General features: G+C 39.0%; 10 protein-coding genes across 16 annotated transcripts; 3 read left to right on the top strand and 7 right to left on the bottom strand.

The window, feature by feature from the left end:
- Positions 1 to 22,803: 22,803 nt before the first annotated feature.
- LOC117292506 (heparan sulfate glucosamine 3-O-sulfotransferase 5-like) lies at positions 22,804 to 28,211 on the bottom strand. The gene is made up of 3 exons (XM_033774574.1): positions 28,191 to 28,211; positions 26,359 to 26,782; positions 22,804 to 25,440 (listed from the first exon to the last, which is right to left on the bottom strand). The coding sequence occupies exon 3, from the start codon at positions 25,378 to 25,380 to the stop codon at positions 23,959 to 23,961; it is 1,422 nt and encodes a 473-aa protein (XP_033630465.1). The 5' UTR covers positions 25,381 to 25,440; positions 26,359 to 26,782; positions 28,191 to 28,211; the 3' UTR covers positions 22,804 to 23,958.
- Positions 27,882 to 45,748, top strand: LOC117292507 (mitochondrial thiamine pyrophosphate carrier-like). Its single transcript, XM_033774575.1, has 6 exons — positions 27,882 to 28,033; positions 29,600 to 29,777; positions 30,116 to 30,271; positions 31,589 to 31,771; positions 33,078 to 33,273; positions 45,271 to 45,748. Exons 2-6 carry the CDS (start codon positions 29,649 to 29,651, stop codon positions 45,573 to 45,575), a joined length of 969 nt encoding a protein of 322 aa, XP_033630466.1. The 5' UTR covers positions 27,882 to 28,033; positions 29,600 to 29,648; the 3' UTR covers positions 45,576 to 45,748.
- Positions 45,749 to 61,393: 15,645 nt separating this feature from the next.
- On the bottom strand, positions 61,394 to 76,443 carry LOC117292259 (heparan sulfate glucosamine 3-O-sulfotransferase 6-like). Of its 2 annotated transcripts, none has more exons than XM_033774249.1 (3): positions 76,339 to 76,443; positions 63,702 to 64,306; positions 61,394 to 62,997 (listed from the first exon to the last, which is right to left on the bottom strand). In XM_033774249.1, exons 2-3 carry the CDS (start codon positions 64,250 to 64,252, stop codon positions 62,352 to 62,354), a joined length of 1,197 nt encoding a protein of 398 aa, XP_033630140.1. In that variant the 5' UTR covers positions 64,253 to 64,306; positions 76,339 to 76,443; the 3' UTR covers positions 61,394 to 62,351. The 2 variants fall into 2 exon arrangements, with proteins under 2 accessions (XP_033630140.1, XP_033630141.1); XM_033774250.1 differs by lacking the exon at positions 76,339 to 76,443 and adding an exon at positions 75,748 to 75,766.
- A 2,097-nt stretch (positions 76,444 to 78,540) lies between these two features.
- Positions 78,541 to 87,112, bottom strand: LOC117292258 (dynein assembly factor 5, axonemal-like). Its single transcript, XM_033774248.1, has 9 exons — positions 86,246 to 87,112; positions 85,388 to 85,496; positions 84,219 to 84,451; positions 83,180 to 83,389; positions 82,133 to 82,276; positions 81,300 to 81,468; positions 80,691 to 80,989; positions 79,844 to 80,192; positions 78,541 to 79,135 (listed from the first exon to the last, which is right to left on the bottom strand). The coding sequence occupies exons 1-9, from the start codon at positions 87,104 to 87,106 to the stop codon at positions 79,005 to 79,007; spliced, it is 2,505 nt and encodes an 834-aa protein (XP_033630139.1). The 5' UTR covers positions 87,107 to 87,112; the 3' UTR covers positions 78,541 to 79,004.
- A 503-nt stretch (positions 87,113 to 87,615) lies between these two features.
- On the top strand, positions 87,616 to 99,439 carry LOC117292257 (crossover junction endonuclease EME1-like). 2 transcript variants are annotated; one of them, XM_033774245.1, is made up of 15 exons: positions 87,616 to 87,750; positions 88,695 to 89,019; positions 89,382 to 89,546; positions 90,944 to 91,785; positions 92,252 to 92,347; positions 93,314 to 93,361; positions 93,768 to 93,938; positions 94,351 to 94,443; positions 94,995 to 95,119; positions 95,546 to 95,687; positions 95,914 to 96,029; positions 97,874 to 98,063; positions 98,507 to 98,563; positions 98,995 to 99,129; positions 99,240 to 99,439. In XM_033774245.1, exons 1-14 carry the CDS (start codon positions 87,655 to 87,657, stop codon positions 99,100 to 99,102), a joined length of 2,574 nt encoding a protein of 857 aa, XP_033630136.1. In that variant the 5' UTR covers positions 87,616 to 87,654; the 3' UTR covers positions 99,103 to 99,129; positions 99,240 to 99,439. The 2 variants fall into 2 exon arrangements, with proteins under 2 accessions (XP_033630136.1, XP_033630137.1); XM_033774246.1 differs by lacking the exons at positions 97,874 to 98,063; positions 98,507 to 98,563; positions 98,995 to 99,129; positions 99,240 to 99,439 and adding an exon at positions 96,219 to 96,235.
- A 3,958-nt stretch (positions 99,440 to 103,397) lies between these two features.
- LOC117292767 (SPRY domain-containing SOCS box protein 3-like) lies at positions 103,398 to 113,107 on the bottom strand. The gene is made up of 4 exons (XM_033774916.1): positions 112,561 to 113,107; positions 106,412 to 106,605; positions 105,404 to 105,641; positions 103,398 to 104,867 (listed from the first exon to the last, which is right to left on the bottom strand). Exons 1-4 carry the CDS (start codon positions 112,985 to 112,987, stop codon positions 104,482 to 104,484), a joined length of 1,245 nt encoding a protein of 414 aa, XP_033630807.1. The 5' UTR covers positions 112,988 to 113,107; the 3' UTR covers positions 103,398 to 104,481.
- Positions 113,108 to 123,447: 10,340 nt separating this feature from the next.
- Positions 123,448 to 126,014, bottom strand: LOC117292115 (alpha-2Db adrenergic receptor-like). Its single transcript, XM_033774039.1, has one exon. The coding sequence runs from the start codon at positions 125,002 to 125,004 to the stop codon at positions 123,796 to 123,798; it is 1,209 nt and encodes a 402-aa protein (XP_033629930.1). The 5' UTR covers positions 125,005 to 126,014; the 3' UTR covers positions 123,448 to 123,795.
- Positions 126,015 to 129,234: 3,220 nt separating this feature from the next.
- LOC117292649 (clusterin-associated protein 1-like) lies at positions 129,235 to 169,644 on the top strand. The gene is made up of 11 exons (XM_033774781.1): positions 129,235 to 129,265; positions 132,644 to 132,755; positions 137,377 to 137,461; positions 138,595 to 138,774; positions 155,755 to 155,850; positions 157,613 to 157,696; positions 159,859 to 159,992; positions 161,560 to 161,701; positions 164,510 to 164,726; positions 166,035 to 166,096; positions 169,200 to 169,644. Exons 1-11 carry the CDS (start codon positions 129,244 to 129,246, stop codon positions 169,359 to 169,361), a joined length of 1,296 nt encoding a protein of 431 aa, XP_033630672.1. The 5' UTR covers positions 129,235 to 129,243; the 3' UTR covers positions 169,362 to 169,644.
- Positions 169,645 to 176,927: 7,283 nt separating this feature from the next.
- LOC117292363 (WD repeat-containing protein on Y chromosome-like) lies at positions 176,928 to 200,211 on the bottom strand. Its single transcript, XM_033774388.1, has 22 exons — positions 200,162 to 200,211; positions 197,339 to 197,582; positions 196,208 to 196,348; positions 195,784 to 195,810; positions 195,627 to 195,689; positions 194,237 to 194,465; positions 192,789 to 192,835; positions 191,074 to 191,211; positions 190,399 to 190,587; positions 187,714 to 187,905; positions 187,025 to 187,279; positions 186,479 to 186,643; positions 185,404 to 185,556; positions 183,561 to 183,745; positions 182,993 to 183,166; positions 182,038 to 182,183; positions 181,145 to 181,296; positions 180,607 to 180,824; positions 179,706 to 179,776; positions 178,683 to 179,197; positions 177,755 to 177,901; positions 176,928 to 177,140 (listed from the first exon to the last, which is right to left on the bottom strand). The coding sequence occupies exons 1-22, from the start codon at positions 200,209 to 200,211 to the stop codon at positions 176,928 to 176,930; spliced, it is 3,714 nt and encodes a 1,237-aa protein (XP_033630279.1).
- A 12,599-nt stretch (positions 200,212 to 212,810) lies between these two features.
- Positions 212,811 to 277,138, bottom strand: LOC117292713 (trinucleotide repeat-containing gene 18 protein-like). 5 transcript variants are annotated; one of them, XM_033774855.1, is made up of 22 exons: positions 276,690 to 277,138; positions 260,624 to 260,746; positions 253,036 to 253,155; positions 250,122 to 251,735; positions 245,402 to 246,736; positions 244,553 to 244,652; positions 243,954 to 244,045; positions 243,121 to 243,432; positions 241,129 to 242,403; positions 239,816 to 240,007; positions 238,380 to 238,515; positions 234,775 to 234,876; positions 233,689 to 233,872; positions 233,118 to 233,295; positions 225,244 to 225,378; positions 223,615 to 223,896; positions 222,601 to 222,867; positions 220,003 to 221,942; positions 219,076 to 219,184; positions 217,496 to 217,617; positions 214,809 to 214,973; positions 212,811 to 214,339 (listed from the first exon to the last, which is right to left on the bottom strand). In XM_033774855.1, exons 1-22 carry the CDS (start codon positions 276,967 to 276,969, stop codon positions 214,139 to 214,141), a joined length of 9,264 nt encoding a protein of 3,087 aa, XP_033630746.1. In that variant the 5' UTR covers positions 276,970 to 277,138; the 3' UTR covers positions 212,811 to 214,138. The 5 variants fall into 5 exon arrangements, with proteins under 5 accessions (XP_033630746.1, XP_033630748.1, XP_033630747.1 ...); XM_033774857.1 differs by having other exon boundaries at positions 219,118 to 219,184; XM_033774856.1 differs by having other exon boundaries at positions 223,615 to 223,890.
- Positions 277,139 to 279,369: the final 2,231 nt, after the last annotated feature.

The following is a 279,369-nucleotide window of genomic DNA, read 5'->3' as shown; positions in this document are numbered from 1 at the left end:
AGTTTTTTCTTTTTCGCTTGGATGGTCGAGATTGCCTCGATCCCCAAGGGAACAATTACTTAATACAGAGTCTGGTGCCTTGTATCTGGGAAGCCTTGATTCAGTTCATTTCCCCAAGAATGGTCCCCTGGGTACCAGATGCAGACTGATTACCATTGGAATTTCACCACTAATAGCCCACTACCAAATTCATGAGCTAATATCATTTTAATATTTCATAACAAAAAACATATCAAGGATATTAAATTGAGCGTGGTGAAAGATGAACATATGGTCATATTTAGTCATAGTTTGTTCATTGTAAAATTAGGCCATGCTTCGGACAATATTTAACTTCTGTGGTTAAACAATTTTTATTTTCATTACCGGTGTGTGTTGGTGGTGCAGATGATTACTTTTTAAATGAAATGTTTGTTTTTTGGTCAATGAAGCAAATAGATTTCATCAATGAGCATTTATTCAGCTGTTTTTATGCTTTTTTAAAAAAGGATAATACAAAAAGCGAAACACGTTGTTTGTACCAAAGTCATTTGAGTGACAGGCCTATTAAATATCAATTCTATTTTACTCATTGTTTGTAACAATTTAAAGATATTTTTGCATTATGAAAGTTAACAAGTTATATTGTGACTGCAGTCCATATGTTCAATCAAGACTCTAAAATGAATTGAAGATGAAAATGAATAAATCTAATTAACTCTTGGTTAACTATTTACCGGTTCTGCATGTGTAAACAATTGTCTTTCATCCTTGTTCCTTCATGATTAAACGACTTATTAGAGATGACCTGGTGCTTTCATAATGGTTTATTTTCTTATGCAGAAAAGATGCTTTGTGTTAAAGTTGCTAAGCCTGTTTTTTTTTACCAAGGAAAACTTATTTGAAAGAATGTTCTCTGAGTGTACGAATGATGACAGGTGGTGCTGTTTCAAAACAAAAACTTGTGCATGTGTGCTGGTTAATGCACAAAATAGCATCCACTGGGGATCAGGTTGGCTCAGTGGTCTCTTTCTCTGCCTTTCACCTCTGTGGACCCCGGTTCGAATTCCACCTTAAACTTGAGTCTTGCCTGTGGATTGGGTGTTCAGTTCCAGCATCAGCGCATTGGTATTTTCCCATTCTTGGTTTTCCTGCAAATCTATAAACCTGAATTATGCGCTTCTGGCTATATGGCTACCCATTGCCAAAACAGGGTAAGCACCAGACTTCTGGGCTTGCTGTCTAAAGCAAAGGATGCTTAGCTAAAGTGAAGTACATAGGCTCACTAGTCACCTGTATATAACTGCCATGGAGCCATGAAATTAGGCCATTGTAGGTAGTCAATAAAGCAATGTCCATGCTATTGCACAGGAGGGACACTGCTACAGACAAATTAACACTTACTGCTATGGAGGCAAAGCCTGCGGGGACGACTCGTGTTTGCTCTGTCTGGACTTAGTTTCTACATGGGCTGACTGTGTATTTCCGGCCATTTGTATATTTCATGCATTTACAATGGATGCCCATATTATATTTTGTGTATTTGTTTGTATGCATTTGTTTTCCCTGCAGAGACATACATGTAATTTGGTTCTGTCCTTTCTCCCTGTAGTTAAGAACCTCCCGTAGACTTTTGTACACAAAATTCCTTCTGGAGCACCACAGTCTTTAGAATTCACCTATTGATACCTTTTGTGTTCCCTTCTCTGTTCTCCGTCTTCATAAGGTTGTGAATTTGAATTCATTTTGACAAGGTCTGTAACTTGAGTCACATTGGCAATCGTAATGTTTCATGAACGAAGATTCCTGTGATGTGTCTAACAGGCATGTATACTTTGTTATTGATATGGCAAGGGCACCAAGGCATTTTCTTCTTGGTAAAGGGCACCCTATGAGGAAATTGTAAATTTCTACTGGAGCATTTCAAGGGCACCAAGGCAATTACCAGGGGGCATGGAGGCAATCGCCTCTAAGTTGCCTCTGTGAAGTATCAGGCCTGGTACAAAGATATTTAATTATAGTGTTTTGTGTCCCAGTTTTAGCTGGAAAACCAGGATACAGGAAATCCACAAATGGATTGGTCTATAGGGTTAATGCAGAATGCCCACTGCATAATGTTCAAGTGTTCATTCTATGTTTGTCGGACTGGGTGACATGCAGGGTCCAATGTGTACTGTACAATTCAAAGTGTGCCATTCAAAAAACTCCAAAGGTGCTTCTTGCAAGTTTGCATGAAAATGTTCAAAGTAAATGGTCTTCTTGTAAGATTGCAACAGCAATGTGAAGTGACTTGTCCTATCTTGATCAACACAGAGCACTAGTTCCTTTAGCTACATTCAGATATAACAGTTCTCCTTTCATTGTTTTAAAGGGTCTATGTAACTTTTGTAAGACAAAAAACACAATGTCCACAGATTTACACTAAACTTACACAGTTTGAAGATAATGATAGTAGAAAGCTTCCCTGAAAATATTACGTGCCGAGGTGCTGTAGTTTTTGGGAAATGAGTAAAACAAAATCACAAAAAAATGTTTTCGTCTCATGAGACAATTTTGTTTTTTAATCATTTACCAACGTATTTTCATGATATTTTTTTACTCATTTCTCAAAAACTACAGCACCTCAGTAAGTAATATTTGAAGAGAAGCTTTCCATTATCATTATCTTCAAACCCTGTAAGTGTAATGTAAATCTATGGACATTTTGAAAAAGTACCCAAATCCTTTAAGGGGACGCATTAAAAATAGAATCTAAAGTTGCTGATACATGAGATGTTGCTTTGTGGCCGGGGTTCAGGTACAAAACTTGTGTATGCAGGGCTCGATTTCACAAATATACATGTATTTCTAACTTAGGACTAGTGCTACTGTTTATGAGTTATTAAAGAACTTAAGGTTAGTCCTAAGTTAGGATGGTCGAGTCCTAACTCAAGAAAACACTTTTTAAAGGAACACGTTGCCTTGGATTGGTCGACTTGGTCTCTGAAAAGTGTATGTAACCGTTTGTTATCATAGAATGCATATGATTAGAAAGATATTTTAAAAGTAGAATATAATGATCCACACAAGTATCACTCAAAATTGCGTGGTTTTCCTTTTACCTCGTCGATAAAAGTAATATTTTAATGAAGCTTTCTACCATCATTATCTTCAAACTGTGTAAGTTTAGTGTAAATCTATGGACATTGTGTTTTATGCAACCAAAAGTACCACAATCCTTGACTTGTTTGTGAAAACCATCCCAGGATTTCTTTCCCATGGGATCTTTCTGGGACCAAATATTTGTTCCAGAAAGAGGGACTTGTGAGGAAAAGTTAGACTGAGGGGAAAAACGGAAATTCAGACTTCCACTTCAAGGTCTGGAGTTTTCCCGGATTTTGAGGATAAAGTAGCACCATAAATGGGTCCAATCCACTCCACATCCTTCTCTGTGGCCCTCGGGACGATACTTCATATCCAGACAGAAATACATGTCCCAAACTGTTTTTTCAATGTTGACTCGACTAGACCGGTCACCTTCTTAAAGACACTGGACACTATTGGTAAGTGTCAAAGACCAGTCTTCTCACTTGCTGTATCTCAACATATGCATAAAATAACAAACCTGTGAAAATTTGAGCTCAATTGGTCATCGAACTTGCGAGATAATTATGAAAGAAAAAAACACCCTTGTCACACAAAGTTGTGTGCATTTAGATGGTTGATTTTCGAGACCTCAAGTTCTAAATCTGAGGTCTCGAAATCAAATTCGTGGAAAATTACTTCTTTCTCGAAAACTATGGCACTTCAGAGGGAGCCGTTTCTCACAATGTTTTATACCATCAACCTCTCCCCATTAATTGTTACCAAGTGAGGTTTTATGCTAATAATTATTTTGAGTAATTACCAATAGTGTCCACTGCCTTTATGAGTAGGGTCATCGGTTTTTGAGTACACGTAATCCTGATTTTTAAGGCAAATTTATGAAGAAAGATACAGTATGACATATGCAAGCTTCAGCTGAACTGCTTACTGATGAAAGAGCATAAAAGGATGTCCCTGTATTTTCTAATGAATGTTGAATCCATCCAGATGTGAGGTCAGTTGGATTTATGTGATTTCAATGCCATTTGGTTGTTCTTTGACGAGTCTCCGAGTTCAAGGAAACAACTCCCAACAGGGCCCAATTTTTGAGCTGCATTATAAGCAAAAAAAGTAGCTAAGCACAATAAAATTATACTTACAGTGTGAACCTGAATAAGGTTGACCAGCCAAAACACCACACGTGCGCTATATTTGGCTAGTATTCTGCTAATTTTCGCTAAGCACAACATCTTTAAGCAAAATTGTCTGCTTTTAAAAGCAGCTATACTTTGTCCTGTCATAAATCCAACCATTTGAAACTGAATTAAAAAAGATGGCTGAAATATAAATCTTAGAAATATCTGTTTATGAATCCTTGTGTCTACTAATAACTCTGAGGTAGAGCCATTGACTGTCAAGATTGCTCTATGAACCATCATGGAACCATAGAGGTAAGATTTATAATCCTACCTCCATGAATAAACCATAGAGTAAGGACAGACTGACACACCTTTAAAACCAACATAAAGAAATTGAAGTGCCCCAAATCAATATGCACACTGAGTAATAAATTTACCGCTAGTTCCACAAATAAGACTTTGTTGGAGCATGGAGGAAGGAAGACATGGTTTGGGGGAAAAAAGAAGGGAGATTTTTTGAATCGATACATTATGCACATAATTAGTCCACAAGAAAAAGAAAGCTGTGTGTATGAGTTTGTCTTGACTACCATGGTGCAATGTATGTGGTAATCAGTTTGACAAACAGTGCACTAGAGGGGCCCTAAGGCACTAGTGTACACAGAGAGGATTCCCTAACATTCCTATAGAAAGTGGCTTCACACGTAGACACCTTAGAGCCCAAATCACAGTCCATTCCCTCTACGTGTACACAGGGAGGGTTCCCTAACATTCTTATAGAAAGTGGCTTCACACGTAGACACCTTAGAGCCCAAATCACAGTCCATTCCCTCTACGTGTACACAGGGAGGATTCCCTAACATTCCTATAGAAAGTGTCTTCACACGTAGACACCTTGGAGCCCAAATCACAGTCCATTCCCTCTACGTGTACACAGGGAGGGTTTCCTAACATTCTTATAGAAAGTGGCTTCACACGTAGACACCTTAGAGCCCAAATCACAGTCCATTCCCTCTACAGTCCCAGCCAGAATATAAGCCTTTGACTATAGGCTATGGGTGTGTTTCCTTAGAGACAAGCTTATATCCTATTCATAGGCGCACACATGTGGGATGATTACTGCTCCCAAGTTAATGTTCGAGATTGAAATCTATTACATGTACTTAGTTTCAAGTAATAAAATTGAGTCAATCATGAAAGGAATTTGAAAGATCTATATAGGCATGATTACAATAAATTGGCAAGTTAGATTGTAAAGACCAATATTTTAAAGACTAATTGTTATTTACATGTGTTTCAGTAATGAGACCACAGATGCAATGCCTCATAATTGTAATAAACTAGCTCAAATCATGAGGAAATCTGTAAACAAGGGTGCTTGCTATGTGGACCACAAACACCTAAGTTAATCTCTACTCTTCCACAATAAGAATTTTGGGTTCTTTTATTGCATGACCTTTATAGGACCCAGCAATGTCCCATCCCGAGAACACTGGTACAGTATCTTGCTCAAAGATACAAGTGCCACAATCAGGACTCGAACCCACACTCTGCTGATCAGAAAAACCAGTGCTTGAGCCCAGTGATCTTCACCTCTCGGCAACGAAACGCCTCAAACATTAACACACATATATATGGCTTTATGTCCTATACCACTAGGCCATGACCTGACACAGTGTGTAATGCATTTTACAGACATGCAACTTTATCTGCATATATCTAGGAAACTGTACAGTGTTCTTTTATTTTGTATATGCAGGCAGGCACGATAATTGGTTCTTGAAAAAAAGTGTGAATATTTGATTGAGAATAATGTGTTTCTATATTCTTGAAACTATAAGGAACACTAAAAAATGTCAGGAATGGTTTTTGTTTATATATTTTTTTCAGATACTATTGGCCTATAGAAGAAAAAAAAAACCTGTACAAATTTGTTATTAGATATTTTGGAAAAATCTTCCAACGTAAAACTTTTATCAATTTAATTGTCATATTGTTGTTTTAAGGGGCAGTTAATACTTGAAGTGTATTGCGTTGATGTATGAACATGTAAGCCTTAAGATACCTGTGTTGAGAATATGATGATGAAGAAATGTTAGTTGGGCATAGAAGGAAAACACTGATTAGGAAAACTCACGTAGAGACTGAAAACCTAACCCACATGCAAGGCTCTCGTCCGAGGTGGGATGCGATATCAGTATTCACAAAGGTGAAACCCAAGCAAGTAACCTACTTAGCCAAATGATCCCCAATGTATGTTACAGCATGGAGGTAGTACCATGTGCCTTGTCTGTGGTGTATGCACAAGTGGTTGTATATATTTCATTTTGAAAGAACATCACCTGTCATCGTTCCCAGAGAGCAAAAACTCTTTAAAATATCTTTCGGCGACACAATCAAATTGGGATTGAAAACCCAATCCACAATCAAGGCTCCTGGCCAGGATTTGAAACTTGGGGTCCACACAGGTGAAAGACAGAGAAAAAGCAACTAAACCAACTTGAATAATGGGCTCCTACACCTAAAAAATGAAAAAATATAAGGTTGATAACTAGAAGTTTTTCTACAAGATCACCCCCCCCCCCCTATTTGTATTTTCCTGGTCTTCAGACTCATATTATTGGTGCTTGTAAAAAGTAGAACAAAAACCTTGAAAGACAAGGGTGTACTTCACTCAGCAACGTAGGTTGCACAGTGAACTTCCCCACATCGGAGATAACATCGAACTAATAAATACCAGCTTCACTCATAAATTTGCTTCACCTCGGGTTCAATAGCCAGCCTAGTAGACTCCCACAGAGTGTCATCAATAGTGCACTTTATTTTATCTGAAATTCATATTAGGAAATAAAAACTTTTCCACCGACTAACAAATTTACATCCAGCCGGGCTTGGATTTCGACAGTAAAACATTCCAGGGGCTGATTTCAAAAAACTTTCCCTAACTTAGGATCTTCCTAGAAAGCATCTGAAGTTACGACAAGTTATTCATCTCAACTCGAGATAAGAAGAGCCCTAACTATTAATTTTTTTGTGAAAATCGACCTCGGGACTTTTTAGTCATTTAACACTGGAATGAAATACAACCAAGGATAACACTTCCATAAGTTTCTCTCTGTTTAACACACATCCTGTACAGACTCATTTATGCCTCCATATAAGTGGTCATGATACTTTTATATAGCTCATCTTAAATGTCCGTAGCATGTCCGTTTTACTGCTGAAGTGTAACGGGATGAAAACTGTTCTTGCTCGGTAAACTATATCCAACTGATCCCCTCTACATGAAGCCTCAGCCTAGATTTACTTGCCATATTACGACGACTAAACAACCTTAATTGGTGTTCCAGAAAGTCCTGAGTGCATTTGCACAGGGGCTGTGTGTATATACATGGATGTGTAGGCTTTTGCTTTCAGCGCAAATGGGTCAGAAGTTGGAATTGTGAACAACCTCGCTTCGCCTGCTTCCCAATTCCGAAAATAGATATTGTAATAAAGTAACATTATGCTCTGCATGTGCACAAGTATCATACAATGGCATGTACAGTTGAAAAGCGCACTGGGACTGGCCAAATTACCTCTTCATAACAGGACCGTTGTTATAAGATGACAGCCAAACAAAGAAATACAGAGCATAAATGAGATTTGGGACTTGATGAGAATGTACTCCTTATAAGCAGAACCTTTTTCTAACAATGCTCTTATAACTGGCCAAATTACCTCTTCATATCAGGACCGTTGTTATAAGATGACAGCAAAACAAAGAAACACAGAGCAGAAATGAGATTCGGGACTTGAGAATGGATTCTTTATATAATTATCAATGACAACGCTCTTTTTAACTGGCCAAGTAACCATTTTATATCAGGACCGTTGTTATAAGATGACAGAAAAAAAGAAGAAACAAAAAGCAGAAATGAAATTCCGGACATCAGAATGTGGAACATCTTTCTAATGGTGTTCTTTATCACAAGGGTTGACTGCATGTATACAAAGAATGCTTTACCACCTGCAGGAGAACATTTGTCAAGCTTTTTCATCTTGATAAACTCGACAGAGATGAGAAACTTTAGACTCTCCAATCAGATTGTAGGATTTTGTCCTGAATCTGCCTGGTGAGAAAAATAAATTGGACATTATGTTCTACCATGGAGCATGGTTCTACAGATAGAAAGGAAATCATGTAATTTGATCTCTACTGCTGAGGCTATTGCCAAAAGCTCCTTGAAGTATACAACTCCGGGGAGTTGAATAAAAGATGGAAATGCCATTATTTGAACATGCCTCTTGAAATGTGAATTCCACTTTCAGATTGTGTTGTCAGTACTGAGTCTCACCCCTGTAAATTACGTATGGATGAACAAAAATAGTGCATTTTGTTCAAACATTGCTCTTAATGTGCATTGATATTCAGCATTTTGTATTTAAACAAAATGAATACTTGAAGTGAACTTTATAAGAGTAATGGATAAATATTTACAAACCTGAGTGAAAATAAGACATAATGTGAATGCACCATGAATTGCTTGCAGGTGGCAAAAATAAGCCCTTGTCTCAAAATAAATGTAAATAAATTCACTGACATTTCAGAGAGAGACCTGGTAATTGCAGGTTTATTTTTCCTCAATAAACATCAGCCATGATATTCTTCCTACTTTTAAGTCTGATTTATGATTTTGTATTGCCCTTGGGAAAATCAAAACAATTATGATAAATAGCCTGAAAGTTTATTAAAGCCTACACCATGTGTTCATGTAGGCTATAGCCCTTTATACTTTTATCAAAATGAACAAATATATTGTATATGAAACATGCATCACTGTTATTTGTATAAGGCAAACAAAATCTGAACTTCTCAAGGTTTTTGCTTTGTTATGCTTTGTTTGTGAGCTTTTTATTGACCTTGAAGAAAGAATCCATTTGAAATGTCAGGACATTATGAAAAACAATTGTTATATTCAACGAAAGAAGTGAAGAGGCTTGGTGGACTGAAAAATGCAAGCGATCCGATAAAAGTAAAGCAGTGAAGTGCAGAAAATCCCTAGAATATTAGATGGCTTTGGGGGGTGGGGGGGGGGGCAGGTTCTCTGTTTTTAATGTGTTTTTTTTCCTGTGTCAGATTACACCTGAGAGTTCAATAACAAAATGTAAATTCACGACTTTATCTAGATTGGTTAAAAGATACCTTATAATGCAATTGGCGTAGCCCACAGAAAATTCTTTATACCTGTCGCCAGCTAAAGATGGAGGCATCATTGATTCTACCTCTATAACAAACTGTGTGTAATACTGTTCATTAGCAAATTAATTAATGACATGTTTGTAAGTGGAGTTTTGACTTAACAGGAACTGCTTCAAATTTCAGAAAACATGGTCAAATTTAATAGAGCAGCAGAATCCTGCAAAGCAAAGACAATTATCAGCAGAAACCATTGCAAATATTAGATGCAAATTGGCATGTATACCATAGCTTATGATCTGTTAATGGTGAGCAAATACGTTTTATACTTGGGGAGTTTTTTACAGTATTTTGTTGAGTTTCGGTAACTGCACAAATTTGTTTGCCACAGACAGAAAACTTGTTGTCAAAGAAAAAACAGGTTGCCAGCTTTCAGTGTCATCCAGAAAAAAAATTGCATCCAATTTACACTGCTGAGACCTGCCATAATTTGTTTGCTCAGGAAAGATAATTTGTAGAGGTTTGTTTTTCTCTTTGAAATATAGCTACAGGTCACATTATTATTAGTATCCCCTTTTCTTTTTTTGCAGAACTTTGCAAACTGAAATAAACCAAAATCACATGCAAGGTTATGGGGGCATTTTGATTGATGTTTTTTCACTCAGTAACTGTATTGTATTTTGCACTTGAGGAGTTTTCTGGGGTAATCTGGGAAGTTGTCTTGAACTGCACAAGTTTGTTTACCACAGAAAGTGGTTGCTGAGGAGAAATAAGTTACCAGCTCAAATAACATCCAGTATACACACTGCGGAGGCTGGAGCCCTGCCAAAATTGTTTTGCTCACGAAAGCTAATTTATCAGGCAATTTTTTTTTTTTTTCTCTGCACTTTTGTTATTCTCTATGAAATATAACTCCAGGTCAGATTGATGCAGTTGCAAGCCAAAATAATCAAATATCACATGCAAGGTTCGGGGGCATTTGTTTTCTATGGTTACCCCCCCCCCCCCTTCCCCTCACCCAAGTAACTGTATATTGTACCTTAAGATATTGACTTTTCCAGCACACCCTTAAGTGTGATTGCATCTCCGACTCCTCAGTTCAATAAAAATCAAATTAGGGAAAACTGCACTTAAATGTCAGCAGGTAGCCGGCTGTCTACTAGCGTTTTCTCTCCAGTCATCAGATACAGGAAGGAGTGGAATAGACTTGTCCACACCAATTGGAATTCAATTCCTACTGTGTTTGCTGATCATGGTTTCAGATTGTATGGTATGGACCATGGCACTGGCGCATTCAGAAGCTTTCATGTTTTTTTCAGGTGTTAAGTGCTTGGGCTGAACACCTCTTGTGTTTTTGTTGTTTTGGGTTTTTTTTTGCGGGGGTTGGGGGGGGGGGGCTGGATTGAACCAATGCTTTCTTCTTTTTCTTCTGGCGCAGTTGCATCCAATACAAAATGATGTCTGAATTCCTGCAATTTGTTGACTTTCAGAAGAAGAAAAAAATGAAACATAAATAACGCCATCTTGTGATAATAAGGATGAAATCACATCTGGTTTATCTAAGTTTAATTCTGCGACTGAGCCAACTTGGGTTGGTTTGTTTTATAATTTGTTTGTATTAACTAATGTGTTTGTCGTAAACTTAATGAAACAGCTCATTTAGTTTGTATATTGATTGAGAATGTTTTGAGGCAATAAAGTGCCAGTTGAAACATAAAAAAAGTATTTTTCTTCTCTCTCTCTTTTTCCATGAGAGTACAATTCCACTATCTGGTGTTACTTATTGTCCTTGATATGTGTGCATGCGAGGGTATGGATTTTATAAGTGCAGGTGGGTGAAACAGTAAACATAGAGTGCAGCTAAGCAGAGCTCAGGCTGGCTTAGCAAGGCTAGACTGACTATAACACCCTGCTTAAAACCATCGAGTAATATGAGGTTCTTTATGTTAAAACGAGCAAGAGATGCGCAGTTGATAAGGCCCTCAGGGAAGATTGTTCCAGATCCTAATGCTATCGGTAAAGATTGAGTGTTGGTATAGACTTGCCCTGGAAGGTGCTGCCCACAGTGTAGGTACCGGAAAACCCGCCCAGCACTCAGGATTCTCCTATATTTCTGACCACTGAAGCCATTAGTTTTGTTTTGAGCACTTCTTTGATTTGAGCCTATTTATATGATCTACTGTGTAACTGATCCATCGCATAATGGTTTCCGGGGGGGGGGGGAATCATTCCAAGAAATCCTGAATGGGCAGAAAACACTGTGATAGGTACTAGATATTTGTAAGAATGACCCCCCAGAGCAACGGTTGGCATGGTTGGTGACAGAAATGTCTGTTGCAACAACACTGCATTTCAACCCTACATGGACCATACAATTGGAAAATAATCAACATGATCCAAACCTGTGTAATTCTAGCTTTTGAGGGGTGGGGGGGGGGGTGGAACAAAATCAATCATTAATTTTTAAATAATTACCTTTTTTTGTAACGGAAGTACTCTTTCATTTGGGAGCAAAATAGCCAGCCCCCTTGGGTACATATTTTCTAAGCCTGATGACTTATTACATTTTCAAATGTCTACATTACACGGACTAACAACACGAGCGAGCGAGCTACACGTGTGGAGGCCTACTGCAGAAAACCCTTCAATCACTCGCGGCAACTCAAGAAATAAATTAATAACTGCAGCAGCGGACCTGGATGCCCTATAGACTTTACTTAATTATATACATGGCCTTGTGTGCAATACTCTCGTTAACAATCAGGGTACTATAAAATACTTTATATGGAATTGGAAGCTTGTATTCTGTGTTGTTTAATTACACACCGAGGAATAATTATGGCCATGTAGTTTGCAATTTATATGAGTAGTTACAAAAAATATACCAGAATACTGAATTTCCAGGATAAATATGGTAATTACTCAAAATAATTATCAGCATAAAACCTCTCCTGGTAATGAGTAATGGGGAGAGGTTGATAGTATAAAGCATTGTGAGAAATGGCTCCCTCTGAAGTGACGTAGTTTTTGAGAAAGAAGTAATTTTACACGAATTTGATTTCGAGACCTCAAGTTTAGAACTTGAGGTCTCGAAATCAACCATCTAAACGCACACAACTTTGTGTGACAAGGGTGTTTTTTCTTTCATTATTATCTTGCAAGTTCGACGACCAAGTGAGCTCAAATTTTCACAGTTTTGGTAATTTATGCATATGTTGAGATACACCAAGTGAGAAGACTGCTGGTCTTTGACAATAACCAATAGTGTCCACTGTCTTTAAAGCAATCGCACAACATCGTTAAACAGTATTGTCTGAAGGCCCACACTTCGTGTATCACAACTTATATATAAAATAACAAACCTGTGAAAATTTAGGCTCAATCGGTCGTTGGGAGGAAATAACTGGAAAACCAACCCTTGTTTCCGCATGTTTCGCCGCACTATGACATGTGTTTAAAATAAAATTTGTTGTTCTCGATATCGAGAATTGGTAATTCTTTAAATGTTTTCTCAAAAAGTAAAGCATTTCAAGGAATAAAATTTCAAGGAATAAAATTTTAAGGGAAGTCTTTCACCATTACCTTCTGTAAACCCTGTAAATTATCTGTAAATCTGTGAACTTTGAATTTTTGTTCTTTTCAGAAAGTGTCCAATGGCTTTAAAGGCAGTGGACAGTGGACACTAATGGTAATTGTCAAAGACTAGCCTTCACAGTTGGTGTATCTCAACATAAGCATAAAATAACAAACCTGTGAAAATTTGAGCTCAATCGGTCATCAAAGTTGCGAGATAATGATGAAAGAAGAAACACCCTTGTCACACGAAGTTGTGTGCATTTAGATGGTTGATTTCGAGACCTCAAGTTCTAAATCTGAGGTCTCGAAATCAAATTTGTGGAAAATTACTTCTTTCTCGAAACTATTCCACTTCAAAGGGAGCCGTTTCTCACAATGTTTTATACCATCAACCTCTCCCCATTACTCGTCACCAAGAAAGGTTTTATGATAATAATTATTTTGAGTAAATACCAATACCTTTAACATGAATACAGACCTGGCACTGGAAGTGCAATAGCAATGCCCTTGGCCCCTAATTGCCCCTGGTCTTGGCCACAGGCTGAATGTACCCATTCAAATAAATTCTTATACAGTATAATTATAACATTGTTGTGTTTTTTTAAGGTTATAGAACCAAGGGACCTATAACAGCTACTAGACCTGTAGGCCAAAGATAGATGATGTCAAAGAAATATCAGTTTTAGATGTGGGTGAGGAAAACCCAATCCCCATGCATTTAGATCACATAGCGGCTGAAGACCCAATCTACATGCAAGGCTCTCTCAAAGAGAGGTGGAGGCAGGGGGAGCCACCAAGCAAACTTGAATGCCAACCTTGTTCCACTGGAATTCAAGCCACACACTTTTCAAAAATGGAAAAAGGCCTTTAAATTTCCCCTTCAGAGAAATGAAAGCAAGCATATTTGGCTCTTAGATAAAGTGGGAACATTTTATCAAGTACAAAGGATGACATACATTGTTTAAATGTGTATGCTTTTCCCGTCGAAGCACAACGTTTCTGTTCGGAAATCAGACTGAAATAAGAACACTGAAAAGGTCAAGGCCTGCAATTTACTGAGGTTTTTCGGCCTGCAATTTGCAGTTAGAGTTGTTATTTCCACGTACAGCCATGACCTGCTATTATCATGACAACAGTTCCCCCATGGGTCAATTTAAAGGCAACCAACCAGACTGCAAGCTAAGGGAGCACTTTGGTTGAAAAGGAGATAGTCTTCTAAAAATGTCTTACTTATTTCCAATTAAAGTGTATCAAGATGAAATCAAGAATGTATCAAGATGAAATCGAGAATGTTTTTTGTTCCCTGGAACTGGGGGGGGGGGGGTCCTGTAATTATTTACAAACTCAAACCCAGATAACTCAAATGACATTACTCAAGATATCACATGTGAACCTATTTTTAAGTTGTTTTTTATTTTTACAGTCCCTTTAACAGCATTAAAACAAGTTTTGTTTTCCACTTTTACATTTTTGTCAGAAGCACACTTTGTCAGAAGCACAATTTTTGAAAACAAAAATAATTTATAAAATGTTATATCATTTGTGTTGTACCATTAACTACTTAACATTAGCGATACACAATATTATATAAATATTACATACATGAACGACACAAGAAAATATGCTTATTGTATGTCATGACTATTCCCGAAGTGACAAAAGATGGACTCCATTTTGATTGATGAAAACTTAGCAGCTTCCCAAATTGTGGTTGATTTGGTAAGCTCAGATCACTTAAAACGTGCCGTGACATGTGCTCATTCGTTTTCATGGTTTTGGTACTGACATGTTGACAGCATATGGAATGCATTTGAGATTATTTATTGACAGCTGTTTATTGATGTTCTAACACAAATTTAACATTACCAAAATCAGACACCAGCCAAAACGTGGTAACTACCAAACCTCATAATGTTTTACTACAGTGACCCTGATAAATAATCAACCTTGCCTACAGTGTTCATATAATTGTCGGGCTTTTTCATTACCCATTGCAACTGTGACATGTACTGGTATTATTATATACTCGCACATTGATCCTTGTAATCTGATTGCTGAAACAGTCAAATTGTCACGTGTCAAGTGCATTTCTGGTGATGTGACTAGGAATGCCTAACAAGCAAACATGGGCCCAATTTCATAGCGCTGTTAAGCAGATAATTCTGCTTAGCAAATTCTTAACTAAGCAAGAAATGACCGAGGTAGCAGAAGCAGCAATTGTAGCTAAGCGGTTTTCAGGCTGGTAATCAATTTTTTGCTAAGTAAACTTTTTTTTGTGCTAAACAAGTTTTTGTACTTTTAAAATTTTAAAATTAGACCCTATGGACGCTTGAGCTCAGAAGCCTGTGAAAACCTTTGGGAAGACGATCAGTTCCAAATGACATTCTAAAAATTATAATCATAAAATATATACAAAGGTTTGGACAATAATAGACAATCATAATAAATTCTTAAAAAGGAAAGAAAAGTGTCACCTTAACAAAAATAAATATTATACTTGAGATACAAGTAAAGGTAACCCAATCTTTCGAACCATGAGCTTTCCTGCAGAATACACAAAATTATGCTATAAATAACCTTTTACATATCCACCAGGAAAACTCATGGATAAGGTCTTTCTTTTTACTATTGTTACTAGCAATATGAAACAAGAAACGTGGCAAACTAATACGTATCCCCCAAAAAGAGAATTGAAGGCTCTTTCCAACAGTATACAGTTTGTTGGGAAATGTTTGTTATTGTATTGCAGCAAAAGGCGCTTTAATGGGCTTGTGGCAGCACTGTTTATTTTGACTTAAATAGTCAATGATTAGCACAATTTGATTTTAAACTTGTTTAAATATAATTTGTTTTTACCCTTTAAAGGCAGTGGACACTATTGGTAATTACTCAAAATTATTATTAGCATCAAAACTTACTTGACAACGAGTAATGGAGAGAGGTTCTTAGTATAAAGCATTGTGAGAAACAGCTCCTCTCAAGTGACGTAGTTTTTGACAAAGAAGCAATTTTCAACGAATTTGATTTCGAGACCTCAAGTTTTGAATTTGAGGTCTCGAAATCAAGCATCTGAAAGCAAACAACTTTGTGTGACAAGGGTTTGTTATTTTATGCATATGTTGAGATACACCAAGTGAGAAGACTGGTCTTTGACAATTACCAATAGTGTCCACTGGATTTAAGCACTGACAGTTCCAGTATACACATTATATTTGGGTAAAAACAAATAACATTCTTTATATCCTAACATTATATTAAACCTTGTTAATGTTTGACTAAAGAAAAAGCAACCAATGAATAATTGACAAATATACATTAAATACTCTCTTTTAAAATGTAAAGATTTTTTAGTTGTATTTTTTATTGTAATTTCTACCTACACTGTTGTTGCATCTATTTGATTTTTTAAGGGAACATAATTTTTTAAGGGAACATAATGTACAACTATGGTTCATCACCTACAAGTATAGTTCTTTAAAATGCCTTGGCAACATAAATAAATAGGTTGATATTTTCTTGCATTTCTCAAGCGCCAGGTGTGTTTTGTTTGTGTGACAGTGCATTATAAGCGTCCACCGTAATTATAAAATATGAGCTTCAGAAACAAAAACATCTGAATCAGTAAAAGCAATCTTCATTTTCGTTTTCTCTTTTTCCTTGCTCTATGGTATTATTACGTGGGTGTAGTGCTATGGTTACCATCAACTTAAAGGCAGTGTATACCTTGGTAGTTACTCTGAAAATTAATGACCGTAAAAGCTTTCATTCACTCTAAAAACTTAAGAGTTTAGTTCAACACTTGCATGAGTTCGGTAAGTGACTACACTTTGAAAGTGGTGAATCCAGCATTTTATATGTTAAGTCCAGCATTTTACCCAGTCAACAATTTAAGTGTCAGTTTAACGTTTCAAAAGCTGATCCAACAATTCCAAGGAATATTTTTGAGAAATGGTGAAATAACACTTCAATTAATGAATTAATGTGCGAATTAATGTGCAAATTTAGGCTCAATCAGTCATCGGAGGCGGGAGAAAATAACGGGAAACCCACCCTTGTTTCCGCACATTTCGCCGTGTCATGACATGTGTTTAAAATAAATCTGTAATTCTCGATATCGTGAACTGGTAAATGTTTTCTCAAAAAATTTCATGGAATAATATTTCAAGAGAAGTCTTTCACCATTACCTTCTGTAAACCATGTAGGTTATTTGTAAATCTGTGAACTTTTGTTTTGTTTTCTGTTCGGAAAGTGTATAATGGCTTTAAAGACAACCTTCCAACAAGGGCCAACCACTAACTGTAAACGTGCTTTGCGACACCTGTACAGGAAGTAGAATCCAAACATGCCTGGCCGAAAAAAGCTTTTAAAGCACACCCTTTTAGTAATTGTAAAAACCAGGGCCACATTTAAGGAGCTGCCTAAGCAGCAATACAGTGCTTAACATTTTTACGCAAAGCAGAAATGGACAGGACACCAGTCACAAATTGTACTTGTAACATGGTAGTTTGGGTGGTAACCTTATTCAAGTAAGCGTGATTGTGTTATGCCTAGGTATTTGGTGTGCTTACAAAGCAGCTCAGTGAAATTGGGCCCAGTGGCCAATTTCTTAGGGCCGCTTAAGCAAAAATGTACTTGAAAATTTCTGCTTAGCAAAAAAAAGGGCAGGTTACCAGTCACATAATGTATGTGACATCGTATTTTGGCTGGTAATCATATTCTGGTAAGCATAGTTTTGTTTTGTTTGGCAACTTTTTGTGCTTAATCAGCTCTATGAAGTTTGACCCATGACACAGACTTATATGAATCCTGTGCTTACAGACAATAGAATACGGCAATTTACAGAGTGCTGTAAATGCAGAATTCTGCCATGAGCAGTCCACTGAGCCTAGTGCCATGAAATTGAGCCCGGTAATCCATACTTGTTTTGATCCTTTATCCAACAGGTACATGATGAAATAACACACCAATGATATTTCTAACTCAATCAGTCATGAGAGTCACAAGACAAATTTTGAACGAGAAAACCATACCTCAGTTTCCAAATTTTTCTGAAAATTTTTTGTTGTCATTTTGGTCTCAAACTATAAATCATGTATTGATGCATTTTATAGAGGAATGGACGTGATGGTTGCTCAGTTATTTGTTTTTGGTTCTCTTCAAATATCTCTTTATAAATATCACATATTTATTCTGCTGTGCAAACAAACTTTGGTATTAATTACAAAAACAACATTTACTGTGGACTGTTGATCAGAAAGTGAAAGAATTAATAACCAAGATGTAAAGTTTCTATCTGGAGCTTTTGACAGCTCACCAAAACCAAAACAGGAAATGTTTTCTGTTTTTAGCAAAGTAAGCAACATTTTTACCAGAGCCTGTCTTTTGATTTTTGTAGTGATGTGTGTTGTTGTTTTTTTAACTATTCAGAATAGCTTTAAAAACAATACCATTTGAGACCACTACCTAACCATTTTGGAGAAGCAGCAACAACTATTTGCAAAACTGATATCAAAACTGAAAAATATTAACAAGCATTACTTTGTTCTTGCAAGGGCTAGGTAGGTTTTGTGCTCGTTTGTATAAAGGGCACCCCAATGGGGGTAAATTTCAATTTCTTTTGCACATTTTAAGGGGCACCAATGCAATGACCAGGAGCATGGAGGCAATGTCCATTATATCAGGCTTTAGAATTACAATGCACATAGCGATGGTAAAACAGTCATGCTTAAAAGCTGTGTGTGCCATGAACACAGGGGTAATTTTCAAAAATTCATGTTCTGTTGTGCTTTTGGAAATTGTAAATACCAGTATGTTCACTTGGTTGCATGAAATAACAAACCTGTGAAAATTTAGGCTTGATTAATCATTGAAATTTCAAGCTGATAATGACAGGTATACACTCCATTTACATGTTCCTCTTTAAAATGAAAAAAAAGAAAAGAAACAGAGAAGTTGTCTGAAATTGAAAAACTCAGGATTCAAAGACTTCCCAATTGCCTGGCTTTGCAACAGAATAATTGATGACGTCAATCAGAATCAGAAGGGGGAGATCTTAGCCGGAGTAAAAATCTTGAAGGCATTTTATGAGAGAGGAAATTGTTTTCATCGAGATGGATCAGCCCTTTTGCCTTTTGCCGGCATGGTTTCCATGACGACGAGTAATTAAATTGTTAACAAGAATCAAGTAATGACATATTTTATAAATGCAGGTCCAGTACAGGGTATTTCATTGATTATTTTTTTAAATAAACTGTAAATCTGCAAACCAAATGCATGGGGTGACTGACGGCCAGTCTATTTAAGCTACTAATTGTACAGCCATCTTGTGTTTCTTCATTCAAATGAGATCAAACTGAGGCTTGGAGGAAAAACTGACTGCACAAAAGTCAACATGTAAGGCATCCAGATACCACAATCCATGAAAGGTCTGTCAAGGTCTCAATCTTTGGCACCCTGTCCTTGATATCTGTGTGTTTGTGGTGGTGGGGGGGGGGGGGCAATGCTCTCAGAACACTTGCCCATCCCCCTCACCCCCAAATGAGATTGAAAAAAAATGCACAAAGGATTGCTTCATTAATAGCCCTCAACTCAAAATGAAATTGTCCAAATATACAGAGCTGAGAGTCCTCACCCACTAAAATGTCTGAAACCATTCTTCAAATTTATGTAGAAATGACGGCATTTCCACCTGCTGGTTACCCCTGGAGTTTTTTAAGGGAAAATATCCTCATCGCAAAAAAAGTAGGAAAAAAACAAGATTTATTTGAACAGCAGCTACCTATTTTCACCAGGCAGATTTAACAAAGTTCTGAATTCAGATAATAGTCTGAAATTTCTCATCCATCCCACTGTTGGGCATCGCTTCAAAACTGCCCTCAAATTCAATTTCCATAAGAACTCGTTAGCAGGATCATCAATTCTTTCTCCCGTTTTGTTCAGGGACAATTGACATTCATATGACCCATAAAATTCAGCCTTTACGGTGATTCATTAGTGACCTGCAAAGCCTACAGCAAGCGCAGTCTTCTGGATCAAATAGAGCGTTGAAATGGCTGTTTTGCTCAAAGTCTAAATGGCTACTTCAGAGTAGAATAAATCAGGCCGGATACTTTATGGTGGCAGCGGAAGCAATTTGCCTCCATAACCCTGGTCATTGCCCGCGGCCAAATTTCGTAGAGCTGTTTTAAGCAGACAATTTTGCTGTTTGTGCTCAGCGAAAATTATCAGGATACCAGTTAGAAATGATGTGTGTGACATGTTATTTTGGCTGGTATACTTTTTCTAATACGAATAATATGGTTGTGCTACACTACTTCTTGTACTTAAAGCAGCTACTGTGAAATAAGGCCCTGATCTGATGCAAATTGACATGTGTAAATTTACATTCCTCTCATTGCCCTAATACATAAGAACAAAGTATATGTGGCATGTATAATGCTAGTATGAGAAGTAGCAATTATTACCCCCCCCCCCCCCCCCCCCCCAAAACAGGACAGATGGCGAAACCATTAAATGTGTATAAAATATATATAACTGTAGCGGACCAGAGCACATCTTGTGAACAGACTTCAGACAAAATAACCTAAAAGCATTCCTTTCAAATAAAATCATTGTACAAAGACTACAGGCCATGTCACACAGGGCAGTTTACAGGCAGCCAGTTCCAGGCAATCTCCAATAACAAAAATGATTCACATTTCAGTTTTCTTATTATTGACTTGGGTATAGCGAGTAACAGGCTAGAGGAATGTCTCATGTGCTGCTGAGGTGTTCATTGTGCGTGCAGTGCAAGTGGTTGCCTCCAAGTTGCAAGAAAAAATACCTGTCCGACATAGCCTAAAGCCACCAGGGTCCAATTTCATGGAGCTACATGTAGGCCCTACCGTACCAGAAATTGTTAACATTTCTCTGCAAAGCAAAACCAGGCAGGTTATCAGTAATTTAGTTACATTTTATACATATGTAAAAATAAAATGGTGTTTTTGCTGGTAACCTTATTCTGGTAAGCACGATTTGATTGTGATTAGAAACTCTTAAAAACAGCTCAATGAAAGTGGATCCATGTCTAAGGAAGTTTTGCCTTACAAGACAAAGTTCAAGGACAATACTGAAAAGCTTTCACTATCAGATATTTACCAGCATGGAGCCAATATATTATTATCAATGACCTTGGTTGGCTAGTATGGTAAACCATGAGCCACAGACAATTCATACATTAATGATGTCACATGATTGCTCATGTTGATTCATGATGCAAAAATTACACTATTCACATAAAAAAAAATTAAAGGCAGTGGACACTATTGGTAATTATCAAAGACTAGCCTTCACAGTTGGTGTATCTCAACACAAGCATAAAATAACAAACCTGTGAAAATTTGAGCTCAATCGGTCATCGAACTTGCGAGATAATAATGAAAGAAAAAATACCCTTGTCACACGAAGTTGGGTACGTTTATTTCAAGACCTCAAGTTCTAAACTCGAGGTCTCGAAATCAAATTCGTGGAAAATTTCTTCTTTCTCGAAAACTATGGCACTTCAGAGGGAGCCGTTTCTCACAATGTTTTATACCCTCAACCTCTCCCCATTACTCGACACCAAGAAAGGTTTTACGCTAATAATGATTTTGAGTAATTACCAATAGTGTCCACTGCCTTTAATAGTAATGACGAACCTTCATAAATTGCCTTATACAGCATGTACATAATATGTTATCAGTTATGAGAAGTCTCAAAACCATCAAAGAGAATGAAAACAAGACGACTTAATTGTGTGTTAATATTATGGCTTGTTTATTATCAAGACCATTAATAGGGCATACATGTGACTGAGATCCCACAAAAATCATTATATATTCTACAACTCGTTGTTTACCAAAAAAATAATGTGTAGTTTACAAGATTTAAAAATACATCAACCCATTATCTCTTTACACAACTACAAATGACCCTGTTGACAGCATTTGATTAAATGGCTCATAAATACATAAAACCCAATGTCAACATCTAATTTAATTTGGCATGAGCAAAGAGGAAGACAATAAACATAACAGCTACAGCTAGATGGCTTGTTAATCTGGAGGTGTTTTTAATCCTGCTCAAGCCAGTTTGTCTTTGTTCAACCACCTAAATAAAAAAAAATATTTTTACCCAATCATTTTCCCTAGTAAATACAAGGACTTTTAATTGGACACTATTGGTAATTGTCCAAGACCAGTCTTCCCACTTGGTGTATCACCAACAATGCATAAATCCAATTCAAATATTTTAGTGAGAAATTACTTCTTTCTCAAAAACTACCTTACTTCAGAGCCGTTTCTCACATTTTTTTACACTATCAACAGCTCTCCATTGCTCGTTACCAAGTAATTTGTTATGCAAACAATTATTATTTCAAGTAATTACCAATAGTGTCCAAATGCCTTTCAGTAAAAGCTTAGATGTAGGGCTTAAAATAAACTAAAAAACAGTTTCAAAATTCCACAACATTGAGTTTGTGTTTGACCGATGATTCTATGAAACTCAACATGTCCAGCAACTCCCCCCCCCCCACCTCCCCCTAACCCTTCCCCCACTATTCCGTTATAATCATTGCTAATCGTTAGTCACTTCCTTTAGGAATGTTTAGATACTGACAGCCAGAAGTGCTGCAGTACAAAGAAAATCTATGCAGCATTACATGACTCAAGCAACAACCAGGACTGCAAGTTCTACCTGCATGATGATTTAAAGGGAAGTTATACGTTTGGTAATCATTCTTGAAAATAATGACAATAAAAACTATTGGTTAGAAGCTACAGCAGCATTCGGTAGTACATGTATACATCATCTTGAGAAACATTTCATTTCAAAGAAATGTGGTATGTAAATTAATATCAGTTTTTATGCCCCTAAGTTTGAATTTGAGAAGCGTTACTGCAGTAATGCTTCTCAGATTGAATATTTCTATTCATGCTATCATGAACTGATCTTCATGCGTGGACATGTTCGCTCCAGATTTTCGGCGAAACACAACCACTACTGAAACTATATTTTCACAGGTTAGTTTTATTGTACACATCTTCATCATAGCATTATGACAATTGACGTTCGAAAAAACTAAAGGTATACTTTGCCTTAAAGCTGACATACATGTATCACTCAGCGATCTCTATCTAACTGCTAGCTAGCTAGCTGGCAATGCAGTTTTTGGCTTTCAAGATTGCAATGCCATAATACTGTATACTCCGATATCCTTGCGCTTTATTAACCCCTGTGAGGTACAGCATTGGATGGTGTTGACAAGACAGCTCAGCATATTTGCAGTTTGCTCACTACATGTTTGAGACGTAGTTTGAAAAATCAATCTGTAAAAAATACAGTCTGGATGACGTATGTGTGCCTGACTGGATCTTGAAATTGGCTGACTGGATCTTGAAATTGGCTGCCTGAATTTGAAGCAAATTCAACAACAAGGCCACAAAATTGTTCATTTTTAGACTTTGCCAACAGGATAGTCAAGCTAAAAGCTTGCCATTCAAAATTTCCAGAACTGGTTGAAGAAGACCATTTTCATTTTCATTATTGGAAAAGGGCACTTCCATTAACAATTCAAAGTCTAAATAAAACTTTTTCAAAGGACACCAAGACCAGGGGAAAATTTAATAGAGCTGCTTCAAAAGAAGAAAATATTGCTAAACCATTTTCTGCTTATAATACTTCTTGCTGTGCTCAATTGAAATTGGGCTGCTTTATCAGCAAATAAACAATGTTCTGTTCAGCAAAAATAAGCAGGATTTATTTGGCGCATGTGGAGTGGTATTTTCAATGGTAACCTTATTCTGCAAGCATAATTTTGCTGAGCTTCTTCAAGTGCTTTTAAAGCAGCTCTATGAAATTGGGCCCCTAAAACAAGACTTATTTTTAGATAATATAATCGTTAATAATAATAAACAGTTACTTTGGAGTCAGTTTAAAAAAAAAAAGAGCTAAAATCATTTTTCTTTCTGAATACCTACATTGCTGTCCCAGGTCTTTTAACCTTAAAGATTTGTCCAAGAAAACGTCATCTGTGAAAGCTTCTCAAATTCCTGATTATATGGACGGTAAAAATCCCTCAATTTGTTAATGACCTCTTGTTGTGGCTCGGCTTTTGGAAGAAACCCTGGTGTACTCTTGGCAGGACAGGGTCTTGCGTCTCCGCGCATACACGGACCATGTCTGGTCTGATCATAATAAAACATACTCTTCTCAAAGTACGGCTTAAGACCAAGAAATTTCTCAATATTTTTCAACTCGGTGTAGATGTCCTTGTTCACTCGCTCATCGCTCAAGATATAAAAGCTTTCTCGAGGGAAGTACTCGAGCCAGTTCTTGAAATGTCTAGAATAAACACTCGTGTCTACGATTTCATTGGAAGAATTAACGTGGCCGTCGCTCGCGAGTACTGTTTTCTCAAAGAGTTTTCCTTGCGAGGCAGAAGTCTGGGCCTTTGCCTCCTTCTGAATGGTAGTTCTGGATTTCTTACCGCGACGCATTTTAAGCTCAGCTTCATGTCTGAACTCCGACTTTGCTCGCTCCACGGGGTCTCGGACGCATATGATAAACTTCAGATTTCCGGGCAGATCCTTCTTTATATTTTTTGGCGTGTCGTGGGTGATAAAATACCTCGGCGTTTTCTCAAAGCTGAAAGATTCTGCTTTGGAGAAGGACATTCTTGAGCGATAATACTCAATTCCTCTATTGTAGTTCCAATCGAAATAATGAACCTCATTGCCAATGGAGTGAGAAATCTGAGGATGATGACCGATGAAGAATCCAAAGGCGTTCGTTCCGCTCTTCTTGACCCCGATGTTAAGGACAATCGGTAGACGCTGCTCATAACCAAGTTTCTGCATGCCATCAATTAGCAAAGCCCATTTCTTTTGAGTTACAACGGCCGGATTCTTTAAATTGGCAAACTTGTTGGGGTTGTTAAGCCCGCTATTACTTACAACTGATTTCATAAGATTTGTGGGAAGCTTGCTGATTACCTTGCGCAAAATCATGCTCGACCTGGGGTCTTGCACCTCAACAAAATAATGGTATTTTGAGACAGGTTTTTCCGTTGGACGGGACTCGTCGGGCAACTTTTTCTTCAACTTCATTTTCATGGCATCAAAATATTCATACTCGTCAATGAGTTCATCTTCATTCTTGGTGACCACCGTCTCCATGCTCTTGTTGGCGTAAGAATGCGTCCTCTGTACCACTTGGTTAGGCAAAGTCTCATTTTGACTAATCTCTTCTGCATGATCCCTTTTTAATCCCAGTCGGCTCCAATCTTGAAGTCTTAAGGGAACATTTTCTCTCAGTGTTTGTAGGTTAGTTGTGCCAAACTGCGACGTCAGGATACAACCGACGGTGAAAGAGATCAGGCACAGTAAGACGATTGTTGTTTTCTTCTTCAAGTTGACGAAAGACATTGTGAAGCATGGAATGTCCCTCCTTGGGACGTTAGCTCGTTTGATAAGGGCTTCTCATCACTAGAACAGAAAGAACAGCTCTAAGACTTTAAAAATAGTCAAAACAAAAACCTACACAAGTTATGTCAAGTTCCCTGATGATTTTTAGGCAATTCTAAGTTTGTTAAGGTCAAGATGAAAATAGGAGTAAAATGGCCGATCAATTTTTTTCTTTTCTCTAAATGAAAGTTGGTACTTGAATGCCTCAATTGCGACTTGAGACTTGAGCTGTTGGATAAGATGCAATCACCCATAGAGATTGTCGAAGCCTATTCTTGCCCCAAAACTGTGATCGAAGAAACACAATTTTGTGTTTCATAAAAAAACTTGTTTCAAAGTTTCTAGAATACAGTGCGTATGCTTGACAACACGTTAAAACCAAGAGTTTTCACAAATTTTGTTAATCATAAATAATGAATGACAGGGAGTGGAAAAACACAATACAAAACAACGACCACTGACTAAACAAAAACAAAGCAGGTAATTTAACTTTAAAACTAATTACAATCTGTTTTACAAACAGATCAATGTCAATTGAAGACCTTTATGCATTGACGTCATCCAGCCGCCATCTTTGAGGTCAAACGGTGACGAAACAATCAAAACGCACATAGATTGGCCAATGAACAACCTTCTTTTGACCTCAAAGCGAGGGCGCCGTACTGAAATGACGTCATGTGCATTTAATACAACACTGTTTTATATACCGCCATCATCGCAGTGGTTTGTAATAATGATACAGGGCCAGGGCAATACAGTAATTTAAGAAACAATAATGATACCAAAAAACTGGGATAACTTTCCGCACCTCGCCACCACTTTTTCACAATTTTTTTCAAAAAGGGATATCTCATTTAGGTAAATTAGATACTATATTATTTCATATTGAATGAAAAATTGGTGGCGCCATACGGAAACTTTTCTAAGTGTTATTTTTACCTCCATTTGTCAGCAGTGGTGTCAGTCAGCGGGGGTTAACCTGAAATTCTGAGGAAGTTGGTCATCATAACCGAGGTAGATGTAGTGAAAGCGTCAAAACACCACACAAGCCCCGACAACAAAACAGATGGTAATTTCGATCAAATCTCAAGTCAATAATTAGCACTTCACATCACAGCGCAGTTTCAGCTTGAGTCATCAACGTTCAAAGCTTTATTTTACTGATTCAACTCCAGTCAGTCTTTAGCCTGGTCATATTGTTTGGATCGTGTTTGGATGGAAATGGTGAGATCGGAAGTCAATTTGTAGAGTGACCGACCACAACGCGAGCAAGCTCCCTTCGCTTGTTCATGAGTTCGTCTCCCAAAAGCAATACACACACACTACACTTGCAGCAAGTTTGGTCGACAAGTCGATTGTGTACCTTTCGATCGTTGTGTAAAGTACCCGTACGCGTTATGTTTGTGTTATTTTACCCCCAACTGTCAATTTGCAAACAAAAGAGGGCGCCCGTCATAATTTTCTTATTTGCAGCTTCAGGATGTTGTACAAGTTTCTCCGGCCTTTTGTATGCGTTTTTCACAAAAATGATACGAAAACTAAATAAAGAACTTACATAGAGTGCTTTAACTCATAAAAGCATGTTAGTTACATAATTTTTAGAGAGAACAATCATGGATAAACCATGGAGGTAGAAATAAACTTACAGCGCAGTTGAGTTGGGGATGGGGGGGGGGGGGGGATTAACATGGAGCTGAGGAATTATAAACTTTTTGGCCCCAAACATTAAAAAATATATTTTTTTGAGTGAATGGTATTTCAAAGAGTTTCACCCGCTCTAACGAAAACAAGTTTAACTTTACTTTTAATGGTCAGGAACCATACAAAAATTTTCAAACGTTTCTTATAAAACACATAAGAATTGGTCACGTGATATATTGTCGGGATCCCGACAAAAACTAATTTTGAGCACTTTATTTCACTGCTATTAATAATTGGCGGACTTTTTCGAGCAATGGCTCAAATCAAAGCTTGTAACTTTCTCGACCCTCATCAAAATACCTTTTGAATTTTAAATCAAAATTTTTGGGTCAAATCAGCCAAAAATCGGACATAGCATCTTTAACTCTTCGTAAAATCCACCCCAGTGCCTTTCTCACATCACTCAGGATTCCACTTTTTAAATAAACAAATCTAGAAAAATACTTTTTAATTCATTTGTATTTTAGCAAACCCTCTCCTATAAATATTAACAAACAAATTAAAAAATGCACAGACAAGTGCAAAAATAGACTGTTTAACACTTTTCATTCCCCTAAATAAAGGATGAAAGTTGTTCCCAAATCCTGAGATCCGCCCCTCCTTCTTTTTTCCACCTACGTATAAAAAAATACCCTTTATCCTTCTCATGTTTTATTATGTATAACAAATCTCTATAAAGTTAAAGGGTCGTGTTTTAGTCGGATCTGATGTTTGTGCCAACCTTCGAATACGCATAAAACTATTCAGGGCTACTGGGTACACTTTTTCAAGGGTTCTGACGTAATCGAGCACGTTCGATCGCTGGCCGAGCAATAACAACTCTCACTGAATCAGCAGTACCGAAACTGTTTGATTTCCCGTCAAAAAAACGATGAAATGTATGACTAATAACAGGTTAATAGTTTAGAAATGGGTAAGTACTTTTTGCAAAAACAAAGTGTTCACAATTCGTTGTTGATAATTGTTATTTGTTCCTTTATTCCGTCTAGTAAAACAAAGATTTAAAACTAGTATAAAAAAATCAGCATAAACTAAACCCATTTTTTATTTTAAACAAATTTAGCACTGACCTTGATGGGAGTAGAATTGTTTTAGTAAATAAATACCACATGAACAAATACGCACGTACATGCTGCACAAACACAAACCCAAATGTTCGACTCCACATCCGTTGCATGCAATGCATGGTACACAACTTCCAATTGTGGAGGCACATGTGGAAAATCGTGAAGTCCTTTTCTCTTAACTTGAATCTGAATTTGGATTTAAAAGTTTCCGTAACAAACTTGCTTACTTTTTTTTGGTGTTGAGGCTTGAATTGAAGCTACAGCTTAAATATGTGCCCCTCTTTACTGCATTGGGGACATGTTGATTGATAAGCCTTATGGGGGTGGTATTTCAACGGGTGGCGCTTCCAATGGTTTTCGAGCTCAGACTTGAAGTTTATTGATAATTAATGGCAATTATTAATACTTCGCACTGAAAATGACATCTGCCTCATCTTCTTAGACTCAGTAACTGGGGTGATGTATTCCTTTTTCGAAATTTTGACATTTTCTGTCACGCCCCAGTTCTGGGTCTAGGGTCGTCTAAGATCTGTAGTGGGGCTTCCTTATTTTGAGCCTGTGTCCCCTAGTTCTGGATTCTTTGATGATTTCAAACATGTCATCCTTCTCTACAGCCTCAAATCCATGCAAATATACAAATCCATGCATGACTTTGTATATTTGAAGGAGATCAGCCCTTTGAGTTTCAGTGTCTTAAGTCTGTCTTCGTAGTCTACAGGCTGGTAGTCTAGATGTTTCAATTTCATCTTTGAAAGGTTTCTCATAGACTTCAAGATTTTCCAATGGAAGTGCCCTTTGAAAAAATTAAAATGGCCTTGCCCTTTCAGCTGAAATTTCCGGCCTGAAATTTATGAGAGCATGTAATTTTTTCACAGGTTCATCGCCGGCTCATCCGTTCAGGCCAAAAATTAAAATAAACCAGTCGTTATGAAAGCCTTTTTTTGAGAATTGCTTACCTCGGCTTAGGCTCCGGCTCATTGCTGATGTACGTGCAATACTCATTGAAAATGCGCGTTAAAGGCTGAGCTGAGTACACAGCGCGCAGAGCCTAAACCGGAGCCGGAGCCCAAGCCAAGGTTTGAGAACACCCCCAGAAGTTTATGCGCACAGCCGCCCCACAATACTGGGTACACTTTCTGTAACAAAGATACCAAATGAGTGACAGAGAAATATTGAGTAGCTCCTTGCAGATCTTGTGTTCAACAAAAAGTACACTTTATTCATCATGACACAGCGATTGTTAATTGTTATTATAAAAAACATTGAGCTATGTTAGTTGTTACATCAGTGGTGTTCAAACTGTTGTTCATAAAAAGGACACACACAAAAATATGTACCCATGATTGCAGCAACACACTAATACTAACTGCCATTATAGCTTTACATTTCAATCATCATCTTTGAATTTTCAGATGCAGACATGTTATACATCATTAAATCGTCAGTGAAATTTGGCTAGTGATGGTTGGGTATAAACCACACAAGGAGAGTCAACTAACCCCGCTGGACCATGGCCTGGCGGGGGCGTTTAGTGGAGCGGCAACCAGGGCGATCATTCAACCGTTAGACGTCCTCAAGATTCGATTCCAGGTTAGAAGATTTTGATTGGTTGGATCCCAAGTTCATGTATACCTCCCTCAGCTGAGGTTAAAAGTATAAAAAGCGCTTCATTGGTCAAAAGTTGGTAGGCTAATCAGTGCGTGTTTCCTTTGATTTATTTCAGCTTAGGTGGCACAATGCAAGCCGCTGCCTTTGTTTAGTTAGTGAAACCAGATATTACCCTAACCCTCCTACATGTATTCTTGGTAACATTTTGGTACCTGAATGATCCAACTGTTCGAGAAGGGATACACATCTGTCCCCTCCTCTTTTCCGCATACAGGTTTCGGTCAATTGTAGATTCACTTCCCTGTATTGCTCATTTACAGTTGCAAGTTGAACCGCTGGAGGGACTGTCGTCCAAGTCTAAGTACACAGGTATCTCGCAGGCTTGGAGAACCATCTATCGAGAGGAAGGAGCGTATGCATTCTGGAAAGGACACGCCCCCGCCCAGCTGCTCTCGGTTATGTTCGGGATCGTTCAGGTAATGACCTCATCTTGTCTACAAGAACACCAATAGATACCAGTGCTATGGATTATAGAAAGGGCCAGACTATTTTTCTCCAACGGCCTCAGTCTGATTGCATTGTTTTGATGGAAATAAAAGCTGGCTGTGAATGTGAAAAATAATTTGAGGTCGGAGCCCATTTTCTAGAGCTGCTTAACCACAAAAAGTAGCTAAGCACAAAAAGTAGCTAAGCACAACAAAATGTTGCTTACCAGAGTAGGGTTACCACAGCCAAATTTATTTATCACATACTATCTGTGACTGAGTGGAAGCCTGCACATTTTTGCTGAGTAGAAAACTGTTCAAAGCAGAATATTTTCCTTTGAACAGCTCTTTGAAATTGGCCCCTGGTTTTAAATTTTTTAAATTTGTGTGTGAACTTTTAAGTTTTTACCTTAAACACATGTCTTGAATTTCTTTAGTGGGAGGGCAAGGCCATTTTGAAGGATGATAATAATTCTGTATTGTGCAATGCATTTATATTTTGATCTTGTGTACATTATCTTTGTTTTTTATGTATCTTCTTACAAATGTATGTTTATTACTTCCTGTTAAGCATTGGTTTGCTTACTGCTTTTATAACCGTTTGGGCATTTGTGTTTGCTCAGTGGTTTTTCCGCTGCATTTCACCTCAGTGGTCCAGGGTTCAAATCCCTGACCGGAGCCTTGCATTATGTGTATTGTGTTTTCATCCCTACCTGATTTTGTTTTCCCTAGTTGGTGTTTTCCTCCTATTTCTTAAAATGTTATTTCTTCATCATTTTCTCTACACAGGTATCTTCAGGCCGTACGGATCACAGTGCTTGTCATTTTGTAGAGTCCATTTGTTTCATTACTAGACAGCCAGATAGATGTAATATTAGTTCTTGTGTAATGTTATGAGTGTGTATGGTTTTGCTTTAAGTCTGTGTAGAGGAGTGAAAGTTAACTTTGTTTTTATTCATATTTTTCGTGGTTACATCCACACTTTGTATTTTCTACCCCATCAAGTGGCATTTTGTGCCTTGTGATGGGCGGCAACTTCCATACAAATAATAGTAACCACATTTGATATCTTTCCACACTGTGTGCATTTGTATAGTTTAGGCCTACTAAATATTAAATATTCTTATTAGAGTAAGTAATGTCTCAGAAAACTAGGCCATTAAATGGTGTACTTGTATTTTAGTGTAATATGAATTTTTTTTAAACAAAATTATCTTCCATTATAAAATTAGTAGGCCTAGTATTCTAGTTAATAAAATTACATGCAGTAGCATTCTAGTAATAACAGTTCTCATTTTTTTCCTCCAGTTTACAACATTTGAGTATTTAACAGCAGCCGGCCACCCCTTCCTATCCAAGGACCTGACTACGGGTCTAGGGAAACCCTTCTTTCACTTCATGTGCGGGGGTTTAGCGGGCAGTTTATCAACTGTAGTTTGTCAACCCATCGACATTGTAAGGACCAGGTTTATTGCACAAGGGGAACCCAAGGTAAGAAGGGCCTTGCAATTTTGTGATTTTATCTTCTTTTTTTTTTCCACTCCTTTAAAGGGTCTATGTACTTTTTGGGGGACAAAAAAACACAATGTCCACAGATTTACATTAAACTTACACAGTTTGAAGATAATGATAGTAGAAAGCTTCCCTGGAAATATTACTTGCTGAGGTGCTGTAGTTTTTGAGAAATGAGTAAAACAATGTCATGAAAATAATTTTCGTCTCACTGATCTTGAGACGAAAATTATTTCAGCATGTGAAAACGTATTTTCATGATATTGTTTTACACATTTCTCAAAAAATGTAATATTTTCAGGGAGGCTTTGTACTATCATTATCTTCAAACGGTGTAAGTTTAATGTAAATCTGTGGACATTGTGTTTTGTGTTACAAAGAGTTCCCAAATCCTTTAAAAGGGAAGGTATAGGTTTGGTAATCACTCTTAAAATTAATGGAAATGAAAACCTTTAGTTAGAAGCACAGCGTTTGATTATAAAGCATTTTAAGAAACATTTCACTTCAAAGGAATGTGGTTATAGTTATAAAGATAATAGATTTTTTGCTCAATCATTTAAATCTGAGATCAGTAAACGCTTCTAAGATTGTATATTCCTATTAGGGATTAATATTCCTTCGTGGACATAATTATTTTCTCTGGATTTGCGGTGATATTTCAAAAACACAACCACCTTTTGTTTTCACATGTTGTATAGATCTACATTATATAGGATTAGAACTGTCAAAGGGCAAAAACCAAATGTATATTTTGCCCTTTAAAGGAGCAAAATAGGTATTAACAGGGTCGATGCGTGAATTATAGCCAATGTGCTTACCCAACAATAGACTGTGCAAGTCTTGCTTGTATTCAAGAGCTTAGATCCAATTCAATGCATGAGTTTTTTTAATCCTACACACGTAAAAGCAGTGTGTGTCCGACTAAAGTGGTTCCAAAGATGTGCGAAAATGTGTTAGAGTTCCACTTTCTAGAATTTAAATATTGAAGCGACCAATAGAAGTCTTTGGAACGCTAGGTGGACGCAGAGTTACCAGGTAAATTTCCATTGTTGACAATCTTCTGGACATGCGCGCATTACTGAGAACAATGATTTTACCTGGAAAGTTTGTTGCCACCTAGTATCTTAGAAGTTCCCCATTGTGACTTGAGTTCTTGCCCGCAATCAAAAGCAAGTGCCCAAAACCTCAGTAGTAGCTTAACGCCTCAGCGTTACAAAGCATTAAAAAGTTTACAGATGCGTAAACAAGTCTTATACCTTGCCTTCTTCCGTCCTGTGTTTTCTAGTTATACAACACCAGTCTAGAAGCAGTGCGCTTAATGTACAGGGAAGCCGGTGTGCGTACGTTCTTCAGAGGTCTAGTCCCTACCATGATACAAGTCTTCCCTTTAGCTGGTTTCCAGTTTGGCTTCTATGCACTCTTCAAGCATGTATGGGAGTTTTTCCTACCTGTACACGTAGACGCTAGTGTCCATGAAACAAGTAAGTGTCAAGTAGTCGACCTCAAGGGCCTTGAGCACCCACCAGGGTGGATATGTGCGCATTACAAGTCGTATCATTATTATTATTATTAAGGGAAACTGAATGGGTGAATTATTTTTACAGTTTGGGTTTATTGAACAAAGATAGATTTACTTGAGCAGGACTTGAACCAACGACCTCCGGATTAACAGACCGGTGCTCTACCAAATGAGATATCCACGAATGTGCATGCATGTATTAACCCTCAACTCCCAGGAAGGGATATCACAAAGAGTTGAGACTAGTTTTATCTCGAGTTAGGACGAGTTACTCGTCCTGACTTATTACTAGCCATACGTTTTTATTATCTCCTAGGACTAGTTCAACTTAGGACTTGTCCTTAATCCTTGTGAATTTGACCCCTGGAGTAGTTGACTGGCATCCTTCATTGCACAAATACTGCCCTCGCTCGGCCCACGTGTTGCTTGCATGCAGCAAAACTCACGGTATCAAGCAGAAATGGTAACACGCTCACGTTAAATGCCCGAGCAAAATTCAATCAAGTCTGATGAAAAAAAACTCTGTTGGTAGGACTTGAATCTCACTCTTGAAGAGGCACGGGAAGTTTACTCAGTTAAGGGGCACTTCTATAAGAAAAGTGTAAGTTTGTGTTGAGAGTTGGGGAAGGGCACTGTGGCACCATTATGATATTTGTGAGTGGTTTGGGTTAATTTGAGGTCTGTGTTAGGGTTAGTGTCGAAACATGAGGCCATTGCAACTTTTTGTATCATCACCAAGAAATTTATGGTATATGAAACTCAATTGTTTACGCTTTTTGTTTTTTCTGGGAAAATCACTGAGAACAATTGGTCTCTGGTTGTTATGGCGTCCTCTTAAAAAAGAGGACGCCATATTTGAGGACTTTAGACCAGTCTTGGACATTAGACCGGTCATCTTGAGTCTAGGTTTTTATGGACTCAAACTCGAAACATACGTGACTCGCTCGGACTCGACTGGACTCGTCTCAAGACTAGCACGAGAACAAGAGCGAAAACATATTGTAAAGTAATAAATGAAGTATTAGTTTTGTTTATGCATTGCCTGTGGCCTTTGTATATCAACCGATGCGCACAATGATCTATGATACCAGCATGACATCAAGGTCTGCAGCAGGGGGGGGGGGGGCGGAAGGGGTATTGCGCAATCATTTGCTAGCGCGTTTTGGGTACACTCCATTTTAAAAATAGGTGATGACAATATTAAACAAGAAAAGATAACATGAATACCGCTGAAATGCTCTCTTTAACAGCACTGAAAATATAACAGTACTTATTGTAAGAGTATTTTCAATTGTGAAACTGATTAGTTTTACATAAAATGCTTAAACATTTTACCGACAATTTTCGTTGGCTTATTTCAGCGGCCAACGTGTATGAATGGGTCCAGGCGGGAGTTTCGTTACAAAACGTCACCCCTAAAATGGCTATAAACATCGACATAATGTGAAAAAAATTATCGTTCATCCTCTGGTTTTGTTTACTGAACGTTATGATGAGGGATAGATCTTTCTTTCCTGACAGTTTAAACAAAATCCCTCCGTACATCCTCTGGATATTTGACGTTTGAGGTATTTTTGAGAAAATTGTTTCTGCCTATACTTGGTTTCCACGCAAACGATCGTCTGTTGACGGACGGGAACATTCGCCGCAGGTAATGTTAATTCTGAGGCAAGCGCACATCTTAAACATAGTATGTAAGACATGTCGATTACGCTAAATATATGTTGCTTATTAAATGATTAAGTTACTGAAGCAGTTGGCAATGCAAAAAAATCATTTTACGATGTTTTCTAGCGTAAAAATTGGGTGAATTAACACTATTTAGAGATAAACGCACCCTTTGATTAAATGGACGCGTCCAGGCAGTCTCAACGGCCGCGCGCCTGCGTTCAAAGGGTAGAACGTATTCGAAATCTTTTAATTTTACATAGGGAATCTACGTGCACTACACAGGGCACCGTTTGCGTACGTTTGTATGGAGAGCTTCGACCGGCGCTCGTCGTGAAAGAAGAATGAGATTATTTTCAACGTAGGTGGCGGGTTCGTGGCGCGACCCCTTCCGCCCCCCCCCCCCTGGTCTGCAGCGTACCATCCGAGATGTAGTGATATATCCACAGTCACATACATCATAGTCGAACATAGGGCCTAACTGAAACCTCGGCTTGAGCCTCGTCTCCGGCTTGTGCTCCGTGCGTTGCGTACGCAGTGGAAACACAGCGAGTGTGCACCCGGCCTTAAGTCCTCTACATTTTTGGAGCAGGGTTTATTTTGCATGGGGTTGTAGTTCCAACATCCGGTTCTGGTGGAGCCAGAGTCCAAGCCAAGGTTTGAGAGATGCCCTTGGTGATCCTCTTCTCATGTGCATCTGTCTACTTCAACACTTTCTCCTCATGTCTGTATCACATACATGTTCTGGAAATACTCTATAAAGTTTGTCCATGATGGATGTTTTACATGTAATTGTTCTGAATTACAAGTTCTGTAATGAAAGTTCACTCATTTAACAGTCACGCAGTGATTAATAAACTTTTCTGTAAATAAGTAAAGCTGTCACAAAAGGGTGAACGAAATTATCCACATCCTGTCAAAACGAGTCAGAAAACCTCCTGAATTGTGTAAATCTGGAAAGCCTTGGTGTTCAAGTGATGTAGTAGATTTCCCCCCCCCCCCCAACTGCAGACAAACTGTGTACAACGTCTTCTGATAGCGCCCTCTTTTGAATCAACCTCCTTCAGCCCATGTTAATTTCCCATGGGGTCAGAATCTCCTGGTGACATTGACCTATGACACCAGGTCTAGAACAAAAGGAAACCCAGACCTGCAAACCATTTTGGATGAATTTCCACATTGTTCAAATCTCATCTGTTCATTAACTTTTATAAATAATTACAGTAAAAATTTCTTGCAGAGTGTTTTATGTGTTAAAAGACCAATATGGCCTATTAAACTAAACAGCCCCCTCTGCTGTCAATAGACCGATCCAGTAGGCTACGCCCACGACGCACGTGTGAGCAAGAACACGTGGGGCTCTCCAATGCACAACTCTGCTGCGCGCACCAAGATACACACACGCATGTCGGACCTTATTTGTCGGACCTTGGTTGCATTGTGATTGGTCAATACGCAATGGGGCGAAGCTTAGTGTTCATGCATATTCATAAGGTTCTGAGCCTTATTTCATTTAAGCTGCCAAGTGGACAAAGTAGAACTTCCAAGTTTCTCTGTGCTACATAACTCTTAACCAATGATGTAAACTGGTTCCCTATCTTTATCTGCAAAGTATCCATAAAACATTTGCCTGTGTACTAGCGATATTAGCCATGGTGCCATTGTAAGATGCTGTTTTATAAGATGCTGTATGTTTTGTAAGAGTTTTGCACGTTTTTGTGTTATCAGAAGTGAACTGGTTTCATCTGGTAATTTGACTGAAGTCTTTCTCAGATAATAGAGCCAGTCTTTGCTCAGAATGAAATTTGTTATTGGAAAATTTCCCTTTTTCAATTACATCGAAGGGGGTAATTCCTAACAATGTCAACAGCTCTCTAGTGCTCTTGACCAAGTAATATTTTGTGGTCATATAGATGGAGTAATTAAGCCAAATAACAAAAAATACCAGTTGATCGTCCGGATTTTTCAAAAAAGAGGAGGATGAGGGCCTTACTATTTACTATTTACTATTTTTTTTTCAATATGGCTGCTAAGTATTTCAAACAGGCCACCAATTCTTCAGTTTGAATCAACCGCAAACTTATTTATACCTCTTAGTTGCATGAGGACCTGTGTTAACACTAACACTAACAGGGTCGGATAACACTAAAAAGATTTGCTGGTAGGCATTCACTAATATTGTTTTATGAAACAGACGGTTACAAGTGTTCGAGAGCATCAAGTTAGATTCGGGAAAAGCTCTTAGGCCAGTCCTTTTGAAAAGATGGATACAATTTTTTTTATATATATTTTTTTTTATACAAAAATCGAAAAATAGTAAATGAAAGGATGCGGCCCCAAAAAAGGATGCGAGCGGGGACGATCAACCATGTCAACTGTTTTTTTTTATTATTTGGCCTTACCAAGGTATAGGTAAGATTAGATGAGATAAATGGTTTATTATTTGAAGAAAAAAAAAACCCATCCCAATCAGAAGATTGAATTGCAGCTAAATTTACATTACATCAATAAACAATTCAATAGAAAATTACATTCACAAATTTGAACAATACAAAGCAATTTAAAAGAAATAGACTTTAAAGGCAGTGGTCACTATTGGTAATTACTCAAAATAATTATTGGCATAAAACCTTACTTGGTAACGAGTATTGGGGAGAGATTGATAGTACAAAACAGCTGAGAAACGGCTCTCTCTGTGCATAGTTTTTGAGAAAGAAGTAATTTTCCGCGAATTTGATTTCGAGACCTCGGCATTGGAATTTGAGGGTCTCGAAATCAAGCATCTGAAAGCACACAACTTCGTGTGACAAGGTTTTTTCCTTCTTTCATAGTTTCTCGCAACTTTGACGACCATATGAGCTAAAATTTTCACAGGTTTGTTATTTTATGCAGTTGAGATACACCAAGTGAGAAGAATGGTCTTTGACATGTACCAATAGTGTCCAGTGTCTTTAAAAAGGCACTAGACTGAAGACACTTGTCAAAAGACGGAAAAAGAGACAAACATGATCAAATGGTGAACCCTCCCTTTAATATGAGTGTTAATATTGGAAAATTACAAATTAGCGAGACATATTTTCTGGGTAGACAACAAATGATGTGCAGACTCTGGACTGCGATGATTATGACAATATGATTGCATTGTATTTTTTAAAGACACTGGACACCATTGGTAATTGTGAAATACCAGTTTGCATGAGGAAACAAAGGTGTGTGCTTTAACATGCTTGATTTCGAGACCTCAAAATCTAATTCTGAGGTCTCAAAATCAAATTCAAATATTTTAGTGACAAAATACTTCTTTCTCAAAAAACTTTGTTACTTTAGAGGGGGCCGTTTCTTACAATGTTATATACTATCAACAGCTCTCCATTGCTCGTTACCAAGTATGTTTTTTTTATGCTAACAATTATTTTGAGTGACTACCAATAGTGTCCAGTGCCTTTAAGCATTCCAAGACCCATAAGGAAAAACTTCCACAGCGTATGTTTGTAATCAACATTGCTTGACCTTGCTCAAGGTTCTTCAAGGATGATTACCAACAATTCACAAATGTATGGAATTTATTTTCTACTGCTGCTGTCCGCTCAATTCCATCAGTGGCAGTTGGAATCCTTTTTTGAAGATTCTAAAAATCAATCAGAATAAATGCAGCTGTGGAAAGTATGATAATTGACCCCCCAAAAATGTGATTAAATTATTTAAATATTTTTATTTTTTTATTTTTCCAAATTTGAGTTTTTGTTTATTATACTTTGTTTTATGAATTAATCCTGAATATATCCCTTACATAATATTATGACATAAGATCCTTCAGAAGTGATTTTCTGTTGGTCCTGTGTCTTGTGTAATGCACATAAAATTACCCAGTTAAGACTCTGAACATGAACACTAACTGGTTAAACAATACGTTACTAGTAATAATAATAATAACAATAAAAGAGAAGTCTTATATAGCGCACGTATCTACAAAACATGGTACTCAAGGCGCTGAGTATATATACAAGCTTTCACAAAGATAGGTAATATTGCAGTGATGAGTTCTGAGACCCAATTATTAACCGGTTTTATACATGGTTGTACCAGCATGTGTACTATTGAACCGGTTTTATAATGTACATGGTTGTACCAGCATGTGTACTATACATGTACATGGTTGTACCAGCATGTGTACTATTGAACCGGTTTTATACATGGTTGTACCAGCATGTGTACTAGATTGAACCGGTTTTATACATGGTTGTACCAGCATGTGTACTATTGAACCGGTTTTATACATGGTTGTACCAGCATGTGTACTATTGAAGCGGTTTTATACATGGTTGTACCAGCATGTGTACTATTGAACCGGTTTTATACATGGTTGTACCAGCATGTGTACTATTGAACCGGTTTTATACATGGTTGTACCAGCATGTGTACTATACATGGTTGTACCAGCATGTGTACTAGATTGAACCGGTTTTATACATGGTTGTACCAGCATGTGTACTATACATGGTTGTACCAGCATGTGTACTATTGAACCGGTTTTATACATGGTTGTACCAGCATGTGTACTAGATTGAACCGGTTTTATACATGGTTGTACCAGCATGTGTACTATTGAAGCGGTTTTATACATGGTTGTACCAGCATGTGTACTAGATTGAACCGGTTTTATACATGGTTGTACCAGCATGTGTACTATTGAACCGGTTTTATACATGGTTGTACCAGCATGTGTACTATTGAACCGGTTTTATACATGGTTGTACCAGCATGTGTACTATACATGGTTGTACCAGCATGTGTACTAGATTGAACCGGTTTTATACATGGTTGTACCAGCATGTGTACTATACATGGTTGTACCAGCATGTGTACTATTGAACCGGTTTTATACATGGTTGTACCAGCATGTGTACTAGATTGAACCGGTTTTATACATGGTTGTACCAGCATGTGTACTATTGAAGCGGTTTTATACATGGTTGTACCAGCATGTGTACTAGATTGAACCGGTTTTATACATGGTTGTACCAGCATGTGTACTATTGAACCGGTTTTATACATGGTTGTACCAGCATGTGTACTATTGAACCGGTTTTATACATGGTTGTACCAGCATGTGTACTATACATGGTTGTACCAGCATGTGTACTAGATTGAACCGGTTTTATACATGGTTGTACCAGCATGTGTACTATACATGGTTGTACCAGCATGTGTACTATTGAACCGGTTTTATACATGGTTGTACCAGCATGTGTACTAGATTGAACCGGTTTTATACATGGTTGTACCAGCATGTGTACTATTGAAGCGGTTTTATACATGGTTGTACCAGCATGTGTACTAGATTGAACCGGTTTTATACATGGTTGTACCAGCATGTGTACTATTGAACCGGTTTTATACATGGTTGTACCAGCATGTGTACTATTGAACCGGTTTTATACATGGTTGTACCAGCATGTGTACTATACATGGTTGTACCAGCATGTGTACTAGATTGAACCGGTTTTATACATGGTTGTACCAGCATGTGTACTATACATGGTTGTACCAGCATGTGTACTATTGAACCGGTTTTATACATGGTTGTACCAGCATGTGTACTAGATTGAACTGGTTTTATACATGGTTCTACCAGCATGTGTACTATTGAACCGGTTTTATACATGGTTGTACCAGCATGTGTACTATTGAACCGGTTTTATACATGGTTGTACCAGCATGTGTACTATTGAAGCGGTTTTATACATGGTTGTACCAGCATGTGTACTAGATTGAACCGGTTTTATACATGGTTGTACCAGCATGTGTACTATACATGGTTGTACCAGCATGTGTACTATTGAACCGGTTTTATACATGGTTGTACCAGCATGTGTACTATTGAACCGGTTTTATAATGTACATGGTTGTACCAGCATGTGTACTATTGAACTGGTTTTATACATGGTTGTACCAGCATGTGTACTATACATGGTTGTACCAGCATGTGTACTATACATGGTTGTACCAGCATGTGTACTATACATGGTTGTACCAGCATGTGTACTATTGATAGTTGCTTCTTATTTTCCACACCATATCCAATCTTCAAACATCACTTAATGTATTAACATTGATACAAGGCAGCTGCATATGTTTAATATATTATATTACCACAAAACTGTTAAAACTGAAGTTTGCCAAAATCTCAATGGATGAGCTACCAAACTGCAAGTTCTTTTCCGATTTTTTAATTTCCATTCCACCCTGCGACACCCTTCCTTTTTACCCTCAAACCAGACATGATTGAAACCAAAGAACAAACCAAAGATATCACCTTTCGTCAAATAGGCAGATCCTTTCAAAACCAACATAAAGTCAATATTTGAAACCGTTATGAAAACAATAAAAAACTTGCAAATCTTATCAAATGGTGCTGCGTTTTTCAGATATCGGCGCACATGTAATGCATTTTACATCTTTCATTGTCTTTTGAGAAGTATTTCTATATTTTTATGAAGTCTTAAAGTTCCTTTTTAATACTATATTTTTTAAGATGGCAGCCAGAAAAAAAGGTTTCTGAAAAGATTACTATAAATATTTGCAAATTCTTCAAATTTATGTCAGCTCCCAAAAGCTTCTAACTTCGATTCAAAATAATTAATCAAAGGAGTAAAATATAAATGCTTTATGCTTTATCATAAGAATGCTTGAATGTGTGACAACTTCCCTCTTATTGAAAATTTGGTTTTCAAACAACTACGTCATTTAGTTCTACCAGTTGGAATGTCCAATTGATTAACTAGGCACTGGACACTATTGGTTATTACTCAAAATAACTGTTAGCATAACAACTTACTTGGTAGCAAGCAATAGAAAGCTGTTGATAGTATCAAACATTGTGAGAAACGGCTCCCTCTGAAGTAACATAATTTTTGAGAAAGAAGTGATTTCTCACTTAAATATTTCAAAAATATATATATTAAAAAGCCTGAACTCTTTTTGAGGCATCTGAATGCACACAAATTTGCACAACAAGGTTTTTTTCATACTCTTGCAACCTCATTGAACAATGGAGTCCAAATTAATTAGATTTGTTGTTTTATGAAAATTTTGGGATACACAAAGTGAGAATATACCAAAGGTGTCCGGTACCTTTACGCCTAAAGTTATTTTTCACACAGTTACATGAAACTGATATTTTATAACTAATATCACAATTTGTTAGCTTTAACTGCACAATAAACATTATAGCAAGATGTACAATTAATACAAAGTGACCTTGTCGAATGCTCCGCTTTGAGAATATATCTTGGAAACAGAATTTGAAGTTGTTCGGTTAAAATATCAAGATTGATGACTCCATACAACATTTTCTTTTCTTTTTTACTAAGCAAAATGTAGGCCCCTCATTTAATTATTAGCTTGGTATTTTACAAATGGTTTCCACAAAGTGGACAAGCAGTTAACCACGTTGCCTTCAGATTGGGTGCTTGGGGAGATAAAAGCTAATGATGAGAAATATTTTAAACATAGTATACTTTTAATGTTATTTTTTGGGGGGCGTAATTTCATGACATTACAAAGTCCACTTATTGAGAACGATAGAGAACTCTGCAAAATAGAGTCAAATATTAATGTTTTTTCAAAATCACTACTCACAGTCACAAATTACAACACATTATTAAAGGGTTTTAAAACCTTTTGTTACGGGACGCTGACAGAAAAACTTGCGTGTGCATCCACAATCCCCATCAAACCAGCGTGAAGCATGGCCAACCACCCAATTGCGGTTGTTTGTGACATCGTCTGGCTGACTATCAGCCCATCTGTTGTCCTCTACATTAATGTTACCTTCCCCGTCCAAACAAACCCAGGTACCTGAACCAAGTCAATCAGAAATAAAAATCCCATTACAACAAATGTTTGGAGCGTCAAGATCGTATTGAAAGTACACACTGTGTTCAAAAATGGATTCAAGTTTCCACCCTCTATCGTTTTTTCAATTTCCATGATCGTTTTTCAGTGAAAACAAACAAAACAAAGATTAACATTAATCATGATTATGTGCACATTCATCATGATACCGGGATCAAAATAAAAAAAAAATGTTATACCATAATTTACAGATTCTGCAGAATGCAATTTCCTTGACTTTGACCCCAAAAAATCCTGACAAAAATAATCTCTTGAAGTTCAGTATTGGATGGACATTGTTATCAAGGAGGTTTTCATTTGAAAACACCAGTCCATGCGCGTCACCGGGCGCGCAAGTGTTGAGCTACGCGCGCCGATTGCTGCGGTGTCTTCAGATTGCTGCAGTTGTAAATTTTTTCGATTGAGGGCGCTACCAGTTTCGTTTGTCAAATTGGTCTAGATGATCATTCCTATTTTGATAATTACCTGTTTTTAATTTTGACTTAAAAGTAAAAGCTTCCCAATTATGGGCAAGCATTTCTTATTATCCTTCATTTTTCAAATTGCAAAGTTCATTTGTTGGTTGGAAACAATCATTGATATGTCCAGAAATGCTGCATATTCGATGTAACACTATAAAATAACTTACTTTGCCACTTTTATTAAAAATATTAGTCTTGATTGTTTTGTAAAAATTTTGATTTTAAGACTCGTAGAAAAATATATAGTCTTTATTTGAAATGTGCGAGACTTTCACAGTCTATTTAACAACAGCCTGACACAGGTTTCCACTTTGTTTTCACATCAGTCCAGGTTGTTCTTGTAGCCACCCTGGGTGGCATTTTGGTCTTTTGTCAACATTTTGTCATGAAATAAAATGAACTATAAGAACTGTAGCTTGAACATCATTTTTAGAATTGTGTACAAACCTTTATTCAAGTTGCAGCCAATCCAAATTATGTGGCAGCTGCACATGTTGTGGAGGTGTTGTATCTCTCCTTCGGTTTGAGTGACAACCATCACCCCACCCAACTCAACACACTGCTGCTTGCCCTCTTCCCATGTAACTGCAGCATCATGCATCTTGTAGCATTTGTCTTGCCACTGGCTTCAAGTAGGGGGGCATGGCTTCCAACACTGGCCATTTACAGCAGCGTAGTTTGCCATCATCAGTAGACCAACAATACCCAGCAGTTTTCTCGCCAACGTTTTGCAGACCATCTCTTGACAAGTTGAAATTGCTTCCAGATATATATGCAAATTTTATATTGTAAACCTAAACATAATTCAGCCTTTTGGCTGCAATTTTGATTTTGAATAAACCAATAATAATTATAACCAAGAAGGTTCCCCTTCACAGAACGGAACTGGGCTGAGATCCATAATTGCCAATAAAAACAGGCAGCCATTTAGTCGCACAAAGAAACGCGCAATTATAGTTCTCTAATATATTAAGCAATAACAGTGATAAATCAATCAATAAAAAAACTATAGTAACATGTAATAAATTTTGATTGAAATTTAGTCACAAAAAGAAACAGCACAACTCAGAGTTCTCTAATCTATTTAACAATAACAGTGATAAATCAATCAACAAAAAACTATTGTAACAAGCAACAAATTATGATTAAAGGCCGAGTTATAGTCAGTCGCGCGATGGTCGGGCGTCGGAAATCTAGATGAGCGATCATAAAACGACACGGTTTTTAGGCCTCAGTCTTAAGATTGCGCGCAAGATTTCCGTCGTGCGACCAACTATACACCGGCCTTAAGACATAATTAAAATTTTGGTTGTGCATCGTAATTATCTGTGGCGCAGTACACAATTTAGAGGAGACAGAAATTTAAAGGTTTCTAGGCAAATCTTTTCTGAAAGTCTTGAAATTTATTGGAAAGCCATAAATACAGAACACAAACAGATAGTCACAGATTGTAACAATGTCAAACGAGTATTCAAAATTGTGTTGGGAGGTGTTTTATTCAATTGAAAGTTTGCAAAAAAAAATTTATTTGGGAGGTGTTTTATTCAATTGAAAGTTTGCAAAAAATGTTTAATTTGGTCACAACATCAGTTTGACACCACTGAATGTTGTGCTAACGCTCCATCCAAATACATGTTGCGTAGTTTGATTATCCACAATGTAGGGCTATACTCCAAGGGTGTGTCATAAATCTCAATTTCTCACGACTTGCATGTATGTATTTAATCATGGCAACATTGAAATAGATGTATTACTTGTCTAACTATGTTATAATGTTGTACATTGACTAATGAAACGAAAGTCTGCTTCTGAAATCCTATACCACATTCCCTTTGATCTATTTTTAAAATGTGCCGGGTAATTATATTTTAATTCAATCATGTTTTGGTTGTTTAATTTTTGTTTTACTTCAGCTGCCGTGAAGTCATTTACATGCGGCGCCTTCTCCGGGATCTGTGCCAAAACAGTAGGATACCCGCTAGACCTTCTCAAGAAACGTCTTCAGGTTCAAGGTTTCGAGGAGGCGAGGAAGTCCTTTGGCAAGGTGCGGCGTTACAACAGCATGCTGCACTGCATCTCTTGCATCGTCAAGGAGGAAGGGCTCGGGGGGCTCTACAAGGGTCTGTCCCCCAGCACCCTCAAAGCTTTTGGGACGGTTGGGTTTATGTTTTGCTTCTACGAGAAAGCCTGCCACGTCTTAGAGACGAGGCACTCCTAATAATCAGCATTGTTCTTTACGAAAGTGCAATTCTTTATTTGTTTTTGTAGATTTGCCATCCAAGATGGACAAAATTTACCTCGGTAATGTGGAATTCTGCGAATGAAACATGAGAACTGCAAGGACCTCCAGTCTCAAATGGTGCAGGGAAAAAAGAAAGCAAATTCACATCATATAATATGAGGGGGACAAAAATGTGCCAAATTAAACAAAATTGTTATCGCTATTGTTATTTTGCATGCTTATGCTGAGAACTACTTTTGAAGAATACGAAATAGGAATGTAGTTTCTGAGAAAGTATAATTGATTGAATTACTTAAAGACGTGTGTGAATAGATGCCTTTCATTCCCTTAATAGAAAGGCATAACTTCTTCAAGTTCCCCTGTCCCTTTATTTACTTGCTTTCAATTTGTTTATAGTTGTGACAACTCTCTTTTGTGTAACTTGCATGGGTCTGAAGTACTCTTGAAAAGGGAAACAAAATTGTGAAAATTGATGTGTTCATTTATGTGTAGCTGAATATTGGAATGGTGGAAATTCACCCAGTTTTGACCCAGCACCATTATGCAACATTATAACATTCAAGTAATATGCCTATGATTTTTCTCATATATTGACCCATTTCACCTGACGTCATCATCAGAATAATCTTGGATGCGCCATTTTGGTGGTCAATGTCAACGTGTGTTATTCAGTGAAGTACGCATTTTTAGGTGACGCGGCGTTTACACGTAAGCCTAATGACCACCAACATGGTGAGCGTGGCATCAGTCGCCGCTTGTGACGCGTGTGCGAGGGGTCAATATACAGGTGTATATGGGTAAAAAATTAGTATTCTTTGTCCCTTATGCAAATTTAACATCTATTAACTTCAAACACCTTTTGACTTTTTGGTTGATTTCCCACGGTGGTAAGGGACAATGTAGTTTGTACCCGTGCACAGCTACCACTGTTTCCAATGCTCGAAAAATACTGCAGGAAGCAAATATAGACAACTCTGCCTATAAAAGTCACCATTGAACATACAAAACAGTTTGTTGGTTGTAAACGATTTACCATCATGAATGCATCAGTGTCGTTGAAAATTGCTATAAGATGTATCCCACCTGGGACCAATTTCATTTTTTAGCGGAAAATACTGCTCAACAAATTTGTTTTGCTAAGCAAAACATGGATGGAGCACCAGTTGAAACTATGTTAACTTTGTGGTAACTTGTTTCTGGTAAGCCAGATTTTCTTGGCTTTATAAAACTGAGCCCTGCCCTAAATCCATCGTCGATTTTGTTAAAAACAATATTAGGTGTGGTGATCAGTGCTCAAATAACATTGTTAGACAAGATTGTCATAGCTAAATTTCACTTTGTTTTATCCCACCAGAGTTTAAATTGCAGAATTTATTGAGTATGATGATGATCACAGCTCAATTTGGAGTTGTCTTTAGTACTTATCTCGAAACGCCAACATTTTGTCTTATTGATCTAAAATTCATAAAGTAAATCTCACCTGGTGTTATAAAAATAAAAACAATCAGTTTGTTGTAAGCGCTTTATACACCGGGTCTCAAAGTGCTTCCAACATAATTACCACTGATCACTGGGCCTTTTCATTCCTTAAATCATCTCAGCTCTCTGGGGAGTGTACTTGCTTGTGCTGCCAAATATGTGTTATCCCACCATCTCCAAAATTATTTTCAGTGTATAAGATAAGTGTCAACCAATTTTCGGGTTGGAGTTATCTTTGACATGTCAAAGAGAGTTCATCTTTAAAGGGAAGGTATACAATTATAATCATTCCTAAAATAAATGGCATTAAAGACTGACTCGAATAGAAAGTCAGCAAACTTAGTAATATCAAGCCTTTTGAGTATCAGTTCACTTTGAAGTAATGCGGTTATAGAAAAAATATCAGTTTTTATCCAAAAAGATGAATATCTGAGAAACGTTTTTCAGATGCGTATTTCAATTACGGGTTACTCTTCCTGTGGACATTACTGCTCCAGATTTTCTGCAATATTTCAACCATTATACACTTTTGGAACAGAAAAACAAAACAAAAGTTCACAGATTTACAAATAACTTACAGGGTTTACAGAAGGTAATGGTGAAAGACTTCTCTTGAAACATTATTCCATGAAATGCTGTACTTTATGAGAAAACATTAAAACAATTACCAATTTTTGATATCGAGAATTAAGATTTATTTTAAACACATGTCATGACATGGCGAAACGTGCGGAAAGAAGGGTGGGTTTTCCCGTTATTTTCTCCCGACTCCGATGACCGCTGCGCCTAAATTTTCACAGGTTTGTTATTTTATATGTAAGTTGTGATACATGAAGTGTGGGCCTTTGGACAATACTGTTTACCGAAAGTGTCCAATGGCTTTAAAAATTGAACTTTCAAAGGTTAGTGTTTTGTACATATTAACTTTTATAAAGGATTCAAACAATTGGACGGTTTGAAAAACCAGGGTTTAAGAAGTGTCGATCAATTCTTGGTTTGGAATCTCCTTAATTGACATGTCGAAGATGTAAAGTTCATCTTTAACTTTTCATGAAACTGGGAGACATTGTAAGATCATCCTCTAACCAAACCCTACCTTAATCTGCCATGGCAAGTGTGAGAGGGGAACTCTAAGGGAACTCATCTGAAGGAGGAAAGTGGGACTAGGTATCAACTTCACCAAGTATTCAAACACATATCTGCGCCTTGAACACCCAGCAGGGTGGATATGTGCGCATTACAAGTCTTATTATTATTATTATTACATATTGTAAAGATGCATTACATTTTGCTAAAGAGTTGAAGAGGGTGTCCAATGTCAAATTCAATTTTGTGATCCAGGCTTTTACCAATGTATAGAATCCTTTGTAGGTGTACAAATTCAAAATCCCTAACCTTGGGTTAAAGTGGTGTGAAATACCACATTGTTTGACACCCTTTTAAAGACAGTGGACACTATTGGTAATTACTTAAAATAATTATTAGCATAAAACCTCACTTGGTAATGGGGGAGAGGTTGATAGTTTAAAATATTGTGAGAAACAGCTCCCTCTGAAGTGTCGTAGTTTTCGAGAAAGAAGTAATTTTCCACGTTGATTTTGAGACCTCAGATTTATAATTTGAGGTCTCGAAATCAAGCATCTGAAAGCACACAACTTCGTGTGACAAGGGTGTTTCTTCTTTCATTGTTATCTCGCAACTTCGAACAACCAATTGAGCTCAAATTTTCACATGTATGTTATTTTATGCATATGTTGAGTTACACCAAGTGGGAAGACTGGTCTTTGTCGATTGCAAATAGTGTCCACTGCCTTTAAGTGAAAAGTTTGTCAAAATTTAAAAACGTTGGATGACGTCAAATTTCAAATAATAGTCTGAACTGATTTGTACTGAGAAATTTTAGTTCATTCCTGACTGTTGATGCTTTTGATTCAAAATGGCATCAAATTTGTCCTTTTGAATAGCACAAAAAATCGCTCTGAAAGAGCATCAAATAAATTGTAGCTTACAACATTTAACCCAAGGTTAAAAACTTGTAATTGTTCCTCTACTTTCATGGGGACTCAACTTGGAAATAAGTTCATCAGTACATTGAATTTGACCTTGGAGCCCCTCATGAAAGGCACTGGACACTATTGGTAATTACTCCAAATAATTGCTAGCATTAAACCTTTCTTGGTAACGAGTAATCGGGAGAGGTTGATAGTTTAAAACATTGTGAGAAACAGCTCCCTCTGAAGTGACATAGTTTTCGAGAAAGAAGTAATTTTCTGCGAGTTTGATTTCGAGACCTCGGATTTAGAATTTCAGGTCTCCAAATCAAACATCTGGAAGCACACAACTTCATGTGACAAGGGTGTTTTTTCTTTCATTGTTATCTTGCAACTTCGACGACCATTTGAGCTCAAATTTTCACAGGTTTGTTATTTTATGGATATGTTGAGATACACCAAGGGAGAAGACTGGTCTTTGACAATTACCAATAGTGTCAAGTGTCTTTAAGATGGGTGAAAACTGCCAATCTGTTTCACATTTCCTTTTTTCAAGTGGGTTTATGTTGGCAAACAATTGCGTTATGCACTAGAGTAGAACACACCCCAGGCAGTGGCTTTGTACCAAATTTAAGTTATATAAAAATGTACTATGCATACATTTAAAATACTATTCCATCATACGGTATATGTATTATTAATAATAACATTTGATTTTATGAAGGGTTTTATTTCAAGTTACTCATGTTGAAGTTCTCAGGAGAGTGTTTGTGTTACTGTTGTGTCGCATTGGCGCGCCATGGCCTGAGCGGTTAAGAGAAGCGGATTCAAGCTCTGTCGTTTCTGATCAGCTGAGTGTGGGTTTGAGTCGCAGTCTTGTCACTCGTGTCCTTAAGCCTGTATGCTTCGTTTTTGAAAGGGCAAGGGCACCAAGGCATTTTCTCCTTGGTAAAGGGCACCCTATGAGGAAATTGTAAGTTTATACTGGAGCATTTCAAGGGCACCAAGGCAATGCTCAGGGGGCATGGAGGCAATCGCCTTCGTTGCCTGTATGAAGTATCAGGTCTGATTATTGCTGCGTCCTTCAGATGAGTTGTAAAGCCATAGGTCCCTTTTAAAGTGTAATGCACATCAAAGAACCCAGTTTTACTTATCACTAAAAGAAGGGGGTTGCCCTGTGTTTCCTGATAGTTGCACGCTTAATGCGACAAAGCGCCCACCCTTAGAAGTGCTACATAAATCAGTCTCATAATTAAACAAATTCAAAAAATTAAAATGGTTTGAAATGCCTTGAGTAGGCCTACCTTATTGTAGACATACGAGGGCGCTGTGAGGACTATTATCGTTGTTGTTATTGTTAATTAAGTTGCATGGTTCTGTGGTATTCTTATCAGGCTGTCCGGAATGAGAAGTCTTAGACTTTTTCTCTGAAGTCAGACTTTGTTCATGTCTGCCCACTGAAAAAAGTAGCCATTATTTTGCTCCAAACATAAAGAAATCTTGCTCTTATATGTATATCTACATCTCTAGTGCCGAGCATACTGTTTCCTTGTTCCCTTTGGCAGTCCTAACCACAGACAAATAAGGAGAAACTATAAATAAACAGTAAACTTGCGGGTACAACCATGTGTAAATCTCTTAGGGTGAGTGTTGGCTCTGAAAAGAGCCGGTTTGGTCCTGACGTTTTGAACAGTATACTCTGCTTGTCGAGACCAAACGAGCAGAGTACTGTTCGAAACGTCAAGACCAAACCGACTCTTTTCAGAGCCAACACCGCAAGTTTACTATTTATTTATAGTTTCTCCTTATTTCTCCACACCATGCAAAGCTTCAAACAATAGTCACAGACATAAAAGTTCTTTATGTCTGTGGTCATAACCAATATATAACCGTTTCGGTGGAATTCTGTAATTACCGGGATGAGACATTTCAGATTTGTATCTGAATTCAGACTTACTTTAGGTCTGCCTGGTAATTTTCTTCATATATAAAGAAATCCTGCTCTTTAATCTACTTCTGTAGCGCCGTTCCAGTGAGCAAATATTTGATTATGGCAATTGACGATCTCTTTATCAATCTATTGTTGCATTAAAAGAGCTTATGAAATTGCTTATTTCAGCCCGACTTGCACTTATTTAGTCTGCATCTTTGCTTTAAACTTTTATTTAATGAATTTTCCTGGGCTATAGCGGTTCAACCTTTTGCTTTTGGAAGAGTATTTTGAATTTCATTCAAGCTGTGTAGTTTTTAACAGTGAAATATCCTACATATGGTTACAAACTCATATGGTACTCGGGTGGGATTCGAACCCACGACCCTTGCAATTCTAGAGCAGTGTCTTACCAACTAGACTACCGAGGTTGCCCGGCAGCTGGAGGCAGTTCAAATCCTTTTTTTTTTTTCACAGGACTCGGGAAAGTACTGAGTATACAGTGCTAACACACATCGGTGTACGGGTAAAAACCAAAATTAATATTCTTTATCCCCGATGCAAATTTAACATCTATTATAAACTCATATGGGAAAAAGTCAGAACAATGATGTCATAAGGAACCATTTTGGTAATCATAATGAGTGAAAAAGTGATGGTCCAATACTTTATCTTACCCTCCCTTCAAATTCAAAACCATTTTTCTATAAGACCATTAATTCAGAGTACATTGCAACCACCATTATAATCAGTTAAATTTAAATTTGTTCAAAACCGTCCTTCCTGCCTAACACCGAATCTGCACAAACAGATCAGTTTTCCCTCTTTAATTTTTTTTCTCAATAAAGAATCTGAAACCCAAAACCGATGTTTTTTTGCAGGTTTTAATCTCACACATCCTTGTTCCCAAATTCAAACACATTATTTGGATGGCCTGGATCATCCTTGTCCCCAAGGTGTCCCACAAGTATCATGCTTCCAGACATTCTGTCACCCCCGGTCACTGGAGAATTACATATATCGGACATTTCTATTGAAATTATATGCACTGCATTTGACATGTTTTTGGTATTAAAGAAGGCCACTTATCACGGCACATTTATTTAATAGGTGGTATTTTTACTTACTTGTATGTATCGCATGTGGAGTTGCTTTAAATATTATTTCAGAGAAATCAAACATTCAAATTGTTTACCGAAATCCAAGATATGTGTTGACAATGACATCATCTCTGGAAAATTACAAACATTTTTAGCATTCTCCACTTTTGATATATTAAACGCCATGTTATGCTCAACAATATTTACAGTCATCCAGCTCAAAGCAATCTCTGATAAGAAAACTCATTCACATTTTATTCACGGCAATCCTCTTCTCTACAGTCTTCCTAACAACCAGATTTCCCGACTTCAACGGCTCCAAAATACTGCTGCCCTCATTGTGATACTGTCTAGAAAATCCTGTTCTATCACCCCCATTCTGAAACAACTACACTGGCTCCTCATCTCTCAACGAATCATCTTCAAGCTGATGCTCATTGTCCACAAAGCTCTTAATGGCAAGGCTCCCCACTATATTTCTGAACTGCTTCAAGTTTACACTCCATCAAGGAATCTTCGATCAAGTTCTATGCTTCTCCTCATTGAACCCAAGTCTCGACACTCATGGGGTGACAGGTCTTTTTCTTCAGCCGCGCCATGCATCTGGAACTCTCTACCACTTAATCTTCGATCTTGTCTTTGTACCGCTAAATTAAAGTCTCTTCTCAAAACTTATCTTATGTCACAGGTTTTCAATGACTAATTTTGTTGTGTCTGTTTTTCTTTGTGTTGTGTTTTGTTTTTGTTTTTGTTTTTGGTTTTACTGCGCCTTGAACACCCAGCAGGGTGGATATGTGCGCATTACAAGTCTTATTATTATTATTATTATTATTTTATTATTCATTTTTGTAATTATTTTCTTGGGAATATAATGAGTTACAGCTAGAAGACAGTCTCTTGTCATGCCTAAGTGTTCCTTGTGCATGCATTGCAGTTGGTTGCCTCTATATTTCTTGCTAATTTTCTTACTAACCTGTGAAATACGTTCACAGGCTTCAGCAAATTTGTCTGCTATAGTTGACTTAAATTTGCTTACCGTTAAGCGACGCTATGAAAGTGGCCCCTGGGCCCAATTTCATAGCGCTGCTGAACGGTCAGCAAATTTGCGTGCTTACTGTAGCAGAAAAATGTGCTTAAGCCTTAGCGTATTTCACAGGTTAGCAGTAAAATTAGGCGGCCATATTGCGTGTTTACCGTGGATTTGCATCGTGACGTCATTTATTTTCATGCGGTAAGCACCGGAAGGTTAGCATGCCTTTTCGTGCGCTTACGGTTAGCAGCGCTATGAAATAGAAATCGCACAGTAAGCACAAAATCGGCCGCTAAGCAGCGCTATGAAATTGGCCCCTGGTGTTTTCAGAGTGTGGGTTCGGTTCCCAGTAATGGCAGTACTGCTGCCCTTGAGCAAAATAATTAACCGTTAATTGCTTGGTCCCTTGGACAGGACATTCAGCCACAGATCCTATTTGTAGTATAATTAATTTTTTTCTAACCAAACAATAATTATCATAAAGGGGGTTTCTGTCATAATGGATGGCAGGTTGCAGTGTACGACATATTACTTACATGTAAATGGTAAACCACAAGGTGCTCCATAAATGGGTCTCATAATTTCAAAGATGAGTATTTCTCAGGAGCCTTATAAGCACTTCGAGATGCCAGTAGATAAAGTACAATAGGTATAATAATATTAATATTGTATGATAAAAATAATATTAATATTATACCCTTAGAGCCTTGTCACACGAGGCAACTTTTGCAGGCAACTTGGAGGCAACCAACTGCAGTGCATACTACATGACCACTTTGGTAGCACACGGGTCAATTTTCAAACATTATCTTACGATCCACAAGAGAAATAGGTGAACATTCAAATGTGAATGCCTTTTCTTCTTGGAGATTGCCTGGAACTGGTTGCCCGTAAATTGCCTCATGTGACATGGCCCTTAGATTTGAATGGTTACAAATGGTTGGTCAGCTTCCTGGAAATGTCATAAATATCATGCAGTGGGAAGATTAATTCAGATTTCCAATTTTCTTTAAAACAATTTTATGACACTTAATGGTGGAATTTTCCACGTAACCCTACCTCAGGCCATAGAAGTACACACATTGCTAGGGCACTGGGAGTGTAAGCACATAATAAGTGAAGCAGCCTAATGAAACCGGGTCTAGGATTTTTGTCAACTTACAAGCTCACTTGTTTGGCAGTATAAGTCTCCCACTCTAGAATGTGGAAGGATGTGGGTCCAATTCCTAACAGGGCCCAATATCATGGCTCTGCTTACTGCGGATTTCTGCGAATTCGGCCCCCTATAGTTCTCTGAGCTGTCAGTGCATAAATCCACGGTAAGCAGAGACATGTAATTGAATCCTGATCCAGAGTAAATAGCAACCCAGGCAATTTATTAAGTCCTCCGCTAAGAACTTGTGGTCAAATCAACAAACGACTTGTATATTTGCAGACAACATGGGGAAGTCTTTTTAAAATTTGAACAATATCCAACTTTTCAAGAGTATATTAAAAAATGCATTCATCTCAACTTAACTTTTGAAACCTCAGATCTAATGGGCTTTAAATTTACTCTTTAGAAACACAAACTTGAACCTTGAAATAACATTTGACTCGTTGAGTATTCATGTATCGATCTGAATTGCACAAGTCACTTGAAGCCCCAGGGTAAAGAAATGATCACTGGCTTAATCCACCAGAGACAAGGGTTGGGAATCCTTATTCCCATATCACACGGTGAACAGATCTGTGTCAAATGAATAAAATAGCCACGGATGACTGGTTGAGGATGTCTCGTTACATCTATAGCATGGTTAAAAAAGAGTCAACACTTAGTCCGGTGTACGTCGAACCCAAGAAAAGCAGGGTCTAAAATGTCAGCAGGATGTACCATTACTAGGTCTCTGCAATGAGCGATTATACGTCCCTATACTTCTATCACAGGTCCTTAAGTACGTGATTTACATACCTGGATGAAAGATGATTTCCCTAATTCTCAAGATTGTCTCCTGAGTTATGATAATCGGATCACTAGATAAGAAGATGACGCAAAGGAAAAGAGCAAAGGAATTAGTACGTGTTACAAGAGACTTTATTCACTGGATTATTTTTTTTCTTCTTAATTTTTTTTTCTTTTTCTACATAAAACCTGAGGAGTTTGAAATATACTTTATACAATGTCGATGACTAAAATAATTATGACAGTTATTAATTTACATAACAGAATTACACGTCTGTACAGGTTATTTTTAGACTACACAACTGTGCACCATTAACCGTGTTGTATCTACATGTACACTGTAGATGCTGCCATACAAAATAAAAACAAAATCATAATGAGGCTCGAAGGAAGGGTCTGGCACCTTGTCCCACCCGAACACATATTGTACCATTACAAGAGTCTGGATACCAGACTCTTGACTTAAACATGTTAAAAGTGTTTGTAATATGTTACCAATTAAAGTACATTATTTGACGGAAAGTACTATTTGTTATCAACGACATAGTACAAGACTGCATGCAGATATTTTTGTTTTTTACATGAAAAGGTTTGCAATAAATATTCCTAAAAATATAGTACACATTTTTCACAGAAAAATGCCAATTTGTACAAATATTTAACATGAATTACAAGTTACAACATTATTGGTGGTAATTTTGTTGATGAATGCTTGCTTGAAACACAAATTATCCAGAGAAGTGTTGTTGTTGCTTTGTTTACTCCTCTTACAAAAATAACAGGGAATGTTAACAAATTTAGAGAAAACAACCTTTGATCTGTTTATGTTGGATCTTTTTACTCCATGTTTGTTCAGGTTGTCACTACATTATTTCTTGTATAAAAATTCTGTTTCCATTTTCAAACTTCATCGTTGTACCTTAACTTTAAAGGTGCTTTTTCTAGTCACATTGGCCATAGTCGGACCAAGTATTTGAAACACATACATGTAACAGCTAGTAACATAAAAATATATTTATTACGTGTCTATTATTAAAATTGTTTAAATTTCATGATTTGACCGGGAACCTTTTAAAGCCCTATATAATTATTTGTTTCACTTGATTGCTTGCTTAGACTCGTAACAGTCCCCTCATTGTTATTCTTAAGGTTGAACATCAAACACAAATTAACACACTGATTTGTTCATCAGCAACTATCAATATTTAAAGGTAGCTAGTGTCATAGATTGCAAGCCTGTATGCTTTGTTTTTGGAAGGGCAAGGGCACCAAGGCATTTTTTCCTTGGTAAAGGGCACCCTTTGAGGAAATTGTAAATTTCTACTGTAGAGCATTTCAATGGCACCAAGGCAATGACCAGGGGGCATGGATGCAGTAACACCAGTATAAACTTAATGTAAGTTTGGCTGGTAACCGGTTTCTTTTTTGCAATACTTTTCTGTGCTTAGTAAGTTTTTGTGCTTACTGGCTTTATGAAATTGGGCAAAGGTCTCAACTGTACCCATTGGTACATATCTAAACATTCCACTTCCCTCTCTTCCACACCTCTAACAAACTGCCCAAAACCTACTTTTTACAAAACCTACACTGTTTAAGATAGGGTTAAGATCCCGTCAATTCTTTCATGCAACTGCCACTTAACCTGTCACTGTGAATAATATTTACTCATCTTTAGAGGTATACCATTAATTGCAAAAAGTTGTTATTATTATTATTATTATTATTATTATTTATGTACATTTTTACAAAACGAACTACAGTAATACCCGTTTTTTTAGAAACGCCACAATGTCGAGAGTGAACACGATTGTAAAAATTCTAAATGATTCCAACATGGATAATTGTTTGTCTAGAACCTTATAACAAATGCTGACAGTGGTGTTAACGCTAGTCAAGGAACCCAACTATCGCATCAGTTAGCCACTGATCTCTACTATACTGTCAGAGATCAGTGCAAATGTAGCCTCCTTTTCATGTTCCGTTTCACAAGATGGCACACTCCTGTTTTATCCAATACAGGTTTTAAAATTTTAGAATACCCACTTTGTCAATTAATTTCCCTTTCAAATGAGGTGTTTTTTACACTTGCAATGCTTGCAGTGCATCAATCATTAAAGCGTGTATTATGCAAAGACCATCACTGAAAGATTACATTCTTTGCCCAGGAGATACTAAGACGGTGTTCTTATTCACAGCCACACTGGCTGGTCTTACAATGGCGAGAACATCGACACCTTACACACCCGTATCCTCAGACACGAAGATGTAATAATCAAGAAACAAATATACATATTCCACTATCTGTCAGTAAAGAGGGGGACGATGAGGAGAGATTTTAATCTCACACATATTAAATTTGATAACAAATAATTGCTGAGGACTCTTTCATGAAGATGTTTTGTTCATTATGAAATCTTGTCAAACAGACATGCCCCCGCAAGGATTAGATCTGTTCAGATAATTTAAATGCAGAACTCCCAAATGCCGAGCATTAATAAGTGCCAAATAAGGCATTTTAAAGCATTTAGCCAATTTCCGCCCATCAGTAGTCATCACAAGTCTCCCACAGCCACAGCTCCGAGCTAAATCGTTCACCTCGATCGAAGACATAATACAGGATCAAGTCTTCGCCTCCTAGCAACACGAACATTAATATAGCCATCCTTAAAGACTGGCAATAGAAGCCGGGTTAGTAAAACATTTCCATAGGAAATATAACAGCTTTTTATCTTTATAAACATAAATTGGTGGTAGGCATAAAAAACAAGAACTTAATTTAAATTAATACAACCTGAAAAAAAAGAACAAGAAGGGAAGTTAGTATTTCAACTCCTTTGGAATTATGAGCCTCTTAAGACACTGTTAAAGGGAAGGTTTACATTTGATAATCACTCTTAAAATTAATGGCAACACAAATTGTTGGTTAGAATCCTACATGTACATCAGCTTTCAAGAGTTAGTATTTTGAGAAAAATTTCACTTCAAAGTATGTCAAAAGATATATCAGTTTTTATCCCCCAAAATTAGAATCTAAAAAGAGCTACTGGCAGTAACGTTTCTTTTTACCGACTTGTCCACAAGTCTACCTATAACTTTGTGATCCATGGAAACTACAATTAGGAAACATGATAGTGACGACACCAAGATAAGAAAATTAAACCTGAAACCTCAAGAATACAAGCCTGAACTGGTCACTCAATTTTACAACCTGCTTTCCACGATGTTTGCACTTTGAGTGGTGAAGCACATCCATAGTGAAAGACACTGTACACGTTTGGTAATTGTCAAAGACCAGTCTTCTCACATGGTGTATCCCATCATAAGCCTAAAATAACAAGCCTGTGAAAATTTGGGCTCAATCGGTCATCGAAGTTGCGAGAATGATGAAAGAAAAAACACCCTTGCTGGACGAATTTGTGTGCTTTCAGATAGGAATAAAAGACTTCTAGCTAGAAGTCTTTGAATATTTTAGTGAGAAAATACCACATTCACAAAAACTACATTACTTCAGAGGGACTCGTTTCCCACAATGTTTTATACAATTAACATCTCTCCAATGCTCGTTACCAAGTCAGTTTTCAAGTGAATATTTGTTTTGAGTAATTACCAAACGTGTACCTTCCCTTTAAATCTGAGAAACCATTCCTGCATGAATCATTTATCAGACTCAAATGGCTTTGGGTGCAAATTTGTCCAAACCATATTATGTCGAAAGGGAATCCTTTCTCAAAATATTTCATTCAATCAACCCCTGCAGTACTTCTCACAAAATAAGTTTTTTTGGGTCATTCACTTTTTGAGTACTTTTCAATCGATGACCCTACATGTATGTACAATTCAAAGAGCACTTTCAAATTGGCGCAATGCCCAATTAAGAAGCCAAAAAGTACAATTGAACATGATTGGGCTCCGACATGATAACAAGGGGGTCATCGTAACTGCAATAATTCACCTGTAAGCAGTGTTGTGAAATTTGCACCCTGGTCAATTTAAGAAAAAAAGATAAACCCGAGATGACACTTAAAATGTACATTTACCAATTACTGTTACAAGCTAGGAAAAAAAATACATGTTTACAAACACATCCATCTTTAACAACATACATGAATAATTATGTACATGAATACTGTGAGTTATTACGTGTTCCTCTTCAAAATAAGGTCACAAAATATCAAGAAATGTTTATCTTTTTGAATGAACTATTCCCCTATATATAGGTCAACTTTGAACGATAATCTTTTAGAACTTTGTGTGAAAACAAATGCTGATAACCTGGGTATGTCAATGTTCTGTTTTCCCCAAACAGTAAATTGTATTGCACCAAGCCTCCACACTTGACACTTCATATACAACCCATTGTGCAGATTTCTTATAAATAAGTATCTTCTCAAAATTTGATCTCTAGGCACCGATCTATTTTTTAAACGATCCGATCAAACAAAAAACAAATCCTACATTTTTCTGTGATAAAAAAATGAACGAGGACTGAAGATTTAGTTTCTTTGACCTACAATTGTGGTATTCGAGTTTGCAAACAAGGTTTTAACCTTTTCTTGTGAGTTCCCATATCATCGTACAAAACAAACACTATCTATAAGCCCCATGGCCTGTTGTTGCAGCAAACTCTGACACTGTGTAAAAGTAAATACCTGTGAGCTGGCTTCGTGAGTGTTTTACAAAGCCTTTGACAAAAATGTAGACCTAAATACTTTAAAGAGTCACTGAAAAATAGTGTAACACTTTAACCAGTTAGTAGTGCAGTCAGGCTGACTGCCTGAACACGTGGCTTGAGCTCAGTTCAAATTTCTTACGAATTTGAATGCTTGTTTTTCGCTGCGAATGTTTCGCAGGAGTTGTGCCCGAAATATTTGTTGCAAATTTGTGACGCTGAAATTTGTATCGAATGCTGACTTGCACTCCAATACAAAGACATTGACAAAATAGTGTGTTTGCCAAAATATAGGGCTGGATAACTCAATTAGTGGAGCACCAGTCCGTTAATCTGGAGGTTGTTGGTTCAAATCCAGCTGATAGTAAATTGTTCTTTGTTTAACCCTTAACTATTTAAATTGCTCGAAAACAATGTTTAGGGAACAGTGAAAAGGAGTAAGCACGGCATTTGGCTAGTATCTGTTAATATTATTGCTAAGCACAATTTTTCTTTGCCAAGTAAAGAATTTTTCAGAAATTAAAACAATAATTCATGATTCCAAAGTTCATTATTTTTCCCAATCAAAATCTTGTCCACAAAACGGAAAGTGTCTTAGAAAATCCACAGTCTCCTATCCACTTCCATTTCCAATTAAATTAAAAACCTTGAACCATAATCACATCAAAAATTACGACAAAAAAAAATCAAAGGTTCGTCACTGAGGCACTTAAACATCTACTTTACAACTTGTGCAGAGTGGACTGGACAATTACCCCTTCCACATGTACAGTCAACTAATGAATTACATTAAACCTGTAGAATTGTATTAAACCTTGACGACAATACAACAAGAGTGACTTAGGCTAACGACTTCTGATCCATCAACCATTTAAATATTTATAAAAATGAGTTTAAATACTGTACAACAAGCTGCACCTAGTATAGTTAACATCAAAGGGTGCAGTGTGCCTGTAACAAGCATGCGGCTACGGCTAGAGCTGTGTACTGTAAGCCAGAGCCGTAGCCAAAACTCTCATTTCAGACACATCCTTACAATCATTCATCTGAAATAGCAGATGAAAAAAAGACTTAAAACAGTCTCAGAATAATCTTTGATGATGACATTTTCAAGTAGATGATGTGTTTCTTAAATATGACAGGGAAAGTTGATTCTTCCCCCTGAAAAAAACATTGATGTCTCATAGGCCTATAGCTTTAGTAAGATTTAGTTGGTCTGCAATTGTCATGTTAAGAATTACTTTAAAGGGAAGGTATACGTTTGGTAATTACTCAAAACAAATATTAACTAAAAAACTGACTTGGTAACTAGCATTGGAGAGCTGTTGATAGTATAAAACATTGTGGGAAACGACTCCCTCTGAAGTAATGTAGTGTTTGAGAAAGAGGTAATTTCTCACTAAAATAATAAAAGACTTCTAGCTAGAAGTCTTTTAGTTAATATTTGAAAGCAGTCAAATTCGTCAAACAAGGGTGTCTTTTCTTTCATAATATTTTCTCACAACTTCGATGACCAATTTAGCTCAAATTTTCACAGGCTTGTTATTTTATGCTTATGTTGGGATACACCAAGTGAGAAGACTGGTCTTTGACAATTAACAAACGTGTACCTTCCCTTAAATTGTCCAAATCTGAATCTGAATTTTAATGGAAACATCACACCAACTTTTTGTTAAAAAGAAAATGAAGAAAATCCAGTTTTAGATGTGGGAGGAAAAACCCGATAGGGAAATTCCACACAGTCGAGCAGGGACTGAGAAACCTTATTCAAAGCAAGGCTTCTGTTATTGTCATTCTGATGTGCTTGTTCGTAATTTAAAGCTTTGAAGACAAGACAACTTGTTCTCTTGGAAACAACTGACTCTAGAAAATTCATCATCATATAAGGCCTGATTAATTTATGGGAGTTATTGAATACTAGGATTCCATTGTGTAATTCATAATTAAAAAAATTAATCCCTCTTTTATGAATTACCAATGCTGTTCCTCTTCTCTTAAACAATTAAACATTCACAAAATAGAATGTTTTACACTGCATACATTTCAAACTGCACAGACTCCACCAAAGTCTGGTAACTAGACCTCTTTGAATGGAGTCAGTAATGCATAGTCTTCACCACGGATTCTTTACACGAGGCACCGATTCAAACGACCCTTTTGCATAAATGATTATGATGTCACAAGCTATAACAGCGCCCTCGATGAGGTCTTAGGAACAACCATAATTGTCTGATAGTTTTGCTAGGTGTTCAAAGTAAACCATGTTTTCGTTGTTCGAAATAGCGACCTCACAGAGGTCAAATAAACAACCACGATTGGCTGAGTGTTTCGCTAGGTGTTTACAGTCAAACATATTTACATGTACATTGGTCGAAACAGTGGCCTCACTGAGATCAAATTAATCAGCCATGATTGGCTAATGGTTGTGCGTGGTGTTCACAGTCGAGCGTGTTTTCGGTGTGTGACCTCGGCGAAGGCAACGTGAGTTCTTAAGGGTCTCATCAAGAATTTTAAGGTAAGGTGGGGAAACCTTTAATTTTCAATTTGCATGTAGAGAAACTGTGGTACTATCCCCTTGGACACATTGAACATGAAAAACAACTTGACATTTTCATAACCTTGCATGTTTTGAAATCGTTTCGTCGTCCCAATGGAAGTTGATTCCCGTCATTTTGTAGAATTTCTCATTGTGCGGTCTGAAAAACTCTTCCAGGCAATGCAAGACACGTGTATCAACCCTCTGGTGAGGGCGCCCTTTGTTCTCCCCGAGACACTTCACGTCTTTCTCCCCGACCACCTTCAAGCATGGGAATCCCTTTGTCGCGTTGAAGACAAATGATTTCTCGGTGATGGTTTTCCGGATCTGCAGGAACTCTTGGACCTTCTCCATCTCTCGTCCAGGGGTCTTCACCAGGTTCTCTCCGTTCACAAACAGAAATTGTTTGAGTGGGAAATACTTGAGCCAGTTCTCCAGATACTGGGCATAAAGGCCGATTTGTATTGCACTCCATCTGCTGTCTACCTTGCAGCTATTGTAGTTCAGCATGGCCTTCTCCTCGAACGGCGTATTCTTACCTTTGCTGAGGGACTGGGCGTGATCGGAGACCGCTCGTAGGACGGGGTTGCGGAAGACCACCAGGAATTTGGTGTCCTGTCCTAAGCTGCGTTTGATACGGACTGGTGCCTCATCGCTGACAAAGTAGGAAGGGGTTTTCTCCATGGTGATCTGACTCGGGTAAGAGTACGGCATTGCTTTTCTAGATCGGAGAAATGAAACAGGTGATCAAATTTGAATTTGATATGCTACACTATTTTTACTGGCAATTGGGCAGCAAAATTTGCCTTAAGGGAAAATGTCACCAAAGAATGTTTGGATTTTGGATTGACAGTGTACAGGTGTGTGACAGCTGGTTTATTGAGAAGAGATTTGGTTACGTAGGTTCTTGTTAACCTTTATCATGCAGCGATCTTGCTTAGAACTCTTCTATTCGACCCACTGTAACCAAACCGAAGCTGTAAGGAAAAGATAGTCTGGTTCCTTTCTCATGATGTGAGAATTAGACATGCCACTGTCACCGTTGTATTCAGATACCTGACACAAATTACCACAGCATGAAAATGGTCCGTTTCATACTCTTTGAGAACAACTGAGCCCTACTCATTCAGGCCTATGCTTCGTGTTTTGAAAAGGCAAGGGCACAAAGCATTTTCTCATTGGTAAGGGGCACCACATGAGGAAATTGTAAATTTCCACTGGGGCATTTCAAGGGCACCAAAACAATGACCAGGGGGCATGGAGGCAATTGCCTTTGTTGCCTCCTTGAAGTACCAGGCCTCATAACCTAATCAGCTAAGTGCTAAACACAGTCCTCAGCACAACAGAATTAAGTAAAACACAAAATATGCAGTTGGAATTTAATGGGTTGCAGGTCCTTCCAAACACAATATAAAATGTTCTCACCTGTACCAATCCATGCCTCTGTCAAAGTGTCGATCAAAGAAGTGCAGCTCCTTCCCGCTTACCACCACCTGAGGGTTTCCCCGGAGGAACTCAAGGAGGGCCCTGGTTCCACCTTTCTTAATCCCAATAATGATAGCCTTTGGAAGCCGCCTCTTCTGCTCGCCCTCCAGTCTTAGGGGCGGAGTTTCCTTCTCCTCGTCCTCCTCATAATCCTCGGTACCGTCGCTACTCGAGGAGCTGCTGAGGTCCTCCTCAGTGGGGCTGTCCTCGAGGGACTGCGCCCGAACAAGCTGTCGATCAACAGGCTTGGCTACTAATCGCAGCCGCGTTTTTTGCAGCCTTGTCCCAACAGTACCCGTAATTCCGTTTCCCTCCGCCTGGAATGCCTTGTTGTGAGAGTTTGTTGTGATGACCTCGGCGTCACTCGCCTTGTCACCAAAGGAGCTCATCGAGTAGGCCGTGAAGGCGATTAGGCCCAACGCAGCGAGGATGAGGGCTTTCCTCCGAAAGCGCCATCCGACATTTTGAAGGCTGTCTGTAGTGGTGGACATTTTATGGATCTGTCATAGGTTCTCTCCATTCATGTACATAACGAAAAGTTGCACCTGTATGAATTAGATTTAAAAAAAGTTAATAACTAAAGGCGACATATAATTTTTCTGAGTATTTCCGATGTTAATACTCCAAACAAAGATAAGGTTACTAACTAAACTTGCAGTTTGATTGAACAGTAAGTTGTCAAATAATCAACAATGCAATCTAATTCTGTTGACTTTACCCCTTCCCCTGCCTTGCCAACCCATACTTATTGTGTATGACTGACTATAAGAATGTATAATTAATTTCATAAATTTATTACATCATAATACAGGCAAAGTATTCTAGCTGCTAGAAAAAACACATTTAAAGGGCGGTCTCCAAGATCAGCATGTTTTGTAGTGCACTCATTTTCCAATAGAGAGTCCTTCATGAAAAATTGTCATTTTGTGTATGATACTCGTTCTGAGCAAAGTTTGAAACATGAAGTCATTGAACTTAAAATACAAATGGGTCAGTACATTCCAAAGAAGAATTTTTGTCAAAAGGTCAAACTCAATGTCAAAAGGTCAAACTCAATGTCAAAAGGTCACCCTCAATGCTGTTTTGATTTTAAAACTATCATCAACATTCAGGGGAAAAAACCTGAAAAATTCTCTATATACAAAAATGTACAGACGATTCTTTCTGAGAAGGGGGGTTGGGTGGGGGGATTCCCAGGTTCGAATCGCACTGCATATTTGTAAAAGCCACTATGTATATAACATGTAGGGCTTATCACACATTAGAGTAGGGTAAAGGTAAAACAGAATTATCATTTGTTTTCCCTAAAACAAATATTATATCTGATGGAGAGTTTTGATGCTATGAACAAATAATTTTTTCCACATGGCCTAATAGCAATCATGCATTTCATTAAAATATAAGCTAGATTGATTGATGAGGTTATACAGTGAATGCAATAAGAGGCAATTCTCATAGGATGGGTCGTTTGTGTCTACTACATCAAGTTCCTCTAAGATAAATGTCTTTAGACTTTGGACATTTGTACAGGCATTTACTGTACTCCACAACGACTCTTCATACGATAAGAACATAACATGTCATGGCCGAACAGTTAAGAGCACCGTACTCAAGCTACAATCCCGGCCATATCTTGTTGGGCCCCCCTGCCCCCTTTCAATGCTGGTTCCAATTGCCAATCTTCATCTGGGTTACAGTCAGCATTGAGCAGGGGCGGGAGAATAATTTTTATTGTGAATGGGAAGTGCACAGGAAATTGTTTTATGTAACGTTATGTAACGTGGCCCAAGCATTTTGGCCAGGATTGTAGGGTGTTCCTAGTCAGCAGAGTGTGGGTTTGAACTTAAGTTGTGGCACTTGTGTCCTTGAGCAACCATAATTGATTTGTCCATTTTTCTATACTACTGGTAGTGTGATATGGTGATACGAAAAGACCCAAGAAAACACCTTGTACAAGGGTTAGGGGTTTATCCCTGTTGTTCATGGTTCCCATACAATTGTAGCAAGCACCCCTTCGCAAGCTACAGCTTGATAATTGTATACTTGGTTTCATAATCAGAAATTAATAACCAATTATATCAACTGTGGTGATTTTAGCCTTGCTACCTTGAAACCTCCCAAACCGGAAACATGCAAATTGTGCATGAATTGATTGATTGATTTTATATATTTATATCCAAGGCAAAGGGATCAAATGTCAAAAAAAACAAAATAACAACAACAACATTTATGATTTTGTAGCAAAGATTCCTAGATACTGAAGTCAGATCTATTTCCCCAGCACAGCTGTCGTTCTATTCACGCCTCTATGAATGCATTTTGCAGTCAGTCATGCTCCATCACTCAGGACTTTTAACCATATAGTAAGTAACCATGCCTTAACATACACACTTTGCACACTGTTCAAGTCACAAACCCATGACAGGCCCATGCCACGGGTCAATTTTTGAAATGATGGAAACAGGTGTACAGGGCCAACCAAGGAAAAAACAGTTTATTAAAACATGTCCCACTCGGTCAGAAAGAAAAAATTGAAGCCAGGATTTGGCGTCCCTTCATTTGCAAGAGATTGCTACTTTAACGTATAATGTAGATATCAATGCGGTGGTTTATGGCTTGTCAAATTCAACCAGGCTTCAACAATGTTAATGAGCTATAGGCCTATAATTCAAAGGTAGGGTACGTCAAATGATCCCCCAAAAATATGTGACACCCCACGCTGAAACCTAGGCACAAATCGGAAGTCATGAAATGCCATTAAACATTGAAGACAGCAAGTCAGCTTTGAATTTGATATAAAATGTGATGTATGATGTAACACAGTAAGACATGTTAGAGCATGGTTAGAGTAGGAATGAAACAGTTTGTGTTGAGAGGTAGGCCCAAATTACAAGGTGTTATTTGAAAGCTCTTCTTCTGTACATTTTGACGAGCCACAGAGAGAGCACAGAGTGTGCCTATTTTCAGGGATGGAGTGTCACAGTAACCTGAAACCTTCTTTTGATAAAATTGAAACACAATTTCATAGGAAGAGATGCGTAACTTAAAGGTAGTGCTTCGATGTACTTCGGTTAAATGACCCCGAAAAGAAAGGGTGTTTATTTTTATCTGAAAGCCTACTTGTTTTAAATAGAGATGAGAAAATAGAATTAGCTGTTGCAAACAACTTACCAACCAAATGGACCGAGAGTATAAATGCAAAAAATAGTTAATGGCCTGACGTTTCGACCCTAGCAGAGTCTTTCTCAAAGGCTAAATGACAACACACCAAACATGAACAGGTAACTAAGTGAAACATAAGCAGTGAAGTGGAAATACATGAATGGGGTTAGAGAGCATACATAAAAAAGCAGGGGGTAAACAATGAATAGGGGGACAAAAAGGGGGGGGGGGTGAAAGGAAGGGGCTGGCTTGACCACAAGCAAGAATATGGAAACACAAAGGACAACATCAAGGGTGGTGAGGTTGGGTAAAAAGTAATTTATAATAGTGAATGAGGCTCGGGCTAAAAGGCTATGGGGAAAAAAAGGAGACCTCCATAAAATCTGGCCCCCAAGAGCTGTTGTCCCGAGAAGATTGTCTGTCTGAACTACATCTTACATGTAACTACGTACATTAGGCCTACTGCCATGTGCGAAAATATGTCACAAATTTTTTAATTAACTTCAAGCCTGATGCTTGACATCTTGCACGAGCAATAAGTCAGTATTTGTGAGGCAGAGTAGTTATGTTGATTTCAATAATACCAGGTACAATGACTTGCTTTCATCACAAGTGATCGCTTAAATTTGAATTCCTCAGACTAGAGACAGTTGCTACACTTGGAGGTAGGAAAAGTGTATACTATACATGTCCAAGGTTTGCAGGCAAGCTTTTGCGAAGCTGAGAAAGAGACGACCAAAACCCAAATCTGAGCATGTATGGCTAAATGGTAAAGTGCTTTACTTTGTTTGTCCATCCAGAAGTTGCTAAACAACAGCTTGCCCAAAACCATGTGGTTTAGCAACCCTTTCTTGAGTCAGTGAAATATAATTTGATTGTTTTGACCAAGTCATTGTACCACACACTATACCAAATCTAACATGCAAAAAAAATATGTTAGCTGAAATAATAAAGGTCTAAAGTGGGCTATTATAATTATTATTGTTATTATTTTATTTGCCATAACACTAACAGTACAAAACACAATACAAGACAATATACCCCGAGATGGGCAAGGGACAACAAAAGTAAATATTTACTATGATCCGTAGATCTGTTGCCCCACATCTGGGGTACACAATAAAATACATAGATTTAACATAATAAAGTATACAAAGCAATAATAAAGGCATCCACAAAAGTGTGACATTTGAGGAAGCTGGCCTCAATTTTAAACATTGTATGAAAGAAAGTAGCCCTACAAGTATCATATATTTTGTCCAAGGCTCAAATTTTTTTGGGGGAAATTCACAAGACCACAGTTCCATGTGATCTTTTTATTATATTGTTGCTGTTTACATTTCTACGGTTCATGTGAGTTTTTGTGCAACATGTATATTTTATAACTGTATTTTAATGTGCAAATCGAGAAAGAGATTTTAATGGTGGGCATGATTTATTTAAGAATTGAATTGAATTGAATTGAATTGAAAATGAAGGGAATCCTGTAATCAATTAAAAACTATTTTAAGATTAATTTACGGAGTACAAAATAATAATGTAGCATACATAGATTTTTGTAACTATTTCAGTCCATTCAATTCAATTCAAAACGCCCTACTCTACCTTCATTTTAACTCCGGTTTCTTCCAAGCACACACACTTCTCACAAAAAGAAATGCTTTTCAAATGGTTCACACTACCAAAACTAATGTACCCAGTTCTTGCATCTCAGTCACTTTCATACAAAACAAGGAAATTTGCGTGCTGTTTATGCACTGAATTTTACAAGGACTTTGTTACATAACCGGACCATTCACACTGTACTGAATACATGTAGCATTCATGTTCGTTGTTGAATAGTGTCCGTTATGCAAAGCAGCGGTACTACAATACTGGACAAGGTTTTTATTTTAGCCAGGACTTGGTGATAAAACCATGGAGGTAGAACTAAAAGGGTGTCCAAATTTGCTGAAATGGGTTCAAATTGTTCACTTACAATACATTATTTTAACATATACATTTAAAAAGCAGATAAAACAGGGTGTCAAAATTTAAAATTAAAGTGACTGGACACTATTGGTAATTGTCAAGGACCAGTCGTCCCTTGGTGTATTTCAACATGCATAAAATAAGAAACCTGTGAAACATTTGAGCTCAATTGGTGTCTAAGTTGCGAGATAACAATGAAAGAAAAAACACCCTTGTCACATGAAGTTGCGTGCTTTCAGACACTTGATTTCGAGACCTCAAATTCTAAATTTGAGGTCTCAGAATCAAATTCATGGAAAATTACTTCTTTCTCGAAAACTACGTCACTTCAGAGGGAGCCGTTTCTCAAAGTTTATACTACCAACCTCTCCCCATTACTTGTTACCAAGTAAGGTTTTATGCCAATAATTATTTTGAGTAATTACTAATAGTGTCCACTGCCTTTAAGAGGGTGTCATTACTGTCATCAATGTGAACACTAGGATTTAGTCAAAGGGTGTCCAGATTGTTCATTACATGTACATGTACATATAACACAGGGTACCCACATTAAGAACAGGGGGGGGGGGGGTCCAAAAGAAGTCCAGGCACCCCTCTGGCCATGCTCTGGCAAACACTGTACATGTAGCCTACCTGTAGGTACATACACGCCTCTGTATCATTCACAAACATCACTCAATGCTAACAGTCCATTGACACCATATTTTGATAATGTGCATTGAACCGACCAGTTGATGAGTCTTTCTCTCTTTTCTTCGCTTCATTTCAAATGTTTGATATGATTGGAACTTTACATGTAGGCCTACATAACATTATAATGTGCTGTTTATAGATGACATTAGTGACGTCACTGATTGTTCATCCCGTGCTCAGAGTGTTTCAAATATCCGAAACAGCTTTTAAATGTGTTTGTGCACAAACACATTTCTAGTTTGTTTTTTGCCTTCTGTCTGTGTAAAAGCACTGTGATACAATTGTTAGTAAGAGCGCTTTATAAATGCCTTTGTAGTATAGCAATATTGAGAGTGTGCGAGTGCATGAGGTACCTTCGGAAAGTCCTTTCAACCCCTTTGCATTGTACTGAGTCCTGGTAGAGCCTACATGGTTTTCCTGGCCTCACAGTAGCACTACTCTTTCCCAAGGACCCCTGGTTGTACCATGGTTGTACCTTACTGTCAATGTGTGGATTCAGTCAAAATAGCAGGTACAATAAGAGGGTTTACACACCAAGGTCTTCCAATACTTGTCTTAATCAGGGGCATAGGGAGCACAGCTTGACTTCTATAACGTCTTAACTATACTGGGACAACACCGTGCCAAAGCCTTAGACCCGTCTCCCCGCTGGGGTGTTATGCGCAATCTGTTGGTGGCAAAGTTCTAATTTATCACATTTTTTAAAATTAGGGATTTGGGTGGGTCACTTGTCCCGGTGGTGGGCGATGCGATTTTGTCTCGGAACATGGTGTGCTGGAATTCTTGTAGTATACTTCTAACCTTGTTCAGCACACGAAATGTTGCATATTAAGTCTGTATCCTGTGCAAGTCTTGTTTAAATCACAAAGGGCATTTGTTCATCCATGGTTACATCATGGAGTTCCAATGCTTTACATTAAATGTTCCTCAGCCCAAATATACATTTAGTGCATGTTTGCCACTAAAACCAACAAAATACAGCTTAGCAAAAGTATTGGATTACAAACTCAAATACCAGGCCTACATGTGATGTAAAGTTTCTGACTGGTTAGTTCCCTACCCATTTGTTGCCTAACTCGTATCACCTTGAAAATCAAGTGCAAATAAATACACGAAGGTGATGTTATTATGATTGTAAAGGTGACTGTAGATACACACAGAACAAGACCTTCATTGTCAACACAGTGTGTGATTCTTAACACTAAACCGACTCAACTCAATGGGCATTTTACTCATGTCATAATTCCGAACAAAACCCAAACTCCCATTCAACGCCAGTCAAATCCCCCTAATCCAACGTGCACAAAGACTGCCTACTACCATGGAGCTATTCTCATTGCTACTTCTAACTCTGCATGCTAGTGTGAGAGTATTTCCACCATCACTACTATCCTATCAATTCACAAAATTCATTCCGCAGGGACAGGGGCACGTTTTGATCGATTTTACTTATAATTTTGGAAACTGTAATAACATTTGTCATGGGTCATGACTTCATTCCAATAAATAGAGGGAGGGTTAGCCTGGTACGGTCCCAGTGTGCCAGTAAAGTATTTTCATTGCTACATCACATACGTACCTGGGTTTATGGCATGAAAGAAGTGAGTGACTGGTAGTTAAAACCAGTAAAAATGTCACGGAAGAAAATTTGTTACTTCATGTAGTAGGTGGTCAAAGTTTGATTCGAAAAATGTAAACCTGTTCAACAAGTGGCGCACTGTGCTAAATGCACACAAGAAGCCGTGCAAAAAGCAAACTATGTGCCACATTTTTCGGAGGAAAAGTTTGGTGCACTGTCGCAAATTTATTTACCTATTAAGAGTCAGTTCAGGTAAATAATTGACATACTTGCTCATGGTCAAAAAATGAATTTTTTTTATACTTTGTGGGTGGAAGGGCCTTGGGGTGCAAGTAAACAAAATTGCATTTTCAATTCTATATATAGCCCGTTGCCATGGTTACGGCTCATTTTGTTTTTTGGCCATTTTAGGCCGATTTTGGGGTCTGAAAAACTTTTTTAGCTCATATTTACAACTCCACCCCACCAAAATGCAAAATTATTTCAAAAAACCTTTTATATCACTACAAAGTATCATCCTTGGCCTTCCTTGAGAAAAAAAATTATTGCTTTAAATATCACCCTTGTGCTATTTTTGCATCATGCATTACAGTATGTTTTTGGAACTTGCAAAATCGACATTTTTACCCTATTTTTGGACCCCAAAATGTCAACTTGCCAGGGGTCTCAGAAAATTTTCCTTTAGGCTGTGATTAGGGCCAACATTGGTCTTTCCATATCTGGTGTCAAAAACTTGGGCAATTGTATCCTGTTGTGACAGTACTGCCTCAAAACTAGACTTTTTTCCAAAAAACGTGAAAAATGCCTTTTTAAGGGTCTTTTCACATAATATCGACATACGTGTCCATGGTAAAAAAAAAAAGGAATATTTTTCTTATACTTTGTGGATGGTAGGGACTTGGGGTCCAAATAAACAGCATTTACATTTCAAATCATAATATAACACGTTGCCATGGTAACAGTTCATGTGTTTAGGCCACTTTAGGCCGATTTTGGGGTCTGAAAAACTTTTTTTTTTTAGTTAATATATACAACTCCACCCCACCAAAAAACAAACATATTTCATAAAACCTTTTACATCACTACAAAGTATCATCCTTGGCTTTACTTGAGACAAAAAAATATTGCTATAAATTTTACCCAAAATTTCATTTTTTCAGGGGTCTCAGAATATTTTCCTTTCGGTTTTGACCTTTCTGGTAAGAAAAACTCGGGCAATTGTATCCTTACCAAGTAAATTTTAAGTTAATATTTGTTTTGAGTAATTACCAAACATAAGCCTGTGTGTTATCACTGATTGTTATCACTGAAAATTACTGAACATTTTCAAGAAATCAGGCCACACTAAATGGAAGTCTTTCGAAAATAACTAGATTTCTAATAACCTGTTCTCAATGCTACATTGTGTACAAAAGTATAGTAATGAAGAGCTGCCCTTTATATTTGTTGGGTATCATTTGTGTATGCTACGCATATCCAAACCTATTCTCGTTATCTTTCATCAATAAAAGTCAGTAAGTTGCCCCCTGGCATGACTGGAGATTGGTCCACCTTTGTGTCTACAATTCCCTCAACTCCAGCCTAGAGCGATGAATCTCCATACTGAGAAGATTGCTTTTGGTCTCGTTGGAACTTAAAGGTGGGGGGAAAACCTTGGAAGTTCGGAGGGGGAGTATTGCCAGCATTGTTGAAGGGTTCAAAGGTCATCCGAGATGACTGAGATTACTTGAACACTCCAATAACCTTTTGACCTTCCAAAACTAATCAGCCAGTTAAATCGTAAATACTTGTAGCGTATGCTTTTCATTAAGACTTTAAATCCGTATTTCACAAGGATTACCGTACAGTAGTTTGAAACAGTGTTCATTCTGCAGGCCTCCACACAGACACAGCACCCACAGCATTTGCCAAAGTGCCCTCTGCAACGTTTCAATACAAACTTTCACCATAAAATGGCCCCTACCAGAGGAAATTTGATGTGCCCCTTCAAGCGTAAAGTTCAAGGCTTACTCTAATTATGAAAGGTGGACTCTAGAGGATTGCGGAAATATTTGCAAGGGACTTATATTGTCAGTCTGTCATGTGAAACAATCCGTTGTTTATTTTTAGAAGTCAGGCATTACTTGGGAAATTGGTCTTACCAAGCGAAACATTTCTGCTACTGTTTTAGTGTGCATCACCCTAACAGTATAAACTGGAACGCGTTGAGTTTAAAACAAGTTCACCGTACATCATCATTTTGATGTTATATGATTAAGAACGAAAAATTGATACAAATCCCTGCATTGTAACTGATAACCAACTGAACTTGCACTCTCGTCTCATGGAACATTGTCAATTAATTAGGCCTACATGTACCTGGTGTCATGTGAATATGTGAAGTGTGAGTAGAGAAGTAAACAACCTGCGATCGTAAAATTCATAACAAGGAAACTTGGTTTTCGTGTGAAAAGGAAAAGGGCTAATAAAGCGGAGCAATTTATCATATCTTGCTAGAACTGTCTCTGGTGGACCAACGATTTCTTATAAAGGAATGTGTAGTTAGGATACCCTCCGTTATTGCAACTAAGGAATGTCTTGCTTGATAAAAGAGTATCTTTTATCTGATTTATATCAAATACTTTTTAAGGAATTTTTGTAAAATCTACAGGATTGTTCACCGCCATGTACGTATGCATGAACTAACGGGAAGTTTTGTGCTTTAATTTAAACAGATCTGGTGTGGTACTGTACTACTTCAAGGACAATGGTAAAAATTGTCGGCTCAGTGCAACAAAGGTCGTTAATTGAAATGGCATACTTTTAAATAATCAAAGGTCATTTAGTGAAAAAAAGTGCATATAAGTTTGAGAGTGAATATTTAGCCAAATCCACAATTTAATGTTTTTCTCATAAAACAATTTTTTGTTTGCCAACTATTGCTTTGAAAACACTATGGATTGCTGTCTTAGAGTGTGTTTTGAATGATCTAAGGCCTATAAAAATGTATTACCTAAATTTTTGTCATTTAGGTACGAATATCAGACCATTATTTTTAAAGAGTACTTGTAAGTACTTGCTCCCCTCGCATGAAATTTTGTCTCTGAAAGGGCAGGGCAACTTCCCTATTGCAAAGGGCAGTTTCACTTTGGAAATCTTAAAGTCCGTTGGAAACATAGCCCCGTAGGGGCACCAATGCCAAGAACAGGGACAACAGAGGTCATGACCTCATGACCTGGCCTCCCTGCAATTCCAGGCATGTATAAAGCTTGTCTGAGGAGAGCAATTTTAAAAAGCACTCCTTCAAAATTATTGGGGGCAAAACACAATCAGTGCGATGTGGTGTTTATTTGCGTTTGTTTATGTCAAAATAAAATCAAATAAACAGTGCATCGTCGTTCCTATGTCATAATCAAAGCAAATAAACACCACATTGGTACGATGTGGTTTTACCTGCTGGGAATATGTAAGAAAAATACCAATCCACCTGTCCAATCCCATACTCCGGTGCAAGCATGAATCATCAGCAAGTATGTTCAAAACTAAGCATACATATAAGGCCAATCAGATATTCATAAGATTGTTTTGGTTTCACTTTTTTTAGACCCAACATTTTCAGCTCCGCTAAGTGAAAGTATTGCTGTCCTTACTCTATGGTATCCGTAACAGTCAGTAACACTAGAAAACAATATTTCCCTCATTTTGAATCAAGTAGGCCTATTGTGTTTCAAGTACATTTCATTACTACATGTATCTACCTACTTCATTATTAAGTACTTCTCAGTAGGCTACAACAATGTTGGCATTATTATAAGCATCAAGTGGTAATTTCACAACAAGGAAATATTTTCTTGCAGCTTTACGTCTGTTTCACTTTCTCTGTGGCATTAGTCCAATAAGTGAAACGAACCACCATTATATAAAACAAAACTCTTGAGTGTTCACTTTTATTTGTTGCATTTTCTTTTTTTCCCTTTTTTTTTTTACCGTGGGATGGGTGGTTTTTAACTGTGGGGTGGGTTTCAGGGGACATTCTTTGTGGCAGGCTGGCTTTGTAGAGGTGCTGTAGAGGTGCTGGTCACCTGTTCCTCCTCGCCATTCACTGGCTTGGTATTTTTAAGCTATTGTGATTCTTTGTTTCTTTATGTGTCGACTGTATATTTTTATGCCAGGGTAAAGTCTAATAAATCTAAACTAAAACTATAATGCACAATGCCTGACCCAGTAACTGGGGTGCTGTATTTCGAAGAAAAAAAAGGGTACAGCGCCCCCGTTACTGGGTCTAAAACACTGCCAGGCCATACATCAAGGAAGCGACGAAGGCAATTGCCTAGCCTTGATTATCATAACCCCTGGTAAATGTCAGAAGAGTATTTTATTATGTAGGAATTACACAACATACATTATTTTGTTGTTGATATGATGAGTAAAAAAAGCGGTGGTCGGAATCAACATCTTTTCCAGATGTATTTAAATGACTCATAGCCCCGTTGTCCTAATGCAAAACATAAGTTGGCTGTTCAGCATGTTCAGTGATTGATTGGATGTAATTAAACTAGGGACAATCTGGAGTGCAATTTCCTCTGTGATAATTGTATGTACCTTCTGTTGAGGAACAATTAATTCCTTTGTTACATCACAAAATCTTATTGGACAGCCAAAATGTAGAGGTTGCAAACTGCTGCTATCTCCATATTGCTATGCCACACAGCATAGATAGATAGAGCAAGGACCAGATGCTTTGCACACACACTGACACAGCAGTCACTTCACACAGCACAGTTGAGTTTGATTCTGGCTGCTGGAATGGAAAACGATAATTAAATTCCCTATTGCCAAACATTAATTTGTGTCCAGTATTTCTTAAGCACTTCCCACAGCATTCGTAGTCAATGGTCATTCATCCAAGGCCATGACGGAAGACAGCCCGTCGTGACCACCCGCAGTGTGGACAAACAATCTACGGCCACACCACGGCCGGGCATATATGGCGTGATCACGCGAAATCACGCAATGGACATGACGGTCAGTTTTTCACCCCGTAGCTTTCCCACGAAGTCTCCCTGCTCGTCGTACAACCAAAATACAAGCTTTCAATATGTGCCCAACATTTGCAACCTTGCACCTATTTTTCACTCGTAATACACTCAATTATCTTGTATGTCATATAACAAAACATGGGCAGAAACTCACCTGTTTTACGTGGCAATTGCATGGAGTGTTGTGGTCATCATTGTTAGGTAATCTTGAGCGGTATTGTTGTGTGCAATGCTGGTCATCAAAATTGTACACACACACAACAAGACGTGTATTTTTGTACGATTAGTCAATCGTTTGTTGTGTGTGTACCGCGCCGCCGCAGATTGACTGTGTACATTATTATGGGAGAGCGCCCTCTGTTGGTTACTACTAATCCAGAGACGACTGCATAATTTTATTTAGTAGTTTCAGCCCACTGGTATTATCATAATTTAATCAGCGTTCTCTTTATGGAGATTGAATAACATATTGTATTTCTCACTGAATTTTAGCTTTGGTGGAACCATGTAGAACTGGTGCAAAACTGCATAATTAATCCAGACATTGATAATTAATTGTATTTCCAAAACTCACAACGCACATTTTATTATTTACTGTATTATCATAAATTATTTCCTTCAATGAGAAAAAACACCAACGTAAAATCCAATAATTTTCATTCAATATTCTGTACTTGTAACCACTGGTGAATAAACAGTTTTTCATGAGTCATTTTATTCCGATAAATAAATGATTTATCTCACAATCGTGGTTGAATTGAATTGAAAACATATCTGTTTTACTTAAGTTTCAGGTTTTTTTTTTTTTTTTTTAAAGCAGACACAAATAAAAGAAACAGTCGACTGACACACAAAGTAGTGCACAAATAAAATTGTGTAACTTTTATCTACTTTATTGACGTTCAATAAAACAAGTAGAAATATTCCTATTCTTAAATAGGACCATGACAAAATGAGAAACAAAATCTGCAAGAAGGAAAATCTTGCTTAACAAACACAGTCTGTTAGCTGGTATCCATTTAAGCTTAATAGCTCTCTGAAATTTTGTGAATATTTGTCAAGTAAAAATAACACTATCAGAGAAACATTAACAACATGAAAATATACATTGCATAGCATTTTGTTGACAGTACCCAATTTATATCCCTTTACATTATGACGTCTCAAAATCAAACAGCATCTTCACTGAGCTCAAAGGAAGATAGCTCAAAGGAAAACCTATCATTCATTGGGTCAGAATTGTGCATCGTGTGTACATGTTTGCACATTTCCATTGTTTTACCCTTGCGATGCCCAACTTTGCAAGCTTAGAGGCCTATTTTGCAAGACCAAACTTATCTGTGCTAAATAACTAAAACAAATTAATCACACTTTATCTTGATACTTGACTGTTTGAACAAAATTAAACAATAACGTAATTATACACTACTTCTTGACAAGCAGTCCTCAACCTTTGCAAAGACTATAAAATCAGTACCTTCATTGTTTTTTCCTTGAAATGCTCAAGTAGAATAATGCAATTTCACTTTAAAATGCCTCTTTACCATGTACCATGGGTTTACCACGAAAGAGTACAGCAAAAAGTACTTTCCCCTTTACGACAACACAGTACTAGGCCTAGGGAGCTATAATATAAATGTAATTTTCAACCTATTAATAACAAGTCCCTCAATATATTCCTATTGACATCAGTTAGTCATGTGTGAATTTCCAACTGAATGATCAATAATGACAAATGCTTCTAAGTTAAAGGGCAAAGTAATATCATGAAACTAATGGGCATGGTGTTAATAGCAGAGAGAACCAAAACACATTTTTGATAAACCTTGGAGTACCAGTATCTGAAATGATTTCTGAATCACGGTCTTCGCACTGACAAAAACTAAATTAAGTAGTAAACTGCAAGGGAACTGACTGTAAATTTAAATAATTTTGGGTGAGGCTAGCTAGATAGCTCAGTTTGTAGAGTGCAAATTTTTTTGTATGCATTTCTGATGACCTATAGAGATAACCGTTACATAGGATTGTTATGTAATGTGTATGCTTCCCTGGTTACTGGCCTATGACCTTAAAGGGTCTAGCTACTTTTTTGTAGGACAAAAAATACAATGTCCACAGGTTTACACTAAACTTTACACTTTTAACAGTTTAAAGATAATAGTAGAAAGCTTCTCTGAAAATATTACTTGCTGAGGTGATGTAGTTTTTAAGAAACGAGTAAAACAATGTCATAAAAATAATTATGAGACGAAAATTATTTTAGCATGTAAAAACATATTTTCATGACATTGTTTTCCTCATTTCTCAAAAACCACAGCACCTCAGCAACTAACATTTTAAGGTACGCTTTCTACTATCATTATCTTCAAACGGTGAAAGTTTAATGTAAATCTGTGGACATTGTGTTTTGTGTTACAAAAAGTACCATAATCCTTTAAACTATGTTTGTCAAGCCCAAAGAGGTTCAGGCCACATGATCTATGTGGACATATTACGCCAGCGCTCTGGCTTTGTGACATCAGATGAAATATCTACATGCATGAAAGACAGAGAGATATGGGGACACTTCTCTCGTGAAATTATCGGCCGAGGGCACCACTCAACATAGAAGAAATAAGAGTGTTACTCTACTCAAAACATAGACCCTGAATTACAGATGAAATATCTAAATGCATGAAGGACAGGGGCGATTCTCTCGAAAATACCAAGAAGTTATAGGCTGAGGGCGCTACTCAACATAGAAGATGTTGACCATAGAAGATGTTGACCGCATGATGTCTTCCCCAAACCAATGGTGTAATTTCACTTCAAGGAATTGGATCATCCAGTAAGGGTCTTGACATGCTGGATGAGCTCATCACAGAATAAGAAGCTCCGATGTTTGTGTCGAACCATCTCGACCTCTTCAAGGAGAAGATGAGGATGAAGGGGTGCCGCTTGCTTCAGGACGTCTGCAGAAGAGACGAGAAAACGTTACATTAAAAACATCATAAAGATAAGACGTGTCTAGAAAATAACTCAGTTACAGTTCTGCTGCTAAGGATTCAAACTACCTCCAGCCATCAGGCTAGCCCAGTTGTCAAGTGGTAAGAAATCTGGGGTGGATTTCACAAAAGAGTTAAGACTTATCTTATCTCGACTTATCGAAAGTTACTCGTCCTAACTTAGGATTTCCCATACGTTTTTAATATCTCCAAGGACTAGTCCTAACTCTTTGTGAAATCGGCCCCAGCTCTAGCAATGTTACTGTGATTTGCCTGTGGATTTTTTCACAGAACTAAGGAAAGTACAAATCAACAGAGTATACCGTGCTTAGCACATCGGTGAAAGGGTAACAATCAAATTATGTTCCAGATACACGTATCGCTATTAAGGGAAGAGGTTTGGCCAGATGTTTCTGGTACACTGTGAATGGCATGGATGTGATTTCTCGACAAAAAGGTGAGGTGGCTCACTATATCACATCCAAGTGAGCCACCTTACCACTTTTGTAGAGAAATCACACCCAGGCAGTTCACCGTACTACTGGGAGGTGAACGTTCTTAAGACATTTCTGGACCAGTTAACATTTTGAGCTACAGCCTCATGTTCATGTTTATGTTCCCCAAAATTTGAGCATTGTATAACGATTAAAAACAAACAACTGCAAAGCCACTAACCAAGAACAGCCTGTTGGATGTTAGAATCCGGATCGTCAAGATGGATCAGCAGCCCTCTGTAGAGAGTCTCAAGGTGGGCCTTGTACAACCCCTTGTCGTAATCCTCAGGGAAGCACTTGAAGAAGGTCTCAAACGTCTTGGCCACGGCGATGCGTATCTCGTTACTGCTGTCATCCATTCGCTTCAGGAGCTCCATGTACATTGTGTGGAGGCGGTCGGGGTCAAAGGTCGATCCGCAAAGGGCGAGGATTCTCTGGATGACACGGCAGGTGATGAGGCGGGTAGAGCGGCTGCCGTCTTCCAGGAGGGATGTTAGTTGAGTCTGAAGTTCTCCTATTACACTGCTTACCTTCAATACAAAAGAAGAAACAAGTTACTGTCTTTTTCTCTTAATAATAAAAAATAATAATGACAAGTTCTTTTAAAGCCCATTTCACAATAACCATTTCAATGCGCTTGACATTAGTGCACTGGTCATTGGACCAATAGCATTCCTTTTTTAATCTTTCTCAGCTCCCTTGGGAGAATACAACCTGGGAAACCAAAGGCTTTTTCATACACAATGCCAACCTCTACCCTCCAGGTACACCCTTATACCTCTAGGTGAAGAGAAGTAATCATAGTAAAGTATCTTGCCAAAGGACACAAGTGTCATGACCTGGACCTGAACTCACACTCTGATGACTAAACCACCAGAACTTGAAATCGATGCTCTAAACCACTCAGCCATGTTACCCTACAGACATGATGTTAATCCGGAGGAAACTCGTTCAAATTCTGCCCCATATATATTTGTCTTTCTTTAACCCCAAGTCGTATTGTATCCTTGTGAGAAATCCAGACTCACTTGCTCAGCTGTTAGAAGGCCACTTTGAAGCAGCGCCCAAAGGCACGAGATAGCCGTGGTCCGAATCGCGGTAGCCGTCCTCCCACCATGCCACACACAATTCGGTACAATCATCTCCTTCACAACCACCAATGAGAAATCTCCGAATTTCAGTCTGGCGCCCTCAGACTCCCCAGCTTTCATAACGAGACGAGAGAGAAGGGAGAAGAATTTGAGGCGGAGCTCTGGGTCCTTGTCAGGGTGGAGGTTGACACGGATGACCGGGATGATGTCCGTCAAGAGCTCACTAACCAAAACACCTGTTGAGAATTTTGAAATGTAATTTTTTTTTTTTTTACACACAGTTGAATATGAACAAAGAAACTTGATTGTGACAAAGCTTGTACGGATTACGTGGTTCTTTCTGTATTTTTTGTATTGAACAGATCAGGTTTTTCTCTCTTCACATTCCAAAAGTGCTTTGAGACCTCACTGTAATTTGGCACTACATAAATTTTTTTTATTATTATTAATGTCATTTGACGTTTAATCAAAATTAATCAGAGACAAGAAATTCTACATGTACATTAGTTTTTTCAAACATGTTCTGGCAGCCACCATTTCACCGACCTGATTCAGTGAGCAGTGCATCAAAGATGGGTCGCTCCACCGAGAAGTTGGTCCACTGCTCGTAGTTTCCTTTCAAGGAGTCCAGAACCTGACGGGTATGTGCTCTATAGAGGGCGCTGTTGTCCTCCATGCCCTGTATTTTCGCAAGCGATGTGATGCCTTCCCGGATCTGTTTGCGTAAAGGAATAGTTTGTTTAAAAGAAAAAAATGGCCTGACTTTGAATGAAGGCAAGTGTTGCAGTTTTGTGATTGGATTCCTGCTTGTACATGTCAAGCCTCCAGATCAACATTGTTTTTTTTGCGCCTTGCCCTAGTGTTCTCATCCAAAATCACTAGGATGGGCTCAGCTTCTTCAAATTCTTGTTCAGGATGTAGAAATGCACGATGGGAACGATGGACCAAAATCATAATAAGTAGACATACAAACAGCAATATGATAATGCATAGGGAGCCATAGATCATAAATGTTCTTTTAAGATCAAGGTTTTAAGAAGAATATGACGATTAAAGCCTTTTTTGTAGTACAAGACCAAAGCAAGTATCTTGCTCACGGACCACGACTAGGACTTGAACCCACACTCTGCTGATCAGAAACACCAGAGCTTGTGACCAGTGCGTTTGGCCGCTAAGGCCAAAACACACCCTCATTCATCCACCCTGTGACCAAAGAGCACCTTTAAACTGCTCAGTCCAAGACACACCATAAGGTGTACAATAAGGCTAATAACGCTAATAGTCAGTGTTAGTGTTAATATTACAGAAATACACACGGTGGTATTGAAGTTCATTCAAAAGCAGACCAAATTTTATAAAAAAAGTCTAAATATAATTACCCTGGTCTTCAGGTCATCATCCCTGGCCAAGGCCAATAGAGTTACGAGTGTCGTAAATAGCTGTAGGCTGACCTCCGAACATTGCTCTTTGCTGGTAGCGAGGATAGCTTGGATGCAAGACAATAGTTCAACCTGATAAGATGTCTAATTAACAAAACAAGAGAAACACCAAAAACAGATTTGAATACATTTATAATGCTCCGTTGATCTAGTTTACGATTGTTAAGTGCAGAACTAAAGAAAGGTATGGTAAATCAAAATAGACCAATATATAACACCATGTAACGTTTAACAAGGTGATGCGGTGCAATGTTTCACCAACCATGCCAGAAATTCTTGGGCAAAGCTCTTTTTGTACCGCACAGTTTGGGACCTTTAAATGGCCACTATGAATGCTGCTTTGCAAACCATGTAAAAACAAAACACTTGTCACCCTTTTCCAAATATGCATTGTAAAATTGGTCTATCCTTGGCAAGCTGGAGAGGGCACACTGTAGTGATGTGAACAACAGAACTTTACTCCACTTATGGGTGCAGTCAACAGAACAAATATCCATCCATGCACATCCATTTGAATGTTTTCACATGGTCAGTCAACAAAGACAGACAATGGGGTTGGTTGATACAGATGGACTTTATCAACTTTCACTCCTATAGTAAAGGCAGTGACACATTTGGTAATTACTCAAAATACTTATTAGCATAAAACCTTACTTGGTAACAAGCCACGGCAAGCTGTGGATAGTATAAACAATGCGAGAAACGACTCCCCCTGAAGTAACAGAGTTTTTGAGAAATAGGTAATTTCTCACTAAAATAATAAAACACTTCTGGCCAGAAGCCTTTTATTCCTTTCTGAAAGGACACACTATTTTGTACAACAAGGGTGTTTTTTCTTTCATCATTTACTAGCAACTTCAATGACCAATTGAGTCCAAACTTTCACAGGTTTGTTATTTTATGCATATGTTGGGATACACTAAGTGAGAATACTGGTCTTTGACAATTACCAATAGTGTCCAGTGTCTTTAAGGGTTCGTTACTGACCTGTTCATTCCGACACACCTCAGGATCCACCAAAGCTTGACACACACTCATCAGCTGAGGCTGAAGGGTCTCCGGTTTGGAGCCGCGGATCAACCCGGCCAACGTCATCAACACGCCAGGGCTCTGAGCGCTGCGCACTGTGGGGTTCACCAGCTTCCAATAGATCTCTGGATCCACAAAGAAACCGACTATCTCAGCCGAGAGAAGGATCTGAGAGATGAGAAGTTTAATTTCAAAAAGTTAAAATTAGACATTTTAAAACAAGAAACGTTAAATGCATGCCTGATACTTCAAGGAGGCAACAAATGTGATTGCCTTCATGCCCCTGGTCAATGCCTTAGTTCCCTTGAAATGTTCCAGTAGAAATTTACAATTTCCTCATAAGAAAGGTGCCCTTGCCCTTTCAAAGACGAAGCATACAGACCTGAAATTGTTTGCAACCCTGTGGAGACATCTTTTCTTCTTTCCTTTGTCCCTGTAGTTAGGAACCTATACACAAAATTCCTCGTGGACAAGTATGTGTGTAGTGGAAACCTTTTGTGTTTCCGTTTGTTTTGTTCTCGGTCTCCAAGGAATTGATATTAAGTCAACATATTAACCTTTACCAGGAGGTAGAGGGTGTGCCACATTCTATTGATATCGGTTTTCTTCACATTGTGCCCATTACACACAAAAGTTGTATTTTACTAGTCAAAAACAACTGCATGGCAACTTTGCGACGCAAAAATGTTTAGACGAAATCTTTCCCTGGTATGGTCTACATACAATCATCCTGATGCTCCTATCTAGTGACAAATACTGATATCTTAAATAACAAAGGGGCCTCAATTTTATTTGATGAAGCCTGTAAGAATAAAAATTTGCCAAGCACCGAAAAATCTTGCTGAACTGATATTGGTTAAGAGACAAAATTCCAAAACATTTACAATGTTGCAACTGGTGCCCCACTCATTGCTTGCTAAGCAGTATTATCTGCTTTGCTAAGCAGTATTATCTGTTTAACAGCTTTATGAAAATGGACCCCTGATGGTAGACCTACCTGCTGCACAACCTCCCGTTCCTCATCCCCACATGCTCTGTACATTCCAGACAGTAGTTTCTCCATGTGCTGCGTCGTGTGATCCTCGCTGTTGAGGAGCAGCATCCTGAGCAGTTTTGCCGACATGATCCGATTGGACGTCGTCCAGTCTGTGAGGTCGTTAAGCAGTCCTGGTAGAATCTTGGACAGGTTGCGAAACATTAAAGTGCGACATCCGAGGTTGGGTCTCGTTGCTGCAATGGTGAATTAAATGAAAACAATATTTGCAATTAACAAGTTCATGAATATTATGACAATTCTAATCATTCTTTACTGGAGTGTTGAGATGGCGCAATGCTTAAATTCAGGCAGGCACAGTGTTAATTACCCCCTTAGGAAGGATTCAGGCAGGCACAGTGTTAATTACCCCCTTAGGAAGGATTCAGGCAGGCACAGTGTTAATTACCCCCTTAGGAAGGATTCAGGCAGGCACAGTGTTAATTACCCCCTTAGGAAGGATTCAGGCAGGCACAGTGTTAATTACCCCCTTAGGAAGGATTCAGGCAGGCACAGTGTTAATTACCCCCTTAGGAAGGATTCAGGCAGGCACAGTGTTAATTACCCCCTTAGGAAGGATTCAGGAAAAAGGGTCCTAGGGTTATCACAGGGTCAGGCATTTTGGTATGAAGTAATATAGAAGAAGAGGATATTTGATAAAGACAGATAACTATGCCAGCCTGTAACTTGACACCATGTGGTAAATGCATCTACACAATACACAGTCAACCCTCCTACTGTCTGACCATTCAATATCATCCAGTGTTTTTGAATGATAGATTTTAAACTATGTCAGCTTGCCAATTGATATCATGTTGCAAATGCAAAGTTCCACACATGCAAAAATCAACCCTCAAACTGTCGGACCATTCAATCCCACCCACTGTGTGATTTTTAATGACAGTCCGGGATATGGACACATTAATGTATGTATCAACACAGTATACAGATGTAAACAGTAAGTTCTGCCCATAGTTATACCACCATACACAATAAAAATGGGCAGTCAACTTTCAGTCAAGGGTTTATAAATAAATAAATTTAGAAAACATAAAGTTTTTTGAACTACCTTTCTGTAGTTTATGATGATGAAATATTAGTTTGTTTGTATTTTGTAAATTTTAACATCGTACTTTCTCCTAGAGGTAAATCCACCATCTTTCCAAAGTCCAGCTGATCTTTAAGTTCTTCCTCATTCTCCTGGGCGTACTTTGCTCCAATTTCATCCCAGAGTTTGAAAGCCTTATAAAAAAAGAAATCAAGAAAATTAAGTAGAGTGAATCTTTCACAGAATTATTTGATTAAACACACAATTGTATTCTTTCTAAGCACTTGAAATATTGTCCATCATAAAGTCAAAATTTCTGAACATTTGTTTCCGTTTTTTTGGTGATCCAATGCAAAGTTAACAAGCTCAAAAGAAAGGTTTCTTTTTAACTGCTCAACAGTAGATTTGAAACATCAACAAATAGTTAAGCTTCGGCGATATCGATTTATTTTATTCACGATATATCGCCGACAATATATCGCGATATTCGATATAATCGCGATTAATGAAATTTGACATCATCAGTCTTAAAACTCCACGTGAAAGTTGTAACAGAGACAGTCCTAGCATAAGAGAGGTGTTCTAATGTCCTATTCTTCTGGTTTTACTCCAAACCTATGGGGTGCAAGATGTCTCAGCTAGCAAATACATCGCGATATTTAATCGATATATCGCGATATTTCGATTAAAACCAAATCCATCCGATATCGAAATCGTGTCCAAATTAATATCGCGATTTTCGATAATATCGTTATATCGCCCAAGCTTACAAATAGTCAAAACTTTGAATACTATCAAGTAAATAATCATGGTCTAACTTACACAAAATTCTGATAGTGATACAGTGCAATAAATGAACCTCGTTTTATACTAGTGTAAACAGTTCAATCAAACTTTGTTTTAAAGTTAAAATAGAAAAAATATGAGAATTCAACTAAAATACCTTATTCTGTATATCGGGCAGCTCATCCGTCTGACTCGAAAGTAACAATGGAATTAACTTATGATGGAATGAGTACCTATCCACAAAGTCCAACAACCATCCACCAACGACATCCGTCACCGCCATCCGTACCTGTGGTGACTGATCAAATAATCGCTGTGCCAGATGCGATATAACCTGATCCATGGGCTTGTGACTGCCAAACTGCAGAACATCACCGATCGTTAGAATGCACTGCGTGCGAACTTTGGCGTGTTGATGGCTAATGCATATTGAAAGTGGCTTAATCAGACTCTCCGACTGCATGTGAAAGTGCTCAGGTATGAAACGGGCAATCAAACATGTACACTTGCAACTCTCTCTGCGAACATCTGGAAACGGATCTACGATGGTTCGTTGCAAAACATTCACCAAATCGTCAAGATACGGACCAAGTTTCTTCTTTGTTATGTTGGTAATTTTTACAAGTAAACACACAAGACTCAACCTTAGTTCTTCAGATGATTCAACTATTTCTTGATTTCCAAGCCGTTGGACCACGGTGGGCATGAGGTAGGGTAAACAGGCCTCGGGGCACGGGACAACATCCACGAAATCAGACACGATATCGATGGCTAGCTCTCGGCATCTCTCAACGTTGTCTGCAAAACATTTCAAAAGTGGTTTTACTACACTCTCAAAAACGCCTTGCAATATCTCCGGATCGACAGCAGGTTTCTTACCCAAAGTTTCCTTGCGGATACTTTCGAGTGCCTTCTTTTTAGTGATGCGGTTGTTTTCACTTAAGCAGTTAATATGACGGGCTATTGCTTGAAGAATTCCAGCAACTTCAGATTTTTTGCTTTCCACGTTGTCCGCCATTTTGTTGGTAACGACTCCTCGTTCATAAAACAGAAAAATATTGTTGCACTAAGTAACCAACATATAGATCTTAAATTAATTTTAAAGAACTTAACCTTCTAATAAAAAGTATGCATTTATCCTCAACAAATTTTTTCACTATAAAATGTAAAATAATATTGTCAAACAAAACTAAATTCACAACAACGTCAATAAATTTCTGTAAAAGAATTTAACTTGAAAAAGGGATCCGACAAAAGGAATAACCCTAATTTAGGGTGGGGCTTGAGCTGTTGGCAAACTTGTGTATAGGATGCAAGGGACTTTGCATTGTTTCCTGTGATAATATTTCCTAATAACCAGCGACTTTACAGCAAAGAAATGTAGTTAAAATGCCTTTGATGATCATGAAGGTAAGAGAACTGAACACAATGTGAGAAAAAGGAACCCTTTTTTTTTGGGGGGGGGGGGGGGTTGTTTGCCGCCCTCTATCGGCAGGCTAAGTACAAAGTAGATCCCGCGAAATGGCTGAAGATTCTTTTTACAACAGTCAGGTCCTGCAGGTGTCAATGATATGTCCAGACATCTCAAGGGATGAAATCCAAAGAGATTTACTCGTGACTGGAGACCCCCAAGAAACTATCAACCGAATATTTGAAGGAAGTGTTAGTATCAAGTGGATGGCTTGTGAGATTTGCGAGTTATTACTTTTTTACTTTTAAATTTATTTTTATAAGTTTTTAATTTTATAGTTATCAGTTTTTAAAGTTCGCTTGAAAATGAGTGACTAGCTTGACTAACTAACAATTGTTTTTAAAACTACTACTGTTTCTGTAATCTATTTTACAGCATTGTAAAATTGTATGATATTGCGGTGTTTTATTTGTTTTATTTCTCATTATTTATGTAACTAAGCTTAGATGGAAAAGGTTACGTATGGCGCCACCACTTTTTCATTCAATATGAAATAATATACTAATATAGTATCTAATTTACCTTGATGAGATATCCCTTTGGAAAAGTTTCCGTATGGCGCCACCACTTTTTCATTCGATATAAAATAATATAGGAACTTATTTACCTGATTGATATATCCCTTTTTGTAAAAATGAGTGAAAAAGTGGTGGCGCCATACGGAAAGTTATCCATCCCTTTTTGTAAAAATGAGTGGAAAAGTGGTGGCGCCATATGGAAAGTTATGCAAAGCTAATGTTCCATTTTATCTTTGTTTGACTTTAAATTAGTTTGTAACCGCTTGCTTCTTCCATGGATGCTTCTTCCAAAGTTCTTCCTTTTTCGTGCAGCCTTCAAATCATTATTGGAGATAAACGCACTGCCACTGCTACTTCTAGAACTATAAAGTTTTTTGTTCACTATTGTCTCCTGAAGGAGACGGTAGCAGAATCCAGCAGAACTTCATAGTTCTAGAATCTAGGTATCACAAGGAGTACACCGAGGCAAACCCCTTCTCTTATCTTGCTGGCCTAGTTAGCAACATGTTTATTTGGGGTATTTTGTTTACGTGCATCGATAATAATAATAGTTAACAACAATATTTATTACTTTTCAAAACAGATTTTAACAGTATCTCGTTCTTTCTCTCTCTCAGTTTCTGTTTGGCACATCAGCGTCTCTGCATCCCATAGAAGCTTCAAGATCACCGAATACCAGGGAAACGTTTCCCACCACCTCCACTTCATCAAATCAAGAAGAAACTCAGAGCAGAAGGGGTCATACACAGAGTGATACAAGGGTAGACGTTATCAGTATAGATGTAGATGCTGACGATAGGGGTGATGGACTGGCTGAGAATAAGGGTCATTATCAGTGTCAATCCGCACCAGTTGATGATGATGATAGCGACTTGGATGATCTTCCAGATGTCGGAATTCATCTGAGTTTTAGACGACAAAGCGGGACCAGTTTTGAAAAAGGTTTGCTCTCTTTTGGTTTTTGTTCGCCATTTTGTTTCTAGAAAAGGAAACGTTGACTGTTGTTGACCATGTTTTTTATGCACTTGCTAGGCTATGCAAGGAAAACAAGTAACTAACTTTATTTTAAATGCAAATGATAACTGACTTTTGAACCACAGGAACAAGTGGCTTATGTACAATTAACTGCTCGGCCACAACGCGCCACACACACTCCTTTGTTAGTTAGGGGTTTAACTCAACAATTTAAACCTCATGATTTTGAAAATTACAGCCATTTGAATGCCCAAGTTTGTTTTGCATTCTTGCTAACACCACAGCCTAAGTTCTGAAATTATTATTTTTTTATATTCTTTTTTTTATAGAGTTTTTGTCTACTTCTGGTGGACACCAAGATCTTCAACCAACAGGTGCATCAAGTTTTCAGTCTGCTGTCGATAACGTTGTCATCATAGATGAGAGTTTGAACCTGTTACCTCATACAGGTAGCCCTCGTGAACCCTGTGTGGATTTGACTCTATCACCACAAGGTTGGTTTCTTAAGTGTTGTAGTGCTCAAGTCCCCGACTCGGATTTAAGTCTGACTCAATTAAAATAATTTACTTGGCTGAGCCATTCCCATCAGCAAAAGGTTTGGACTGGACACAACTTACTGACTCAATTGCAATTTTGTTGATTTGAGTTTTAGAACTCAAATTTTGTGACTCAAACTTGACTGAGTCTCATCGGCAAAGACTTGGACTCGGACACAACTTTCACAACTCGAAATTGAGTCTGACTCAATTACAATTTTGTTGACTTGAGTTTTAGAACTCAAATTTGGTGACTCAAACTTGACTGAGTCTCATCGGCAAAAACTTGGACTCGGACACAACTTTCACAACTCGAACTCGAGGCTGACTCAATTACAATTTTGGTGACTCAAACTTGGCTTGGTCTCATCTGCCAAAAACTCAGTCTCAGACCTGACTATCATAACTCAAACTTGGTAAACTTCATAAGGATTTCAGAAGCTGAACACATTTGTTGAGAAAGGCATTGATATTAATCAAGATTATGTTATGTCTTGTTTTCTATGATGATAAAGTTTTCAATATGCTAACTAATCATTATTACTTGTACAATCACAATTATTTGCTGCACAAAGTAGTGAATTCTACTAACCACCTAGGCTTTGCAGTATTCAAATCTTTTCCGTCATATCCGTAAATACTTAACTTGTGACTGTACAGAAAAAATTATCCATACTTTTGTGACAAGCAGGTTAGATTACTGTAACAGCTTATTTTTGGGTTTGCCTGACACACAGATTAACAAACTGCAAAGGTTTCAGAATGCTTGTGCTAGACCGATATGTAATTCCTCTAGATGCTCTCGATGTAGTCCATTGTTAAATGAATTACACTGGTTACCGGTTCGACAAAGAATATCATTTAAAGTTCTTTTATTAACTTATAAAGCCATTCATGGTTTAGCACCAACATACATTCAAGAACTCATAACCATGAAATCCCTCTCTCAGTCTCAATCAACCTACCGTCTCAGGAGTTCTCAAGATCCCACATTGTTATCTCACCCATCTAGGAAATCTAGGGTAACTTTAGGTGATCGGGCATTTCTATACGCCGCTCCAAATCTTTGGAATAATCTCCCACCTTGCATTAGACAGTCTTCTTCACTTAATGTATTTAAATCTAAGTTAAAAACCAATTTGATTACTTCACTCATTTAATTCATCCTTGCTCTGTTTGTGTATTTGTTTTTTCATATTTATTTTCTGCATTTTTTGTATTCCATGTAATGCGCAGTAGAGTATATTTATATAGGTATCTGCGCAATATAAATGTCTGTAGTATTATTATTATTATTATTATTATTATTAATAAACATGACAACCAACTTATGACAATTAATTTCTTGATTTCAGAGGCCGGTTCTGCAGTTGTCGACTTTGAATGCTTACATCCAGCTGAAGATATTGGCTCAACGAGCCCTGTATCACTGCCAAGCAGTGAAAATATTGAAACAACAAGTGGAGATTATTGTAAATCGCCAATTGTTGATTTAACAGATCAGGCCTCCCCTCACGTATTGGAGGAAGAGTCTGAGAGTGTTCTCAACTTCAGAGTCCAAGATCAGAATTCTGAGTTTATAGCACCGGTAGGCTCCCCAACAGGAGACCATAATAGTGAAGAGTTTGTAGGTGAAGAAGCTGCTCTTAGTCCAAGAAGTCCAAGGCATCTTGATCCGGTTGATCCTCCTCTTCAAGATCTATCATCAGACGACGACAACATCATGGATCGATTCACTCCGATGGCGATTTCAAGCAGCGACGACGAAGAGGAGGGTGTTACGCTGTCCCTGCTCCACCGCATCCGCAGCAAACAACTCAATATTAATCGGGGTAATCACCCACCCCATAAACTGTCCAATCAGACTCGAGACGAGAAAGCTCATGATGGAGTGAGTAGAAAACACATGTCGGATTTATCAAACACAAAGCCACTGAAACCTGCCATTGTCTCTGCGAGCGCAAACCACAGACAAAAGAAGTACCATGAAATATCGGATGATGAGGATGATGATTCTATGAAAACAGCTTCTTACGGGACGTCAGCGAGCTTCCAAGGAGATAGTGATGGTTACTCAAGACAGGAGTCTAGTCACAGTAGTTGTGTCAGGGAGTCATCTCAGGAGGATCTGGTACCTTCCAAAAAGAAGGCGAGGAGGTGCCCTGAGGAAATTGCGACAGCGAAGCAGAAAGCTCTGGTAAGAGTGTAGTTTTAGGCCTCGAAATAACCTTTGACACCCACATCAATTGCCGTGGTGCTCTGTGTTTTTGCTGTTTTGCCCTCTGCAAGGTTCAAATACAAACTTACATTTTGCTCAAAGACGTGCCGTACCAGAGGAAACTGATGTGCCCTTTTAAAAGCATAGTTTAAAGCCTTTAGTTCTGAGCTGTTGGCATCAGAGATCGAGATGAGGTGTACACATTATCTAAATATTCAGTCTCCCTATCTTTGTTCTGGGGTGCCAGTCAGAATTAGCCGCCATTCAACCTTAGCCTATTTTTCATTGTTCACCCTAAAAATTTAATTACAATTTACCCATATCAGAAACTTTAGTGGACATAATTTACGCAGTTATTTGATTGTTTTTTATCATCTTCATCTAGTGAGATTGATAAAAGCTATGTAATAATATTATCAAAATTTTAATTTGTGTGCAACTAAAGGAGAAACGAGCTTTGAAGGAGCAAGAAAAGCAGCTAAAGATGAGACAACAAGATGAGAAGAAACAACTTAAAATGAGAGAAGCTCAAGTTCAAAAGGTAAAATATTCCCCCACAAATTAGTTTTTACTTTCAATCAAATTTCCTCGCCTTGTTTAGAATCTGAGGAGGAAGATACTGTACCGTTGTTGCTTCGCCTTCAGATATAGTCATAGGGTCAAGGGTACTAGGATAGGTATTGCACATAAAAGAAGTTAAAAAACCCAGCCGTCGGTTTCACAAAACTCTTCCTAACTTAAGACTGATCTTAGGACTTAGGACGAGTCCCAACCCTGCACTGTAGCATGCAGACCTTAAGATTAATCCTACTCATCCTAACTCGAGATAAGACGAGTCCTATACTCTTTGTGAAATCGACGACAGAACACTTATCGTTTAAGAGCAGAGATAAACCCTGGTGTTTCTGGTTCACATAGCAAGTATCCTTTTTTACGGGTTTCCTCAGGCTTACGAGCTACACTGAAAGAGTAGGGGTTAAACCCTGGGGTTTCTGACTCACACAGCAAGCACCGTTGTTCACAGGTTTACTCGGGTTTGTGAGCTACAGTGATTAAGTTTGCTTTTGAAGCATCCCTGGTTTCAATTCCAGAAACTAAAATAGGCACCACTTATCCACTTGATAATTCAAGACCAAAATGTTTAGGCTTTCATAAGATCGAAAGCGGGGGCCCAGTGATGGTTGATAGTTTTGTTGGCGACACATGGAAAGAGGAACAAAGGAAAGCCAAACAAAACATACATTAACCAACTATGTGAAGACTCCAACCTGACCTGCTAGGACACGGGCAACTGCATGATGGACAGGAACATTTGGAAAGCCATCATGTGGAAGCCATTTGGATGAATGAATAACTTGACAGTCCTAAATTCGCTGAATTCAAACTACTTTTGAATAGGATTCATTTGGAGAGTTAGGTTTATAATGTTTGTCAAAAACTAAAATCCTTTTGAATGTCAAATAAGTTAAATGGAAATTTTAAATACTTTTTGTTTGTTTTGTTACAGGCATTGAGAGAGGCGCATAAATCAGAAAGGCCGGAAGAATGTATGAAGGTGAGGAATTATTTATTTAGTTTGGGGTTTGATAAAAGACAAATTGACAAGAGCAGGACTTGAACCTACAACCTCTGGATTCATGTGCAGGCGGACTACCTACTGCACTATCTAGCCCTATGTTGAATGTCTCCCTTATTTGTCCATATCTTTGTTCGGAGGTTTAAGTCAGAATCCAGTCAATCTGTTACTGATGTACAGCCAGAGATCACACCAAAGTTTACGATACAACATCTTGTAAAATTGTCTTTGGTAAATTTTTTTTTTTAAAGGTTAAGTTTTTGCACCTTTTGCCTATTTTGGGAACTTTTGGAGACAATTTTCTTTTAAGGGTGGGAAAGTGTAAGGGCCATGTCACACAAGGCCATTTACTGGCAACCAGTTCCATTATGATTATCCCACGCAGTATGTAACCGTCGTCACCAATCCACTGCTGCTAGAGGACACTGGGGGCGGTATACTGCTGACCAAACTCCAGGCGCTAGAGAGTAGGATGGCCATCGAGTCTCAACCCATCCCTGGAAGCGTCACATGGAGGAGACAAGTCATGGAACATAACCTCGGGGATGATTTACAGGTAACTGGGAATAACCTCCCTGTACAAAATAGAAATGCCAAGTCACTTATTCTCTAAAGCTCACCTTTTCCAGCAGGCTTAATAACTATTCAAATTCGAATACGAATTAGAATTATTCATTCAGCTGACGTTAACAAGTTAAAAACCAAAAACATCGGAAAATTGTAGTGCACCTCGAGGTCTCTAGATTTTACTATCACAAAATTACACTTTAAAACTGGGTCTCAGCACCTTAGAGCAGACGTTTGACTTTGGCGCTCTATAAAGGACTGTTAGAGCTTGAGTTCAGTGCTCTTACCGTATCAAGGAAACGCCCTCTGGTGGTGTTTAAAAGTCCAATACCACTTTTTTTTTTTCAAAGGTAAACTGGCTGAAAACAAATTGTTTATCTTTGTTTCGTTTGCCACTACAGCTGAACACCTTACACCAAAAGAAAGAAGAATGTGAAGCAATAGTCCTTCTGCCTGTTGCTAGCTTCGTCGACATGGTCTACATATTCAAACAAGTAAGTAACAACTTACATTTTTTTCGTGGAAGCTAGTAGGCAGCTTACCTGAACATCTGACAATACACTTCCAGGCTAACATATGTACTTCAAGATCCTGACTGTATCAATTTTTTTTTGTGTTTCAAGACACTGGACACGTTTGGTAATTGTCAAAGACCAGTCTTCTCACTTGGTGTATCTCAACATATGCATAAAGTAACAAACCTGTGAAAATTTGAGCTCGATTGGTCTTCGGAGTTGCGAGATAAATATGAAAGAAACAATACTCTTGTCACACAAAGTTGTGTGCTATCAGAAGCTTCATTTCAAGACCTCAAATTCTAAACTTGAGGTCTCGAAATCAAATTCGTGGACAATTACTTCTTTCTCGAAAACTAAGTCACTTCAGAGGGCCATTTTTCAGAATGTTTCATACTATCAATCGCTCCCCATTACTCGTTACCAAGTGAGGTTTTATGATAATAATTATTTTGAGTAATTACCAATAGTGTCCATTGCCTTTAAGTCAATGATCTTTTTTTGTTTTGCTACTGCTTGATGGCTATCAGGAGCAGCAAGGAGTGTTTACTTTACAAGGGCCAGACTCACTAAAGACCTACGCCAATGATGTCCAACAAACGCTGAACGGCAAAGCAGTCACTTTCATTATTCAAGGCATGGAAAAATACTTCAGGTAAAGAAACATTTGAGGTTGGGTTGGCGTAGTGGAATCTTTCCTCGCCTTCAATTTCAAGAAACTGAAGTTCAATGGTGATTTTGTATAAAATAAAAATAAAACTACATATTTTATTCACAAAAATATAAAAACAAATTAACTTCATAACATTCTATTAAAAACAAAAAGTATTGTGATAAAAAAAATAATGGGGTTATAATAATGATTTCGAAAAAGTAGTAGCCCCCTACTTTTTATAATTCAAACAAATTTCAAAACAAATAAACTTCATAACAACCTGTTGAAAAACAAAAAGTATTGTGATAAAACTTGAGAGCTGTACAAATGAGAGTAATGAACACTTCCAAAAAACACAATTTCTTTTGCTAAATGATGCAAGGATTGTTTTGTGAATTTTTCTTCAATGTCATCAATTCTAAACAGACTCCAGAAGAACTCCAAACAGCGTAACTTTCGCTCAGCAGTCCTCGGTAGTGACCCTCCAGTAAACACCGCCAAGACACGACGCAAGAAGCGACCCATCGAGGACATTACTACCAATGTGACGAGGGTGGACATGGAAGAGGTCAGTTCATCTCCTAGGTGTTGGGTAGATTATGTTCTTTTGAGAACTTGTCTTGCTATAATAAATATGTGTTCTATTGTCGCGAAGGAGATTTTTCGGAATTTGAGAGACTTCTCAGTTCTGAAAAGAACTTTCCTGCATATTAACTACCTGTACTTTGAAGGTAGAAAATCGGCTGGGACATCATTGTGATGGACTCAAGGAGTATAGTAATTTTGTCTTACAGGCCTTGGTTGATCTTCAGCTTCATGTTGGATGTAATGTCCGCTTTGTGGAGACACCAACAGAGGTCGCTGACATTGTTGCCATGTTCACCAAGTCAGTCGCTGAGACACCTTTTAAGTAAGTACAGCGTTTTCTTTGAGTATCGGTTTACACTTTGAGTATCAGTTTTACAAGTTGACCACTAATTGGAAACATCTGTGAGGGTTGTGTTCGATAGCAGAAATTTAAAAGTCGTAACTGTGTATTATGCATTCACCACATGTTTATATTGTAGGCTTGTGTAGTTCATCTGTCCTGCATGGTCAGACAGTAGGAGGGTTGACTGTGTACTGTGTAGATGCATTCACTACATGATACCATATTGCAGGCTGGTAAAGTTACTATGTCACTATTGAATGGTCAGACAGTAGGAGGGTTGACTGTGTACTGTGTAGATGCATTCACTACATGATACCATATTGCAGGCTGGTAAAGTTACTACATGTATGTCACTATTGAATGGTCAGACAGTAGGAGGGTTGACTGTGTACTGTGTAGATGCATTCACTACATGATACCATATTGCAGGCTGGTAAAGTTACTACATGTATGTCACTATTGAATGGTCAGACAGTAGGAGGGTTGACTGTGTACTGTGCAGATGCATTCACTACATGATACCATATTGCAGGCTGGTAAAGTTAATACATGTATGTCACTATTGAATGGTCAGACAGTAGGAGGGTTGACTGTGTACTATGAGCAGATGCATTCACTACACGATACCATATTGCAGGCTGGAAAAGTTACTATGTCACTATTGAATGGTCAGACAGTAGGAGGGTTGACTGTGTACTGTGCAGACGCATTCGCAACAAGATACCATAATTGCAGGTATAGTTGATATATCACTCAAAACCACAGTTTTTGTTCAAATTTAAATGCCAGTCCTTCTGGTATCATAAAGTATGGCTATGAGTGAAAGTAGTCTGGTGCCTTGAGGAATATAACTTATAACTGTCGTTATTATTGTGTGAATAGACCTGCTCCAACCCCCAACCCCCACCCCCACCCCACCCCTATTTCCAGCTTATTTAGCCTGTATTTACATTCTATCCATGCTCTGATTCTTTAACAACATTGTTGCTTTAATACATATTTTTCCTCAATTTTTTGTAACATTTTTGGTCTCACACAATGTAATTGCATGCACAGTATTATTTATCCATCCATGCCTCCACATCCATTAATAAGTTTATGTACATGTATCTGATATGTCTTTTTGATGTTTTCATGTTGTTTAACAATCTAAGTATACATGTATCTAGTTTAGGTTATATCAGCTTTAAGATTCAACTATTGATTGTGATCAAATAGTTTCAAACATGGCTGCACAATGCCAAACTAGAAAGTGTAACATTTGATTGTCTTATTAGGTCTACCCAAACTAAAAATTAGAATCACCTATAAATAGTAAACTTGCAGGTGCAACTATTTTTTCAGTATTTAAATATATAATTTATACTTTTTAATTTTTAATTCTTAATAACTAGTTTTACCGTAAAAGTACAGCTTCTTTTAGTTGTTTGTAGTATTTTTAATGGTTTCATTTAGGTAACAGCTGGCCTAATTTTATATAAATTTGTTACTGGGCTTAAATTGGGAAATATCCTCTAATTTTTGTTATGCTTTTGATTTTGCTGTTAAGCGCTTGGAGGAATGTTTTATTCATGTTGCGCTTCTGTTTTATTATGATGTTTATTATTATTATTATTGCTCTGTAAAATCTCTTTTGGAGAGGATGTTGGCTCTGAAAAGCGCCGGTTTGGTCTGGACGTTTCGAACAGTTTACTCTGCTCGTCTTCAGGAGTATGCCAAAACATGGTTGTCCCCACAAGTTTACTATAATTAATTCTTCCACACCATCTACTATACTATTCAGCAATGCGTAACAGTCTCAACCCTTTTTAAAAATAATTTAGACGAGAGCGGGACAAGGCAACGTTCTCCTTCCATGTTGACACAGAGTGGGCAGGAGGAGTGAAGGTTAGTAAAGACGGCAAGGGTCTACTCAAGGTGTGGCGGCAGCAGCTACAGCAGTTTCGTAACGTCAGTCCTGAGATATCGTCCTCCATCATTGCCTTGTACCCATCTCCAAGACTACTGCTGCAGGTAAATAAGTCTGGATGTTTTTTATTTCATTTGATATCCAATTGTAATATTGTAACCTTGTGACTGACATTATTTCCATCTTTGCTGGTATGCCACTCTCCTTTTAAATATCACCCGCAATCTTTGACTCATACTGGGTGCATTCGATTAGCTTCCCCTGACATGAGCTAATCACGCACCTCGGCCAGCCCCCAGTGACCCACTCAACAAGCAGGGCACGTGGGGCTGACCCGGGTGAGCCCCTGGAATGATGTCAAAGCTATTCGAACGTACCGGGGGCGGACCGGGGTCGACCCAGGGAAGCTAATCAAACGCACCCTGTATGTCTACATGTTAATAAGAAAACTTTATTAAATGGATGTCCAAATTGATGACAGAAGTTGTTAAATGGCTATTAAAAAAGTTGACTTTTCTGGGTGTTCTTTTTTTTAAATGATTAACAGGCCTATTCTCAATGTGATACTTGTCAAGAAGCAAGAAAACTACTTCAGGATATTGTGGTAAGACTAATTCATCAGTTAAAAGAACTATTTGATTCTTTCTCAAAAGAAACACGCTTAGAATTACCCGGGAGATCATGGGCTCTGTTGCCCCGGTTTGTAGGCCTTGGTGCCCCATCATCAGTTACCCCTAGACTTTAAGATTTTCTAATATAGGTGCCCTTGCTAAATGAAAATAGGTTTACCCTCTCAAAGATGAAAGTCCGAAGGATAATATTATTAATATTATTGCGCCTTGGGCACCTCATTTGAAAGATTTTGGCGCCTTATAAATATTCTTTACTATTAGTATTATTTATTTGGCAATTTTACATATAAAAATCAAAAATACAAAAAGAATTATTCAAAAAGATAAACAAAATTAAACAAAATATATTTATCCTTCTGCTTTATGACATTTGAAATGTTCCCCTTTCTGTTTTTTTTTTCAGATAAGGAGAGGGGAAGGTGTACTTGCTACCACTCGAAGAGTTGGACCCGAGTTGTCAAAGCGAGTTCATACACTCATGACGTCAAACGACCCAGATCTTGCACTCTAAGAACAACTTGTTAAAGGCACTGGACACGTAAGTTTATTCCCCCGTCCAAAGATGACATTCCAAAGGATAATACTGTATATATATGTATCCTTCTGCTTTATGACATTTTAAATAATCCCCTTTCTGTTTTGTTTCAGATAAGGAGAGGGGAGGGTGTACTTGCCAGTTGCCACCACTCGGAGAGTTGGACCAGAGCTGACCAAACGAGTCCACACTCTCATGACATCAAACGACCCAGATCTTGCACTCTAAAGAAATAACAACTTCATGTTAAAGGCACTGGACACATTGGTTATTATCTAAGACCAGTATTTTCACTTGGTGTACCCCAAATTTATACATAAAATAACAAACCTGTGGCATTTGGACCCAATTGGTCATTGAAATTTCAAGAAAGTAACAAAAGAAACAACACCCGTGTTGCACAATCTTGTGTGCTTTCAGATGCTTGAGAAAGGCTTCAGGCCAGAACTCTTTCTCAAATTCATATATTTTAGTGAGAACTTACCTTTTTCTCAAACACTATGTTACTTCAGAGGAAATCGTTTCTCACAATGTTTACAACAGCTCTCTTTTGCTTATTATCAAGCAAGTTTTTTAAGGCAATATATATTTTTAACAATTGCCAAACGGGTTCAGTGTCTCCAACTTCATTCCATTTAATGAACAATTAAGTAAGCCTCAAACTGCAGTTCATGTCATTTTTATAAGCCATTATGAAATGAAATGTTTAACCCAAAGGCCTGCACTTGATTTTGGTCATTATGTTCAGTTATATATTTTTAAAGTTAAAAGTTCAATAACTTTAAGCCATAGTGAAATGAAATGTTTGCCTGCTCTTGATTTTTGACGTATGTTCAATTATTTAGTTATAGGTCAAATAATATCATTGTATTCCATTTCATCACCTTCAAGATATTTAACAGTCCTCTATTTCAGAAGTAAAAAGGGAGAGCAAACTGCTGACACAGATGCTGACAAGTAAGGAACATTATGTTTTTAAATTAAGTATGGGTTAAGTACAACAAAAGTGTCATTTCAAAGTTACAAATTCAGGTTTAAAGGTTATTTTTTATATTGTAAAAAGAAAGTTTTATTTCTATGTATACTATGTCAAATCCACTCATTTGTAAAAACATAAAAACCAAAACATCTACTTGAAGAAATAAAAGATGATTTGTTAAATGGAAGAGTGTTTATCGAGTCATTATTTCACATTTTCCTTTCTATTTTATTTGTACTTGACCGATCGCTTAAAAGTAAATATAAAAAAGCCACTCGGAAATAAGACACCATGTGACTATTATACACACCTGCTTTTTTCTTCTTTACCATTTCAGTGTTTTAATGTTTTACAGTATTTACAAGTATATTCCACAATGAAATTCAATGAGTTTATACCCTTATCACAAAGTACCGAATGATTTATGTTTAAGAATAACAAAGATATTTGTTTAAATGTTGGCAACAACCCAAAAAAGCAAAAACATGTTTATTAGTCATGTGACCATAATGGACTTAATTTCTACCCTCTTCAGGCCCGACTCGCCAACTAATTATTTCAAAACTTTGTGGTATTCATGGTATTGCAAGTTTTTAGGTGTACTTTGATCGGATCGGCTTAACTCCGCCTTGCATTGCACATCTTCTTGTACCTTACGCCCACTCTCTCACTCTTTGTTCTTCTGCAAAGTTCCTTTAGCTATTCCTAGAAATTCCTCATCGTATGGCGATCGTGCCTTTTCCGCTTGTGCTCCTAAACTTTGGAACGCTTTACCTAATAACATCAGATGCTGTAGTTCTCTTCCATTGTTTAAAAACTTTATGAAAACTCATTCCTCATACACTTAGCCCCTTACATGTCTTGAGTTAGATTATTTATTGTATAATTTTTTATTCTATATTTCTTTTTTGTTGTATATGTTTTGTTTTTTGTTCTGCGCCTCGGAATAGGGTCTTGTACACTAGATAGATGGTGCATTTATTATTGTTATTATTACTTGATTTCAGAGGAGTTGTGCATGAATGATTTGAATCCAAATTGGTGGTCCACGACTAAAACATGACAAATATTTTAATGATTTACATGCTGACATCAGAATCTGCAAAGAATTTGTTTTTAAATCTGGCTACAGCAGCTTGGTTTAGAGACCTTTAGGGTCTACTGAGAAATCTCAAGATTGGTCTAAGTTTATAACTTATCTTTAAACCTTTATTTATAAATCATATTTATTAACTTGTTAAAAGTGCCGTGGCCGAGCGGTTAAGAGCACCGAATTCAAAACATGAATTCATTCATAAACCTGTGGAAATTTGAGCTCAATTGGTCATTGAAGTTGCAAGATAATAATGAATGAAAAAAACACCCTCGTCTTCTCAAAAACTAGTCACTTCAGAGGGAGCTGTTTCTCACAATGTTTTATATTATAACACCCCTTACCAATATTCTGCCTTTTCATTGGTTTAGAGCGCGTCACATGATATGTCTTAGTTTTGCTAGACGACGGCCGTGTGATAGTGCATCGGTTTGCCATGCGCTAGTCCGAAAGACTACCACACGGCGTGCAGTACCCAGACGTCCGTTGCGTGCACGAGGATGATAAATTAATAGTCTGTAACCATTTCGGATTACATGACACTACATGCAGAGCACAGTAAAAGTTTTTGCAATCTGTATTCGCGTCGTCCGTGGATTGTAGCATTCAGGTCTGTATGTACTGTATGTACAGTATTTAGAAATGTTTGGGGTGTTATAAAACAAATATTGGCTGCTTTTACTCGTGCAATGGTTTAAACTATGACCCCCTCGGTGATCCCCGGAGCGTTCTATTTTCCCTCGGCTTCGCCTCGGGAAAATAAAACGCTCCGGGGATCACCTCGGGAGTCATAGTTTTAACCATAGCCCTCGAAGCAGTCAATATTTGTATACTATCAACCTCTGCCCATTACTCTAGTCAAGAAAGGTTTTATGCTAATAATTATTTTGAGTAACTACCAATAGTGTCTTTAACCATTGCTTTGTCCTTCAGATGGGACATAAAGCTGTTGGTCCCGTGTGTTGTGTAAGGCCTGTAAAATGACCCAGGGGTTTGACCCATCTTTCTGTATACACGTGCCTTCAGTACCTTGTAACGGTAGTACATGCACTATATAAAAGACTTTGATATTATTATTTTATTAATTAATACTGTTTGTCCCATTATTTTAGCTCAAATTCTTATCACGTAGGGATGAGAACTTTCAGACTTTAATCTTAATTAATTCACACTGTTTTAAGTTAGCCTGGTGAAAAAAATCAGTCGTTATAGTTTTCCACAATAAACAAATCCTGCTCGCTGATCTACTTAGTAGTTCTGAGGATACTGTTCACAAAAGTACCATATAGGCTACGTCACACTCAAGAGGCAATTCACAGGCCATATAGCCTACGTCACACTCAAGAGGCAATTCACAGGCCATATAGCCTACGTCACACTCAAGAGGCAATTCACAGGCCATATAGCCTACGTCACACTCAAGAGGCAATTCACAGGCCATATAGGCTACGTCACACTCAAGAGGCAATTCACAGGCCATATAGCCTACGTCACACTCAAGAGGCAATTCACAGGCAACTGTGCTCAAGCTTTACACTAGACCACAGGCCTGACGCCAATAGTTTTAGTGTCGGGCCGCAAACTCGCTAATGGACAAGTCCAGTGGTCTTGTTTTACAATTTAATAATAAAACCTCACTTTAATATCTTTAAATGTAAAAAAAAGTTACGTTCAAATGTTGACTTTGAGTCTGATAAACACCTTTCAATTCTATTAAGTAATGCAGGTATGCCTACAATGTATACCCCTTAATACACTTGAGATGAATATTATCTTATAAGTTATTAATAAGTCATTTGTGCTTGTTTTGAATAAAAACATTTTGCGTGTTAAGCTGAACTGGTCTTGGTAGAACCATTCTGGGCTCATAAGCGTTCTGAACAACAAACCCTTTGGTCTTTTGGATTTGTCACCCAAATTTGAGACCTGGCAACCAGTTCCAGGCAATTTCCAATAAAACACTATTTCACATTTCAGTTATCTCATTTATAATCCTAGGGATAGTGAGTTACAGTGAGAAGAATAACCCTTGCACTGCAGTCTAAGTGGTTTTTTGTGTATGCAAAATTAATCCTTGTTCCTTGGTTACAGACTTTTGTAAATAATGTCTGTTCACCAAAAACAGCGCTTACGGTCACCATTCGCTGCTTACCACAACATTTCTGTGCAAGCACAAAAGCTATTAATAAAGTGAAATGTAAACATCCCCAAGCAAAAACTTCTTGCTTAACCTGCAAAATTTCATTCTCCTTGATTGAGGATTTTTCTGTTAAAATCACAGACTTCTGCTTGGGATAAAAACAGAGCCATGAAAATCATTCCCTCTTCAAAAGTTGCCAACAATGACATGTAACATGTACACAAGTTTGCTTCTTTTTATGTAGTTTTATTTGTAACAAACGTGAGTACCAGGCCTTAATTTTCATAGCAGCCACGGTGTCGTTGCATGGTAGAATCCTAGATGCCCTTCAAATATTATACTGTAAATTATGTCTGCATTCCCAACAATACTCATTTTTTTATATAACATAATTGGAACAGGTTTTGGCAAGATGTTGTAAATCAGGTTTCTTATGTCATTAATGAGACAATAATAGCATATTAATTTTGGTTTTTACCCATACACCGATGTGTGTTAGCACTCTACACTCAGTACTTTCCTGAGTCCTGTGACTCAGTAATAGCAATCCTTCACTTAACTCTTGATTGTAGCAGACACTGCAGTGGTACCATAATTTTTTTGTATGAGCGATATGCAAAGTAGAAGTCCAACAACCTGTGACTGATCAGATGATCGCTGTGTTGCCCACTAAGCCCCCCCCCTAAAGCCGTCGCTAGGCAGCACAGTACAACACAAGATTGCTGTATACTCCTTTCCGATGTATCATTTCTCTAGTTCGCTCTCCTTACGAATACGAATAGCCCTAAGATCTAAGAGTGTGATTCAAAATTGCCTTGCATTGTCTGTGCACACAGTGGCTGTCTCAATGGTTTGTCTGTAATAAGCTTAGTCTGCAAACGTGGAGGAAGAGATCATCCACCGTATAACTCAGACCCCATCATCGGTTGTCTCACATCATTATCAGCTGATGATGTCTGCTGCTTTGTCAGAACATTGTCCCGATTGTCATCGTGACTGCAACTCTCATATAGGCCTAACAAGCCACTGATTACAAGTGTCACCAACTGTCACTGCGTCTTCGGTTGAGGGTCATCAATTTCCATGAGGCAAACCCGAGGGGAACTCGCAGAGAACCTTTGACCTCTGCTATCGCTGACCTCATTAACTGGGTGATGATGACCCTTGACCTTCACTAGTTATCCCTGCGTCTGGTGACTGCCTCCTCAATGGTACATTACTGAGTTGATGGGTTGCCATGCTGAGATCGGTCTGCGTTCCTCTAGTCAGGACGTCCACATCTCCACTGCTGTGCGAGTCCAGCAACCACATCAGGTTGTCCTCCAGAAACGCCCTCATGCCCGGCGCCAAGTCTAGTGCCTCGACCACATTGAGTTCAGCGGGAATGGCCCGGCGTAACGTCCGACAGCACCAGAACTGGAGGGAGGAGGGGAAGGAGCGCGCAGTCTGGAGACACATGCTGGACCTTGCTGCTGTTGAACTGATCATGGGGTACCAGACTTTGCCGAGGAGTCCCTTGGTGGCAATACCTTTAGAGGAAAACATATCATGTTAAATGTGTCTGTTTCATTAGACTAAACCCTCCTATTATGTAACAATTGTCAGTGAGTTGACCAATCCCATGCCCGATACTTCACGGAGGCATATCAGACGATTGCTTCCATGCCCCCCCCCCCCCCGGTCATTGCCTTGGTGTCGTTGAAATGATGCGAGTAAAACATTTCAATTTCCTCATAGGGTGCCCTTTACCAAGGAGGAAATGCTTTGGTGCCCTTGCCCTTTCAAAAACAAAGGGTACAGACCTGCAACCCATTCATGTGGCGTGTCGTCGCCGAGTGGTTTAGTGAATCAGACTCAAGTTTGGTTACTGAATCATTAGGGTGTGGCTTCAAATCCTGGTCATAGCATTTGTGCCTTTGAACAAGAAACTTAACTATAATTGCATCTCATTACCCAGGGGTAAATGGGCACCTGTGAAATCCATGCAGATGACATTCAATGGTCTAATAGTAGGAGGGTTAACAGTAAACTCAACAATAATCAAATAACCTCACGATAATCTCACCTAGGCATTTTCCATTCTGGTAGAAAGTGAGTGTGCCAAACCACATGTCCAGATGCACGCCAATGACTGTCCCCTGGCCAAACTTTGTGCAGTAGGATCTACCATGAGCGCCTCCGTGGTAGAACCGACCCGTATAGGACAGACCGCAGCTCTCGTTGTTCGTGTCGCTGCCGAGCATGTTGCAGAAGGTGTGTGCGTATTGGCAAAGATCGATCTGCCCAGTACCAATTCCTATCATCTGAAATAAAAAGGATTTGATAGACAACAAAATTTAAATCCTTTGTATGTACCATAAATAAGTTTGATAAAAGCTCATTTCTTGGTAAATTGAGGTGGTTTTCTTTTCCATTTTAAAGGCATACTATGTATGGATGTGATTGTTAAAACAGCATTTCTTACACTGTGCATGTATCTTGGCCACTTTTTGCCTTAGAAGGGGCGTGGTGTTTAAAGGCATTCGGCCAGTGGATTATCGGGATATCGCTGTTCACAAAAACTTTCTTAGGGAGAGCAAAGAACAATCAATGTTCCTTTTGCATGTAGTGCGATTGGTTGCCATCAGTTACATTTACAAATTTACCCCTGGATTGCAACAGGGCATTTAAAGACCAGGGGCTGATTTTACGCAACTTGCGCAACCTTTATGGCGTAAGTTGCGCCATAAACGCTGCACAAGTGGACTTACGCAGTTGCGTAAAGTTTCGTGAAATCGGCTGCTGGTTGAATATGACATCACCATTCAAATATTTGCTCTACAAGATGGCGTCTGCGAGCGTGTGCTTGTACGTGCTTGTACCATAGAAATCAAACCGGGAATGTTGCGTGCTGCGTGCTTCGATGATGTACGCGTTTGAACGCGTATACGGTTTGACCTACAAGATGGTGACTTTTATAGCAAAAAAGGGTTATTCAATACGGTCTATAATCATAACATTAAAAAATGTTTGTATCCCCTTGGACTTTGCCAAGTTCCCTCAAAAACGATCATCTAGAAGAAAAACAAATTACCATGGCTGTTCCATAGACAGGGGAGTCCATCTGGATCTCCCAGTAGTGTTGTCCCTCTGCCATTGGCTGTAACCCTCTAGCGGCAGCCGTCCCACAGCTGTAGTCCTGATGGAAGCAGACCTGTGCCCCTTTACTCTCCTGGGCCTGGATACATGCATCGGACATCATCTGCTCATCCCAAATCCACTCTGGCCCTATGTGGGAGACAAATCAAAGGTACTTTTAACACTATTGGTTGTTACTCAACGTAATTGTTAGCATAAAAACTTACTTGCAGGCATGCACTTGCCCGATGAAAAAAAAAAAAGGAAATTTTTTCGAAGGCACGAAGCAAGGCAGCAAAAACGCCAAGGGACACGAGATCCACAATGGTACCCTAGAAAATGTTGCATGCAACAAGCAATGGAGAGCTGTTGATAACACATTGTGAGAAACGGCCCCCTCTGAAGTAATTTAGTTTGTAAGAAAGAGGTTATTTCTCACTCAAATATTTGGTGTCTTTTCTTTGATTATTCTCTTGCAGCTTCCATGACCAATTGAGTCCAAATTTACACAGATTTGTTTGGCCCAATTTTATGCATACCGTAATGTTGAAAAACACCAGGTGGGAAAACTGGTCTTTGATAATAACCAAATGTCACAATGTGCAACTGAAAACCTCCCCTAAAATAATAATAATTCACTAATTCTTGTAGCAAATTTTAAAACAACCGTATCAATGCGCTTTAGATTACCTCTTTATCTGATTCATTTGTCTATCGAAAGGATCCCTTTCACAAGGTTGAAAATGTTAAATTTGTTGTTAATGCCATGGTTTTACAACCTTGCTTTGATGATACAACCAAACAGTTTATTCTTTAGATTGAATAGAACTTTATAGAAGGTGCTGATCACTGATGCGTTCTTGCATATCCCCAGGCTCGATGTAACGCCCCTTGATTCCATTCTGGAAAAAATCCATATTGCTTGTATGCATTCTGACCTTTATTGTTCCTGCAAAGTCTGAATATCAGGTGTTCCAGCTATTTGTTTTTTTTTTTATAAAAAATATCTGGTCTGTCACCAATTTTGAGCCCCCCCCCCCCCTGTGGCCTTGAGAATCTTCCCTTTAAATCGGAGCCCTGTACATGACATTGGGGTACATGCCATACATGTTTTGTAACTGCTCCAGATTTTTGGGGGCGTCTCAATAACACGACCTTTTGAAAATAAATTTCACAGGTTAGTTTTATTGTCTACCTTTTTAAAAGGATTAAAGGCAGTGGACACTATTGGTAATTGTCAAAGACTAGCCTTCACAGTTGGTGTATCTCAACATAAGCATAAAACAACAAACCTGTAAAAATTTGAGCTCAATCGGTTATCGAACTTGCGAGATAATAATGAAAGAAATAAACACCCTTGTCACACGAAGTTGTGTGCGTTTAGATGGTTGATTTCGAGACCTCAAGTTTTAAATCTGAAGTCTCGAAATCAAATTCGTGGAAAAATACGTCTTTCTCCAAAACTATGGCACTTCAGAGGGAGCCGTTTCTCACACTGTTTTAAACCATCAACCTCTCCCCATTACTTTGAGTAATTACCAATAGTGTCCACTGCCTTTAAACCAATTTATTTGTCTATTTAGTGCTGTTATCCTGTTTTGTTTTGTATTGTTGTAATGGCACATCAAACACAAGCCTCGGCTTTTAGGATGATGCTTCTATGTGAATGTGGAAATAAATGTTATATTGATTAATTGATTGATTGATTGATTGATTCCAAAAATAGTTGTTTTTATCCTTACTCCTAGTCCTATATCTCAAGTCACACCATGGTGTTAAATGCTCCTCACACTGCACACAGATACCAAACCCATCCGTCTGAATCACAGCATCATGACGAATGTAGTCATCGGTCACGCATGGTGCTATGAAAACATCTAATTCATCATCGCTGTAGACCCGCTGAGCGGTCCAACCACACAATACTGTTAATATCCAACAGATGAACTCATGGATTTTCGCAAAGAAGCTGGCCATCTTGTTGTTGGTGAGATTTTGTGAATCGGTATCCGAAGTTCCCCATTGAAAAAACATATGAAGATTACACGTCTGGTTCCCCTCCTCTCATTATAAGAAATTCGGCGCGGGAAACAAATCCTCCAAGGTAGTTGATCATTGCACTTCAGCCTTTGCTGGTCAGGTGCTACAGTATAAAACTCCTCAAATGGGTATAATTTACACAAGGTTTGGTAACAGAGATACAGCACAGGCAAGGTGCAAGACCACTTAGTTGATGCAACATGCCCAGGAAGCAGTTAATAAGCAGGACATTTCTTTCCAGAACTGTGAAACACTGCCGAAGTCCAAAAATCTACTCCACAAGCGACAGAAGTCTCCCGAATTCTGCAAACCTACTCTGCGTTACTTTTTAGTAGAATATAATAGCAAGACAAGTTCTCTAAAGAACATGATCTACCCAGCAAGTAAATTATGTGTTACCGCAAACCAAATATACAATGTACTAGTACATAGTACATTATAAATCCACTCAGTCTTGATTAAATGTAAAAACAGCTGGCTGAGTTTCTGCTTGTTACATAACACTTTAATTCTACCTCCATGCTTTAACTAACAGGATGTGCAAGTCTCATCAGTACATGCCTACATCACATGGTAAACATACACTGTCTTTGAAGGATGTCCATGCACTTACATTGCACAAGTTACACTGTGTACACAGTAGCCTACAGGCAAACATTATAATAACAGTTCATCTGGACACAACACATGTCTGTGTCAAAGCATTTTAACTGCCATGTATTAGGTGATAATAGTCTGCTCCACTGCATACAGTGCATATTATAATATGCCATCTACTGTACAACATGTACCTCCACTGTCCCAATAACTCCATTAATCAAAACCGACCGACAGCAGAATGGGCCGGACGGTTGATGCCGCGGCCGATGCCGAGTGAACTTGAGATGTGAACTTTGTGCAGCCATCCTGTACCTCCACTGCTCCAAGACCTTCATTAATCAAAACTGACCATCAACAGAAGGACCGGACAGCCAGCCCCAGACGGTCATAGAGCCCCAAGTGAACTTGAAATATGAACTTTGTGCAGATATCATATTGATTTTACAACACGAACAACTCTTGGGAACAACTACACATGGTGTGAAGGGTACAACAAACACTGAGCAAACAAAAACATGTCAACAGAAAAGCACAGCTGGCCAGCCTTGACTTCCACTATCTATGGCCAAGCTAATAAATGAATAACCATGTAGGAAAGATGCTACACGCTCTAACCTATAGTCTGAAAGCATGACAGTGAGTAGGCTGTAATTCATATTTTTATAAAATCAATAAAGTTAAACCAGCCTAACCAACTGTCAACCCTTGTGTCTGTTTTCTAATTCTATCCATCTGAATCTCATTATCTGTTTGGACTATCTTTAGTGACAGAATTTTTTTAAATAATTATGGTCTTAAACAAAATTTTGTATCTGGTATTACATCAAAATACAAATTGTCTTTGATTAACATTGGGAATGCGGACGATTTTGCGTTTTTCTCAATATTTACATTTTGGTTGGTTTGCAAATGATGACCTTTAGACCTCCTGTTCCAGCGATGTCAAAGATGTATGATTGTTGTTGTTTTTGTTGCTGTGTGGGTTTTTGTTCACCTTTTCATTGCCACCTTGGTTTCAATAAACACACCATCCTGCCAGTTGACAAACCTGAGACATTTTCATCTTAAAGGGTGGCTGCAGTGTTTTTTTTTATTCATTTAAACGATTAAACATGACTTTTTAAACCTGGAATATTTTTTTATTATTTTTTATTAAATGCGCAAGTATTTTAAAAATGGTTTTCAAGAGATTAAACATTTGCATAAACGTGACGTCATGTCGGTAACCCGAGCCGTCGGGCCCCCTGGCTATGTGCATATAGAGACGTGTGCACTGTGTGGCCTGGTACCTAGGCGCGTGTAGTTAGGGACCAGACTCTTTTTGCCGACGATATGTTTGAATTCCCGACGTGACGTTGATGGTAGGGGCGGTATGTCGCTCATTACAGAAGTCAGATATGTCAGGAATAAACAAAACCCATTTTATTGATGTTCAATACATATATATCAGAAATAAATGACAGCAAAATTAACTGTTTTATTTTAATTCACTGCAGCATCCCTTTAAATAATGTAGGCCAGGGGTCGATTTCACAAAGAGTTACACATGTAGTTAGGACTTGTTCTAAAAGTCCTAAGTTAGGACGAGTAACTCATCCTACATTAACTTGAGATAAGACTAGTCTTAACTCTTTTATGAAATCCACCCCACGAACCTTTGTTTACAAAAAGAGTGGCCTTGTACATTCAAGGGACTTTCTGGTGGGCAAGATACCGCTTGGTCATTTAGAAAATGCATTGCCCAGACATTGTGCCAAGAGACTTCTTATTGCAATTGGAAAGCTTTAGAAGCAGTGGTCAGCATATTAGTGTATGTAGTTTACATTTAACCACTATTAATCAGCAAACTTGCTTCTGAAATGGCATACTGAACTTCAAACTCCTGTACACTATTCATTTCCTCCATACGTGGTGTCTTTGGGGTTATGCCAGCTCTAACAGCTGATAAATGCAACCTCAAGAGAGGTCATGGCCACACATCCAAGTCAAGCAGGGTTTTCCCCACAATTTTCCTGTAAATTGTGAAAGAAAGAAGGTTGTGCAAAGACCTATTGCATTGGACTTGGGAACTTTTCCCTTCTCAATGGTGTATACAAGGGTCAATCACGCTGAAGAGAGGCGCACTTCCTTGCTGCAGGAGAAGAATTGCGAGTAGCAGCCCCCATCCCTGAGTCAGCCCCCCTCCCCTTTTGTCTGCAACAACTTTGGCAGAGACTGACATGCAAGAATCAGACTTCTCAGCCACAGCCACAGCTGCAAGAAAGAGGACAACCCCCCGGGCGCAGTCCATTGTCAGTATTTACGGACGGATGCCTGCTATCCTCTAGCATGGGTCATAATTGTTAAGCATGGTGTAGTTACAGTGCGGTGTAGCTATGGGGACGGTAAACTCATCCTCGTTCCCAGTATGTGGGTGTGTGAGTGAATGTTTTTCTATACAAAAATGGAGATCGCCTGCAAGTGGTGGCTTGTAAAATGCCCTAGGTGTGACGTGACCTTTGAGGAAACCAATTTGATGATGAAACAATGTAGACGCACATAGTCGCAGCACACTGGATTTGCCAATAAACAATCTTCTTGTTTACCCAAGAGAGAGAGGGCGCCCTACTGTCATGCCAAACAGATTTAGTTTACTATTTAGTGAAAACACCGTAAAAAAAACCTTTTGTTTAGTTCTCCATTTCCTTCCTCCATGGTTCTCCAGAGATTTTTATAATAAAATGGAATGTGCCATTTCCAATAGAAATTGTCAATTTCCTAATATAATAACCCGCATAAATCATAGAGAAGAGGTGCCCTTTGATTCAGGCATTACCTACAACCTAGGGCCCAAAGGAGGCACTCTGGTAATAATGGTGGTACCTAGTTGCGATAATCGTAGACCCAGCCTCCTCCCGACGGCGAGAGGAGGGAAACGATTATCTCAATGTGTTATTCTGCTTTTTGACCATATCATAATCCCACATCCTCCCTACAGTCGGGAAGGAGTATGGAGGTTTACGATTATCACAACTAGGACTTTAGTCTATCTACTCATACTGACTACTACTACAGAGTCCTAGACCATGTAACTGGGGGCTGGGGCGCTGTACTCCTTTAAAAAATTGTAACACTCCTACTGTCACGGACACTGACAGCAGGTGGGTTATGATTTAATCGCATCGCATTGAAAATGATCAGCATGCAGTGCCCCACCCAGTTCCTGTAATGGGTCTACTCTAAAACAAGTTAGTAATATTAGTACCCTTTTAGTTTTTACCCCCTGACCTACTTCTAGAATCTATAATTCTAAGGCTCCCCCGTGGGTGCCTTATTAATTATTATGTATAGATTCTAGAATACCCCTGACGGTCATAAACAAAACAAATCGTGGTGCTGAAAAAGGAATGTTTACTGTTCAAAGTGTTATGTACAATCACATTATTCATATTGCAGTTTTGACATTCAATCATGACAAGTACTCACTACAAATGTTTGATGATGATGATGTGCTTTTGTTTTTGGCCGATGAGTGTCCTTTCTCCCCCTTTCCCCCTTCACCAACCCCGTCATCATCCGTCAGAAGTTTCATTCCAGTGTATATCGTACTATGTCGAGTTCCTTCACCACCACCAGCTGTAGACTGTAGGTTTAAACTCTGGCGGACCCTCCGTGCCGTCGACATTCCTCCACTAACATCATCGGCGTTATCTCGGAGTGGAGTAACCGGGGCAAGGCCGGCCGCCGTAGCCATGGCCCCGTGGTCGGCAGCTGACGATGCCAGGGATCCCACCGTTCCCGGTGTGGCGTTCCCGCTGTTGGTGCGGGCTCTTTTCGAGGGTTTTGGCTGACTGTCTGTCTCTGATGATGCTGAAGTATCGTCGCTAGCGTTCTTTGTCTTGTTATTCGTCATATTTGTGAAATATAGCTAGGATCATATTACGATTTCGAACCGGATTTAACGTTCATCACTGTCGTGGCGATACGCTGTTTATGCTTTTCAAGGCTCCATTTTGCTGGTAAGAGGTCAAGGGTGAAAGTTGTTTCCGTTTTGTGCAGGATGCTGTAATATAGAGCAATTAGGCACCGGGATCCTTTATTCTTGGAAACGTAGCCTTTAAGGTGGCAATGTTCTAACTAATAAAAGACATTAACGTCTAGTTGTAGAAGCTTCTGTTGATATATTTCCCTCTTGAATAAAATATTCGAGAAAACTGTCGTAGGCCTATAGCCGCATAGGCCTCTGAAAAAGAAGAAGTAAAAAAGAAGGCGGAGCAGTTCCCGAATGTATCTACATCTATGCGGTACTCATCAAAGCCTGTTCTAGATAAGGAACGGTGTGTGGCGCTTCCACAATGAGTGGACACTAACAATGTGCTCTTTGTTTTAATTAATTTTGTACAGGTGTAATTTTGATTTGTGCAAGTAAGAAATGCGTTTGCCTATTAGTTGGCATTGATATAAGAAAAATTGCAGTTTGCAGTTTATTCCACACAAACTTTCTAATTAATTTGTGCGACTATTCGATGACACGCAAGTGCATTTGTTTAAGCTTTCCTGGGAGTCCCGTGTCAGGGAAAACCCCGGGGCCGCTGATCAGCGTGGGAACCCGAACGACCAAAGTTGCCGTGTTCACTAAAAAACACTTGGGACTGACTTTGTATGGGAAGCTATCGACCTGGCTATCTTTATTGCTCCATGGGTACAAGCACTCTTAAAATGAATGAACAAAAAACTCGCTTGGATTTTTTCCTCCTCGGTACATCCATGGAGGATGGTACATCAGAAAGTACAGAAAGTGTGTTCAAATAAAAAGGCCCTCATACATCCTCCTCTTCTGGAAAAACGGACGGGTCAATTTTTTTTAACTTGGCCTCCTTTAGCTTTGTTTGATGGTATGGTTTGAGCATCAATATGGAGCAATAAACTACTCCATGATTTGATTGTGTTCAATCGAACCGTGCAAAAAATCTAATACGTTAATTCCCTTCTTGTCGATGTGGAGTTTTTTTTTTTTTTTTTTTTTTTTTTGGGGGGGGGGGGTGTTTTTTGACAGCCAATGCTCCCCTCGTTCCCTCTTCAGGCCAGAGAGAGGCTGCACCACAAGCTTTTGTCGACACCAATCTGAAAAGATGTAGTGCGCCCCCTTGTGACATAATTCACTACATCGAGGGGTTAGGCCATGTCCATAAAGCAGTATATCGAATAATTTGAATAAAGATAATGATTTAATTGGATAAACGTGCAGTGACGTAAGCTTATCATAGGTCATTCCGCGTTTTGATTGGTCTAATGTCGACTTAGAGTCAATGTTACTCTCAAAATGCTAATAATATATTATTAATACCGTTTTTATAAAACAAAATGAAATAATAATGTCCAGCAAAAAAGGTTGGAAGCATGTATGTTCTCTTCCTAGTGTTCTATTTTTATTAAATAAAGTAGTCATTTGACAATAAATAATTGAATGACAAGACCTTCCGCTGATTCTGTTTTCAAAAAAAAAATTATTTTATTAACTGCTTTCAAAAAACACCTTGTGTTATTAGAGCCTTCGACTAGAAAGAAGCCTTTGGAAAACCTTTAAGTGAATTAAAACGAGAATGTAAGCCGCAAGCAACACGCAGAATAAGAGAAATCCAACAATATTGTTGTATTCATTTGAACGAATCGACGGAAATAGCGAAATTATTGATTTATCACAAACATTAAATCACACCGAAGGCTGTTTTCAACTCAAAACTCGATTACAGTGAAAAAGAAGAAAACGTGTGAAGAAAGATTAAAATCAACTGAAAGATGATTATTTCAAATTCATTTTACCTTACATTAAAAAACCCATATTTTACTACGTTTTAGGGGCCTACCTCTTTTAGTTTTAAAGGCAGTGGACGCTATTGGTAAATACTCAAAATAATTATTATCATAAAACCTTTCTTGAATACGAGTAATGTGAAGAGGTTGATAGTGTAAAACATTATGAGAAACAGCTCCCTCTGAAGTAACCTAGTTTTCGAGAAAGAAGTAGTTTTCCACGAATTTGATGTTGATACCTCAGATGTAGAATTTCGATCTCGAAATCAAGCATCTAAAAGCACGCAACTTCGTGACCATGGTGCACAAAGGCGTTTTTTCCCATTAATATTTCGCAACTTCGACGACCGATTGAGCTCAAATTTGCACAGGTTTGTTATATTATGCATTATGTTGAGATACACCAACTGTGAAGACTAGTCTTTAACAATATTACCAATAGTGTCCATGGCTTTAAAGGCAGTGGTCACTATTGGTAATTACTCAAAATAATTATTAGCATAAAACCTTTCTTGGTGACGAGTTATGGGGAGAGGTTGATGGTATAAAATATTGTGAGAAACGGCTCCCTCTGAAGTGCCATAGTTTTCGAGAAAGAAGTAATTTTCCACGAATTTGTTTTCGAGACCTCAGATTAGAACTTGAGGTCTCAAAATCAACCATCTAAACGCACACAACTTCGAGTGACAAGGGTGTTTTTTTTCTCTCATTATTATCTCGCAACTTTGATGACCGATTGAGCTCAAATTTTCACAGGTTAGTTATTTTATGCATATGTTGAAATACACCAACTGTTGAGTTTAGTCTTTGACAATTACCAATAGTGTCCACTGCCTTTAAAGGAACAATACAGAGTTGGTAAGAAAAAACTTGTGTTATATAAGATAACAGATGTATATCAAATCTACGCAGTCAATGATGGTGACAATAGAGGGAACATCCCCTGAAACATTTCTGTCTGAATGTCATATGTTTGATAAGAATTAACTTCCCGCTTGAAGTTTATCGCTCAGTGAGCGTTTTATTCGTTTCCTTTTTCAAATCGACGTCATGCAAAAATAATGTGTCATTGGTTTTCACTATTTTTTTCGAGACCCAGCACGTGGCCGATCAATCTCAAACTTACACCGTTTTGACAGTAATACTATGTATGGTGAATTACATAAAGTGCTTACAATGCCAGCAACTGTTTTGTTAGCAAAAACCAATTCTGAAATGTTCCTTCAACACACATGGACAGTGTTTACCTTTCTTGTTTACTCTATACACGTTGATGCACTTTCATATTAATCTGATGACAAACCACTCTCAAATTCGTTGCTGTAGAAGACTTCATCGGTTGACGCTTTGACCGGTACGGTCATGATTGATGAGGTTCCCACTCTACTAATTGCATTTTAGCGGTCCGGATCTCTTGCTTTATGTTGGCAAATAATACATAACTTTCCATTTGAAGGCTTACTATGAGCCCAATTTCATAAAGCCTGCAATCACAAAACTTTATAGCATAACTAACCTTTTCTTAGCAAAAATTAATATATACTAGCGTAGTTTTTTTTAAAGTTTTTTTATAAATCAAAAATAGGTTACCAGCCAGAACACCATAGGAACCATTGCTGCGACTGGTACCTCGGTCATTTCTTGCTTAGCCACGAAATTTGCTCAGCCGATTATTTTGTTAACGTTCGTGACACACAACATTATTACTTCATTGAGATTGTACGCTGTGTTCATCCATAGCAGATGGGAATGAACTGCAAAATTCATTGATGGAAGCGCAACTGTGATGTACAAACTAACACTTCAACATGACAATTTCTTTGTGGAAAACAAATCAATCAGTCAGTCGAACCACATGACAAAATTGAAGACAAAATGCTAGCAATTTTGTTAAAACTGTAGATTTCATGCAAAACATTTCAAGGAAGTGTCCTAATCATGACCACCATTCTGTCTTGAGCATTGTGCAAATCTGTGAACACACTATACTTTTCTACTCTATATACTAGTTGTGCAAATCCGGTGTGGGCATATTCTGCTGGTTCTGGCCTCCCCACCCCACTACACCGGCAAGAAAAAGAAAAACATATAAGTACAAACTTCTTCTGGTTGCGCCCTCTTTTGAATCATCCTCGTTCTCCCTTAACTTGGGTCAGAATCTCACAGGATACATTTCGCTCGTCCCCCAGCGCCTTGCTTTGACCATAGAGAAATTGTCCTTTCTCTATGCTTTAACCAAAGGCGTTGGGATGGGCAAACGTATCATGCACTGTCATCGGTTTAATAATGCGCAGTCCCATCATGCACCACACTCACACTGCACCATAATAATTTCATTTCAATCTGTGCAAGGGATTAGCCCATCGCAGCGGTCCTGGATAGACTGGCCGCTGGGGCCGAGCGAAAGTATACATATAGGCCTTTTTCGAAATGACTGGATTTGGCTTTGGGAGTCGGCTCAGGCTAGCTTGGCCCCGCGGTTGTTTGGGCAATTGCGTGTGCTTTACGTATACACGCCCAAGGTTTCAGACGAGAGAATGGAGCCTCAAGCCGAATCGTGGTTTCGAAAAGGGCCATATTGTTTTCCCCAAGCACTGGGTAAGCCTACAGTGTATACGTCTGGTACAAGCGCCTTCTTAATCTCCCAATATCTCCGGGGACATAATCTCGGGGACAGATTTCTCTATGACGACACCGACACTGACTGCTGGTAAGCACACATTTCACGATCTCCAAGCAGCGGGCGATCGAATCAAGTCACCACGCAAAACGAACAGTTAATCATAATAACTCTCCTTATAAACCTAATTGGCAACAGATTCCTTTTGAAACTGCAAATTTCGCTAATTCGGTTGTTAACAGAGGGCAGACGTGACTTAATTTGAAAGGCGAGGAAATACTTTTGGTAATTACTCCAACAATAATAGTTAGTTACCATAACAACTTGCTTGGTAATAAGCAATTTGAGAGCTGTTGGATGACGTCAGAAACGATCCCTTTGAAGTAATGCAGTTTTCGAGAAAGGGTGATTTAATATTGAACCCGAGAGCAAGGCTTCGGGGTATGAGGCCTTTCTCAGGCATTTGAAAGCACCGTGACCATTCTATGCTATACAAGGGTGCTTTTCAATTTTTTCTTACCCTTTTTGGTCTAACTGTCTGCTGTAGGAAGGGAAAATGCAGGAGTTTGTTTTTGGGAACCGTTTGACTGTTACCAGTATGAATAAAGATAATATACAATTAAACAAACCTGTGGAAATTTCATTTCAACGGGTGGTATCGTTCTTGAGATATCGATTTATCGAAATCGATTTATGCCCATACGCATGACGAATAATTCGTAATATTGGAATTACATACAAAAGTCTTAGAAACGTTAGTCAGTAAAAACTTGTCCATAATCACATTACTTCAAAGTGAAATGAGTCTCGAAATGCTTTATATTGTCGAAAGCTGCTGTACTTCTAACCGAGTAAGTTTGTGTTGCCATTCATTTTAAGAATGATTATTAACCGTATTATTATCTTCCCTTTAACTTGAACAAAGCGGTGGCAGTAGTTGATTGCTGCTATAATTCACGTCCATAAAAAAGGGAGCAATTCAGGTAGCACTGGACACCTTTGTTAATAACTCAAAATAATTGTTACCATCAAAACGTATAGGCCTACTTGCTAACGAGCAACGGAGAGCTGTTGATCATCGTGAGAACGGCCCCCTTTGAAGTAGAGTTATTGATAAAAAAAGTAATTATGTTCTCATTAAAATAATACAAACAAAAAATACTTCCAGCCTGAAAGCGCACACACCAAGGGTGTTTTCTGTGCCAGCGTTATCTTGCAACTTCGAGACCAATTGAGTCAAAATTTTCACAGATTTGTTTTATGTATTATGTTGAGATACACCAAGTGAGTAGACTGGTCTTTGACAATTACCAATAGTGTCCAGTGTCTTTGCACTGGCTGAGTTTCTACTTTTAAGCTAACAGCTGTATAGCACATGGTGTGGTTAGTTCTGAAAAGAACCAGTGTATGTTTGACAACTCAAAGTTTGGATCAGTTTATGCTCGGATCGTCTTCATGAAAAAGAGCGGAGCATTTACTGATCATGACGCAGAGTTGTCAACCACCAGTTCTTGTCAGAACCAACCAACACTACTCAAAAGAGATGTTCACATGGTGTTAGCCGCAAACCTTAAAATTATTATACTTGTGCCAAGTTTCAAAATTATACTGGTACTATTTTTACATCATGATTCAACTGAATGTTTTGTTCGGGTAGCAGATAGGGCCTACATCAGCAGTAGTTTCAGAAGACCTGGAAGTATGAATTGAGTCATCACTTTTTAATTACATAGTTCCTGGATTTTTTTTCTCACATAGGGACAATTTCCCGTCGAAAAATGGGACCACAAAAATAACTACTATGTAACAAATGATATAAAGATATGTGTTTGCTTTACCTGTGTCATGTTTGATTTATTCCCGTTATGCTTGTTTCATCTGATGGAAACACATGTAAACATTTAAATTACACTGTGAGTATTTATAGGCCTACACTATAATTTAGATAATCAAACGGTAGTCCTTAAATGCACTGGACACTTTTGGTTATTATGCTAAAAATTGCTTTGAGAAAAAAAACAATTTAGTGTCCAGTACCAAGTTTAAAGGCAGTGGACACCATTGTTAATTACTAAAAATAATTATTATCGTAAAACCCGACTTGGTAACGAGTAATGGGAAGCTGTTGATAGTATAAAACATTGTGAGAAACGGCTCCCTCTGAAGTAATTCTCCACGAATTTATTCGAGACCTCAGATTTAGAATTTGAGGTCTCGAAATCAAGCATCTGAAAGCACACAACTTCGTATGACAAAGGCATTTTTTCTTTCATTATTATCTCGCAACTTTGACGACCAATTGGGGTCAAATTTTCACAGGTTTGTTATTTTATGCATATGGGGCCTATAGATTTTGGGATACACAGCCCAAGCGAGAAGACTAGTCTTTGACAAGTACCATGTCTAGTGTATTTAATTTTAGTGTTCTCTCCAAAAACAAGTTCGAACAGTTCTTAGGTAAGTTCCTATGGCCTCCACGACAACCGATGATTTAAGTATTATTTACCTTTCCTTATATATAGCGTCCATAAAGATTTCAGCACTTTACGATGATGAAATACACAACAAATACAAGATTGCATTGGTATACAGTCACAATCATGAGGACATGTTTTTTTCACGGTGTCCATTTTATGAACAACAGTTTGAAGAAACACTTATGTAGCAGTTATATCAATGTCATTTATTGATCAATATTAACAATCGCTGTGTCAATAATGCATAATCATTGCGTTGGCGAATACAAGATCTACAATGAGTCAGGCAAAACAAATATGTTGTTCATTTGGTGTCTTTGCAGAACTGAACCATCCCATAATAATTATTATACCACTTCGAATGGAAACACGAGAAAATTTGTCAAAACTTCACGCTTAGTTTTTGAAACCAAATATTTTGGGACGTCCAATTACTTCGGTGGGACACGACAATACAAAACTAAAACAAAATTAAACTTAAACTTATAACAAAAGCATAAAATGTCATTACACACTGCAGAAACTGGGTTGTTAATATGGACATCATTTGTGTCGTCGTCATATAATACCTAATATGATTAGATTAACTTGCGTTATAAATAAATTAACTTGAATGCGTTATTTTAACAGTAAACTTTGATTTTGTTTTGTCGGTATCCATGAGCAAGTTCGGGTGAGCGACTAGACTTGACCAGAAAATGTGACGGTAGCTCTCGAATTCACCATAGTCGACCATGCTCCATGTGCTAGTTAATCTCCCTGTGCTCGATGGTTTGTAGTTAGTGTAGTCGGTCTAGGCGCCTTCCGAACTTGCTCTGTAGTGTGTGCGTTCGTTTAGCTTCCCTGGGTCTACCCCGCGGTGCTCTCACTTGGGTGAGCCCCTGCGCTCTCGTAGTGACGTCGTGTACCCGAGGCCAGCCCCCCAAGTGACCCACTCCACAAGCAGTGTGACATGGGGGCTGACCTGGGTGAGCCCCTGGAATGACGTCATAAGCTATTCGAACGCACCGGGGCAGACCGGGGATGACCCAGGGAAGCTAAACGAACGCACCCAATGTGACAGCACCATGGTGTCAAATTTAACACCCCAGTTTTTGTGGACCATAATATGCATTGACGTCAATACGCCGCCATCTTAGAGGTAATGCGATTACGAACAATGGAAAACGTACACCTTACACTCCGACGAGAGGATTATCCAATGGGCAACCTTCTTTGACCTCTGGCCAAAGGGCGCCCTATACTTAAATAACGTCACGTGTTCAAGGTCAATCCAAAGAGGCGGAAAGGCTTTAAAGGCACGAGTCTGACTAGTATTGTAAACTATATACATAACATAGAGTTTGTCATTTCTCATTGGTCAATCCACGGAGAGTGGTCGCATAGACAGTGGCAGCGGCAAAATATAGCCAGACGAATATAATTAAGGGTCTATCCCGCGGTGCTCACTCGGGTGAGCCCCTGACAAGAGCCAAAACGAACGACCACTCACCGCTCTCGTTAGTGACGTCATGCACATGGGGCCAGCCCCCAAGTGGCCCACTTCACAAGCAGGGCACTGGGGGCTGACCCGGGTGAGCCCCTGGCATGACGTCAAAGCTATTCGAAAGCACCGGGGAAGACCTGGGTCGACTCAGGGAAGCTAAACGATAGCATTCTAAGAAAGAGAGATAAGATCTTTAATATTATATTGATTACAATGTTGCGTTTGGTTTTGGCATTAGCCAATAGGCGTAGGATTCAACAGAGCGCTCAGAAGATCACGACCAATACGAAACTGGCGGCCCTGTATTGTATAGCCGCTGCAGACGAAATGAAGTCTTAAAGGTACTAAACACGTTTGGTACCTGTCAAAGACCATTAAATTCTCACTTGGTATATCCCAACATATGCATATAATATCAAACCTGTGAAAATTTGGGCTCCATTGGTCATTCAATTTGCAAGAGAATAATGGGGAAAAAACACCCTTGTTGCTTGTGAAGTGATTTCGGCCGCTATACTAAAAGGCTTCAGCTGAGGTCTTTTATTATTTCGGTAAGAAATTACTTTTTTTCTCAAAAAACTCTGCTACTTCAGAGGGAGCCGTTTCTCACAATGTTTTATATATACTATCCCATCCTATCCCATTGCTCGTAAAAAATAGCATAGTTTGCGGGGTTTTTTTTTTTTTTTTTTTTTTGGGGGGGGGGAGTTATTATACCAATATGGATTGTGTCCAGGCCTTTAAGCCTGTTCTTTGAAATTGGGCTCATGTTATATGCAATGATTTAACTGGTTTTAATTGTTGCAAGAGTACAGTAACGTTGGAAAGAGGGGAAGCACGTAGCAAACAGGAGTTTCGACGAAAAACTCTTTTAATTAAAAGAACTACCTCGTTATGCTGTTGGCAGTTGATTGATTGATTGATTGATTGATTGATTGATTGATTGATTGATTGATTGATTGATTGATTGATTCGTCTGAGCCAAGGTTGCAATTTTATTTCTGAAGGGCCATTTTGCACGCACCATCCACTCTCGCACTAAAACTCATAGATTGTGTGTCATCAGCATGGTACACAATATTGTTCCAACTAAAGATGACTGTAAGCGCTGTATCATAAATGGTCCAATTATAGATCCTTGAGGAAAACCACATTCCATGACGTGGGTGTCAGAAAAAGCTCTACAGATGCAAACCCTAGTTGCGTTGTTTAGAAGGCCGAGTATCGAACCATTTCAAAGCTTTTCCTATTAGTAATATTCTGTGAAATGAAGTCAACGGTGCATCTTAACCAAATCGCAGAGATTACAAATCAATAGTACTAACTTAGTGTATTTCTGTAGAGCCATTTTGCACGCACTATCCTCTCTCGAACTAAAACTCATAGATTGTGTGCCATCGGCATGATACTGTTTGCAAGTGCACAATATTGTTCCAACTAAAGATGAGTGTACGCGCTGTATCATATAAAACGGTCCAAGCATAGATCCTTGACGAAAACCAATGACGTGGGTGTCAGAAAAAGATCCGGCCGGAGATACAAACCAAATTGAGTTGTTCAGGAGGCGAGTATTAATTGCAACCATTACAAAACCTCCCCTATTTATGTTAATATTCTGTGAAATAAAGTCAATGGGTTTATTTTTAAAGGCAGTGGAAACTATTGGTAATTACTCAAAATAATTATTAGCATTAAACCTATCTTGGTGACGAGTAATGGGGAGAGTTTGATGGTATAAAACATTGTGAGAAACGGCTCCCACTGAAATGCCATAGTTTTAGAGAAAGAAGTAATTTTCCACAAATTTGATTTCGAGACCTCAGATTTTGAACTTGAGGTCTCGAAATCAACCATCTAAACGCACACAACTTCGTGTTACAAGGGTGTTTTTTTTCTTTCATTATTATCTCGCAAGTTCGAGATACACCAACTGTGAAGGCTAGTCTTTGACAATTACCAATAGTGTCCACTGCCTTTAAAGCACAACAGCTGCGTTAGCATTGCAATGTGAGCATAGAGAAAGGACAATTCCTTTCTCTATGATGTGAGTGACCTGCAGCTGTATTATTAATAGCTCATTTAACCAAATCGCACAGAAGGTGAGATCTCTTTCTTTTTAGAATGCAAAGTGTGACAGACAGCCATTGTACAGATTGCACCATCACTTTGAAACAAGATTACGTAACATTTTGCGTCGCCTCACGAAAAGTATGACTTCCCATTTGAATACACTTTTTTTGGTTTTTGTGTCCATGCAGAAACAGGAGTCCACTTTGTTCTATAAATTGAATCATAGTTCGAAGCTTTTGTTGAACCCTCAAAGGCTATACCGTGACGTCACTGTTTGTGTGAATGTCTTTTGGAATGGTGCAGCCGGGCTTCCCGGTGGCCTGCTGGCTCGAGAACCTTCTGCTCCCACCTGTACCGTTCCCATTTGCCAACGGACGGAGGTTGTGAATGGCAGAATGGCTAGTCCTCCTTCGTCTTGACTCTGAGATACTCAAAGTTCCATTTGGGGAGGAGGATTGGTTCCGTCCGGGGAATATTCGGTTACGACAGAACAAGTGCTTGAAGGCGCGGCGAAAGTCCCGCCGAAATATGGCGTAGATAAAAGGATTAGTGGCACTTGCGAGGTACTCAAACCACGATGCTATCAGGTAGAGATACGGCGGCAGGAAGCTTGAACTCTTAAAGATTTTGATGAGTTTGGTGACGCAGAAAGGTGTCATGCACAGGAAGAAAATGCCCACCACCAGAGCTAAACTCTGTATGACCCGCCTCTCGTTAGTCGCCTTCTTGTTTTTCCGCCGGCCCTTCGGCCCGCTGGCAGCGATTTCGGGTACCACCGATTTCTCCTTCGCAACACGGCAGATTTTGGTGTAGCAAAGAGTCATGACTATGGCGGGGATAAGAAAGCAGAATATGAAAGCTGTTATGACGTAGGACAACGCACCCTCTTGGCTGTAGGCGTCCCAGTTTATGGCGCAAACAACTTCCCAGTAGTCAAAGACGACCCAGTTGTAGATGACAGGTATCAAGCCAAAGGCAAAGCCCTGAATCCAGGCATACGAAACCGCCATCTTAGTAAGCGTTGGGGTGACGATGTTCATGTAGTGCAGGGGATGAACCACGGCGTAGTAGCCGTCAATACTAATCATAGCAAGAGTTAACATTGAAACAATGATGAACCAGTAGTTAAAAGCACACTGTGCGTAACACAAAAAAGGACCGAACATCCATTTATCTGCAATGAGGGAGAACACTGTGCTGGGCATCACCAATGTTGCATTCATTAGATCCGTCACACTCAAGTTTATCAAGAATATATTGGATGTTTTCTCCCGTAACCGGGGCGTCCTCATAACCGCAATAATGACGGCGATGTTTCCCACTACCGACAGAACAATGATCATGATTAACAAAATTGCTGCAATAACTTTCTCGGCGACGCCTCGTTGTGCGATGTTTTCTGTGAAGAAATCTCCACCAGAGATATTCCATTCGGTCCAATTGTCTCCGATATAAGCAGCCATACTCAACCGATCGTGCTGGTTCCTCACTGACCGTAAAACGGAGCCGTAAGACGGGCCGGTCCTACGTGCCTAACGCCCTTTGACTGACTGAAAGTTCTCGCAACAACATCGGCCCACCAGCACATTATTATCAAGAGTCACCGATATAGCATTGCGCACTCGCCACTCGCGTGATCCGCATCATCTTCACGGAGAAAATCAATCAAATTGTGTGTCAATAATGTTTGCTGTGCAGCAGCCAATCTGTCGAAATGATACTGCAGCATTCTACAACACTTGACGTTAGGTCCTACATGTTGAGTTACTATTGCGCGGCATTAATTAGTCATTAACACGATTGGCTGATTCCAGATGATAAATATGCGTCACTCATCAAATCTTATATCTAATTGAATTTGTTGCATGAGACTGTATTAGTGCAAGGCGCGGTTATTGCATGGTGTTTTGATATAAGATACGATGTGCGCGCATCATTTCACAATTTAATTATATGATTTATCTTAATGAAATGACTGACTGATTTTCCATCAGTGAATGAACGACCTCAATATGCCTTTTGTACTTATATGGGCCGAATACGATGGTTTGTAAAAACCTTTGATTTGCTACATTTTCCAATGAAATCTGAGTACGGCATCTAATGTCAAATTGACCAAGAAATGGTTCAAATTACGCAGAATCTGAGTTAAAATCAAATTCTTGAACACTTTGGACCAGATTGATGAAGTTGGTCTTGCCGTCGCATTTCGCCAAACTCTTCCTATCGTATAGTATGATGCTTGGATGATACTAAAATAGGTATGGTCACCGTTTATTGTATTTACCAGTCGTATTCAGTTTAAACAATAAATGTTAAATGTTAAGTTTTCTGATTATCGTATATCCTTTCTCATTGTCCTCTTACTTTGTCCGGGTTGAGCATTGTGGAGTGTTGGTGCAAAGGTTCTATTTTAAAATCCAAGACCACATGTAAAGATGGTCTTGTGACACTTTCATGACGAGTTTTTGACGTTTAGCGCATTGAACCCATCTTAAGTGAGAACGAGTTACTCGTCCTCGGAGATGGGATTCCATATAGCATTTCGAAAACCCTAACGCAATAAAAAAAAAGTCCCTTCAAAAAACATTCTCAAAATTTATCATGTTATACAGTAAATGTTTTCCGCATTATTTCTATATTTTATATAGAATAGAACATGAAAAGAACTATTACCGGGATCAGGTTTAACTACATGGATAAGTTCTTTTTGTAATTACGCGCGTAATTAAATAGCATCATGCTGAACATACTTTTGGGTTAGTGACCATACCCGATACACATACATGTCTTTGATGTGACCGCTCAAGATCTACTGGTGTACAATGAAACAATACAATTAATTAGTAGAACAATATTTGACTGGCCAATTCTGGCCAATTGAATCTGTATTTTCCGTTTGCGTTTACAAAATTCTTCTGTTAACTTTCAAGGCTCAAACATGTCAATCTCCTGCTTATTTATCTGAACTTGTTCATCATTATTCCCCTACTCGGACTTTACGATCATCTCAACAGTCATTGCTTTCTGCTATAGAGCTTCTTCCATTTTTTATGGCCACAGATCTTTTTCTTACGCCGCACTGTTTCTTTGGAATAGTCTTCCTGTGCATATTCGCCAAGCTAATACTTTACAATGTTTTAAGTCCTTGTTGAAAACTCATTTGTTTAAAGCTTCTTTTTTGTAATTTGCCTATTTGTATCTTGTATCTTTCTCTAATTGTTTATTTTATTGTTTCTTTAATGCGCTTAGAGGCTTTTGCATTAGGCGCTTTACAAATGTCTTATTATTATTATTATTATTGTTATTATTATTTGCATTTTTTCCATTCTTAAACAAGCTAATTTCTAAGGCCTAGGTAATAAAAAGTAAAAATATTCAAGCTTACCAAGTACTGGTAGGTTTTGAACCGTTTTAACCCGACCCTTTTTGGCAGTGTTGTCTGGATATTTTATAGTATGACGGATTGATATCTTCCTAATTCGGGAATAAACATTATACACCACGTTAAATACATTGGACACTATTGGTAATTGTCAAAGACCAGTCTTCTCATTTGGTGTATCTCAACATAATATGCATAAAATAACAAACCTGAGAAATTTGAGCTCAATTGGTCGTCAAAGTTGCGAAAAAAATAATGAAAGAAAAAAACACAAAGTTGGATGGTTGATTGAGACCTCAAATTCTAAATCTGAGATCTCGAAATCAAATTCGTGGAAAATTACTTGTTTCCCGAAAACTATGTCACTTCAGAGTGAGCCGTTTCTCACAATGTTTAATACTACTATCAACTTCTCCTCATTACTCGGTACCAAGTAAGGTTTCATATCCACCTTCTAAAACTTGTGGAGGAAAAAAATGTGAAATTCTTTCGATTTCACATTTTAAATGTTTGTATATCGGTCACGGATGACTGATTTAACGTGGGAGAGTATATATTTAAAATGAGGGAGGAGGGCCATCATATGCCCCGCCCCTCCCTTAGTTATGCCACTGTTAATAAAGGCTTGTCTTGTGTCGTCAGGATCGTTCTATCGATGTTTGACTCAATTGTTAATGGCTATTAGGAATGGTAGTCTCTTTCTATTACGAAGGCAGACTAAAGTGGAAAACAATAATGCTGCCAATGTTTACACGTTGTGGCATTAATGAAACCAACAGACATATGGCGCCAGTTAATGAGATCGCTAGACGATTGCCAATGTACAATTCTTGCTTACTTACTGTCATCGTGATTTTTCTTTTGCTTTAAAGGGTCTATGTACTTTTTCCTTACACAAAACACAATGTCCACAGATTTACATTAAACCATAGTTTGAAGATTATGATAGTAGAAAGCTCGAACGTGCGGAAACCAAGGGTGGGTTTTCCCGTTATTTTCTCCCGACTCCGATGACCGATTGAGCGTAAATTTTTACAGGTTTGGTATTTTATATATAAGTTGTGATAAGTTGTGGCCTTTGGACAATACTGTTTACACTTACCGAAAGTGTCCAATGGCTTTAATGCATGTGGTCGCAATGTACAATTCACTCATTAACAAGGTTGGGTTAACCATATAAATTTTAGTTCTATGGGTTAACTTTTGGTAATGTTTAGAAAAAAACACAAAGCATAAATCCTCACTTGTTGGTATAATCATGGAGGCAGAATTCTACCTCCATGGAGTATTTTAAAACATGCATTAATATAACAAGCGTGTGAACAATGTGGGTTCGTTATTGGCAATCGAAGTTACCAAAAAAATAAAGGAAAGAAAAAAACAATGTTGCACAGCTGATGTGTGAATTTTGAAGATGCCTGTTTCTCAGATTCAAACATTGGGGAGAAATTACCTCTTTCTCGAAACTACATTACTTCAAAGGGTGTGTTTTCTAACAATGTTTTGCAGTAGGGGGCATACTACAGCTCCCAGAGATCTGGGCCCAGTAGTACCTTTGTATAAACAAACCAATATTTTATTCCTCTTGTTGTCCCCCTTCTATTTTTAAATTGTAAAATCTTTTTACTCTGACTGTTTGTAAAAAAAAAAAAAAGTTATGTTTTCCTTTTCCCCCTTTTATTACACAGGACCCGCACAGCTGTTTTGGAGTGATTACCAAAGATAGCCTTCCGTCGCCCTTTAAAGAATTCAGTAGCTCAAATGAGGTATGTTTAGTAGTTCGGTTACTAATCATCAAACTGTATAAAAGCAGACTGTAATAGGCCTTTTTCTCATAAGCACAACCAAAACATCGAAACAGGATCATGTAAACATATTTTCCAACGATACTAAGCCTTGTCCGAATTGGCGGGTAAATAGTGACGGCTACACGGAAACAGAGAGATGAAATAAAAAGTAGGTAAATTTCATGGCCACTCCCGGTAGCAGAAAATTACGCTTACATGCTCAACAATATTGGGCTTAGCAATTAATTATTGCAGGCATGATAGTTAAACACTGAAATAAAGACACGAAGGTTAGGCCATGCCTACACCACTTCCCTTAGGGTATGCAGCCGCAATCCAGAAGCCCTAGAGTAGCACCACGGTAATTGATTGAAAAGTATAGTTCCACTACCAGACTGAATTTGGTGTACTTTCAAACGGGAAGAGCGAGGCGGGTACAAGATTCTATAGCGGAGCTTCGAGATCTCGCGAGATTGAAACGTGGTTTGGATGTTAATGACAACATTCTTGCGATAGAAACAACAGTCAAGATGTCGTACCGAGACCTCAGAAGTAAGTTCTTTTGTTTTATCTTCGACTTGGTTCGAAAATGTCATTTTGATCCAGTAGTTTTGGGAAAGGTTGATGTATTTGATTATATGGTTGCTGTTTTGTGGCAGTGGTTTATCAAAAATGAGCAAATTTGCTGATCATTCGTAACTGCACTGACTGTATTTTTTGTATAGTGTGTGTGTACGTACGTGTGTTGCATTGGGCGAATACGCTACGCATTTTCTCCCTTACCCAGTTGTGATATTACAAGTTTGCAACTGCCAATTTCAATTCTGAATATTGCTTATCGGCAGCTTCTCTTGTTATACACAATACACAACACACTTAGAAATAATCGATGGAAAAGGAAAGAGCAAACTTATAAGTTATTATGTTTTGCTCAAGTTTGCTCTTGGTTGGGTAACCTCCTCTTACTTACCAGTTTTCACGCTATTAGTATTATGCCTTTTTCTTTGAATTGTGAAAAAAATAATGATGCCAAATATCAACCGATGCCCTAATTATCTTCATTTGTTAATATGAAGTATGCAAACATATATTAAAACTTGATGGACATTGAATTGTTCACACTACACACCGATCTTCGATGACTTCAACTGGCCCCATTTGTTTTGAGTTTTTCCTGTTTTCACGGCAAACAAGAAAGTATGGTTTCCCGGTGAACCATACATGGAAGAAACATCTGCAGTGACTACAAGTGTTTTTTGAGACTCTGTGTATGACTCTATAGCCAGCAGTTGTCTTCGTTTGTTTTTCAAAATATTTTTTAATGAAATTTTAAAAATTACCATGGTAATTTGCAAAAAATAACAAAAATAAATAATTTAATAAAAAGTGTGAATAATTATTGGCTTTCAAATCTGATTTTTATTTAGTTTTTTCCCCTTTTTTTTTCTTAATATTTATAATAAAGCGTATAAATAAACAGTGATATTTGAATCAACAAGCTGATGTTTAAATTTTGATATTAATAATAATATTGATATGAGGGTTAAAAAATAAAAATCTCTGAAAATATTAGAAAATGATATAAGGCACATGGCTTCTTTAAGCCTCTGTATTTTTTTTTCAGAATGCTCAGCAAAATATTCAGTCACATGATTTGATCATCATGAATTGTGAATTGAATGAGAGTGTTTGATGAAATATTTTGGGTGGGCAAATATTTTTATATGGCCTCAACATTATGACATATTTTTGTACCTTGTAGAAGTGCCTAAAATACAAAAATTTTTGCATTTACAAACTGCAAATAACCAGTGGAGCCTTACGTGTTTCTAAGTTTTGGTCAAGGGAGAGGAAACTCTTTGCTTGGCAAATAAAACCACACAATTTTTATCTAGGGACTGTTTACATCGCGCACAGAGAGGTAAAAGATTTGCCACGCTTTTAGGGACACCTCGAAAACAGGACCTCCTACGATACCGGTAGTTGCGATAACGTAACCCTCCTCCGACAGTGCAGCCGGAGGGTTACGAAGCAAACGCATTGTGTGCAGGGCGAATTGGTTAAAAACGTACAATTTTGACAGCTAGTCAGCAGATTTGCTCCATTTTTACCACTTTTGAAAATCATGACACAAATTCTAGAAACACGAACTTGATCCTCAATGTCTAATGAATCCTACCTTATCACTCAAAACACCATTGAGGAAATAATTTGAAGAAAAGGCACAAAAACTTACCAGATTCCCGAGCGAAAGACCCAGGTTGAAAATTCGAACCTGAGGGGGGCGGAGCTTCGGCCCTGTGAGCACGTCACCGGGTCAACGACTCAGCGCTGCGTGTGGTGTATTGTGTATCCCGGTAACTGTGCAGCCGTAGTCTTGATCCAAGACCATTGATGTTGCGCGGTCACACACAACCAACGTTCCGATCTATGCCTGGCAAAACTGTACAGGCTTGTTATAATCGAACGTTAGCGGGCGCTCTGTTTCTCTGATTTCCGCATCTCAGCGCGTGTACAAGACTACGGCTGCACAGTTGCAGGGATACAGAATGCACCCCACACGCAGCGCTGAGTCCGTGACGTGCACAAACAGCCGAAGCTCCGCCCCCCTCAGGTTCGAATTTTCAATCTGGGTCTTTCGCTCGGGAATCTGGTAAGTTTTTGTGCCGCAACTAGGGTACCGGTTACTCCTAGAACTATTTCGGTTTCGTCCGGCTATCGTCTCCCGTAACCTCATACTAGGTTTATATCTCTCACGCGTTAAACAATGATGGTTCAATCATTGTTCAATGAATTTTGGAATCGGAAATCTCTCTTTATTTTGATTTTAATCTCGCCAAAATTAGGCTCTATGTGTCCTTTGATATCTCAATGTCCGAAGGGGCGACCAGAGAACCCTCTCCGCAATCTCAAAAAATGTTAAAAGTTATAAATTCTTACCGTAATTCAGTCCTCAAATACTCTGTTTTACCACTACACTACAAATGCTCCTTGTCCCCGAACTCTGTCAAATGCATCGCGAAGTCACGACACGTGACGAGCGTGCGCATATTATTTTTTTCCCAGGACAAACGTGGAGGATTTTTGCACACGTTCGTCCATCCTAGAATAATAAAAAACCACTCGATCCATGCTGTGTGTACAAAACATATGGACACATGTCTAGGAATCAGACGTCTGGTTTCCAGACGCGTGTCCATATGTTTTTGTACGCAAAGCACGGATCGAGTGTTTTTTTATTCTAGGACAAACGATAGATAATTTTTTTGTTTTCGACCAAACATTAATTTTCGTTAATTGTTTTTTACTGAGTAGATTTTTGAAACTATTTATCATTCTTATAAGTTGGTTTGAAAGATTTCTTCATAATTTAACCAAACATTAATTTCCTTTCTTTATTTTTTAATATTTATGTTATTCGTACTGTTTTTATATTATTTAATTTTAAGTTACTGGAAAAGAAATTAAAGAGGATTCATTTATTAATGTTTGTCAATTAATGAATTGTTGAGAGCCATACAGAAAATAATACTCTGGTTGAAAGCAAAGAGACATTTGAAGAATTTTTTTTTTTAGTTTTAGGGACCAAAATTGCATTTTACTTTTTCAACAAATGTTAATTTTAACCAAATTTTGACAGACTTGTCACCGGGTTTACCAATTTTTTACCACTTTCGAAAATCATCATGCAAATTCTAAGAACACAGCCTTGATCTTCAATGTCTTATGAATCCATTCATCACTCAAATATATTGAGAAAATATTGTGAAGAATGAGGACAAAACTTACCAGAGACTTGACTGGAGCGAAAAGTTCTTGAAGCGAACACCATGAACACAGACCATGGTTGCAAATTTAGCCGACACCAATCTATGACCCTACCTTTAAAATATTAGCCTAACATTAACAATAATTTCCAAACTATTTCAGATTTTACAGAGATGATGCGGGCGTTGGGCTATCCACGTCTGATATCAATGGAGAACTTCAGAACTCCAAATTTCCCTCTAGTGGCAGAAGTCCTCATTTGGCTCGTCAAAAGGTACGTACCCAAGTAGGTGGTAACATATAAAAGGAGGTGTCGCAGCCGAGTGGTTTAGAGCATTGCCACTAAATTCAAGCTCTGACCTGTTCAAGGGAGTGTGGGTTCAGAAGTCCTGACACTTGTGTCCTTAGGCAAGACACTTTTGCTTCGTTCTTCAGATTGGACTTGAAGCTGTGTTTTATTAGGGGGCCTATTATAACTACCAACATATGTAAAATACCCTGCAGTTCACGCTTATCGCAAAGTTGCCCCGGTGTGACTGACTGTGCGACTATCTTCAATTATGAAGGCTGTACTAGCGAGATATTATGAAAGAAAAAAACACCCTTGTCGCACGACGTTGTGCGCTTTCAGATGCTTGATTTTGATACCTCAAATTCTAAGTCTGATGTCTTGAAACAAAATTTGTGTAAAAATTAATTCTTTCTCAAAAACTATGTCACATTAGAGGGAGCCGTTTCTCACAATGTTTTATACTGTCAACAGCTCCCCATTACTTGTAATCAAGTAAGGTTTTATGGCAATAATTATTTTGAGCAATTACCAATAGTGTCCACTGCCTTTAATCTAATCCACAGTGGATGACATTGAATGGTCACACAGTAGGATGGTTGACCCTGTAAAGCCGCGCGTGCAGGGTTCTCCACAGGGTTAAATTTTGTCTGATAGCTTCTTCTTGTTATGCGAGCTAGTTTCAGATTTGCATTCGGGTATTTGATCTCTGATTGATCTCTTAACCACGCTGTTTGTTTCAACATCCAAAGAATTGTCAACCTCAGGCCCGTCAGGACAAAGTACAATAATTATATCTCTCATGATAGCGTTGGGTCAACTCGATTCTTGAGTCTTGGATTATAAGGTTACGTTCATTGACTAAAAATGTAGTCAGGATGCCCTACGACCGGAGAAAAATGCACGCGAAATGCCGTTACAAAATAGTCGACTTCTGGGTACCAGTCGCTGCACATTATATACAAAAAGATTGATCTACTCCAGAACGTGTGTATTTTCTCAATTTCTTTTGCCTGGGCACCCTACATTTTTTTAATGGGCGCATTTGGTGTTTTAAGAATTTTGGACGGGCGTAGATCCTGGGCAAAACTGCTTGTGGAGAACCCATGCATTCCAAACCTTGTACCATATTGCCGGCTACATGTAGTTACTCATCATTCAAATTCACAGTCATGATATTGAATGGTCACACAGTAGAAAGGTTTTAATGTATTTTTATGAACATTGAGATTCTCATGGTGTACATCAACATTTTCTGTTAATTGCAGTCATTTTTTAATTGAATTGAATTGAATTGAATGGTTTATTCGACAAGTATATAAAAATACATGAAATTTACAATCCTATTGTACAGCAACATATAAAATATTAAAATGGAAAATTGCACAAGAATTACCGCAATACTACATAAACAATAACCTTAATGTAAGTTAAAAAAATGAAAGTTTATATAAAAAAAAAAAAAAAAAAAAAAAAAAAATTAACAACAGCCTTGTAGAAAAAATGCAATTAATAAATAGTCTCTTACATTTAATTACTAGCCTTGAGACATCAGATTGGCTACCAGTAAAACTACGGTGATTACACATTCTGGCTATGTCTGTTCTATAACTCTCTTGTTGACAGCGTGAACCTGTGAAGCACATTCTCACAACAGAACTGAGCTTAAAATTTAAGAAGCTCAACTTTCGGGCTAAAATTTTACACTGGGCCCCAGGCCTGAGACCAATGAGTTTTGCCTTCTAGAAAGACTCTTCTAGGTCAAGTCAAAACACCAGGCAGCTAGACCATTTTATTTTCATATGGGTAGATTCTCATTCGGGAACTTCCATCGGAATCTGTACCCAAATTTCTGTGAGTCACCTTAGCCCTAATGTGACAAAAAGTCAATCTTGGTTGTGCCATTTTGGGAGATACCAGTGTCTCTCTTCTTTAAAGGCAGTGGACGTGTACTTGGTATTTACTCAAAATAATTATTAGAATAACAACCTGACTTGGTAACGAGTAATTTGGAGAAGTTGATAGTATTAAACATTGTGAGAAACGGCTCCCTCTGAAGTGACATACTGTAGTTTTCGAGAAAGAAGTAATTTTCCACAAATTTGATTTTGAGACCTCAGATTTAAAATTTGAAATCTGAAAGCACACAACTTTGTGGGACAAGGGTGTGTTTTCTTTCATATTTATCTCGCAACTCCGACGACCAATCGAGCTCAAATTTACACAGGTTTGTTATTTTATGCAATGTTGAGATACACCAAGTGAGAAGACTGGTCTTTGACAAATACCAAAAGTGTACAGTGTCTTTAAGCGATGGGTACAATACACTTTCACCATTTATTTACATGCAATTTTGACTCCAAGAAATTGCAGACCATAGGCGGGCAGACATAGGAGCAATTTGTCATATTGTCCATGGCTTCTTGGGATTTATATTAGAATCCTTCTTAATTTGACTTGTTAATACTTCCGTGGCCTTCAGAACAAAAGCTCCTCACGATTGGATCCGTTTTCTTTAATAACATTAAAATCCTGCACGTATCCCGAAGAATTATGTAGCCTTCAGATTAAAAAAAAATTTGAGAAAATTTTATTAGCGTACGCATTGCCAAAGTTGCTCTTTGTATTTTTTTGGCTGCCTTTGAATTGATTGAAAGTGGTTTGTGCGATGTTTTTATGAACACTTTCTTATTGCCTGACAACAGTTGCACAATGGAATTTGAGCTTCCAGCCTTTACTGTAGTGTTTCCTTTCTCCATGCTTAGACGTTTCCTTACAAATTGTAATGTAATTTAAAACCCTTTTTTAGTTACTTGTATTGGCCATCTCTGCAGCTGAGGCTTTGTATCATAAACATTTTAAACAAGTGTTGAAGCATACATTGGTCGTAGGATACACTTAGCAACAGCCATTTATAATCACTTGGTATAATAATAAGCCTAGAAGCAAAGTATACCCATAGCAACACCCTTACAAACAACCACAGTAAAAGTCATAATTTTCGTCTCAGTTTTAGCATGTAAAAACGTATTAACCAGTTATGCTATGGTTTTGGTATAATATCATAACTGGTTAAGGGGATTTTACATGCTAAAATAATTTTGGTCTCATGAGACCAAAATGATTTTGTGACTTGTTTTACTCATTTCTCAAAAACTACACAACCTTAGTTAGTAATATTTGAAGGGAAGCTTTCCACTATCATTATCTTCAAACCCAGTAAGTTTAATAAAAATCTGTGGACATTTTGAAAAAGTACCTGAATCCTTTAAAGCAAAGGATAATACCCATAATACCACCCTTAGCAACAGTCACAGCCATGTAGCTGCAGATCTGCATTTAAGAATGTTGCACATGATTAAGTGAAGGTTTAATTCCTTTTTTTCTAACCGACTTTAAAATCAAGATAGTAATCAGATTGTGCCACGAGAGATGAGAAACCATGGCAACAATGCTGTCTTTTTCTTCATAAAGAAATCCTCCCCTTTGATCCCCTTCTCTAACACTGAGGATACTGTTTGCAAAAGCTCCAGTAACCCCTGGGGTAACCTAGAGGTGGACATGCTATCATTTCAATGTAACACCTACATGTATGATCAGGGCCCAGTTTCATAAAACATGTAAGCAGTAGTTTTGTGCTTATGGAGTGTCCCTTAGCAGAATTTCTATTTTATAAAGCTGTTTGCTGTAATTAAGGGTAAATTCTGACTAACCCGCGGTAAGCACACGAGTGACGTAACAATGCAATGGTAAACTTGCATGCACCCCTCAAAATTTTCTGCTTACTTGAGAAATTATGGTGAAATACGTTTCTGCTTGAATCGCACATTTTTTTCTGTTACAGTAAGCACAACAATTTGCTTACCGGTAAACAGCTATATGAATTTGGGCCCTGGATCCAAGTTTCAGATTGTTTTGTCAGCATTGACTCTCACCCCTCCTTGAACACTTACATGTAAAGACACTGGACATTGTTGGTAATTGTCAAAGATCAGTCTTCTCACTTGGTGTATCTTAACATACATACAACAACAAAACTGTCAAAGTTGCGCGAGATGATAATGAAAGAAATGGGAGAACTAGCGAGCGTATAAAACCGACTCTTCTCAGAGCCACCACTACTCACAAAAGAGTTTTTACATTGTGTCATCGCAAGCCTTTTACATTGGACACTATTGGTAATTGTCAAAGACCAGTCTTTTCACTTGGTGTATCTCAACAAATGCATAAAATAACAAACCCGTGAAAATTTGAGCCCGATTGGTCATCAAAGTTGCAAGATAACTATGCAAAAAAATACCCTTGGCACACAAAGTTGTGTGCTTTCAGATGCTTGATTTCGAGACCTCAAATTCTAAATCTGAGGTCTCAAAATCAAATTCGTGGAAAATTACTTCTTTCTCGAAAACTACGTAACTTCAGAGGGAGCCGTTTCTCACAATGTTTTATACTATCAACCTCTCCCCATTACTCTTACCAAAATTTAAGGTTTTGCAATAATAATTATTTTGAGTAATTACCAGTAGTGTTCACTGCCTTTAAAACTGAAGCACTTAGGAAGTGTCCACTTTATTAATTTTGGTTTTTTAATGATTTTACCTTCTAGGTACGATCCGAATGCTGATATACCAATCGACACGGATACAGAGCAAGACCGAGTTATTTTCATAAAATCTGTGGCCCAGTTTATGGTGAGTTTACCTTCAAATGCTTTTTTTTTTTTTTTTTTTTTTTTTTCAATTTAAAGGCACTGGACATGTTTGGTAATCGTCAAAGACCAGTGTTATCACTTGTGTATCCCAACATAAATGCATAAAATAATAAACCTGTTATGCTTGATGTCGAGACCTTGTCTCGAAATCAAATTCGGGGAAAATTACTTCTTTCTCGAAAACTACGCTACTTCAGAAGGAGCCGTTTTTCAAAATGTTTTATACTATCAACAGCTCCCCATTACTCGTTACCAAGTAAGTTTTTATACTGAACAATCGTTTTGAGTAATTACCGTAGAGTGTTTAGTGCCTTTAATGTTATGATCACATTAAATTTCCAATCTAGGTTTCAAAATGGCACTTCAGTTTCTGTATTCTTTTGTGTTCCCTCTTCATCTATTTTGGAAGAATGAAGAATGAAGAATTCAATTACTGTTCACTGCTTCCTTGTAAGGGAAATTGAATTGATAGGAGTAGCTGTGTGATCCGGTTTCGTTTAATTTATGGGGCGGGTACAGAAAAAGATGATTGGTAAGACATTTTCATTCCTTTTTTTTAATGGAGCATCAAAATTCATACAGCGTTTTTGGAAATAATTGTTCAAAGGGTGATCACTCCTAAAATGAATTGCAATAAAAGTGCAACAATGGAAACGAACAAAAACAAAACGGACAAAATGAAGCCACTGAGCACCGTCTGTGCTCTGTACATGCACGGACACAACATGATGATCGTTAAAGACACTGGACACCTTTGGTAATTGTCAAACACCAGTCTTCTCTCTTCTCATTTATACACAAAGTAACAAACCTTTGAAAATTTGAACTCAATTGGTCGTCGAAGTTGCGAAAACAAAAAAACACCCTTGTCACACCAAGTTGTGTGCTTTCAGATGCAGGTCTCAAGTTCAATTCAAATGTTTTACTTAGAAATTACTTCTTTCTCAAAAACTACGTTGCTTCAGAGGGAGCCGTTTCTCACAATGTTTTAAACTATAAACGATACTCCATTGCTCTTTACCAAGTAAGTTTTTATGCTTACAAGTATTTTGAGTAATTACCAATAGTGTCCAGTGCCTTTAATACTATCCTTGTTGATTGTTTATCCACCAGGCAACCAAAGCCCACATCAAGCTTAACACCAAGAAGCTGTACCAAGCTGACGGTTACGCTGTCAAGGAGCTTCTCAAGGTGACATCGGTTCTCTACGGAGCGATGAGGACCAAGGTTGGAGACGGTGAAGAAGATGGTGAAAATGGAGGTTCATCTTTATCATTCGACATCTCATCAAAGGTAAGAGACTATCTTGTCTTGAGGTGTACTCTGTGGACAGTTTCCTCAGGGGCTTGCCGGGCGCTTAGCATGAGGATGTCAAAAATGCACGAAAATTCAACAAGGATGATTTTTGACCATACTTAATTAATTTATTGTACAGCTTGGGTTATTCCTACTGTAGCCTAGACTTGAGGTCAAGTCTTTAATGGTCTGCCGCGTTGAGATAGTCGAGTTGTGGCGGTGCTCTCGCAAGATCACAGCTCTCGCGCAAATTGCTGGTTGCCTACATCTACTCCCCATTAAATGGGCCTGTAGTCGTGAGTGCAGTAATCTCGCAGGGCCAGCAGTCTCACGAGAATACCGCGGGAATCGCGAGGAGATTTGGAGTAGAGTCGCAACGCTATCACCGTGACAAATATTTAACGACTTGTCCACAAGTATAACTGTAGCATTTGAGGCATTGCATGGTGAGGTATCAATATATATTTGGTTTGCGGTAACACCATGTGTGTATCTACTTGCCAGGTAGAGTTGTTCTTAGGGAACTATCTTGCTGCTATTCTACTGCCGCGGGTTCGGGAGACTTCTTAGTTCTGAAAAGAACTGTCCTGCTTTTTAACTATTACCTCTAGTAATCTCTTGTCATCGTCCTGACGATGACTAGAGCTACCTAGTCCAAACGTTGAGACCTATTCAGAACTGACTCCGCGGCAGTACAGTTAATTACGATCCTATAAGCCAAAGTAGTAGTCCAGTCTATTTTCTATACCATCCGCCCTGGTAATAGTAAAAAAGCAGGACAGTTCTTTTCAGAACTGAGAAGTCTCCCGAACCTCCGATTATCTACTCCGCGGCAGTAGAATAAAGCAAGACAGTTCCCTAAGAACAACTCTACCTGGCAAGTAGATACACACATGGTGTTACCGCAAACCAAATGTATATTAATACCTCACCATGCAATGCCTCAAATCCTATACACCCCTGCTCTTTGCAATAAGTACACTGGGTTCTTTTGCGTGCAGTACACAACTTACTTGTACTTATACAACACACAAGACCAAATGGCAAGGATCTGGTCATTGCCCTGGTGCCCTTGAAATTATTCAGTAGAAATTTACAATTTCGTCATAGGGTGCCTTTTTCCAAGGAGGAAATGCCTTGGTGCCATTGCCCTTTTAAAAACGAAGCAAACATGCCCTTGTTTAGTGGGTGAGATTGAATGATCAGACAGTAAAAGGGTTGAAAGATGTACTGTGTGCGTTTATTATTATTGTTATGATTTCTTTATGGAAGCCTTCCATCATTTTGTTGTGGATGATATTGAGTGGCCAGAGAAGAGAAGGGATTCTAATTAGAACTTTGAGACCATATTTATAGCTTCTTATGTCTTGTGTTGTTTCTTTATTTGGACACAAGTCTAGTGAAAAAAAAAGGTTGTTGACTTATTCGCTACAATAGGGTAGCAGCTAATTTGGTCTCCAATGGATTATTTAAAGGCAGTGGACACTATTGGTAATAGTTAAAATAATTATCAGCATAAAACCTCACTTGCTAACGAGTAATGGGGAGAGGTTGATAGTATATAACACTGTGAGAAACGGCTCCCTCTGAAGTAACGTAGTTTTCGAGAAAGAAGTAATTTTCCACAAATTTGATTTCGAGACCTCAAGTTTAGAATTTGAGGTCTCGAATAAGTATCTGAAATCACACAACTTCGTGTGACAAGGGTGTTTTTTTCTTTCATTAATATTTCGCAACTCCGACGACCAATCAAGCTCAAATTTTCACAGGTTTGTTATTGTATGCATATGTTGAGATAAACCAAGTGGGAAGACTGGTCTTTGACAATTACCAATAGTGTCCATTGTCTTTAAAGCACTCCTACAACATATGTCTGCCATCTCTTTTGTATCTTCTGTGGAGAAAATCTTGACAGTTAGTATTTGTTGTTGTACACGAACATGAGGGTTTCTATTTTTCTTTTGAGATTGTGCTATGAATAATATTGAACACCCTCTTTAGCAGCCATGTGTGAGGTAATAATGTCTAAGTCTTAACTGTAATCCATTTTACTTCCACCCAGGAAGATTTGCATAAATAATTGCATTAAAGTGATGTATGATGATTTCCAGAGGAACTCCATTTTTCTTTTGAGATCGTGTTTTGATTAATATTGAAAGCCCTCTTTTATCAGCCAGGGTCGTAATGTCTGGCCTTGGAACTATTCTTTGCACTATTTTTTTTGTTGGTGAGCAGTTTGCAATCAGCTAATTTTATTTTCCTCAATCATAATTTTGTTATAACAGAGATCACTTCCATCTACTTTACTGAGGAGGATTTGCAAAAAATAATTGCACTCTAGTGATATAGGGACTCATTAATCAGTCAGACATCGAGGGTCAGCTAAATCAGACACACTCACAAAACAGGCCGGATTCATATAAGGGTAAGGCAGTTTTGCCTTTCATAATGGTACAAAAAAAGAATGTATACACCTGTACTTTCCCTTTTAAGGCACTGGACACTATTGGTAATTACTCAAAATAATAATTAGCATAAAACCTTACTTGGTAACGAGTAATGGGGAGAGGTTGATTTGATAGTATAAAACATTGTGAGAAACGGCTCCCTTTAAAGTAACGTAGTTTTTGAGAAAGAAGTAAGTTTCCACGAATTTGATTTTGAGACCTCAGATTTTTCTTTGTTTTAGTGGGTTTTTATTTTGTGTTATTTATGCTTTGTCAGTCATTTGACAGTCCTGATAGTCCTAACAGTCCTGTAAGTCTGTGGAAGTGTCCTGGCCGAGCGGTTAAGAGCACTGAATTCATGTCAAACTCTGCCGTTGATTTCACAAAGAGTTAGGTCAAGTAACTCGTCTTAATCTTAAGGTTTGAATGCTACAGTGCAGGGTTGGGACTCGTCCTACATGTAAGTCCTAAGATCAGTCTTAAGTTAGGAAGAGTTTTGTGAAATCGACGGCTGGTGTTTCTGGTCAGTAGAGTGTGGGTTCGAATCCCCAGCCATGACACTTGTGTCCTTACGCAAGACACTTCACCATTGTTTCGTCCTTCGGATGGGATTTTAAGCTGTTGGTCCCATGTGTTATACATGTAACGCATGTAAAAGAACCCAGTGCACTTTAAGGTCAGGTCATGGATTCTTTTTTCTTTCTTTAAGAAAATGCTAAATCATTTGCACAGAAAGAAATAATAAAAGTCACTTTAAACTCACCTTCTTTCTATCAGCCTTCTGTGAGGTAACAAATGTCATATCTGGATCCGTTTCACTTTCACCCAACTCGCTGAGGAAGATTTTGCAAAAATAATTGCACTCTAGTGATTTACAACAAGGACTCATTAAACAATCAGGCATCAAGAGTAAGCTGATCAGACACACTCACAAAACAGGCCTTCTGTGAGGTAACAAATGTCATAACTGGATCCGTTTCACTTTCACCCAACTCCCTGAGGAAGATTTTGCAAAAATAATTGCACTCTAGTGATTTACAACAAGGACTCATTAAACAATCAGGCATCAAGAGTAAGCTGATCAGACACACTCACAAAACAGGCCTTCTGTGAGGTAACAAATGTCATAACTGGATCCGTTTCACTTTCACCCAACTCCCTGAGGAAGATTTTGCAAAAATAATTGCACTCTAGTGATTTACAACAAAGACTCATTAAACAATCAGGCATCAAGAGTAAGCTGATCAGACACACTCACAAAACAGGCCGGATTCCTTTAAGGGCAAGGTAGTTTTACCCTTACGAAATGGTACGACTGTTTAAAAAAAAAAAAGCATTCTTCAAATTAACGGCAATAAAAAAATACTTTAATAGTTTTTCTTCTATCTACTAGAACGTTTCAAGGGGCACCAAGGCAAGTGAGGGGCATATTGAGTCAATTGCCTCCATTGTCCCATGTGAACTATCAGGGCTGTGTTGCCGCCCCATGTGAACTATCAGGGCTGTATAAGGAATTTTAGTAGACAATTGCATTCAAAAAAGACATTGACCCTTGTCAGATCAGCATGCGGAATAAGCCTTGGGAGATCACGATCTTTATCAATGACTGACTGGCGAGGGTGTTCAAAGTTCATCAAGTTTGATGATCCATTAACAATAACACTTTAAAACATGTAAAGCGCTATTCCATCAAGATCATAACGCACATAAGAAATACACATGGATAGGGGTAAGTCTTAAGTGCTTATTTGAAATGGAGATGAAATAAATGACAGGAGGATGATTGCTCCAAATCATTGACCCTGCTGCACGGAAAGCTTTTTGACTGGGAACATTCAAGTGACATCACATAAATGGTGTTTGAAGCTTTGCTTGGTGTTAAGAATAAGTAGTACGAAACAGTTAACTTGCAGGTACAACCATGTATGTAGTATCTGTTTTGTGGGAGTGTTGGCTCTGAAAAGAGCCAGTGTGGTCTCAATGTTTCTTCTCCTGAAGCAGGCAGAGTGTACTAGTTGAAACGTCAAGACCACACCGGCTCTTTTCAGAGCCAACCCTCCCTCAAAAGAGATACTACAGTACAGCGTATGGTTGTATCCGCAAGTTTACTATTTAAGACTCCCTGACACCACATAATTAGAAAATAGAGTTATCAAAATGCTTCTTTAAATGCAGATGAGTTTTTAAACTGTTCTTGAATATGCCAAGTGAGATTGCAAGTTTCAGGTAGAGAGTTCCAAAGCCTAGGTGCGGCATCCAGAAAACTTCTCTCTCCCCATCAATGGTTTGTCGTGTTTTTTTCCCCGAGTAGTACACTAGCAAAGGTAATCAGAATATCTAGCTGTACTAGGTTTTTGATTTATTCCGTTAATTTCTCCTCTGGAACTCACTGAAATGGAATAATGCAACATGAGAGATAAAGGAAGCTTGTTCCAAGGTTTGGATCATTGCTCAACGTCTTTGTAGATGTTAATCCAAAGCAAAGACAAGTACATTAAAGGGAAGTTTTGACAATCACTCTTAAAATTAATGGCAATAAAAACTTTGGGTTAGAAGACTACAGCAGCTTTTTTTGTAGTATGAAACATTTCACTTCAAAGTAGTGTCGTGGCCGAGCGGATAAGAGCACCGAATTCAAGCTGTGGTGATTCTGTTCAGCAGAGTATAGGTTCGAATCCTGGTCGTGCCACTTGTGTACCTGAGCAAGACACTACACTAGAATTGCTTCTCTCCACCCAGGGGTAAATGGGTACCTGTGAGGGCAGAGTTGGTTCTTGTGATTGATTAGCCTTGATTGCGCTACATATTTGCGGCCGAGCTGTATACTTCACAGGGAGCTAAGATGGTTTAAGGAATGATTTAAGGCCAATTGACCAGGGGTAATAATGTTGAAGCGCCATGACGGACCTGAGCGCTATATAAGAAGCCACTATTAGTGTGGTTATGTAAAAATGTATCAAATTTTGTATGCCCCAAAACTTAACTCTGAGAGCAGTACCGTAACGCTTATCAGATTGTCAGGGATTACTCTCTTCTGCATGAACATATTCGAGTCGAACTTTCGGCGATATCTCAAACAATTATTTGAAAGGAAATTTTCACATTGGTTTGTTTGTATACATCTACATTTATATAGGATGAAACGCAATCGAACAGTTCCAAAATCCATAAGAAATACTTTGCTTTTAACCATGACTCGAGGTTGAAGCTACAGAATGTTGTATTCAGCGTAGAATCTCTTTTAGCCTTGGTGTTATCTGATGTTTGATAGGCTTTGGATTTAGAGAATAAATTTAAAATAATATACCACAAGAGAAACCTGACTGGGAAAGTTTGTAATCATATGGGGTGGTTGAATCAAAGAAAGTTTTACTCGAGCAGGATTTGAACCAGCAAATTCTGGAATTAATGTTTTGGCGCTCCACCAACTGAGCTATCTATGTTCACAATCTTTCCCCACATAGGAATTTACAAAATAGAGAGACCACAAAGACCCCGTTCCCACTGGACCCCGCATTGATGTCCCAATTCGAGGAAAGGGCGATCAAGACCCCGAAAGGGCGATCAAAGGGCGATCAAAGAGAAAGAAGCTCCAGTAGGAACGCGAGGGCGATCAGGATCTGACCGGGCAATTTTGATCCTCCTCGGGAGTAGGATTCAAGCGGGATCTGATCGGCGTTTTGGATTAATTGTGATCAAAAGTCTAGTGGGAACGCAAAGAGCGATCAGACCCCACAATTTGCTAGCTAAACAGTGTTCTTTTGAACCCACTACCGTTCCTAAAAAGGAGGATCAATGCGCAATCATACTCAAGTGGGAATGCGACCGCAGTTTCACGCCTGCAACTAATCTTGTTGTGGGATCCTGATCTCGCAATTGTGGATCCAATGGGAACACGGTCTAACAAACAAACATGTAGAGCTAGATAGCTCCGTTGATAGAGTGCTGGCACATTAATGCGGAGGTTGTTTGTTCAAAGTTCGCTGTTCTCAAGTTTTCTTTGTTCAACCCAAAATTATTAAATTTTAAAAGTCAAAACAATGTGTGTTTTTTTTTTTTAAATTTAGTATTTAATTAGTCTCAAACAAACCCATTACAAAATTTATTTCCTTTCTTGTCTCCGAGTCTGTTTTTGTTTGTGATAAATTGTGAGACTGTTTATTTGTTGTGTTTGTTTTGGCGGGTTTGTATTTTTAATTTAAAAAAAAAAAAATACTTTGTCAGTCATTTGAAAGTACTTATAATTAATTGTTTTAATTCAACTCTTTTTAGCGGTCCTTCCATGAAGGAAAATTTCCTTGCATATATGCAATACCCAAAACAATTACACACAATTTAAAATATACTGAGTATGAAATAGATAAATTTTTAAACAATATTTCAGAAGAAAGCAATTTACGTTTAGGCTGATCATTGAGGAGATGGACAGAGTATGGTATGAAGGAGTCAATGTACCTGTTTGTTTTGCATCAGAGTGACTGCCATCTCCTACCGCTCTATTTAATTTATCGATCTGTCCAAGACAGCATTCAAATTCACAGCAGCTCTTTGCAGAAATCTTTAGTTCTGCCTAACTGTATATCTATAATAAAGGGGTCACATAGTGCGCGTAGAAACCAAAAAGGTATTCAAGGTACTTTAACAAAGAGACACATTTTTTAAGACATGCATGTCATTATTATAATTTCTTAAGACAGGTTTTTGAAATTTGTAAAAAATGAGAGACAATTTATGTAGCACCTTCAAAGGGTTGCAAGCGCCTCCGACTTGTTTCTTTATGGCAAGGGCCACAACCATGGTTTGAAATCGTTGTTTAAAACCACAGTGAAGGTTATAGAATAGTCAGATAGTTGGATTGAAAACTATATTACTTCAGAGGGAGTCGTTTCTCACAATGTTTTACACTATCAACCTCTCCCTATTACTCATTACCAAGTAAGTTTATATGCTAATAATTATTTTGAGTAATTACCAATAGTGTCCACTGCCTTTAACATGTTTAAGCTGTGATTCATTACTGTGCTTGTGAGAAAATTGGATTCTAAACCACCCCTCATTTGCCTCTCTCATCATTTGCGTCTTAGATTTTGCTCACCACGCTTGAAACCACTACTAATCAAGGATCTAGTTGTACTGAGGAGTGACTTGCAATCATTTTGTCAGACATGACGTAGGTTTGAAACCGGAAACACAAAGAAAAAACTTAAGAGTGCTCAACTGAGTTTTGTGTCAATTTATGGGGGCATCTTGATCAGATGCGTGATGTTTATCTCATGCTTGCAGTTGATAAACATTTAAATGTATCTCACACTTGTATAAATGCAATGTACTTTGTAAACTTGGAAATGTACGCTTGTATATACACTGACAGATTTACCTGATTACTGTATAGAGAAACCGACAGCCCCATTCCCCATTCCTTCTTCCTCCTTGGATAAAAGTTTTTAGTGTCAGAGTCTAAACAAGAGAAACTGATCAGCCGTCGATTTCACCAAACTCTTCCTGACTTAAGATTAATCTGAGGACTTAGGACGAATCCTAACCCTGCATTGTAGCATGCAGACCTTAAGATTAATCCTAAGTTAGGACGAGTTACTCGAGATAGGATCAATCCTAGCGTTTCATGAAATCGACTACTTGTATTAAGTTTTAATTATGTTTGGTTTAAACAAAGAAAAACTGAGGAGAGCAGGATTTGAACCAATAACCTGGTGGCATGGTTGGCTTGTCGGCGTGTGGCTTACGTCGAGTTTGAAATAACGGTTCTTTTCAGAATCACCCCAACTCATTAGAGATAGTCATTACATGGTGTTACCGCAAACTTGTCCATAAAGCTACAATCTGTTTCTACTGTATAACCAGGGAACACATCCAAACCTATATTGAATTCTTATGACATGATATAACCCTATGCCTTTTATAATAATTCAATCAAGAAGACCAATGAACTGATTTATGAACTGATAATGTCAAGGATGTAAACTCGTTTGCATACATTCAATTCCCTGTACACCAAAACACAACCTTGCATAACCCTTCCAATCTCATAAATCAAGCTTTTTTTTAACAGTAATTTCAGATGTGAAACAGATAACGTGCCGCAAACAATTTCTTTAATTTTTAAATATTACTTCACACCTTCTAAATTCTTCTAAACGTATGCTTTTATTTCTATTATTTCCTGACGACTCCAATTTATTTTTGTCGCGTATTTTAAACAACATGAATCACCTTGTGTACACAGAATAAACTGAATTCTGTTGCAAACTTGTCTGCATACAGACATCAAGGGTGTCTCCTTAGTGACGCCACTGAGCGCGAGGTTGCTCAATCAGATTTAAGACCCATTGCATGATGTCACTCTCAAAACAAAGGCAGATCATTGGACAATAGCTGATCTATGTGCCTAAAAACGTGACCTCATCAGAGCTGTAGAGTTTTGCGTTATGCAAGGGGAGCTGTTGATGTCTTACACCCAGCAGGGTGGATACGTGCGCATTACAAGTCTTATTATTATTTTTATTATTATTAATATTATTATTTTTATTATTATTATTATTATTATTATTATTATTATTATTATTATTATTATTATTATTATTATTATTATTATTATTATTATTATTATTATTATTATTATTATTATTATTATTACAATACAGAACTCGCCTCCGAACAGCGGGCGTTATTTTGTGCATGTTTGTATGCGATTTTGACACAAAAAATAACACCCAGGATAGGCACATGTGAGTACGTTATGTGTATTGCAAGGGGTCTGTGGGACCTACTCAAAAGTCAAAGCTATCATAGAATAATGACGTCTAGCATTATATTATAGACCTTTATCATGCTGTCTCCACCTTGGTCATGTTTCTTGTATCGAATAACAATAATGAATGCTCATAATCATTTTGCAAATAGGAACCAGACTATTTTGTTCTTCCAGCCTCGGTTTGGTTACATTGATGCCATGGGAAAAATTCAAGATGGCTGATAATAAAGTTCAATTTCCTCACACTCTGGACAACTTGACTTAGACTGCATCCACTGGACCCAATTTCATTGCTCTGCATATGGCAGAATTAAGTGTACAATTACCTTTCATCCCCTTATTGTGCAAGCGCAGAATTTTTGAGCTAGCTGTTTAAGCATAGAATGTGCCTAGTAAAGTCGCCTACGCATGCGTTAAGGTTAAAATTCCCTGCTAACCCTTGAAAAATGCGTAATGTAAGCGCGGAATTCCAAGCTTCTATAATGCATTAAAACAAATGTTATGTTGGCGTAACGGGCCCCCAAAATAGGGTAGGTAGGTAGGGTTTTTTTTTTTTCCCCTCCCAGCAATGAAAATTACATGTTTTCTAATTGTTTTAGCCGATACGATAACAAAAGGAAACAAGGCTACACACAACAAATAGTATATTTTTAAACTCTTGATGACATTTATTTTATTTGTATGTCTTTAATAGATTTTGATCATTAAAATTCTTCCCGGCGCGTTAATCCGGAGGTCGTTGGTTTGAATCCCACTCTAGTCAATTCTTTGTTCAACTCTAAAAATAAATTTCTTCCCTTGAAAAAGTAAAAATATCCGGGGTCGTCTGTGTTTTAGGGTAGGTCGGGTTACGCCAACATAACAAAATTTTTGTTTATGCCTAAGCGCTGATTCTTTGCTTACGGTAAAAGCAGAGCCATGAAATTAGGTCCTAATGTATTCGTAATCACAATACCTACACGCGCTATCAACAGTCTGGGGTAACTGACTCTTCAGGCCAGGCAACATTTGGTAACATCATTCATTTTTTTTTTTCTTTTTTTTTTTGGGGGGGGGGGAGTATAGGGCACCATTACTCCTGCAATCACTTTCAATCAAGAAACCACAAGCGATTCAAGGTTTGATTTATTGGCGGGAGCTTTCCAAACAAAAAAACTGATGCTATGTGCTGTAGGATTGATTAATTCCTGGGATAGTTTTACTTTTAGTTTTGTGGTTTGAAGTTGTTTTTGTTAAGAGGCGGCAGCTGAACATGGGAGGGGGGTATGATTTATGATGTTTATATAAATCTTGAATCAAAGTATTCTGTGTGCAGAAGAGTAACCAAAGAAACAAAAAATGTCCTCCAAAACAACCCAACATTTAGAAAACATGCTAAGTCATCAAGCTGTCAGCTGGAGAGAATGAAGAATTCTGTATCTTAAATTGACAATTGGATCATTAAGGGATTTAATATGTTTGATTGCTTCACCATTAAGCGCTCTAGGGCTCAATTTATTAGCTGATTTTGTGCTTCTTGCGCAATTTCCATTTCATAACGCTGCTGAGGAGGTGGGGGGTTCAGGGTTGTCATTGAAAGTGTTTGTACTTCTCAACAATTGAAATTGACAATAAAACCTCATTTTCTGTAACCAGACTGACCACTAAAAGTCATCTTCAACGTGATTGAAAAGTGACCCTTGGGCCTATTCTTCACGTAGGCCTTTTCCCAACCCTTGAGTTAACAGAAACACATCAGCATGTGTCAGTCACCATGGACAAATTGTCTGAAAGTAAATGAAGGAGTAAACAATTCGCAGACGAGAACGTGCATACAGGCATTGGTGTGCCGTCCATGACCGAACCTTGGTGTTTGATTAAATCATGGAGCAACTCAACCCCCCCCCCCCTCATCAATGGAAGAACATTGACTCCAAATGTAAACGTGGGATATTGCTGATTAGGAATGTGTCAATTAATGGCAAAAATGCCTGGAATAAATAAGGAAAGGGTTTTTGATTCTAGAGACTTATGGCCAAATAAAAACAAATATGAGTTGATCGTTCCCTCCCTCATCCTTTTTTGAGGCCGCATCCTGTGTTTTAACTAGTTTATATTGTAAATAAACCGCTTGATATAAACCACTTGACTTATTGACCACATTTGGTCCCATTCCCCATTTCCCATTCTCCTGAAGATGAGCAGAGTTTACTGTTTGAAACATCAAGACCAAACCGGCTCTTTTTAGAGCCACCACTCCTTCTTACTCATGGTTGTACCTGCAAGTTTACTATTTATATTTATATTCATAGTGACTCTTAAGTGCATTTTTATCAAATCCTGAAATAAAATTATTCAAAGGCCTGTTTTTACCTTCCGCGGTAAGCACTTTCCTAACTTGAGATAGGTTGATACCCAGCACACCATACTGCACTTGCTGCACGATAGGAAATTCTTCCCATCTTTGTGAAAGTATTTGCCAATATTTGAACTAGGTTAACTCTACTGCTAAAGTAGGGTTGTTTACCTTGTTTACTAGACTGAGACTATTCTCTAGGTAATATCAAGTGTTTAAAGACACTGGACACTATTGGTAATTGTCAAAGACTAGTCTTCTCACTCTGTGAACCTGTAAAAAAAATTGAACTCAATTGGTTGTCAAAGTTGCGAGACAGTAATGGAAGAAAAAACTCCCTTGTCACACAAAGTTGTGTGCTTTCTAATGCTTGATTTCAGGACCCCAAAATCTTATTCTGAGGTCTCGAAATCAAATTCGTGGAAAATTGCTTCTTTTTCGAAAACTGCGTTACTTGAGAGGAAGCCGTTTCTCACAATGTTTTATACTATCAATAGCTCTCCATTGCTTGTTACCAAGTGAGGTTTTATGCTTATAATTATTTTGAGTAATTACCAATAGTGTCTACTGCCTTTAATGTTAACATTTCATATACACTCACAGAGAGATAATGGAAGGAGAGATCTGTGTAGAAGAAGAAATCTGTGCGGCCTTTTTTCCCCTTAAACCGAGGATGTTGATATTTGTGAGTGATCATCGTTATGTCAGTTTTACAAGGTTTTCCTCTTTATGGAAGATTTAGTTCAATACATGTTATCTTCAAGCAACTTGAATCCTCAATTCTGATTGGTCGATCCGTTATAGCAGATTGTGGCCGACTAATCTAGTTCACTTGACCCAAGCTCTGGTGTTGTCAGCAGCAGAGTGTGGGTTTGAATCCTGGTCATGACACTTGTGCTCTTGAGCAAGGCACTTAACCCTTCCCTCTCACCTGTCGCTGGCTGAGTGGTCTAGTTCACTTGACCCAAGCTCTGGTGTTGTCAGTAGCAGAGTGTGGGTTTGAATCCCGGTCATGACACTTGTGCTCTTGAGCAAGGCACTTAACCCTAATTACTTCAAAAACAGTTGGAAAAGTAGTGCATTTTAATGCTCTACCAACCAGGCTCCTAGTGTATGATACCCAAGCCTGCATCCTTACAGACTATGAAGAGGGTAACCCAATTTCAGCCCCAGGAGTAGGGCCCCTTTTGCCCCTTGCAAGCCTGTATGCTTCATTTTTGAAAGGGCAAGGGCACCAAGGCATTTTCTCTTTGGTAAAGGGCACCCTTTGAAGAAATTGTAAAGTTCTACTGGAGCATTTCAAGGGCACCAAGGCAATGACCAGGGGGCAATGGAGGCATGTGCCTTCACTCAGTGCCTCTGTGAAGTATAAGGCCTAGGGCCTTTCTGAAACCTTGGCTTAGGCTTGGGCTCAGGCTTAGGCTCTGTGTGCTGTGTAGGCAGCTAGGCCTATAAAAAACCTGCATTTTCAGCGCGTATTGCACAGACATCAACATGCAGAGCCTGAGCGGGAACCCAAGTCGAGGTTTGAGAAAAGCCCCTGCTCTCCACCATCTCAAAGCCATCACAGATTTCTCGGAGATGACCATCTGGTCAGCGATTGCCACAGTCTCTAAAACCATTCAAGCGGTTATTTTCAGAAAGATAAATGGCACATTTATCTTTGATTACTATTTTTAGCAAAAGGTCATCTGAGAGATTGTTGGTACAGTCCTGGCTGCCCGATACAATATATTTATTATCTTTTCTTCCTGGTTGTATACACGATGTAGGTATATCGTCAAGTTCTGTCATATCAACGGGCTATTCCTGGAAGAATAATGTTTACTTCCAAGCTCTACTTACACCCTTCCTCCCCTCCTCTCCAGTCATCCTCCGCGTATACAGAACTTTTGGTTGTCACTTTGAATGATTCCTTCCGATCAGAATCTCATGGGCCACCACCCAAGATGATCTTGAGTTGAGCGACACATCCGTAACAGATGCAGGCCTAATACTTCACGGAGGCAACAAAAGTGATTGCCTCCATCCCCCCTGGTCATTGCTTTGGTGCCCTTGAAATGCTTCAGTAGAAATTTAAAATTTCCCCATACGGTGCCCTTTACAAAAAGAAAATGCCTTGGTGCCTTTCCCTTTTAAAAAAACACAGGCTCGCAGGTGTAGAAAATGATTGTATTTAAGCAAAGATTATAGAGCGCCGCAAGGCAGAAGATGCGGAACTGAAGCTTTATCTATTGTTGGAACGTGAAATACGCATGGGCGCCATTTCAGCAAGTGAATGTTTTGTTTCCCATTGATAGGAATGGTCATTGTCTGCACTGATCTGCACTGATCTACTGTTGTAGCAAAAGAGTTATTTGCCGAAATGGCGTCCAGTGGGATTTCACATTCCAGCCCGAGTTCCGCATCTTGCGCCTTGCGGCGCTTTTTAATCTTTGATTTAAGTCAGTGTCAATTCTCTTTAAACTGGTAATATTCTTGAAAGCATTTTTCAGGCAGTAGGTGCTCTTCAGTTAGAATGCGTTTTTTTGTAGATGTTATGTTTGCATTCAGGGATATAGAACACTGTCAAAGTGAGTGGTCTTTGAAAATTACCAAAGGTGTCCAGTGCCTTCAAGCGACAGACACATGTATTTAAAAAAGAACTTCTAGTGTGCATGAAACTGGCAGACATCCTTTAGAAGTTCAATTTGGTAGTTCTTTAAATGTTTATAAAACAAACCCCCTCCCCCCTCAGCAGTAATGCCAGGAATTTTATCCATTACTCTCCAGGCAAAATTTGATTACTGTCATTGTCTATGCTATGCAGTGCACAAATAAACGGACTTAGTTAATGGGTTTTCTATGCCAGGAGCATTTATAAGCTTTTTTTCCTGTTCTTGTCAGTTATGACAGCATTGTTATTTTATCCATCTGCATGTGTGTTGGCGATGATGGATATTTGAATGTAACAACATCGCTGTGGGTTGTGTTTAGAAGAAGAAGCGGGGCTGTTTGCATTGTTTGCACATTTTTCTTGAAAACATTAACGATTGTGCAAATGCCTCGTAATAGTCAAATTATCATAGGCGTTTTACAGGGCAAGGGCACCAGGGCATTTTCTACTTGGTGGGGGGGGGGGGGGCTTCTCTGTGACGAATGTGAGGAAATTGGAAACTTCTTTAATCTTTTGGGACATTTGACTAATTGATTTTTTTTCTTCTCAGAAACGATTTATGCATGGTGTCTGTCTGTGACCAAAGATCAGTTGTCACACGAACTTGGATGGATGAATTTAAAGCCATTATACACTTTCGGAACAGAAAAAAAAATAAAAGTTCACAGATTTACAAATAACTTACAGGGTTTACAGAAGGTAGTGGTGAAAGACTTCTCTTGAAATATTATTCCCTGCAATGCTTTACTTTTTGAGAAAACATTAAAACAATTATCAATTCTCGATATCGAGAATTACGGATTTATTTTAAACACATTTCATGACACTGCGAAACATGCGGAAACAAGGGTGGCTTTTCCCGTTATTTTCTTCCGATGACCGATTGAGCCTAAATTTTCACAGGTTTTTTGTTTTATATATAAGTTGTGATACACGAAAGTGTCCAATGGCTTTAAAACTCTTGTAAAAAATACTGAGCCAGTTTTTTGCTGCTTTCTCAGCAAGTCGACACTTGATTCAGCTGAAACTTTCACATCTGTCTTTTATTTTATCTTTCTATATAAATTTAGATCAGCCTACCGTAGTTGGCAAAAACCAATTTATCACCTACTTTTAACGGATTTACCTATTTTGTTGGAATCGTTCATGTGGAGGTAATGCGTTAAAAGACATGAACAGTCCGCAGGACAACATAAAATGGTAAAACAAGTAACAACCGTTTTAGATAGGCGCAGCAGAGTCGCGACGAACCAAATAGATTAGGAGCAACTCTAGGTCGACCCAAATAACTTTTTGTTTCAGACAGGTGAACATAACATAACATTTAGATTGGCTTGGCTCATGACAAGTTCGACCTCTGAAACAGAGTCGTTCTGAACGACAGCAACAATCAGTCGCTCCTAACTGTTTCATACTTCAAACTTTTCATGTACTTAATTCAGAATTTTGAAACAAATGTAACATATATGGAAAAGTCATCTCATGCAGCTAAGCAAAAACTTTGACGAGCAAAGACAAAAAAAAGAGAGAGGAGTAACAGGATGCTGTAATTGTCTTCACGCCACACGCATCATAGATGTACTTTGTGGATAAGTGAAACGAAACGTGATACGTTGCGGAAGGTGTTTTCAGCGAGATATGGCCTTGAATAAACATAAAGTCAATCATTATTTATTAAGAGATGAGAAAAGCTTTGAGCTTAATTTCAATCAAATTAGCAAGTAATCATTCGCAAACACACTTATATTTTTGTTTACATCTTAGCGTATGTGTTGCTGGGCAACTGAAAGACTGCAGTGGAGTGTTATAAATAACAGGAGGGTTGACCGTGTTCTGTTGGATGTACATACCCGATATATCATATTGCAGGTTGGCATACCCTGTAGTTTTATTGTCTGAGATTTAGGGATCTGACAGTAGGAGGGTTGACCGTGTTCTGTTGGATGTACATACCCGATATATCATATTACAGGCTGGCATACCCTGTAGTTTTATTGTCTGAGATTTAGGGATCTGACAGTAGGAGGGTTGACCGTGTTCTGTTGGATGTACATACCCGATATATCATATTGCAGGTTGGCATACCCTGTAGTTTTATTGTCTGAGATTTAGGGATCTGACAGTAGGAGGGTTGACCGTGTTCTGTTGGATGTACATACCCGATATATCATATTGCAGGTTGGCGTACCCTGTAGTTTTATTGTCTGAGATTTAGGGATCTGACAGTAGGAGGGTTGACCGTGTTCTGTTGGATGTACATACCCGATATATCATATTGCAGGTTGGCATACCCTGTAGTTTTATTGTCTGAGATTTAGGGATCTGACAGTAGGAGGGTTGACCGTGTTCTGTTGGATGTACATACCCGATATATCATATTGCAGGTTGGCATACCCTGTAGTTTTATTGTCTGAGATTTAGGGATCTGACAGTAGGAGGGTTGACCGTGTTCTGTTGGATGTACATACCCGATATATCATATTACAGGCTGGCTTAGTTTATATAATATTCCAAACCAAAGTGGATGATATTGAATTGTCTGACAGTAGGATGGTTGACTGTGTAGAGGCATTTACTAAATTATTTCATGTTTTTTTTTGTTTAACAACACAGCATCATTTTGTGCTTATTTTATTTTTGTTGGCGGATTTCAAACTTTTTGAGGGATAAGTTAACACTTTCTTTATTTCCATTTTGATGATAAATATTTGAAGAAAAAAAACCCCTGCTCTAATAAATGTTTTTGTCTCATCATTCTCTATCCCAGGTGTCCGACTTGAAAGCATCTCGGCTCCTAGCATCTCAGATTACTACTAAAGGAGCCAGTCTGTATGATCTACTTGGGAAAGAGGTTGAGCTGAGGGTAAGAATATTTAGAACTACATGTACCACAAAATAATGGACATTTCATCCTCATTTGGGCATGACTATATCACCACAGACACTGGATCATTTGTTTTGTTCCTTAAAGAGACACATTGCTTTGGATCGGTCGAGTTGGTCCATGACAAGCGTTTGAAACCGCTTGTTATAAAATGCATATTGGTTAGAAAGATGGTTTAAAAGTAGAATGAATGATCCACACAAACATGCCTCGAAACTGCATGGTTTTCCTTTTACTTTGCGTACTAACACGGAGTCAAAAACTTTAGTTCATGATGTAAAAGTAAAACAATGCAATTTCGAGTCATGTTTGTTAGGATCCAAAGCAACGTGTCCCTTTAAGGCCTTGTCACACAGGGCAATGTGTTCAGGCAACTAGGAGGCAACCAACAGCACTGTATTCACAAGGGAACATGTTTAGCACAAGATTCTTCTACATAGCTGTAACTCACTTCCCCCCAGGATATAATGAGAAAACTGAAATCAAATCTCCTTGTGGGAGATTGCCTGGACGTGGTAAATAGCCTTGCGTCAAGCCTATGTCACAGGTTAGCAAGGAATTTGTGCGGTCAGAAGCGCATAATTCAGCGGTAAGCAGAGCCATGAAATTAGGTCCAGTACTTCCGCCACCAAGTGGTTGATTAGTTCTGAAGATGCCAATCAGGAAAGACACGAACACGCTCCATTTGAGCGAGGAAGGTGTCTTTTCAGTCGCATTGCGTTTTCCTAGAAAGGTGAAGTTGAGTGTACCAACGCCTGTGAAACATCAGGTGTGGTCAGAGGCTGTGCTGGTACAAAGAAGGTCGTTAATTAACTGTTTTGTAACAAAGCACTGGGCACTTGTAATATTACACACAATGCCTGTCCCCTAAATGAATTAAATTGTCATAGGTGTGTTTTCATGTGTATGTTGGGTCACACAAAGTTCCAATATTGGTCTTGAACATTAGACCTTTAATGCACATGACGCCATTTCAGTGGGGCACTCTCTGCTAAGGGTCAAACGAAGGTAGCTCAAAAGCAAAGCTCGCAACTCTCCTTGATTCCACAGAAAGTTTCCTGAAAATATTTTGGCCAATTATGTTTTTTTTTTCAGACGTGTCCAAAATGAAAGCTTATAAATTTCTCCCCCCCCAAAAAAAAAAAATAAATACAAGATTAGCCTTGTAAAATTTCAATTTAATTTTTTTGAGTCAAATCAGCCAAAAATCAGACCTTGAGTATCTGTAAGCAACTCTATGAAATGTTCATTTTTTTTTTCAAAAACTATTTTAGAGACCAATATTTTACTAATGATGTTAGTTATCTTTGTCAGTAGATCAGGGCCCCATTTCATAGCTCTGCTTACTAAACAGTACGCAAAGATTTGGTGATTACAGAAGCAGGGAATTTTGAGCTTACATCAAGCGTGATTTCATGGGTTAGCAGGGAATATTTGATTTTGCGCGTGTGTACTCCATGTTACTTCCAAGTAACTTGGCATTTTCGATTACACAGCTAGCAAAGAAATTCAGCGCTTTTACAGTAAGCATGGATAGTGATCGTCAGCACATAAATTCGGCGTTAGCAGAACCATGAAATTGGGCCCTGGAGGTTGAAACTGACATTAGTAAGCTTTGTCAGAAGATCTGTGGGTGGATATTGTTGTTGTTAGCTTTGTCATCTGGAGGTCAATACGTGACCAATTAACGCTGATTGCTTTATGAAAACGATTATTATTTCCGCTTATTTTATGATAACAGGAGGTTAGAACAGCGGCAATTAACAAACCACTGGAGATCAACGAGATTGAGAAAGGCCTTCGTGGAAGCATCAAAGGTGTTGAGGTAAAAACCATTTCCTTTATACTGGTTTTACTTGGGTAGTGTCGGCTGGTAAGGGGAGTGTGGGATATTTTGGGACGTTTATTTAAGCGAATAACCGGTTAATTAAAGAAGAAAAAAAACCTTCCAAACTTTCTTTACAGTTTAACAAACAGGGTGGACGGTTAATAGTAATAACATAATAGCAGGCATTCATAGAGTGCTCTTACACAGGGTACAATAAGCAAATTAATAATGGCAATAACAATGGGAGGACAGTTTGTCCTTCATCTATTGAACAGGAAAGTTGTGAGATGATAAAACGGAGAAAAATCCTCTTCTTTGAAACTGTCAGCCCAGAGACTATCTAGGGTGAATGATTGACATCTCTTTTGTTCTTGGCTACTCATCTTAATCCCCTACAAATGTAAAACACTTTTTTGTAATACCCTACAAATGTAAAACATTGTTTTTAATCCCTTATAAATGTAATACATTATTTTTAATCCCCTACAACTTATTAAACCATGATGACAGACTTACATCATTGTTATTCTTGAGCTCGGGTTAAATTGAACTTCAGGGGAAAATTGAGGTTGGCAAAGACAGTAACTGGGGGGGGGGGGGGGGAGAATCCCCCCCCCCCTCAATCATTTCCGCTTCCTAGAGCCTTATCTAAGAAGACATTTTAATACCACAGTTAATTTGAGCTTTGCTACGTTCCACATAAATGGTGCTCATGGTTGGGGAACAAGACACAGATCAAATAAACGAAGGAAAACTGATTCAAGCGAGTTTGGAAAAATGTTTTTCTGGGCGATTTGTTGACTCAGCATTTTTTGAAGGTTCTCATTCCCAGAAAAACAAAACGTTGTTTGTTCATTAAGAACAAACCCAAGGGTCTCATGTATTAGTTTTCCCAATTGCCAGCTGTAAATGTTTGTCTTGCAGAAAGATCAAACTGTAGGACGACAACACATGATTAGAAATTTACCTGAATTCTTCTAATGAGGCTATTGGGACTTAATTAATGACTTGTTGTTCCCCCCCCCAAAAAAAAAAATATATATACTTTAAAAAAAGTGTAAGGTTTTATTTAATAATTTAGGTTGAACGAAGATACATTTAGTAAAGCGGGGTTAGAACTAAGACTTTAGGATTAACGATGCAACATGGGAAGTGCCAGCCAGGGGATGCCGCATTTTATTTATATTAATGACTATTGATTTTAAGCATATTTAGGTAGCAAAATGAATAAAAAATAACCTGCCTTCCAAAAACCTTTTAGCCCTTTTACATTCAACAGTTATTAAAGTAGTAAAGATATTTTACTTCTTTGATGCAGCCAGTGGCATCAGGGTTAGGCCTTTGAGTCGTAGTTATTTAGTTAGCTTTTAGTGCCATCATTAGTGGTTGGGCTGGTGTACTGGTTTCTTTTATCCTTCTTCCACCTCTAGCACCCCCTGGTTTGAATCCCTGGGGGCACTGTATGGGTTGAATTTTCATCAGTCCCTGCCGCCTATCGGCTGTGTGGGTTTTTTCCTAGCACATTTTTTCTGGGGTTTTCCTCCTACTTCTTAAAAAAGAACTTCCTTCCTTGTTTCTCTCCATGGGGTTCTTGACTAGCTAAAGTGAGTACTAGCTTTTCTTTGAGTTCATACATGGCTTCACAGCCAAAATAAATGAAATTTGATGAAATGAAACGAAATTGGCGTTTTTTCCTGTTTGTATTATTCAGGGATGTGATTTTTCTAAGTTTTTTCAACCCCCCCCCCAAAAAAAAAAAATAAAATAAAATAAAATAACAATAACAATAATATTTTTGAGGTCCTTTTTTATATATAATTAAGATCAAATTCATTAAAACATGGAGATAAAACCATATGGTGGGGCTGTTAAAGCCAGGTCATACCCGAAAGCTCCACATTTTTCAATAATGATGAAAATTCCATTTAACTTTAAAGCATGTCATATCCCTGATTGTTTCATTCTTTTAATATTTTGTTTTGTTCTTTGGGTACAAAACTCAACCAATCTATAGGGTCTATGGGTACAAGACTCAACCAATCTATAAGGTCTATGGGTACAAGACTCATCCAATCTATAAGGTCTATGGGTACAAGACTCAACCAATCTATAAGGTCTATGGGTACAAGACTCAATTTTGTTTATTCAATTCTTTTCAGGTGTCAATTAAAAAGACCCAGCAGATGTTGGAGAACGTGGCATCGGACGAAGCCAACCTGGAGGCTAAGATTGAGAAGAAGAAAGCCGAGCTGGAGAGGAACCAGAAACGTCTTCAGACTCTTCAGTCTGTCAGGTATGAAACCAAAACCTTGGTCTAGTACCTCGCTAACACAATGGCTATATATAGATGTTACTGTCATCTCACCAAAGAAAGGGTAACAGACTAAGTTATCTACAAGCCTTGAGGATATACATTGATGCTAATGGAAGAATAACCAAAATTTAAAATGCTATGTTTTCATTTCGGCCATTATATCAGGCTGACATAAATTGTATGTCTTTGGAGGATTGGTACTGGTAAGAACCTAACATAGTAGTTCTGTGTGGCTGAGCGGAAAGGAGCCCTGGACACAAGCGCTTGTGTTTTTGATCAGCAGACTGTGGGTTCGAATCCTGATTGTGACACATGTGTCCTTGAGCATTATTTCTTTGTCCTTTATACAGTCCTGTGTACTAGGATAGTGAGTGTAATAAGAATAATAATTCATGTATTTATAACCTGCCTTTTCCAAAGGATACTAAGCGCCAATTATTTTTACTGCAAGGTGAGTGGGATGAAGATTTTGAAGTGTATGAGACCTAATCCTTACCACACCATGTAATGGTTTAAAATGTGCTAAGGCGCATTCAACAGCCACAGCCAGGAACACCTGGGCGAACCCCTTCTCTTTTCAATAAGTGCACGCACTGGGTTCTTTTACATGCGTTGCACAACACATGGGACAATGGATTTACGTCCCATCCGTAGGACGAAGCAATGGCAAGGACATGTAAGTGTCACGGCTTGGGATTTCGAACTCACACTCTGCTGACCAGAAACACCAGTGATTGAATTCGCAGTTCACATAGCAAGCACTCTTGTTAGCAGGTTTCCTCAGTTTCTTCAGGTGGACAATGTGAAATCCTTGGTTCATTTCTGAAATATATACAAAGGGGCCATTCAGAATAGTCAATGTTAAAGAATAAATTGTGTTCAAAATTGTGGGTAGATGGGTCATAAGAAATAACCAAAAATCGAAACTCGTTTTTTTATTTAAAAAAAAATATATATATATATATATTGTGGTTTATTATTTGATATTATATATATAGAGCAAACAAAAAAGAAGAAAAACAAATTCACACAAGGCATTACTTTTTTCATCAGTGTATAGACCATGTGACCTGTGACATCACATGTTTACAAAAGAGCCACAGAGCCTGGACTTCCTGCAGGCATGATTTGTACACAGCTCAATGGAAGAACACATAAACACTTATATTTTATGGAGATTGCACTGTCTAAGTCTTATCATCTTTTGATATGATGAAAGGGGGCACATCTCAAAACTTGACCAGCTTTTACTTTCATAATTCTTGGATTTATGTGGAAATTATGACACAAAATGTCAACTTTCCCATTGGACCAGTGTAGTATCTTGCCTGCCAGAATACTCAAAGAATAAACAAGGTTCACATGGTCTATAGATGCTATTATTGAGACATTTAAAACTATTTAAGAAATCAAAATTGTTGGTTTGACATTATGATAATGGTCCCTATTTACAATAATTATAAAAACAGCCAGTGAATTGTTGGATTGAAACTCACCTATTGTCTTTTCAATGATTACAAATCCAACGTTGTCTCTGAACCCTTAGGCCTGCTTTCATGGACGAGTACGAAAAGCTTGAAGTGGATTTAGAGAAGCAGTACGAGACGTACCTTGAGCGATTCCGCAACCTCACCTACCTTGAGCAACAACTGGAAGAATTCAGCAGAGCAGAGCAAGATAGATTCGAGGTGGGCTTTAATATTTCTTATTTATACCATAGTTTTGTGTGGATTTATATTTTGTTGTTTTAGTTTAATTTTCACTTATTCTTGTCTCATTTTTTTGGAACTGGTGTAGAAAATAATTTTGACCATATTAAACACTCTGTATTACATGTATACACTATTTGCAACATTGAATAAACGTATACCTATCTATCTATCTTGTATTAGACGATGTGAGTCGCAAGCTTTCAAACACTTTGCGCTACCTGTTTAGGGTAACTGTTTAGGAGACCTATTTGGGAGAGCCATTGGAAAACCTGTTTTGGAGACCTGTTTGGGAAACCTGTTTAATAGTGGTACCTCCTTTGGGGAGCTTGTTTAAGGAACTTGTTTTGGAAGCCTCTTTTCGGGGGACCTGTTCGGGAAGCTGTTTGGAGAGTTCGTTTGGGGACGTGTTTGTAGGACCTGTTTTGGGAACCTGTTTGAGGAGCTTGTTTGGGGAGCATATTTGGGGAGCGTGTTTGGGGAGCCTATTTGGGGAGCTTGTTTTGGGACCTGTTTTGGGAACTTGTTTAGGGAACCTGTTTAGGGAACCCGTTTGTGGAACATGTTTGGGGATGTGTTTGTGAACCTTTTTGGGTTTTTTTTTTTTTGGGGGGGGGGATCTGTTTCGGAACCTGTTTGGGGGACCTATTTGGTGAGCCTGTTAGCTTTAGTGTTTTTTATGTGTGCGTGCAAGCTTGGTCAACTAAAGTTGCCACTTGTGGTAAAGAATAGGAGATATGAGTGCAGTCAATTAAAGTAGCCTATATTACAGAAGGGTGAGCTCGTGTAGGAAAATGAACCAAGTAGATGTATGTTGTTTATCTTGATTCTTGACTGTATATGAAGAGTCAACATTGTGAATAATCATACACGCTCCCCTTGTGTAATTGGCCGGAACCAACTTAACAGTCCCACAAACACGAATGAGAGTAGAGAGCGAGTAAAAATAGCCCATGTAATTAAGATCTTAAATGAGCTACATCTTTATACTTTCTTGTGTGTTATGGGCCATTTAAATTTCATCTTGCTTAGAAAAACCACCAACCCTTTAAGCGAACATCCAATCCAAACTCAACGTATGTTTTGATTTATTATAAACACTGGACAACATAATTCTCCCTACCTCATACTTTATCAACTTCAGTTTATTACACACCAAATTGAAAATTAATTACAATTTGAATGGGAGAATGATGGAGCTGAGGCAGTAAATAATTAACCCATTTCACATCATGCAGTTGCATTGCACTTATACGCGCATATCCTGTGCTCCATTTTGGGAGTAAAAATGTTGAAAGCAGTCATTGGAGTTACACAGAGCCCATTGAGGCCATGGCCCCTGTTGCCTCTGGTCTTGGCCCTGGTGCCCCGGCCCCTGTTGCCTCTGGTCTTGGCCCTGGTGCCCCTGCCCCTGGTGCCCCTGCCCCTGGTGCCCCTGCCCCTGTTGCCTCTGGTCTTTGCCCTGGTGCCCCGGCCCCTGTTGCCTCTGGTCTTGGCCCTGGTGCCCCGGCCCCTGTTGCGTCTGGTCTTGGCCCTGGTGCCCTGGCCCCTGTTGCGTCTGGTCTTTGCCCTGGTGCCTCGGCCCCTGTTGCGTCTGGTCTTGGCCCTGGTGCCCCGGCCCCTGTTGCCTCTGGTCTTGGCCCTGGTGCCCCGACCCCTGTTGCGTCTGGTCTTGGCCCTGGTGCCCTGGCCCCTGTTGCCTCTGGTCTTGGCCCTGGTGCCCCGGCCCCTGTTGCGTCTGGTCTTGGCCCTGGTGCCCCGGCCCCTGTTGCCTCTGGTCTTGGCCCTGGTGCCCCTGCCCCTGGTGCCCCGACCCCTGTTGCGTCTGGTCTTGGCCCTGGTGCCCCGACCCCTGTTGCGTCTGGTCTTGGCCCTGGTGCCCCGGCCCCTGTTGCCTCTGGTCTTGCCCCTGGTGCCCCTGCCCCTGTTGCCTCTGGTCTTTGCCCTGGTGCCCCGGCCCCTGTTGCCTCTGGTCTTGGCCCTGGTGCCCCGGCCCCTGTTGCTTCTGGTCTTGGCCCTGGTGCCCCGGCCCCTGTTGCCTCTGGTCTTGGCCCTGGTGCCCCTGCCCCTGGTGCCCCTGCCCCTGTTGCCTCTGGTCTTGGCTCTGGTGCCCCGACCCCTGTTGCGTCTGGTCTTGGCTCTGGTGCCCCGACCCCTGTTGCGTCTGGTCTTGGCCCTGGTGCCCCGGCCCCTGTTGCCTCTGGTCTTGCCCCTGGTGCCCCTGCCCTTGTTGCCTCTGGTCTTTGCCCTGGTGCCCCGGCCCCTGTTGCCTCTGGTCTTGCCCCTGGTGCCCCTGCCCTTGTTGCCTCTGGTCTTTGCCCTGGTGCCCCGGCCCCTGTTGCCTCTGGTCTTGGCCCTGGTGCTCCGGCCCCTGTTGCTTCTGGTCTTGGCCCTGGTGCCCCGGCCCCCCCTTGCCTCTGGTCTTGGCCCTGGTGCCCCTGCCCCTGGTGCCCCTGCCCCTGTTGCCTCTGGTCTTGGTCTTGGTGCCCCGGCCCCTGTTGCATCTTGTCTTGGCCCTGGTGCCCCGGCCTCTGTTGCGTCTGGTCTTGGCCCTGGTGCCCCGGCCCCTGTTGCCTCTGGTCTTGGCCCTGGTGCCCCTTCAAAGTTTTACATAGACCGTAGGATTTTCCAAAAGTGGACATACATGAATAGAGAGAAGGAGTCAGAAAGCACACAACAAAGCATGAAGGGGTAAATAATAAACAGGGAGACAAAAGGGGGTGGATGGAGGTAAGGGGCTGGTAGTCTAAAGATTATCATACATGTATTTCTCTGTCTTTCTTCCAGGAGACAGAGACAACCATGAAGAGGATGCAGAACAGACTGAAGGAGGAGGACGCCCGCATCAGAGTATCCGATGAGATCCTAGGAGGAGACGAGATACCTGGGCTGGATGTTGTCGATGATGACGATGACGATGACGATGATGATGATGTCAGTGATAGCGGGAGTGAGGAGGCTAAGGTCCGAGCTCCACCACCGAGAAGGGAACGACCCAAACCAGGTGGGGTCACTTTGGGCTTGTGCAATAAGCATGAGACGTTCATGAGACGTTTTGCAGATATGGTGGATACATTACTAGGGTGCGATGAGGTTTTGGCAAAGGATTCAAACCCAAACCAAACAGTGCAGCTCTAAAGGGCACATAACCATTTGGCCATAATACGTCAGTCTTGATACATGAAATACTCATAAATGACACAAAATGAACACTTTTTGGATGACTGTCTGCCTTATGGCAAGTTTTCAATTTGAGATGGTGACATTCACAAAGGAGGTTGCCACTATAGAGGATGCCAGATGGTCTGCCTCACGCTTGAGTGAGCATCACTACTTCTTAAGATGGCATTGAAATAAATGTTATATTATCAATCGAGAAATGTTAGTCAAGCTTCGTCTGGCTGGAAGACTTGCCTCAGTGGGTTTCCCATTTCAAGGCCTTGTCTTCTTCTTCTTGGTCTATTGGCACTAAATTGTGCTGCTGTGGCCTTCATTATACATGTACAGCCCTCCAACCATCTCTGCTATTCACCAGGGTGGTAACTGACGTCTCCACATTACCGGTCCACCGCTTTATGCCATCTGTCCATCTCACTGGTCTGCCCTTCTTCTCTTCCCCTCCATTCTTTCCCTGTACTATGTTTTCTCCAAAACAAGAGAAGGCGATTGTACCGGGCTTATATTTTACACTGGACCTTCGGCCCCAGGACGGTCACTTACTTAAAAGTGTCAGACCTGTTAACTCCTGAAAGAACAAGTCCAGTTGCGATTTCACAAAGAGTTAGGACTCATCTTATCTCAAATTAGGACGAGTTACTCTTCCTAACTTAGGATTAATCTTAAGGTCTGCATGCTACAGTGCAGGGTTGTGACTTGTCCGAAGTCCTAAGATTAGTCTTAAGTTAAGAAGAGTTTTGTGAAATTGGCGGCAGGAGTCTTGCGTTTTTCAATTGAATAATAACAAAGTACAATATCTAAGAAAACATCAAAGGGTCACAAAACAAGAAACATTTACTTAATTGAAAAGATTTGTCTTTATTTATTTTTTTTAATTGGGTTGAAGAAACAGATGATTTTACTAGTGTTGGCGATTTGTTCCGTAGGCGTGTGGTAGCATGTGTAGGACGTAGTACTTGAAACATCTGTGTCATAGATTGGTTTGCAAACATCATAGGACCAATTCAGTAAGCCTAATCAACACAAAAAGGATCGAGGGATCACAAAGTGTGACCGCAGATGGGAAAGAGGACCGGACAATTTGTTTAATTGATTTTTTAATTTTTTCCTCCACTTGTTTCTGTTTTTGTTCCAGGGGGCTCAAGGAATAATAATTCCAAAGTGTTTGGTAACATGGGAGGCGGAGACAGCGATGAGGTATGTAGAATTGTTTTTTAATTACTCCGCTATTTTATTAATTAGTGGAGAGGGGGTGGAGGGAAGACGGGTTTTATTATCTTAACAAAAATTAATCAAGTGGAAGTAGACGGATATTTGTGAGACTTGTTTGTTTTTGGTGCTACTCAAGCAAACAAGAAGCTAATAATGGTGAACTACAGCCAGAGTTCATAAAATGTTAGGGGGGGCGGGGAGAGATTTTAATGAGCAATTTATGAATTCATGATTTGAAAGACTGGCCTGATTGAGCTACAACAACAGAAGCAGGTAGTGAGTTACAGAGCCTTGCATTGGATGGTACACTGTGTGAAGGATCTCTCATGTTGAGACGTGCGCGATTTGGAATGATGAGGGTATTTTGAGGATGATATTTGAAAGCGTATTGTGTAAAAAATTGGAGCTGTGTTTAGGCAAGACTAGTAGTATAGTCTGATTTTCGATGCTTGTTGCCCTTAAGAAAATATGCTTAAATAGCCTGAAATGTATATTAAAGCCTACACCATGTGTACATAATAGTTCAGCCCTTGTACTTGATCAAATATTCCTACTTTTTCCCAAATATCATGACTGAAGACAAGAATAATTAATACAAAGCGTTAATGACAATATTTAGCAAGACCTAGTTCCAAAAGAACAAAATCTATACAGCAAAGTAGATATACACATGTTATAGCAAACCGAATATACATTGATACCTCGCCATGCAATGCCACAATGTCACAGCCCGAGTTTTTGCCAACCCAGGTTGGAAAACTACGGAAAGCCATAAATGCAAAGCAAAAACAGATGGCCACAGTTCACAACTCTTCAAAAAAGTGTTGATTTTGTTTGAAACAACGCAACTAATCTTGGGGGTAATATTGAATTGAAAGATTGCAAACAAATTTGAATTTTGTCTGAAAAGCTGTTAACACGATTGACTGTTTTTTTTCTAAATTTCGACTATCCATGCTAACTATGGCGACCTGGGCCCACTTTCATAGAGCTGCTAGGCACAACAATTTGCTTAGCATGAAAGTTTTGCCTTTTTTAAAAACAGGATTACCAACCAAATTTCCTTGTGATTTTCAGGATAAACATTAGCTAAATACCAGTAACAAGCAACATGCAACAAAAGGAAATTTGGTTGGTCATCCTGGTTTAATCAAGGAAGAAATTTTATGCTAAGCAGTTTTTGGTGATAGCAGCTCTGTGAAATTGGGCCCTGTTTATCAACAATGGAAAGGTCTAAACAACAATATTTAGTGATGCAATTTTCTAAAACTGAATGGTGCTTCAACAATACTTTTGCTTGTTGATTGCACTTCATCCTTTATTTTGACATGCTATTTTGGGGAACAAATATTGGCCAGATGTTTAAACATCGATCATAGAACAACCTCAAGGAAAACAAACAAGGCCAAGTATCGACTGCCATTGACAATGACCTTGTGACCTCCAAATGCCACAAAGTCGCAATGCACCTAAGAGATGCGCAAATCAATCAATCAATAAATGAGACCGTTGCAGTCGTCACAAACCTTCTGTTTGATACAAGATGTGTTTAAGGTAATTTTATTTTTAAATATCAAAAAATAAACCGCGCTGTCATTTTATTTTTTGACAGTTAGTTATTATTGGCTTACAGTGTTCTGATGGTTATAATGTCTGTTTCCCCCCCATCCCCCCCCCCATATTAAAACCCAACCATCCGACCTTCCAAGTCATAAAACAGATCGTTGCGTAAGAATTAATGCCTTACACTCCTGAAAGTACATCATCTTACTTGGAGTGTTTCTAGGCATACTGTATATATAGGAAACTTCATGGAAGATGTGTGCTGTTCCTGGGAAAATATCAATCAGAACTGTCTTGGTGGCTACACTCTCTTCCCTACTCACAATTTTTCTCTGCAGGCTACATGTATGATTTAACTCTTCTTTTCCAAACATAACTTTATCTGCAAGTTACAGATGAAGTGGGCGTCCCAATTTCAGTAAAAATGATTTCCAGACTGCTGTTATCTAATACTGCGCTCTGAAATAGGGCACCACATCCATAATCTTTCAAATTTTTATTTGATTAGTTGATGTTTTATTCAACGATGATAGAAAACAAAGAGATTGTAACATACAGCCGGAGGAAAGAATGACATTATTATCAGTCTCGTCTTTCTAACCCAGAAAAATTATTTATGATGAATCAATTTCTCTATTTTACTTAATTGCTATGTATTATTTACTGTCACTCTCCTACTCTGGAAAAATCAACATATTTTGTCATTTCATACATATTTTCTTTAATCATGGTTTTTCTAATTTGTTTTCCCCAGGGGCTTTTTATTTTGTGGTTTTTTTTTTGTGTGTTAAATTCTGTCACAAAAAAACAGTATGAGGAATGATTGTTTTTTTTTATCCAAATAATCAACTCCAAACTATTTAAGCTACCGGTGTATTTTCAAATAGGAAGATTGATAATTTTCCATGTTGTTTCTTATCTGTAATTCCTGCGATGGCATACAAGAAACTTTCTGTACATTTCAAATCTTGATCCCAATAAAAGAGAATTGCTTGGCTCTGATCAAAAATCAATAAAACCCGAGCAAAGCTGAAATAAAATCAGGTTAAAGGTTGGTACTTCAAAAATAAATGACCATAAAATTACCAAAAGTAAACCATGCCTTTAATGTCAGTATTTTTGTTGCACAGGCTGTATACTCCTCAGTGAGATGAGATTATTTAAAATATGAAACAATGACCCAGTGATCAGGGGCCAATTTCATAGAGGTGCTTAAAAAAAATTGCTTAAGCACGAAAATAGCTTGCTTAATTTACACATGTTACAGGCGAAAATTTCATGCCATATTCTTTGCTTGTGACTGGTGTTTAGATGTTGTTTACTTGGCATAACAGTTGGTGGAGTCTTGGCTGGTAATCTGATTTTACAAAGCATAGATTTGTTTGCTTAAGCAGAATTTTGTGCTTAAGCAGCTCTATGAAATTGGGCCCTGGGGTACTTTGAAAGTGCTGTTTAAAAACTTACTCAGAAACTTTTTTATGATTATTATTATTAACTTTTAACCTCCATCTGACCTTTGACACAGGAGGACTCGAACGATTCCATTAACGATGACAGCATCAGCGTTGATGATGACGATCTCCTTGATGATGACGACGGTGACAGCGACGACTTGGAGGTCGAAGGTCCCACAACGAGGAAAGGTCGCAGGCAGGAAGAACCAGACGACAGCGACAACGACTTCTAGGTTTTGGGTCGCCATGGAAACTGTAAGAGTGCTGTTTTATTGATGTTTGTTTACCTTGCTAAAATAACTTGTCCAGCGACAGGTGTGTAACAGATGCACAACATGAAACCAATTCATCCATTTCCATAAGTTGGTTGACATCTTTTATGGAGTGTTGTTGTGTTGTTGTTGTGTTACCCTCGTGTATATAGCTGGATGGGACGCTTATAAGCACTGGACACTATTAGTAATTACTCAAAATAATTGTAAACATAAAAACTAACTTGGTAACAAGCAATGGCGAGCTGTTGGTAATACATTGTGAGAAACGGCTCCCTCTGAAGTAATCAAGTTTTCAAGAAAGAAGTAATTTTCCACAAATTTGATTTCGAGGTCCTGAAATCAAGCATCTAAAAAACACATTTTTGTGTGACAAGGGTGTTTTTCTTTCATTATTATCTCGCAACTTTGACGACCAATTGAGTTCAAATTTTCACAGGTTTGTTTTTTCATGCATATATTGAGATAAACCAAGTGAGAAGACGAGAAGACTGGTCTCAATTACCAAAGGCGTGCAGTGTCTTTAAAGCATCTAGTTACACACTGAATGAACACTGGACATGCTTTCCAATGTCTTCAGGAAGAAATTATCACTTGTACAAACTATTTTATTTTGTGATATATTTTTATTTTTAAGAGGGCCAGGGTTTTTTACATCACAATGATATCCGTGTACAATGTAGTAAGATCAATGGGCATGCTTTTGAGATGTTGGTAAGAACGGTTCATACTTCCTGCCAATGTGAATGCAATTTTGATGTCACAGCCCTGTTTTTGCTGCTAATGTTTCAAATTTGCAGAAAGTATTAACCAGGCTTTATTTTAAATCCAACCTGGTTGCTTGATGATAGTGATGTCATCTGAGAATAGTCTACATTGGGGTGTCTTGATAATGTCTTTTACAAACTGATTTCATATGTAGACTTTACGCACATTACGTCATTTGAGTAGGGCGCCCTCAAGCCACAGGTAAAACAAGAAAGTGTTTATCAGCTCACACTGTGTGTTGCAATTTCCATGAATTCATGATCAGTTACCTCTAACTAAGAGCAAGTCGAGTGTGCACCATGTTTAACTAAAGGTTGACTATTTTGACTCAAACCCAGGCTGGTCGACCAGTGGTTAACTACTGTGGTCGACCATTTTGAATAAGTCTCATGACCACGGTCTCTTCTGTGGTCCCGAATGTGTGTTCCATGCTAATATTTGTAAACGACAGAGGGGAACCAGTGACGATATAGCAAAAAGGCGCAAGGCAATGGAGTGTTGAATACTGTGCACTGATATTTGACTAGGCTTCCAAACAAGTCGTTAGACATGATGACTTCGATGTATGAGGTCAATAGTAAATGTTATTTATTATTACCCTCTTTTATTTGAACAATTTTAAATGTCACACGAGGCAATTTACACGCAACCAGGCAATCTCTGATAACAAAATTCATTCACATTTCAGATTTCTCATTATTTTCCTGTTGATAGTGAGTCACAGCTAGAAGAGTCTCTTGTGCTGCAGAAGTGTTCCTTGTGCATTCAGTGCAGCTGGGCCAGAGCTGCTTAGCACAACAATTTGCTTAGCATGAAATTTCTTCCTTGATAAAAACAGGATTACCAACCAAACTTCCGCGTGATTTTCCAGATTAGCAAACAACAGTTGAATACCAGTAACACGCAATACTTATGCAACAAATGGAAATTTGGTTGGTAATCCTGTTTTTATCAAGGAAGAAATTTCATGCTAAGCAAATTTTCGTGCTTAGCAGCTCTATGAAATTGGGCCCTGGTTGCCTCCGAGAGTAAGTTCAAGTCATAGAGTTATATATAAGAACTAGAGGGCGCACGAGTGATGCTTCGTGCACAAACGCCACGTGACCGCAAGATGACAAGCGCGTCATTCTGCACGCGCGTTGAATATGAAATACACGTTTGAGTTTTTCTTTATTGAACGCTCACGCGATGCTGTTTGTTCAACTTACAAAATGGCCACACAAACACACGCTGTGAGATGCCAGTTTTGTCAACTTAGAAAATGGCCGCCTGTGCGCATGCCGGAGCGCGTATATAGGCCAGTGCGCCCTCTAGTTCTTATATATAGCTCTATGGTTCAAGTGCACACATTTAGTCGACCCATGACTGACCACTGACTAGCAACGAACATGCGCAGTGAAAACTCACTTGAACGACTTGTCGACCAATGGTTGATCAGCCTGGGTTTGAGTCAAAATAATAAACCTTTAGTTAAAGACACTGGACACTATTGGTAGTTGTCAAAGACCATTCTTTTCACTTGGTGTATATCAACATATGCATTAAATGAGGTCTCAAAATCAAATTCGTGGAAAAATACTTTCAACCTCTCCCCATTACTAGTCACCAAGTTAGGTTTTATGCAAATAATTATTTTGAGTAATAACCAATAGTGTCCATTGCTTTAAGCACAGAGTGCACTTGAACTTGCTCCAAGTTGCCTGAAAAAATTGCCCTGTGTGACATGACATTTAAAATCATTATCGTTAGACATGATTTACTCTAACCTTGATACATTCACGATTCTATGACTGTTCCAGAGAAACATTTGTGTAAATAAAAGTCTGTTGTGACATCTTCAGTTTTAAACTGACTTCAAGCTTCAATGTTTTATTGGATTCAGACCAGAGGTACAAGAGCTAGATAGTTAGGTCAAGATTGCACTGGAGTAGCAACTGGTTTGATATAAGACTGGTCTTTACAATAAGGCTTCATAAAGTTTGAATTTTATTTACAAGTACTTGTAGTTAAACCAAAAATATAAATAATTTACATATCTACATTTATACATTCCATTAAACAGATAACATTAAACCCTAATCCAACCCTAACCCCATCCATACATGTATATCTACCCCTTTTCTTAAACCTCGTCCTATCCATCCCTAACCCTTACCCCTTGTGATTTTTTGAACTTGATTAAAATACTTGTGAATTTTTCAATATTTTGCCAATATAGTCTTATGTACTTATCAAATTTGCTCAAAAGTGCACAAGGCTATAGTCTTGTGAACTTATCAAATTGGCTATCAAAAATGCGCAAAGCTATATATAGTCTTGTGAACTTATCAAATTGCTCTATAAAGTGTGCAAGGTTATAGTCTTATGTACTTTTCATATTTGCTCAAAGAAACGCGCAAGGCGTTGTGAACTTATCAAATTCGCTATCAAAAATGCGCAAGGCTATAGTCTTGTGAACTTACCAAATTGGCTATCAAAAATGCGCAAAGCTATATATAGTCTTGTGAACTTATCAAATTGCTCTAAAAAGTGTGCAAGGTTATAGTCTTATGTACTTCTCATAGTTGCTCAAAAAAACGCACAAGGCAAGGCTCTTGTGAACTTATCAAATTGGCTATCAAAAATGCACAAGGCTATAGTCTTGTGAACTTATCAAATTGGCTATCAAAAAAGCGCAAGGCTATAGTCTTGTGAACTTATCAAATTGGCTATCAAAAATGCGCAAAGCTATATATAGTCTTGTGAACTTATCAAATTGCTCTAAAAAGTGTGCAAGGTTATAGTCTTATGTACTTCTCATAGTTGCTCAAAAAAACGCACAAGGCAAGGCTCTTGTGAACTTATCAAATTGGCTATCAAAAATGCACAAGGCTATAGTCTTGTGAACTTATCAAATTGGCTATCAAAAAAGCGCAAGGCTATAGTCTTGTGAACTTATCAAATTGGCTATCAAAAATGCGCAAAGCTATATATAGTCTTGTGAACTTATCAAATTGCTCTAAAAAGTGTGCAAGGTTATAGTCTTATGTACTTCTCATAGTTGCTCAAAAAAACGCACAAGGCAAGGCTCTTGTGAACTTATCAAATTGGCTATCAAAAATGCGCAAGGCTATAGTCTTGTGAACTTATCAAAATGGCTATCAAAAATGTGCAAAGCTATATATAGTCTTGTGAACTTATCAAATTGCTCTAAAAAGTGTGCAAGGTTATAGTCTTATGTACTTTTCATATTTGCTCAAAAAAACGCGCAAGGCAAGGCTCTTGTGAACTTATCAAATTGGCTATCAAAAATGCGCAAGGCTATAGTCTTGTGAACTTATCAAATTGGCTATCAAAAATGTGCAAAGCTATATATAGTCTTGTGAACTTATCAAATTGCTCTAAAAAGTGTGCAAGGTTATAGTCTTATGTACTTTTCATATTTGCTCAAAAAAACGGGCAAGGCAAGGCTCTTGTGAACTTATCAAATTGGCTATCAAAAATGCGCAAGGCTATAGTCTTGTGAACTTATCAAATTGGCTATCAAAAATGTGCAAAGCTATATATAGTCTTGTGAACTTATCAAATTGCTCTAAAAAGTGTGCAAGGTTATAGTCTTATGTACTTTTCAAAATTTGGTCAAAAAAACGCCCAAGGCAAGGCTCTTGTGAACTTATCAAATTGGGAACTTATCAAATTGGCTATCAAAAATGCACAAGGCTTGTGAACTTATCAAAATGGCTATCAAAAAAGCGCAAGGCTATATTAGTCTTGTGAACTTGTCAAATTGCTCTATAAAGTGTGCAAGGTTATAGTCTTATGTACTTTTCATATTTGCTCAAAGAAACGCGCAAGGCTATAGTCTTGTGAACTTATCAAATTGGCTATCAAAAATGCGCAAGGCTATAGTCTTGTGAACTTATCAAATTGGCTATCAAAAATGCGCAAGGCTATAGTCTTGTGAACTTATCAAATTGGCTATCAAAAATGCGCAAAGCTATATATAGTCTTGTGAACTTATCAAATTGCTCTAAAAAGTGTGCAAGTCTTGGGAACTTATCAAATTTGCTCAAAAAAATGTGCAAGGCTATATATAGTCTTGTGAACTTATCAAATTTGCTCACAAAAATGTGCAAGGCTATATATAGTCTTGTGAACTTATCAAATTTGCTCACAAAAATGTGTAAGGCTTATATAGTCTTATATATACAAATTTGCTTAAATAAACGACCAAGGCTATATTCTTATGTAGGCCTACTGGTAAAATTTGCTCAAAAAATCCGCAAGGCTATAGTCTTGTGAACTTATCAAATTTTCTCCAAAAAATGCCATGGCTATTGTCTTATATACTTATCAAATTTGCTCACAAAAATGAGCAAGGCTTATGTAGGCCTGCTGATCAAATTTGCTAAAATAATCCACAATGCTATAGTCTTGTGATCTTATCAAATTTGCTATAAAAAATGCGAAAGTCTTGTGAACTTAACAAATTTGCTCAAAAAATTTGCTCCAAAAAGTGTGCAAGGTTATAGCTTTGGGAACTTATCAAATTTGCTCTAAAAAACGCACTATAGGCTTGGGAAATTATCAAATTTGCTCACAAAATAGCGCAAGGTTATAGTTTTGGGAACTTATCAAATTTGCCCACAAAAATGTGCAAGGCTATTATAGTCTTTCCACTTTTCAAATTTGCTCTAAAAAACGCGCAAGGCTATAGTCTTAATGTAGGCCTTCTGATCAAATTTGCTCAACAAATCCGCAAGGCTATAGGCTATAGTCTTGGGAACTTATCAAATTTGCTCAAAAAAATGTGCAAGGCTATATATAGTCTTGTGAACTTATCAAATTTGCTCACAAAAATGTGCAAGGCTATATATAGTCTTGTGAACTTATCAAATTTGCTCACAAAAATGTGTAAGGCTTATATAGTCTTATATATACAAATTTGCTTAAATAAACGACCAAGGCTATATTCTTATGTAGGCCTACTGGTAAAATTTGCTCAAAAAATCCGCAAGGCTATAGTCTTGTGAACTTATCAAATTTTCTCCAAAAAATGCCATGGCTATTGTCTTATATACTTATCAAATTTGCTCACAAAAATGAGCAAGGCTTATGTAGGCCTGCTGATCAAATTTGCTAAAATAATCCACAATGCTATAGTCTTGTGATCTTATCAAATTTGCTATAAAAAATGCGAAAGTCTTGTGAACTTAACAAATTTGCTCAAAAAATTTGCTCCAAAAAGTGTGCAAGGTTATAGCTTTGGGAACTTATCAAATTTGCTCTAAAAAACGCACTATAGGCTTGGGAAATTATCAAATTTGCTCACAAAATAGCGCAAGGTTATAGTTTTGGGAACTTATCAAATTTGCCCACAAAAATGTGCAAGGCTATTATAGTCTTTCCACTTTTCAAATTTGCTCTAAAAAACGCGCAAGGCTATAGTCTTAATGTAGGCCTTCTGATCAAATTTGCTCAACAAATCCGCAAGGCTATAGGCTATAGTCTTGTGAACTTATCAAATTTGCTCTAAAAATGCCATGGCTATTGTCTTATATACTTATCAAATTTGCTTTAAAAAGTGGACAAGGCTTAAGTCTTTCGTACTGATCAAGTTTGCTCAAAAAACGAGCAAGGCTATAATAAGTCTTGTGAACTTATCAAATTTGCTTATAAAAGTGCACAAGTCTCATCTACTTATCAAATTTGCTCAAATTTGAGCAAATGTGATATGTGCAATTATGAAATTGGCACTTAAAAGTGCACTTTTTGTGTACTTTTACTTTTTACTTGAATGTACAATTTGAGGTTAACTTTAAAAGTCTGATGTACAATGTACTTATCAAATTTGCTCTTAAAAATGAACAAGGCACCTGTACCTGAAATTGTGCCAAGGCTTGTGTAACACTGTGTCAAAACAGGAATTCAAACCTCCAGTTTGCTGATCAGAAACACCAGAACTTGAGTCCAGTGGTTGACCGCTCAGCCATAATACACCCATAGTAGCAGCTCCCTGTAAGGCAGTGGTGCTTAGTGTCATCTACTCACGCTTGACTTGGATGACCGTCGTATAGCAGGCAGTGGTGCTTAGTGTCATCTACTCACGCTTGACTTGGATGACCATCGTATAGCAGGCAGTGGTGCTTAGTGTCATCTACTCACGCTTGACTTGGATGACCGTCGTATAGCAGGCAGTGGTGCTTAGTGTCATCTACTCACGCTTGACTTGGATGACCGTCGTATAGCAGGCAGTGGTGCTCAGTGTCATCTACTCACGCTTGACTTGGATGACCGTCGTATAGCAGGCAGTGGTGCTTAGTGTCATCTACTCACGCTTGACTTGGATGATCGTCGTATAGCAGGCAGTGGTGCTTAGTGTCATCTACTCACGCTTGACTTGGATGACCGTCGTATAGCAGGCAGTGGTGCTTAGTGTCATCTACTCACGCTTGACTTGGATGACCGTCGTATAGCAGGCAGTGGTGCTTAGTGTCATCTACTCACGCTTGACTTGGATGACCGTCGTATAGCAGGCAGTGGTGCTTAGTGTCATCTACTCACGCTTGACTTGGATGACCGTCGTATAGCAGGCAGTGGTGCTTAGTGTCATCTACTCACGCTTGACTTGGATGACCGTCGTATAGCAGGCAGTGGTGCTTAGTGTCATCTACTCACGCTTGACTTGGATGACCGTCGTATAGCAGGCAGTGGTGCTTAGTGTCATCTACTCACGCTTGACTTGGATGACCGTCGTATAGCAGGCTGTGGTGCTCAGTGTCAGCTACTCATGCTTGACTTGGATGACCGTCGTATAGCAGGCAGTGGTGAAATGGACGTAGCCTGATCTACAAACCCCCCACGGCATAAATCCCCCGGGGTGGGGCTGATGGACATTGATCGGAGCTCTGACTCGTTGGTGCAGGTCAGACCTCGGGTCAGCATCCGTGGGGTCATCGGCAGACTCGTTGGGAACAGGACTTCATCAGTTTTCTGAGGCAGAATGAAAGTGGTGAGTTTTAGAGTAAACACGATTGTTTAAGTATTTTGTGTGTCAGAATACTTTTTCAAAACTCAAATCTGCAATGGCCCTATTGATCTAATTCACCTGGTGTCATCTTTATGATGATCTTGGTTGCACCATTTTGTGTTTCATACGTACAGAGTAAAGCGAATCTTATGCAAAGGGCGTTTATACATGTAAGAGGTCCATTAGATTTGTTCATCATTTCTGTCATTCTAAGAACCATAGTAGCATTTTGCTTTTGACTGCCAAAATGATGAGCAGTGCGCCAACACCATGTGAAACGTGTGTGCAAATATTTTTCCCTAGACATTCTGACTAAATTCCATGTTTGTATCATTAAAGGCACAATTCCACAATATATTTCTTCTATCTGCCCCACTACAAGAGAGTCCTTGATTTGGGACCACTCGTCAAAAGATTTTGTGCACATTCACGACAATTTTGCAGGTATAGAAGTATTTCAGATGAAAATGTTCTCTAAACGGAGATCTCTTTGAGATTACAAAACTGTTTAGGCGTTTTTCTTTATTATTATCAATCACATTCCGTTGGATATTTGTGTAGTGATATTTGGACGTACCAGTGTGGTGAGGGCTTGGAATGGGGAGCACAGTTTTCCAAACCTCTGAGTTGCTTTCATGTCAACCTCTCCATATCTATGTCTTCTCTCTTGTCTGCTTAACGTAATCCTCGCAAAATCCTGGTCGACCTGACGTCCAAGTAAACTCTAAAAACAAAAGAAATATCGATCAAATTTATTTATCATCCAGGAAGATCCAAAAAAGGGTTTTGACAAAGTGCAAAGTGTGTGTATAAAGTGTGGACAATGTTCAGGGGCGGATCAAGGGTTTTTACAATGGATACCTGCGAGGGTAGAGGTTGGTATTGTTTATGAAAAGACCTTCGGAGAGCCACGGCATCTCAGGCTCTGCATACCACCAGGGGAGCTGAGAAAGATTAAAGAAATGTTATTGGCCCAATTACTGGGGCACTAATTGATACGCTATTGTAAAATGCAGTATATACACGAATGTTGAAGTGGCAGAAACTTTTAGGGCTGATTTCCAGGTTGAACATTCTTTTGCAATCCTGATGTTGTTTTGAGGTAAGATGATTACAGCATTGGGTCTTGGGCCCTCTTTATAGCCACAGGGAAAGTTTTAAACATTTGGAAATCCCCAAATACAGTGAAAATACTGGTGGACATGCGAAATGACAAGCTCACTGGTCCCATTGGCTAGTCACTTAAACAAGTTATGAGCAACCCTGGGGTGGATTTCACAAAGAGTTTAAAGACTAGTCTTATCTCGAGTTATGACGCGTTACTTGTCCTAACTTGGGACTAGCCTCAAGTTTTTAATATCTCTTAGGTTAGGACTATACCTTGTGAAATCGATCCCTGCCCTGATCAATTAATTTCAAAGAATCCACCATTGATATTTCTCACTTCAAAAGTTTTTCGGGGCATATTTTTAGAATATTCCTCTTTCCAACACTCCTATACTCACAGGCGCTGATGAGGACTGCTTTCTTGAGCGGCCGCTGTAGCTCCCAAAACTGGACAAGGTCATTGACCTCTGTGACCTTAAGCTGACCTCATCCTCCCAAGTCGACACCGAGCGCCGCCTCATTGGCTTGATGGCATCGACCGTCAATCCGTACGACGATTCGTCTCGAATCTGCAAAGGTTTGATCGGTGGTGAGTTTGATTCACTCCTTGACGGTGACTGACTACTGGTAAACTGTCCCTGTGTAATTGATACAGATGGTTTCGGCCGGTAATCAGCAACTGCCTCTTTCGAAGAAGTAAGAATAGACGGTAGACTTAGCTCCTTCTTGGTCGACTCCGAGTCATCGTCCTCGATGATTTCCACTCGGGGTTGAGCGGTCTGGAGTTCTGGAGTAATTGCTGCATCTTCTTCAGAGTAGTTTTTGCTCCGAGATCCCACTGAGGTGGTGACGTTGTTGTTCAGTTCTTGGTCAAATTCCTCCAGAAACACGTCATCTTGGACTGTTTCTTCTGCTTTTCACAAGAAGAGAACAAAATGCAACCACAATTAATAAGCATAAGACATTACACCACGTAGCTAGAGTGGTTTGAGAGCATGGAATTCAAGTTCTGGTGGCTATGTCATCGGGGTGTGGGTTCGAATCTTGGTCTTGACACTGAACTGTAAATGTTTCTCTTCACCCAGGGGTAAATTGGTACCTCTGTGGGCAGAGATGGTTCCTGTGATTGACTTAGCTCAGTGTGCTTTATACTTGACAGCTCAAGCTGTATAATGAAATAAATGGCCCAGTGACCAGGGGTAACAGTGTACGCGCCTCATGAGTGTTGGATTTGAGGGCTATATAAGAAGCCACTAATATTATTATTATTTTATTTTGACTGATTGTTTTGAGATGGACTCAATCATCAGGGTGTCACAGCAATTTTTTTTATGATAAACATTTTTGTTCAAAACAGTACTCTTAAGATAAAGACTGGTTTCATTTTTGGGAATAGAGAATCTTTTTTTTCTAAAACTCACCCGTCTCATCCTCCAAGTTTCCAACTTCTTGTTGAGTCTCAGCAGCTTCTTCAAGATGACTCCATGGTGACCTAAAACAATTGATTAAATAAAGAAAATCACTTTTTCCTAAAAATTAGTTCCAGGCTGTGACCGAATTTGGGGCAGTGGCTACGGCTACAGCGTGATTGCTGCATCGTCATACCTCAAAGAATAGGGCATCCTTAGCAACACCCTTGGCAACAGTCTAAGCCATAGCCATATCTGCAAATCAGATACAACCCCTAGACTTAAACAGACGGCAGAGAAATATGAAATCCAAGATTATGAAAATTGTATTGTATTTTCTGAAGGCCTCATCATCCAAGTGTTTTTTGGGGGTTGTCAGAGAGGAATCTTTCCTCGCCTTCAACCTCTAGGACTCTGGTTCGAACCCAGCCAGAGGCACTCCGTGGATTGGGTTTTCAGTCCTTTCCTGATTGCAATGGTTTTCCTTGGAACAGTTCTCTGTGGTTTTGTCATTTTCTTTTTTTCTTCTTTGTCCTCTCTCCATTAGGTTCTTGACTAGTAAAGTGTTTATAACTTCACCAGCGAACGAATAAACAAAAGAAACAGATATAACTCTTCTTCCCAACTGAGGTGATTCTTACATTTTATTATTTTGGTGCACCACTCAACATATAACCTCTTTAAATCTAAGGTTCAGAACCAAATGCCGGTTCATACTCCCTGTGAATGCAAATGCAATACAAATTTTGACGTCACAAATGCATAACAAATAATTCTCAACAGTTTTGCTATGTTATCAACTCCTGCAGAATGTTCTCTGAGAAATCAGCCATGTGACGTAAAAACTCGCTTCGCTTTCGAATCCCAAGGAAGTTAGAACCGAGGTTAATAGTGTTTTCTTCTTTTGCCTTACTTTGGATGAGCATACGTCTCAGGATTCCTAAGGTTCCATTTCTTAGATTGTCCAAAGGTCCCGACGTAGTGACCATCCGATGTCCAGAGTCTGGCCGTTCGATCTGTAGAGGCGGTCAGTACAAACGACCCATACTCCTGAGGAATGTACTCCATGCTGACCAAGGCAAGGTCGTGGGCTCGCCAGGTGTGGACTAATGCTGGGCGACTGGTTTCTTGCTGAAATTCAAAAAGTGAAACGGCTGGAGTTTTATTTATCAGTTATTTTACCCCACACAGTACGCACATTTTTCATCCTTAAAGGCAACTTTGTGGCAACCAACTGCACTGCATGCTTCCCTGCAAAAATTTAGTTTTTTTCCCCACATCTTAAACTAAAACTTCCTTTCTTGTCATAAATTCTCTCCAAGGGGTTTTTGGCTAGTACAGTGATTAAGTTTGCTTTAATAACCAGAATAAATTAAATTAAGTAAGTTAAATTACAAAAGCCTTGTAAATCTCTGTTAATAGCTTTAGTTTGTCTTGACCTTTAACCTTACCTGAGCTGTTGGTACCAGGCAGTAGTCAGCAATGTCCCATACATACACATGACCCATAGTGTCTCCCGTTATCAACAAAGAGTCGTCCTGATTGGTTGCCATGGCAAGCACTGATTCTTCCTGGGTGATGGAGCTGCTTCCATAGAAATAACCTGAGAATTAGAACAGCAATGTCTGATTAGATGAGGTTTGTGGCTTTAATAATAAAAGTAATTCATTTTTTTAGTTGGTTATTATTAAACCAATTTTTTTTTAAAGGCAGTGGACACTATTGGTAATTGTAAAGACTAGCCTTCACAGTTGGTGTATCTCAACATATGCATAAAATAACAAACCTGTGAAAATTTGAGCTCAATCGGTCTTCGTACTTGCGAGATAATAATGAAAGAAAAAAACACCCATGTCACACGAAGTTGTGTGCGTTTAGATGGTTGATTTCGAGACCTCAAGTTCTAAATCTGAGGTCTCGAAATCAAATTCGTGGAAAATTACTTCTTTCTCGAAAACTACTTCACTTCAGAGAGAGCTGTTTCTCACAATGTTTTTTACTATCAACCTCTCCCCATTACTCGTTACCAAGTGAGGTTTTATGCTGATAATTATTTTAGTTATTACCAATAGTGTCCACTGCCTTTAAGATCTAAGTTCAAGTTCACAAAAATCACTGAATAAAACCATTTCAAATATTCCAGATTGCACCATAGAGTTTTTTTGAAACATAAACATAAGACCTCGTTTCAATTCAGCCTGTTTCAGCCACACTTGCAAACTTTGGGTCAAGAATGCACCACGAGGAGGACCCTGGCAGAGACAAACTTTGTGAAGTAAATTCTTCACAAAAATACTGGTTCTCATAAATGACTAGTTTTAAAGAAAGAATCCATTTGATGTACCTTTGAGATTTTGTGAGAATCCATAGATGGCCCAGAAGTTCAGCCAACCTGCCTCACTTGAGATGAGAACAGCGCCCTCTGTCAGTCCCTTATTGATGATCCTACTCTTCAAGAAGACGATCTTATCAACAGGAGCTTGTTCAAAACTATAAAATAACAGAAACAAGCTTTTAGAATACTAATTACTTTTCAAGCTGATTTGGGGTTGAACAATAACACACTTAACCAGAGCGGGACTTAAACCTTCAACCTCCAAATTAACGTGATGGCACTCTAGCAACTTAGCTTATCTAGCCATATGTTGACGGTCTTCCTATTTTGTTCAATATCTTTGTTCAGGGGTGTCAGTCAGAAGCCATACAACCGTTAACTGCTGTGCATCCTGGCAGGGATCACACCCAGAATTATGATAGAACCTTGGGAGCTTATCACAACTATACAAGCCATTGTAACTACATTCGATTCTCGTTATAACAAGGTCGCTGGGGCTGGCCAAATACCTCTTTATATCAGCAACACTGTTAAGACAGCAAAACAAACAAACAAACAAACAAACAAACAAACACAAAGCAAAAATGAGTTTTGGGACATCAACCTCTTTATAACGGCACTCTAAATGTAGATTATGGGCTGATAAATCAAAGTCTTGTCATAAGTTGTGTAGTTCCCAGAAGACAACCATGCTAAAATAATTGTTTTCAGCATCAGGCAAAAAAATAAATTTTTCGCCTTGAGACAAAAATATTTTTGTGACACATTGTTTCACTCATTTCTCAAAAAGTACAGCACCTAAGCAAGTAATATTTAAACCAAAACTTTCTATCATCATTATCTTCAAACTGTGTAAATATAATTCAACGGACATTGTGTTTTGTGTTGCACCCAAACACTTTAAACTCTGGAATTGATTAATTTTGATCAGTCTAAATTGTCCAACGTTGGTTATGACCCTTACCCCTGTGGCTGCTTGTGTTTTGCCCGATGTCTTGAGTTTGGTCTTGAGGGTTTCGCAGAGTGACTGGAACCTCTTGAGGATGAACAATGCGCGGATGACACCTCCTCTCTCTCATTCATTAGTTTGTCTGTTCTTAACTCCAATGACGACAGAGCTTCCTTAAGTCTCTTACTCCTGAGGTTTTAGAGAATGGAAAAACATCAAAAACTTCTAAATGTGAAAGGTAAGCATGTATGTTGAAGGGATTGGCAGTCAACACTGTTCACATATCATGGCGCTCATTTGCATTGTCTAATGTTTTCAGAGCCAAATTTCACAGAAACTTAATTGCAAAGTTTCTTATAAAATCAGAATTATCTCTTAAAAAGAAAATGTAATCTCTTTGAAAGGGAAGATTTGGTAACCACTCCTGAAACTCACAAATTTACTACGTAAGAAGAACAGCAGCCTTTTATTCAGAAATATTATCAAATATTTTGTTGTTGGGAAACAAATTTTCTTTGACAAATAGTCTACAACTTGACTATAAAGCAACTTGAAATTTACAAAAATTCAGGAAGTTCCTTACACCTGGCTCGACTGGCCCTTCCTGAGTCGGACGAATATCGTCTCTGTCTCCACACTCCAAACGATGATCTCTCCGTCGAAACTTGCCGTAGCTAGGAGATTTGGAGGACAGTAGTCAACGGCTAGAATATCGTCCTTGTGCACCTGGCCACCTTTCCAACTTGTGTCACCTTTGACTAGTAATGTCTGCAGGGGTGGACAATGAATTATTTGCTCTCAAATGTACTCAGAAGTGCCTTTCAAACTTAGAAACTTTTTTTTACTGATCTCCAGTTATAAGATTTCTTTTCTTTTTAACATATTTTCTTCATAAAAACTGGGACAAAAAAATTAAAAAATGCACAGCAAAATACAAATCAAATCAAATCTCTTCTAATCTAATCTAATCAATCATAACTCAATACCTACATCTGAGTCTCTGTCATTATAGAATGCAGTCTTCCTGCTCCAGCCCACAGCAAGTAATCTAATCTTATATAATCTAATCTAATTCAATATAATCTAAACTAATCTAATCTAATCTAATCCTAACTCAGTACTCACATCTGAGTCTCTGTCATTATAGAATGCAATCTTACTGCTCCAGCCCACAGCGAGTAATCTAATCTAATCTAATCCTAACTCAATACTCACATCTGAGTCTCTGTCATTATAGAATGCAATCTTTCTGCTCCAGCCCACGTAAGTCTAATCTAATCTAATCCAATCTAATCCTAACTCAATATCTACATCTGAGTCTCTGTCATTATAGAATGCAATCTTTCTGCTCCAGCCCACAGCGAGTAATCTAATCTAATCTAATCCTAACTCAATACTCACGTCTGAGTCTCTGTCATTATAGAATGCAATCTTCCTGCTCAAGCCCACAGCGAGTAATCTAATCTAATCTAATCCTAACTCAATACTCACGTCTGAGTCTCTGTCATTATAGAATGCAATCTTTCTGCTCCAGCCCACAGCGAGTAATCTAATCTAATCTAATCCTAACTCAATACTCACGTCTGAGTCTCTGTCATTATAGAATGCAATCTTTCTGCCACAGCCCACGTAAGTCTAATCTAATCTAATCATAACGCAATACTCACGTCTGAGTCTCTGTCATTATAGATTGCAATCTTCCTGCTTCAGCCAACAACGAGTAATCTAATCTAATCTAATCTATAATCATAACTCAATACTCATGGCTGAGTCTCTGTCATTATAGAATGCAATCTTTCTGCTCAAGCCCACAGCGAGTAATCTAATCTAATCTAATCCTAACTCAATACTTACGCCCGAGTCTCTGTCATTATAGAATGCAATCTTTCTGCTCCAGCCCACGTAAGTCTAATCTAATCTAATCCAATCTAATCCTAATTCAATACTCACATCTGAGTCTCTGTCATTATAGAATGCAATCTTTCTGCTCCAGCCCACGTAAGTCTAATCTAATCTAATCCAATCTAATCCTAATTCAATACCTACATCTGAGTCTCTGTCATTATAGAATGCAATCTTTCTGCTCCAGCCCACAGCGAGTAATCTAATCTAATCCAATCTAATCCTAACTCAATACTTACGCCCGAGTCTCTGTCATTATAGAATGCAATCTTTCTGCTCAAGCCCACAGCGAGTAATCTAATCTAATCTAATCTAATCCTAATTCAATACTTACGCCCGAGTCTCTGTCATTATAGAATGCAATCTTTCTGCTCCAGCCCACAGCGAGTAATCTAATCTAATCTAATCTAATCCTAACTCAATACTCACATCTGAGTCTCCGTCATTATAGAATGCAATCTTTCTGCTCCAGCCCACAGCGAGTAATCTAATCTAATCCAATCTAATCCTAACTCAATACTCACGTCTGAGTCTCTGTCATTATAGAATGCAATCTTTCTGCTCCAGCCCACAGCCAGCATGCCTTTCTTCTTTCCAAGAGACACCAAACCAGTTGTTTCCGCTTCGGCAATAGGTTCAAACTGGTTGATATTATGGCCGTTCTGAAAGTTCCACACCTATGTGGTATAAATACAATAAAACCAGGTCAAACCATAAAAAAACTTCACAATAAAATCTTCCAGAAGACTCAGCTAGGGTCAAAATGTCAAGCCATTAATTGTTTTGTGCATAGATACCATAGGTCCTTTTGTTTGGTAACAGTTTACAACTCAGGTAATCTATTTTTGTTTAATGACAAAATTAATATGTGACTGGTTTACTTCCAACTAAAACTTGATTCCTATTGCTATCTATTTGAACGTGACAGAATTTGAAATTGTTAATTGTTAAAATTGTTAAAAATCTGGAAAATTGAATTTGGGTTCAATAAAGTTCATAAAGCAGAAAAAAGTCAATAGAGTTTGTTTTATAGGGATTGGATATTTTTATTCACAAAATTATAGATATTTCAGGTACACTTTTTTATGGATGATAAGAATTGACAAAGCAAAGTTAAACCACAAACTGTATCACAATCAACAGTCCTTGATGCCCAAGAGTTTTTGCAGTTAGTTTTAATCGACAATCTTCTCTTTTTTCCCGACCTATTCTGACTGAAGTTTACAATTTAATTAACTCTTCCACTACAAAATTTGTTGTGAAGCTGTGAAAGAATTGCTCTTTCGTTCAAATCATGGTAACTTCCAGTGGTGCGCCGTAGTAAAAGAATTATAAGCTTTAACCCTGCTAGTTTTTACATAATTCTCTCATTGCAACCGAGTCTGTTATTTTATTTTATTTTTGTTGTCACCCGTTTGTCTTGTCTCCTTGTTTGTAGTTTGTTTGTCTAGACTGTATTCTACTGCAAGCCTTGACTTAATCTGACAGCCTCATGCTCTGTATATTTTTGTCTACATGGAATATCTCTTGATGAATTTAATTGAATTGAATTGAATTGAATTGAGTTGAATTGAAATGAAGTAGCACTCCGACCATTACCTTGATTGTACCGTTTCTTGCACCAGTGATGAGTTTCCGTCCCGTTGTGTTGAATACCATGCAAGTGATCTCTTCAGTGTTATGAGCCTCCAGGATGGAGAAGGACTTTGACCCTGAGGTCAAATCCCACACCGTGATGGTCGAATCGTCCGCCCCTGTTGCCACCTAGAAGAAACAAAATGATAAGAATGAAGATACATTGGTTAATGGCCTCTGGTTGGACCGTTCTCCCACCGTTACTGCCCTCTAATAGCAAACTGCAATCATTTACCAACTGCCTGAAAACCTACCAGAACAGTTTCCATTAGACTTCTCTTCGTCACACACATACAAACTGATTTGTTAAGCCCTTTGAGAGCTCCTTTGGTCCTATTATGCGCTATATAAGAACAATTATTATTATTATCCTTGGCTTCACAAACAACACAAATTAAATGAAATAAATAAAATGTCATTGTTCTATCAAAACACTTGGATCCATTGTGCTGAATTCCTGGGTTTCAAAGAGTAAACAAAATCCATAAAATCAGTGACATTTTTCCCAACCTGTTTGAAGAAGGAGTTATAGATAGCGCAGCAGAGTTGCGTCTTGTGTGTCAGCGCCATCTTGTGATTAGCAAACTCCGTCTTGCCCAGTTTCAAGGTACCGATGTGATCACCGCAGCATGCAATGAGAGACTGTTGATGGAGGAGGAGACAACTTGTACCGTACTCTGGGGATCTAAGATGCTGAAGGCAGGGGAAACGGACTTGGAACGTCTGGAGACAGGAATACTCCTTCAAGTCCCATACTTTAATCACCTGTCAATAACAACAAAAAAGATCTTATGTCCGACATTGTTTACAAAACAAGTGACTCTCTGCATTTCAGGGTCTAGAGCCCACAAAGGCACAAGTTTTTTTTTACTCCTTATTTTGTAAAAGTTTTAACTGCCAACAGCACTGCTTCTTATTTTACCGATAGTGTTTTTTTAAAACCCTTTATTTGAAGTTTTTCTCTGTAAACAAAGTTATTTTATCTTAATGTATGCATAGTTTCAATTTAGCCTTTGGCTAGAAGTGCAGTGATTTAAATCACCAGAATAATATTAATAATGAAGACCTGTGTTTTTTCAACACATGGCTCTGGAGAGCACTGAGGCACAGTGCTTATCACACATTGGTGTAGGATAAAACCATATAATTATCTTAATCCAAGATGAAAATTAAATTCAAATTTCCAGAATCGATCGTACCCCATCTTTTGCATAACTGTAAAGCTGTGTAGTGACTTCGTTGATAGCCACGCCCACAACCGTCATCATGTGACCCATGAGACATGCTGTGGCCCTCTCTTGAACGAATGGATTCCACAAATACACGTGGTGGTTGATACTGCCTGTTGCTATGACGTTTAGCGTCTTGTTGAAATCAAAACATTCGACTCCCTGAAAAGACAGAATAATTGTGAATGCAGTGGTAGACCCTGGGGATGGGGGGGGGGGAGGGGGAGGGGGAGGGGGGGGGGACACCCCCAGGTTGAGTGAAGTTACCCCCCCACCCCAAAAAAAAAGGATATGTTTGGTGCCAAATCAGGTATATATTTTACTTTTAACTTAGGCCCCTCTCACCTCCTTCTTCCACTTCCGCCAAAGGTATATACCAATTGTTAAAGCTGGGAAAACTTGCGCACAGCTAAAAGAAAAACGTACCCTGCATTAGAAATTGGCCCACTGAGAGTTTCTATGAATTTCAAACACTCATGCCCTCCCCATCCCCCTGAAAGCCATTGAACCTTTTCGGTAAAAAAGTATTGTCCAGGGCCCACACTTGGTGTATCACAACTTATATATAAAATAACAAATCTGTAAAAATTTAGGCTCAATCGGTCATCGGAGTCGGGAGAAAATAACTGGAAAACCCACCCTTGTTTCTGCACGTTTCGCCGTGTCATGACATGTGTTTAAAATAAATACGTAATTCTTGATATCGAGAATTGATATTGTTTTAATGTTTTCGCAAAAAGTAAAGCATTTCATGGAATAATATTTCAAGAAAAGTCTTCACCATTACCTTCTGTAAACCCTGTAAGTTATTTGTAAATCTGTGAACTTTTTTTGTCTGTAGCGAAAGTGTCTCATGGCTTTAAAGGCAGTGGACACTATTGGTAATTACTCAAAATAATTATTAGCATAAAACCTTTCTTGGTGACGAGTAATGGGGAGAGGTTGATGGTATAAAACATTGTGAGAAACGGCTCCCTCTGAAGTGCATAGTTTTCGAGAAAGAAGTAATTTTACACGAATTTGATTTCAAGACCTCAGATTTAGAACTTGAGGTCTCGAAATCAAGCATCTAAACGCACACGACTTCGTGTGTCTAGGGTGTTTTTTTTTTTCATTATTATCTCGCAACTTCGATGACAGATTGAGCTCAAATTTTTACAGGTTTGTTATTATATGCATATGTTGAGATACACCAAGTGAGAAGACTGGTCGTTAAAAATTACTAATAGTGTCCACTGTCTTTAAGTCCCTATATGCCCTGACTTTATTTTCATTCCAAAAAGTTGAAATCTTCATAGTTGAGTTGCTATAAAACGTTTTCATCATTATTGGCCAAAGTACAACTTGCTAACATTTCTAATTTCCTTTCATTTCACCAATAGTTAGTGTTAGATTTATGTTGTTTTTTTTACAATCAAATTAATCGTCGTTCAAACAAAGGCGCTTGAAAACCAGCAAACTCATCTATTGATTTCATTAAAATTATTAATCATTAACAGTCAAACCAGAATAGCGAGTCTGGAAATTAAATTCTGTTTGTTCCTGACAAAACCTTGGCACTTTTAGAACTAGTAAACAGATGGCTAAATAATAACTAGAAATGTCAATTTCAAGTACACTATTAATATGCTGGGTTTTTTTTTTTTCGTTAAAAATAATAATAGACACCATTTTGGGCACCAACAATTTGTGTAATTTCTATCTGAAAGCATTCATGCTATAAAGATGTGTTCGGGAAAAATAACAATTGTCTATCCCTCTTTGAAGTACCTACTACGTCCAATTTTTGTCACTATCCAAAAAAAGTTTGATGACGTTAACATTTCATGTCTGTCAATTTTGTGTACTTATAATTTTGTGTTCATTCCTGATTTTTTATGATATTCAATAAAAGCAGCATCTTTTTTTTAGACTAGTGGAAAATAAACCTCTTTGGAATGTATAGACCAATTTGCCTGCCCATTGTGTTTGATAATACTAAGTTTCAAATTTCACTCTGAATCTGAAAGAGTATCAAATAAAATGACATTCGACACCATTTCAACGTGACTTTGGAGACTCATAATTTCCCCCAACTTTCATAGGACTCTATTTATTGGTAATGAGTGCATCAACAAACTGAATTTGACCTTGGAGCTCCTCTAAATTGGTGAACATATGCTTTATCACATGGCAGTGTAATTTTTAAAAAAAGTTAGTGACTTGAAGTTTCGACCCTCTAGCAGAGTCTTTCTTGAAGGTTCTTTTAGCCTTCAAGAAAGACTCTCCTAGGGTCGAAAGTTCAGGCAATTAACTACTTTTGCATTTATAACATAGGTCCTTTTGGTTGGTAAGCAGTTTGCAATAGCTCATTTTGTTTTCTCGTAGAAAATAACTTCAATACAATAGCAGTATGTGTGAACTTTAACTTTGTGAAACTAATGTATATAATTGTTTGTTTGTTGTTGTTGGTGGTAAATAAAGGAACCTGTATAGCTTCCAAGCAAGAGAAGAAAAACAATAATTGTGTTGTATTCCCAGGAAAAAATTCCCATCGAGTCTTATTGATATTTTGAATGGGATTCAATGGGATCCCATTGTTTTAATGGGATTCAATGGGGTTCAATGGGGTTCAAACAAACCCCATACCTATAATAATAAAATAAAAATCTTCACCTTGTTGATCTTGAATGTGTAAGATTTCTTCTTCCCCTGCGTATCCATCAAGACGAGAGACGTCTTACTACTACCGCTAGATGACATGATGGAGTCATTCTCAGGGATGTACACCACCTTCCGTATCATCTCGCTGTGGACCCTTGAGATCAAGGTGTGTCTTACGTATCGCTGGTGATGATGCAGATTCTAAGAGTAGAAAAATTAGTTTGTGATTATTCTTTAATGTTATTGTTCTGGTTTATTCACTCATATTAAAACAAAAGGCAGGCTACCAAGCGCTTTCAGATGCTTGATTTGGAGCCCTCAAATTCTAAATCTGAGGTCTCGAAATCAAATTCGTGGAAAATTACTTTTTTTTCTCGAAAACTACGTTACTTCAGAGGGAGCCTTTTCTCACAATGTTTATATTATCAAACTCTCCCCAATACTTGTTACCAAATGAGGTTTTATGCTAATACCTATTGTGAGTAATTACCAATAGTGTCCACTGCCTTTAATGACCTGACGTTTGGACCCTTCGAGAAAGACTCAGCTAGGGTCGAAATGTCAGGTAAACTATTTTTTGCATTTATACTATAAGTCCTTTTGGTTGGTGGGCAGTTTGCCAAAGCTAATTCTATTTTCTCAGATAAAAGTCTGAAATATCTGAAATATCTTTAATAGCTTACATACCTGAGCCCATATTTTCTTGACTCCTTCCTTGTCCGTAAACGGCGTTTCAAACAGCCTCTCCAGAGGTTTGGTGAAATGGTAGAGATGGACGGAGCCATGATCATCGCCAGCGATGAGTAGAGACTCCTTGGTCGGGTTCTAAAAGGTGGAGGGTATCAAGAAATAGGTACAAGGAGTCAGATTTCAAGGTTGATAATAATAACAATAATTTATTGAATTAATATTGTGCTCTCTCCAGGACCAGCCTGTACGAGGGCGCATAACAGTAAATGCCATGAGAAAAGTTTACAAAAACAGTAGGTTAAAAAAAACAGTAAAAAGATTTGAGCAAAATAGAAATCAAACCCTTATAGACAAAAAAGGTGCATGGACACCATAAATATTTAAAAACTGTAAAAACAATGCAACTTAGAAAAGTATCTGCACTTTTTAAGGGTAAAGGCCTACACAACGGTTTTGAGTGCCCTTGTTCAGGTGTCCCTTGGTCGACCCAGCAACTATTTCACAAATCTCTATAATGTAATTGCAGAAGTCCACATTTACAAGATTTTTGTGTTAGTTGTGCTTAAAGTCACCTGGAAGTGGTATTTTTTCAAAATAAAGCTTTTGTCACTAATATATGTGTTTTGATGAGTGGAATGTGAATAAACAGTTAACTAAGGTTTTAAAAAATCAGTTCTTATGTTATTTACAAATTTAAGAGTAGACCCCGACCCGAGAGGCACTGTTCGTGACGTCAATCGAGGCAGACTTTGCCTGTAATGCGTAGAGTAAACACAATTGCAAAGTACATGTACGGACCAAGTCGTGAGTTTGTATGTTTCAAAAATAATTTTGTTTTGTTTTTTCCGGCAATGCCGACCAGGTGTATTGCTGCTGAATGCAGAAAAACACTTTTTGAAATGTACCAACTCACGACTTGGACGTACATGTACTTTGCACGTGTGTTTACTATACGCATTGCAGGCAAGGTCTGCCTCGATTGACGTCACAAAAGGGGTAGGCGGAGTCAGCCCCCCAAACAACTTTATATATTTTTTAAACATATAAATCGTGACAAACAATTACTAAAAAAATTGTTTTATTGTTCGTAAGAATATACTCTTATGTTTGAAAGAAAAAAAATTCTATTTCCAGGTGACTTTAACTTATGCAATAACGGGCCTTGAATTTAATCCATGAAGGGGCACAGCAATTTAATCCATGAAGGGGCACAGCAATTTAATCCATGAAGGGGCACAGCAATTTAATCCATGAAGGGGCACAGCAATTTAATCCATGAAGGGGCACAGCAATTTAATCCATGAAGGGGCACAGCAATTTAATCCATGAAGGGGCACAGCAATTTAATCCATGAAGGGGCACAGCAATTTAATCCATGAAGGGGCACAGCAATTTAATCCATGAAGGGGCACAGCAATTTAATCCATGAAGGGGCACAGCAATTTAATCCATGAAGGGGCACAGCAATTTAATCCATGAAGGGGCACAGCAATTTAATCCATGAAGGGGCACAGCAATTTAATCCATGAAGGGGCACAGCAATTTAATCCATGAAGGGGCACAGCAATTTAATCCATGAAGGGGCACAGCAATTTTCCTCATGTAAGGGGCACCTCTTTTAGGACAATTTTGGTCTTAGTGTTGGTTTCATTCTCAGACTTCCACGTCTTGACTTCAACACTGCTTAGTTTTACAATAATCGGCTGACTTACTTTCTTATCATACCAGTAATCTAAACAGACAGGAACATCCGGCAAAGCTGTCAGGGAAAAAAAAAGGGGGAAAAGAACCTGTAAAATTCCTAAGCAAAATTAGAAAATAATGTAAAATTTATTCCATAATTTATTATTTAATGATATTCCATTCGGGATACAGCATTGTATTTTGGTTTAACCCTGACAACAAATCAGCTCAAATTATTTTCAGCATTTAAGCATCCATGGTAATTCACATAATGAAACACTTTGGGTGGTTTTATGTACTTTTAAGTAGTACAGAGCTGCATATTGAGAGAGTTGTGATATGGAGGGACAAGGTATTTTGGGGTCACATTTTATGGTTACTGTTATGGACGTCATTTTGGCTCAACCAAATGCAGTCTAGTCCGGCAACCCGTGTTCACCAATGCACTTTCGATGAAACAAACTAGCTTCCAATTTTTTTGCAACTTAATAGATGGCTCTGAGACACGACCATTGACAGTTCCCTCTTTGGGTGAAGGGTTGTTGAATGTGAACAACAGCAGAGCAAGTTGTTCCAAAAATCATGTTGCCTGGAAAATTTGCTACTTTTGGATAAGAGATGAAACCCCCTTGAGTTTACAAGACTCACACTCGATCTACATCACCAACAAGTGAAAAAGAAAGATTTGAAACAAGAGGCTTCAAGTAGTATTAGCCAGAGGAGAGTCTGTGGGTGTCTTTTGGACACCTTGTTTTGTCTGTCATCAGTGTCATTTACATGTCTCTGTAAGGGACAAATTTTGACACCATGGCTGAGTTCGGGCGGTGTGTTCTTGGCCCGAGTGGGCTGTTCTCACGCCCGAACGATGAGAACATGACCCGAGAATGATTCTCTCGGAAAAAGATCACACACCACCTTTCATCGGAGGTTTCGAGAACAACACTTTACAAAATGGCAGCACAACATCAAGAGAATAAGTAAATTAGATGCAAAATGACTCTCAAATAGATTGTTAAAGTTAATAATATTGATAAGTTGAAAGTTAATAGTCATCCCAAAGAAAATAATGGAAGTGTGGTCTCTTTTTTACTGTCGGGTTTCCAACTGTTAAAAAAACATCCTATTTAACTGACGAACCACGTTGTCACATGACCAGTACCGAACCTCTTTTCGAGGCGCTTTTATCACATTGTAGTTTGAGCGGATGAAACAAGAACAGCGATCCGTCTTGTTCTCTAAAATCCAAGAACACACCGCCCGAACTTGACCCCAGATAACGAGACCTTTACATCCCCACCAAGTGAAAAAGAAAGATTTGAAATACCATGCTTCCATCCATCATTTTGACTACAAGATAAAATCTTGTTGAGGCAGTTTGAAGACAGAGTAGAAAATAAGGTAAGAATATAATTGTGAAAACATTCTGAACTCTGGATAATATTTTGATATGTCAAAAACTTATCTCCAAAAAACTCACCATACAAATGGAATTCCTCAAAGAATGTTGGGCAGGAGACATCCCAGAATCTAAGATCCCTCCCTGTCGAGCTAATGACCAGTTTGTTAGTGTTCCCCATGTATGTAATGTCAGTGTACCACGTCTTACAGCGCCTCTTAGATGCTCGAAGATCTTCCTTCTCATTCTTGATCTCGTAACTTTTCTCGATGTGAAGGAAGTGTGCATCGAGACAACAAAGGATTCCCTCCTGAAAATGAGACAATTTGTTTAAAGGAATGTTAGTGTTACAGAAATGGTAAGAAACAAAAATCGTGAAGATCACAGATTTAAATAAAACTTACACGGTCTGATGATGATGATAGCAGAAAACATCCCTTGAAACATTTTGTCATATTTGATGAGAAAAAAATAATCTAACATCGCGTTTGGAGTTTATTGTTCGCTGAGCGTTTTGTTCATATTTATTCTGGCAACGATGCATAGCAAAATTTGTAATTGGTTATTCACTATTCTCTCGTAACCCAGATGGCTAATCGATCTAAAACTTCTACGAGTTTGTCAGTTTATGTTTATCATGGTGGATTACATAAAGTGCTTACACTGCCAGCAACTGTTTTGTTAGAATAGAAACCCATTCTATAATGTTCTTTAAGACTGCATTTAACATGATCATCTTTAAAATGGCGAGATAATAGGGAGACTGCAAACATTTGGTCACAAGTTCGAACCCGCTCTAGCCTCTACTCTGGTCAAGTTGTCTTTGTTCAACCCCATAATTATTTTAAAATTTACTCTGTCATTTTCCCTTGTGATTTAATATAAATCAAATAAATTATTATTATTAATAAAAAATACAATTTAACAAAAAGTGTAAACATGCATCAGGGATCGGAAGTCTTGTTTTTTTCCCTCAAAAAATAGTTGTACAAAAATAGCAATCTTTATTTTAATATTTCGGAAAAGTTTCCGTATGGCGCCACCACTTTTTCATTCGATATGAAATAAAATAGTATCTAATTTACCTCAATGATATATCCCTTTTTGTAAAAATTAGTGAAAAAGTGGTGGCGCCATACGGAAAGTTATCCAATATTTCTAAAACCAACAAATTATTCGTTATCCTCTATGCAAAAAATACCAAAATTAGTTATTTTTAGTTATGGATAACTTTCAGTATGGCGCCACCACTTTTTCATTCACTCATTTTTACAAAAAGGGATATATCAATCAGGTAAATAAGTTCCTATATTATTTTCTATCGAATGAAAAAGTGGTGGTGCCATACGGAAACTTTTCCGGTTATCAGCTTCTTATATATTAAGTTATATCATGTAATTTGCATTGATGAAAATGGTACCCAACATTAATATTTGCTTTTTCATAACTAAATGGTGGCACCTGTTCTTACCTTACTGAGTGTGACATATCGTGGAGGGTTACAGAGTGCAATAACACACTGGATGATCTCTTGCTGTAAATAGTAAAACAAACAACCATCTTATAAAGACCCACACAAATGTTCAAAAACAAAAAATCTTTAAGATACTTCCAAAAGAAAGGCATACCACCGTACACTTGTCCACTTCCCAGTTTGAGTTTTGTCAACAAACCCTTTACCAGTTGGACCGATCCACACTGTCCCAAAGGGATGTGAAGGTAATGATGTGAGGGGGAAGGCTGTACCATTCAAAGCACAGGGAAGATGAGGGACATTTTCAACACTAGACCTTTCCATTGCTGGTTGGCGTGGGGTTGGGTTTTGGTCAGATGTTCTGACCAAAACCAACATTTTTTTTTGCAGACTTTCTTTTCGATTGAATAATATTATCTCACATGATGACAAAATTCACACTATTTTTATAGTTTTTCATCACTTGCCAAAAACTACGGAAAGGTCTACGATACTGTTTATAAATTAGGTTTTTCACTACATCTCCCAAAAAATGCATATTTTAATTTTAAATAGTGAAATTGATGAAAAATGCTCACTCTATTTTGTGTGATGTGTCGGATATTAGGTTCATAGGTCAAGGGAAGCTCTCTTTTGATGTTATCATTCTCACGATAATGCAGTAACATGTAGGTACAGAACTCATTCCAGTCCACCATGCCGTCTGCTGATGTATCAACCTGCCAAGGGGATAACAATTAGGAAATTAATTCGTTGATTGCTGGATAAAAACAAACAAGACAAACACCCCAACAAACACCCCAGCAAACCCAAAAGACAAAAACAAAACTAACACATCTAGCTCAAGGTGATTCCATTACTGCATGCCTTAAACAAATATTTTACCACCGTCGGACCCCGTTAGCATCCATACTGAATCAACAGACAAAACAGAAAACTAAGGAGCAGAGTTAAGCTTTTAATAACGACAATGAAAGTTGCATTACAGGGCAAAACAACGGAGACAAATTAAGCAGAAAATAATCAGTGAAATATTTAAAATTATCCAGAGAAAACAAACAAAAACAAAACCGCATGTATATCCTTGGAAATACTTCCGAAAGTTTCTCTGTGTAAAAGTTAGGTCAAATTCTTCCCTGTACATCGGACACCTCCCAAGCTCCATCCATAGTGGGCATGCTAATCTTTCTTGCCCACCCTCACCCTCCCCAACCAATGTCTTACTTCCATCCCAACCACACTCTCCTCCAGGAATCCTCACCTTAGCAAACAGATTCTCCATCTGGTTATCCCATGCCTTCGTCTAGAACATACTCTTTGTCATGTCTTTGAAGTCTTTCATCCTACTCCAGCCCACCCACACCCTCCCCTCCAACGTCTAACCCCCAACTCTCCTCTCATCCTCACCTTGGCAAACAGATTCTCCATCTGATTATGTCTTGCCGTTGTCTTGAAGAGCCTCTGTATCATCTCTTTGAACTCTTTCATCCTACTCTAGCCCACCCACACCCTTCCTCACCAACGTCTTACCCCCCCCTCCCTCAGTCACCTTAGCAAACAGATTCTCCATCTGATTATGCCGTTGTCTTGAAGAGACTCTGTATCATCTTTGCGAACTCTTTCATCCTACTCTAGTCCACCCACACCCTTCCTCACCAACGTCTTACCCCCACTACCCCCCCCAGATCCCCCCCCCCCCTCATCCTCACCTTAGCAAACAGATTCTCCATCTGGTTATCCCATGCCGTTGTCTTGAAGAGACTCTGTATCATCTCTTTGAACTCTTTCACGGTGACGTTACCCGACTCTCTCTTGATGATTCTACCGGGTGTAACGAAGCCATCAGGCGGCATGTCGTCTGTCGGTTCGTGGCGAGCGAACCGTCTCATCAGCTCTTTCAAGTGATGGAGTTTGATTTTATCTTCGAAGCGTAACGTGTCATCTTTTTCGATGCTTTGATGTGAAAAGTGAATGAAGAATAACTTTTTTAAATCATTGACAATCTCCTTTTTTTTCTTTACATGTTGCTCGTTTTATATTTTGCATGATGTTATTTTATCTCCTCAAAAAACTCGTACTATAACATAATAGGGACTTTTCGTTTTCGACGACGGATGGTTCTGCGACGGGTAAGATGACATTTGGCGTCATCTGCGCATGCGTCGGCTTTGAGGACGGTCGTCCCTCAATTTCTACGACAGTACTTTGGATGATTCTTCGTTGTGCTGAAAACGACAACGTTTAGGTGAACAACCGTCGCAGAACCATCCGTCGTCGAAAACGAAAAGTCCCTACTATTGACACACTATCCTAAAAATCGTATAGGCATTATTCAGTAAATTTGTATTTAGACAGTGGTATAGAACTAAGGGGGCCGGAGCCTAGTCACCCAAGAGATCTACAAAAATGAACATTATGAATTGAGAGGTATGGTAATGGCGACGTCACTAATTTTAGACCAAAAGTGTAAGACTTATTGCATGTTTGTTTAAAGACAGTAAGACACCATTGGTAATTGTCAACGACCAGTCTTCTCACTTGGTGTATCGGAACATAATAATGCATAAAATAACAACACTGTGAAAATTTGAGCTCAATTGGTCGTCGAAGTTGCGAGATATGAATGAAATTAAGAAAAACCTTGTCACACGAAGTTGTGTGCTTTCAGATGCTTGATTTCGAGACCACAAATTCTAAACTTGAGGTCTCGAAATCAAATTCGTGGAAAATTACTTCTTTCTCGAAAACTACGTCACTTCAGAGGGAGCCGTTTCTCACAATGTTTTATACTATAAACCTCTCCCTATTACTCGTTGCAAGGTGAGGTTTTATGCAAATAATTATTTTGAGTAATCACCAATAGTGTCCACTGCCTTTAACCGTAAATACAACATTTAGCTATATGCAGGAGTATTGAGTAATGTTTCTGTTGCAGCGGAATAGCCTAAATAAATTATTGTAAACCAGTTATTAGGCTTCAAAAAGACCTTCCAAATCCGGAACTGTCTTCAGGCTCGTTGACAACACTTATTACAAACATTGAAGATTTTACAAAATGTTACATTTTTTTTCGACAGTCTTTCTTTTTCGAAGCAGCAGTCAGCGCGAATGCAAGTGCGCATGAACAAACCCCAATCCCACCAAAATGTTTGTTATTAAGGTTTAGCAGTTTGACCTACTAGTACTACCCTCCACAGTCATTACGTCACAATCATTACGTCACGTTCATTATACATCACCTTACTGCAATTGTTTGATCATTAACAAACATTCTCGGTAGCACCATCTAATAATTAAGCACCCCAACACCACTCCATTGTTTGTAAAACTCATTATGCGCTGTTTTCATAAACACCCACTAATGAAAAACATCACGCATTGGCAAGGTGAAGTTAGGGCCGGTAGTGCACTGTACACCTAATAACGGACTTAGCTTCGCTGTTAAGTGTTTGCACACCGTGCTTTGGCAAACATTGCTAATTAATTGAACAAACAACATTCATGTTTACTTTGCAACTTGAGCCAACAGTTAACACTTTGACCAGGTGAGGAGAAACATCACATAGTACGGGTTATCTTTTTTAGCCTGTCTGGGTTTCGCCAAAAGGATGAATCAAACATTTTCCCCATTGATTTTAAAATGTTTTCAACAAATTTACGTGGGTGATATTTCAATTATCTAAACAAAATTGTCTTTATGTTCCTTGAAAATCTGAAGAGAGTCAGCTTAGCGAATATGAAGAGGTAAGTCGTTCCAATTCGAAGGTGAAATAAAGTGGAAGGCCCTCATTTTCTTATATTTTGGAGAAAGATTGTTCAAAAAATATCTTATTTTTCTTTCCTTGTCCTACTCCTTTGTCCAGGTCTGATGCTCGATATAACAGATACCCCAATTAAATGACAGATAAGCCAATTGTGTAAGACTATTGCATTTATTAACCTAATTGCCGATTGTGGATATGGTAACGGTCAAGTGACAGAGAATAGTGGGCCATCGTTATTAGGCATAAAACGCAGGTAACAAATTGGACCCTATAAACAAGTTAAATGCTATGGACACTACCCCCCCCCCCCCTTGATAGCTAAATTCAAAATAATTTTTAACATAACAACTAACTTGGTAAATAGTAATGGAGAGCTATTGATTTTATAAACATTGTGAAGAACGGCTCCCTCTGAAGTAAAGTAGTTTTTGAGAAAGAGGTAGTTTCTCACTTAAATAATACAAAACTTCAGCTGAAGCCTTTGAAAGCACCGAAAGCACACAAATTTGGGCAACAAGGGTGTTTTTCTTTCCTTATTCTCTTGCAACTTCGATGACCATAGAATTCAAATTTTCACGGATTTATTATTTTGTCTTAATAACCACAGTTTTCCAGTGTTTTAAAATAAAAAAGAATTCAATATCTGAGTAGAATCAACTAGCTAGCCAAAGATTTCTCCCGGTTGTGTCCACCCTTTCACCGGCATCATCGGACCGCGTTGCCGTCGCAATCACCCTACCGTTCCCCGCTTCCTTCTCCCCCACTCACCTTTCTCCGTCTAGACTGTCATCGCTATCCGTGTCCAGCGAATCCAGCATCGTAAAGATCAATTTCAGTTTTTGACAAACAAATAAATGAATCTACCACAAAGCCTTTAAAGTTCCCTAAAACAAACTCCAGTCGTATATTAAAGTTCACGTCAAAATAGCAACGCGTTTAAGTTGCAGTTTCACTGAAGCAATTTTCACACCGTTGAATAATTGTTGCCTCAAATATTCACAGACAACAAAATATTGTTGCTTCCTGAGGTCGCAAAACTGAGTTTCCAACCGTGTTGTCATACATGAATCATGTAAGTATTGCATGAGGACGCTGATGATAATTTTCCTACATCATTGTTGATGATTGACCCTCACCGGCCAAGTCAATTTTCATGTTCGTTTCTCAATCAATAACGGCCTATTGGGAATCACACTAATGCCCTGCTAAGTAGACACTAATGCCCGCTTCACGACATGCCGTGTATAATTGGTTTCTCCTGGTGACGGAGTTCGGTCGTTTCGCCTTGTCCACGGCTCTGTTTTATTCTTCGCCCTGGCCAGACTTCCATTGATGACTGAGTCAACTCTCTGTAGTTGCTTTTTGGTATTTAACACAAATCACAAACTTCTCTCAACTGATGAAATTCCGGAACAACAAAAAATGTTACTTTTCCAGACACGGTACAGCCAATGCTTGTATATCCGAACACTGAGCAAGGAACGCCGAGTCGCAAGGTAAACACGTAGCTTATGATAAAACACATGGTCCAGCCGGACCTTATACTTTAGTTATTTTGATGCTAAAAATAAAACTATCCATTTGTATTGGTCCATTATTATAATGGGTCACTATGGTGTAATGTGATTCCACAGTCACCTCCATTGTTCACAGGCTTTGTGTTAGGAAGCAGAACTAGGGTTGACAAATACCTCTGCACGACCAGCCAGGCCATGCCAAGAGATCAAGTTCGGGATATCACACACGTATATAAACCACCTCAATGCTTAAACCATAGAGTACGGCTAAACCATAGAACAGACCGCTATCAAACCATGGAGGTAGAATTTCTCCATGATCAAACCATGGGTATTGATACATCTCAAAACTCTGACAAAACATCTCTATTTGTGATGGGAAATCTATAATGAGGGCTACTTGAGACTGTATAAACAATGGTATCATTACATGTAAGGGATTGACAGCCGGTGGAACTTGTGGACAGGTTTTTTTAAGTGCATTTTAATTAAAAAGTTGATGGATGTTGAGTTTTCTGTTGGCATTGAGCATACTGACTTGTTGGTAAATGATTAACCATTGTGTGTACAATGTCTCAGTTGGCTCATAGAACAATCTGCAGACCCTGTTTTGACGGGGCGTGGTCTCGAGACCTGAACCTCAGCTGGTCCATAGAACAATCTGCAGACCCGGTTTTGACGGGTCGTGGTCTTGGTCTCGAAACCTGAACCTCAGCTGATCCATAGAACAATCTGCAGAGCCTGTTTTGACGGGTCGTGGTCTTAGTCTCGGGACCTGAACCTCAGCTGGTCCATAGAACAATCTGTAGACCCTGTTCTGACGGGTCGTGGTCTTATGTCTCGAGACCTGAACCTCAGCTGGTCCATAAAACAAGTTGCAGACCCTGTTTTGACGGGTCTGATCTCGAGACCTGAACCTCAGCTGGTCCATAGAACAATCTGTAGACCCTGTTTTGACGGGTCATGGTTTGGTCTCGAGACCTGAACCCCAGCTGGTCCATAGAATAAACTGTAGATCCTGTTTTGACGGGTCGTGGTCTCGGGACCTGAACCTCAGCTGGTCCATAGAACAATCTGCAGACCCTGTTTTGACGGGTCGTGGTCTTGGTCTCGAGACCTGAACCTCAGCTGATCCATAGAACAATCTGCAGAGCCTGCTTTGACGGGTCGTAGTCTTGGTCTCGAGACCTGAACCTCAGCTGGTCCATAGAACAATCTGCAGAGGCTGCTTTGACGGGTCGTAGTCTTGGTCTCGAGACCTGAACCTCAGCTGGTCCATAGAACAATCTGCAGAGCCTGTTTTGACGGGTCGTGGTCTTGGTCTCGAGGAGACCTGAACATCAGCTGAACCATAGAACAATCTGCAGAGCCTGCTTTGACGGGTCGTGGTCTCGAGACCTGAACCTCAGCTGGTCCATAGAATAATCTGCAGAGCCTGCTTTGACGGGTCGTGGTCTTGGTCTCGAGACCTGAACCTCAGCTGGTCCACATAGAACAATCTGCAGACCCTGCTTTGACGGGTCGTGGTCTTGGTCTCGAGACCTGAACATCAGCTGGTCCACATAGAACAATCTGCAGACCCTGCTTTGACGGGTCATGGTTTGGTCTCGAGACCTGAACATCAGCTGGTCCACATAGAACAATCTGCAGACCCTGCTTTGACGGGTCGTGGTCTTGGTCTCGAGACCTGAACATCAGCTGGTCCACATAGAACAATCTGCAGACCCTGCTTTGACGGGTCGTGGTCATGGTCTCGAGACCTGAACCTCAGCTGATCCATAGAACAATATGCAGACCCTGCTTTGACGGGTCGTGGTCATTGTCTCGAGACCTGAACCTCAGCTGGTCCATAGAACAATCTACAGACCCTGTTTTGACGGGTCATGGTTTGGTCTCGAGACCTGAACATCAGCTGGTCCACCTAGAACAATCGGCAGACCCTGTTTTGACGGGTCGTGGTCTTGGTCTCGAGACCTGAACCTCAGCTGGTCCACATAGAACAATCTGCAGACCCTGCTTTGACGGGTCGTGGTCTTGGTCTCGAGACCTGAACATCAGCTGGTCCACATAGAACAATCTGCAGACCCTGCTTTGACGGGTCATGGTTTGGTCTCGAGACCTGAACATCAGCTGGTCCACATAGAACAATCTGCAGACCCTGCTTTGACGGGTCGTGGTCTTGGTCTCGAGACCTGAACATCAGCTGGTCCACATAGAACAATCTGCAGACCCTGCTTTGACGGGTCGTGGTCATGGTCTCGAGACCTGAACCTCAGCTGGTCCATAGAACAATCCGCAGACCCTGTTTTGACGGGTCGTAGTCTTGGTCTCGAGACCTGAACCTCAGCTGATCCATAAAACAATCTGTAGACCCCGTTTTGACGGGTCGTGGTCTTGATACCTGAACCTCAGCTGGTCCACATAGAACAATCGGCAGACCCTGTTTTGACGGGTCGTGGTCTTGGTCTCGAGACCTGAACCTCAGCTGGTCCATAGAACAATCTGCAGACCTGTCTGCGTGGTCGAGACCCGAACACAAAACCCGAACAAGCTGTCGATTCTTCTCGGGCCTGGATCCAGGAATTTAAACAAGGATGGGGTCTTTATAACTGGGACAAAAACACGTGAAAAGAAACTGGAATATTTCGATGATTATGTATACGAAGCAAACAGGCTATATGTATGTGTAGCGGGTTCATGGTAAGAAAAATGGGGCAACAGTCAAACACCTTTAGGACTAGCCAAATATCTGTCCAACTTGGTCCTGAAAGAAAAAGGGCACTAAGCAATGCTCCTTGGTTACTTAAGGGAACCATTTCTACTGGAGCATTTCAAGGGAACCAGGGGACATGGAGGCAATCGCATTTGTTGCCTCCGTGAAGTATCATCAGGCCTAGCTGCGCCTCTCTTAAAGGCAGTGGACACTATTGGTAATTACTCAATAATTATTAGCAAAAAAACCTTACTTGGTAACGAGTAACGGGGAGAGGTTGATAGTATAAAAGTTTGTGAGAAACGGCTCCCTCTGAAGTGACGTAGTCATTTTCGAGAGAGAAGTAATTTTCCACGAATTTGATTTCGAGACCTCAGATTTAGAATTTGAAGTCTCGAAATCAAGCTTCTGAAAGCACGCAACTCCGTGTGACAGGGTGTTCCTTCTTTCACTATTAACTCGCAACTTCGAAGACCGATTGAGCTCAAATTTTCAGGTTTGTTTATGTACATGTTGAGATACACCAAGTGGGAAGACTGGTTTTTGATAATTACCGATGAGTAAAGTCCAGTATCTTTAAACCATGAACGCATAGAATGGACGTTTTCCTGTCGTCGACAATTCCAAAGTTTATAGACAGCCCTCAAATTAAAGCTTAAAAGTTATGCCCTACACACGGAACTTTCAAAATAGTGCTTGTTGGACCATGGAGGATTTCTTCTCCATGGAAGAACAGAAGTACACACACGTGTCGAATACGTTTTATTTGCCAATATTCGGCATTTCCTGTAATGCCGAATTTAGGCAAATAGATTATAGCACAAAATGAACGGTGGATATGGTTCTAAACAATTTTGTAGCTATGAGGATTTTTAAGTTAACATATATTACGAGATATAAAAAATATAAATCCTTACCCGTTTCCATCCATTGTACCTCTTTCTGCTGACGTCGGTAAAACTGAAATAATTCTTGATCGAAACCAACCGCAACACAAGATTTAGTTTTTTCTCCAGCAGCAAACAATTACAAATCCTCAGTACACAAAATACTTAGTCTCACGGGTTGGGTCAACAAGTTAGATTTATCACCGGACTTTTGTCTCCGTGGTGTCGAAAGTTTCTTGTTGCGTCCAAATCTGAAGTAGCTATTCTACCTTGTCAGCGAACTTTTTAATATATTACTTCAGTTCCAGACAGAGGGTATTCGACGGTTCAAGACTTATCGTATATTCTCCATGTTGATTGAGAGATTCGCAGTTTGTTATCGGATCTGATAAGCCTTGCGTTCCGGCCCTCTGCACTTCTTGCTCAAAATTCACCAAAAACATATATGTTCCGGACAATCCTGTGCCGGAAAATCCTGTGCCGGAAAATCCTGTGCCGGATTTCTTTTTCTCTTGATGACCGTGCCCTACTTCTTGCTAATGTGACCAGCGGAGCGCAACTGTTTTTCAATAAACATCCACGAAGATTCAGTTTGATATGTGATCCTGTTGTTAGCACTATGGTTTATCTTTCTAAAGGTGGAGGTTTGTGGTTTCCAGTTTCCAGTTTAAGGCGATTATAAACCTCTCACCTTACGCCTCCTGTATTTAAAAACAAGAAAGGTGAGAATGGAATTTGATCACGGTGTTGTGTCTTTTTCTTTTCTTCTCTTTTTTTAACCTTGGCCGTTGGGTGAAACAAGGAGGAAGAAAACAATGAGATAGTATACTTCAGTTATATTTCTTCAATGGTACGGTTTGGTAATGCAAACGAATAGCTACTGACGTTCTGACCCTATCAGAAATCTATGACGACGGAACACAAATAAAAAGGTACATGTATAATAGCCGAAATGTCAGGCCATTAACTATTAATTATAGATAGTTCCCTTTGGCTGGTAAGCAGTTGTGCAAAACCAATTCGTTTTTTTCCCGCTTCGTTAAAAACAAATTAAAAACGGGATAAATAAAACCTTTGTTGCATGTTTTCAATGCAAGAATCACATGGTGTTTTTGTCGTCGTTTTTATTTAATTGGGCATAAACAACTTGCAAGTTTGTACAGCGTCGCTTTTTAAAACCAGATTTTATGCTGAAGGCTCGCCCATTGAAATTCTTAACGGACCATTTCGTTTTTGCAAAACTCGCACACAGTGACTTGCACGAAATGTTGTAATTGGACTTGTGGGTTGAATTTTTTTCACTAAAGCGTGATTTGGACCCCGACTTCCAGATAAACGTCTCGGCGCTCTACCAATTGAGAGAGCTAGCCGTTATAATGCTGGTCCCCCTTTTGTCAATATCTATGTTCGAGTGCAAGTCGGAAGCCGTTCAACCTTGGACACCGAATAACTCTTATAATGTTTGTGAAAAACGTTTTAGAGTATAGGCCTATCACTAATTAAGCACTTAATTTAACACTTAACTTTTGTTCTGCATGACAGGTTGAATCACCAGTGGTCTCCATTCGTGGTCCAACGTTCATGGTTGTTCTTTAACGGACACCAAAGTGCGTCAAGGAGCAGCTATTGTCACATAAACACTGCTCATAAAAAATACATGTAGTCATAATCCCATATGGAGAGCAAGCCCAAATGTATCTAAGGTGGTTGCTATTTATAAACAAGCAGGCCCATTATGCACTCCAATTTGGTGCAGTGTAAATACAATTCAACTAGTTTGGAGTAAACAACTAAAAATACATTCCCTTCAACAGTTGTCGAACTCAAATAGAGGCATGGCTCGTACTTGTGTGGGCTCTGTGATGATGGTCGTTACTGGTGCTTTTGAGTTAACACAATAGAGAGTGTTTGTACAATGTGTTCGACACAAATGTTACATTTTCTTGCGACTGTTGACACGGGCCACTTGCAGCAAAATAAGATTTGACGTGTGCATGGAGAACTTCTTCAGATTTTGATGATGTGACTGGGTTCTCAAAAGACTGAGGTTTGAAGGGTGTTTGTTTAGCCACCCTCAAGGTTGCTGGAGTGGCAGGGGTTGATTTGTTCTTTTATCTCGGTAGGATAGTCAGGCCTGAGGAGGGGAGGGTGGGGAGGTTGGGGAGGGTGGGGAGGTTGGGGAGGGTGGGGAGGTTGGGGAGGGTGGGGAGGTTGGGGAGGGTGGGGAGGTTGGGGAGGGTGCAAAAGATGAGCATTATGGAATTTGCTTTGCACTGATTGGTGTGACTGATACAATGTGACGTAAAAACAGGTTTTGAAGGAACTGTACAGTTGTTTTGTCAAACTGCTGAGCGGGTGGTTCACTGTAAATGAGCAGCGGTCGTTTTCTGTGTCATGGGTTGAGGCCATGCTCCATGATGGCAACACGTAGGGACGCCTATCTAGGAAGGGTATTCCAGTGTTGTTTGAACGGCACACTCAGTTGCGCGAATATCACACTAAACATATTTGTATTATTCATTAAATCTGTAAAAGATGATAAATAAACAGACTAGACGAAAAAGCCTAGGGGAACTTTGAAAACTCTCACCCCCCAAAAAAGATAAAGTACAAAGCGTATCTTACCAAGCTTTCATAACACACTTTTTCTGCCGATGAACTGGAATTTTTTAGAGCAGGCAGTATCGGCACTTCAACCCGCCTTTCACAGGAAACGTGCTCTCTCCACATCAATGACACAGCACTCTTTAAACACACAGTATGCCAACTTATGAATCGTTTATGAATGGTTTATTTATTTAAAAATGCCATCGCAGCATACCGTTGAATTGCGACTTAATTAACAATCATTAAAAATATTACAATAATTATTAAAAAGCTTATTATGAAAATACATAGTGAACATTTGACCCCCAAAATCACAAAAACAAGGACCTGCCAGAAATGTACAAACAGTTTGACTACATTTATATACATTTAGGACCAGGAAATTTAGCAATATATTAGAATGGTTTCAGGAGTTCAGGAGCTTGGTGAGGTAGGGCAAGGGGCTATTTTGGAATCTGTTGGTTTTACAGTTAGCTCGTCGGCACAGTTGCATTGTTGAGTTGTTTACAGACGCAGCGAACCACCTCGAAAATCTTTACTTGCCTTCTCTGCAAATTGATGGCAGAGTTTGATTCTTCGAGACTGGAGGGAGTCCAATTGAAGAATAGAAAGAGCATTGTGGTATGTTGTGTAGTCATTAGAGAGGATGTAGTGACATACATGCTTCTGGATCTTCTCGAGGTGGTTCACCTGCTTCTGGGTAAGGCCAGCATTCCAAACAGGGGCTGCATATTCGAGGACTGGGCGAATATAGCCTTTGTATACCGTGAGGAGCTCTTCAGCGTCTAGTCCAGCATCCTTCAACTTACGGTAAACCATGGAGGAATGGTAAATAGAACTGTATGAAGCTATGCGCTGGTCATTTGAGCCTTAGAGATATAACCATCTTTGTTTGAAAAAGGCAACATTCTATTACTGACAAATCTCGCTTCAAAAGAAATCGGCAATTATTTGCGAAAGCCCAATTAGTGTTAAAGCCATTGGACACTTTCGGTAAACAGTATTGTCCAAAGGCCCACACTTCGTGTATCACAACTTATATATAAAATAACAAACCTGTGAAAATTTAGACTCAATCGGTATCGGAGTCGGGAGAAAATAACGGGAAAACCCACCCTTGTTTCCGCACATTTTTCCGTGTCATGACATGTGTTTAAAATAAATCCGTAATTCTCGATATCGAGAATTGATAATTGCTTTAATGTTTTCGCAAAAAGTAAAGCATTTCATGGAATAATATTTCAAGAGAATTGTCTTTCACCATTACCTTTTGTAAACCCTGTAAGTTATTTTCAAATCTGTGTTACGGTTGATTTGTCCCGACCTACCAATACAGAGCAACAGGTATGAATTTTAAATGATGTTGACGGTAAACTGATGTGTTTCAGTCAATGTGTTTATTCTGTGAAAAACAAAATATAGGAGCAGTTGTGCAAATATTAAAGCTATTTGTTGCCAGTCGAAGCGTAGCGTTTAATGGCAGCCCTAAACAGTAAATAGGGGAACCTTTCTCCAAATGTTGACGGAGGGATCACGACGGATAAACCGAGAACCTTGAAACCAGAATAGCAGAAAGATTGTTTGTTTTGCTTTCATTCTTTTTGACAATTGAGGAACCCGTTCTTTAAATGCAAACACCATTTTCAAGCCATTGTTATGCAAAATACAAATTGGCCAAATAGATGGCTTCCGGCGTTGCAGGAACGCGGTTTCGTTTTCTCTATGTCTAAATAATATAAGAATAAGTTGAGTTCTAGTGGGAGAAATTTGAAAACAATATCAACATTTTAGGTATAAAGCTGAAAGTAATGTCGGGTAAAAATCACTCGTTTTTTTTCGTTTTTTTGTTCTTCTTTTTCCAAATCAGGATCTATCCATGTGGGTGGGTTCGAATCCCATCACATCAGACTTGCAGCCTCCCTTTTTTTCAGTATCTACGGGAGTTTTTTAAGTTTAAAGTTTCATTCCAACGGGTTGCACAATGCGCGGCTTTTAAGATTACCGAAGCTTTATTTTCAAAAGCAATTCACAAGTTGCAAATGAGTATTCGTTTTCCGGTGGCGTAACTAAGAGAGGGAGCACACACGGTAGCCCCCCCCCCCCCCAATCTGAAATCTTGACTCCTAGTGTTAAAATCGACGGTTACCGTATAAAAATACTTGCATTTTGTTTACTTTTAAATAGTATTTTCAGTGTTTGAAAACTGTAAATTATTTTTGTGTTATTTTTATTAAATGCTAAGAGAGAATTGTTTCTGATTCTAGCTCCCGGGTTATCGAGAAAGAGAAAAAAAAAACACATAGTAAATGTCAAATGACATATCGAGAGCGCTGAAAGTGTAATGGAAAAGCAAACTAAAGCTGCAGTTGTTTTATTGGGCAAAATTGTGCACCCCATTTGGCCCCAAACGTTTTACACTAGTTTCGGCGCTGTCCATTTCTTCCACAATAGGCCATATGCATCTTTTGAGGTTTGGGCAAACAAAATCAACTCATGGACGCGAATAAGAATATAAAAAATGATTAAAATATCAACATTTGCAACTCCAGTAAAACACACACTGAAAACAACATTTTGGTTTCATGTACTTTATTCAAAATAAAAACAACTCTGTTTAATTCCCTAAAGATCTCCGATAAACGGATAAACTAAGGACCATTTTGGCCCCCCGTACTGTCTATATTTTATCTCCAAAGAAACACCGATAGGGCCACTCAAGAGCACATATATTTATTCCAAAATCAGCTGCCTACACCAAGAGAACAGTATTAATACAACGACCAGAAACCAGGTCTGGAATTATGTTTTATATAAAAAAGAAATCTTCGTGAATTTCTATATATCATTTTGTGTGACTGCTTTAATATAATACCCCGCCTCATTGGGGAATAAAGGAAAGAAATTGTAAGAAAATTTAAGACCTTTCAAAATGTCCAAAGGGTATAGACAATAAACAAAATTGTTTAAACTAATATAGCTTTGTAAGTCTGATAGTTTAAAAACAAGGAAGGAAGTGGTAACTAATTTCATAAAAACTGTATCTGGGCTTAATTCATAAAGCTTGTAAGCACAAAAATGTGCTTAGCACAGCTCAAGAAATAGCTTGCTTGCAAATACTGGTTACCAGCCAAAACTACATCACGTTTACATTGTTACAACTGGTGCCCCACTCATTTTTGGCTTATAAGCAGTATTTAGTTTGGTTAAAAGTTTTATGAAATTGGGCCTTGATGATAAAGTAGCTGTTTATGCAGTTTTGTTAATGTAATTAGTTATGTGATTGCTACGTCCAAAGGGTGAAGAGTCAACAAGTTTTGAAATTTGCCTTAAGGACAATTCTATTCAGGTTAATATATTAAAATATAAAAACTACAGAAAAAAATAAGACTACCGTAGAATTCAATTGGTATTTTGGTTTAACAGTGGTTTTCTTTTATTTGTTTATTTCTGTTGTGACATAATACATGGTATTTTGGTTTACAAGTTCGTCTTCTTTGAATTAGTTCTGCGGTGCCACGAAAAAGGTTCGTTAATTTCCGGCATAAGTTTATTTATGTAAAACAAGAATGTGGCCGAGCGGCTGATAACTTAGAGCAACAAATAGTCAGAAGTTCACTTCATGATTTTCAAAAATAAAGATTAGGCCTATGCTAAATGGAGAAAACTCTTTGATTTGGCTTTTCATTTTTTTGTATTTCCTGCCTTGGCTTCAATTTTGTTTTGCACCAGAACAAAAAAGAAAATTCAATATAAATGTTGCTGGACATTGTTAATTATTTTTAATCTGTGCAACGGATTTGCAAAAAAAATTACCGCCCGAAAAAGGACCGATGTTTCGACCCGAGCAGAATCCAGTCGTCAGACCAGTACGTGTTTTTTTCTAACGGTTGAAATTTACCTCTTTTTTTTGTACGTAGACTGAATTAAAAGTATAAACACCCTCTTCGGACAGGGTTCGATCATTCAACATCCAGTGGATAATGATAGTTCAGACAAAACCACACAACATAACATAATTATTATATTTTCAAACTATTCGGTTATCTGCAATAAAAAAATGCTTAAACTCTATCGAAAAACCAAACGTAAATAAAAAATGTGTTTTCTTTTTCATTTTACACAGAATGGTTCGCCACCAATGATTTCGCAGATATATGACGAGTGATATAATTTATATTAATACATCTGTGAACCCAATAAAACATTTTAAAACTTTAAATTTCAAGTCTCCCAAAAATTAAAACGGCTTTAAAAACTGGTAAAATTGGCAACAAAATAATAACAACAACAAATTTGCAACTGTTTAAACTTCACTTATAAGTAAAAAAAAAAAAAAATTAAAAAAATATTGAATGAATTGACACTTAGTTGAATACTTGTCTTGTTCCTCTCACAAAGAAACATTGTTTTCCTAGTTTCACCTTGATTCTTACTTTGAATACAAAATATGCGTGTCTTTGACTTTAACTCTTCAATTAACATTAGTAATGACAAATTACAGGGAAATGTAATTATTCTCTTTCTTTTTTTAAACAAACAAACACAAGATGGTGGGTTATCATCAACAATGTACCGAAGAAAGTATAATTTTCTTTTTCTTTTTTTAAACACATACATTATGTACATCACTTCGTATATGTAATCTGAAACACAAACATACAGTATTTACAAATAAATATACAATATAGATCGGCAATGCTTTGTTTTAACCATTTACATAGAAAATATTCATCTATTTGTACAGTTGAATTACTTACAAACCTTTCCACTCACCAGTAAACTCATGATTTCCTTCTATATCTATATATTTTTTTTTAAACACACAGAAAGACTTTCTGAAAATCGTTCAGACCATTTAGGAATCTGAACATAAAAATGTTCCTTTCTTTATTAAGACAATCACAGTTGCAAACTTAAAAGTAAAGCTTCTTTTTCAATTTTTGTAAAATCTTATTTAAAAAATGTGAACCTATGGTACAGATTTGTAGAACTATATTGAGATAAGTCTACAAAACAAAGACTATTAAAGTTACTGAGAGAGGATGGATGTGAGAGGTCATGACCTCTAGCCATAGCCAAAGACTATAAAATTATACATGATCTGAAGCTGTGGTGGAATTTGAATCAGCTATGGCTACGCTGTTGCTAAGGATGTTGTTAAGGACATGTTATACTTCAATGCATGATGAAATGGTGATCCAGCTGTAGTCGTAGCCATAACTGCCACTTTCAATACAGCCTGTGCATTTCGGCTATGGCTTCAGTGATCTAGCCACGACCAAAGCCATATAAAAAGCAGTCAACTTTGATAGCAGTAATTGGATATAAATTTACCGTACAAAAAAAACAATCAAACTTTGATATCTTTGAACAAAGATTCTTAAAAACTTATCTCTAATAAAATCAATTTACCTTTTGTGATAAATTACGCTTTGTTTAAAACACATTGATACATCATAAACTTTCAACAAGTTCAGGCATAAAATATATAAAAATATCTACATTTGTTTTATCAGTGATCTTGTTTTTATAAACCAGAAGTAAGTGTCACATAATTAAAGAATGTCCAGATCAAATAAATCTATATATAACCACAAACCAAACCATAAAATCACACTTTGTGATCAAAATCCAATAAACTACTTCCCAATCCAAAATGAGCTTGTTTATCTAATAATTCATGAATTATTTACTCGTAGGGGGGGGTTGACAAAAAAAGTCTGATTTAAACCCAAGACTTGAGTGTCAGTCTGTTCTAATAGTCTAAAAACGGAGTCTTAAATAAGCACACACATGCACCCGATGCAGCCATCAGTACAACAGACTGCGTTGCCTGGGCTAGGTGCGCATGTTGATGTTCTGCGAACTTGATGCAGAGATTACTGAGCAACACTAAGACAGTGTTTTATACAGACCCAGTGTGTTGACAAACGAAAGTAGTGCAAGACAGCCGTCTCAAGGCAATATTTTTCCTCAAGAGTTATTCCCGTCAATTGTTCCAATTTTGTACACAACCCAATGTGATCATTCGAACTGAACTACGAGATAACACAAAATGCCTTCATGTCAATTCTCTGTAGTTCAGTGTTTATTTGGAGGGAAACTTGAATGAAAAATAAACCCCATAAATGTTTTCCAATTTGAACAGCAGGATTCTATTCTCTGTACTTTAGATCACTTTAGATCACTGTATACTTTTTATTTTAAATAGACCAATGTGGGCAGAGGGCGATTGCGCATATTTGACATCTACCTTCAATAAACTTCTTCTATAGAAGTGTAGTAACTATAATTCTTTTTTAAACTCTATCTCTTATTCCTGGGGAATACAGCCCACGGGAGACGCTACAAGTTTTTTAAGCCCCTACTCCGTTTTTTTATTTCACGGTTACCCATGTATCTGTATCTCTTATCCCGGTGGAACACAGATCTTGGGAGGCCCTAGGAGTTTTTTTTTATAACCGTTACGTTACCCCCGCGCTATTTGACACTGTCCCCGCTTAGGTCCCTATTCCACTGGGTTCTAGTTCCACTTTTCAAGAATACTCCAGGGTTTCACCGCTTCCCCCTACTCCAGAGTAGGGGTGGCTATTCCTCGGGGTATGCCCATTTGACGGGGCAGAAAGGCAGTCAAGTGATCATAGTGTGAAAGGGCCAGCCTTCATTGCCCAGGGTAGAGCAATGTGAAAAGGGTTTATAGATGTCTAAACCCAGACTAGGGCGCAAACGTGAGCGATGTGATGAATTGCGGTTAACGGGAGGTTGAGGCAGGTTGTCATACTGGAAATCTGCCTTCATTAAGCCCGGTTCATACTTCCTGCGAATGCGAAGCAAATTTTTACGTCACAGTGCTGTATTCGCAGTTGCGCAGGAATTGAACTCGGTTCAACTGTTGACAGTTAATCATTGCGAATTTGTGACATCAAAATTGCGATTGCATTCGCAGGAAATATGAACTGGGGCTTAACACTGTTGAAGTACATGTATAGCAAAGATGGATGTCAAAATTAGGCTGGGGTGCCTACGTAACTGATGTGATGTGTCCGCTAGTGGGATCATACGTTCCTGCAAGATAGTAAACGTCTTCATTATCGACGGCAAACTTGTTGTGTTTCTTGCCAGTCATGAAACGTTTGTACTCGTCCACCGACAGCACCTCACACTTGTGGGAGATTGTCTGGACGTCATTCTCGTCAACGTGGAGGGACTGATAGAGCGCCATCTGTTGGTGAAGATTGTGAAGTAATAAAGATTAATCGTGAACAACTAAAAATAAAAATTAAGTTTCAATTAGCAACATCTACACCATAGATAACACAAAAGGTTAAAGGAATATCTAGAAGAAAGTTAGTTTATTTGACCATTATGCTATAGCATTCAGTAAACCTTGGATGCCTAATGTATTTGATAAAGTTCCCCTGTTATACAACACACTGGTAGACTGTAAAACTCTTTAGCACAGAACGAAATGTAGATAAAGTAACAGATTCCCTAATGACAGTAGGGAGATTGTTCCAAGTCATTTGCCTAGCTACACTGAAAGCTTTTTGACAAACAACATTGACCAGTGCTACCCTTTTTTTTAGGGGGTCAGGTAAAAAGGTAGCACTCTTTGTGTACGACCAGACATTATGTTGAATTAATTTGATTCCTGAAGCTAACCCCAAGAGCATAATAAACAATTCCCTGACCTTTCCGTCATGTGACTTGCGACCTCCTTTCGTCTCCTCTGGATGATAGAACCATGTGACACGTACGACCATGTTACCGCCCCAAGACTCCCACATGCTTTCAATGCGTCCGATGTACGGTAAATGAGGGCGCCCCGTAGATAAGAAAACGGCTGCATCCCCTTGCTGTGGATCAGTTGAGAAAATAATTAGAATTATTAAGAAATGGTTTCAGACATTTTGGGACGACGATTAAACTTTAGTTCCCTTGGATGTTTTACTAGGATCCTTCCTCACTCTTACAAAACCCAACACCGTATGATTACTCAACACCCAAACTGTTGGACTCTGATTATGGTGGTATGCCTGATCCCATATAAAGCATAATCAGTTTGCTTGCACAGTCCTCAATCCAACACATTCAGTAACTCATCACCAGACTCTGATTAAGTTGGTATGGCTGATCTATATTAAAAGCATAATCAATCTGCCAGTCCAACAGAATCAAACCAAACATGCTGTTTGATTGTTGTTGGGAGCAGGTTATGATTAACCATATTATTAATGCATTGAGTTTTATAAATAAGGATCGTTATTCTTATGGAACAATGATTCCAGACCAGCAGAAATCGACATCATCTCACAGTTAAAGTTATCTTTGAAATATTTTCTTCGAATGGAAAAGAACAGGTTAAAACCAGAATCATTCAAAAGCTGCTATACTAGGAACAATGCTTTGTGTTTCACCACTAAGGACGAAGTCAGTTTTAATTACTAATTGCCTGTTTTACCAAGGGCCAAGTTATTTCCTTTGTCCCATATGTATCATGTTTTTCTAATTTGTTGTTGTTGTTGTTGTCAGTATTGTTTTTTCCCGAACCACGTGATTCCCGAGTCACGCTAAATTGTAGATATTTGTATATATAATAGAGGTATTCATTTAACTATTTAATTATTTTGTTTATTGTTATTGTTATTGTTATTGTTATTGTTATTATTATTGTTATTTTCTGAGCTTCTGTTACTTACTGTGCCTGTTATATATTAGAAGTATTTACCGGAGTGTCTTTTGATAGTGTGTTTATTTGATGTATGCCTTTGCTGATGAATGTTGAATAAACGGAGTAATATAACTCCACATCAAGAGAAAAAAACAAAAACAAAAACAATGATTTTCTATGCAAATGATCCTACATAATCAAAGCAGAAGTAAACACTAGGCCTAACTTGAAACTCAACTACCTAACTGTTCTTGTTTTGTAAACGAAAACAAAACAAACATAAAACTACAAATGAAAGATATACTTCTCAAAGATGTATGCAGCAATTTGCAGTATTTTTGACCATGGGGGGGGGGGGGGGGTGGTGGGGTGTGTGAACATCAAATGTACGTGGTGCAAAGCAAGTCAAACAAAATGGTTTTTCACATTGCTGTCATTACTATTACTTATTTGGCCATTGATACAAACATAATATAAAAAGGCAACCTTATAAAAAAAAAGTGTAAATATCACGCACTGGAAATCAACCCTTGAAAGTGCCCCCCATGTGGTAAATAATACAGTCAAATAAGAGGAAAGTTTTATTACACTAAAAACAATGATATGTTTGTGTAAAAATATATTGTTGATATCGTTCACTTTCTTTGAATAACATTTTAAAAGCAATTAGATAAATAATATAAAAGCAATTAAATAAACAATAAAAAAGCAATTGAATCACTAGAAATTAAGTGTTCGTAAAAACGAAACACAGAGGGGTTTCGGCTGGTGGAACAAAAATAGAAAATTTGAGTTCATACTTAGATGTCAGGTCCAATGCTTAGTTTGGTTGTTAACCATTTTAACTGGCTGTATAGACCGTAAGAAAAGGTCAAAGAGGGCTATGTGCTTCAAAAGTATGTCAAAAGTGTAAAATAATGACCTTATGATCGTATAGCGCCGTAGCGCCTATAAACTACGGCGCTTTATGATCTTTGCTATTAATTGAAAGTTTGGGTCTCATACAGATCACATACAATAAAACATCAGAGAAGAATTCCAAAATACAGAGCACCGTCAAATTATGGTAAACTTGTTTAGCGACCTCTTGCGTTTAAATGTTTGCGTCTGCGCTGATCTCGGGTACGTGACTCGTTTGGACACGGGTACCTGACTGGGACTTTTACATACATCGGGATGTGGGAATGGATAATGCGCCATGTAACCGAGAGACGACCAGAAAAACTTAAATATCGTCAACACAAGGGGGGAAAACATGAAACAAACACTATTTATTGGGAAATGGTGCAGCTATAGACTGATTTCAGTGTTTTGTTCTGAATTTACGTGAATTCCGTGCCGTCAGGCTGTTAGACCGAAACCCCTAATAATATTAATGCAAATCAAATAAGGAATATAATACCACACACACACAAACACAGATCCCAGTCATTTGATTGGTGGAATATACATCACGTGTCATTCTTGATTTTGCAATGTATGACTGAAGAGACTCTCCAAAATATAGGGATCCTTTATGGATAAATATACGATGCTTGCTTTTAGATGCTTTACAGTGCCATTTCCAAGCTAATCCTTTCCACCCGTTCGACTCAACAAGGCAAGGTGATTTCACGGGGGACAAAGTTGGAGTGCACATGTTTAGAAGGTTTTAAAACAAAATTCAGAGTGTAAATTTTGCATTAGTTGTGGCAAAGTTAAACTCACCCTAATGATCTCGTTCTCCCTCATTATTGATCTGTAGAAGACTTTCCTGGCCTTGCCCTTCGCCCCACGACGCTGAGTTGCTTTACCGAACCAATTCCAGAGCTGTCTCGCGGGAAGAAATGCTGTAAAAACAGGAAAGTGAAGAAATTAAGTATGGATAGGGAGATGATTGTTGGTGGTTTTGCTTCTAAGAAGCTCCATAATAAAAATGTAACTTTTTTAAATTACTAAAATAGTTTCAGGGTTGAACAAAAAAGAACTTGACTCAGGATTCAAGGCTGCAATGTGGTTTGGTTTCTGCGCTCTACCAATTGAGCTATCTAGCCCTTGGTTGCAGTCTCCTTATTTTGTCAATATATTTGTTCGGGGGGGGGGGGACCAGTCAGAAGCTATTCAACCTGTAACTGCTATGTAGCCAGCCATCAATTTCACAAAACTCTTCCTAACTTAAGATTAATCTTAGGACTTAGGATGAGTTCCAACCCTGCACTGTAGCATGCAGACCTTAAGATTAATCCTAAGTTAGGACGAGTTACTTGTTCTTACTCGAGATAAGACGAGTCTTAACTCTTTGTGAAATCGACGGCTGGTATCACACCCAAGTTTACATTACAACCTGGGAAGCGACAGCCAGAGGATCAAGGAGGTGCTACTTTTTATTTCTAATAAAAAGTAATAAACCACAAGGGTGGTTTCATATTTAATATTTCATAATTAATGGAGGAGCCTTAGCCAGTATTCAAAACAGTGTTTTCAAAAAGTACAAGAAGGCCATGAATAATGAAACAGGCTGACCCATAGCCCCGCCCCCACATTATCAACAGTGATCTTGTGAGTAACACACCATGAATTGCTTCTATTTACCCAGGTGTACAAATAGGAACCTGTGAGGGCTGAGCAAGTTGCATGCTCACCACTGATGAAGTTTCGCCGCTGTTTAAATCAGCCAGATTAACAGGGCTAATAATGTCGTAGAGCACCTTGGTCTAGTTTAGGATCTTTGTGATATATTGGGAGCAAATATTCAAACTGACCAATACCATATCGACGCTATATTACGCTTCATTTAATTTAACTTAATTTCATTTATTCTGGTTGTAAAGCCAAGTACTACCCAATAACCCAGTTGAGAGAAAACAACAAGGAAGTTTCAACTTTAGAGATGTGATAGGAAAACCCTAGAAAATTATTCCAGGGAAAAACCCACGCAGTCAGATAGGAACTAAAAACCCAATCCACATAGTGCCCCAAACATAGTTCAAAACCGGGGTTTCAGAGGTTGAAGGCGAGGAGAAGATACCATTACACCAGCCCAACCACCTCAACCATTCTCACTGAGCTGTTTGCAGTAATACCATGTGAATATCTCTTTTTGAGTAGTGTTGGGTTCTGGAACAGTTCTCTTGGAGCATGTTTTATGTTGTAAAGCACACCGCGGTTGGTTTAGCGCGAGGCGCTTAAAATACCTAGTGATTATTATTATTTTTCTAAAAAGAACCAATGCGGTGAGCTATGAGTGACTGTCTAACCACTTGATGGATGGAGACGGGATTTGATGCTGACTTTAAGAACATGCATACCTACTGCATTACAGGGACTAGGGCTAGGGCTAAGGGCCCTACCTGTCATCTTGCTGGTGGACGTCAGGCAGGACCGGCTCTTCTGCCTCGGCGTGAGGGCGTTGTTGTCCTGTTTAGCGAACAAAGGATGTTAAGCATCAGCTTAATCCTAAATAATTTGAACTGCAACTTTGTAACCCTCCTACTAATTGACCCTTCAATATCACCCACTGCGGGTTTGGAATAATTTATGATAGATACATACTAAGCTTGCCTGAAATATAATAGACATGTTCCATGTTGGATTTTCACAAGCCTTGTTTTTGTCTAAATACCCACTGCATGCACTCCGAATAAACATCGAGAATTGATTTCAGCATTTTCGAAGTGCGCCCTCACGTGCCAATCAACTATCAAGAGTCACTGGATTGGCAATTAATCAAAACTAGAGGGTGTGCGTTACAAAAAGTTTGTAGTACATTACTTACGGAGTCGGTCAGCATGAGACCCGACTTGAACCAAGTCTAGCAATATGAGTTCATGTGGCGAAAGCATTCTACACGGTACAAAGTCAACCCTCTTACTGTCTGACCATTCATTATCATCAAGTGTGGTTTTGGATTCTAGATAATCTATGCCAGCCTGTAGTATGATATCATGTAGTAAATGCACCTACATGTACACAGGACACACATATCACACAACAGTTTAGTTCTGTGCACAGTTGCTTGACGTTATACAACCCCAAAGAAGTTGAATGGTTACAAAATGGTCTGTCAACTCACTGGAAAATGTTACTAAGAGCAGAAGGGTTAATGCAGGTTTTAATAAAGTTTTCTTAAAAAGAAATTTTTAAAATCAAAATTCACCAAAATTTTTATAAAAAATGAGAAGAAGAATCAAATTGAAGAAATTATAATAATAACAAATGAAGAATAGTAAAGTTACCGTGCTGGCCAAGCTGTCCGAGCTAGTTTCATCACTGTCACTGCTGGAATCCTTGTCGCTATCTGAGGAGCTCCAGTCATCCAAGCTGTGGTCTCTTGTACCCCTGTGCTTGTTCCAGACGCCCTTCCCATCAAAACTAGACTTCTCCGAAGCTAGTTCCTCCTCAGTGAGGGCTTGAGAGCCGGTGATGGGATGGGTGGAGTAAACCGTCTCCGTCTCCACGGTACAGAAGCTGCTATGTCTTTCATCGTGATGGGACTTCTTCTTTCTGCATGACGACGACTTCTTCTTCTTGGACTTGGACAGCGGAGATGATTCACCATTGGACGACTTGGAGGAACTCTTCTTCTTCCGCTCCTCCTTTCGTTTCTTCTTTTTCGATTTGGCTGGACTTCTCGACGGGCTTCTCGCGGGGCTCCCTCTCGGACTTTTACTGGAGGATCGTTTAGATCTCTTCCTCTCCAACGATTCCTGTCTCCTCTCATCTCGCTTCCTCTTCTTCTTTTTCTTCTTTTCCTTGGATTTTGAGTCGAGTTTACTTGAAGATCGTTTTGATTTGTCGTGGCTTTTGGACTTTTTCATCTTACTCAGCATCTTTTGGGAGGGCGGCAGAAACACGTCATCCTCTCCGGATTCAGAGATCCTGTCCATCTCATTCTGATTGACAGCGGACTTGCTGGACTCGGTCATCTTCAACTTTTTCTTTGGGGAGGTTGCCTTTATTTTATTGTTGACATCTTCGTTGGTGTCGATGGTTTCAGGTTTACAGTTCGCGTTAGAGCTGGTGTCCGAGGTGCGCCGCCGTCTCTTTCTCTGCAACTCATTTGGAATGGGTTCGAATTCAACGATGGGGAAGTCATGAGGAAGCATGCGAATGTGATCCACAGGGATTCGACCAGAGTCCCCATCGTCAAACTCCACACAAATAAAGTTTGGATCCTCATTTGGGTTTGGGGTGCCCCTGACAACAGTACCAGGGTACAGGCATCGAAACTGCTGGCTCCAGTAAGCACAGACTCGAGTACCTTCAGGGACGTAGCGTGTTGCGAGGGGTTTAACGTCGACGAAAGTCTCCTGCAGCATTTGCTCCTGGGAGAATACATGTGGCCTGTTGCCGCGCTCGCCGTCCAAGATAACGCCATAGACATCCGGGGGTTGAATGGCGTTGACGTAACCGGCGTAAAACAAACCATCGATCGGTATCAAGACCCTCAAACCATTCTCAAGCTCATTTTTGTTGATGATACAGGATCTCGGCGCCGATGCCGTCTGCCGATCCACCAGGTTGCTGAGAGGCACATTCTCAGCGTCACTGCAGCTGCTATCCATAAAGTCATTCTCTGCTCTGGGTTTCTTGACGTCGCTCGTTGGGTCTTGTCGACTACTGCCGGACTTCTCCCTCCTCTTTGATAACTTCTTCTTTGTTTTCCTCGGCGTATCATCTGCCTCATCTTCCTGAGCAGACATACTCGCAAGTTTCTTCCTGATCTGTAGAGTATCCGTCTTAAGAGCGTCCAAAACACTCCCGATGTTTGCGACCCCGTTGTGGTCGGTGTTACTCACTGCTCCTTGTTCAGTACTGATGCCCTCCGTCGGCGCTTTAGCCTTGTAGTTCGGTGACTGGAGGATTTTCTTAGCAACCTTCATTGGCTCGTGTGTCTTGGCCAGAGGACTCGCGTCCCGAGACGGAGCGGGACTGATATCGCTCAGGAAAATCCTCTCGCTGCGCCGTCTCGTCCAGATTTCCGCGTTGAAGACTGGTTTCTCCTCTGCCATCTTCCTATCCTGGCTTGAGGAGAATGAAACCAGCATCGGTTCACTCTGAGTCTTCTCTCGCTTCTTGTCCGACTTGGAAACTTTGAGTGTCTTGATCGGGAAATCGTTGTCTTTCTCTTTCTTCACCGTCATTGGTGACGTCTTCCGAGATTTCTTTGGAGTTTCTAGAAGAGGATAGAATCACAAAGAAAAAACAATATAAAATTTTTTATTGATGTATTGCATCCATGCAAAGAGCGGTAGTAAGCAGAGTAAGTTGGATTGGCGACTGTGCCTAAGGGTAGCTTATGCTTTTAATACATGTCGATGCACCATGTATGTATGTCAAGCCACAACATGTAGAGTAATAACAATTTGGGTTCAGGAATAGTGGTTAGGGTTTAGGATTAGGGTTTGGGGTTAACAGTTAGGGTTTAGGGTTTAGGGTAGGGTTTAGGGTTTAGGGTTAAATTTGGGTTTAGGGTTAGGCTTTAAGGTTTAGATTTTAGGGCAAATAATCAAATAAAAAATCATTATTTCCACAGGCGTTTCAAAGCACTTTAGCATTGTCTGAAAAGATGTGTTTTTAACTGAGACTTGAATGAGCTGATTGAGGATGAGTCACGGATGAGAAGAGGGAGCTTGTTCCAGCAAGTTAGTGCAGCTACTGAAAATGTTTTATCACCATAGCGGGTATTCGTGCATGGGCCATTATATTAAAACTTGACTATCATTCACCAAAGTGTTTGATAACAAGGTGTTATCAAATTGTGGGAAATGAATTTAAAATAAATATTCATAATTACCATAATGCATGATGTATTTATATTTATTTTGATTAACCTTGTTCAGATGAAGCCGGAGAGGCGCTTCTTTTCTTAGCTTTCCCAGATTTCTTCTTGAGTGGCTCACCATCATTCATCTTTCCGTCGTTCCCGTCCTTGCTGATGGTAATCTTGACGTCTTTCATCACCACATTGCTCTTCATGAGTTCCTGGGATGAGATACCAGCAAGGAGGGCGAGGCCCTTCTGCTGTGTCTGGCCGGCTGAGTTGCGCTTCTGCTTAGCGTCGATCATTGCGGTTTCCCATGGGGAGTCACTGTCATCTTCTACTTGAATGGATAAAAACAAAATTATATATATAAGAACACTGGGTGGATTAGGACTGAGGGTAACTTTGTAACACTTAAACTTTGTGGAGTCACGACTTATACTCTGTCGTTCACATATAAAGGTGTTCTAAAGTTCTAAACAAGAACCCGGATGCAATATTTTACAATTTATAACAGACTTATTTCCAAATTCTGACGGTTTTTCTTCTCATTTTTTCTTTTCTTTAACGGGGGGAGGTGGGTAAAAAATTAATATGGAATGCTAATTATTCTCACTTGCAGCTGAGAAGCTGAATTGCAAAAGACGTGGCTAGAATGTGATGGAGCTGCATTCGAGGCGCATTCGGCAGTCAGCCACAACATAAAGACGTGGCTAGAATGTGATCGAGCTGCATAGGCGCATTCGGCAGTCAGCCACAACATAAAGACGTGGCTAGAATGTGATCGAGCTGCATAGGCGCATTCGGCAGTCAGCCACAACATATTATGACCACCAAGCACAGCCACAGATCGCAAGTCTTCAATTTGTTGTTGTTAAGGAAAACCAGGAAAAACCCTCATGGCACAGGAGGTCACCGACACACAAATCTACTCATATATGCCTACTTTCAATTGTAGTTTTTTGGGGGGAGAAGGGAGAGAGTTGTAGTGCGGAAGGGGGAAGGTAGAAGAACGAAAGGGGGGAAAAGTAGGAGTGCAGACCATAGGGGGGTTGGTAGAAGTGGGTCTACTTCAAGCACTCACCGTAGACTGGCACAGCACGCTTCAACAATACAGACCCTCCACTTTCCTTCTCACCATTCCCTGGACCAATGTAGCTTTTGCGGATGACATTTTCAATGGCCTCCATGGTGGTGTCGGTCGACGAGTCATTTGAACCCTGACCTTTGACACTGTCTTTCCTGCCATCTTTGACCTTAGACTCCTTGATCTTCTTTTTAGAGTTCTTGGATTTGATTTTGACTGAGGGGATCTTTGTGGAGGAGTTGCTGCTGCTAGGCCAGATGATGCTACTGCTGTCTGTATCTTCAGATTGGAACAAATAGTAAATAATAAGAATGATAATAGAACACTTCTGACAAGTTGAGAAAAAGAAAAAAACTCTGCATGACGTTATTTTGAGCTAAGACTGAACAAGTGAGGTCTTGAAGATGGAGAGAGTGTCTACTTGGCTGAGGTTCAGTGGAAGAGCAGTCCAACAGTCTTAAGATATGGTCCTGCATGTGAAACTAAATGGTCTCCCCAAGCAGGGTTAGTAGGATTTGAAACTTTGCATGCTGGAAGTATAATTACATGTAGGTGACCGGGTTTGCAGTAGCACAATGTGAAAATCTCTTTTGAATAGTGTTAAGTTCTTGGGATACCACTAGTTAGAAAACATCCACAGAAAAACACACTAAGTTCACACCTGGCATAACTGGGCTAAGTTTAATCCAAACATGTTTTGCATGTTTTTGAGGTATACAGCATATAAAATCACAAAGTATGCACAAATATTTGTGTGAAAAAAATTACTCAATTATAGAACTGTTATTAAACTGAACAGTGTACAAAATAAAAACTCATGGTGTATTGACAGCCATTCGAACTCTGTCATCAGAGCTAGGGTCAATGCCTTCCGTCCCTTGTGTGCATGTTTCTCTTAAAGGCACTAGATACTATCAGTAATTACTCAAAATTATTGTTAGCATAAAACGAGCAATGGAGAGCTGTTGATAGTATAAAACACTGTGAGAAACGGCTTCCTCTGAAGTATTGTAGTTTTTGAAAAAGAGGTAATTTCTCATTCAAATATTTAGGCCAGGGGTCGATATCACCAAGAGTTAGGACTAGTAACTCCTCTTAACTCGAGATAAGACTAGTCTTTTGTGAAACCCACCCTGGTGCCTGTTACTATGCATCTGAAAACACACAAATTTATCCAACAAGGGTGTTTTTTCTTTTATTATTCTCTTGCAACTTTGATGACTACTTGAGTCCAATTTGTCACAGAATTGTTATTTTATGCATATGTCGAGTTACACCTAGTGAGAATACTAGTCTTTGACAATTACCAAATGTGTCCAGCCGTCGATTTCACCAAACTCTTCCTAACTTAAGATTAATCTTAGGACTTAGGACGAGTCCCAACCCTGCACTGTAGCATGCAGACATTAAGATTAATCCTAAGTTAGGACGAGTACTCGTCCTAACTCGAGACAGGATTAATCCTAGCGTCTTGTGAAATCGGCTGCAGTGCCTTTAACAACCCCAACGACAGCCGCGGCGATAATCAAATCAAACATAGCTATAAGCACCAAGCACATACTTCCTGTTTTCCCCACCAACTGTGCAAAAAGGGGGAGGGAGAGGGGATTTATACAACTGTCTCACCAATTTCTGTTGAGCTGTTCTGGGTACGAAGGCTCTTTGGCGCCCCACCTGTCTTAGATGATTTCAGAGATTTACTCGTAGTCTCAAGGCTTGAAGAGTCAACGGGGGTAGATGGCTTTCTCTGTTTCCCTGAGCCTGAAAGTAGAGATTGATTGATAAGTATGAATTCATGGATTATTGGGTTTGCTTTTTTACTTGTTTTGAAGCTCCTTTAGCGATGGCCAAAAGACTCATACACTGAAGAATAAAGTAATCCCTCAAGAGAATCAGATAGTTTAGACCAACTGTCTCCAACATTAGGGCCCAATTTTGTAGAGCTGCTAAGCACAAACATTTAAGCATGAAATTTCTTCCTTGATAAAAACAGGATTACCAGCCAAATTTCCATTTGTTGCATATATTGCTTGTTACTGGTATTCAGCTCTTGTTTGCTTATCCTGAAAATCACGTAGAAATTTGGTTGGTAATCCTGTTTTTATCAAGGAAGAAATTTCATGCTAAGTAAATGTTTGTGGTTAGCAGCTCTATGAAATTGGGCTCAGTTGTTTTCAATGGCTTTTCCTGGCTTAAACTAATGGCTTTGTTGTTTAATCAGGAATGATGATGATCTTGGCCAACTGGGTATTTTTTGCTTCTTCTTTATGTTTGATAAATATATTTTGTTAAATAAATTTTTGTTCAACATCTGAATAGCCCCTTTAACCTTTAAACATGATGTTTAGGCTGGTAACCAGTTTGTGCAAAGGAGTTTTTAAAAACTTTTCTAGCAACAGAGGCAACTTGACCTGAAACACAGAGGGCAATGACCTCTGACAAGCTATAATTCATAACCAGTTCATGGATACATCAGAGAGGTCGTTCACCTATGATAATCCGATTGGTAGAGCGACTCTCAAAGGAAATAATAAATCCAAAAATAAGCACCGTGACTTCACTGGAAAACCCAAAACAGCACAAATCTGCACACTTTTTAGAAAATTCTTTCCAGAAGTCATTCACCTTTGTTTCTGTTATCATGCAGATAAAAAAAATCACTTGAATTCTGCATTATATGCAAGAGATTGTTCTCCTTGCACAGCATTCTGCTGGCCCAAATGCCAGTTATAACTTCTGACCCATTCAACATTCTCTCCAAGTGGTCCTTCTTGCTAGCGTTTTGCTTCCAACTGCTACCTTGTAAATCCCAGACTGCATGCACTGACTGTTTTGTATGACTTCAAACTCAAGTGCCATAAAAATGACAGTAGAAAGAAAACCCTATATCTATAAGGACCAGTGAAAAAGCTTGGTGACCAGTAAGTTAGGGCCTACAAGGTAACTGGTGCCGCTGGCTGGTCAATAGCTCAGGGCAAACCCTGCAAGAAATGTCCCGGTCCCGGAATTTCAACTTTGAAAGGACAAGGCCATTTTCATTTAGCAAAGGGCACTTCCGTTGAAAAAATCTAAGAGTCTATGGGAAACTTTTGACCGGGCATGAAGGCAATGGCCAGCGTGTTATTCCAGGCTTGATGTGCCAAGGTTTAAGAGATGCAGTCATGCTATCCGTGATAGAGGAGAATGGTACAACGTCACCTTACAGAAGCCCATCATGAGGTGCCCTACCTACATGAACGGCAAAGTCAAGTCAACACGCAATAAAAGTCTCGCTTCAAACCACCGATCTTTTCTTCCCCATCAAACCCCGGCATTCACACAACCGACTCACAAATCATAATAAAAATGTCATGAAAATAAAGGAACGAGGACAAAATCAATAGTAAATTAACAAGAAAAACACTGCAAATGTGGCTCTACTTATGCTGAGCATCCTGGTTTCCTCCTTGCTCCCATCGGTATTTGTTCTTTCCACGTTTTCCCCCCGACCGTCCGTGGCCGAGCACTGCAGCTCTCTGTAACCACACAAAATCCTCAATATCCGTTGCTTGATTGCCCATGGGGGCCCCCCTCCGTCTGATGACACACGCGCACTGAAATTTGTTGGACTGCCATCAACGACCATGAGAGATTTCTTTTCTTTTCTTCCCCTTCTTCGTTGTACCTGAGTTTATCAAGTACTATGAGGGAGCTTGCGAGGTGAAGGGGGGGGGGGGAGGTGGGCTAGAATCCCTAGAGGGGAACCAGGATGGCCAGTTGCTGATTGAGGAAACTGCATCTTGGGGATTGGAGCAACGCTTTCCTGTTCTAATTACCTCCTACATTGACTACATACCCCTTCAAGACTTTTTTTTTCTTCAAGAAATGCTGACTGCAGTAGATGCAAATATTGAGTATTGTGTGGAGTCATTTTAATACTGTCTATGCATAAAAAAAATCACTAGTAATTGTGGACATTTGCTAAGGAATACAACCTACAAGCAGTTTCTGTCACTTAAAGGAATGTTACAGAATTGTTAAGAAACAAAAATTGTGAAGATCACAGATTTACATAAAACTTACACGGTCTTATGATGATGATAGTTGAAAACATCCCTTGAAATATTTCAGTCTGAAATTTCATATTTGATGAGAAATAAATAATCTAATTTTGTGTTTGGAGTTTATCGCTCAGTGAGCGTTTTATTCATTTCTGTTTTGGCATTGATGCAATGCAAAATTTGTTTTTCACTATTTTCTCATGACCCAGATGGCCGTTCGATCTCAAACTTCAACAGGTTTGTCTGTTTATGTATATGGTAGATTACATAAAGTGCTTACACTGCCAGAAATGTTTTTGCTAGCAAAACCAATTCTGTAATGTTCTTTTATGGCTTTTTCAAAAAAGACTCTGCTCGAAACATTAGGCTACTGACTTATTGTTTTGCACTTATATCATAGGTCCTTTTGGTTGAAGAGTAGTTTCCAACAGTTAATACTACTTTTCAGTAAATTTAACAAGCACTTTTATCAAATGTATTCATGCGGAATTTGTGAAGATAATGTCAAACAAAAAAAATACTTCACAAACAGGTAAGAAATATCGAGTTCACTTTTACAAGGTGCTTTGATCACGGATTGTCTCACCACCGTGAGCGTAATAAGACTCTTTGTTTACATGGGGCAGAGAGGCTTCTTCCGCACCACCGTGAGCGTAATAAGACTCTTTGTTTAAATGGGGCAGAGAGGCTTATTCCTCACCACCGTGAGCGTAATAAGACTCTTTGTTTAAAGAGGGCAGAGAGGCTTATTCCTCACCACCGTGAGCGTAATAAGACTCTTTGTTTAAGGGGACTGAGAGGCTTATTCGCCCAAAGTTGTCCACAGTCAAAGAGAAAGTCTTCTTTTTTTGCTTTCTCTGTCCAATTTGATTCTTCTTGCTGTGCTCAAATTTCCCCCACTGTTTCATCCTGGGCCCAATTTCATAGAGCTCCTAAGCACAAAAACTTGCTTTAGCATGAAATTTCTTCCTTGATAAAAACACAATTACCAAAAGAAATTCCATTTATTGCATTATGCTTGTTACAGGTAATTAGTTGTTGTTTGCTTATCCTGAAAATCTTGTTAAAATTTGGTTGGTAATCGTGTTTTTATCAAGGAAGAAATTTCATATTAAGCCAATTTTTGTGCTTAGCAGCTCTATGAAATTGGGCCCAGATGGTTTGAACACTATGGTTTGACCACGAACCCGCAAGTTTCTTAAAGATGACAAGGACCAAATTTGGCATTGACAATTGCTTTATACTTGGTGCTTTTTTTGATTTAGCTTTCAGGCATTATGGTTTCTAACACCAGGCAAGACTTGTGAGAGCAATGCACTGCGTGGTAGCGACTGCGTGGTAGAGAGCAATGCACTGCGTGGTAGCGACCAGCGACCAGCGACAGAACTCTCAATGTGATGCATGTCTCAACAGATTCAAAGAACAGGTGTTATGTGACTGTTTCTTTGGGGAGGGGGTGAGAGTTACAAGTCTGGCAGCATGATTCTATGGATGACTTCTTTGCAGTGAATAGACTCGGTGAAATGTACGGTTCAATACACGCGACAACTAGTGGGATTACATTTAACTAACATGACTGTACAGTCAATAACTTCATGAGGGTGCAATGACCACTATCTTTCAGCCGGCTCCTGGCTGGTACCTAAAACACCTAGGGTGCTGGCTCCAGCAGTGTCCGAGTGTCCCTTAGTTTTCCCTGGAGTACCAAACTACAGATTTCTCATATCAGTCTCGCCAAACACAAAACTATAATCAACTCGTATTGAAATTGCTGTCAACAACTTCTTGAGGTGCAATGACCAATGTACTTCTGTCAGATGGTGCCTGAAACTGCTAGGGTGCTGGCAGAGTCCAAATTTAACCAAATTTCCCCTGGAGTTCCACACTACAGATTTCTAAAATCAGTCTCGCTAAAAACTTCACTATAATCAACTCAGATGTTATAATGAAATTGATTGTGCAAGTCAACAATTGTCATGGTACCATGGTACTTGAAACAGCTAGGGTACTGGCAGAGTCCGAATTTAACCAAATTTTCTCTAAAGTTCTGAGCTACAGATTTCTAAAATCAGTCTCCCCAAACACTACACTATTATCAACTCAGATGTCTCACTGAAATTGCAGTCAACAACTTCATGGGGTGCAATGACCATCGTACTTCTGTCAGATGATACCAGAGACAGCTAGGGTGCTAGCTCATGCAGAGTCCGAGTTTATTCCATTTTCCCTTGAGTTCAAACTACAGAGTTCACAGATCAAGCTCGCCAAACACTACCTACACTAATTCAGATGCAGTATTAAAACTAAGTGTGCAGTCAACAACTTCATGGGGTGCAATGACCATCGTAGTTCTCTCAGATGATACCAGAGATAGCTAGGGAGCTGTGTCCAACAGAGCCCCCTATTTCCCTTCCCCACTCTGGTTTTGCTTACTACAGAATTCTCAGTCTGGACCAAGACCATTCTACAAACCCCTCACAGATGTCATCTTGAACTCAACTCCCAGGGACACGGCCGAGGTTCGACCCATCTTCACCTTAAGGGTTTGGTAGCCTCTTGCTCTAGGGGTTTCCTCTCCTTGTGATTGGTGATAATGATTGTTAACACATACAGCAAGAGGCTGCAGGTGTCACGCAACGGATATTGACTATAATCAGACAGATCAGGGGTGACGAAAGACGGGCCAGATGTTGACAACCAGAGCGGGACAGAGTTTGAGGGTCTGGGAAGTGGACATGGTTCAGGGGATTCCTGTTGTTCAAGTTAGAAATCATTTTGGGGTCAATATTTGGAAAGCCGATTGGCGTGCTACAAAGATAAGAAGTCAAACCGATTTTCTGTCAAAGATAAGATGTTTACTTCATGTTAAAGAAGTCAGAAGACTTCTAGCTGCGGTATAAATGGCACCAACAATAGCATCACAACACAGCTTAATCCTGAGCCTGAGTTAAGCCCGGTTCATACTTCCTGCGAATGTGATATGAATTTTGACGTCACAAATTTTCACCAAATAATTTGCATCTATTGTCTTGTGCATAGCCCTGTGATGTTCAAATTTGGGGTTTAGAGTTCCACATAAATTTTTGTTTAGAATTTCTTTGTTTGGTACAGCCTCACACAGTTCATCTTCGAGGATCAACAGTCGCTCACGCATGTCAAAAAAGTTAAAAACCACTGAGGAAACATCCCTCTGGAGAACGGGATGCTATCCAATTAATATTGTTGAGGTTAGCCCAAAGGTATCAATGTTTTCACTTAAAGGCAGTGGACACTATTGCTAATTACTCAAAATAATTATTAGCATAAAACCTTAATTGGTAACTAGTAATGGGGAGCTAATGATAGTATAAAACATTGTAAGAAACGACTCCCTCTGAAGTAACATAGTTTTCGAGAATGAAGTAATTGTCCACGAATTTGATTTCGAGACCTCAGATTTAGAATTTGAGGTCTCGAAATCAAGCATCTGAAAGTACACAACTATGTGTGACAAGGGTGTTTTTTTCTTTAATTATTAACTCGCAACTTCGACGACCGATTGAGCTCAAACTTTCACAGGTTTGTTTTGTTATTTATATGTTGAGATACAGCAAAGGAGAAGACTGGTCTTTGACAATTACCGACAGTGTCCAGTGTCTTGAAAGGTCGGGTTTATAGATTGGTAAATAAATGACCATCAAATCTTATTGAGAAGCACTGGAGCTGTTGATAGTATAAACTATTTTAAGAAAGCATAAAAACCGCAACCAATCACGGAATGTATTGAAGTTGCAAGAGAATAATGAAGGAAAAAACATCCTTGTTAAACAACTTTGTGTGCTTTCAGATGCATAATAAAAGGCTTCAGGCCTGAAGTCTTTAATTATTTCGGTGAGAAATTACCTCTTTCTCAAAAGTTATGTTACTTCAGAGGGAGCTGTTTCTCACAATGTTTTATACTATCGATAGCTTCCCATTACTTGTTACCAAGTAAGTTTTTATGCAAACAATCATTTTGAGTAATTAACAATAGTGTCCAATGCCTTTAACAGTTTTGAGATAATTTTTGGTATTTGTCACTCCTTTATCAGCTGAGCATTCCCCTCCCTTTAAAAAAAACTTCTACACTTTCTCCTGGCGCCACATTAAATACTAAAAGCGAGGAGTTTCCTGTTCGAAGCCTTCATCCGTTGACGCTTTGTGGTCATTAGAAGAAAGACATGTTCTGGTCGTTAAAAGTTAGCCACCACAAAGTACGAGCTGGATAAGGTTTTTTTAATCGATGAAAATTACAGTCTTCCTTTCGACAATTTCATACGACCAGAGAAAAAAACTTTCATAGAACCAACTCTTTCACAAACGAATGTTTACTCACATGGTTGTTACTGTATGCTATTTTTCTGTATGCATTCTAACTCCATTAATGTATCAACTTCACTGTTACACTTAGTTAACTATTCTGTGTATGTCTATGCTTGTTTGCCTTTTTAAATTGTTTAGTGATTTGTATTATCTTCTGTGCTTTTTTATATGCCCCCTCTTGCCTTAATGTATTTTTAGGGTTTTAGGAGACATACGCCTTTTGGCGACAGTTATTTTTTCTTTTACTTTTATGCTCTCCTGGGCACCCCACTGCTGTTTTACTCTGTTTTCTTAAATATTTTTAATGTATGTACATGTGCTTGTAAATGTGATTGCCCGAATAAATAAATATTATTATTATTATTATTAATGTTTGTTATGTTGTCATTTAGCCTTCAAGAAAGACTCTGCTGCGGCAGTCGAAACGTCAGGCCAATAACTATTTTTTGCATGATAAGTAACAGTTAGTTAAAGGGATGCTGCAGTGAATTAAAATAAAACAGTCAATTTTGTTGTCATTTATTTCTGATATATGTATTGAACCTCAATAAAATGTGTTTTGTTTCTTCCTCGACATATCTCACTTGCGTAATTAGCGAATAAGTCATGCCCCCCCTTTTGTGGATTGTTACCGCCCCCCATCGACGTCACGTCGGGAATTCAAACATATCGTCTGCAAAAAGAGTCTGGTCCCTAACTACACGCGCCTAGGTACCAGGCCACACAGTGCACACGTCTCTATATGCACACAGCCAGGGGGCCCGACGGCTCGGGGGCCCGACATGACATCACGTTTATCCCCTAATCTCTTGAAAACCTTTTTTAAAATACTTGTGCATTTAATGAAAAATAATAAAAAATATTTCAGGTTTAAAAAGTCATGTTTAATCGTTTAAATTATTTAGAAAAACACTGCAGCCACCCTTTAAAACCTAGTTAGTTAAGATTCAAATGGGCCATTCTCGAGACCTAACATTATCTTGAATTTCCAGCAGCTAAATACAATCTGCCTGTTTCAAGCATTTCATGCATTTTGAGTGTGGCTAACAACGCCTAATTATTTCTTGTTCTTTTGTTTTGACAAATAAAGCAACTGATGAAACTTGAAGATCTGCTTACCTTTTTGCTTAGCATCTTTGGTTGGAGGAGTAAGACCTGACGAGGAGGTCTTGGACTTGGACTTAGATTTAGACTTTGTCTTGCCTCCTGAAGACGATGAGACCTCCTCGGATGATAACGTGGACGATTCCTTGACCTCATCTTTCGTCTTGTGCTTCTTCTTTTTGGATTTAGTCACCTGAATGCAAGGAAACAGAAAGTTCATCATTGCTCATGGAAAAAAATTACCCTTCTCAATTTGGAGTTCTTCAGAAATCACATGATTTTGTGGGAAAAATCAACAAGATTTCTTTATATGGTCTCTAAGGTGCTATATAAATACCTTTCTAATTGTTAGTATTTCTTCGGGTGTGATCAAAGAAAAAGTGACGGGAGCGGGACATGAACCCAACGACCTCCAGAATAACGTACCGGTGCTCTACCTATCCCTTTAAGTCAACATTTTTGTTTAGGGTGCCAGTCCAAAGCCATATAACTGTCAGCTGACGTGTAGCTAGGGATCAAACTCAAACGTAATGACCCCCCACCCCCCCCAAAAAAAAATAATAAATAAATCCCACTCGACACTCACCTCACTGTGGCTGCCTTTAGACTCCTTATCTTTCTTGCTGCTTTTCTTCTTCTCCTCCCCTTTGCTCTTCTCTCTGTCCTCCTTGTCTTTCTTCTTTTTCTTCTTGGGCACCTGGAACGGGGAGCTCTCCTCTAGGGATGCGGCAGCCTCAAGGAGCACAGCCGTCGATGACTTGATGATGGGGCTGCTCATAAAACGGAGACAGAGACGAGTTTAATTTTCTAAGATTCAACCCAGGTGAAATTCCAGTTGAAACTAGTTCAACAGTCAACTGGTTTGAACTGGTTTCAACTGAAATTAACTGGTGTTTAATTGGTACCTGTTGGATTCAACTGGTTCCTCGACTGGTTGCAAAAGAAACCAATTGAAGGAGGTAGTTGCCAACTCTGGTCATTATTGTGGTGTGGCACTACCAGGAACCAGTTCAGTTCAAACCAGTTACCAAATCCCAGTTCAACTGGACCGGTTGGGACCAGTTAACACCGGTTGAACTGGTTTCAACTGGAACTTTAACCTGAAGATTTCGACATCTCGTGAAAAAGTTCAATACTGGTGGCAATCTTTCATCAGTCAGTCAAAAATGCTTGTGCGTGACAAGGATCTTTTTTGTAGAAAAAAAAATCAACTACCAGGATCACAAACTGAAATTCTATTTGCAGTTTGTGGCAGTTTTTTTAACTGACATTTCTTTCCCGCTCCACAAACAAATCAACGCATACACTGAGAGGGAAGTTAAAATCAGACAGATGGATGTCAACTTCTTCATAACTTGTCTGTCACAACACAAGCCTCAAGCAATTGATCAAAATTTTTACAATCAGAAAATTTGGTTTCCGAGATGTAGTTGTTCTTCAAGATCAATGCACCTTGTTGACAACACTTCAGTTGAGTCTAAAAATCAAACAAAAGATTTGCAGTAAACATGGAACATTAAATCAAACTCTACGATACAGAATCTTTCTCCTTGGCGAAAAAAGAACCCCTGAAATTTAATTTACACCCTTCACTATTAAAAAAAAGACACGACATACACACTTCTCACTGAGACTGGACCACATACACATGCAGAGCAGTGAAGACATTTACCATTGGTCTGTCTCCGCAAAGTGTTCTTTACTGTTTTTACGTTTTCTCGGTCGCCCAGGGCCACGCCGCCTGTCCTGTTCAAGGCTTCTCGAACCCCTGTCCCTTCAAAGAGAGTGAAGTGGCTTCAAAAATTAGCGACAAATTCTTTCCAGCGTTGATTTTAGAATATCTCTTGCATACTTACAAACCCAAACCGTTTCCTACATGTAGCTAATCATAAATTATAATAGTATAAACAAGTTCTTTTATAGCGCGTTTTACAATAATGTATCAGTGCGCTTTACATTAGTGCCCTTGTCATTGGTCGAATCACATTCCTGTAAAGTTTCTCAGCTCCCTGGGGAGTATACAGCCATACCAGAAATGTTTCTTAGGTTGCAATGTCTTTAAATCCTCCTCTCTTCAACCACATTCTTTTGAAGGGAACTGTTTCTCAAAATGTTTTCAACAGCAGCAGCGCTTCTAACCAAGGCAGTTTTTATGGTCCTTAATTATTGGAGTAATTACCAAAGGTAGACCCTCCCTGTATAGTAATCTGTGAAGCTTTACACAGTGTATACAATAGGAAGTGACTATTACTAGTAAACTTGCAGGTACAACCATGTGTAAGATCAAAAGCTCTTTAAGGAGGACTATTAGCTGCGAAAAACAACAGCTCTTTTCAGAGCCAATACAACTCCTATAAGTCGAAAGCTGTTGGCATCACCAGTTGTACTTATTCCTTAATCCATTTTGTGCTTAGACAAAGATACTGATTATATAATACAAAGACATAATACTGATTATACAAAGCTTTCCAGCAGATTATCAGTTTCAGCTAAGCAGACATTTGTCTGTGAGCAGATTTGAGAGCTTTATATTCGGTTCAGTCGATCTTTGGGAGCCGATGGCTTTATTTTTCATTTTTCAACAAGAATTTTGTTGAGAAGAGTCTCAATAGGGGGGGGGGGGTGGGTGGAGGTGGGAGGCTTGGCTTGGCTTGGGAAAAAGTACAGTCAACTTTCATTAGTTCCATTGTCTCAGTTGTGTATGATTGTGACCCTGTGTACTATTGAGGGACCTAGGGGAGGGAGGGCAGCACTTCAAACCATCCCATGACCTGATCAGCTGGAAAATTGGAGCTGACAACGGTTCGAGCAATTTGGTCCATCAAAGTCGATTACGCGTGTACATCACAGTCGTGTTTGCCTGGGACCGTTTACCTCGTCGACGGATGTAATTAAATACGCATCGTATGTTGAACAATGCTTTATAGCCCGATACATATGCACAGTGTCAGAGCGCATAATCCTTGCTTATGTTCAACCTTGGTCGCAAGTCACAACGGCAATTTAAAGTAATGCAATGTAAGAATAAGGAAAAAAAGTAGGGAAACTGGGAACAATTTCTGACATCCTGGATGTGCCTTTGATTAACTGACGCTGTTCCAAATTGATATCAAATCGGACAAATCATGAAACCTTAAGGAGCTAGCGTCTGTCTGTCAGCTTAACTCTCCTTCAAGTTTGCAGTTATTTTTTTCATTTCCTGTCAATGACCTTGGTTTCCTCTGGGGGGCCATGTGGCTTTGCTTTGTGAGCAGACAGTCTGCCAGGGTTGATAAGCCGCGGGTCGGGGAGCAGCGAGGATCTCCAAGATTGGACTGCAAGAATTGAGATTCGACTGCTAAGAGGGGGGAACGAGTGATTACGTGATGTTTCTTCTGTGTATGGCAATATTAGAACAATACCTGAATATTAGAACAATACCTGAATACAGAGATTTCTGGACAGGAACGATCAATCCGTTCCACTTTGTGAATACAAAATGTGGAATCATTGAACAACGTCTGATAATTAATAGACCATGTGAACTTTGTTTACAATAAGTGTGACCTTGTACATTCTTTGAGTATTCTGGCAGGCACAATACTGCACAGGCCATATATGGGAAAGTTGACATTTTGTGTCATAATTTCCACATCAATCCAAGAATTGTGAAAGTAAAAGCTGGACAAGTTTTGAGATGTGCCCCTTTCAGAATTAGACACTCCATAGAATATAAGAGTTTATGATTTCTTCAATTAGGCTGTGTACAAATCAGGAAGTCCAGGCTCGGTGGCTTTTGTGTAAACATGTGATGTCACAGGTCACATCGTCTATATCCAGTTGTTTTGTTATTAATGAGGGAAAAAAATTGCTCTTGGAGGGAAAAACAATTACTTAATTTGATTTTTTTTTATAATGCAGAGTTTATAGGGAGCTGTAAATATTATTTTGTGTCCATTTTATTATTCTCTATGACTTGAAGAAAAACAAGAAGAGAATGGAAGAGAAAATAGTCTGGTAGGTCTCCATGCCAGGGTCCCCATGACATTTGTTACTTTTACTATAAAAAAATGTAGTCAGAGTTTTACTGCGACACTGATATTCTATAAATAAATAAAAATACTTTGGAAGTTTGGAAAAATAATACTGAGGCGTGGTAAAGATATACCAATGTGGAGTAGTTTAATGACACTAACATGGAGCAGATTTGTCCGAGACATGGCACACACATAAAAATAGTTTTACAGGAAAAAACCCCAAAAGGTTATAATCTATTTACACCTCCATGGCCTACTGACATTAGGTCACATGAAGTGTGAATGTATTATTTTTAGAACCTAACGCCAATCCTCATGCTAAACATAGAAACGGAGTCTAAAATTGAACAAGCCTTGGAGCTAATGCAGTCAGCACAACCTCTGCCGCTATTCCTGGACAGTCCTGTCCCCTGACTAAGCCAGAAACACCATGACGATGAGATTTCTTGAGCTAACCTCCAAAATACTCTTGGCACCCGTGGACCGGAAGTATCCCGAAAAAGCACATCTCGTTCATGAGGTATGCCCCTTCATGTTCTTTTTAAAAGTTGCCTATGCTCAGAAGTTTCCTGGTACGCCTGCTATCGTGTCACTTTTAGTATAAAAAAGTCCCTAGTTCATTCAATCATTCTCAAAATATCTCTTCTCTTAAAATTTCTCAGCATGTGGCATGTCGACCAAAAACAATGTTTATGAACGTACATTGATTTGAGATGCTTGTTGTACAATTATTTTTGTCAAATCCTCTCCCAAGTTGTCAACCATCAGTTCTTTTCAGAACCAACACCACTTAACAAATATTTACAAACAGTGCTACCGCAAACTTTACCTAATTAAACTCCCACCATGCAAAGTTTCAAATCCCCAGCTGTGACACTCATGTCCTTAAGCAAAACATTTAACCATTGCTTTGTCCTTCGAATGGGACGTTAAGCCGTTGGTCCCATGTGTTATGTAACACATGTAAAAGAACCAAGTGCACTTATCGAAAAGAGGAAGGGGTTCGCCCCGGTGTTCCTGGTCCGATCCGTAGCAAATTGCGCCACAGCTCCTTGTAAAACATTACATGGTGCTATCAGAATTAGGTTTCATAATTCAAAACGTAGTCCAACATCTGGCAGGAAATACTGTATGTTACAGCGCCAGGAGTGTCACTGAGTGACGGACATGTGCGCTATATAAGAAGCCACAGTTATTAATTACTATTATACTACTCAATCCCTCCACCTCGCCCCTCAAGGATAAATGAATAAGTACCTACTTTTTATCTTTTTTGCGCTGTAGTTTATCCAGTTCTCTTTTCTTCTCCTGATACTTCCGCTGCAGCTCTGCCAATCTGATCCTCATCTCCACTTCATTCGGATTCAGCATATCGCCAGCCGATGTGAAGTTGTCCCCTACGGGAAGACCAGAAGCTGCAAGTTATGACAGTGCTTAAAGGAACGTTACAGAATTGGTAAGACCAGAAGCTGCAAGTTATGACAGTGCTTAAAGGAACGTTACAGAATTGGTAAGAAACAAAATCGTGAAGATCACAGATTTACATACAACTTCCACGGTCTTTTGATGATGATAGCAGAAAACATCCCTTGAAATATATTTTTGTCTGAAATTGATGATAAATTAATAATCTAATTTCGCGTTTGGAGTTTGTCGCTCAGGGAGCGTTTCAGTCATTTTTGTTTTGGCATCGATGCAACGCAATTTTTTTATTGTTTTTGTGTTTTTCACTATTCTCTCGTGACCCAGATGGCAGATCGATCTCTAACTTCTACAGGTTTGTCAGTTTACGTATATGGTGGATTACATAAAGTGCTTACACTGCCAGCAACTGTTTTATTAGCAAACACCAATTCTGTAATGTTCCTTTAAAGACAGTGGACACTATTGGTAACTGTCAAAGACCAGTCTTCTCACTTGGTGTAACTAAACATATGCATAAAATAACAAACCTGTGAAAATTTGAGCTCAATTGGTCGTCGAAGTTGTGAGATATGAATGAAATAAAAAAACACCCTTGTCACACGAAGTTGTGTGCTTTCAGATGCTTGATTTCGAGACCTCCAATTCTAAACTTGAGGTCTCAAAATCAAATTCGTGGACAATTACTTCTGTCTTGAAAACTACGTCACTTCAGAGGGAGCCGTTTCTCACAATGTTTTATACTATCAGGTTTTATGCTGATAATTATTTTGAGTAATTACCAATAGTGTCCACTGCCTTTAAGCAGCATTCTTGGTTCATGTGGGGGGCTGGTTCACACCCCACGAGAGACACTAGGAAATTGGTCTAGCTAGGATTCCACACTCACTTAAAATGTCAATTGTAATTGCTTTACAAATTCAGAGTTTGAAAAATTGATTTAGGGAACCAATCTGGAATTTTGGTTTACTCTTAACACTAATTGTTCATGCAAACACGAACTAACTCTGAAAGATGCTTCACAGATTACCTGATTAGCCAAAAAATTATTAACAGAGAACCAGTCAAACATACATGGCACAGTATTTTGGTTGGTAAACTGTTTCTGGCAATTGAATCTTTGACGCTGTTGTTTTTTGTTTTTTTTTACAGTATACAGTGCTTAGACACACATCAATGTCAGGGTAAAAACAAATGATATTCTTTATCCCAGATGCAAATTTAACATCTTTCAACTCCACAATGTTCGTAAAAACACCCCAAATACCAACTCACTTTTGAAGATGAAATCTGTAGGTGAAGTCGGGCAAGATTGTGATATGAGTTGGAGGGAGCTATTGGCAGCGCAGGTGACTGCGCTTGCTGTGTTGCCCTGGAGAGGAGTACCGTTGTCCTGGTGACGAGACTCCAAAAGAAAGAAGTCATCTCTCGTCTGCGAATTTTGTAACGTGTTCGACTTGTCGTTGTCTGCAAATAAAAAAAATTTCATTCGTTTGGATCAAATTAAAAAGATCATTATGTTTTTTTTTATTGAATATTATTTAAAAAAAGAGATGGCAGGCCTGCAATAAATGGAACTTCTTTGGAGCTATATGCTGGGTCATCGAACAAAATGGCAGGACACCTTTTTCGTTAAAATTGGTTTCAAATTTGTTCACCAAAAAAAGTGTATTATTATAATAATAGAAGTTTAGCTCAGAGACTCCTGTACTGTTTCTTCCAGACTGGGAAAAAATTGCTGCATGCTTTGTGTTTTAAACAACCAGAATAATTACAACAACTATACAACAGAGGTTTAACACAACCACTGGCATCTCAAAGATTTTTGTGAGACCCATTTTAATAGCAACATGTTACAAGGTGATGTGGTGAACTCTTCAGCCATCATGGCTGAAACAACACTTCTCATAATTATAAGTGTAGCTGTTTTTTTGTATGTGCACTGCACAACACAAGGGATCTACGGCTAACCTCCCCATCTGAAGGACGCAGCAATTATGGCTAAGTGTCTTGCTTAAGGACACAATTGTCAAAACCGGGACTCGAACCTGCTGATAAGAAACACACAAGCTTGAGTTCAGTACACTAGACCACTCAATCCAGAAACTCCATAGATCGTATTTAAACTGGATGTTTTACTTCCTTTAAAAGGAACACTACAGCATTCATTGGATTTATTTTAATCTTTCACTTGAACATTGGGCACAGAGCAAGGAAGTCTGGAGGGAATTTCACCTAACACTTCTTGCGGCTACTACCATTTAAGTTTTTTATAATAACCAACTGCCTGTGATATTTCAGTGTAGATTTCAGCAGCCTCCGTTCCCCGCACAGGGAGATTATTTGAAACCCTCCGGTAATTGCAAATGTCAAGTTTTGTTTTAAGTTTTTCGTCCTTGATAATGTGAGCGTCCCACACTCTTAACGACAAGTCACTAAACTTTTTTTGTTAGATCTCAACACACATTCAGACCTTTTTCCATGCTGGGTTGTTTATGTGTTTAAGGGAGAGGAAATTAAGTTACTCAATGTAAAAAAAGATCCTGGTTTGTAAGAGAAGGGGGGCGGGGCGCTAATATGAAACTTACCGGAGCTAATGGAAAAAGCCTTCTGCTCTGAGATTTCGCTCAAGAGTGCGATGCCTTCAATGGCGGCCAGCTGGTCTTGGTCTAGGGCTTCCATTCGGGAAGCAAAGCTCTGTGTCGTCGTTAAGACGTTGGTGATAAGCGACTCCTTGCCTGGTTCTTCCAGCATTGCGGGTAGAACTCCTTGGTAAGCCGCCATCTGGGGTACATTGACAGAGAGGTCTACCGGGGGAGTGCTAGGTCTGGACTCAGATGTTATCTTCTGGATGATAAGAGGATCCCACTTCAACTCACTCTGAATCTCGACAGAATCCTTAGGGAAGGAACTGACATCACTAGTTCTAGAACCGTCTGCTGGTTTCTCAATCTCAGTTATGATGGGTTCAGAGTCGGGTTTTATTTCAGCTGCTTCTTTGTTCTCTCGATTGAATCTCTCACTCAGCAACATGGAACAGTCGTTGTCGTCATCGACTACATCCACGATGATCAACTCCTGATCTTCGCTTTCCTCAGTCCTGACCGAGTTATCCCTGTCGTCCTTATCGTCAGCTTCTTGAGAATTTGGCGGTTTGGTCTCGGCTGAGAACTCCACACTCGCCGGGGTCTCTGAGGGTGATGTCTGTACGCTAATACTCTTCAACGCCGCCTTCAAGCTATCTTCACTTTTGAGACTTTTGTGGCTGTCTCCGCCGGAGTTCGTTTTAGTCACTTGTTTCGGGGAGGCTGTCGAAGTACCGGATTCAGTTCTTGGCGAGGAAGCACAGGACACCGGTGGCGCAGGATATACGCCAGTATGATTATACAGATATTGCACTTGTTGAGGTGGGTACACGTAGGGAACCGGTGGCTGCCCTGTTAGGGAGACTCCCGGTATATAGGGCGTATGAGGGGGTATCTTTAAATTCAGAACGTCATGTGGTACAGGTTTCCTCTCTAGGTGACCTTCGACCTTCCCGTCTACGCTCGTCGCGCCTTTATGACTTTTCTCGTTTGACAACGTCTTCTCCCCGGATCCTTTCCGGGATTGCTGTTCTCTCCTCCGTTGCTCCTCCCTCTGGCGCTGCTCGTCCTGACGGTACCACTGGGTCAGGGCTTCCTGGTGTTGTTGCAGTGCAAAGTGGTAGTCGCTGTTTGGGAGTGGCTGATCTGGGCGGTGTGTCAGGGGGTGCTGTGGCTGATGAGGTAAGGGCGGGCCGAAGGAGGGTTGATTCAAGACCAGCTGCTGAAGTTGATGACTGTGAGGTTGTAGATGGGATGGTACGAGATATGGCCACATACCTGACAATGCAAAACGGAGCAGACATGATACATAGATGAATTCTAAAAAACAAAAACCTGGCTTCCGACTGGCACCACTTAAAAATGTCTTTGTCCGAACAAATATTTAACTAGCTATACCCAGTTGGTTTTCATTGTGGTTTAATACTTGATAAAAACCGTTTTCTTATAAAAGTTGATATTGTTTTGACTAAAATACCTAAACCGTGTTTTTCAAAAAAATACACAAATATTTACAAAGATTCACCAAAAAGTTGATCAGGAAAATAGAGTGCATACAATTCAAGCCTAAAAAGTAAATAGACCAATATGACCAATATTGAGTCAAACTTTTCACAAATTTGTTATTTTATGCATATGTTAGGATACACAGATGTCTGTCAGCTTTTTCACTTGTCAATATTTCAAATGAAAATGGGATGCATTCAACACTTGACTAGCCAGCTGGACCACTTGGAGTGAATTTTGACTGGTCCTCAGTTGTTTTAACTGGCAATTGGCCAGCGGACCACTGTTAAGGGAGACCTTCAGGCTCTTTAATCAAAAAGTTTCCTGATTTTTTCTAAAAAATCAGACTAAAGTAAGAAGAACATGATGCCTGTTGATGATAAAGTAAGTATTTTGACAACCCCAAAAAATGAACAAATCTACAAATCAGGAAACATGTTGACCAATCACTGGCCTGCTTCAAAGGAAAAAAAAAATTCAGGAACTTACTTGGTGGAATGCCAGAGTCTGAGTGTAAAGTAGGTGCTTGGGGTACTAGGACAAGCTGCCCATTGGCCGGGTCTCTTGCTATTTGGAATCCAGCCGGGGGCATTTGGAGATGGCCTGGGGGCCCATCGTGGACTGTTGCAGGGGGTGTCGCCAGGCCGAACGGGTGCCCTAACCAGAGTGGGGAGGCGTGGGGTGGCCCTGGGGTTCGGGGTAGCCAGTGTGGGGGTATGGCTAGGTGGGCTGGGTGGGAGGGTGTCATGCGCCCTTCTGTTGGATCGTAGTGAGGGGCCGAGGGGCCGAGACTGCCACCACCTGTGTGCGAGGAAAGACACCATTGATAAGCAAACAGAGTACCAGTGAGCAATGACATTGATTGCTAAGCAATAAAGTGCAAAGTGCTTTTACAGTGATTGCCCGATAAGTTAAATTGATTTGTTTACATAATATTCTGTTAGATTTGAATATAGTCTGGTACAATGACTTGAATTTGAATTCCTCAGCCTATCGAGACAATTGCTGTGTCACATGATTAGGGGCAAGCTTTTGCTTAGTTTCGTAAGCGACAGTGATCACCCATACACGATTCTGAATTGATGTGTTTGCCCAGCTGGAGGTTGCTTAACAAAAGCTTGCCCCAAACCATTTTACATACATGTAGGAACTGTCTCTATAGTCTGAGAAATTCAAATGTAAGCAGTACATTTTGACAAAGCAAGTCATTGTACCATACATCATTCAACTCTCACTCGCAAATGGCTTTTGTGACACTTGATTAATTAATGTAAAACACAATGAGTGGAGATTTCTTCTTGATGCGAGGAAGGTCAACGTACCCGTAACAATGAGATTTGACCCCAGGTCACCTGGATACCGGTGGGCATGGTACTTGGCGGACGGCAGCAAATCTGCTGAATCTCTATTGGTTCTGAAGACAAAGACAAAAATAGCAAAGTCAGAAAATATGGGAGACATTTGGCGGCAGTGGATTGTGTATTGGTTTTAAGAACAAAAACAATTATTTTTTTTTTTTTTTAAGATTACTTATTTCACAAAAATCCTCAAGAAAAAACCCTAACTAAAAACGCTCCAGAATTATTTAAACCAAGATAAACACCAAGTAGAAAAAAATTCCAGAACTCTGGATGTATTTTTTTTTAATGCAGGCACAAATGATCAGCTCGCCTCTGGATGGTCTGTTGAATAATAATTATGGCAGCATATTCTTCTCAAAAAATAAGATCCTTTTTCTAAACTTTGATATTAGATTATACCAATCTCATTTCTAACACCTTGCCCCCCCCCCTAAAAAAACAAAAACAGATTCTACTTTTGATACTTAATTTATTCATCTTGCAATTCTTCTCACTGTCTGGTGTTGCCTTTTCTCTTCCATCATTTGAAGGCTGCACTCAACAGGAAGAAGAAAACTTACCTTGGTGAGTGGTCTCTGTGTTTAGCTTCCCTCTCTACTCCATGGACCATCCGTGATCTCACTCTGTCCTCACCGTCTTCCGTCCCAACATGAGGGCTGTCTAATTATTATAAACAAAAACTCAAACTTAGTCTCATCATTACAAATTAATATTCACAGTTAGAAGCAGAGCAGGTGATAGTGAGGACATTTTCAATCAGGTTTTCATGTGATTATTGTATTCATTATACAAACATGGATGCCAAATCTTACCCACAATATCTTTGGTTCATTAGAGCTTGCAATCATCAAACAATTTTTGGGTCAGGTGTGCCTGTTTTTCAGGGTCTGGTGTACTGTTTTGGGGCAGTCTGGTGTACTCTGTTTTGGGGCAGTCTGGTGTACTCTGTTTTGGGGCAGTCTGGTGTAACTGATTTTTGGATCTGGTGTACCCCTTTGGTAGGGTCTGGTGTACCTGCTTTTGTCAAATTTTAGTAACATGCATACACGCCCAAGCTTTATGTTTAACTGTGTGTACTGACAGTACCAGTAGTACTGTGGTCTGGTATGCTGATGATGTGGTGACCGCGTAGGTGATGGAATGTTTGTCTGTCACCCAAGTTTTTTTGAGCAAATATTTGCCATTAGTGCAGAGTGCAAGTGCAGCTAGTCAAAACTTATAAATACCATATTTTGACATAAATTGTTGGACGTAAGGGAGACTTTGGAACACTAGGTGGCAGCATGTTCTGAGCATGCGCACATACCAGGAACAATGGATTTTTACCTGGTAAGTCTGCTGCCACCTAGCGTCCCAAAAGTCCCCCCATTGATTGAATTATAAAATGCATTGCTTAAGGGTTTTCTTACTTCGTGGTGTTGTGATAGCAGCTGCTCTTCCCTGTGACACAGTGTCTGTGTCTTGTCTCTTCTGTGCTACGGCAATCCCGACGGGAGGATTGCGTCCATCGCTCCCTTTGGTTCCCGGCGTCGATCGTCCCTGCGATCCTAAACCATCTGTAGATGTTTTACTCCCGTGGTTCGTTGACTTGGAACGGTTTTCACTTTTGGCGCTGTCCGAGCTTTGCTTCGTCGCCTTGTTGCTACTCCCCGGGGATGTTCGTTGCGTCTCAGAGTGAGCCGTGTGCATTCCTGCTGTTAAGACCGACCGCAGCATACTTTCTTGCGGAACATTACACTGAGTGTACTCCCTCCCCCTGCTGTGCTCAGGAGTCAACTCCTGTCGCGTGTCAGTCCGCGGGGAAGGGAAGCTTTGCTGATGTTGTGTCCGATGCATCATGGCCGATTCAAGTTTGAGTGGTTCCTGAACGCGTAGTCCGAGATGATCGTAGCAGTAGCCACGTTTCGTTGCGGCCAGGTGCCATTCCATGTACCTCCGTTGCTCCTCATTGCTATAGAACGTAGTTGGGATTTCCTGTTTAGTTCCTTCCCGCGAGGACGACACCGTGCTGCCTAAGGGCACGGAGTAGCCCGACATGTGATGGGGATAACCGTGCACGCTTGGCGTTGTGCTTATAACGGCGGCGTCGGAAGTTCGACATGTTTCCCTATGTATCAGATCGTTTGGAGTTCTGTGCGTACTATCAGCGCTTCGCTCTTTCCCGCTGCCAGACAGTTCCGACGGGGAAAGATGATGGTCTCGGCTCTCATGACCCAATTTATTACTTGAATGAGTCTTCTTGACTTTCTCATGCTTCTCTCCTTTTTCACTTTTTCCTTTGGTAACAGATTTCATATCTGAAATATCCTTTGACTTACTCCCTCCGTCTTTCGTCCTGTCACTTGAACCATCGGACTTGGGTGAGGTTATCGGTTCCTTCGGTGACGTGGTCATTACAACTTTCATTACGTCTTTCTTCGCTGCTCCTTTATCCTTTTCCTTCTCGCTTACATGGCCGCTCTCTTTCCCATTAACTGACGTTTTTGTTTTTGATTCCTTGACCGGGATTGTTGCACTAGATGCTGGTCCCGGGATGAATTCCCCAAGAGCAGGTACGAAGGTTGTAGCGTGAACTTTGGAACCGTCTCTGGGCATCTCCCTGCCGTCCTCCCTCTCCAGGCTGAGGTGGCCCGTCCCGTGGAGGTAAATTGGGAGGTGACTGATGTACGACGGTTGGGAGGATGGAGACGGGAGGGAACCATGAGCGGGAAAGGAGATGGGCTTGGAACCAGAAGACGTCACACCTAGAGAAAATAAACAGAGTTTATTAATTAGATTAGAGTCAGACAAACAAGTTTTTGTCCAATACCTAAGTGAAAATTACTTCATACTCGTTGCTTTCTGAGTTCTACAGATCACCCAAAAAATACACATGCACCTCCAATGGGATTCGAACCCACAATCTTTGACATTCTAAAGTGATTAACTGGTAGACAACCAAGCTCATGAGACAACACTACACAAGGCAAACTTACTCTGGAACGTCTCCTATCGTTTGTGTGTCGCTTTTTATTGTCGCATTGGGCTGAAATCAAGTTTGAAGAAATGACTTTTTGATTGATTGATTGATTGATCAATCAGACTAACTGACTCATTGACCAATCAAATTGATTGTTAAGTAGATTTGACTTGATGGATTGATTGATTTGACTTACATATTGATTGATTGGCTGACAGACAGAGTCCACAAAGTCATCCAACAAAACAATAATTTCTATACACATGATTGACAAATAAAAAAAGACAGTCTGTCTCAGCCATCTTGTAGACCCCCTGCACTGACTTCTGTCTTTCAATGGGGTGCCAGGGGACCACCATTTTACTAGACACAATCCAATTAGAGATACACGAAGGTGAGCTTCTAGAACACATGCTCGTCACCATGGCCCAGGGGTTAGACTGCAGGACTTACAATTACAAGGTTTTGGATGAATAGAATAAGTACTGTCGTCTAATTGCTGAATCACAAATTCTTGATTTGTGCAACTCATAACCATAGAAGTTAAACCAATCTTTGTATTTAAGAGAGATTGGTGTGCCAGCTTAGTAGCTACATCCCCCTGTGGGAAGATCATCTTAACAAAAAACACAAAAAATCCAACTTCGAAAAAAAAGCACCACCAAGAATTATTGTGGGTGATGCCGTCATTTGATTCAGGTCAATTGAGTCATCCAGAGGAACTCGTCGCCATCATCCCACAAAGCTTGACCGTGACACTTGAAAATGACACTCACACTATCGTAGGATTTATCTTCCACAACTGTCAGACAATCTGAGAAAAAGAGCGAAACACCTTGAAGAACATCCCCCCTCCTCAATATCACTTTCAACTTTTCCTTGACCAGTTCCCAGCCAAACCACAATCCCGGTTTTAATTTATATGTAAATAGCACGACAGGGAGTGTTATTTCACACAGAGATTAGTCGACTAAATTGGCACCGCATAAATTATCTTTTGTAACGTCTTCTGAAGAAAAATATTCATACCTCAAAAATATCCAGCCGTTATTAAAACAGATTTAAACCTCACGCAGCTATCACTCATTCTCTCTCTCTCTGATTCAAAGGATTCGAGACAGTTTCTGCAATTTTAAAAATAACACTTTCTCTCCCCCGTGCTCCTTTCTGAGATGTTACCGATGGGAGTAAGCTAAACAATAAATTTCTCCCCAGCCATGTTTTTTCAATCAACCAAACGTTGTTAACCTTTGCAAATCGACAATTTCTCTTTCCTTTTTTAAATGTATAGAGGAGAGAACTGGTGGAGAGGTCTGCGTTATGTCAAACTTAGTCTTTATTTTTTAAGCGGGATAGGCATCAGTGTCATTTGAGATTGACATCCTTGCATCAACTGTGATATCCTGGATAGCCTTTTCCTTCCTGAACAGTGATCATGGTCAATTATTTTGCTCAAGACTTTTTGATCCGACTCTCGGCTCAACACAATAATAAATGTTTCCTTTATCGAGCCTCCCGCCAATCTGTTTCGAATTGTTTATTTTTTGTCAAGTAATGTTTTCTTGTTCTCCAACCGGGAAGTAAGTCTTTGTATTTTAAACGGGTTGCGACGAAACTAGGAAAATGACTCAAGACGGACATTGTGAAAAGCAATGTTTCCGTGCCCTGGGGAAAAACGGAATCCTGGTTACCAGCTTAAATAAAACTAAAACAATGTGGCAGTGATTTATCGCAAAGTCTTGTCATTATGTCGTGATACCTGCAAATTTGAGAACAAATCTCTTCTATTTGGATTGAATAAGTCGTGAGTACAAATTGAGTCACCACTAGATCTAGTTTCACACTGAGCCTTAAAATGATTGTAACATAGATTGTCTACATCAAGGCATTGACTCTAGTTCAGCCTTTAAGCTTGATAGGTCTTTGACGGTCAGCTGAGGGACCAATCATCTACATCTTCATTTAGGCCTGATATTTCACGGAAGCAACGAAGGTGATTGCCTCCATGCCTTTTGGTCAATTGTCTTGGTGCCTTTGAAATGCTCTCAGTAGATATAACTACAATTTCCTCATAGGGTGCCCTTTACCAAGGAGAAAATGCCTTCCAGTGCCCTTGCCTTTTAAAAAACAAAGCACACAAGCCTGTTCATTTCATCTCTTGTTTAGGTAAGACTAGAAATATTGGTAGTTGGAGCTAAAGGTTGGTTACATGCATACCAATTTAGCAGCCGGTGCTGCACACTCCTAAGGAGTTGAGATTAATTCAGCACTACCTTTGGCCTAGTAACACGGGGTAGTAACTAACAAGTGTCATGCATTTTGATACTCAGACCTGGTGTAGAGGTGTCTTATAATAACTTATATATAAAATAACAAACCTGTGAAAATTTAGGCTCAACCGGTCATCGGAGTCGGGAGACAAATAACTGGAAAACCCACCCTTGTTTCCACACGTTTCGCCGTGTCATGACATGTGTTTAAAATAAATCCGTTATCAAGAATTGATAATTGTTTTAATGTTTTCTCAAAAAGTAAAGCATTTCATGGAATAATATTTTAAGAGAAGTCTTTTCACCATTACCTTCTGTTTGTAAATCTGTGGAATTTTTGTTTGTCTGTTCCGAAAGTGTCCAATGGCTTTAAGGAAGAAAGTGTGGCTGTGGCTAGATTCACTGTGCTAAAGCCACAGCCACAGCCGCTAATTTTCTGACATCAAGACAAAAGACGTGTTTGAGGAAAGCAGGAAGCCAATGTCAGTGTCAATCCATTTGATGTGATTGATCTTGAGTGGATGTGTGCAATTTCAGTTATGTCCGAACATGTAAATCAAACTAATTTCTTTTTAACATTCACATCCATTTAAGTTAAGAAAAAACAAATACTGTACTAAAGTGAATGTTTGTAAAAAGCAAAGGCACCAAAGCAAAGACCAGGGCAACAGAGGTCACAATCTTTCAGGCGTGAGTACCACCTGTTAGCCGCTAATATTAAAAAAAAAAAAAAAAAATGAAAATTAGCTTTTGCAAACTGCTTTCCAACTCAAATGGTATGAAGTTCACATTTCGACCCTTGGACGAGATTTTTTCAACAGGCCAAACCCTAGAAGTCATTTTTGGAGGTGTGGACCAAAGATTGAAAATGGAGTTATACTTTAACCATCTTTGACTTACTTGTACTTAACGCTGCAAGTTGCAGCGATCTCGGACTTGGCAATTTCTCTTTCTCACATGAACCCTCACTCGACGATTCACCGCTGACGACATAGTGTGGACTGCTACCGCTAAACAAGGGGCTAGATCTAGACGGTTTGGATCCGGACGGACTTAATCTCATTTGATTAGCTCCCGTTGGATTAGCTCCCGTAGGATTAGTTCCTGTTAAACTGGACTCAGTTGAACTGGCAACTAAAGGATTAGTTCTGGTTGGACTTGATCTTGGTGGATTAGCTCCCGTTACGATCACGTCCATATGATTTGACACAGTAGGATGATCCCCAATGGGATAAGCTCCTTTGGGATTAGCTGCTGATGAATTCGTCCCAAGTTGACTAGAAGTGCCTGGTGGGACCGGACCTGCCCCAGGAGGGCTAGATCTCATTGGGTGGCTTACTTCAATTTGGGCAGATCCAGGAGATCCTGCCCCCAAGAGATTATCCCTTTGAGGATTAAGCCTTCCTGCCCCCGTGGAACTAGTTCTTTGAATACTGCTACCTGGAACCGTGGAACAAACTAACCACGGGGAACCGTTTCCAGTTGAAACAACACCACTAGTACTAGCTCCAGACGGGCTGGTAGAGCCACTCCTCCCCAACGGGTTAGCCCCCAAGGAGCCTGAGGACAGGCTTGATGCTGGACTTGCCGCTTTAGTCAGGACTGAGGGCTGGGAAAGTTTACCCTCCGAGAAAGGCACCGAGGTTGGTGAAGGGTTTGAAACCAGTGGCATGGCTACTACGCTTGTTGCTGACGACGTCCAGTTACTCTCACAAGCGGGGTTCGTTTTTAAATTTTTTTGAAAAATATCCAAACTTTCTGCTCCTTTGGAAAAAGATACTTGCTGCGACAACATGGACGGCACCTCTTTCACATGTTGTGCTTCCAAAACGGAAGGCTTTAACGACATCAACAATTTCTCACCCACAACAGTGGATGTCTGGACCAGTTTCTTCTCAACTGAAACGTTCAGCACAGCGTTTCCATTCACATCCACGGGAATGTCCTTCCTCTTGTTTGCTTTCCTCCTCTTTTCTGAGCTTGACTCCTTGGATTTGGGACTAATAGTCGACAAACTAGAGTTCCCGTTGGCACATTCCTTTTTGGGGCTCGGCGAACCGTTGCCGTTACACTTTCGGACCGTGTTCAATTGCTCGCCGTTGTTATGTATCTCAATCGTGAGTGGGTTACTTGATATACTCATTTTGGCCTCCAACGACTTATCCGGTTTCTTACTCCGCGAGTCCCAGCTCACCTCGGATTCTGATTTCTGGTCATGTTTCGCCAGACACTCATTCCCTCTGTCCTTGGGAGGCGTTTTATTGCTTCTTCCAACAGGCAACTCCTTTTCTGAAATAGCCTCTTTATCTTTGTCTTTGATTCTGTTTTTGGAATCGTGTTTGGACGACCGCCTGTCCTCACTTCCCGATGTGTGTCTGGACTTTCCGGCTTGGTGAGAGGGCGTCTTTGGGGACATGGCCCCCTCCTTAGCTCCATGGAGTAAGGTCTTGTTGGTTTTGGTTGAGGGACCTTCTGCTGTTCTGGTTGGATGGGATGCCGGGAATCGCTGACCATCTGCAAAGGAAGACAACAAATGTTGTTTCAATCTTAACATTTGCACCGCCGAACTAAAAAAAAAACAATTTGCAGAGGGGAAACTCATTTCCCTAAAAAACTGTTACATGTAAGCTATTGTTATTACTAAACAGCAACAGAGCTTGGACATCCTGCATTCAATTTGTACACAGCTCACTGCAGTATTTATCAACTAGGCAAGTCTTGCATGTTGTGGAGCATACTGAAAAATACATGTACTGTAAGACATGCATATATAAAGAAATGTAATAACTAAAGAAGACAAAATAAAATTCTTTCTTGAACAATCTGATTAGCCTGGACGCCTGACCTGAAAAATGTGCCTAATTTGAAATCCATAAAATACTTGTTTCAATGGAATACCGTCAATCAGAATACCGTCTTTTCTTTAACATTAGCCTACTGTAGTTTTCTTTAAAAGCATTTTCCCCCGCTTCCCGACAAATTTTCTCCTTTCAAACAAGATTTGCAGTTAGAGCAAGGTTGTTGAAACGGGAAATAACATTAAGCAAAGAAAACACTAAGCTCCCAGCTGACCTAGTTCTTTTTTCCCTCTTCTCCTTCGCAATTCCCACAAGACAATTACCAATTTCCTTATTCCAATTTCAGATTCCCTCTCGAAGGGGCAAAGATTTTGTCACTCCAAGCAATCCTTCATTCCAATTCTTACTTGTTCTTTTTTTCACTCACAATGACAAAAAAAATAATCTCTGACAAAACATTTTCTTGTGAAAAGCGTTACATATTTTCTGAATTGTTTAAGAAAACATGCATGCTTCTTCATTCTTGTCGGCAGTTTTCCTGGGCACCTCTAAGAGAGTAACTTAAATGTCTAGTGGAACATTTCAAAGAGCACCGTGGCAATATAACCAGGGGCACAGAGGGAATATATTTTCTAAGACAGATCACCGAATATCACAAGGCCGGACGGCCATTTTAAGGTGAGGGCTAAACTTAACTATTAGGGCTATTGACCCAATTTAACTGCCACCAGAAGCACCTTGCCACCTATTCATGGGGCTGAAACAGGGTTACCCCCTTCACAGTATCCCCAAGCATGGGTATCATCCACTAGGTAGGATGCACTACCTTCCCAACCGTTTATGACGTAAGAATGGTTAAGTGCACATAAGCAGGACTTGAACTCGCACTCTGCTGATCTAAAACACCAAGGCTTGAGTCCAGTGTGTGAAGCCACTTGACCACGACACGGCTTGCGTCTGTATAAGAAGGCCTCACAATATTTGAGTCCGAGAATGATAAGGAGAACAATTCTTACCTGGCTTAGCATGAGACGACACTGCGAGTAATCCTTGGGTTCCTGGCGACGATAGAGAGTTCAGGGCGGTAAAGTAGGGCGGGTACGGGTGAGCACTGCCAACAGGGAACCCTCGGTAACCTGTACATAAAGTAAACAAACGAAGCAATATTATATTGGCTCAAAATTTAAAGGAGATGCTTCAGCAGAAAATATTTTGCAAAAAGTTTTGTTTTTTTGCTAAGCGAAATTAACAGGGAACCTTCAGGTTCAACCTGCCGTATATGGTACATTATTTTGGCTGGTGACCTTTTAAGCAAGACTTGTCTGTGTTTGAGCAACTCTCATCCTTCTGCCTGGAAACAATTTCAAAGAGAGGTGAAGCAGAAAATATTGCTTAATTTCTGTTTCATTAAATGGCCTTTTGGCTGGCTACGCTTTTCAACTAAGCAATTTTGTTTAGCAAATCACATCCACTACACCGCCATACAGACAATGCCACTTCTGGCACTGCCAGTCAGTCAATCTTGCCCTTTAAACACAGTAAACAAACAAGTGTATCAATTTGTATTCGGAAACGCAAACCGATTTGCTGAACAAAGCAATTGAAAGTGTTTTCCCAGAGTTTATCAGATAAGCAACTTCCGCTTTTTAATTATGATACCCCTTACCTACTTCGACCTTTTATTTCCCTACAAAATTTAACGTTAAAAACAAAACAAAACAACTCAAGACCAATCTCCTTCTAAATGTTTGTTTGTTTAATTTTTAGGGAAGGGGGTCGAGTCCCCAACTCAGGCCCTGAACTTCACCCTTCAAGGGACACAGAAACTTCCCTCTGGTTAGGGGCATCTCAATGAGAACAAAAGATAATTTGTACAGGAAATAAGCACAGGGCACCATGGCAATTGCTGTGTGTACCATGGCTGCCCACTTATGCCCACTTTATCCTTTCCTAAAAGTAACCTGTGAATGGTCTTTGCCTTATTACTGAGGGAAACTGCACTGGAAGACTAAACAAAGGCAACACGCAAGAAGGGTTACAATCTGCGGGCAAAGGTAGGTTTCTTTATGAGGTTTGTGTGCCTTGGCAGTGTGCCAAGGAGTCTGAGAAGGGGGGGGGGAGGAACAAAGAAGCAGGGCAGGTGTGTTCATAAATGTACTTCTGTCCCGGTCAAAGGATGCCTGAAGGTTGAGAGAGAAAAACCAAAGACCTCTTGGGGAATGTCCCCACCAACAATTCAATCAGTCAAATACTAGAGTAGAGTGCTTGGCCGATAATGGTTTGACAATTTCAATCTTGTCTATTTCCCCTCTCATTCCCCCCCCCCCCCCTTCTTGGCCGTGGTGGGAGGGGGAGACTTGTGGAAGGGAAGGTAAAGGATGAACATTTGTTGACTAACTAATATGATTTCTGATATAGTTTGACTTTCGACAAATATGGTTTCAGATTGTTTGACTTTCGACTCCCTGTTTTCTCTGTTTATTATGGCTTGATGAGGAGCAGGTGAAAAATGTTGACACAAATTCCACATTTTGGTCAAACCGCTGGGGAGTGAAGGTCAATACAGAATTAAAGTGGTTGAGATTGGTGTCTTGATATGATTGATTTTAAAGTCATAAAAACAAATTTTATATCCCTTTTGTGTAAGTGTGTGATTTCTCTAGCTCAGTATGACACTTGGGACCAGCTGACGTTTTTAATCTAAACTTTTTGTTTTTATTTCTAATTTTATTTCTTCAGAGCACTCTGGTAAAAATGGCTCCCTGCAGAGCCACCTCTTCACAAAAGATGTACTGTGGCCGAGCGGTCAAACATACTGGACTCAAGCTGTAGTGTTTCTGAACAGAAGTGTGTGGGTTCAAGTCCCACCTGAGCTATCCACTAGCCCTATGATGGCTGTCTTCCTATGTTGTTGATATCTTTGTTCAGGGGTGCAAGTTAACAAAAGTTACCAATTTACCAATTCAGTTTCCCTTGTGGTTTATATTGATATAAAAAGTAACAATCAAAGAAACAACTTATTATAACAAGAGATTATATTTCTCATCATGGTTTTATAGAAATTGTATCTGTGTTATTCATTTTTTTCGTACTCGCAAGCAATAAATTCTAATTTCAGAGCGTGTTTTGAACCAGTGAGAGACCTTGCCTACTTCTAAACCTTAGCGTAAAGGATTCTAGAACTTATCACCTAAGCACTACATGTACAACGGTGCTTTTATCGGATTTGCGTAATTCGCCGTTCACCTTCAATGGGGATTGTACGCTATTCTGACTTCATTAGATGTCAAACCATTCCTTAAAACCCACACTTAAAACATTCCTCTAAAAGCCGATGATAACGGATACGAGAACATTTCAAGCATTTAAACCATCTTACTTAAAGGGTGGGGAAAACATTGGTATGATTGAAAATATAAAAATGTTGTAACAAATGGTCTCTTACGAGATATATAGGCTAGACATACATGTAGCATAGGCTGGTCTCTTGCAACTTCGTTGACCAAGTGATTCCAAATTGTTCACAGATTTGTTATATACATATGTTGTGATACACCAAGTGGGAATAGTGGTATTTGACAATTACCAAACGAGTCCAGTGCATTAAGAAGACTAATTTGGACTTAAAAATTAGCTCTCTTTAAACAATGGACCTACATGTAAGCAGTTTTATCTAAAGACAAGCGTCCTTGCTTTGGCTTATCCCTCAGAGTTTAAGCTCCACTAAATGCCGAGGCCAAAAATTCCACAGCTCTAGAAACATTTAGAGCAATAATACAATGATAAAGAGGCACAGTTTCAATGATATTTAAGATTCACAAATGATAATGATCCACAGCTCTTCACTGATGAACATTAGGAAAAAATTCAGAAGAAGCTTGAAAGATTCTGCTGGGAAAAAAGAGAGATACAGCAGATTGCAACCTGCTTACCAACTAAACTGACTTGTGCTTTTAAAGGCAGTGGACACTATTGGCATTGTTACTCAGAATAGTTGTTAGCATAAAACCTTACTTGGTGACGAGTAACGGGGAGAGGTTGATAGTATAAAATATTGTGAGCAACGGCTCCCTCTGAAGTAACGTAGTTTTCGAGAAAAAAGTAATTTTCCACGAACTTGATTTTGAGAACTCAGATTTAGAATTTGAGGTCTCGAAATCAAGCATCTGAAAGCACACATGTGACAAATTAAGGGTGTTTTTTCTTTCATAGTTATTTCTCAACTTCGACGACCGATTGAGCTCAAATTTTCACAGGTTTGTTATTTTATGCATGATACACCAAGTGAGAGGACAATTACCAATAGTGTCCAATGTCTTTAAGTGCAAAAAGTGGAAAGTAGCACAACATACACATTTACATAGGCCTAGAATTACACGAGGCCACAGGGGTCATGTCTATGTTGCCCCTGGTTTTGACCTTGGTGCCTCTTCAACAGTTTCCCCGTACTACAAAATTTATTTATTTGTTGATTTATTTATTTCCAGGCACAACACATCTGATACATACAAAGGTCTGGAAATACACGCAGGCTACGGAGGTCATGACCTGTGATGCCCCTGGTCTTAACCTTGGGTGCCTCTTTCCATACTTCAAGATTTATTTATTTATTCATTTTCAGGCACAACAAGAAATCTAAATAGGATGACAAAGACCAAGCAGGATGATAACCAAAGAGCAACAATAATCACAATCTGTGAGGGCGATCAACACAATGCTCCAATGGAAGTACTCTTTGCAAAAATAATGAACATGGCCTTGCCCTCTCAAAGATGAAATTCCATGCTTAATTGGCCACACATTTCAACCCAAGAAGCTTTTGCGGCTACTCTGCTGTTTACATGGTATTTTCTGTACCATATTACAACCATACACATTCTTTCAAGCACATGTAAATTTGGTAGTCTCTTTCAGTTCCTTGCCCAAAATAACAAACCTAGTAGTACATGTAGTAGTGTATACATTTCTTTGAAACTTTACTTCACAGCATACATGTATATCCCTCAAATAAATTATTATCATATCATTTTCTGGTATTAAAACCAAGGATATGTGGATTTATGTTGCTCATAAGCCTGAGGAAACTTGTAAACAAGAATGCTTGTTTTGTTATAAAACCAGAAACACTAGGCAGTGGACACTATTGGTAATTGTCAAAGACTAGTCTTATCACTTGCTGTACCTCAACATATGCATAAAATAACAAACCTGTGAAAATTTGAGCTTGATTGGTCATCGGAGTTGCATGGGAACTATGAAAGAAAAAACGCTCTTGTCACACGAAGTTGTGTGCTTTCAGATGCTTGATTTTGGGACCTCAAATTCTAAACTTGGTGTCTCAAAATCAAATTTGTGGAAAATTACTTCTTTCTCGAAAACTACTCCACTTCAGAGGGAGCAGTTTTCTCACAATGTTTTATACTACCAACCTCTCCCCATTACTCGATACCAAGTAAGGTTTTATGCTTATAACTATTTTGAGTAACCGATAGTGTCCACTGCCTTTAACCCCTACTCTTCCACGATAAATGTTCTGGGTTCTTTAGTTATGCACTACCAATTGTAAGACATGGCCTATAACATCCCATTAGAAAGACAAAACAATTATGATAAAGTACCTTGTCAAGAAAAAGTGCCATGACCGGGACTCAAACCCACACTCTGCTGATCAGAAACACCAGAGCTTGAGTCCGGTGCCCTTAACCACTTGGCCACAACACACCATGTCAAGAACGGGACTCAAACCCACACTCTGCTGATCAGAAACACCAGAGCTTGAGTCCGGTGCCCTTAACCACTTGGCCACAACACACCATGTCAAGAACGGGACTCAAACCTACACTCTGCTGATCAGAAACACCAGAGCTCGAGTCCGGTGCTCTTAACCGCTTGGCCACAATAAAATGAACTGGTGGGTTTACCTGAAGTTTTTGCTCAGTATGCGCCGATGGTCTCTAAAACAGTGGGTCCTGAATCCTGATTTCATAGTGGTGCCTTTCTTAAAGGAACCGGATACTATACATATATACTCAAAATAATTGCTAGCATAAAAGCTGACTTGATAACAAGCAATGGGGAGCAGTTGATAGTATGAAACATTGTGAGAAACGGCTCCTTCTGAAGTAATGTTGTTTTTGTCTTGAGAAAAAAAAAGTAATTTCTCACTCAAATATGAAAAGACACTCTGAAGCCTGATACGCATCCGAAAGCACACAAATTTGTGCAAGGAGGGTGTTTTCTTCCATTCCAATTTTCACAGGTTTGTTATTTTATGCATGCTGAAATACACCAAGTGAGTCTTTGACAAATAACCAAATGTGTCCAGTGGCTTTAAAAAGGAGGGCATCAGCCACAGAAACGTAGCTTATTATCCTTCAGTGTCCACAGGGTTATTCATGTGAAAGATTTTGTGTAGAAAGAGGGCATTATTACAAATAAATAAAATATTTTTAAATAAAAAGAAAAGGTCACAAGAACCTTTATGTGCCTGCATTTCAAAACTATCGAGTAATGTTTGCTCATAATCACCTTGAACACCCAGCAGGGTGGATATGTGCGCATTACCAGTCTTATTATTATTATTATTATTATTATTATTATTATTATTATTATTACTATTATTATTATTACTATTATTATTATTATTATTATTATTATTATTATTATTATTATTATTATTATTATTATTATTATTATTATTATTATTATTATTATTATTATTATTATTATTATTATTATTATTATTATTATTATTATTATTATTATTATTATTATTATTATTATTATTATTATTATTATTATTATTATTAATCAAATTTTAATACTGGTCTGCTCACAGCTAATTAAATTGCATCTGCCATTTGTCAAAACGTAAACGAACAACTGTAGGAAGTGGACATTAGGCAGTGAAATTCATTCTTTACAATTCTTCGATTGATGATTCTATCATTGAACAGGGGCGAGGGTAAAAACGGATTTGCCATTTGATTAGGCACAACACTTTGCAAAACCTTGGGGAAATCATGCTCCAGAATTTGAAAAACAGAACTCTTCCACACTGTGAACAAACAGCTGAATATGAAACACGACTTGGGGTTTGGACGATGGGTTTGTTGAAGTAAAGTTTGCACTTCCTGTGTTTTAATTCTGTGTCCCCATAAACTAAAATGTGTTAAACACCGGCACTCACTACTCCCTCCACCCCCTCCCCCCTTGAGTATGGTTAAGAAAAATTCACATGCATATTACTCTGTAGGGATTCGACCCCTCAACCTTTGCCTTTCTGGAGCACATCTCTAACCACTAGACAACCAAGCCTGACCAGTAGCTAAGCAGTTCAAATCCTAACAGATATTAAGTTTTCTTTAGGAATAGACAGTATTAAATATGATGTCACCGTTAAAATATATGCCCTACAAGATGGCGTCTGCGAGCGTGCGCGTGTGAGTGTGCGTGGTTGTGCAATAGAAATCACACCGGGAATGCTGCGTTTTTCTTTGATGTACGCGTTTGGACGCGCATACGGTTTGACCTACAAGATGGCGACTTTCATAGCAACAAAGGGGTTATTCAATACAGTCTGTAAAGAATATCATTTGTGTTTACCCCTACACAGTTCTACCTTGGCAGTGGTCTGCTGGCAAATGCCACTTAAAACCACACGAGGACCAGTCAAAAGTCGTCTGGCTCGCTTGTTAGTGTTAAAAACCATCCCTATTTAATATGGAATATGACCCAGTGCAAAGCTGGTGGATAACTAAAAAGGCTTATTGGTCCTGCTGGCCAGTCACTCAAAAAGTCACTTTCCTGAGTCCTGTGAAAAAAATCTTGCAGTGACAGCGTCAGTGCCCCTTCCCCTAAAAAAGCGTACATTTTTGAAAGGGTGAACCAAATCAATTTACCAAAGGAAATTAAGGTAAATTTTCTGACTGAACCGCACCCTGCTGCTGATGGACCTAACCCCCCTAGACAGAGTCCAAGTTGTATGGAGTCTGACTGGCCTTCTATGTTCTCTAAAACCTTTCTTGATTACGAGTAATGGGGAGAGGTTGATAGTATAAAACATTGTGAGAAACAGCTCCCTCTGAAGTGACATAGTTTTTGAGGACGAATTTGATTTAGAGAACTCAGATTTAGAATTTGAGGTCTCGAAGTCAAACATCTTAAAGCACACAACTTCGTGTGATCATGGTGCGACAAGGGTGTTTTTTATTTCATTAATATCTCGCAACTTCGAGAGGTGTTTTGTTTGTGCATATGTTGAGATACACCAACTGTGGAGACTAGTCTCTGACAAAAACCAATAGTGTTCAGTGTCTTGAAGGTTGTCTGTGATGCCTATATTAACGTTGCCCAATTTTTCACCAAAAGAAATTTGATGAATTACTCTTAACAAACTTTGACAGATAATGCTTGCAAAATTCTACCACTGACTTTTCGCTTCGCAGAACATTTATTTGTAAAGCCGAAACGTTCATTGACAAATCCACAGCAAGTAATCAACAATGCCACAGGGAACCAGTTTCAACAGGCAATGTATATCGGTAGCATATTTTTTGCTAAGCAAATCTTGTCTGCGCTAAGCGAAGTTCAAACTAGATTTACCTTCAGTGCTGGACAGCCAGTATTGGTTCATATTCATTGCTTGAGTGGAAGTGATTGAATGCTTGTAGGAGTCCGTAGTACCAGAGGGACTAATGTAGTTACCCAAGTAAGAAAAACCAGATCCTGAGCAGGAAAACAGAAGAAGAAGAAGAAGAAGAAGAAGAAGAAGAAGAAGAAACAACATTTAGTTAAACTGTCCATGAACAACATATTTTACATACTGGCACTATAGACAGACTCATAAGGCACACCTTGGTTATACACCTATGTTCTGACACCCAAGTAAGAAAAGCCAGATCCTAATCAGAAAAACAGAAGAAAAAGAAGAAACAACATTTATTTAAAGGCAGTGGACACTATTGGTAATTACTCCAAAAAATGTTTTATCCTAAAACCTTTCTTGATTATGGGGAGAGGTTGATAGTATAAAACATTGTGAGAAACGACTCCCTCTGAAGTGACGTAGTTTTCGAGAAAGAAGTATTTTTCCACGAATTTATAATGGTATTATTTCCTTAAATCTTGGTTTTGAAATAAATGTGCTCTTTAAAAAACCAATGGTACACAATCCCTTTAAATCTACTTATTTGAATACAAAACAAAAGGCTGTTTCAGAAACAAGTTCTGTAGAACAAGGAGTCTACTTATATTTTGACAGAAATGGAAAGGCAAAGTAATTACAAGTTGGTTGTGACAGATAGCTAGGTCACAAGGTCATGGGGTCACTGAACACAGGACGCTGGTAGTGCTTAAGTATTTCCGATGATAAAGATGTTGTGTCTATAGTTTGTTCCGCAATATTTGATAACATTTTTTTGGCATTTTATTTTTTATCATGTGGGAATGTGGGGACGTTTCAGAACTATCAAATGTTTTGAATTTCCAATAAATAAATGTTAACAAATTTAAGTTTGTTTTTTTTAACTTAGGAACTATGGGACCATTGAGAGAATTGTTTTGAATATTAATTTGAGCTACCTCCTATAAAATTTGACCTGTGCAATCTTTTGAAAAAATTCAGCCACATGGGAGCAACAATGGATGGACGTGGCAACAACAAAAATATAGTCACACATGATGAATAAGGAGTAATGACAATTGTACTGTTTCCTTTTGTTGAAATAACGGGGAAGCACAAAAGAGTCTATGAATGGCGCTTTAATTAGCAATTAACGCCCCAGCGAGAGGCTATTCAAGGCATACGGTCAAGCGTGTTGTGTGGCATCCTTTGTTTTGTCAGGCGAAGCAAGATGACCTTGTCATTTATTTAAAGCTTCACGGCTCAACTTTCAGCAAAATATCTTGTATTTTGTTTATGTTGTTTCTCTGAATGATTTTATTTTGACAGTGTTTATTTGGTTTGCGGCAACACCATGTGAAAAAAACATACTTTGCTGTGTATGTTCTTTTGATAACTTGTCTTGCTATTTTAATATTATTTCATGCCCCGAAACTTCCACTGTACGATTCCATTTCATTTCCATAAAATAATTAATGTACAATGCATCTGGTGCACATATTAACCAGCGATCAATTTCTTGTTTTACACTAGAGAACCAGCTAGCACAGAACAACACAAATGCTTTTTCCAAGAAAAACAAACCAGCATAATTTTAACCAATTTAATTGAAGTGAGTACTCACTACCAGTAGACCCAGTAACTGGGGCGCTGTACTCCTTTTTTTTCTCTCAAAATTTTGACATTCTCGGTTTGACCGAGAATTCAACCAAGAATTCGACCGAGAATGTCAAAATTTAAAAAAAAAAAGGAGTACAGCGCCCCAGTTACTGGGTCTACACTACCAGCTTTGTTCAGCAGAGGCCAAACAAGCATGGCGATAGCATTGAACCTCTTTTGAGCATTGTAAAACCGCAATTCTTATCAGAGCCAACACAAGTCCTGTAGTCCCAGGGAAGGGTTGTCCGTGCAGGCCCAGGGCAGGGTTGTCTGTTAACCATTTGACTGTCTGGCCAGCAGGACCAGTTACAGGTAATTCTCATTTCACTAAAAAAATTCCAGCTTTTTCCACCAGGTCCCACAGTCTCATTGAACTGCTTTAATAAAAGACTTGAAAGAACAAAATGTAGCTTTTAAAACACAACAAAACTTAGCCCCATAAATCGGTCCAATCCACTCCGTATCCTTGGCCCCAGCACCACTGATATCAAAACCTTTCGCTTCCTTGAAAAACCATCTGCAACGTTCTGCATCATGAAACTTACCGATCTAATACTTCAGAAGTTGCAGATAGCACTACACTTGGAATCGTTCACATAAGTATCACAGATTTTGAGTAAAAATCAAGTGAATTTTGCGTGTGCAGATGGTTTTTCAAGGAAGCGAAAGGTTTTGATATCACTGGTGCTGGGGCCAAGGATACGGAGTGGATTGGACCGATTTATGGGGCTAAACAAAACTATGCTTATAAACCAATACTAGCAGATAAGGCTAGCACTAGCAAAAATTTGACTGGTCCTTAGTTATTTTTAAAAACAAGCAGTGCTAGGCTTGGCCTTTTAGAAATACTTCCATTTGATACATGGCTGAAAAAGCTTTTTAGCAGCTTTTTAGGGTGCTTTGTGATAGCCAGTGCATCAACCTAAAGCTAGAGAGATGATACTTGATGAGATAATTTGGTCACCACCAGAACCAAAACCTCGCGTAGATTGTGAGGTCAAATTTTTTCATTAATTATTCATCTCTCAAAGTCAAAACGACTCGAACACAAGCCTTAAATTATAAATAGTATATTGTTCCTGTAGGATGTTTACCTCAATGCCTCGCCAGACCATCTTCCAAAGGTGTCCAGAAACTCTCCTCATATTCTACCGAAAATACTTCAACGAGGAGGACCGGCCTCGAACCAAAATCTCCCTTTGAATCATCATGGACTGGAGCAATAAACTATGTGCACAGTCTCACTCACATCACAGGCCCACAGCAGCTTCCAAGATTGGATTATGCAGCCGATCACACGATTTTATTGTGTCACGCCCACGGACGTGTCACCATGTTTCACAACTTTAAGGCCGTGTCCGAAACGACGACTTCGGCTACAGCTACGTCTAGATCAGCGCGTCTACCAGTGTTGAAGAATAAGCCGATTCACTATTGCAGCTGCGCATGTCCGTTACTGCTGACAACGCAATTTGTTTATCTCCCGTGACCTTTTGACAATAAACCCGGGTATTGTCAAAAGGTCACGGGAGATAAACAAATTGCGTTGTCAGCAGTAACGGACATGCGCAGTTGTAATAGTGAATCGGCTTATAGGCAGACGCGTGCGATCTAGCCGTAGCTGTAGCCGAAGTCGCCGTTTCGGACACGGCCTCAGACAGAAGCAGATATTTTTAAACAAAAAGGGAGACTCCCGATTTTACGAAATAAGTTTATCAGTCTGGTACCAACCCACTTAATTGTACCGTTGTTTTGTAGTTGTTCAGGAAGCCAGACAAACCTTGGTTTTCGAACCCGAAAGTTGGTAATGGTGCTCCATCCCGTTATATGATAACGTTGACAAACAGTATATTGGACGTGATTATGAGAATGTGTGAACGACGTCTCTCACAACCATAGAGCTGTATAGCTCTATGGTCTCAACAAACAAGTTGTGAAGATTGTTTGGTATTTCCAAAAGTTCACTCTCGAAAATCATTTGATTTTCCCCAAAACACGTGTGATTTTTTCAGCAAATTCCAGCAGCAGGGCTATCTACAAGTACGTACAGAAGCATTCGATCGGTACGTTTCATAATCGAATATGTGGCTGATTATATATTTCAGCGGTCAAAGAAATAGGATTGCAATGGTGCTAGGGCCAAGGATACCAAGTGGATTGGCCATTGTATGCATCGGGCTCCTCTGGGAGTTGTGTAGGTTAAAACATCGGCTTTATCATAGATGCAGCAATACAACTATATGAAATTGTCACAGTTTCAACAACAACAAACCTTCCGATGAAGCCTTGCTCTGAGGACGATGAAGCAAGACTGTCTTAAGAAAAAAAGAAAAACCTATAATCTTGCGTACAACCATGTGTAAAATATCTTTTGGAGGAGCTTAAAAGATCCGGTGTGGTCTCGACGTCCGAACAATATTCTCAGCTCGTTTCCATAAGACAATACTGTCTTGTCAAACACGAGAGGAATCAATAGGCTAGAGCCTGCTGCCCCATTCACATTTGACATCTCTCGAACCTATTTCTCATCATGATACTAAATAGCGGAATATTTCAAGATCTATTATTTGTGTACCGGTGGTATTTGAATGATCTCGTATCGTTTGTGTACAGTGTACATACGTGTTTTCATTGGAGAAACAAAATCTTGTCATGACTGACTTGAACGAAAATGGCAACAAGTGATCTTTTCTCAAACTAATAAAAAACCTTTTCAATCAAAAGCTCTAAAAAAAAATTGACCGTTGTCTTTGCACAATATGGATTAATTTTATTAAAGATGTTCCTGAAACTGTTGTAGTAAAGCGATTGTACTTTTCGTCATTAGTATGGTTGGTAGGTGAAGGTATACGCATATCACTGGCATGAATATTTATGAGTTGAAAGTGCAGAATGTTTCCGTTTATATAATCCTTTAATCCTGCATAAATCGAGAGAGTTATCTTTGCTCTTTGTTGGACCCAGTGATGAGAGAGATTCCCGAAGATGCCTCGTCCCTCAAGAAATATTGAAGATACCATCAGAGTTGATGTTCGTTCAATCTGTATTCATGCCATAGGTGACCACTTGGTGCCCCTCCCACCTTGAAATGATGGTATCTTAAGAGACTGTCCGAGAGAAGAGTTGAAAGACTTTAGGAGCTCCTTTCTCAATTTTGTCTACTCGAGGGAAAAGTACAATCTCACTGTTTTCTGCTAGAGTAAATCAATTTAAAACAAAGACCAAACAGTAACAAACCATCAGTTTCGCCGGTCACATCTTTTTTAGCTGATTTGTCTGGGATTGTGTGGCAATCAAAATAAGAAACTGTGAATATGTTCACATCTTTACTATGATTATTCTTTCGAGTCTTCATAAAATTGACAGTATTTTTTAGACGGAAACATTCCTCCCGATCATGCTGTCAGGCAAGCCCGCAATATAACGATGTGGCACGCAACACAATCATGCAGTGAACGAAACCTTGCTTTGTGTACAACCTATGGTACAACCATAGCTCCATGGTACAACCAAACAACCACATCCACGGTACCACCATGGTACAACCATGATCGTGCAACTGTACAACCATGGTACATGTACATGTACAGCCATGGATAACTCTATGTACAACCATGATGAAACCATTATAATACATCCATGGTGCAACCGTGTACATGTACATGTAGATCCATGGTACAACCATGGTATTTCTACCTCCATGGTACAACCATGGTACAACCATGGTACAACCATAGTTCAACCATTACACTTTGGTATAATATACTCTGTGTACAGACTGAGGAAGAATCCTATATAGGGCCAAGTACAACCATGGAGCAACTACTTTATTGCTCCATGGTACAACCAAGTACCAAACATGCCACAAACCATGATCGTGCAAGCAATATGCACGACCGTACGGTTCAACCATAAAACAATAAATGGCTCAACCAATGTACAACAAAATCGGAACATGGTACAGCCATACTAGCCTGGTTCACCTGTGTACATGCATCCATGATTGGCATGATGGTACAATCCATACAGAGAAAGGTACGAACATGACACAACCCTGTACTTGGCCTCCCGATAAGCTAACGGTAACCTTGCCAGCGCTCCAAGCACAACCACTCAATCAACACTCTCCAACATTAATTAGCTCCAATTAGTCACAGTAGAAGGTAAAGACATGTCTCCATTCTAGTTAATCTAGGGCGTCTAGGGACCAGACCTTGCTGATACAGGACACAACACACCTGGCACTCTAGTAAAGGCACCAGATGTATTTGTAATACTACGGGTATGTGTTTGAAGATTTGCATGGTGTGAATATTACAAGAAAGGTATTATGAATATTATAGTAAATAAGCGGGAATTAGCATACCCAAGCTAGTCTACTACCAATGATTAACTCTACGCCAATGAGGACGCCCACCATTGCGCTGGAAGGCGCAAATTCGGGATGATGCCACTATTCCACTTCATGAGGCAAACATTTAGCCTTAAATAGCCCTGAACGGGGACGATTTTCCAAGGAGGCCAAACGACACCTACAGCTAGTCCTAAGCAGATAAGTAAGTAAGTATAAGTAAGTAAGTAAGTAAGTAATTAAGCATATTGTACTGTGTCTCTGAGTGTTGACTCAACAAAGAGTCAATCCATGGACGTTTCGAACGGTAGCCTTAATACTTCTGCTCGTCTTCGGAAGATTTTGTTTTTCTCCTGAAGATGAGCAGAGTATATCTGTTCGAAACGTTACCGAGACCAATCCAACCATGGTGCAACCATAGAGATGGTGCAACCGTGTACAACCACGAATGGCACAACCACGGACGGCACAACCACGGATGGCACAACCATTGGGGGGGGGGGGTAAAATCATCCGCGTCCATAAAACTTGGAATGTTTGCCGTCATTCATTGATAAATGTCTGACACATTGGACCCAACTAATGAATGGAACATTGTGTACAGATAACATTCTCTTCTCACAACCATTTTGTAAATGGCGCGATCGGTGACGCAAATATGTTTTCTAGAACCCAAAGGTCTAACCCCATCCCCTCCCCAACCCACCAGCAGAACAAAAAGCCTGGGTTGATATGTACTTTTATTATGGATTTTAAACCTGGATGGGAAATCATTCATGTTATACATTTCAGCGTGGTGAGCCATATTTTGTAAGGTTCAATTTACAAGCAATGATGACACACCACTAAACCCAATAATGAGGTCAGATTAGTGTTTGTTTTGAGGGATATGAATTGACGAATGTAGAAATTCGGGGGGGGGGGGTCTTAAAAAGTCCCATGCCCCCCCCCCCCCCAAATTATTCTAGACCCGTCTATAACAAAACATCAGAAGAACAACGTTAATTGCTTTGTCATGCATAATGTACACTGTTTCTTTTAGTGGCGGATTTACTTCTTTTCCCAAAACAATTTGAAGGTTCTTAAAGATTTTGAGAACATCCACATTTCTTTTGAAGGGATTTGTTTTTTCAAAGTGATACAAACATTATCAACGCAGCAGTGCCTTATTCCAAGTAAGTTTCTTTGTTCATAAAATGTTGTCAGGTATCACTCCCTGTTAAACAGAATCCGTCAGAAATCGTGTAGAGAAAAGAAAAAAAACATTTCGGAAAAACGGGTCCTACAACTATAATTATATTTACTAACATGCCAACAAGCAAACCATACACATGTTTAAACATGCTCAATGTTAAAGGCAGTGGACACTATTGGTAATTACTCAAAATAATTATTGGCATAAAACCTTTCTTGGGGACGAGTAATGGGGAGAGGTTGATGGTATACAACATTGTGAGAAACGGCTCCCTCTGAAGTGCCATAGTTTTTGAGAAAGAAGTAGTTTTCCACGAATAATTTTGATTTCGAGACCTCAGATTTAGAACTTGAGGTCTCAAAATCAACCATCTAAATGCACACAACTTCGTGTGACAAGGGTGTTTTTTTTTCATTACTTTCTCGCAACTTCGATGACCGATTGAGTTCAAATTTTCACAGGTAAGTTATTTTATGCATATGTTGAGATACACCAACTGTGAAGGCTAGTCTTTGACAATTACCAATAGTGTCCACTGCCTTTAATCCGCGTTGGGGTGGCCCTTCAAACCAATGTACTTTTCCGGCAAGTTGCAACAAAATTAATATATTCAATGGTCTGATTTTTAGGTCTCTAATCGGCCGCCCCAAGATCGAGGTATGTTTTTACAGTGTGTTGTATCGGAACCTGTTGTGCCGTTTTTCAAAATGCAAAATATTGTTCTTGTTACTGAAAAATAAGTGTCAACCGACCTGTACTTTGGGGAGCCTAGTGAGAGAAAAATAAATGTGACAAATTCAAGCTGGGTGAGGGTTTACTAGATATGTATTGATATTTTTTTTTTATCAAGCCTAACTGTAAACTCTCTGGTGGGAAAATTACAGCGAGGTGAAAATGGGTGAGGGGATTATGCAGTTGAAAGGGCAAGCAATAACATTGGAGGCTGGCAACGTGGTTCTACAAGGTCATAGCCAAGGATAAAGATGGAGTGGTGTTAATAGAAGGTAAACGCACTGTGCTGTGTGCAAATAACGGTACTTTATGAAGAGTCGTATAGTGCACCATGATCATAACGGTTATTGAATAAATAATATTCGCTGGAAGCTGTGTGTGCAACATTTTCGTTGGTGTTTATTTATGGGAATGCAAATTGGTATCTTTACGCATAATCGTATGTATGGTGAAAGTCGATTCGAGAAAACAATTGTTGTTTTGTGCATTCCACCATACTACAGAGTGGAAGATCGTGTGACATAATTACACAGTTTGAAAGAAACTGTGTGCAATATTTTCGTCCGTGTTTAAAAAAAGTGGAAATACGCGGAATATCCAATTGAAATTGGTGCATTTTACCTATTGTATAGGCACCTATCACATGAACGTACAATGCTATTTTGTTTTATTAGAACACACAGAGTAAAAATATAGTTTGCAATTTACACATGGGAAAATGAAAATTGCGCGCCTTCAGGTTCTATGCAAAATGCCTATGTGGTGAACGTTATAAAACGAACAAAATTAAATGGGCAAATTTAGACTGGTTGCCAAGTTTCAATATACAACTGCAGTTACTGAAATTAGTTTTATTAAACATGCATTTCCCTTAGTTACTGTTAGAACGGGACTGGAGAAGCATTAACACTACAACCCTCGGCTTTACGTCCTGTCTTATGGACCCTACCGAGTATACAAGTAGAAGTAGAAGTAGAAGTAGAAGACAACAAAAACAGTCGTGGGAATACTTTTGCTGCAGAAAAAGCAGCGCACGTTTTTTTTTTTAGAAGCAAGCGGTTACAGGCCTACTCTGTTTATTTGTACATGTGAATTTATAAATCAAGCTGGATAAACGAACGCATAGATCGAGCCTCGCCATCTTGTATTGAATTTGTTTTTTTATACACAACAGTCATTCAAATTCAAACCCATAGGATTGATCAAGGGCCTGTGTTTCTCGTATGCCACAGCAGCTAGCTCAAACGGGTTTGCGATCGATCTGAAACAAAAACGCAAGCGGACACCAGCCAGCGCGGACTGGCTGTTTGGGGCGACGGGGAGCATGTTTCCCACCCGGGGCATGAGGTGAATTCAACCCGCTGCATTTCCCCCGGGACACCCCCAGACAACGGCCAGATCGGCAAACACGATATGCGCGGACATAAATGCACTATCAATGAATAATTATAATGCTGGGGAAATGCATGGACTCTACACTCAATGGCGAATCTTTTCTGTTCCTTTTTTTTTTTTTTTCCTTCATGGGCAAGTTTTTTGTATGGACACTTCAACTACTTTTTGAAAGACATAAGAAACGGGAGATGTGTGGATCCGGTTGCCTCATCCACTTTTCTAAAAAACAAAAAGGGGTTTCATAAAGCAAGCTTTTTTTTCTTTCGGTTTTAAGTCAAGTATTTCACTTTATATTCACTTTATTTTTTAAACACACGACTTGTTTTCTTCGTTCCATTTTAAAAAGCAACAATAAACTTTGTTGAAGGAAAAAGGACGGCAACGTACTAGTCAGGAGCAAGTTTAAGCAACAAACAAAAACATCCAGAAACGGTTTGGAGCGCAACTTCTCCCACGACCTGGTGGGCAAAATGGACGAATTTGACGGGGAATGTGTATCGGGTTTAAGGGAGACGAATTGAAGCCGGGATCCTTGCAGTATTTTGTTGATCTTTGAGGCCATTGTAGTTGTACCTTGAATCAGCATCATGCTGTTTCATATTGTTGTAAATATAATGGTACGCCTGCCGCATATATCAAACTGGCATGTCAAACTAAGTCGTCTGCCTTCACACAAAAAAAACATCTCGAAAATAGACCCTTTAATTCCAGCACACTATAAGTTATAACCGTGGAGCAATGCATTACACCATAACTGCAAAACCAGTTGGCTAGGCCTAATGTCATAAGAGCTGTACAAAAAGTAGCTAATTCACAATGCTTAATAATCAGGTTACCAGCCAAAGTACCATGTCACTTGTAAAAAGTATGACGTGTATCCTGCCCCTTTTTGCTTAGCAGAAAAATGCTAAGCAACATTTTCCGCTTTAGCAGCTCTGCGAAATTGGGCCCTAGTTCCAATTTCCGCTTGTTAATTACGTAAAAATTACTAGATACATCATGCGTAAAAATGTGTCGCTATATATGAGGTATAGAAATATTTCAGATCATAATTAATGTTGTTATTTCGAGAGAGGGTAGAATGATCATAGGCACACCTTCTTGCCTACAGCACGGCAAGGTTTTAATCCGACCCTTTTCTGCGTGTAAGTGCCGGGAGTCTATGGAGCGCATGGCCCAGGCGATGATGCCGAACAATGCCCGTTTTACGGCCGGCAGGGGAGCTTGCAATCGGGGTGCCTCTATTCCCCTAGCAAGCCTGCACCCACGGTCACAACGGCATTGTGACTGTGCATGGCCCCCTGCAATCAATGAATAGGCGCACTCCAGCATAGCCAAACAACGCTGTGCAGCGACTCAACAACACTAGTCACTACAGGCATAGTAGAGCAAGGTCTGTTCTTTCTGTACGTAACAGCTCAGTGTTCATAATTATAATGTTTGGGCGTTTCGAAAATGTAAAATAACTGCTCCACGCCGTGTGCACGGGACGGGAAAAAATAAATGTGATTATAATTTACAAAGTATATTTTTTCAATAATGAACGTATTCATTAGTTATACAAAATGGCTTTCTATTCATCATTACTTCTTTATCTACCGAGACAGTTTGTGTAATAGCTCATGCACGAAAACCATCACAGGCATACATTACCCAGTGGGCCAAAATGTTCCTTTAAATGAAAACTAAATCTCACCAGCTGTACACAACATAAAATAGAAGAACAAAAAAAAAACACCAACTACAGCGTTACAATGACGTGATTATAGTACGTGTATTTGGCATGTCATATAAGAAGAACCAGTTTCACAGTAAACATTTAAAGTTAAACAGACAGCAATCAACCATATCCCAGTAAAGCAGAAACCCCTCACAATATTCCTTTCTACAAATACAAACTAACGGAAGTATACCACAATCCCCTGAATTGATGAAACCCGAAGTTCCGTCCCTTCATCCAATTCTTATTCAAATTTCCCAAAACTAATATCACCTTGCGATCCTATACGATCATCAAAACTGATTCACCGAGCTTTCTCTGCGGAAACCATTTCTTCGCTCTTCAGAAATAACCGAACTGGCCACAGAATTGACAAGGTTTCCAATAACATGCGTTCACACTGATCAAATTTAACCTACTTTTATTTCGAAATGTGCTGCCCAGCAGCGTGCAATTGCAGTAGCTTTACGGATGAGAAGGTCACCCTTTCCGTTGTCACACATTTTGAATTATTGTGAACGACCGTGTTCGTGATATCTTGTCGATAAACTTCATCGAGAAGTAAACGAGTTTTTGGTTTACCTGTAAAATATTGCCAACTTAAACAGCTACTTGAGCGGGGAAAAAAATCAACGGGAATAATATACTTTAAGTTGTTTAAAATGTGTTTGTTAATCATTTAAATATTATTTTGATATCTGTACACTTCTGAATTGTTCGTAATTATTGATCAAAAAATGAGGCCCCAACCTCAAGGTTTTGAAAAAACTAGAAACACTACTACCGTTGACGGCGTGCTTCAAAATGACTTTGACGTAACTGTGGGGTGTTGCTTTGTTATATCATAGAGCTAGTTATACCTTCAGTGCAACAAACTGACCAGGTGACTACAAAACGGAGCTCCCACTCAAACTGGAAGTGTAGCCTTAAAAACGGACGGGACGTACCCGCGTAATTCCGGGCACAGATACCTCCTCCGATAAACAAGTTAAATGTAAATCACAAAGACAGAGTTCCCACACAGTCGCCCGAACCGGAATCACGTCAGCATTCGGGAGAAGAAGAAGAAAGAAAAAAACCTTGCTCCAAAGATATCATGAACAAAATGGAAGTGTCCCCCTGTACTACTGTTGTTCACACTTCCAAAATCTTTACAATTATACTTCCGTTGTTGTATAATCGAGATCATGTTGCGTCAAGACACTGGTATGGTGCCGTGGCTATACGTGATGAATGAGTATCGCGCACAAAAACCAAAACTGCTCGCTTTCTATCGAATGCAATTTGGCAAATATAAATGTATACACTCTACTTATTATGTTATGCAGTAAACTACCACATTTCGTCAGCTCAAAACAAGGTCCTTATATATGCCTAGTGTCATTTTGTATGGAATTCGTAAAACTTCTTTTGCATTTTGTTTAGCTCCTGGTATAAATGTGGTTTATTGATCAAGAGTGGTCATCAAAGTGACCACTTTTTTCTTATTCAAATGAATACGCATTTTATTACGCATATGAAATTGCCATTAAGGACCTTATATAGGTAGAGCAGATGATTTGACAGTCAACTATCATACTGTCAGATTGTATTGTACTGCGGTCGGTCGTCATTATTTCAGTTTCTTCCCTCATAATACTGATTAAATAATATTCTATAATAATCTCCAAAAAACGGAGGTAAATTAAATCTTGCAGTATCAAGAGAAAACTCAATATCATTAAAAAACAACAAGCGATTCTTTATTTGACTGTAGGTTCAAATGGCCATGGAAGATCGTGACAGGCTGATCTCTTACGGATTTGGACGCTGTAAAAGAAACTAAATAGGCTTGTGGTAATGGAATTACTCAACCCTGGGATGAGAACAAAACGACTCCAGTTTTTAAGCTGACGATGCACCATGAGTATACCGGTAGAAATTCTTCTCTTTGTTCACGACCTATCCAGCCATTACTTTGCATCAATGAATCATTAATTGTTGGGCTGAATATCTTCCCATTAGCACCAAAAAAAAAAAACATAAGCCTATTCCTAATTCCCTGTTGTGGATTTGCAATGCGTATTTACCGATTCACGTTCCGTTCTACGGATTCACAATCCGACGTTACGGATTCACAATCCGTAGTTCGCAATTCGTAGTTCCTTACGGATCCGTAATTACGGATTCGCAGTCCGTTGTTACGGATGCGCAATCCGTTGTTACGTATACGCAATCTATGTATGTATTCGCAATCTACTGTTACGGATTCACAATCCGTCACAGTTACGGATTCACAATTGCGACTCCGTATTGCAAATTGAATGACGGATGACGAATTTGTCAAAACAGATTGTGATTCCGTAATAACGCGTTTTGGGGTCCGTAATAACGAATTGCGAATCTGTGTATAACAAATTTCGTGCCCGACGAAACAGATTGGGAAGAGTGTATCCTCAATAACAGATTGTGTATTCGTTGTAACGGGTTGGAAGTCAACTTTTTATTGGAGATGATGGGTTTTCGTAAACTTCAATGAAGCTAACGTTTTTATTAATGCGCTTTTGAAAATAACCAAAATGTATAATGATTTGGCTCATGAATTAATTGATAAAATTTGTCAATTTATGTCCTCTATAGATCCGCACAGGATAATTTGTTATGCAATGGGCACAATATTAATATTACATTACAATTATTATTTCTATAAGCAGGATTGTGAGATATAATTATTTTAATGACGTATCGCTCCTGATACCGGCTCGCCCTGTAATGACATGCTCATTTATCATATGACAAGCTTATGATATTAACTCTATGATACAAAGGGTGACTCACGATCATACAGTACAGTTGAACAATAGTGTCATGATTTCGTGTTGACGTTCCATTCTGTAAATTTGTCTAAGTTTAACGGGAACGGGAACTTAAAACCGTTTGGTAATCATCTCACACTACTGGTATTTGTCAAAGACCAGTCTTCTCACTTGGTGTATCACAACATACGCATAAAACAACAACCCTGTGAAAATTTGAGCTCAATCGGTCGTCGAAGTTGCAAGATAATAATGAAAGAAAAAACACCCGTGTCACACGAAGTTGTGTGCTTTCAGATGCTTGATTTCGAGACCTCAAATTTTAAATATGAGGTCTCGAAATCAAATTCGTGGAAAATTACTTGTTTCTCGAAAACTACGATTTTTTTTAAGTAAGGTTTTTATGCTAATGATTATTTTGAGTAATTATCAATAGTGTCCACTGCCTTTAAAATTAATAGGAGTACCGACGTACCAGCTTTCGATAGTATAAAGCATTTTGGAAATATAATCTCGCTTCGAAGTAATGTGGTTATGGGAAATGGTTTCAGTTTTTATGCCCCAACATTTGAATTTGAGAAAAGAAACGAGTCTCAGATTATGGATGATTATTCTTCCTGAGCTTCCCTCACAGGTTAGTCTTTTTTGTATCTACATTATTTTATGTATGATTAAAACAAACCAACTGTTTTACAACGTTCCCTTTAAAGGGGTTTTATGTTGACATTTTTTTGTGGTGGCTCGACATTACAATATAAAGTGTAGACTCAAGACCAGAATCTCCAAACAAGAGGGTCTTCTTGTTAAGTCCTATGCACGGCCGATTTTATTCAAGAATTTTATATCAATTTTCAGTGTAAAGAAGCAATTTAATTTTGTGGTAAACGTCTCAAGTTCAAGGACTTTTTTCAGAGATCGTCAAAGCATTGGCAAGATAGTTTTAAGAAAACCCTTTGTCCAATATTAATTCATTTCAGAATAATAATTTAAAGAACATCATGCTATTTAGCTAAAAGATCGTGATTTACAGCAATCATTATACTGGTACCATTGGGGTTTATGCGTCAGCCATTTTTGTCATAATTTCAACGCAAAACATGCGTTAATAGAGTTATATATTTTTCTTAAAGTATAATTGGGAGGTGACGTTTGAGCTGTGTAAGCATCAAATACAAACAGACAAGTTTCAATGATTAACAACGCTGTTTTCTGTATGTTGTCTAACAACTCAGCTTTACGCAATATGGACGTACTTTATAGTTTCTAGATAAGTACACGTTATCAAATATGTATCCCGTAGACTTTGTGCACAACATTCTTTGTGGGGCACCCCGGTCTTAAGAATTTCCCTATGGGGTCCTTTTATTATCCCTTTTCGGTTTTTTCCTTGGTCTCCAGAAGGTATCGAATATGGGAGCACTGCAACAAATGGAGTGTTAAAATTGATACCATGGGTATATTATAGATATCAAAGCAGGGAATTAAAAAATTACACCATAGGGTGTTAAAATAACACAAATTTCTGCAAAAAACTGTACATTGGTGCTATTTTAACACCATGATGTTAAATTTGATTCTCTTTGGTATCTATGTGACAGTAATGGTGTCAATTTTAACACCCTAGTTTATGCAGTGTGTGTACGGATTTTGAATGACACGACCGCTGAAAAATATGAGCGTATACAGTGCTGTAGGTTTTTGTTGATGTGAAAACCCAATGGTATCGCACATAATTGCCACGGGATCAAGGCGTTTGAAGCCAGAGGGGTGTCTGTGTGTCTTTTGGACACTCTATTCTGGTTTTAAAGAGCAAATTTGGGCACTCTGAGATGTGGTTCCAAGCCACAGTGTTCTCTTACAAGCTCACCGTGCACCCTGCCTGATCATGGTTGAATGACCTTGTACAGTTGGCCAGTTTCAACTCCGCATAAAAAAGCAAGGACAGAATCAAATGAACATTAAACTAAAAGCCTTTTCAATAACATTGGTTATTCGAAACGACAGAACTGATAATTAATGTGACTATGCACAGCGTTACAGTGCGTACATAACATACTGTGTGGATGCCTTCACCACACGATATCATATTGCTGGCTCACATAGTGCATCTATACCATTCAAAACCATGTGGATAGATAATGAACTGTCAGACAGTGGGAGGGTTGGTTTGATATTAACAGGAGACTGCACATGTACATACCTGGACCTAATGCAGCAACCGATGAGGGGTAGAGCTTCCCTTGGTAGTTAGCATGTCCAGGACTGGCAATCCCAGTGACTGAGGTCGCCGTGGATGTGCGAGTGCCACCACCGCTGTTGTTGCCGCCGCCGTTGGGCCCTGCCGGCAGGTCGGCAAACACGGGGCTGAGTACGGTGCAGTCAGAGGTCGCCACGGGAGCCGGTACGGTGCCGTGAGGCGGTGGGACAGGGGATGCGAAGGGAGGAGTGCCGGACACGGGCAGGCCAGTCCTTCCTTCCATTTACCCGGAAGAAAGTGCTCGTCAGTCCCGGATTAATCTGCGAGTGGAATCACTTTATCCATGACTTAGGGATGACCCGAAGAAACACAAATCTGGCAGGTAGAGAAGAAGTCCTCAACTCCGGTGACCCCAAACCGTGTATATTTTCTCGTACTTAAGCAGTAAATTTGTGTTTTTTGTGTTTAAAAAAAAAAAAAAAAAAAACCACTAAAAAAACTGTCCCTTCTCTCCCGGGATTTAAGACATCCAGACGTGTCTACTTCGAAATCCTTCAAACAAAAAATCAGATCAACAGTCGATATCTTGGAAGTACCGCTAGCTACCCTCTGAAGTAGTGGAGTGCAAATCGGAGTACAGACCAAGAGCCAGTCGAATATTTCTAGAAGCGTAATCTGTTAGGACGCATCATATCTGGAAGAAGAAAAAAACAAGAGAGGATAATTAGCGGTTAGTGTACGTGTATCTTAAAGTTTGGTAATTACTCCAAAAACTAATGACAATCAAATAACTCTGTTAGAAGCACTGTGGCTGTTGTTATATACTGTTTTGAGAAAATATTCCCTTAAGATATGCGGTTTTGGGGAAAGTATTTCACAATATTATGTCAATCTGGTACGTTTTATGCATACATGGAGCGTTTCTCACGTGTACGTTCTATTCCAATTGAAGATAATTCTTCCTGCGTCCACATTTTTAGGCGATATCTCAAAAAAAAAACTACCACCTTTTGAAACGACATTTTCACAGGTTATTTTCATTATACTATACATATCTACATTGAATTAACATCAAAAGGTTCGAAAAACCAAAGGTGTAATTTGCCTTAAAAAAGTTTAAGACGCGTTGGTGAAAACATTGGTTTCCTATGGCACTGTATTGGTCTGTATTGGATTGGATACAGTAACACCATAGACTAGAGCGAAATACATGTGCCTCCTTGGCATTTGCGTTTGTCTTCGTAATGCGGAGACCAACCACAGTTGGGTAAAAGAAGAACGGATCAATATACAATTACAGGCCTACTTGTGTATGCAACCGCGTAAAAGGAGAACCCAAAACAGCGTCGCAAAGGGCCTTCTTTACAAGAACCATCACGGAACCAAGGGCTTAGTTTCTGGGGCGTGACGCAAAACAGACATTTCCGGGCACCTAAATAAGTTTACTCTGTATCTACCCTGGTGGAAATCACCCGTAATAATTAAGGCACTCCTTAAAAAACAAGATGAAGACAAACCATCTTCGCATAAAATACTTCACCAGCAGTCACAATACTCGACATGATTTAACAGTGCCACAAAATACAGCACATTAATTGTGTGCGTGGATCCAGTGGCGAACACTTTATTATTTTGTAGAACAGCTGTCCAACCCTAGCAAAGGCAAGAACGCAAGATGGTCTCGCGCTGATGGTATGCCCTCCAATCTTTCCCTTTCTTCTGCAAGCTGAGAATGATTGATACCAACTTAATACCAACCTTGAACAAAAAAACCAGGGTTCATTTTATGACCAGCGAAGGCAAAACACACCTTAAAAATCAAGTATTTAGGCATCAGCCCAGGTCGGTTACAGTCGCGTGAAGAAAAGGAAAAAAACTCAGTAAGGGCCAGGGATGTTGTTGGCTTGACTGACAATAGGTGTGCGATAGCGGAGTGGGGCGAGAAGCCATACCGGCGTTGCGACACGTCCATCGGCCCGTGGCTCAACCTCAGCAGTGCGAACCCGCGCTGGCACCTGTCTTTATTGAATAGCGTTTCAAGTGTACCAGGGGGGATTGCAGAAGTTTATCTCAAATTCGGTCACAGTCCCCCCCCCCCCCCCAACAAAAAAGAGTGGGCATGCATCGAGTGCTTGTGTACACAGAAACACCATGCAGTAAACACACACAGAAGCTCTTTTTGTCTAGGTCTCCTTTTTCGGGGGGGCGGGGTTGCCGAATTGGCGGGGGGGGGGGTGGGTTGGGGGGGGTGTAACCTCGCCTTGAAAACGCCCGAAACTCAATACATTTACTTGTAGATAATTCACGGTCATCTACAGGCACGCATACGCCCATCTAATAAGACAAGAAGGACTCTCATAAAGAGTTGATTAGATTTTCCACATCGGTCGAATCATGATAGTCGGTGAATACGACAGGGTTGTGTGTGTACACAAAAAATGTGTTCAATTCTCCATAGCGGTGAATAACGAATGTGTTTTCGTCGATCCATGGTTTTGACCGCTGAAATGTCAATGGCAACGATTAAGCACACGGATCATGGGTGAGAAGGGGGTTGTATGAGCTTCGGGGGTTAAACTGTTCCGGTTGGGACCCGGACCGGACTCGACTTGAGTAAAGTCCGTATAGTTGGAACGCAGTGTCCGAGAAGTATCGACCGAAGCATTGTGTTCGATAAACCATG

Source organism: Asterias rubens, chromosome 7 (genome assembly GCF_902459465.1).
Source record: "Asterias rubens chromosome 7, eAstRub1.3, whole genome shotgun sequence".
NCBI classification, from domain to species: domain Eukaryota; kingdom Metazoa; phylum Echinodermata; class Asteroidea; order Forcipulatida; family Asteriidae; genus Asterias; species Asterias rubens.
Note: the sequence above shows the minus strand (reverse complement) of the source record. Positions and strands in the feature narration are given on the sequence as shown.

Coding starts and splice junctions, on each gene's coding strand:
- LOC117292258 (XM_033774248.1), bottom strand. CDS start 87,106: ATGGCGGACAACGTGGAAAGCAAAAAATCTGAAGTTGCTGGAATTCTT. Junction 84,452..85,387: donor GGATTTACCTCTAGGAGAAA/GTACGATGTTAA, acceptor TCACCATTGCAG/CAACGAGACCCAACCTCGGA. Junction 79,136..79,843: donor CATCCAACAGGCTGTTCTTG/GTTAGTGGCTTT, acceptor TCTCTTCTGCAG/ACGTCCTGAAGCAAGCGGCA.
- LOC117292713 (XM_033774855.1), bottom strand. CDS start 276,969: ATGGAAGGAAGGACTGGCCTGCCCGTGTCCGGCACTCCTCCCTTCGCA. Junction 240,008..241,128: donor GGCTTTTTCCATTAGCTCCG/GTAAGTTTCATA, acceptor TTTTATTTGCAG/ACAACGACAAGTCGAACACG. Junction 214,340..214,808: donor GCAAGTCACATGACGGAAAG/GTCAGGGAATTG, acceptor CTTCACCAACAG/ATGGCGCTCTATCAGTCCCT.
- LOC117292259 (XM_033774249.1), bottom strand. CDS start 64,252: ATGTCCACCACTACAGACAGCCTTCAAAATGTCGGATGGCGCTTTCGG. Junction 62,998..63,701: donor AGAGGCATGGATTGGTACAG/GTGAGAACATTT, acceptor TCTCCGATCTAG/AAAAGCAATGCCGTACTCTT.
- LOC117292767 (XM_033774916.1), bottom strand. CDS start 112,987: ATGACGAATAACAAGACAAAGAACGCTAGCGACGATACTTCAGCATCA. Junction 105,642..106,411: donor CTGTCTATGGAACAGCCATG/GTAATTTGTTTT, acceptor TTTTTATTTCAG/ATGATAGGAATTGGTACTGG. Junction 104,868..105,403: donor CCAGAATGGAAAATGCCTAG/GTGAGATTATCG, acceptor TTTCCTCTAAAG/GTATTGCCACCAAGGGACTC.
- LOC117292506 (XM_033774574.1), bottom strand. CDS start 25,380: ATGTCTTTCGTCAACTTGAAGAAGAAAACAACAATCGTCTTACTGTGC.
- LOC117292649 (XM_033774781.1), top strand. CDS start 129,244: ATGTCGTACCGAGACCTCAGAA. Junction 137,462..138,594: donor AATCTGTGGCCCAGTTTATG/GTGAGTTTACCT, acceptor TTTATCCACCAG/GCAACCAAAGCCCACATCAA. Junction 157,697..159,858: donor GAAGCATCAAAGGTGTTGAG/GTAAAAACCATT, acceptor AATTCTTTTCAG/GTGTCAATTAAAAAGACCCA.
- LOC117292115 (XM_033774039.1), bottom strand. CDS start 125,004: ATGGCTGCTTATATCGGAGACAATTGGACCGAATGGAATATCTCTGGT.
- LOC117292257 (XM_033774245.1), top strand. CDS start 87,655: ATGATATGTCCAGACATCTCAAGGGATGAAATCCAAAGAGATTTACTC. Junction 89,020..89,381: donor CGGGACCAGTTTTGAAAAAG/GTTTGCTCTCTT, acceptor TTTTTTTTATAG/AGTTTTTGTCTACTTCTGGT. Junction 93,939..94,350: donor ACCTCGGGGATGATTTACAG/GTAACTGGGAAT, acceptor TTGCCACTACAG/CTGAACACCTTACACCAAAA.
- LOC117292363 (XM_033774388.1), bottom strand. CDS start 200,211: ATGCTGGATTCGCTGGACACGGATAGCGATGACAGTCTAGACGGAGAA. Junction 181,297..182,037: donor ATTCTCACAAAATCTCAAAG/GTACATCAAATG, acceptor TCTAATTCTCAG/GTTATTTCTATGGAAGCAGC. Junction 179,777..180,606: donor GAGACGTATGCTCATCCAAA/GTAAGGCAAAAG, acceptor CAATTGTTTTAG/GTCACCATGGAGTCATCTTG.
- LOC117292507 (XM_033774575.1), top strand. CDS start 29,649: ATGGTTGGGTATAAACCACACAAGGAGAGTCAACTAACCCCGCTGGAC. Junction 29,778..30,115: donor TCCTCAAGATTCGATTCCAG/GTTAGAAGATTT, acceptor GCTCATTTACAG/TTGCAAGTTGAACCGCTGGA. Junction 30,272..31,588: donor TTATGTTCGGGATCGTTCAG/GTAATGACCTCA, acceptor TTTTTCCTCCAG/TTTACAACATTTGAGTATTT.